Genomic DNA, 216,103 nt, shown 5'->3' with positions numbered 1-216,103 from the left:
AGCTGACCGTACTTTGAATTGCATCGTGATGAACGATTGTCAGACCGCTGCCGATTTTCATGAAACACGCTTCTGTCATGGTTGTGTGGACGCCGCCCCCACGTCCCATGGCCTTTGTTGCCGCACTGCGGATTAAAATTGCAGTAGGGCATCTCTCAGACTTAGTTCATCGTTGCGCGTCCACGTATTATCGCCTCTTCGTGCATTGTTTGAATCAATTACTTGAATCTTGCAATGATTGTTGAAATGAGACAAAGTCTTGCAGTTTTCGTCACGCAATGGCTACCTTTCTCCGCAGTTTCGTCGTCAACTTGGTCAAACTGATAAACTCTGGGCCAGGGGCGATTCTAGAAGTCAGTCAAAGGAGGGGGGGGGGGGGGTTGGGGAAATGGAAGATCGCTAGCAAATTACCGACAAACTGGTAAAATTTGGTGTTGCTTAAAGTAGTTTTTGGTAACTGTTTTGGAGTTCAAGGTAAAAAACGTGTATTAATAAATAATAATTATTTAATAATAATAATAATTATTATTATTAATAAGTGATAAGATATAATTAAACTCCCATTTTAAGTTAAATGATATTTATTGGTTTAGATAAAAAAATACATTGCAATCTATATTGCTACATAATTATAAAAATCTGTTGGAGTAATATATTCACCCATTTCTGAAGTCATTTTATCCAGTGTAATATGATACTCCATTGGGGGAGGGACCTATAGCCCCCATAGCCCTCCCCCCCTTGTCCCCACCCCTGTCTGGAGCTTACTAAGGCTGATCGAAATATTGCTTTTCCTTTATCATTTCCCGAGAAAACTTCACTGGACCCCGTTCTGTACTCTCACTGCAATTTTATTTCATTAAGATATTAAGTTTGATTCGGTCCTGCACACTTTTCGACCACAATTCGTGCAAGAACGTGCTACACAAATCTACGTATGTGACGCAATCGCTTATCAAACTTTTGCCTCCTTGCACTCGCTTCTTCGCCTGAATTTCTACACACAGACTTCATTCTCATAACGTTACTCCAAGATCAGGAAAATGTGTTTGTAAATTGCGACCGCCATACTTGGCGACGCTGCTGGTTTTAGGATCTGGATAGTGCGAATAATTGAGGAATGATACGAAATGTCACCTGCACGTTTCCCCATCTTCGTTCGTTTTGCTGGAGCTCCCTCTCCGAGCAATTTCTGTATGTTACTCAATCTTTCCGCGAGAGCTCTGATTTCTTTAGTGTCTGTTCGTCTCCTTTTATTCACATTAACAACATCGCTTTTACCATTTTAGCTGCTCGGGAAAATACGACTGTGGTTTTAATTAAAAAATATGTTCAAAATGTACAACTGTGTGTGAAATCTTATGGGGCTTAACTGCTAAGGTCATCAGTCCCTAAACTTACACACTACTTAACCTAAATTATCCTAAGGGCAAACACACACACCCATGCCCGAGGGAGGACATGAATCTCCGCCGGGACCAGCCGCACAATCCTGTGGTTTTAATTATTTCGGACTAAACTTGCCGATACTTTTGAATTTGGTTTGTTTCTTTCGATTTGTGTCTGCTTAAATCGCAGCAGAGACTGTACTTCCTCACGGTACCTCACTGCTACTGGCTGAGTTGTTGTGTCTAGACAAGACAGCTTAGACACAATGAGAGGAAGCCAAAAGGCACGCGCTACGCTCACGCAGATGGGCGTGAGGTCTGAAACAGGATACGTAATGAATGCTATAAAGAAAAGTACGTAGCTTCTGGAATACTTAACTTTAATCCATCCTTTTGGTACATCTGGAGATTGTGGCGATACAAGTGAGACTCTTTAGATACATGCAATGTTACTAATGGCGCCTTGCTAGGTCGTAGCCATTGACTTAGCTGAAGGCTATTCTAACTATCTGCTCTGCAAATGAGCGAGGCTTCGACAGTGTGCATCGCTAGCTACGTCGTCCGTACAACTGGGGCGAGTGCTAGTCCTTATCTCGAGACCTGCCTTGTGGTGGCGCTCGGTCTGCGATCACACAGTGGCGACACGCGGGTCCGACATGTACTAATGGACCGCGGCCGATTTAAAGCTACCATCTAGCAAGTGTGGGGTCTGGCGGTGACACCACATGAGTTCTATCAGATTCAGCGTCAATATGTAATGTAACCTCTTCAATGGCCTTGGCAAGTTCAAGTTTGCTCCCAATTTTACCAGCTTGTTTGAATTATGTTTCCAGTGCAACCTCTTGTTACTTGGCTTGTTGACAAACTCACTCTAGTGTTTCATACTGTTTCGAACGTACACACGTCAAAAAAGGTTTGCATCACCTCGGTTCCGAGACCTCCGGAACCAGTACAGAAAACTGGAATAGAGATCAACATCATTTCCGCCCATTTTATTGCTCATGAAAACCACAAATGGCATGTTGTACCACAATATAGCGAGACCTTCAGAGGTGGTGGTCCAGATTGCTGTACACACCCATATCTCTTATACCCAGTAGGACGTCCTCTTGCATTGATGCATGCCTGTATTCGTCGTGGCGTACTATCCACAAGTTCATCAAGGCACTGTTTTCCAGATTGTCCCACTTCTCAACGGCGATTCGGCGTAGATCCCTCAGAGTTGTTGGTGGGTCACGCTGCCTTTTCAATCATTCGCAGGCATGTTCGATATGGATCATGCCTGGAGAACATGCTGTCCACTGTAGTCGAGCGATGCCGCTATCCTGAAGGAAGTCATTCACAAAATGTGCACGATGGGGCCGCGAATTGTCATGAAGACGAATGCCTCGCCAACATGCTGCCGATATGGCTACACTATTGGTCGGAGTATACATTTACGCACCGTACAGCCGTTACGGCGTCCTCCATGACCACTAGCGTTGTGCGTCGACCCCACATAATGCCATCCTAAAACAGCAGGGAACCTCCACCTAGCTGCACTCGCTGCACAGTGTGTCTAAGGCATTCAGCCTGACCAGGTTGCCTCTAAACACGTCTCCGATGATTGTCTGGTTGAAGGGATATGCGACACTCATCGGTGAAGAGAACGGGATGCCAATCATGAGCGGTCCATTCGGCATTTTGTTTGGCCCATCTGTACAGCGCTGCATTGTGTCGTGGTCGCAAAGATGCATAGTTTGGGTCGTAACACGATGTCCTGTGGCTGCACGAAAAGCATTATTCAACATGGTGGCGTTGCTGTCAGGGTTGATCCGAGCCATAATATGCAGGGAACGGTCATCCACTGCAGTAGTAGGGTGGCCTGATCGAGGCATGTCATCGACAGTTCCTGTCTGTCTGTACGTTCTCCACGTGCGAACAACATCGCTTTCGTTCACTCCGAGACGCCTGGACGCTTCCCTTGTTGAGAGCTCTTCCTGGCACAAAGTAACAACGTGGATGTGATGGAACCGCGATATTGACCGTCTAGGCAAAGTTGAACTACAGACAACACGAGCCGTGTACCTCATTCCAGGTAGAATGACTGGAACTGATCGGCTGTCTGATACCCTCCGTCTAATAGGCGCTGCTCATGGATACTTGTTTACATGTTTGGGCGGGTTTTAGTGACATCTCTGAACAGTCAAAGGGACTGTGTCTGTGATACAATATCCACAGTAAACGTTTATCTTCAGGCCGGCCACGGTGGCCGAGCGGTTGTAGGCCCTTCAGTTTGGAACCGTGCGACTGCTACAGTCGCAGGTTCGAATCTTGCATCGGGCATGGATGTGTGTGATGTCCTTAGGTTAGTTAGGTTTAAGTAGTTCTAAGTTCTAGGCGACTGATGACCTCAGAAGTTAAGTCGCATAGTGCTCAGAGCCATTTTAACCATTTATCTCTGCTAATGTTTGATCTTATTCGTCGAATCGTCTGTTAAGTGTCTTACGTTGATCTCGAATTTCTTTTATTTTCAAAGCCCCCTTGTTCACCGAAACGTTTATTAATCTCCTTAAATTTCTGCTTATTCCCTTCGAATCGTGTATTAAGTTTCTGTTTACTCTCATTGAATCCTTTATTAAATTCCTTCTTACTCTCATCGAATCATTTATTGATTGCTCTTGTCATATCCTGCAAACATTCCGTGAGTGCATTATTTTGCGTAAGCTTTCGGACACCTTTGTTTATTTCCATCTTAAGGCTTGCAAGCGACACACCACGCGCAGAGCATGGCTCGCCGTCTGCACAGAGCAGGCTAGGCACAAACTGAGACGCGCATAGCGCGTGTGGCGTGTCGCAGGACAGAGCACATTTTTGTACCTTAGAGAACAAAGTGCAACCGCGCAAGTTGGTACGAGAGACGATAGTGAGGCGACGCGCACCTGATGTAGGTAACGCGGCGTTGTGACTGTGACACAGTTTCTCGCGCCGCGCGCCGCACTAGCACTGCTGGAGGGATGAGGTGGCGAGCGGCAAAGCAGTTCGTCAGTGCGCTCCTTACGCCATCGGGCATATGGGCAGTGGTAGCGTCAGCTGTGTGTTTCGCTTTTCGTCATTAAAGCTGTTGATCTACTTTTGTTAGTGTATTATATTTTTCAGTCATTCATACTATATAGTTTTGCTGTGTTTTTAGTTATTGTTTTTGTTTTGTCCTGAACAATACACACTTCGGTGACTAGTGAGCCATTAGCCATTTGCCGCCTATTAAGCTGTCATACCTGTACGATTTGTTACAATAATTCGAAAAGTGGGATTTCCATAGATGTATCGCCTTTGTGTTCCTGATAAAAATCATCAATGATCTGTAGTGTATAAATTTCACTGTGGTTTGTTGGATATGGATGTAATAAAGAGACATTATACTACTGAATGCAGACATCACATTTTTACTGTACGCTAGAAACAGCCCGCACGAATGACAATGTTTTTATTGGTACATCGACACTGCATCAGCATTAATAAACCAATTATTGAACAGGCTGTGCAAGTAAAGAATGAAGTCAGTAATATTCCGAAAGATTCCAATGTATGAGTCTCCCTAAAGAATGTGGCGATTTGATATATTTAATTTGCTGAAATGTATTGCCTGAAAGGGCACACCCTTAGTTATTTTCACATTTCTCAGATGAAAAACAGGAAAAACAGAAAAATTTGCTTTAGTAACTTTCCATTCCCGTCATTCACAACTACAAATACGAAGAATTACGGGGATTCCGCCAAATCTGAAACAGAATTGGCGATATATATTTGTGTGAATTGCTAATCTTTTCTTATTTGAAGAAGAATCGTCATTTATGAGAAAGGGCTAAATTTATCTTGTTGACGGGTTTTTATTTTGCTTCTTTTGACAAAGTATAATTTATACAAACTCACTTTGCAGTAGATGTTGCGATAGAATCCTAAAACAGAGTGTCACATTAAATAAAGAGAGGTTAACAGCTTACACAAAACCTCATTGCGTCGGTTAGCAGTAACATAAGAGAAGATATTTCATGTTTATTTTCATTCCGGGAAATTCTCTGTTCTCTATCTGTCAATGAATCTAAAAAAATACAGTACCGAACTGAAAGACATAAAATAAAAACTATAGCTTTTGCTATTCCGGCCTTCTGTGGCCGAGTGGTTCTAGGCGCTTCAGTTCGGAACCGCGCTGCTGCAACGGTCGCAGGTTCGAATCCTGCCTCGGGCATGGATGTGTGTGATGTCCTTAGGTTAGTTAGGTTTGAGTAGTTATAAGTCTAGGGGACTGATGATCTCAGATGTTAAGTCCCATAGTGCTCAGATCCATTTCATTTTTTTCTTTTGCTTTATCGCCGTATATAAAGTTCCGAGTGTTAACCATTTGGCGAAATACTCTTCTCCTTGCGTGCTATCACTTGCCAAAATATGGTTCGATTTCTCGACCAGTTTAGGAGATATGAGGGATGTTATGAATAAATATTCCATTCCCACGAGCGTGTGATCGGAAGCGTACGCGCTACATGACATCCGTTATTTTTCATTCCAAACTTATCGAACATTTCTCAGTCTATTAGTTAAATGTGAATAAAGCAAGAAGTATTATCATTAGCGAGATGACCATGAAGCCGACATATAAAGCTAGATGTAACCTAAAAAGCAATTGTTTTTACCTAATAGTTTGGAAAATTTGGAAATTTGTGGTAAGGTCTTACGGGACGAAATTGCTGCGGTCAGCAATCCCTAAGCTTACACTACTTAATATACCTTAAACTAACTTACACTAAGGACAACACACACACCCATGCTCGAGGGAGGACTCGAACCGCCGACGGGGTGAGCCGCGCGAACCGTGACAAAGCGCCTAATAGTTTGAGGGAGATTACAGGGCGTACATCAATTCTGCCAGCGCATCCTCACTTACTATGCTTGCGATCTTCACACGAAAAAATATTGAAAACAGTTTCCCGTGAGTCCAGTATAATAAACGTACTAATAAATACTGAAACATTACCACAAAATCTGACAACTATTACAACACTGAGAGCAACCAATACGCAGTGCCATTAATCGTGAATACAAAATGAGTGAGAGAATCCTGAAAAGAGTGATTGATACTGTTATATGTTTCTGTCTGCTTTACTAGAGGATCTGAGTATTCTAGATTTAATCCTGGCAGGGCTGCCACGAACTGCTTTGTGAATAATCTGTCAAAGGGTCGTTTCCATGACTCTGGTGTTTAAGCTTTCATTGATTCTGATGCTCTCGCTTGTGTTCCTTGATTCAATGCTTGCCAAATAACCATTAAAGGGAAACGCGTATCGTTTAATTGGTTAGCACATTTAATTATGATTCAATGAATCTGTTTTGGAACACGTAACATAAAGGGGGAACACAAGCAAACAAACAACGCAACCAACCGAGAGCATCTGTACCATTATCAGACACGATATACTCTTATATGGATTCTTTACTTTCATTCATTTCTGATATGACATTACTATATCATGAGGGATCATTTGAGGATTACATTTACTGGATACGGGACAGGGGCTGGAATTACTGTTATATACATGTAAGATTTTCGTTTCAATATCACTTTATTGAGCAACACACCCCTGGTCTCAATCCTATACAAATTAACATTCATTAAGTTACGAGGGCATGATGAGCACTCCCTCTAACCTAAATCGTCTGTCAATTCAGTGAAATGCACAGGTAGAAAGTTATGTTTCTCTTGGGATTATTATTTCCGTACGACACTCTCGTACTCATGCCACTCAGGGACTGAGTATTACTATTTTAATTTCGAGGTCCCACTCTGATTTTAGCGGGAACAACATAGCACACTAGGACGCGATGTTATAGTGTGAGGTCGGGTGGTATGCAAGCAGTTAGTGCACAAAAACTAAATACATTCTATTAAATCCGACACAAGAACGCTTGCAAAAACCACACTGGATTTCTACAAGAATGATTGTATGTAATGACGAACCAACCACAACATTTTGTTAACATCTTGTCATTGCAAATAAATTTACTCATCATCTTCGATCGGTCTTAGATAGTGTCACTTATTGGCACGAACCACACGCAGTCTGTACTCTGTATTTCCACTAGAACGATCGTTAGGTCATCGACCTGGAAATCAATGGCTCCAAATTATTCACCATCTGTGATCGTTTTTGGCTTTTATATTATAATTTCACACGCAAAGCAAAAGCTAACTGAATTTAATTTAGGATGCTGGCGGGCGTTTCTCGGCACACTACTGCGTACGTGTATGCTTACAGACAACAAAGAAAAAAAATAAATCTGATCGTATAACTTCGCACATGAAATTAGTTAAATATTTCACACTGTACACACGCCCAGTTCCTAAACTGAAAGTACAATAAGGAAATTATTACTCTTTGTCACACTGTTAAGAGCACATGACTGAAAGTTGCCACAGGGAGAAGCCCACACTATCAATAAAAATCTTACAAATTCTGGAATTTAATAAAATGAAATAATTAAACCACGTCTGACTGAAAAGCTATTGCGGATGCTGAAGGCACCATAGGATTAACAACTTAAAACTGAATTACAAAACTCTCCACCCTTAAGTTAGAATCGTGAATTCTAACTACACAGTATACTCAGGGAACAACTACAAATCGTGGTCGTAACGGCACTATGATGATGCTAGAAAGCAACGGATCTATGACATACCTCATCCCATTGTTAAATTAACAAACTGCTTGACGGAGACCAGCACAGGTTCCGTCCGTACTTTCAGCCAACCAGAACCCGAGTGACGAGAAATGGCGGAGCACCCCGACGGTGGTGGGAGGAGGACCTGCTACCGACCCCCGCATACTTTCCCAGTACTGGTGCATCTGTTCTAGTCTACCTACGATAGTTGGGTTGGCACCAAACCAAACGAAACATACATCTTTCCATTACATCTGTCCTATTTACAGAATGACGCCCAAAAGAAACTTGCAGCATAACAGGAGTGGGAAGGGGATGGGCATTAAAACATAATCAGATAAACACAGAGGCATTCATCTCTTCACCAGAGCTTATCGATACCAGAGAAAATAGTTAGAAAGACCAGTCTGTCATTACGAATAAAGAAACTCTCAATGCCTTAAGATAGTGTAATTGGCCAGAACAACCAGTTCCGTCTCAGTAACGAAAACTTCCTAGTTGTCCGTGTTTAAAATAGAAGACAGAGTTCACGAGAAAATTTCATGTTGGTTTGGAGTGACAGGGTGCAAAATGTAATACACAGAGCTGTAACGTCGGGCACCAGCAGCGGCTCCAACCTGGCTGGGCATCAAGTAGAACTGAGCATGGACGACAGGCGAGGCAGGTGAGGGCGTGTAGCCCCGTGCTGTGTCAGCTCTGATTCAGAGTTTAGCACTCGTAGTGGCCGTGAGGGGTGACATTCCCGTCTCCCAACATCCCATGGCAACATGGTCTCAACAGAGATCTGCAGGAGGTACTAGTCCCGGCCATGAGAGTGGTAAAATACGATTTGTGTCGAGGTAGGTTAATAATAGCATTTAGTCCTGCGATAAGGTGTTCAAAGATAATGTTACATAGATGTCATTACCATCAAACAGAAATATACCGCCTGCTGCCCATATTTCCAGCTAAGTGACCTAAATTGTCTTGTGTACCCATTGTGGCCCCAAAATATCACTCCAGGTGCTGGGTCCGGTGGATGATGACACTCAGACAGGCAATGTGTTTTCTCATTGTAGGATTCGCACACGAGTACGTCAGTCATGATGCTGTATGCAGAACTGTAACTCATGCATTATGAGACAAGGGTGCTTCTACCATTTGTATGGCTGTTCACAAGCGCACCACTATCGAGAAGACTCTTTGTGCTATTGCAACAAGGAAAGCTGCCACAACGGTCGCTGTGCTGACAGTCAGCGGTGCTCCAGACTCATCACACTGTCCACGTGGGAAATTCCATTGCTCCAAACAAACCTGATTTCTTGACTCGTCTGTATGATGCAGTGTGGCCTAATGTCACTCTGCCGGCCGCTGGTGGCCGAGCGGTTCTAGGCGCTTCAGTCTGGAACCGCGCGACCGCTACGGTCGCAGGTTTGAATCCTGCCTCGGGCATGGATGTGTGTGATGTCCTTAGGTTAGTTAGGTTTAAGTAGTTCTACGTCCTAGGGGACTGATGACCTGAGATGTTTAGTCCCATAGTTCTCAGAGCCATTTGAACCGTTTTAATGTCACTTTTATGTTCGCCACTAATCGCTGAGATCCTGCGCAGCGTTGAGTATATAGATTCTGATCCCTTGAACTTATGTTCATATAATGTGGAATCCTGACCTGGAGCCTTACCACTCTGCAACCGTCCTGGGGGCTCTGACTGCAGGCGCATGACACAAACATGGCCGCCACTGCAGGCGCTGTCCCAGCTGAGAGCGGAGCGAACCAGGTCTGGGGTCCCCAGCTCACTATCCTGGCTGGCGACGTGAGCGAGTGGGAGTTTCATGCTGTCAGTGCCGGGACTGAGCAGTGCTCAACACTATTATTATTCGATATGCTTATTTAACCTCTCCTATTTAAATTAAAACACTGCAATTAAGCACGAAAGAACTTGCGACAGCCTGTAGCGAAATTTTGATTCTAAAGGATTAGTTCCTCCATCTACTCCGCAAAGCCCTTGTCGACACTTCGCTGATCGAATTTTCTACTAATTTTATAGGGTTCTTGTCCCCATTGCATTCATATGGAGGGACAGGTGACCGTATGGGTGCCACAGTACACGCCCTAACCTCTCGTATCCTGTCTTCATGGACCGGTGAGGAACATGGTAGAGACAGTAGATTCGTTACACAACCTATTGCGTACACTGGTCCCAGAAATACGACAGACAGGATTTAGCGACAACAATGTCAGATTTCTTCGAAACTTAGCCAACCTAACTTCAACAATCATTTGTGATACACTTTCACGTGAGCTGTACCGGCCTGTCGTTGTTTTAACTGCTTACCCCTGGACTCTTGCAACAGCCGGTGTCGAGCCTGTGCAGTGTTTAGCCCAGATGCTGGAGCGGTGAGCCTGCGCAGTGTTTAGCCCAGATGCTGGAGCGGTGAGCCTGCGCAGTGTTTAGCCCAGATGCTGGAGCGGTGAGCCTGCGCAGTGTTTAGCCCAGATGCTGGAGCGGTGAGCCTGCGCAGTGTTTAGCCCAGATGCTGGAGCGGTGAGCCTGCGCAGTGTTTAGCCCAGATGCTGGAGCGGTGAGCCTGCGCAGTGTTTAGCCCAGATGCTGGAGCGGTGAGCCTGCGCAGTGTTTAGCCCAGATGCTGGAGCGGTGAGCCTGCGCAGTGTTTAGCCCAGATGCTGGAGCGGTGAGCCTGCGCAGTGTTTAGCCCAGATGCTGGAGCGGTGAGCCTGCGCAGTGTTTAGCCCAGATGCTGGAGCGGTGAGCCTGCGCAGTGTTTAGCCCAGATGCTGGAGCGGTGAGCCTGCGCAGTGTTTAGCCCAGATGCTGGAGCGGTGAGCCTGCGCAGTGTTTAGCCCAGATGCTGGAGCGGTGAGCCTGCGCAGTGTTTAGCCCAGATGCTGGAGCGGTGAGCCTGCGCAGTGTTTAGCCCAGATGCTGGAGCGGTGAGCCTGCGCAGTGTTTAGCCCAGATGCTGGAGCGGTGAGCCTGCGCAGTGTTTAGCCCAGATGCTGGAGCGGTGAGCCTGCGCAGTGTTTAGCCCAGATGCTGGAGCGGTGAGCCTGCGCAGTGTTTAGCCCAGATGCTGGAGCGGTGAGCCTGCGCAGTGTTTAGCCCAGATGCTGGAGCGGTGAGCCTGCGCAGTGTTTAGCCCAGATGCTGGAGCGGTGAGCCTGCGCAGTGTTTAGCCCAGATGCTGGAGCGGTGAGCCTGCGCAGTGTTTAGCCCAGATGCTGGAGCGGTGAGCCTGCGCAGTGTTTAGCCCAGATGCTGGAGCGGTGAGCCTGCGCAGTGTTTAGCCCAGATGCTGGAGCGGTGAGCCTGCGCAGTGTTTAGCCCAGATGCTGGAGCGGTGAGCCTGCGCAGTGTTTAGCCCAGATGCTGGAGCGGTGAGCCTGCGCAGTGTTTAGCCCAGATGCTGGAGCGGTGAGCCTGCGCAGTGTTTAGCCCAGATGCTGGAGCGGTGAGCCTGCGCAGTGTTTAGCCCAGATGCTGGAGCGGTGAGCCTGCGCAGTGTTTAGCCCAGATGCTGGAGCGGTGAGCCTGCGCAGTGTTTAGCCCAGATGCTGGAGCGGTGAGCCTGCGCAGTGTTTAGCCCAGATGCTGGAGCGGTGAGCCTGCGCAGTGTTTAGCCCAGATGCTGGAGCGGTGAGCCTGCGCAGTGTTTAGCCCAGATGCTGGAGCGGTGAGCCTGCGCAGTGTTTAGCCCAGATGCTGGAGCGGTGAGCCTGCGCAGTGTTTAGCCCAGATGCTGGAGCGGTGAGCCTGCGCAGTGTTTAGCCCAGATGCTGGAGCGGTGAGCCTGCGCAGTGTTTAGCCCAGATGCTGGAGCGGTGAGCCTGCGCAGTGTTTAGCCCAGATGCTGGAGCGGTGAGCCTGCGCAGTGTTTAGCCCAGATGCTGGAGCGGTGAGCCTGCGCAGTGTTTAGCCCAGATGCTGGAGCGGTGAGCCTGCGCAGTGTTTAGCCCAGATGCTGGAGCGGTGAGCCTGCGCAGTGTTTAGCCCAGATGCTGGAGCGGTGAGCCTGCGCAGTGTTTAGCCCAGATGCTGGAGCGGTGAGCCTGCGCAGTGTTTAGCCCAGATGCTGGAGCGGTGAGCCTGCGCAGTGTTTAGCCCAGATGCTGGAGCGGTGAGCCTGCGCAGTGTTTAGCCCAGATGCTGGAGCGGTGAGCCTGCGCAGTGTTTAGCCCAGATGCTGGAGCGGTGAGCCTGCGCAGTGTTTAGCCCAGATGCTGGAGCGGTGAGCCTGCGCAGTGTTTAGCCCAGATGCTGGAGCGGTGAGCCTGCGCAGTGTTTAGCCCAGATGCTGGAGCGGTGAGCCTGCGCAGTGTTTAGCCCAGATGCTGGAGCGGTGAGCCTGCGCAGTGTTTAGCCCAGATGCTGGAGCGGTGAGCCTGCGCAGTGTTTAGCCCAGATGCTGGAGCGGTGAGCCTGCGCAGTGTTTATCCCAGATGCTGGAGCGGTGAGCCTGCGCAGTGTTTAGCCCAGATGCTGGAGCGGTGAGCCTGCGCAGTGTTTAGCCCAGATGCTGGAGCGGTGAGCCTGCGCAGTGTTTAGCCCAGATGCTGGAGCGGTGAGCCTGCGCAGTGTTTAGCCCAGATGCTGGAGCGGTGAGCCTGCGCAGTGTTTAGCCCAGATGCTGGAGCGGTGAGCCTGCGCAGTGTTTAGCCCAGATGCTGGAGCGGTGAGCCTGCGCGGTGTTTAGCCCAGATGCTGGAGCGGTGAGCCTGCGCAGTGTTTAGCCCAGATGCTGGAGCGGTGAGCCTGCGCAGTGTTTAGCCCAGATGCTGGAGCGGTGAGCCTGCGCAGTGTTTAGCCCAGATGCTGGAGCGGTGAGCCTGCGCAGTGTTTAGCCCAGATGCTGGAGCGGTGAGCCTGCGCAGTGTTTAGCCCAGATGCTGGAGCGGTGAGCCTGCGCAGTGTTTAGCCCAGATGCTGGAGCGGTGAGCCTGCGCAGTGTTTAGCCCAGATGCTGGAGCGGTGAGCCTGCGCAGTGTTTAGCCCAGATGCTGGAGCGGTGAGCCTGCGCAGTGTTTAGCCCAGATGCTGGAGCGGAGCTCCAGTAGATGTGGTGCTTCGGCTCCATGCGTGGTGTCCCTGAGAGACGCGCTGCACTTTTCCAAGAACCGCGCAACAAACTTAATTCTTTTTCTCAGTTCTCCATTTTTAATTTCACGTTTTGCATTTCATAGTGCGACAAACTATTACTAACAAGCACTTTTACGATGTGAGTAGCTCCAGAAATAGTATCCTTCTCGTGCAGACATCACCAGCTCCCCAAATTAGTAATCAGATATCACCAGACACTTTCTTTCATTACTTGATATTGTTAGTGTCTTGCTATACACTGTAACACAACTTTGTGTTAGAAAACTGAGCGAAAAATGTCAAAGTTATTCCACATTTCCATGCAAAAAAAAAAAAAAAAAAAAAAGTGTTTGTGAAATCTTATGGGACTTAACTGATAAGATCATCAGTCCCTAAGCTTACACACTAGTTAACCTAAATTATCCTAAAGACGAACACACACACCCATCCCCGAAGGAGGACGCGAACCTCCACCGGGACCAGCCGCACAGTCCATGACTGAAGCGCCTAAGACCGCTCGGCTAATCCCGCGCGGAACATTTTCTTGCAGCCATCCTGAGGTTACTCACTCCTGCAGACGATATCATTAAAATGCAGCCGGTGCTCCCTGTTAAACGCTTTAGGACAGGTTAGTTTGTTGAAAAAATTACCTTCATATTCTTCCTTCTCGTGGAGCACATGAGGATACTTCCGTGTCTATTGAACTTTTGCACTGAATTGCGCAAGTCGAAAAATTCTGCGACCACACGAACGTCTTAATAGACACAGAATATAATTTTCCTGTAATCAACACTGTACAGTGAGATGCAGTATCTAATATGTTTTTCTATTGTGAGACCATCTGTCGTATTCCTTAATCTGTGCCTCATAGTTGACGCATATCGCACATGATAGAAGAAGATGGTATCTTATTCGAGTAATATTTCGTGAATCTACAGAGTCCAACAGAGGGATTCATTTTCGCATATTTCTTACATTTCGACTCTCACTGCTCCCATGGGACTCCCGAGGGATAATTTCTGTGCTGCTTTCACAAGTGTCGAATTCCAATAACGGTGACTCGCCTATCAGTTTATCAGTTAGTTTAAGTGTTTACGGTCAGGCGAGACGTTTGTAGGTAAATTTACACTAGAGAGTGGACTACGCACGAGTTACACTAAATGTATTTCGCTTTGTCTGTAGTACATTTTTCCGCATTATATTCATCACGTCAGAGATTTTTGCACTGAAGCGCCAAAGAAACTGGTATAGGTATGCGTATTCAAATGCAGAGGTATTTCAGCAGGCAGAATACTGCGCTGCGGTCGGCTACGCCTATATAAGACAACAAGTGTCTGGCGCAGTTGTTAGAACGGTTACTACTGCTACAATGGCAGGTTACAAATATTTAAGTGCGTTTGAACGTGGTGTTATAGTCGGCGCACGAGCGGTGGGACACAGAATCTCCGAGGTAGTGATGAATTGGGGATCTTCCCGTACGTCCATTTCACGAGTGTACCGTGAATATCAGGAGTTCAGTAAAACATCAAATCCCCAACATCGCTGCGGCTAGAAATAGATCCTGCAAGAACGGGACCACCTACGACTGAAAAGAATCATTCAAAGAGACACAAGTGCAACCCTTCCGCAAATTGCTGCAGATTTCAGTGATGGACCATCAACAAGTGTCAGAGTGCGAACCATTCAACGAAACATCATCGATATGGGCTCTCGGAGCCGAAGCCCCATTCGTGAACTCTTGATAACTGCATGAAACAAAGCTTGCCTCGCCCGGGCCCGTCGCATCGACATTGGACTGTTGATGACTGGAAACATGTTGCCTGGTGGGACGAGTCTCGTTTCAAATTGTATCAAACGGTAGAGACTCTGTAATGGTGGGGCGTGTGCAGATGGAGGATATCGGACCACTGATACGTCTAGATACGACTCTGACAGGTGACAAGTACGTAATCATCCTGTCTGATCACTGCATCCATTCATGTCCATTGTGCATTCTGACGGACTTGGGCAGTTCCAGCAGAACATTGTGATACCCTGTACGTCCAGAATTGCTACATAGTCGCTCCAGGAACATTCTCCTGAGATTAAACACTTCCGCTGGCCACCAAACTCCTCAGATATCAACATTATTGAGCATATTTGGGATGCCTTGTAACGTGCTGTTCGGAAGAGATCTCCACCCCCTCTTTCTCTCACGGATCTACGGAAAGCCCTGCAGGTTCATGGTGTCAGTTCCCTGCAGCAATACTTCAGACATTAGTCGAGACCATTACACGTCTTGTTGCGAAACTACACGATATTGGGCAGGTGTACCAGTTTCTTTGGCTCTTCAGTGTAAACTGATTATTGTGTAACTCGTGTGTCGAAGCCCTAGAACACCTCTTACTATCACAAATGTGTAAAGTCTGAATGCTTAAAACGTTCGTTTTAAATATGGCGCTACGAGGCTGAAGAGGCAAACTGTCTCTGAACGTGAACAACAGCAGTCAGTTGTGGTGTAGTCTGCGTGACTAGTGACCTCAACATCCTGACGTTAAGATGAGTTCCGGTTGACGTGTCAAAAATGTCATGAAACCAACAGAACAGGTCACACTTTTTCTATAAATCACATTTATTTTCTCACATTAAATTCGATGTTTTGAAAAAAAAATTAGCTGTATTATCGGATTACTACGACGCGAGCTGTTTATGTAAAAGTGCATCTCTTCTGGTTACACTTGAAACAACTTTAAATTTGCTTCATAAAATGTTCGAGAGACATAATTCTGAATGTTAAATTTCAGAAATCCTTGTGCTTCCTACGTTCGCGAATATCGTTACAAAATCAAAGATCCTGTTTATGGCAGAGAGATGTGAACTAGGTGTGTAACAGAGTTCCACATCCGACACCGATAAGTCGGAGCTAGAGATTGAAATAGTGCCTTCTAGTCTGTCTCTGGATCCGAAATTTGTGAGATGGAGGTTTAATTCTGCCGTGAGATGTGTTATGACCAGGCGAAATTACGTTCACCCGACCATAACTGTGAGTTCTTTGATTCGTCATGAAATTACAACATATGAAACATTAGTTCACTTCATTACATGAATGAGTAATAGATTTATTTAACTTGATACAGTCCTTTGCTGCAGGAGTGTTTGATAATTTACAATTGGCATTCACTGTTAAATCGTCACTCCATGCACTAATTAACAATCTGTTCTCTGTAAGCACAATATTCGACAATTAAAAATGCTTATGTCCATGTGAGACTGTGCTGACAGAGAGATTGTGTCCTCTTCAGCCTCTCCCATCCGTGGTTGAGGATTGCAGCGAGACATCGCTAGTAAATACGCTATCGATATGCATTGCCGTCTTTGGTGTGGCGCTGTGATCCTTAGATGGTAGCACAAGACACCTTTATGAAATCAAGGAAGTCATCATTCACATCAGGATCTAGAATTTGTGTCAAATATCTATGGGAAAGATTTACACGAGTGATCATTCAGCGAACGAGAATTCTCAGTGATAATACAGCGGATGCGTTTTCCACTAATCCGTCTAAATTTAGATTCACATTGGTTTCTCTAAATCACGTATGGCTGATACCCTTCACGTTTTCTGTGAGAGAATCTGACGCAGTTGTCAGAATATAAGACATCAACTTACATGAATGCGGGGATATGCCGATGAAAAGAACACCGCAACTCTCCATCGTCATTCCGAGATTGTGCTATTCTTCTTTTCCTCATGCTACAACTGCTATTCTGGAAGAATTTAGAAACCTTGACGTTTAAAGTACTCCAGAAGCGCAGCCTCCCCACGACATTCCGTTTTCTTGACCCCTGCTCCATCACCCACAACTCGTGTAACTGCTCACCTCTAAGTACGCAATTTCTCAAACGGTGCAAAGTGACCTCACTCTTCTCAAAGCATGTAGGACGTGAAATATGTCAACTGACTGAAAAACAGTGAAATTCTCATAGGACCGACTCACACATCGGTTTGTCGTTTATTTGCAGAGCCTGTAACATACTCCCCAGGTTTGGTATGCCATGTCCTTACTATGCGCGGATAATTTTGACAAGTTGAAAGTGCCTGTGGACCCTGGCCCCGCCAAATAAGGAGATTCTAGACACAGTGATGTTTAGACATCGGAATAATAGCTGTTATACATGACCTAAAATATGTGAATGAGGGATGGGTAACCTCTACTTTAGATCAGAAAAACGAACTGTTACCTGTACTACACATTTTTATCATAATAATCACTGTACACAGTGGTTCAGGTTGTGTATTTGGCGATGAAGGAAAATCCCATGTATTGTACTTGGGAAGATACCGTAATATTAAAACAAGAGAATTTTATCGAACCTGATCTTAAGCAAGATAAACACATGACAATTTACCCTCTTACACTAGCGTAATCTGAAGAGAAAACCAAATACTAATGTAACTTCAAGCACACTGAACACAAGAGAATTTACCCCAACAAATATTACACTGGCAGTGTTATAAAACCACACAATTGACTGTACACAAAGTATTGCAGTTGGACAATAACGTCTATATACCGAATGCCTTCCTCGAATTTAAGCGCCAAGGACACACGCACAATATGTGGGCACGAAGGACCGAGAGAAACTACACAAATCAACTTCAGTCTAAAGCAGATCTGAAGTGAACGCACTCAAGTGACTCCCACGCTTAGCGCCCGAACAGCGCAATATTTACCTTTTGCAGACTGCAGCTATAAGAGTGACCGTGGTCGGCTCTGGCGCGTGTCGGCGGCGGATGCGTCTACGCCTTGCGAACCTGCTGACCGGGCAATTCTTCTCTGGTCTTGACTGGATATATAGTCGTAAACTGAATTAAGTTTTCGTAAGGCGAAAAACTATATTTTTCCCTGGATAAATCAACTGGCAGTTTCGCTAAGACTGAGCGACGTGTACACTGTTGCCCTCAAATGTTCCACACATCTTGGCTAACACAGTTCATAGCTTGTTATCTCAAATTTGGAGACACAACGAGATTGTTAACCCAAATGTGGGCCGAGATAGAATGGGATGCGTTCCATCCAGCACACGTCTCTTCCAGGAAGAGAGTGACTCAGATTACTCGTAATTGCCTCTATTGTTGCAGAATTCCCCCACCGTGGAGTGAGTTCTCCTCCTGCCACAACTAGTGTCAGCCAGTGAAAGCAATTGCGGCAACTTACGTCATTTCTTTGCCCAATGACGTCTGAGGAACAAACTGGGATATACGCTAGTTTTTCTGGTCCAGTGAGCGTCCACCATTCTTTCATTTTAGTAATAAGCTCCGCCAAAACAGGAGCTGTCTACTTGGACTTCATACATTGTTCATGCCCTTATTATATGATATTTGAATGTTTAGAAAAATGCCAGAGACTAACGCTGTTGTGTTCGTTGATGCATCTCAGAAGTGGCCTCCCACTGATTTTGTGAGTGCTTTCGTAAGTTAAAATGCTTTTGCAGAGCAGGTGTGGGTCTCATGCCCCATACATGTAATGGTCACATGAATTTCGTTTATGTCAAGCTGATGACGCAGTTTCTGCTTTCTTATGTTTCCACATAAGTGGAAGGACTGTGTTTTTTTTTTTTTGCGACCACCCATATGGATCCACTGCTGTGCTAGGATGTTTGCTTAAAAGCAGGTGTGAGTCAGAAGACTCACACAATGGTGACTCATTGTTGTGCGGTTATCTCGGCCGAAGAAATGCTAGGTGCGGTCTGTGTGTGTCGCTTCCCTAATTGATCTCCTGTTTCGAGGGTTCCCAGGTTTACAGCTTTCCTAAATTGAGTTCCGTATTACTGTAGCCCTGTTAGCTGGGAAGCCTCACTTACACTTATATCCACTCCTAGAGAAACGCTTCTTGTCTATCAAAATGCAAATTACGTGGATTTTGTTAAGTATCGAGTTCATGAGAGCCATGTATGAATTAATTACTCTCATTACTATGTAAATAATGTGATTCTAAGCAAAGTATGACTTGTGGGGTACCAAATTCACCGGCTTGATCAATAGAATCGATTTCTCGATATAAAAATTTTGTTAAATGGTAAAAAGTATCCTGCCGCCTTACAGGCTTACTGGGAGACAACAAAGGCCATTGTACTTGCTAGAAGGAAAAGGTGCAGATCATATTTCCATTCAGGTAATGCACATTTTCTTTTTTTCATTTTGTTCGATGGTATGAATGTTTACAAACATGCAAATCAATTCAAAAACATTATAGCGATTACTACCACACAACTATTTAGTGAGTACCCATAAATTCGTAAGAATTGCTGTAAATGTATGGAAGGTTAAACTCCTTTTCACTTTTTATATGTTTGTATGACTCCATTTGATCAAACTGAAAACATCTAAGCAAGCATCCACTTCATGACACATGTTCTGAAGCATATTACATGAGGCCGCTGACACAGTTGCATGATGGATACACATTTTGGGTTATCGAATGGTCTTTGGCAAATGAGGCACATACACAAGCTTTTCCACATAACATAATAAAAATAAATTCATATGTGTTAGGTCCTGAGGTGCAGATTGCCACGATCTGAACACATTTTTGTCATTAAGCCTCTGACATAACAAATATTGAGTTTGCAGATTTAGGTAGGTATAAAATGCTGTATATTTACATTTAACTGTGTTAACTAGCCTCTGCATTTCCAGTTTTTCTGCAGTCCTTCATTAATTTCCATACAATGCTGTGAAACTAACGTACATTGTCAGATATTTATTCTTAAAATTAAGTTCTAATTTTTGATACTGCTTTGTCTGATATATGGCCCCACAATACTGCTTTTTCATTTATTATGAATATCATTTATGCTACTTTTTATTTGTTTCATTTATATCTGTAATTTCTTCTTCAGTCTACAGCCTCAGTAGTAGCTGACACAGGTTTCGCCATTTTTGAAAGATACGCAGGACTTTCCAAGCATCCTCCTATCACATCCACCTCACCCATTCAGCAGTTCTACGATTAATTTCAAGTGTCATGTCTGTCTTGTGACAGCCAGAGCGAGAGCACCAGCAGCAGCGAGTACTGTTTGTATAAAGCGTTTATTTTGCATTTTGTTTACGACCTTCCACTAAGGAAGGGATTCTATTTGTGTTTATCTGCTCTGCATAGTAACTAACAGTTCTTGATAAAACTTTACGTAGTTTTCGTGTTAGATTTCTTAGTGTTTTCTTGATCGTTTAGAACAGAAAGCGCCCTAAAACCGTCTTTTGTTTGTTTCGCGGCCGTTAGCCACTAGTCACTTGAATCAGCAGTTGTCTTGTGACAGCCAGAGCGAGAGCACCAGCAGCAGCGAGTACTGTTTGTATAAAGCGTTTATTTTGCATTTTGTTTACGACCTTCCACTAAGGAAGGGATTCTATTTGTGTTTATCTGCTCTGCATAGTAACTAACAGTTCTTGATAAAACTTTACGTAGTTTTCGTGTTAGATTTCTTAGTGTTTTCTTGATCGTTTAGTACAGAAAGCGCCCTAAAACCGTCTTTTGTTTGTTTCGCGGCCGTTAGCCACTAGTCACTTGAATCAGCAGTTGTCTTGTGACAGCCAGAGCGAGAGCACCAGCAGCAGCGAGTACTGTTTGTATAAAGCGTTTATTTTGCATTTTGTTTACGACCATCCACTAAGGAAGGGATTCTATTTGTGTTTATCTGCTCTGCATAGTAACTAACAGTTCTTGATAAAACTTTACGTAGTTTTCGTGTTAGATTCCTTAGTGTTTTCTTGATCGTTTATAGCAGAAAGCGCCCTAAAACCGTCTTTTGTTTGTTTCGCGGCCGTTAGCCACTAGTCACTTGAATCAGCAGTTGTCTTGTGACAGCCGGAGCGAGAGCACCAGCAGCAGCGAGTACTGTTTGTATAAAGCGTTTTTGTACTTATTTGCTGCGCTTAGCTTTTAAATAGTTTTTCTGGGAAAACCTAGCGTAGTTTTCGCGTCTTGTATTTCAGTGAGTGTTTCTTGATTATCAGAGTAGCTCATCAGAAGATTATCTTGGGAATTTGTCACCGTATAGAGTAGGGTAAACATAGTCATGTGTAGGGACTGTGGTTGTTGTGAGCGGACGCAAGGAGAATTGGCCACTCTTCGGGGGCAGGTGGAGGCTTTGTCTGTTAGGCTCATCGAGCTCGAGGCGCAGGCGTCGGCTCGTAGTGGCGTTGGGGCAACTGTGGTGAGACCTATGCCTACTTCGGTGGCCTTGGAATCACATGGCACCCCTGATGTCGCTGCGTCTTCCGGCAGTGAGCATCTTACCGGTCAGCCATCACTCCAGGGTGAATGGCGGACAGTGGTGGGCTCGCGCGTGCCTGGCCGAAAGGCAAAGGTGGGATCTGGCCGCGTGGCAGCTGCCTTACCCCTTTCCAACAGGTACGGGGTGCTTCCTAGTGGTGATGACATCGTTTCCGAGCCACCACAGGATGCCTCGCCTGTTGGGCCAGTGGCCGATTCTCCGGCAAGGTCCCGACAGTCACAGAGGGCGGGCCTATTAGTTATAGGGAGCTCCAACGTTAGGCGGGTTATGGAGCCCCTCAGGAAAATAGCGGGTAGGTCGGGGAAGAATGCCAGTGTGCACTCGGTGTGCTTGCCGGGGGGTCTCGTCCGTAATGTGGAGGAGGCCCTTCCGGCAGCTATTGAACGCACTGGGTGTGACCGGCTGCAGATAGTAGCACATGTCGGAACGAATGACGCCTGCCGCTTGGGTTCTGAGGCCATCCTTGGTTCCTTCCGGCGGCTGGCTGATTTGGTGAAGACAACCAGCATCGCACGCGGAGTGCAAGCTGAGCTTAATATCTGCAGCATAGTGCCCAGAGTCGATCGCGGTCCTCTGGTTTGGAGCCGTGTGGAGGGTCTAAACCAGAGGCTCAGACGACTCTGCGACTATAATGGTTGCAAATTCATCGACCTCCGTTATTGGGTGGAGAACTGTAGGGCCCCCCTAGACAGGTCAGGCGTGCACTACACACCGGAAGCAGCTACTAGGGTAGCAGAGTACGTGTGGCGTGCACACGGGGGTTTTTAGGTTAGAGGGACCCCCCCTTGGGCGAAACGATAAAATACCTGACGGGTTACCAGAGAGGACATTATCATCGTTGATAAAGAACGTCCGTCCTCAGAGACCAAAAACAGGAAAAGTTAACGTAATATTGGTAAACTGCAGGAGTATCCAGGGCAAGGTTCCTGAATTAGTATCTCTTATTGAAGGAAATAGTGTGCATATAGTATTAGGAACGGAAAGTTGGTTAAAACCGGAAGTGAACAGTAACGAAATCCTAGACACAGAATGGAATATATACCGCAAGGATAGGATAAACGCCAATGGTGGAGGAGTATTTATAGCAGTAAAGAATTCAATAATATCCAGTGAAGTTATTAGCGAATGCGAATGTGAAATAATCTGGGTTAAGTTAAGTATCAAAGGTGGGACAGATATGATAGTCGGATGCTTCTATAGACCACCTGCATCAGCAACCGTAGTAGTTGAGCGCCTCAGAGAGAACCTGCAGAACGTCGTGAAGAAGTTTCGTGATCATACTATTGTAATAGGGGGAGACTTCAATCTACCAGGTATAGAATGGGATAGTCACACAATCAGAACTGGAGCCAGGGACAGAGACTCTTGTGACATTATCCTGACTGCCTTGTCCGAGAATTACTTCGAGCAGATAGTTAGAGAACCAACTCGTGAAGCTAACGTTTTAGACCTCATAGCAACAAATAGACCGGAACTTTTCGACTCCGTGAAAGTAGAAGAGGGTATCAGTGATCATAAGTCAGTGGTTGCATCAATGACTACAAGTGTAATAAGAAATGCCAAGAAAGGAAGGAAAATATATTTGCTTAACAAGAGTGATAGGGCACAAATCGCAGAATATCTGAGTGACCACCATCAAACGTTCATTTCTGAGGAAGAGGATGTGGAACAAAAATGGAAAAAATTCAGAAACATCGTCCAGTACGCCTTAGATAAGTTCGTACCGACTAAGGTCCAAAGCGAGGGGAAAGATCCACCGTGGTATAACAATCATGTACGAAAGGTACTACGGAAACAAAGAAAGCTTCATCATAGGTTTAAGAGTAGTCGAATCATAGCTGATAAGGAAAAGCTGAACGAAGCGAAAAAGAGCGTAAAGAGAGCAATGAGAGAAGCATTCAACGAATTCGAACATAAAACATTGGCAAACAATCTAAACAAGAACCCTAAAAAGTTTTGGTCATATGTAAAATCGGTAAGCGGATCTAAATCCCCTATTCAGTCACTCGTTGACCACGATGGCACCGAAACAGAGGACGACCGAAGAAAGGCAGAAATACTGAATTCAGTGTTCCGAAACTGTTTCACTGCGGAAAATCGTAACACGGTCCCTGACTTCAGCCGTCGCACGGACGCCAAAATGGAAAATATTGAAATAAACGATATCGGAATTGAAAAACAACTGCTATCACTTAGTAGCGGAAAAGCATCCGGACCAGACGAGATACCCTTAAGATTCTACAGTGATTATGCTAAAGAACTTGCCCCCTTTCTATCAGCAATTTATTGTAGATCGCTGGAAGAACGTAAAGTACCTAGCGACTGGAAGAAAGCGCAGGTCGTTCCCATTTTCAAGAAGGGTCATAAATCAGATGCGAATAATTATAGGCCTATTTCGCTTACGTCAATCTGTTGTAGAATAATGGAACATGTTTTGTGTTCTCGTATTATGACGTTCTTAGATAATACAAATCTCCTTCATCATAACCAACATGGATTCCGCAAGCAGAGATCATGTGAAACTCAGCTCGCCCTATTTGCCCAAGAAATTCACAGTGCCGTAGACACTGGCGAGCAGATTGATGCCGTATTCCTGGACTTCAGGAAGGCATTTGATACGGTTCCGCACTTACGTTTAGTGAAAAAAATACGAGCTTACGGAATATCGGACCAGGTTTGTGATTGGATTCAGGATTTCCTAGAAGAAAGAACACAACATGTCATTCTTAACGGTTCAAAATCTGCAGATGTAGAGGTAATTTCGGGAGTACCGCAGGGAAGCGTGATAGGACCTTTATTGTTTACAATATACATAAATGACTTAGTTGACAACATCGGTAGCTCCGTGAGGCTATTTGCAGATGACACGGTTGTCTACAAGAAAGTAGCAACATCAGAAGACTCGTACGTACTCCAGGAGGACCTGCAGAGGATTAATGCATGGTGCGACAGCTGGCAGCTTTCCCTAAACGTAGATAAATGTAATATAATGCGCATACATAGGGGCAGAAATCCATTCCAGTACGATTATGCCATAGGTGGTAAATCATTGGAAGCGGTAACGACCGTAAAATACTTAGGAGTTACTATCCGGAGCGATCTGAAGTGGAATGATCACATAAAACAAATAGTGGGAAAAGCAGGCGCCAGGTTGAGATTCATAGGAAGAATTCTAAGAAAATGTGACTCATCGACGAAAGAAGTAGCTTACAAAACGCTTGTTCGTCCGATTCTTGAGTATTGCTCATCAGTATGGGACCCTTACCAGGTTGGATTAATAGAAGAGATAGACATGATCCAGCGAAAAGCAGCGCGATTCGTCATGGGGACATTTAGTCAGCGCGAGAGCGTTACGGAGATGCTGAACAAGCTCCAGTGGCGGACACTTCAAGAAAGGCGTTACGCAATAAGGAGAGGTTTATTATCGAAATTACGAGAGAGCACGTTCCGGGAAGAGATGGGCAACATATTACTACCGCCCACATATATCTCGCGTAATGATCACAACGAAAAGATCCGAGAAATTAGAGCAAATACGGAGACTTACAAGCAGTCGTTCTTCCCACGCACAATTCGTGAATGGAACAGGGAAGGGGGGATCAGATAGTGGTACAATATGTACCCTCCGCCACACACCGTAAGGTGGCTCGCGGAGTATAGATGTAGATGTATTTCTTATCGCTTCGTATTACCACTACCAAGTGTTTATACGGTCTGTGAGGCTTGAACAGTTCACCACTGAAATCGTAGTCGCTGAATTTTTCTAGGTGTTATTACAGTTTTATTGCATATTTGAATAAAGCCTTAGGTCAGTCTACCTAAGTGAAAATAGCAGAAAAGTCTATCGCCATTTCGTTTTAATTTTTGATCAACGACACTCTCCCATAATCAGAGGCCTCGCTTAAGATTACAGCTTCTTCTGACTTACAAAACAGTTATGATATTGAGACAATTATGGGATTTCGGTTTATATTGAGTAGTAGTTTACCATTCAGTTATTTTTCTGAGATTATGGCAAATCTGCATTGATTGTATGATCATGTCTTGGGTTATTATTTAACACAATGTGGATTGCCTGTAAGAAATCTAGGAACGGAGCCACTACATGTTCATCAGAATGCACAGTTTGTGTTCTGAGCCTACGGCATTCACTGTCAGCTATTTCACCGAACGAGGATGGCAGTGGCAAGGCAGTGCTCTCGTACTTGGGCAGAAGGGTGTTCAAAACTTTGCTCGGCCATCCAAATTCTGGTTTCCGTTGGTTTCCCTAAACCTGTTACAGCTGATATCCTCCTCGTTGACTGTCAAGGACTCTGACACGCTCACCAGGAAGTAAGACATCAATGTCCACGAATGCCCTTCCCAATTCGAGCTGCTACTCTAATTCCAATGACTTCAACAGTGACTTTTGAACCCAAAATCCTCATTCCCTCACACCACGAGTGCTGTCCTCTCCTCAAGGAATTTCCGTTCCCTGGTTGAGCAGGCTCCCCGACGGTTCGTATTCCTGCCCCCTGTCCCACCAGTCGCACACCTCTTCACTGCTCATCACAGAAATATGCAGCTTGTCGGGCAGTGCAAAGCGGCTGACACCTCTCTCAAGGCATGCGTGACGCGAGGTTTGTCAACAGGTTTCAGAAGAGCGGAATTCCGATTGGACAACTCTCCTATCTGCTTATCGGATGTTTAGATTGTTTAATGGGACAAGAAAATGAATCAGACTGACGTCTGTAGATAAAACATTGTTAATTTGAGATAAGACGTAATCGAAAAGAATAGGTCATCTTTTTCCTGTAAAGTGAGATCGGAATGTGTACAACAAATAAATAAGGCCAGTAGATGGTAGTGTTACCCTGAAAAGAAAGAAGAGTTTGGTACAGGAAATCATGACAGGACGCATTAGACCAGAAGAAAGACTGGTCAGCCCCTGTCCCTTCCAACAAAAAATAATTGTTTGTGCTGTTGCCGTTTCATACACTTAATCTTTAATGCTCCTCTGTGAATCCTTAGCTAGTCAGTTCCGTGCTCCTATTGCTGTAGAGAAATATAATTCTTCTAAATCCTTAGTTTCCATACTGGCAAATGTGTGAACTGGTTATACCTTTCTTCTGATCTCTCAAAGTCAGAAAATTTTCTATTAAGTGTAACTGCATCGACTATGGATAAGAATTCTATCAGAGCCGCTGTTAGAAACTGGACTTAAACTGTGTCATACATGAAACGTTCTGTACATACCGTTCCGTGGTTGTGCTGTCATCGGGACGAAACTCGTGATACCGTGGAGTGTGAAGAACGTAACCAGTCAACAACAGTCCTACTATTTCAAACCAGTAATGGCGAACATGCTATTTTCCCATAATTAATCGAGAGGCACGTGCCATGAATGCCGAAAGATAATCTCAACGCCACATTCCTTTTGAAAAAAAAACTTTTCTTAAGAAAAACAGTCTTGGTAGCTAAAATGACACGTTTCGCCTTCGTCGGGCGCCCACAGATTTTTTCCAACGGAAAAAGGAAGGAAAATATAAATATTCAGGGGTCTAATCCTATCATGCATAGATAGAAATGAAAATATCAAAAGAAGGATCTACGAACAATTGGAAAGAAAACTTGCGTTTGCTAGATCGCACTAAACGGCCTTGTACCTATACAAGAAATATGAGTAATAAGAATATCTTTAAAAATGAAGTAAAAGTACTATAGCAGACGAAAAACGAAAAGTGCCAACATTATCTTCTATATACACATGACGCCAGGCGCTGCAGTGCAGCGCTAGGACAACACATACAGAATTGCCGACATGTGGCTTCATTTAAAGACAGTGTAGTGAAGTTCACCAACACAGGTGAAGACGTCAAAAACGTAAGAAATTAATCGTTGGACTGGGCCCATAGTAGAAAATAGTGGGGGAAACTCACACAGAAGGCGTGCATGAGTAGTTTTAAAATATAAATCCGTTGTTGTAGTCTTCAGTCCAGAGACCGGTTTGATGCTGCTCTCCATGCTACTTTATCCTGTGCGAGCTTCTTCATCTTCGAGTAACTACTGCAATCTACATTCTTCAGAATCTGCTTGGTGCATTTTTCTCTTGGTCTCCCACTACGATTTATACCCTACACGCTTCCCTCCAATACTAAATTGGTGATCTCTTGATGCCTCAGAACATGTCCTACCAACTGATCCCATCTTCTAGGCAAGTTGTGCCGCAATTTCCTCTTCTCCCCAATTCTGTTCAGTACCTCCTCATTAGTTACGTGATCTACCCATCAAATCTCCACCACTCTTCTGTAGTACCACATTTCGGAAGTTTCTATTCCCTCCTTGTCTAAACTATTTATCATTCATGTTTCACTTCCATACATGGCTACACTCCGCACAAACACTTTCAGAAGAGACTTCCTGTCACTTAAATCTATACTCGATGTTAACAAATCTCTCTTCTTCAGAAACGCTTTCCTTGCCATAGCCAGTCTACATTATATAACTTCTCTCTACATCGACCATAGTCAGTTATTTTGCTCCCCAAATAGCAAAATTCATCTACTACTTTAAATGTCTCATTTCCTAATCTAATTCCCTCAGCATCTCCTGACTTAATTCGACTCGTTTTGGTTTTGTTGATGTTCATCTTATATCCTCATTTCAAGACGCTGTCCATACCGTTCAACTGCTCTTCCAGGTCCTTTAATGTCTGAAAGAATTACAATGTCTTTGGCAAATCTCAAAGTTTTTATTTCTTCCCAATGAATTTTAATTCCTCCTCCAAGTTTTTCTTTTGTATGCTTTACTGCTTGCTGAATATACAGATTGAATAACATTGGAGATTGGCTACAACCTTGTGGCACCCCCTTCTCAGCCACTGCTTCCCTTTCATGACCCTTGTCTACGTCTACGTCTACGTGGTCACTCTGCTATTCGCAATAAAGTGCCTGGCAGAGGGTTCCACTCTCGAACGGCGCGCGGAAGAAACGAGCACTTAAATTTTTCTGTGCGAGCCCTGATTCTCTTATTTTGTTATAATGATCACTTCTCCCTATGTAGGTGGGTGCCAACAGAATGTTTTCGCAATCGGACGAGAAAACTGGTGATTGAAATTTCATGAGAAAATCCCATCGCAAAGAAAAATGCCTTTATTTTAATGATTGCCACACCAGTTCACGTATCATATCTGTGGCACTATCTCCCCTATTTCGCTATAATACAAAACGAGCTGCTCTTCTTTGTACTTTTTCGATGTAATGCGTCAGTCCCTCAGTCCCACCTGATGCGGATTCCATACTGCAGAGTAATACACCAGATTAGGGAGAACAAGTGTGGTATTAGCAGCCTCTTTAGTAGGCCTGTTGCACTTTTTAAGTGTTCTGCTAATGAATCACAGTCTTTGGTTTTCTCTACACACAACATTATCTATGTGATCGTTCCAGTTTAAGTCACTTGTTATTGTAATCCCTAAGTATTGAATATACAGCCTGATGCGAATAACTTCACACATTTCTTTATTCAGCGTCAATTGCCACTTTTCGCACCTCACGGATATCTTATCTAAATCATTTTGCAATTCGTTTTGGTCATCTGATGACTTTACAAGACGGTAAATGACAGCATGATCTGCAAATAATCTGAGAGGGCTACTCAGATTGTCTCCTATGTCGTTAACATAGATGAGGAACAATAGAGGGCCTATAACCCTTCCTTGGGGAACGCCACATATTACTTCTGTTTTACTCGATGACTTTCCATCTATTACTACGAACTGTGACCTTTCTGACAGGAAATCACGAATCCACGAGAGAAACATCTTTTTAAGAACGCTGACTTCTTTCACACGCCTCGCTGCGCCAATTCGCTGCACTTTGTGTACGCTCCTCGCTGTGCCTGTGGGTTGCTGGAATTGTCGGCACATCCCTGATTTCTAAGACAGGTAAAATGGCTGCCGCCAGATGCTTTCGCTCTTACATTCTTGGCGTTTCGTCCTAATGGCTGCAGGTGTCCATCAGTTCTCGGCACGCTTCTCGTTATCAGACGGGCCCTTCACGACGTGTCCTTCCTGGAGTGAGGCGAGGGCACCATCCAGGCTTCCCGCTGTGTCCTTGCAGAGTGATGGCACTCGGGGGCACGCCCCAGTGTGTCGGGATCGGCCGCTCGGCGCGCGTTGGTGGAAGTGGCCTCAGTCGGACGTATTACAGTATATATGATGTCAGGAATCTTTGCCTTATGGCATCCTATAATCGGGATACGAACTAAAACCATCTGAGAGGCATGGTGATCAATCTCATTGTGGGTGTCCTCATTTTGAGGTTTCAGAATACGGTACCCCTATCAGAAGTACATAAAAATGTTCAATTGTTGCATATGTCATGCTTCCAATGAACAATGTTCCTTTCTACTGGGCAAATGTTAGCTGCTCATTTATTTGTTTTGAGATTTGTAAAACCCCTTCCACCAATGAATAGGTAGCACACATGATGAAGTAATGATAATTTAATAATTATATTTTCACTTACTTTCTCTTTTTTTATATTTGCTTGTCTCTCAGGAGCCACTCCATGTCAGTTCAACAAACTTTACATACAAATTTTACCTCATTATTTTAGATTTTCTGTCTCTAATGAAATGATTCGATTTCCTCAGTGGATTACAACTCTGCACTTTTGCAGCAGTGCACTTTTTACTAACTTCCATACTGTCACAAAAGTCAGTTAAAAACACTCCTGAAATTTATAGTTTTAATTGGAGACCAGCTATTAAAAATAACAAGTTCCACTAAACAATATTAAATAAAAAGTTGTTCAATTTAGGGCTAATAACTGCTTTAAACTAATGCACTATAAGGGTTTAGGAACACTAATATAAAGGGTTTAGGAACACTAATGTAAACACCTTAGAAAGAAACAATGCAGAACACGTCCTCTCTACAAACTCTCATGTCACTGAATGGCTATACTGTCAGCAAATGCCGACTGGAGGCACACTGTACTTGCTTCATTTTGTTCACGTCTTGGATGGATAGACAGGAACCAACTTGCTCAGCCTGCATACATTGGCTCATTTTTGTGGAAATGGATTGTACATTTGGATTAATCTGTTTGGAGCAGAACTATTAAATCAATACTCACATTTTTTCATATCTTATTTAAATTTGTAGTTACAGGTCATATGTCCAATATATTTATTTTATCAATTAATAGGATATTAGTTTAAGTTGTATAAAATTAAATTAAGCAATTAATGTAATTATAGAGTTTGCTGACCAGTTTTGTTTTAGAAGAAGACTTTTCCCTATTTCTGACATTTTTTAGTTACCTTCCTCTATATTTTATTTAAATTCCTATTTCTTAAAGGTAGGTTTGGTCAAAATGGTGTCATTAGTATAATACATTATCCCATTTTTATATTTTTCCACGTGATTTACGACAGAAGTATGTATTCATGGAAATATTTTGAAAATTTTAAATTTTTTACTTTTTGGAGAAAATAAAATAAAATTTCGAATTGCATTTTGAAATAATTTCTTAATTACAACCTAATTTGTCTATCACTGGAAAAGGCATAAAAAATGACGCAAGATGACACGTTTCCCAGATCTCTAGCTCAATTAGGACAGCTCCGAGAGCGATTTGTTCCATTTTACGTAGCTGTATTTCAGAAATGGCGTGAGATACAAAAACTGAAATCTGGTATTTTTCTCAGTCTCAGCACCTGTTATGAGTATACCAAATTTTAGAAAAGTCTAACCAGGTTTAGTAAATTGGGTTTATTGATTTAAGACGGAATGGCCCTTGGTTTTTTACTTCTTCTTTCTGTATCTTGTCGTAGTGGTTGTACTGTGGTGGGAATTGTGTTAAGTTATATGTTGGGATTACTTATTTAAATACTTGGAAATTTGTAGCATTAACAATAGCACACATTTCACCACCAGTTGTAACTAAAGAAGCCTCAATGCACGATATTTTTTATCATTAGCTTTTTAGCATATCTACCAAAGTCACACAGATGGCAGAAATTCAAAAGTTTCAGAATGAGTTAAGGGGAAAAAAAATACAAAGTTTTACTACTTGCACAATACAAGATCACAGTTTGGCCTACATATAGAAAATATCAAATTTCAAGGTGAATATTGATTTTGTTTTTCACTGTTGCACAGTATTTATGCTGCCACGGACTTGATATTCACAGATTTAGTGAATTCCACATTACGACATTATCAAACACGAAATAGTAAACGTCATCGGATAAAAGCAGACAACACACCAAGTTTCACTGTTTGTCGAATCGGCACAAATTGTGGCTTTTACAATTCTCAGCCGTTTCGTGGCGAAATTTTCTTTTTTTTCCAATCATTTACTGATGAACAAGTGTTTTGTAAATGTCAGAAGAAAATTTCCAATGGATTCGCGCCGAATGTTTTCATTGGTTGATGGTAACCTCGTTCTAATTGTTTGACTGCACTGTCGAGTATTATCTTTGTAATGGAATGTATTTCAGGTCGAGGGAACTAGCGCACGAGCACAGCAGAGCTGACGGTAACCGCACCGCTGGTTACGTTGTGCATGCGGCCCTCTTCTTACCGGCGGAAGCGTAATGTGTCGAGTGCTCCTCGGCCACAAAAGTGTCGAGAGGCGCCATGATCACCCAGTTCTGACTAGTGGTAGAGGTGAACGGAGGTGTGGAGTAACGACGGTCGCGATTTCGGGACCAGCCGCCATCTTAGCTTCAATGGACATGTTCTGTGCACAGTTTTCCGCCATGCACTGATTCGCTCGGGACGTTGCTGACAGTTAAATTCATCTCCAAGTTCACACTCTCTAGCTTTCGTAGTTTCACGGCTAATCGTTCATAACACAGCGGACCTGTCACTGTTTAAGGTTATACCAGATTAGCTGTTAGAAATGCCCTGCACGGGGTTCCATTACCTTTCGTACTAGAGAACAAAGTTGTCCATGTTTTCTGTCCTCGAGCTGTCTCAGAGTTCAAGGGCTGGACAGTTTTAATTCAATGCTGTGCATGCTATTGGCAACGGCCTTGCCGCAGTGGATACACCGGTTCCCGTGAGATCACCGAAGTTAAGCGCTGTCGGGCGTGGTCGGCACTTGGATGGGTGACCATCCAGCCGCCATATGCTGTTGCCATTTTTCTGGGTGCACTCAGCCTCGTGATGCCAATTGAGGAGCTACTCGACCGAATAGTAGCGGCTCCGGTCAAAGAAAACCATCATAACGACCGGGAGAGCAGTGTGCTGACCACACGCCCCTCCTATCCGCATCCTCACTGCGGATGACACGGCGGTCGGATGGTCCCGATGGGCCACTTGTGGCCTGAAGACGGAGTACTTTGTGCATACTATTGGATGGTTTGTATCTTACATTCTTGTCCTGCAGCAAGAAATAATGGGACCTGGGCTTTCACCAATTCGCACCCTCGTGTACTAGGCTACCTCACCAGTTTACTATCTGTTATTGGAGAAACAGCACAGTAGATTATACGACAACAGACGCATTTTCTCTTGTCTGTCCTACTGGTTATGTTAACTAACCGTCAACTGAACCTCTGCTAGAAGAGAATTAGTCCGGTGCGAGCCACAGTCGCCACAGCAGCCGACAGGTAGGCGATGACAAACCTCACTGATTGGAGGGAAACACAGAAATCGTGTGCACAAGTAATTATTTTACTACATCCCCGCCAAATTACCCTTCACTGTTATTCACGCCGTCGTGTACAGCTGCCAACCATCGTTACCAGTAGCGCCAGTCAATGGCCTGGTGGGTAACCGATTGCATATAGAAAGGACTGAGGTTCATTTTTCAGACCACTCAGAATTACTGTGTCCAGACTAAGCGCCTGCAACTCTCGCTTCCCGCGAAGCAGACCGGTACAGCTGGCCCCGGACCGAGTAGGGGTCAGCCTGTCCGGTCCTCCCGGAAACACAGAAGCTTCCCAGAGACCACCAGGAGGCGTCCACGGCGCCACAAGAGGTCGCTACAGCCGCGGACCTCTTTCTTTCCGCTCGCCACGTGACTGCAAATAGAGCCAGCCATATCCATGCGCCAAGCAGTATTTAGGCTGGCGCAGGAGCCTGGAGAGGCGAGGAAGACGCCGAGGCCAGGGCAGCCAGGGAAGACATCGGACGCCGAAAACGCCAACGTTCCCAACTCCAGTAGCTCAACTTCGAGAGGTCATCACAAGACGGGGCGGGACTCATTGCCGACACCCACCGGCCAGCTACTTAGGCCGTTCGCTTTCCTCTTCTCTTACTGTCTCCTCTGACTATCCTTTCGTCTTTCCTTAAATAAAAAAAAACACACAAAAAATGCATATGCACACCGTCATGCCGTTCCATACCTCCACGTAACAAATCGCCACCAGCGCTAGAACTTCCTACTCACGCCGAGGGTCCACCCTCGCCTGTGCAGCGTCAGCGTCAGCTGGAGAGGCAGTTCACGCCGAGCGAGCCCACTGATGTCACCGTAGCCCCCGCGTCGTCGTCCACAGCCGCCAGCGTACCGGAGCCATCCTCGCAGGGCCTCTACTCGTCCTCGGACTCAGGTGACGGCAACGTGCACTCCGCGTCCCTCTTCACGAGACGCCCGGGGCTTGGTTTGCTGCAGTTGTGTGGTTGCTACAGACAGTTTATGTTTGGAAGAATCTCTGATTTAGTTATTGGTAGGCTTGGAGGATCAGTCCTGCGTCACGAATATTGTTTTGTAAATTTTGAAGAAAGACTTTAGTTTAAATAAAAATGCTATAACTCACACTCTGAGATTTTCCTATCCACGGACGGCGGATATATTAAGAATTTTTGTTTTATTTATCGCTTCTTTTCCGCTTTGGCAATGATTTGTTAACGTGAAAGATATGAAGTTGCGTAGGGTTAGGAGTCCATAATAAACCACTGGTCGTGACGAAGGAATACAGTACCAAGCCCTTTGGTGTTCTAACCCACCTGTAGATTCATTAAAGCTTTGACGTACTTGGTAACTGTTAACGGTGCATGATAGCGAACCCAACAATCGCAATCATGTCTATGGTGCAGTTTCAGGTTGGGTCATTTATTATACACCCCTAACATTTACTGCAGTTCATTCCAGCACTTTTCGATGAATATGGTTTGCACTGGAAGAGGCTATTCATTTGCGAGGAGGAAACGACATACATTCTGAAATATCTCTACTGCGACTCCAGGAAAGAGGAGTGATATTAAATTGGTGCTTACACGTTGGTGTAGGTAACTTCATGGTTTCTAGAAGTATTTCATATTTACTTCATTTGAAATGAACACCAAGAAGCAAAAGTAAAACCGTAAAACACACTGGCAATGAAAGATCACTCATGCAGCTCTGTGTACTAGCAGGTGACGATCTCACGTTCCTAACTTAACTGGTTTTGTGCTCTTTCCCAGGAAAGGTATACATTGTATTGTGTTCTAATAAACTGCGGACTTAGAAAACGACAGAGAGGCTTCGTTCCCGCCGTAGCCCTCAGTGGTTCACAACCCCGAAACAGGCTACAGCAGTCCACTCACCCCACCGCCGCCCCACACCGAACCCAGGGTTATTGTGCGGTTCCGCCCCTAGTGGACCCCACCCCCTCCCCCAGGAATGTCTCGCACCAGACGAGTGTAAACACAAATGTTTATGTGGTAGAGTAATTATGGTGTACGCGTACGTGGAAACAAGTGTTTGCGCAGCACTCGCCGACATAGTGTAACTGAGGCGGAATAAGGGGAACCAGCCCGCATTCGCAGAGGCAGATGGAAAACCGCCTTAAAAACGATCCACAGGCTGGCCGGCACACCGGACCTCGATGCTAATCCTCCGGGCGGATTCGTGCCGGGGACTGGCACGCCTTCGCGCCCGGAAGGCAGTGCGTTAGACCGCACGGCTAACCGGGCGGGCCTAAAGTTACTCATAATATTATAGCAATCAATTTGCATCCTGTCGCTTTGCGACTTGCGACTAAACAGTTACGTCACATCAACCTCAGGTCCCCCTAAATTGAAACAGTAAATTTCTCTTGTCTCCGTTTCAAGATCGTCACCGTCTATCGGCATGACTGCAGGCAAGAGTTCCTCTTCAGATTCCGCATGGAAATTCGACACTATAAAATAATGACCTACGAATAATCTTCCGATGAGCAATATTACAGTAATAAAAAAAGTATGGTACCACTGGTACAGGTTTGCTTCTGTGATCCACATTTTAATTATTTGTACTGAAAGCACCTGAATACTATGTAATGACTCTTAGCAAGCCCAAAGTTGAGAGCGGAATGATATCTCTTTCCATTCTTGAGATATTGGTTGTTATATCCGCAGAACGGGTAGCTCGCGGCGCGTCCGAAACTTTTCCTGCGCTTCGGGAATCGAGTGGTCGTAAAAATCGTCTGTCGAAACGACGTTTTTTTTTTTGAATGACAGCACGCAGAAAGAAAGGAAAATTGGAAATTTGTGATTTGTGGTAAGGTCTTATGGGACCAAACTGCAGAGGTCATCGGTCCCCTAATCTTACACACTGGTTCATCTAACTTAAACTTACTTACACCGAGGGGGACACACACACCCATGCCCGAGGGAGGACTCGAACCTCCGACGGGGGGAGCCGCGCGGACCGCGACAGGACGCCTAGGACCTCGCGGCTACCCCGCGCGGCACACACAGAAAGGAACTAATTTCTCGTATGATTAACACTCGATACATTTTTGTCAAACGTGTGAGCAGTGCGAAAACAAGACTCCATATAAATTACGCCATGAGGTTTTGTCCGAATTTTCATAGCCAAACAAAGAGAGACAAACAGGAAAACGGGGTACCAAAGTGACCAGCGTGAAGTCTAATTTTGTATGAAAATATTTCATTGCTCGAAAGTAATCAGCTTAATTAAGGAAAACGTAATTACTGAGTTAAGAAAAAATTGAAATATTCACGAAAAGCTGTTGCGAAGGTATGTAAATGAAGAGTCAAGAAGTTCATCTGCTCAAGGCCTAGCTATTTTGCGCAAAAAAGATATAATGATATGGTATTTAACTGTCAATAAGGCTTCCTTCGAATCGAGTACCAAAGTTAGGATTTTCGAGAACAGATGACGTTAGGGAGGCAAATGTCAATAATATCATGCTTTCTAAATAAAACTTCAAAATAAAGAATGAAAGTAATCGGTCAAACATTTTGTGAAATCATATGTGTAAAAGAAATAAGTAGATCAGAGAAACATTATACGTGACTCTGAATGATGCTCAAAATCATGTACAGAAAATGAGATGTATCAAAGTTTCTCAAATATTTTTTGTTTCATACTTCTAGACAAATCATTTCACGAAACGTTTGACGTTCTTTTCAAAAAATTTGTACGCTTTACGTTTACAGACTATTTAGATTGGTCTTAACGTTGACTTTAGTAGGAATTTAATGTGTGTGATGTACTGGAATAGAGGTGTAAAGACTGAAAGATCAAGTACTTTCGCAAGATTTTAAAAATATACTTGGCAATTCAGTTAAAATATAAGTACCACTATTTCCAACCAGTAACGGTACCATTATACCACCGCTACTTCTTGGATGCCAAGCTCATGCTTTTGTATTTACGGTAGGCAGTCATTCTTCCTCATTTATCGACTGATAAAAGTTCTTGATCATGTAAAAAACATTCGTCTCTCATTTATTGACGAGAGAGTCGAATATTCCTCTGTTCATTCACTTGTATTCGAAGAATTTGTCTGGTGATCTTCGTACTTGATGACATACATTATGAAATTCCCCATGAAGATTCCTCCCTTTGTAAATTTCACGCACAGCAATCCTTTTCACTTTACTTTCGTAAGTAAAGCTACTTTTGTAGCCTTACTCTCCAGCTACAGTATTCTACAGTTTAGGGCCGCCGTTTTATAGAAACAGCTGGTCGGCTCTAAGCAGCCATCTTGTAGTGGGAGATGGTCGCTTGCACGCAGGACAACCGAGCTTTACTCCCGATGCCGCTGCTTTTAGCTGGAGTGTCGCGTATCCAGAAGTGGTTCGCTAACGGTCGCTTCTCACGCTTACGTAGTACTCTACCTAACATAGAACAGCATGCGTTTGCTCCCTGCAGGGAATTAGCAGCTGGTAGCGAGCGAGTATCTGTCTCTCCACTCCAACGTGTACGTCGACAACAGCTGCACGGCAGCCTGTAGAGCTAATCAAAGCGCTGGTCTGCCCCGCGCGTGTTAGCCCGCTCGGGTGCGTTGAGTGGGGCCAGCTGCTGGAATCCGCCATTGTGGAACTTACTGTTATTAGTCCTATAATGATGTGAAGTTCATGGGCATACTTATAATTTGTTACGCCTGTACTGGCGTACAATAAAATAAAATCATGCTAAAATGATTATCACTTGCATATGGAACCATTTCCAGCATGTCATGAGTACTGTTAAGCAGAAGAGACTGAATGCTATAAACAAGCCGTTAGACCCTTTATATCGAGTACTGATCTTAAATTAAATTTTGTTGTAGTACTGTTAATCAGTGAGACTTCATAACAGCAGATTCCAGTGGAAGATGCAATTCTCGTTAGTACTTATACGCCCAGCTAAGAGTTAACAGGTTTAGAAACGCAGTTTTTCTGCTAAGCTGAGCGAGCGAGCGAGTTCAGGACTACCTTCGAGACGTAGTCGCCGCGGCCTGTCTTTCTCGTGGGCCTCGGCACGAGCGAGTTCAGCTGTCGAATCGGCGCGAGATGTCGAGTTCCATAGCTAGCCATATTGCCACATGGTAGTTTCCAGCTGTTCACGGCATTTAACGGAACACGGGTGGAAGTGAAGCCACGTCTATAAGCGGCCATCCTACAATGTCGGCAATCATAAGAGGAAATGTACACTATACTGAATAGTCCATGGGTAAGAAAAACGAGTTGTAGTTGGGAAAAATGTAACGTGAGACTTTTATGATTACTAAATGTCTGCAAAATATACCTTACAAATTACAGACATGAGAATATTGCATTAGTCGAGTCACTTCTTTACTTTATCATTTTTTTAGCTTTACCTCTTTTGCTCTGACACCTAATTAAACGAAATTTGTTTTCCTTAAATATAGAAGTAAATTAATCTTACTGTAAGCTGTCTATAAGAATTTGTCTATAAATGAAATTACTAAATATTCTTTTTCCAGAAACTTTCTCCTCATGGAAAGTACTTTAGATATCGTATTCAGCTGCCGAACAATACTGACTATGGTTCGCCCTCTGTTGCACACTTGAACTATGTCTTGAAACAAAACTTTAATCTAAGTGAAATGCTCAACTTGATACAATGAAAATAAATCTAATTAAATCCTCTAAGGAACTAATAGTGTACTTAATGAAATCTTTTTAACTGCATCTCAATTCTGATGTACGTTATGAATGTTGCATAGGATGAAACGCAAGGTTCGACTTGAAATAGCCACAAAATAAATTGCTCAGATTGGTAGAAAATAACTGTTTGATACCACCTACACTAGTCACTGCAAATTAATCTGCTAAATAAGCACAACACCTAAAAATTCCGATATGAATGTAAAGTGATACATGAACTGAAATAAAAATAACTTACATCATGCTGGGCATACTGTCTGTGTCAAATGTACTGACGTTCTCGAAAGCAAATTCAAATCGGCAAATACAGCAGCTAAAGAAAAATAATCTACTCACTACAAAATTTGTTTTTGCTAGCCAGAAACAGTCTGCGGCTCCCTGTAGTGTAAAGTACAATGCACACACGACAAAATATTCAAAACTTCACTAAGAATGATGGAAGAGGATTTTACTTTGTGAAAGTCGTTCTTGACAAATTAAGCTGTGATTATAATTGAAAAGGCTGTAGAACACAATAAGATCCTAACAATTACAAAGTTGTCTCATTATAACCAAATTGCAGACATTTAAACTAATTTCACTACTTTTGACATAATCGAAACAAAGAGACCAAATGAACCGTAATCTTGAATGTTGTTAGTTATCTGGGAGACAAAGATTTCCTTCCATTAATAGTTCTGACAATTCATTCTTGTGTATGCAATGGTTACCTTGAAAAATTCCTCCAAAAATATTCCCGTCCATAGAATCAATAACATATTTTTACAAACAAATTTTCATCCCCACCCTAAAGTACTTCAGACAATTTCTCCCAAATTCACAAATATCAAATCTCTTCCTCTGAAAAATCAACTGATCGCTACTGTGTCTCAAATAAGCTCGTCCCAGCGCTGCGTAACAAACTGGCGAGCAAGAGAGCCTCAGACAAACTTCAACATAGGTCAGGGATCTTATTCACTACTCGTGCAGCGGGCTCATTCATCTTTTCCCAGTATAGTAAACGTGAATTATATACAATGGAAGAAAATATAAGAAAACCTTACAATATTTATTACGACGTTTCCAGGTAGTTGTGGAAAGATACTCTTCTTCCCGTTGGCTGTGTCCAGTGCCAAATTGAAGATTGTAAAGCTCTACCTTTCTATGGTAATACGTAAATGTAAGGAAGGCAGTTTCGAGTGCTGATAAACTAGTGATTAGAAAGTAATGTATTTTTATTATCTCTGACCTTTTAATATAGTTAGCAGAGAAGGGTTCATTGGCTCAAGAACTCATAAGTATAAGAATGAAATATGTATAGCTCACCGCCCAACAAGTTCTGCCTTTCCCAGTGATTGTAGCAAGCCACATCAAAGATTTGGTTGACAGGATCAGGAGTGAACTTACAGCTGAAGTGAAAGAGGCAATATCCAAAAACCAATGTGCAATGATGTGTGACGTCTGGGCTGATAGCTGGGGTAAGATTACCTACCTAACTGTTACATCCTCCTGCTTAGTGAGTCGATGGACACATGAAGAATAAAAAATAATATTCTGCTAACTACGAGGTTCCCCGATGTGTCGAAGACTGGCGAAAATACAGTATTATTACATAAGCTTACGAACAGGTGGCAGAACAGCCTATTACTGTCCTACAACCCGAAAAGCTACTTCCGTTATACCGGGTGATCAAAAAGTCAGTATAAATTTGAAAACTGAATAAATAGAGAGGTACAAATTGACACACATGCTTGGAATGACATGGGATTTTATTAGAACCAAAAAAATACAAAAGCTCAAAAAATGGCCGACAGACGGCGCTTCACCTGATCAGAATAGCAATAATTAGCATAACACAGCAAGACAAAGCAAAGATGATGTTCTTTACAGGAAATGCTCAGCATACCCATCATTCCTCAACAATAGCTGTAGTCGAGGAATAATGTTGTGAACAGCACTCTAAAGCATTTCCGGAGCTATGGTGAGGCATTGGCGTCGGATGTCTTTCAGCGTCCCTAAAGATGTCGGTCGATCACGATACACTGGCGACTTCAGGTAACCCCAAAGCCAATAATCGCACGGACTGAGGTCTGGGGACCTGGGAGGCCAAACATGACGAAAGTGGCGGCTGAGCACACGTTAATCACCAAACGACGCGCGCAAGAGATCTTTCACGCGTATAGCAATATGGGGTGGAGCGCCATCCTGCATAAACATCGTACGTTCCAGAGGGTGTGTTTCAGCCAGGCTGGGGATGACGCGATTCTGTAACGTATCGGCGTACCTCTCACCCGTCACTGACGTTTTGCTGTCCAGCGCCATCTGTCGGACATTTTGGGAACTTTGTTTTTTTTGTTCTAATAAAACCCCATGTCATTTCAAGCATGTGTGTCAATTTGTACCTCTCTATCTACATTATTCCGTGGTTTATTAAGTTTTCAAATTTATAGTGACTTTTTGATCACCCGCTAGATCAGGGTGCTAATACTGAGAAAGAACTAGACACACGTAAGTGTCTCCCATACGTCGTACACTATATCAATACAGTACTGCGACACACTGTCAGTGAAATATTTTTAACGAATGAAATTCCTGACGTACAAGTATCCATCCTAGAAGTTCGTAAATTTGTAGGTTTTATGATGAGGTCTGGTGTAGTCGCTAGATTAGTGAAAACATGAAACCAGGACGTCGAAAGTAGGTGGAACAGTGTGTATATAATACTGTAGTCATTTCATATGCAAAAAGTCCAAACAGAGATCGTTCTGCGTGAGTCCAACAAATACGAGGCGGTCTTATCACAGTGCGACTATGGAAAACATTGTGGAGTTTCTGCAGTTTTTTTTAGGGAGGCCACAAACGATTTGGAAGGCAAAAAGGTGCCAAAGCTACCATTTATAGTGCCATGGATTCTCCAATTGTTAGGTCATTGTCAAACTGGAATCGACGGTGTGAATAATTGGAAACTAAAGGAAAGAGCCATCACTGTTTTTGAAAGAGAAGGTTTTAACTGAGCTTCGTGGTCTTCACTATGAAGCGACGTTCCTACACCCATCTTTCAAGGAACTGCTAGTACAACCTGTAGAGGAAAGAGAAAGAGTCTTCCTCAAGAAAATTCGAAAACTGGCGAACATCTACCGCAAAATCAAGAGATGAAATAGAGAAATACACCAATGTTCGGAAAAAACAGAATACCTTGATCGACTACAGATAGGACATTCATATTTACAGGACATGGACATTAGTATCTATTCCAGAAATGATTAGCATTTCAGTCACCTCAGTTCAACGTGTGTGAGCCGTGGTAAAACTTGCAGTTTTGAAGAGCGCGCCGCAGCGCGTAGTGTGAAACAGTCGCCCTCCGTTTCTGGCGGCAGCGCCGCTGTGGCAATCGCAGCTTTGGTCTCTCCCTCTGGTGGGAAAGGGGAAAGGTTGCCTCTTCACGTGCTTTTAAGGGGCGCTATGAGCTCACCAGTTGGTCAGTCTCTCGTCCCCATTTGTTAGGCAGTTAGTGTCTGTTTGTCGTTCGGAGTGCTAGTATGTCTGTCGTTCGGATCAACCTTTAAAGCCGGCAAAATGAGAGTCATTCCACTCCACCAGTAAGAGAACTCAGCGAGTGGTCGCCCGGTCGGGGCTTAGTTCCTGCATCTGAATCTGCGCGTTAAGCCGCCAGTCTGCTCGAATTTGCTCAGGCAATGGTCATTGGCGGTTGGATCGATCGGTTGGTCGATCGCGCACTGAGACACAAGATGACTTGTCCGTTTTGAGCGTCTTCGCATGTGAGGTCGCCACGTGAGTCCAGTGGGCCGCGGCGTATAGCGAGGGGTAGTGACTTCGCGGTCGACACGAGAGCAACAGGAGACAACCGACGACATCAGTCTGGCCGGTGCGAGCTGCGACGCCGTGAGACGGGAGATTGGCGCGCCTTCCTGCGTCCGTTGAAGCGGCTGGCAGCGGAAGGTTCGGGAGAGCGATTTGGGAGTGCTGCGCCAGGTCTTCTCGAGAAATCGCAGTTTATTAGAAGTATTCAACTTGTTTTCTTGGTGAGGTCACCAGCCGTTTTGCTTTGAGGTCGTCCCACCATTCTTCTCCGTTTGTCCACCCGCGGGAAGGTGGTTGTTTATAAATTGGGTGGTCGTTTTTCCCTTGTAGAGTAGGGGCGGGTTAGAGCAACCTGCGGTTCGGGTTGTTCGGTAAACTCCCTATCAGTCTACCGTACGTTAGTAGCTGCCTCTGTCATGTTTGTCGGATTAGGTGTGTTAACGAAGTTATTGCTTGGAGTGTAACGGCCTAGTACCTGAAATATGTTTTAAGCGTTGGAAACTTTGACATTGTTGCCTATGATCTTGAGAGGTGGTATCTGTGTACTTTAGAGCATCTTAACTATTGTTTGGCCAACCTCGTAGAATTTTATATAAGATAGCATTTCATGTGGTTCATGGTGTGGGTTCCTGTAGTCATGTCCTAGTTCATGAACCACGGGCGACGTATGAGTGGCCAAGTAAGTGGTCCCGACAGTCGGGATACCAGTTACTTTGGGATAAGGCTGGGCATCTCGGACATATTCTGTCGTGGTCACCTTTGTGCTCATACGGCAAAGACTACCAAATCCACCGGTTAGTCCCTCAGCCGTTAGGGGTAAAATCCAATGGGACTCGGGGCAAGTAAGGCTAGCAACCTGCTTCCCTGGTACTTTAAATATGATGCTGGCAACAATCAGAGCAAAATGCCTCGCACCTTTGGAGGTGACGGAGTCCCACCTCTAACTGACAAACCAGAGACTCCTAAGATACGACTTGGCAAACAAATGGTAATGAGATGGGAAGCTATTAATATCAATGGGGGCTACTCTGGGAAGAAGGTAGAGCTGGCAGAGGCTGCAAGTAAGATGGGGCTGGACGTTTTAGCTGTTAGTGACACCCGGATAAGGGGTGAGAAAGAAGAGGAAGTGGGAGAATACAAGGTCTACCTGTCAGGAGTCAGAGCAGGAATAGCACAATGGGGTGTAGGGCTTTACATCAGGAAAGAAATGGAACCCAGCGTATTTGCAATAAGGTATGTAAATGAACGACTGATGTGGATAGATTTGACAGTGTCTAGCAAGAAAATTAGGATTGTGTCAGTATATTCGCATTGTTAAGGGACAGATCAAGATAAGATAGATAGTTTTTATGAGGCACTCAGTGATGTAGTTGTTAGAGTAAAGGACAAGGACAGTGTTCTGCTCATGGGTGATTTTAACGCCAGGATTGGAAATCGAACAGAAGGGTATGAAAAGGTTATGGGTAAATTTGGAGAGGATATGGAGGCCAACGGGAACGGGAAACAACTCTTGGATTTCTGTGCCAGTATGGGCTTAGTAATCACAAACTCCCTTTTTAAACATAAGAACATTCACCGGTATACTTGGGAAGGCAGGGGAACCAGATCTGTCATTGACTATATAATAACAGATCAGGAATTCAGGAAGGCTGTGAGGGACACACGTGTATTCAGGGGATTCTTTGATGACACTGATCATTATTTAATCTGCAGTGAAATTGGGATTGTGAGGCCAAAAGTGCAAGAGGTCGGGTCCATATGTAGGAGGATAAGAGTGGAGAAACTTCAGGATAAGGAAATCAGGCACAAGTACATAACAGCGATCTCAGAAAGGTACCAGTTAGTTGAATGTAGTCAATTACAGTCATTGGAAAAGGAATGGACAAGGTACAGGGACACAGTACTAGAAGTGGCTAAAGAATGTCTTGGAACAGTAGTGTGTAAAAGTAGGATGAAGAAAACAGCTTGGTGGAATGATACAGTCAAGGCAGCCTGTAAAAGGAAAAAGAAGGCGTATCAAAAATGGCTACATACCAGAACCCAGGTAGACAGAGAAAGTTATGTTAAAGAAAGAAACAAAGCCAAACAAATAATTGCAGCATCCAAGTAGAAATCGTGGGAAGACTTTGGAAACAGATTGGAGACTATGGGTCAAGCTGCTAGAAAACCATTCTGGAGTGTAATTAGCAGTCTTCGAAAGGGAGGTAAGAAGGAAATGACAAGCATTTTGGACAGGTCAGGAAAACTGCTGGTGAATCCTGTGGATGCCTTGGGCAGATGGAGGGAATATTTTGAAGAGTTGCTCAATGTAGGTGAAAATACGATCAGTAATGTTTCAGATTTCGAGGGAGAATGGGATAGGAATGATGATGGAAATAGGATCACATTTGAGGAAGTGGAAACAATGGTCAATAGATTGCAGTGCAATAAAGCGGCTGGAGTGGATGAAATTAAGTCGGAACTCTTCAAATACAGTGGAATGTCAGGTCTTAAATATCTACACAGGATAATTGAAATGGCCTGGGAGTCGGGACAGGTTCGATCAGACCGGACAAAAGCAGTAGTCACACCAATCTTTAAACATGGAAACAGAAAAGATTGTAACAACTACAGAGGTATCTCTTTAATCAGCGTTGTGGGTAAAATCTTCTCAGGTATTGTTGAAAGGAAAGTGCCAGTATTAGTTGAGGACCAATTAGATGAAAATCAGTGTGGGTTTAGGCCTCTTAGAGGTTGTCAGGACCAGATCTTTAGCTTACGGCAAATAATGGAGAAGTCTTATGAGTGGAACAGGGAATTGTATCTATGCTTTATAGATCTAGAAAAGGCATATGACCGGGTTCCTAGGAGGAAGTTATTGTCTGTTCTACAAGATTATGGAATAGGAGGCAAACTTTTGCAAGCAATTAAAGGTCTTTACATGGATAGTCAGGAAGCAGTTAGAGTTGACGGTAAATTGAGTTCATGGTTCAGAGTAGTTTCAGGGGTAAGACAAGGCTGCAACCTGTCTCCACTGTTGTTCATATTATTTATGGATCATATGTTGAAAACAATAGACTGGCTGGGTGAGATTAAGATATGTGAACACAAAATAAGCAGTCTTGAATATGAGGATGACTTAGTTGTGATGGCAGATTCGATTGAAAGTTTGCAAAGTAATATTTCAGAGCTAGATCAGAAATGTAAGGACTATGGTATGAAGATTAGCATCTCCAAAACGAAAGTAATGTCAGTGGGAAAGAAATATAAACGGATTGAGTGCCAAATAGGAGGAACAAAGTTAGAACAGGTGGACGGTTTCAAGTACTTAGGATGCATATTCTCACAGGATGGCAACATAGTGAAAGAACTGGAAGCGAGGTGTAGCAAAGCTAATGCAGTGAGCGCTCAGCTACGATCTACTCTCTTCTGCAAGAAGGAAGTCAGTACCAAGACTAAGTTATCTGTGCACCGTTCGATCTTTCGACCAACTTTGTTGTATGGGAGCGAAAGCTGGGTGGATTCAGGTTACCTTATCAACAAGGTTGAGGTAACGGATATGAAAGTAGCTAGGATGATTGCAGGTACTAGTAGATGGGAACAATGGCAGGAGGGTGTCCACAATGAGGAAATCAAAAAAAAAAAAAAAACTGGGAATGAACTCTATAGATGTAGCAGTCAGGGCGAACAGGCTTAGATGGTGGGGTCATGTTACACGCATGGGAGAAGCAAGGTTACCCAAGAGACTCATGAATTCAGTAGTAGAGGGTAGGAGGAGTCGGGGCAGACCGAGGAGAAGGTACCTGGATTCGGTTAAGAAGGATTTTGAAGTAATAGGTTTAATATCAGAAGAGGCACCAATGTTAGCACTGAATAGGGGATCATGGAGGAACTGTATAAGGGGGGCTATGCTCCAGACTGAACGCTGAAAGGCATAATCAGTCTTAAATGATGATGATGATGATGATGATGATGATGATGATAGCATTTCATGGGATTTTATTTAAATGATCATTTTAGTATATAAAGTTGCCACCCTTTCACCGTAAGACTTTTCTTAGAAGTTAAAAATCAAGTTGCACCTTCGGTGGCGAGGTTAATATTTTAATTGTTAGTGTTTTGTATCATTTCCATCCCTCCTATGGGGTCGCATAGTTTGTGTGCTTGTGTAAATTGTTAAAACTCTTAGTTTAAAGTTATCTTGTGTGTTGCAGATTTGCACCAGTGTAGTCATTCAGAGGCTGTTGTGAGCGGTCGTAACTACGGCCGTGTCAAAAGGGAGTGGCAAGGTTCTCTGCCAGAAAGTGCATATAGTCAAAACTTGCCTCTGAATAAACCAGTGTAGTCTTTCAGAGGCTGTTGTGAGCGGTCGTAACTACGGCCGTGTCAAAAGGGAGCGGCAAGGTTCTCTGCCCGAAAGCTCATATAGTCAAAACTTGTTTCTTTCTGCCTCTGAATAAACTGTAACTTTGATATTTAGAGGGTGCTTTCTGATTATAATTTTAAATATGTTTCTTTAAAAAAATGCTTTAGGCAGTATTAAAGTGAATAAAATTCCCATTTGTTAAAAGGAATTTGGTTATGATTTCATCAGTTACTCCCCGGCAACTACTTCCATGCTTACATAGTGTGATTAAATGTGTTAATGTTTTTGATGAGTCCATAGTAAATAAAATAAATTCTTAAGAATTTTCTTTGAAAATAAATTACGGTTCAATGTGTTCTATTGCATAGTAGGCACAGGGTTCGCCATGGGCACTGATAACTTGTTCCATGCACGACGGCATGCGGTATGGCCATCCATTCTGCATTCACGTGATTCCAAAGTTCATCTGTGGCTGTTTGCGTTGGGTTCAGCGCTGCACTTGTCGTTTCTCCATATCCCACACATTTTCAATTGGCGTTAAGTCTGGTGACGTGGCGGGCCAGGGCAAGAGGCTGATATCCTGTGACACCAAGGACGCACATGTCCATGGAGCAACATGTGGTCGTGCATTGTTTTTCTGGGAAATGGCATCTGGGGTGTTATGCAGAAAGGGTACGGCTACGGGTCGCAGCATGCGTTCACGTTGCCCACGCTGGTCACAGCGCCCTGGACACGCACCAACTGTGATTCGTGGTTGTACCCAATAGCACCGCCACACCATAAGGCCTCGAGATGCCGCTGTATGTTTTGTGCGAATGCAGTCACTATGATTCTGCTCCCTGTGTCGGCGGCAAACCAAAATGTGGGCATCGTTTTCAAACAAACAGAACCTGGATTCGTCGGAAAACATATCTGATGCCATTCCTGTCTCCAGTGACATCGTTCTATACACCGTTGCCGTCTAGCATGTTTCTGCAAATTCCGCAAATGTAGGCGGAGAAGTAGACGACGCGCTCGTAACCCATGCCATAATAAACGGGGACGGACTTGTGTTCTATGCCCTTCCGTGAAGGGCTGCCTAAACAATTCGTCTCACACGACCAGCAATTTACTGGATGGACGCATCACTTTCTCCCATGCCAATAATGCGCCCTTTTCCAAACACACTAATTTGACGGTACGGTTTGTTCATATTTCTGCCAGGCACATGCATATCTGCTCAATCTACACTGATCCATTACCTACAGTTTATAGCGATATGATATTGATCTTGAACCCGGAGGTTGATATGGTTCAAATTCATTTCTGCAGGACGTACTAATATACGTGTCCCATAAATATGAACCGGTTTCAGGCTCTATCTCAGGCTGATACTGATCTTCGGCCTGACATGGCTGCTTGTCCTGTTCCAGAGGTTGCCCCTCAGTCTGCAAGATCCGGGCAGTTGCAGAGGGTGGGCTTACTGGTAGTTGGGAGCTCCAACGTCAGGCGCATAATGGGGCCCCTTAGGGAAATGGCAGCAAGAGAGGGGAAGAAAACCAATGTGCACTCCGTGTGCATACCGGGGGGAGTCATGCCATGAAGGGTACAGGGTGCACCCATCTGCAGGTGGTCGCTCATGTCGGCACCAATGATGTGTGTCGCCATGGATCGGAGGAAATCCTCTCTGGCTTCCGGCGGCTATCTGATTTGGTGAAGACTGCCAGTCTCGCTAGCGGGATGAAAGCACTCACCATCTGCAGCATCGTCGACAGGACTGACTGTGGACCTTTGGTACAGAGCCGAGTGGAGGGTCTGAATCAGAGGCTGAGACGGTTCTGCGACCGTGTGGGCTGCAGATTCCTCGACTTGCGCCATAGGGTGGTGGGTTTTCGGGTTCCGCTGGATAGGTCAGGAGTCCACTACACGCAACAAGCGGCTACACGGGTAGCAGGGGTTGTGTGGCGTGGGCTGGGCGGTTTTTTAGGTTAGATGGCCTTGGGCAAGTACAGAAAGGGCAACAGCCTCAACGGGTGCGGGGCAAAGTCAGGACATGCGGGGACCAAGCAGCAATCGGTATTGTAATTGTCAACTGTCGAAGCTGCGTTGGTAAAGTACCGGAACTTCAAGCGCTGATAGAAAGCACCGAAGCTGAAATCGTTATAGGTACAGAAAGCTGGCTTAAGCCAGAGATAAATTCTGCCGAAATTTTTACAAAGGTACAGACGGTGTTTAGAAAGGATAGAGTGCATGCAACCGGTGGTGGAGTGTTCGTCGCTGTTAGTAGTAGTTTATCCTGTAGTGAAGTAGAAGTGGATAGTTCCTGTGAATTATTATGGGTGGAGGTTACACTAAACAACCGAACTAGGTTAATAATTGGCTCCTTTTACCGACCTCCCGACTCAGCAGCATTAGTGGCAGAACAACTGAGAGAAAATTTGGAATACATTTCACATAAATTTTCTCAGCAAGTCATAGTCTTAGGTGGAGATTTCAATTTACCAGATATAGACTGGGACACTCAGATGTTTAGGACGGGTGGTAGGGACAGAGCATCGAGTGACATTATACTGAGTGCACTATCCGAGAATTACCTCGAGCAATTAAACAGAGAACCGACTCGTGGAGATAACATCTTGGACCTACTGATAACAAACAGACCCGAACTTTTCGACTCTGTATGTACAGAACAGGGAATCAGTGATCATAAGGCCGTTGCAGCATCCCTGAATATGGAAGTTAATAGGAATATAAAAAAAGGGAGGAAGGTTTATCTGTTTAGCAAGAGTAATAGAAGGCAGATTTCAGACTACCTAACAGATCAAAACGAAAATTTCTGTTCCGACACTGACAATGTTGAGTATTTATGGAAAAAGTTCAAGGCAATCGTAAAATGCGTTTTAGACAGGTACGTGCCGAGTAAAACTGTGAGGGACGGGAAAAACCCACCGTGGTACAACAACAAAGTTAGGAAACTACTGCAAAAGCAAAGAGAGCTCCACTCCAAGTTTAAACGCAGCCAAAACCTCTCAGACAAACAGAAGCTAAACGATGTCAAAGTTAGCGTAAGGAGGGCTATGCGTGAAGCGTTCATTGAATTCGAAAGTAAAATTCTATGTACCGACTTGACAGAAAATCCTAGGAAGTTCTGGTCTTACGTTAAATCAGTAAGTGGCTCGAAACAGCATATCCAGACACTACGGGATGATGATGGCATTGAAACAGAGGATGACACGCGTAAAGCTGAAATACTAAACACCTTTTTCCAAAGCTGTTTCACAGAGGAAGACCGCACTGCAGTTCCTTCTCTAAATCCTCGCACAAACGAAAAAATGGCTGACATCGAAATAATTGTCCAAGGAATAGAAAAGCAACTGGAATCACTCAATAGAGGAAAGTCCACTGGACCTGATGGGATACCAATTCGATTCTACACAGAGTACGGGAAAGAACTTGCCCCCCTTCTAACAGCCGTGTACCGCAAGTCTCTAGAGGAACGGAGGGTTCCAAATGATTGGAAAAGAGCACAGGTAGTCCCAGTCTTCAAGAAGGGTCGTCGAGCAGATGCGCAAAACTATAGACCTATATCTCTGACGTCGATCTCTTGTAGAATTTTAGAACATGTTTTTTGCTTGCGTATCATGTCATTTCTGGAAACCCAGAATCTACTATGTAGGAATCAACATGGATTCCGGAAACAGCGATCGTGTGAGACCCAACTCGCTTTATTTGTTCATGAGACCCAGAAAATATTAGATACAGGCTCCCAGGTAGATGCTATTTTTCTTGACTTCCGGAAGGCGTTCGATACAGTTCCGCACTGTCGCCTGACAAACAAAATAAGAGCCTACGGAATATCAGACCAGCTGTGTGGCTGGATTGAAGAGTTTTTAGCAAACAGAACACAGCATGTTGTTATCAATGGAGAGACGTCTACAGACGTTAAAGTAACCTCTGGCGTGCCACAGGGGAGTGTTATGGGACCATTGCTTTTCACAATATATATAAATGACCTAGTAGATAGTGTCGGAAGTTCCATGCGGCTTTTCGCGGATGATGCTGTAGTATACAGAGAAGTTGCAGCATTAGAAAATTGTAGCGAAATGCAGGAAGATTTGCAGCGGATAGGCACTTGGTGCAGGGAGTGGCAACTGACCCTTAACATAGACAAATGTAATGTATTGCGAATACATAGAAAGAAGGAGCCTTTATTGTATGATTATATGATAGCGGAACAAACACTGGTAGTAGTTACTTCTGTAAAATATCTGGGAGTATGCGTGCGGAACGATTTGAAGTGGAATGATCATATAAAATTAATTGTTGGTAAGGCGGGTACCAGGTTGAGATTCATTGGGAGAGTGCTTAGAAAATGTAGTCCATCAACAAAGGAGGTGGCTTACAAAACACTCATTCGACCTATACTTGAGTATTGCTCATCAGTGTGGAATCCGTACCAGATCGGTCTGACGGAGGAGATAGAGAAGATCCAAAGAAGAGCGGCGCGTTTCGTCACAGGGTTATTTGGTAACCGTGATAGCGTTACGGAGATGTTTAATAAACTCAAGTGGCAGACTCTGCAAGAGAGGCGATCTGCGTCGCGGTGTAGCTTGCTCGCCAGGTTTCGAGAGGGTGCGTTTCTGGATGAGGTATCGAATATATTGCTTCCCCCTACTTATACCTCCCGAGGAGATCACGAATGTAAAATTAGAGAGATTAGAGCGCGCACGGAGGCTTTCAGACAGTCGTTCTTCCCGCGAACCATACGCGACTGGAACAGGAAAGGGAGGTAATGACAGTGGCACGTAAAGTGCCCTCCACCACACACCGTTGGGTGGCTTGCGGAGTATCAATGTAGATGTAGATGTAGAACGTCCTATCTCTAGTCACTCAAAATGTTGTGTTTTTTCTGAGCATTAGTGTATTTAAACATGGAGAGGTTTACTGTGTACATGCAAGTAGTGCATGAAGCGAAAGGAACTTTAGCAAGCCAGGGCTGGTAGTGTCCAAGAAAAGAAGCTGTATACAGTCTTAAAGGATAAATGACACTTTGATTGCTCACAACAAGAAGAGATGAGTTAAATATCAGGAGAAGAAGCGAAACCAGCTAACAAGAACTGTCGTTACGATACGTTGTCTATTTAGTCTAATACAATACTGAGGAGTAAAAGGGCACGATTATTCAGAACATATTCCATTTTGTAGTGCATATTAAATAAAATAAACTGACACTTAAAGTAATATTTGTAAAAATGTTTGTAAATTTTTGCTGTAGATTGTGTAATTTTCTATTTCAATTAAAATGAGTGAGTATTTTTCAGTAAACATTTTATTTTCTGTTGAAAAGTGAGTGTTATCATTTTGTATGTGTAGGATATTTCGGTCTGATAAGCAATGGGCTGCTATCGTTAATTGTCCATTAACAGGAACGTGGAAGATATAGGCACTAACATCGTGGTAATTAGGCAAAAAGTAAAAAAAAATGTTGATGTGCTGTCTTGCCGGAAGCGTTTTCACTCCAGGTTCCATGCTCCTTAGTTGCAGGAGTATAGCGTCGGTCATTTGTTTATAGTATTGGTGACCTTGAAATCGCAGATTAGCCCATTTACCATCAATGTGAATACCATTAAGGCCAATTAAAATCATACGAAACGAAGGTAGCCTGAAAACTATTTCCTTTCCTGTGCTTGAATATTCACGACGAATAGTAACGTACGCCAGGTTGGAGTCAGTGATGCTGGCAACTATTGATGTTACGGACTGCATGGCGTTTAATAAGGTCTTTGGTAAAAATAACAACTGCGGTGTTTCACATGGCTATTCTCTTTACAGATACAATATTTGAAGCAGAAGGGCGCATAGGAACGTTGAGGAAGCTTTTAAAGCCATGATCAAGAGGTACTGAAATGATATGCGTTCTCCTGATGACCCGTAGTATAATGATCTAAAGAGGAACATCTCTGACGTGGCTTAGCACCTCCATAGGTTCATTCCTCCACTACATAATTTATGTGGTTTTTACAGCCCTAAACGGTCGGTAGCTGTAACTCGTCTTGTATCAACACTACGTTGATCTCGCTCTCAAGACATTTTCTTCTCAGTCTACCGAGCGAGGTGGCGCAGTGGCTAGCACCCTGGACTCGCATTCGGGAGGACGACGGTTCAATCCCGTGTCCGGCCATCCTGATTTAGGTTTTCCGTGATTTCCCTAAATCGCTCCAGGCAAACGCCGGGATGGTTGCTTCGAGAGGGCACGGCCGACTTTCTTCCCCGTCCTTCCCTAATCCGATGAGACCGATGACCTCGCTGTCCGGCCTCCTCCCCCAAAACAACCCAACCCAACTCCTCGGTCTCGTGGTTAACACAGACAATGCAGGAATCCAACACTTGAGCGCCCATACAATCTGGACCCTGCAGCGACAGAAAATTTGTTTACTACAGCCTATCAGTTCCACCAAACAGATAAGAAATTACTGCGAAAAGGAAGGAAAGACATCTTGATTTACATCATAGGGTTAATAGCGAAAAAAAGCTGAAAGTATTAGCAAGTCGCATGACACTGTTTTATGCGACATTCTACAGTGATGCACATCAGTAAAACTTACGGCCAAACTTCATATGTAGTCGAAACATATCACAGAAATAATCACCATCATCTTCATATCCAGTTTTTGCCCAGGCAACCTTATCTGTTCCAGATTCAAGTAGACTGCAACAGATGTTTCCATCTCTTCTTATGTTGACCAACGTTTATTTTCCCTTGAGGTGTTTATTTGTGTATTAATGTGCGTATTAGTTCATCTTACATCACTGACACAAGTTCTTCCTGTAGTTCTCCATTTTCTGAAGTATACCTGTGAACCAAATTCATGAAATTCTTATGTATTTTCAGAATTCTTTTTCTATTTTTGTTGGGGTTTGCAACTACCTACTGGTCCTCGGTAGGTGGCTCACTTCTATTATTACAATCCTCTTCCTTTTAATGGTGGTCAGAAAATCCCTGACCTATACATTGGTACCGGCACCGCTATCACATTTTTAAAGTTTTAATACTATCCCTTTCCTAACTTGCAACAGTTGAATGGTTCAAATGGCTCTAAGCACTATGGGACTTAGAACTACTTAAACCGAACTAACCTAAGGACATCACACACATCCATGCCCGAGGCAGGATTCGAACCTGCGACCACAGCAGCAGCGCAGTTCCAGACTGAAGCGCCTAGAACCGCTCGGCCACCACCGACGGTTGAAACTGAAGAATCTGAGAAAAATCACGTAGTAAGGGAAACTGCAAGGAACCCCAGTGAAACTGTATGACCTTCACGAGACTTGGCGTAATTCTACAAGGAATGATATATATTGCATCCCCTATTCGAAAAGAATTTCCTTTTTCTCATGCATTGATACCAAGCCAAAGTTGTCCATTCCGTTGACATCAGTAATTTAGAAAGATGAAACGACGAGTATACTTTGTAAGTCAAATTATATAAGCAGTATTTTCACATGTTAACCTTGGTTTGCTGTATCGTCTATGCTGTGGTGCAAAAATATAATAACAGTGAAGTCAGGAACACATGTGCCAAAATTACCTAGTACTTTCACGTCTCTGAATGTGACCATAGTGATCTATCAGGAACTACAGGAACTGGCTTATCACATCGCCATGTATTGTAAATCTGGACTTTCTGAGAACGTTCTAGGCAGTGTCAGCCGATCAGAGAAGGGAAGGGAAGCCAGGCTACCTCACTATTCTGTAGTAGTAGTAGTTGTTGTTGTTGTAGCAGTCATAGCATTAGCAGTGTTGTGTACATAGTTCCGCGTAGTCAGGGCGTACATAACTTTCCCACTTGAGCGTGCCCCGCTAAGCACAACAGCGCAGGCGCAGCGCTCGTCTGAATCTGCACTACGAGATGGCGCTGTCTTAGAGACGGACCAAATTCTGCTTCCGCCGATCCGCGTATTAATATGTAACGCAGCCAATGAGATTGCTGCTAACGTAGAACCTTTTCTCCTCGCGGATCACACTCGCGCAGTGATACCTGAACGCGCGAGGTATTATAACGAGTGTACAGACCTCCGATTAGTCAGTCTGCATTAGTCTACATTAGTCTGCATTAGTCTGTGCCTAATAAGATTATCATATTCCTGTACATAACCATGAAGAGAAATGTATAGACACTTTGTCAAGTATCAAAGATATGTGAGAATAAGATTAACGTACTAAGACCAAAGGAACTTCAGATTGTCAATTGTAAACAGCAACCAGAATCAAGTTACGTAATATCTATGGTTTTTATTATTTTAATAAATGTGTCTGAAAATTAATCAACTTCTGTTTAAAGTTGGTCACCGTCAATCTGCTACTCTAAGCGTGCAAGTGGCATTTCTATCGCCTGACCTAACGGCAGAAGATAAACACGCCACAATAAGACCACGAGACATATTGCTGACACTCGCCTACTTCGTTAGAGCGACAAATCAAATAATCTGATGGTGTGTGTACTGAAGGTCTTACAGTACGCACACCACAAGCAGTAATTATTTTTACAATCAACATTTATGCAGTTTTGACGGCGAGCGGGAAAGACGTAAGCATGTGTTATTTCTTATAAACCACCAGCACTAGAGTGAGCAAATCAAAGTGCGAGAGCTTAGTCCTGACCAAAAGCAGACGCAGGTGGGAAGTGCACGCCGAGGAGACCAGAGAGAAGGTAAGGTCGACCGTAATTGCTCGGTTGCCATGGTCACCGGTACGTCACTGCCGAAAAGAGAAGAGGGGGTAAGGCCATCTTGCCGCGCTGCCCTGCGCCTCCGTGCCACGGCAGTCCAGCTGCTGTGGTTTCCCTTACGTAATTTTCATGTGCAGTGAATATGGACGAAATTCAGCAGCCGGCCGGTGTGGTCGAGCGGTTCTAGGCGCTACAATCTGGAACCGCGAGACCGCTACGGACGCAGGTTCGAATCCTGTCTCGGGCCTGTATGTGTGTGATGTCCTTAGATTAGTTAGGTTCTAGGGGACTGATAACCGCAGCAGTTAAGTCCCACAGTGCTCAGAGCCATTTGATTTTTTTTGGAATTCAGCCTTGTACAAGCAATTTTGTGTAACTACCTCACTACTTCCTTGCAAGACATTTCGTTGTCAAGGAGGTGTGAAAGTGTACGACATGAAATCGTTCAACACGACAGAAGTTCAACCCTTCCGCAAATTGCCGCAGATTTCAATTGTGGGCTATCAACAAGTGTCAGCGTGCGAACCATTCAACGAAACATCATCGATATGGACTTTCAGAGCCGAAGTCCAATTCGTGTAGCCTTGATGACTGCACACATAAACCTTTACGCCTCCTCTGGGCCCGTCAACACCGACACTGGGCTGTTGATGACTGGAAATATGTTGCCTGGTCGCTCGAGTCTCGTTTGAAATTGTATCGAGCGGATGGACGTGTACGGGTATGGAGACAACCTCATGAATCCATACTCCCTGCATGTCAGCAGGGGACTGTTCGAACTGGTGGAGGCTCTGTAGCCGGCCGGAGTGGCCGTGCGGTTCTAGGCGCTACAGTCTGGAGCCGAGCGACCGCTACGGTCGCAGGTTCGAATCCTGCCTCGGGCATGGATGTGTGTGATGTCCTTAGGTTAGTTAGGTTTAATTAGTTCTAAGTTCTAGGCGACTGATGACCACAGCAGTTAAGTCGCATAGTGCTCGGAGCCATTTGAACCATTTGAGGCTCTGTAATGGTGTGGGGCGTGTGCAGTTGGAGGATATGGGACCCCTGATACGTCTAGATGCCACTCTGACAAGTGACACATACGTAAGCATCCTATCTGGTCACCTGCATCCATTCATGTCCATTGGGCATTGGGACGGACTTGGGCAATTCCAGCAGGACAATACGACGTCCCACACATCCAGAATGCTACAGAGTGGCTACAGGAACACTCTTCTGAGTTTAAACACTTCCGCTGGCCACCAAACTCCCCAGACATGAACATTATTGAGCATATCTGGGATGCCTTGCAAACGTGGTGTCCAGAACAGATCTCCACCCCGTCATACTCTTACGGATTTATGGACAGCCCTGCAGGATTCATGGTGTCAATTCCCTCCAGCACTACTTCAGACATTAGGCGAGACCATGCCATGTCGTGTTGCCGCACTTCTCCTTGCTCGCGGGGGCCCTACACGATCTGAGGAAGATGAAATGAAATGATCGTATGGCATTGTTGGCCGGAGGTCCCATTCAGGTTCGGCCGCCGAGTGCAAGTCTCATTTCTGTCTGCGCCACATTGGGCGACTTGCGGCCGATGATGAGGGTGAAATGATGGCGAGGATAACACAACAACCAGTCCACGAGTGGAGAAAATCTCCAACCTAGCCGGGTATCAAACCTGGGCCCGGTGCGTGGGAGGAAAGCACGTTATCACCCAGCTAAGCTGGTGGACATCAGGTGCACCAGTTTGTTTGGTTCTTCAGTGTATATGGTCTGCTGAGGGGTTCGACAATCTAAAGGACCCGCGCACAAGTTTAGCACGGCATGCTTCTTCTAAAGATTGTCTAAGTAGTTTTATTTCATTTAAAGAACTATCCAAACAAGCGTTTAATGTTTCAGACCTACCTAACGAACATCATAAACCAATGAAAATCAGACACAACAATGAAGTGAAAGCCAGCAAAAGTCTCACGAAAATTCTAATTGACTTCACGATTCTTTTGTGTATGCAGGGGCTAGCTTTCAAAGGTCATGAGACAGAAGATTCCGTGAGTTCTGGAAATTTCAGAGAGATTTTTAAATTTGTCCTAAACAAAATTGAAGATCTGAAAGCGCACTGAAAGAAAAAAGCTATGTCTGGGATTTTCAAAACTTAGATACACCCAACTGATTGAACGTACAAATGAGTCGACTTGTGAATACATGCATTCAGGTTGGGATAGAACCCCATTTTGTGCTAGCATTGTGGACGAAACCACAGGTGTCACTCTATTGTTGTGAGGCTGGTGGATTGCAACGGCAACGTTCAGGAACATCTTCTTGGTTTTTAACATGTTAGCCAAGGTAGAACTGCTGCCGTTTCGTTCACTGTGCTGACTGGCGTGTTTCAGAACTGGTGTATGAAGAACAAACTTGTGGCCCAAACCTATGATGGTGCTTCTGTTCTGGCAGGAGAACTAAATGGCCTGCAAGCTAAGGTCTGTGAACTTGCTTCCCAAGCTCTTTTTACTCACTATTCTGCACATCGTCTAAATTTAATTTTACAGAAGAACTGTTCTTGTGTAATATCAGTAACGATGTTTTTCTCCAAGCTTGAGGACATTCCTGCCTTCTTCCACCGGTCTTCCAAACGGACAGCAATTCTAAACAGTGTTGATGGTAAACGCATTCCTTCCAAGATTGAAGCGATACGGAAATATAGTGCCAGAAAATTAATTCTCGAAAACCGTCAGAAGCTAGCTGAGGTTTTAAATGAAGTAAATGACAGGCTAGACTCTAGTGATTTCCAAAACAGTCTCCTAGGCCTTGACTGTGTTTTACTTCTCTCTGTTTTTCGAAGCATATTTTTAAAGATTGAAATGCTTTTAAATATTCTATATAAAAAAGCCAATGATGCATAGTTTTCCAACAACGCTGTCTCAGAAAATTTCACAGTACCCCTTGAACCTTGTGGCAGATATACTAATACTCTGCATACGATGATCCCTTCAATTATAAGCTGGCGAGAAAAAGGTTGGAGTGGAAGGTACTATCTTTATTTTTGACAGGAATTGAGATCAACTTACTGACAAGAAGCTGGTGTTGGACAGAGAGGAGTTTAATAAGTATATTACCTGAAAGCACCAAGCTGAGGACTGCGTCTACCACTGTTTACATCAGAGTTCGCTACAGACACCTCCCACTCCATTGCTCGACAATTATCCTACAGCCCAGGTAATCGAAATTCAGGAACGGCAATACACGCTACCACAACTGATGGGAATGCTTCAGTGTTCTAATTAAATGTCAAACTTGTCGGAGAAAAGACCAGCGCTCATAATCAATGGATCATAATGCAAAACATGTACTGGGGACTTGGAAAAATCATTGTACCGAAAGATAGCACCAGGAGAGTGGGGCAGCAGTTGCATATATGTTCTCCTTGGTGTGCAGTCAAGAACTAACCACTTGAAGCTCCTATCATGCCTCATTCCCTCCCTCTCTCCACCTTACGTAGAGATATTGGGCTGTTCTATTCTGTCGCCGATGGTCCACGAAGAGATCCATCTGGTGGCAGTGATATACCGTCTCGTCTGCGGAATTCACTCACTGATAGAGGCTCCCTGTAAGCTGCCAAACGTATTTCTCAGAAAGACTGGAACAACAAAGAAATTCTGGAGTACTTTCAAGATCACTTTTTCAAATGTCTGCTGTTTGGGCAATGGGCAGCTGCCAGAACGGATTTTTCACACAAAATCGTGTAGAAGGTTAAGAAGGGAAGGGTTGAAGACTCACTTTATTGAGACTCATGACATCATTCTACGAAGTAAATATTGCAATCGGTAACAAGCATAATAGAAACAGATTGAACCGGCACATCCAGAACAAAAAAGATTTAAAGAACATTGATGGTCGTAAACCGAAACCTAAGCAAACTACTGGCACGCATTCGCTTCGGGAACTGAAAAGCAGCGGTCATTGAGTTAGTTTAGTACGGATTTTGCCATGATATCAATTCAGTCAAGAATTCCGATACACAAGGCAGACAATCCTGCAATCAAAACGTTCCTCGGGGAGCTCACGCAAAAGTCACTACCTGATGTGAGCACTCCGGCATAGAGCCAATTTATGCGAGCGTTTTAGGAAAAATAAAGGAAGGGGCCGGCAAACACGAAGAGGGTTTCATTTTATGTGAAACTACTGATGAGCTGCAAAGACTTGTTTTTAATATTTTGGATTTTCCATTACCTGGTGAATGTGTAAAATCTATACTTTTTGAAATGTACCAACTCGAGAAGACAAATACCCGCACGATGTTGTCTACAACACGAACATTTCAGGCTTGTGTAAACTGATCACACACGCCACATGCTTTCAGGCTTCCAGCAACATGTGTTCGCCAACCTCCACCACGTGATGTGTATTGCACGTGATCTACACCTTGTCTGCGGAGAAGGTTCTGGTAAAGGCTCCATATCGTCAAATTTTGTATCAAGAAATGGTAGGGGTCCACCTTCTACAGTTTACTGTCTTCAGAAGGATAAGATGAGTAGTTTTACTGTGCGAAAACTTCGCTAAAATGAAAAACTTCATATGTGCCATAGACTCAATGGACACAGCAGCCATCAAACACACACGACAGATAATCAACAACAACAACAACAACCGGCGGTTGGAACTTCGCTCAACAACAACAACAACCGGCGGTTGGAACTTCGCTCAGTGTGTGTCCATAATTGTTTGCCTGATGCAATTTAGCGTTCAGAAGAAGAAGAAGTGGAGGAGAAGGAACTGTGGAAGCAGGTGATGAGTGTTAGGGACATCTTTGATGAATTTGCCAAAGACAAATTCTAGTTAAATTTGGAGAATAATCCAGACGTGGAAGCCTTTGTAATAGAGACTGAACTTCCTCTACCGGTGCTGACAAGATATGTTCCATTGGTTTCTGTTGACGTCGGGTGGCGTTTCTCTGAATACACGGACTTACTGGGCTCAAAAACAATGAAACGAAGTGTGTAATCCAGAGTAACAGAATCCCGTCAATTGGATAAAGGAAGTTAATGTAGGTGGTTTTAACATAAATGCATCAGCATCTTTTTTGTCCCTCTTTGTATCTTTTCTCCCCTTTCCTGACAATAATTTCTATGACGTTACCTCAATTAACTGCCTTACATGATGGTCCACAGTCTTAAATTTGCTACAGTTAGTGTGAAGCTGCAGAAATTAACCTTGAAATTTTACGTAAAGTACTGATATTTGGAGAGGTAACTTTTTATGTGCCAATCTAGCATGTAGTGCCGTTGTATTTTAAGAAATCGTACGGTGGACTAGCAATTTTTGATGTATTATCTTCGTTCACGTAAGTTTTGATACAAAAACCGCTATGGGGCAAAAGTAACGCCGGAATGAGTAGTCATACGTGCGATGTGTTCGTCAGCAAATCACAATAGAGGTAACTGCCACTTATTAGAAACCGTATAAATTAGTGGCTTTAAAAAATGACGGCTACTGTGATAACTGATGTTGCAAAATATCCGTTCTGCCGACCTCGACACGACTAGAAACATCGCACTTCCCGTACCACGAAGGAGCTGACGCGGAAACTGAAGTGCGGAGAACAGCGCGGAATAGATGCCTGGATGCTGGTAGAACAGACTGTCGACTGAAACATTTCAGCGTTCTGCGTGAACAGTTCTTATAAATTCTGTTACCAGTTAGCCTTCTTTCAGCTTCTGTGTAAGATTTAATTTAAAAGTAACTTCGAAAAATACAGTATGTCTAGGGTTTTGAATTAGAAGGACTTGTAATGGAGGAAACGATTGCAAAATCTTTGCTATTTCCTAAAACTAACATATTACTTGAAGTCCTATTACGTCTACAGGTATTAGGATAATTTCTGTGGTGTCACCGCCAGACACCACACTTGCTAGGTGGTAGCTTAAATCGGCCGCGGTCCATGTAGTACATGTCGGACCCGCGTGTCGCCACTGTGATCGCAGACCTAGCGCCACCACCAAGGCAGGTCTCGTGATACGAGAGTGGACTCGCCCAGTTGTACGAGAACCTAGCTACCGCCCAGTTGTACGAGAACCTAGCTACCGCCCAGTTGTACGAAGCCTTTCTCTCTCATTAGCCGAGAGACAGAATAGCCATCAGCTAAGTTAATGGCTACGAACTAGCAAGGAGCCATTTGTATCAGTGCCTATAGCTTACGAGTATTCAAGAGAGATGTATTCCAAGGACTAATAAAAAGATAAGTAATAAGCATCTACATACTTTTCTTCTTATTCATTTATAAGTTCTCATGTTCCAGACTTCACGCCCGTCTGCTTTATGCCGTGCGTGCACTATCGGCTACAGCGTTAGTCTAGAGTTCATTTTCAGCAATCTCAACTTCACGGTGTCGGCCCAGCTACCGACACAACATTTACTATGTGCAAGATGATTGTAATTAAATTAAACTCTCAAAACACTGTAGAAATAACACCACTGGTCTGAATAACGGAATATTATCGGAGAAGGGGGACAATGTATGGCAAAAGAAAAAAAAATAGTGCAAAATTTGATCAATAGATGGCGCTGTATATGTCAGAGATTCTACCCGTGGTCTAGGGGTAGCGTGTTTGATTCATAATCAAAACGTTTTCGGTCCCGGGTTCGATCCCCGGCACTGCCAAAATTTTGATAAATAATCAGCATTGGCGGCCAAAGACTTCCGGCATAAGAAGTCAGCCTCATTCTGCCAACGGCCTTGTCAAAGAGGGCGGAGTAGCGGATAGAGGTTCAGGGCACTCTCTTGTCCTAGGGGTGGGAAATTGCCCCTAAAGGCGGAAGAATCAGCAATGATCAACGACATGAGGATGCAGAAGGCAATGGAAACCACTGCATTAAAGACACGTAACGTGTATCCACAGGACATGTGGCCTGTAGTTGGAGAAGTGTCATGATGATCCCTCCATTGGAAAAAGATTCCGGAATAGTCCCCCATTCGGATCTCCGGGAGGGGACTGCCAAGGGGGAGGTTATCATGAGAAAAAGATTGAATAATCAACGAAAGGATAACGTTCTACGAGTCGGGGCGTGGAATGTCAGAAGCTTGAACGTGGTAGGGAAACTAGAAAATCTGAAAAGGGAAATGCAAAGGCTAAATCTAGATATAGTAGGGGTCAGTAAAGTGAAGTGGAAGGAAGACAAGGATTTCTGGTCAGATGAGTATCGGGTAATATCAACAGCAGCAGAAAATGGTATAACAGGTGTAGGATTCGTTATGAATAGGAAGGTAGGGCAGAGGGTGTGTTACTGTGAACAGTTCAGTGACCGGGTTGTTCTAACCAGAATCGACAGCAGACCAACACCGACAACGATAGTTCAGGTATACATGCCGACGTCGCAAGCTGAAGATGAACCGATAGAGAAAGTGTATGAGGATATTGAAAGGGTAATGCAGTATGTATAGGGGGACGAAAATCTAATAGTTATGGGCGACTGGAATGCAGTTGTAGGGGAAGGAGTAGAAGAAAAGGTTACAGGAGAATATGGGCTTGGGACAAGGAATGAAAGAGGAGAAAGACTAATTGAGCTCTGTAACAAGTTTCAGCTAGTAATAGCGAATACCCTGTTCAAGAATCACAAGAGGAGGAGGTATACTTGGAAAATGCCGGGAGATACGGGAAGATTTCAATTAGATTACATCATGGTCAGACAGAGATTCCGAAATCAGATACTGGACTGTAAGGCGTACCCAGGAGCAGATATAGATTCAGATCACAATATAGTAGTGATGAAGAGTAGGCTGAAGTTCAAGACATTAGTCAGGAAGAATCAATACGCAAAGAAGTGGGATACGGAAGTACTAAGGAATGACGAGATACGTTTGAAGTTCTCTAACGCTATAGATACAGCAATAAGGAATAGCGCAGTAGTCAGTACAGTTGAAGAGGAATGGACATCTCTAAAAAGGGCCATCACAGAAGCTGGGAAGGAAAACACAGGTACAAAGAAGGTAGCTGCGAAGAAACCATGGGTAACAGAAGAAATACTTCAGTTGATTGATGAAAGGAAGAAGTACAAACATGTTCCGGGAAAATCAGGAAAACAGAAATACAAGTCGCTGAGGAATGAAATAAATAGGAAGTGCAGGGAAGCTAAGACGAAATGGCTGCAGGAAAAATGCGAAGACATCGAAAAAGATATAATTGTCGGAAGGACAGACTCAACATACAGGAAAGTCAAAACAACCTTTGGTGACATTAAAAGCAACGGTGGTAACATTAAGAGTGCAACGGGAATTCCACTGTTAAATGCAGAGGAGAGAGCAGATAGGTGGAAAGAATACATTGAAAGCCTTTATGAGGGTGAAGATTTGTCTGATGTGATAGAAGAAGAAACAGGAGTCGATTTAGAAGAGATAGGGGATCCAGTATTAGAATCGGAATTTAAAAGAGCTTTGGAGGACTTACGGTCAAATAAGGCAGAAGGGATAGATGACATTCCATCAGAATTTCTAAAATCATTGGGGGAAGTGGCAACAAAACGACTATTCACGTTGGTGTGTACAATATATGAGTCTGGCGACATACCATCTGACTTTCGGAAAAGCATCATCCACACAATTCCGAAGACGGCAAGAGCTGACAAGTGCGAGAATTATCGCACAATCAGCTTAACAGCTCATGCATCGAAGCTGCTTACAAGAATAATATACAGAAGAATGGAAAAGAAAATTGAGAATGCGCTAGGTGACGATCAGTTTGGCTTTATGAAAAGTAAAGGGACGAGAGAGGCAATTCTGACGTTACGGCTAATAATGGAAGCAAGGCTAAAGAAAGATCAAGACACCTTCATAGGATTTGTCGACCTGGAAAAAACGTTCGACAATATAAAACGTGCAAGCTGTTCGAGATTCTGAAAAAAGTAGGGGTAAGCTATAGGGAGAGACGGGTCATATACAATATGTACAACAACCAAGAGGGAATAGTAAGAGTGGACGATCAAGAACGAAGTGCTCGTATTAAGAAGGGTGTAAGACAAGGCTGTAGCCTTTCGCCCCTACTCTTCAATCTGTACATCGAGGAAGCAATGATGGAAATAAAAGAAAGGTTCAGGAGTGGAATTAAAATGCAAGGTGAAAGGATATCAATGATACGATTCGCTGATGACATTGCTATCCTGAGTGAAAGTGAAGAGGAATTAAATGATCTGCTGAACGGAATGAACAGTCTAATGAGTACACAGTACGGTTTGAGAGTAAATCGGAGAAGGACGAAGGTAATGAGAAGTAGTAGAAATGAGAACAGCGAGATACTTAACATCAGGATTGATGGTCACAAAGTCAGTGAAGTTAAGGAATTCTGCTACCTAGGCAGTAAAATAACCAATGACGGACGTAGCAAGGAGGACATCAAAAGCAGACTCGCTATGGCAAAAAAGGCATTTCTGGGCAAGAGAAGTCTACAAATATCAAATACCGGCCTTAATTTGAGGAAGAAATTTCTGAGGATGTACGTCTGGAGTGCAGCATTGTATGGTAGTGAAACATGGACTGTGGGAAAACCGGAACAGAAGAGAATCGAAGCATTTGAGATGTGGTGCTATAGACGAATGTTCAAAATTAGGTGGACTGATAAGGTAAGGAATGAGGAGGTTCTATGCAGAATCGGAGAGGAAAGGAATATGTGGAAAACACCGATAAGGAGAAGGGACAGGACGATAGGACATCTGCTAAGACATGAGGGAATGACTTCCATGGTACTAGAGGGAGCTGTAGAGGGCAAAAACTGTAGAGGAAGACAGAGATTGGAATACGTGAAGCAAATAATTGAGGACGTAGGTTGCAATTGCTACTCTGAGACGAAGAGGTTAGCACAGGAAAGGAATTCGTGGCGGGCCGCATCAAACCAGTCAGTAGATTGATGACAAAAAGAAAATGTCAGAAAAAGTAAAAGAAAACACCCGTCATGCGCACGACCAACTGAAGTTGATATAAATACGCCGGGAACACGCCTTTCCTCCTTTCGCGTCTGCGACGTTCGCCATGAGTGTCTCAATGCAGGGTCGCGTTCTGCGTGTAAAACTGTATTATAAGAACGACGACTGTGCACATATCGCACTGCAGAAGTTGCGGACACTGAAGGATTTGAAAAAGGCGTTGGTCCGATGACTGCCGTGGGTCTGGAGAAATTGATTCGGAATTCGAAAAGACGGGTTCTTTAGGTGTGCAACCTGGTAGAGGGAGGAAACGAATTGATTCGACGTCAGTGAAAACAGTGGCCACAGCAATGCAGGAGGAGACGGGTATGCAAACGTGTAGTGCACGGAGAACTGCCCAAACATTGGACAAACCTGTGAGCACAGTGCGTAAAATCCTACGAAACATCATTCTTTGCTTTCCATTCAAAATTACACAAGTGCACTAGTTGTTTCCTGTTGATCTTCCGGCAAGAGAGATCTTTGCTTTAGCATTTCTTTCCCGCATGGAAGTGGACAATGATTGGCCGTGGAGATTTTGTGGACAGACAAAGCCCACTTCCATTTGAAAAGATATGTCAATACACAGAATTGTCGAATACGGGCAACGGAAAATCCACACGCAAATCAACCAGTACCACTTCATCCTGAACAGGTCACTGTGTGGTGCGGGTTTACGGCATCATTTATCATAGAGCCATATTGTTTCGAAGAGATAGGTGTTTCCGGTCCTGTTACCTGTACAGTCACTGGTAAGCGCTGATAGTATCTTTTGCGGAACAACGTCATTCCAGCTCCCCAACTGCGTGGATGTGTGAATGGGATTATTTTTATGCAATATGGCGCAGTTCCGCACACTGCAAATCCAGTTAAGCACCTGCTGAAGCGCCATTTCGGAAATGCTAGAATTATCAGTCGCCATTTCCCTACAGCCTGGCTGTCCCGATCACCTGATCTTATAATTTTAATTAATATTGTGTTTATACTGGGGTATTTTATTAATGATCTCATTCATAAGCAGCCATATCACAGTCTTCACAGTCACTCAAGAAAGTTATAATCAAGCTTTACCTGTTTAATCAGACTCGGACGATGAGTCTGCTTGTCCGCAGTCTCGATGATTCGAAGCGTTCAGCAATCCTGTGTAAATAAAATGTCTTGGTTTTCTTGCGTTGCGTAGTCAGTCGAGAAACCTAAGATCAAGCGGAAAGTTTGCTTTGATGGAGTTTAATTTATCCGATGAAATAATGGAGCTCTTGGATCTAATAATTGCAGGTTCGTTTCCAATTCATCGGAAGTTCCCTTCTGATTACCAACGAAACGAGACCTCCGTGCAAATTTCCAATTAGAGAATACATATATAATGAAATTCTTTACACACCTTTGATGTAAATGCTCAGTATATATTTTCTTGAGTGAGATACAATATATTTTCAATCTCTTTCTTCCAGTAATCTCGATAGCAAAATTACAATTATTCGATGCGGCTATTCGGCACGAAAAAGATCCTAGAAGTCCTCTCAGTACACACCAGAGAGAATATTACAAAGAGTAATTATGCGCTCATGGAATAGTAATAGTACTGTACTACTTTGCGCATCGATTCTATGAGTACATAGATGGTCTAGTAGGAAACGTAATTCACTCATAGAATTGTGCAGGGATAATGAGTAGAATATAAAGAGATATTACAATCTTAATCCGTGTGACCTTTGGCTGTGGCACTATCTGAAAGATGTGTTAAGTGTTGCGATAGCAAACTTAGCTGCATTGAAGGCATGCATTGCGCAACACATTGTGAGCGTGAGCCCGGAAACACTTCCACCAGTTGTAGAACACGCTGTTTCTCGATTTCAACTGGTTGCAGAAAACGGTGGATAGCATATTGTACATGATTTGCGCCAGTCACACGGACGTTAATAATCCGATTTCATTTTGATAGATGCTTTTTATGCGGTTTTGGACTCAGGACAATTAAGAACCGATATGAGTGATGCTTTTTATGCAGTTTTTGGCCTCAGGACAATTGTAAACCGATTTTTCCAATCCGATCTGATATGACCTTGCTGTGGTGGATGGACTTATGTAACTAACAGTATGACACCTTTACATCCATGGACACTGAGTAGTACAGTTTGTTTAACGTCAAACGTACACCTTAATCATAGTTGTATAATTCATTTGTCTTTTGTAGTCGACCACTATTAAATTATGATGCTTACAGTGCCATCTATTGCTACATTTTGTAACTATTTATTCCTCTATTTCTCCGATGATATTCCGCTGCAATTTGACGTCATTCTGACCAGTGGTGTTATTTTTACAGCGGTTTGAAAGCTTAACTTTAATTATAATCACCCTGTAGAATAAAATGTGAGATTAGTTCTGCTAGCCATTATTCGCCTTAAATAACAAGATAACTGCAAAAAAGTGCGATTGCAATAAATAGCTCCTCCTTAGTAAGAAATGCTGAGTGGACGTCGAAGGCAATGGGAGCCGGAATGATACACTCGGGGTGCAGCGTTCTGACGCAGGAAGTTTCTGGGGAAAAATCAGCAGGAAACTAAGGTCACGCCTCGTACCTTCGAACGTGTGCGTCTGCGGAGAGCGGTAGTCACGTGACGGCAGAGGAGTTGCCTCACCTGTTTTGGACAGTAGCTCGCGGGACGTCGCAGCGGTACGACGTGCCAGAGCGGAAAACCGTGTCCCGTCTGAACACCAGGTAGGAGCGCTGAGCCAGCACGACTCGTACTAGACGTTTTCCTCGGTTCTGAGCGCAGATTTATAAGATGTGAATTATGAAGTGAAGTTTCAAAGTAGCGTCTACCGGAAGAGGGAGCTTAGCTTGTGATGACGAGTCACGAATTGACAGAAGCAGACAGGTAGCAAGTGCTGTCTGCCCGTCTCCAGATGTGAGTGGCTGTATAGGACGTACCTGCCTCTCGGCTTTGTGTGCGTCGTCCTTCAGTCTCACCTCCTCACGTCGTGGATCTTCAGCTGTAATACAAATTCTACTCGTGGAAATTAAACAACACGGCGTGTCTGATGTTCGAATCTTTTCAAAACGTGAACAGTTGCAGACGAGGATGTGTGTACGGCTTAGATTATCCTGCCGGTATCGAGATGGCGACCTTTTCGCCTCCGATAGTAGTGAAGACAATTTTTCCGATTCTGAAAGCCTGCCATTTTCTGATTTCAGAGTAGCCTTTTTTGGCCAATAGCTTTGGTGAACAGTCCTTGGGAAATCAGCCGAGCAATGTTTTCTTGTAGCCGCAAAGTGGCAAGCGAGAAATTTGTCGAAACTTAGTTCGGAAACTGTAGTCGCAAAATATATCAGGACAAGATTTCATGAGTGCCACCGTTTCCAACAATAAAAACAAATATATGCGTAGATCTGCGTGGAGTGCTGAAGTGGGAAATTCCTCATGCAGTCGCGTCTGGTCGTCTGACGAACGACAACATGCGAGCGTGTGTGTTTGTGTATGTGTGTGTGTGTGTGTGTGTGTATGAAATACACAGAGCCACTAAAAAATTCTCAAGCGATTTCGAGTAAAATATTCTGCTAAAAAACCAAGTTCAAATATTTTATGCCGGCCGAAGTGGCCGTGCGGTTAAAGGCGCTGCAGTTTGGAACCGCAAGACCGCTACGGTCGCAGGTTCGAATCCTGCCTCGGGCATGGATGTTTGTGATTTCCTTAGGTTAGTTAGGTTTAACTAGTTCTAAGTTCTAGGGGACTAATGACCTCAGAAGTTGAGTCCCATAGTGCTCAGAGCCATTTTTGAAATATTTTATAATGAAGCATTTATTTTCTCATTATCGTACGTAGCTATGATCTTCAAATTTTAGGGGGGTAGGACATCAAATTTGGAGCAAAAGAGGCACCACAGACATTTTAATTTCCGCTGTCTATACTTTCACAAATAAATTCATAAAACTTTGTCAGCGTGACCAGGAAGAATTGAGGATTCGGGCTCATAGCAGTGAAAGTTCAAAAACACAACAAAATAAATTTTGTTATATGTGAAATTTCATCATTTTTTTACTTACTATTGGCTGCGTTTGTTGCTATAAGCACCCATTTCTTCATAAGTAGGAGAGATTATTCGATGAATTTCGCACAGCATATAAACCATACTTGTGTATGAAACTGTCGTAAAAATTCAGATAATTGAAATTTGAATTTTTTGTTAACATTAAGTTTAAAATGTAACAGCTCATTCATTTTTTCACGAATTAAATAAATTCTGCTTTAGAGCCAGTACACTGTAGGCCGCACCGTGCTGTTACATCTAAATTATTTCTGAAGCTGACAGCAGCGTTATTACTGTTTCCAGTCTTGACGACTAACGCGATCGATGGTACAAACACAGATAATCCCATGTCCAGTGACACGTTAATATATGTGACAAGTCTCCCATCCTGCAGTGAGCTGTAAGAATGCTTTGCTCACAAAAATACGGGTAAGTGTTACTGGCAGAAATTGTTGATGTCTATCAATGTTTTGACGTCAGTATGAAGAGTGTCCCATTGCAGAAGAATTTCACACTTTTCAGTAGATAATATGTTTAATCTGAAATCAACGAGTGATTCTCTCTCCCTTTCAGTGATAACAAAAGAGAGAAATGTGTAAGACATTCTTTTGTTTACTTCTTTTGTGCACTATCAACACATTTGGCGACTAAGTCACGGAAAAAAAAGGTTCGCTCAGAATTGTCCTGTTGTCTAAAAGTAGCTGCTGCGTGTTATAAAACAAACGAGAGGTAAAAACTGTCTTTACGAAGTAAACACCACACTTTGGACTGCGTGCTGACTGAGAAGAAATCCTATTAAGCTCAAGCCTTTGTGACACTAAAAATGACATAAATTGGAGACGTATGACACAAGTTTTCACAGTGACAACATATGACAGCAATAGCGAAACGCCATCAACGAGCAGCACGGCACTGCTGCTGACTTTCAAAAAATGGCTCTGAGCACTCTGAGCATTAATGGGACTTAACATCTGTGGTCATCAGTCCCCTAGAACTTAGGACTACTTAAACCCAACTAACCTAAGGACATCACACACATCGATGCCCGAGGCAGGATTCGAACCTGCGACCGTAGCGGTCAGGCGGTTCCAGACTGTAGCGCCTAGAACCGCTCGGCCACAGCGGCCGGCTGCTGCTGACTTTGCCAGAGAAGTGTGTGAAATCATGCGGTGGGCCTCTGTGTGCGGCGACAGCTGCACCGCTTGTGCCCGTCAGGAAATGTGAACCACCGGCACTTTATAACCTGACTGCTTCAATCATTTACAAAAAATACCGACTGCCGGTTATGTCTTGCGCTATTAATCACTTACATTTCTTAAAACTCGCTATTTTCTGATTTCAGTGCAGCCTTATTCGGCGAGTAGCTACCGTGACAGTCCTTGGGAAATCAGCCGAGCAACGTGCTCGTGTAGCCGGAAAGTGACGAGCGAGAAATTTGTCGAAACTTATTTCGGAAACCAACATTGTAGTCGCAATATATGAGGTCAAGAATTCATGAGTGCCAGCGTTTCAAACAATGAAAAGTTTGGAAGTACATGTCGTTTTATTGTTGGAGATTGTACGGTAATGAACAGTGGATCTTGTGGCGTCATCTATTCACGATGAGTCGTATTCAGTTTATCAGCGCAGCTAAGGAGATTCTAAAGCGATGCAGAATAGTCACTGGCCGTTCAGAGAGAAGTATAACTTTGCGAGGCGGAGAACACAAGCGTATCCTAAAAGTGTTTTTTTTTCCCAGGTGAAAAATAAAAGTTTTACTGAGAAACTGACGGAGCCAGAATTCCAGAATATTTTCACTCTGCAGAGGAGCGTGCGCTGGTATGAAACTTCCTGGCAGGTTAAAACTGTGTGCCAGACCGAGAGTCGAACTCGGGACCTTTGCCTTTCGGTGGCAAATGCTCTTACCGACTGAGCTACCGAAGCAAGAGACACTACCCGTCCTCACAGCTTCAATTCTGCCAGTACCTCGCCTCCTACCTACCAAGCGAAAGGCGAAGGTCCCGAGTTCGAGTCTCGGTCCGACATAAACTTCTAATCTGCCAGGAAATTTCGGAGGTAGCATCGCTTATTTTACATAAAACAATTTTCTCAGACGCGCGGGAGACGAATCAATATTTGCGTCTGCGTTGCGCTTCGCAGCCTGACTGTCGCACCCAGAGTGTCGCCGAGTCGTCGCAGCGAGCCTACAGCAGTCTACGTCACGTCAGGTCAAGTCAGGTGAGATCAGTCTGTCAGGAGAGCGACGCAGGGGTCGCTGAACGGCCGAGGTCGGCCACTGAGCTCCACTCCACAGCAGCAGATCAGCGGAATGGGATGTTCACCGCTAGCTGGCCTTGGAAACAGCCACAGCGTGCCGTGGGGCTCGCCGCCTCTACGTCCGCTTGCACACAGCTCATTCTAGCAGTGTCGGCAGTAAAGGTCGCGTGCGTCGTGTACCGAGTCAAGAGTTTGATTTTACGAAAGTACTGTTTCGTGAACAACGTTTTGTAGCAGATACATAAATACACTAGTCCATTAAAATTGCTACACCAAGAAGAAATGCAGATGATAAACTCATTGGACAAATATAGTATACTAGAACGGACATGTAATTACATTTTCACGCAATTTGGGTGCATAGATCCCGAGAAATCAGTACCCAGAACAACCACCTCTGGCTGTACTAACGGCCTTGTAACGCCTGGGTATTGAGTCAAACAGAGCTTGGATGGCGTGTACATGTACAGCTGCCCATGTAGCTTCAACACGATACCACAGTTCATCAAGAGTAGTGACTGCCGTATTGTGACGAGCCAATTGCCCGGCCACTATTGACCAGACGTTTTCAATTGGTGGGAGGTCCGGAGAATGTGCTGGCCAGGGCAGCAGTCGAACATTTTCTGTATCCAGAAAGGCCGGTACAGGACCTGCAACATGAAGTCGTGCTTTATCCTGCTGACATGTAGGGTTTCGCAGGGACCGAAAGAAGGGTATAGCCACGGCTTGTAACATATCTGAAATGTAACGTCCAATGTTCAAAGTGCCGTCAATGCGAGCAAGAGGTGACCGAGACGTGTAACCAATACCACCAGGCCGCTTCCAATGTGCGATCACCGCGATGTCGCCAAACACGGATGCGACCATCATGATGCTGTAAACAGAACCTTCATTAATCCGAAAAAATTACGTTTTGCCATTCGTCCTTGAGTACATTATCTCAGGCGCTCCTGTGTCATGCAGCGTCAACGGTAACCGCAGCCATAGTCTCCTAGCTGATTGTCCATGCTGCTGCAAACGTCGTCGAACTGTTCGTGCAGATGGTTGTCATCTCACAAACGTCCCCATCTGTTGACTCAGAGATCGAGACGTGGCTACACGATCTGTTACAGCCATGCGGATAAGATGCCTGTCATCTCGACTGCTAGTGATACGAGGCCGTTGGGATCCAGCACGGCATTCCGTATTACCCTCCTCAACCCACCGATTCCATATTCTGCTAACAGTCATTGGATCTCGACCAACGCGAGCAGCAATTTCGCGGTACGACAAACCGCAATCGCGATAGGCTACAACCCGACCTTTATCAAAGACGGAAACGTGATGGTACGCATTTCTCCTCCTTATACGAGGCATCACAACAACGTTTCACCAGGCAACGCCGGGCAACTGCTGTTTGTGTATGAGAAATCGGTTGGAAAGCTTCCTCATGTCAGCACGTTGTAGGTGTCACCACCGGCGCCAACCTTGTGTGAATGTTCTGGAAAGCTAATCATTTGCATACCACAGCATCTTCTTCCTGTCGGTTAAATTTCGCGTCTGTAGCACGTCATCTTCGTGGTGTAGCAATTTTAATAGCCAGTAGTGTACATCACTGTTCTACAGTGTCATAGAGCCGGTTACATTATACTAAGTACAAAAATTAGCGTAGAAGACGGTAGCCAAATTCTTACAGCGTTTTTGTAGCACAGTCGATCCTTTTGATTTGCTGCCACTCAAATCGCCTGAAACCTGTTTGTTGTACATTATTAAGAATTATGAAAAGCCAGTTACAAAATGCAATGGAAGTATTTTATCTTTTATTGTTCGTTTATCTATGTAGAGTAAGGGGATGAAGAAACTACATTACTTCGATCCTTTTGTTCTATACAACTTCAGCCGTGTGTGGTTTAGTGAAAGGTACTTTATCTGTTGTGAAGTCATTGTACAATCGAATCACAAATCAGTAGTTATTATGTTACGCACCACTTTTCGGAAACGTGTGATCAGTTTATCGCATGTGTCAAGATCCATTAACTCATGCCGGCCGCGGTGGTCTAGCGGTTCTAGGCGCGCAGTCCGGAACCGCGCAACTGCTACGGTCGCAGGTTCGAATCCTGCCTCGGGCATGGATGTGTGTGATGTCCTTAGGTTAGTTAGGTTTAAGTAGTTCTAAGTTCTAGGGGACTGATGACCACAGTAGTTAAGTCCCATAGTGCTCAGAGCCAGAGCCATTAACTCATTACCAAGTACTTTGAAAAAAGGAAACACAAATAATTACATCTCATTGCTACTGATCTTGATAATCTTGTTAATCTATCTGAATCGCGAAAACCTTGCTAAAATGAAAAACTTCATATGTGCCATAGAATCAATGGACGCAGCAGCCATCAAAGATCCACATCAGCTAGTCAACAACAAATACCGGCTGTTGAAACTTCGCGCAGTGTGTGGCCACGAATGTTCTCCTGATACGATTTAGTGTTCGGAAGAAGAAGCTGTGGAGGAGAAGGAACAGTGGAAGAAGGTGATGATTGTTAGGGACATACTTGATGAATTTGCTAAAGACAAACTCTAGTTAAATTTGGAGAACAATACAGATGTGGAAACCTTTGTAATATACAGTGAACGTCGTCTACCGGTGCTGTACCGCCTTGATTTATAACGTACGTTAATGTTACTACCCTGTCAAGAATATTTAAAACTAAAAAGCCAGCAGAAAACATGCATTGTCAAATATAAAAAATCTCTTTCTAGGGGTGCGGTTTTCGGCACTTATTTTCGTCTCACTTCTCTACTGATTTTCACCAACACATTCTGTTTTACTCTGTCTTATCGCTGTGTGATAATTAAATATCTTCTCATCAGTCATTATAGTTATTTTACCTCCAATTTGTGTAATGCATCCTCATAATTCGTAGTGTCTGTTTTTAAGAATGCAGGCACTGACTGGTCTGCAACTGGCGCATTTTAGATCTTAAAATGATGAGTACTAACTGTCGCTCACACATCGATATATTTCTTAAGGTGAATGTCTGTAACTGGTACTGACTACATGCGCTCAAATCTGCAGACACAGACTACTACATATCCGGTGTCGCATTCATCTCTACCTGTACGGCAAATATTCTGTCTTGTTATGCGCTATATGACGCCTCTACTCACATCTCAGAGTCGGCCAAAAAAAGGTATACACTCTTTGTCAGACTCTATCGAGGTATCAATACTATCGTTCGACTTGAGTTACGAGTGTGTTTTACTATGGTCTTTGGCTCAACTGATGTTAGTACTTTCATCTCGCTGTTGAGAAAAGAAGATGGCTGGAGCGCGCTTGACATTCGTGAAGTATCGTGAAGTTGTTTTTCAAGTTTGATAATGCCATTGAAGTGCAATGTTAGTGGAGGCGGGAGTTCGAAACAGAACCGCCAACACGCCTAACAATTAAACGCATCACTAATAAGTTTCAATTGCATGGAAAGATTTATGATATTCACAAAGGAGGTCAGGAAGACAGCGTACAGCTACAAGTCCTGCTGCGTCGGCTCTCGTGTTGGAAAAGTTTTGTTAATTTTCCACCCAAGTCTGCTATGGAATGTGCACATGAAGTGGGGGTCAGCAGTAAAAGGGTACGAAGAACTCTGAAACCTCCAAAGTGGAAAGTTTACGTTCCACGATTACTGCACGCGATTAATGATGACGATCCTAATCGCCGAATGCAATTTTGCGAATGGTATCAGCAAATGGTAAATGATAATGAACAATTTGTGATGAAGGTAGTGTAGAGCGACGAAGCACAATTTAAACTTAATGGAACCGTGAATCGGGATAACAGTGTGTACTGGGCACTGGGAAATCCGCATGTTTATGTGGATAAAGCGGTCAATCTACCAGGGGTCCATGTGTGGTGTGGACTATCATCTAGGGGCTTAGTAGGACCCTTCGCGAATGTGTTGTAGCTTGCCAGTGAATTCATGATTTTTCTCCCTACTTGCGCTTATTTTAGAGTCAGTCTAGAAATACACTCCTGGAAATGGAAAAAAGAACACATTGACACCGGTGTGTCAGACCCACCATACTTGCTCCGGACACTGCGAGAGGGCTGTACAAGCAATGATCACACGCACGGCACAGCGGACACACCAGGAACCGCGGTGTTGGCCGTCGAATGGCGCTAGCTGCGCAGCATTTGTGCACCGCCGCCGTCAGTGTCAGCCAGTTTGCCGTGGCATACGGAGCTCCATCGCAGTCTTTAACACTGGTAGCATGCCGCGACAGCGTGGACGTGAACCGTATGTGCAGTTGACGGACTTTGAGCGAGGGCGTATAGTGGGCATGCGGGAGTCCGGGTGGACGTACCGCCGAATTGCTCAACACGTGGGGCGTGAGGTCTCCACAGTACATCGATGTTGCCGCCAGTGGTCGGCGGAAGGTGCACGTGCCCGTCGACCTGGGACCGGAACGCAGCGGCGCACGGATACACGCCAAGACCGTAGGATCCTACGCAGTGCCGTAGGGGACCGCACCGTCACTTCCCAGCAAATTAGGGACACTGTTGCTCCTGGGGTATCGGCGAGGACCATTCGCAACCGTCTCCATGAAGCTGGGCTACGGTCCCGCACACCGTTAGGCCGTCTTCCGCTCACGCCCCAACATTGTGCATCCCGCCTCCAGTGGTGTCGCGACAGGCGTGAATGGAGGGACGAATGGAGACGTGTCGTCTTCAGCGATGAGAGTCGCTTCTGCCTTGGTGCCAATGATGGTCGTATGCGTGTTTGGCGCCGTGCAGGTGAGCGCCACAATCAGGACTGCATACGACCGAGGCACACAGGGCCAACACCCGGCATCATGGTGTGGGGAGCGATCTCCTACACTGGCCGTACACCACTGGTGATCGTCGAGGGGACACTGAATAGTGCACGGTACATCCAAACCGTCATCGAACCCATAGTTCTACCATTCCTAGACCGGCAAGGGAACTTGCTGTTCCAACAGGACAATGCACGTCCGCATGTATCTCGTGCCACCCAACGTGCTCTAGAAGGTGTAAGTCAACTACCCTGGCCAGCAAGATCTCCGGATCTGTCCCCCATTGAGCATGTTTGGGACTGGATGAAGCTTCGTCTCACGCGGTCTGCACGTCCAGCACGAACGCTGGTCCAACTGAGGCGCCAGGTGGAAATGGCATGGCAAGCCGTTCCACAGGACTACATCCAGCATCTCTACGATCGTCTCCATGGGAGAATAGCAGCCTGCATTGCTGCGAAAGGTGAATATACACTGTACTAGTGCCGACATTGTGCATGCTCTGTTGCCTGTGTCAATGTGCCTGTGGTTCTGTCAGTGTGATCATGTGATGTATCTGACCCCAGGAATGTGTCAATAAAGTTTCCCCTTCCTGGGACAATAAATTCACGGTGTTCTTATTTCAATTTCCAGGAGTGTATATGTCTTCTGATATAACACAAACTCTTGGAGGCTAAAAAATAATTCAAATACTTCGTAAATTACGTAGCAAAGGGATGCAAAACAAACATGCTTACTACGCATCTGACGTTCTCCGTTCTTGCCGCTTAGAGCGCTAGTGTTGCTCGAGGTGTCAAACGGTAAGAACAGTAAGTGTAATGACTGCTGTATTGACTGTGGTTCAACGCAGGCCGCCGCGTTCCATTCAGGCCACGGGCTGTGATCCACGTTGCAATCTCGTTCTGTGCGCAGACGCCTGCTGTTCCACACAGTTGAAGCACGGATTGCGTCTTGTGATACGCGCGGCAGCAAGTCTGGAACCCGTGACGAAATATGTTATCGCCGCGGAGCAGCGGTTTGTCATCAGCAGGAAGCCGGCAACCCTGGCGTAATACAGATAGTTGAGAGTCGCCGGATGAGGTCAGCAGGGGCCGGTGCTTCCCCACGAAGGATGGCGGTGGCGGGGGGGGGGGGGGGGGGGGGGGGGGGGGGGAGGCAGCAACGCTGCCGCATAAGGTTTTCAGGTAGGGTGTTTATTTCCTTTACCGTTCACTCGTGATACAATTGTTTATATGTTAGGATACTTTAACATTTCCGAATGACGCGTGGATTCTTACTCGCCAGAGGACCCTTTGGTGTGAGGTGCTTCTAGCGTGAAGATCACTGTGTGCCACATTCTATTGTACTGCGTTTTATTTCCCGACCAGCTGGCCACTGTGGATTTTCCAACGGATCTGTAATCCATTTTAGGTAACTTTCAAATGAATGTGGTCCAAGTTTTATTGTGAATTGTCCAAATTTTTAACGAGGTTTTAGAGAGAGGTTTTTAATTTGTTAACAAGACGACTGGCTCACCCAAGTATTTTGTAAGTGCCCAGCCAGACATATTTCCCTGTGCCTTTCTTTTACGTCTACTGCGTTTTGTTTCCTCTACGTTTTAGCTTTATGTATAGCTATTTTTCCTCTTTCCAATTTGTTTTACCGCATGTGAAATGCGTTCGAAGCGACCACGCAGTCACTCGATGAGCGTGCAAATATTTTTGAGCTTTTCTCCACATTCGTTTGTTTCGTTAAGTGTAACGGCGCTGACGACCTCGAGGTTTAGCACCAGTAAGATCCAAACACAAACATGCAAATACACACTGTACATTTCAAATGGTATGAATTTTTGATCTGGTATAGTCTTAGTAAAAGTAATATTATTTGTCTACCGCCGAGCTGCATTATTTTCCTATTATGCACTTCCTTAGTGCATTTCTCTCGCTACTAAATTTGTGACATACCCATAAATTTCCATCTGTTATCATAAAACCTTTTGCACATGCGCAAGCAGCACTGGAGGTAAGTTAAAACAGTTGTTAGATTAGACAATGGTTATCGTACCGAAAGACGGTGTTCAACAGAAGGAAAAATTCTGTCGTGGTCAAATCCTTTAAAGTTGCCGACCATTTTCTTTCCCATTTCCAGATTCCAGTGGATGCGATTTCACTGCTGACTTCCGTCATCATTTTTTATTTCGCTTTCTGGAGCTGTCTATTTGGTAACTTGTCTGCTAACCCATTCGCAGGAATTCCTAGTTGCACTTTTTTCCATTCCATGTTAAGGTGCCATTTGCTCCGACGCGTTTCCATAATTTTGTTTCTCATTTCTTCTGTCAAAATAATTACCATTCCTGGAATTTCTTAACTAATCCAGCGTAAATGGGTTGCCAGTGGGCCTGTTCTGAGTCCCACTGAACTAATGTGTAGATATGTGAAACGCGTAGCGGTTGATTAATTGTATTTTTCAGCCCCAAAAGTCCTTTTTTGTTACTTTGCTCGAACTATCTCACTATTGTAGACACGGCTTCCATTTGATGTCAAGGAACATTTATATTCACCTTGATGGAAGTCCCTCACTGGAAAACAACGGCAGATCTAAAGACAATAGGGCAAACTACAGAAGTCTGTTACTGAGAGATCATCGCAACTTACGATGGTGAAATCGAATTCCCAAAAGGAATGAGGTATTCTTAAGACACTTTGAATAGTTAGTTTTAAGGACTGGGGAGTTCCTATGAAGCAATGGTGCTATTTATCAGCGAGACTGTATCAAGATTTCATTAATAGCTTGTGAATCTACATTTTCATGCATTGCGTTGTCAGGGAAAGATCAGTTACGTGCGTCCACTAAGTTGCTGACACACCTTGTGAATGATTTTGTTAACTAACAACTTCCGAATCCTACCGCTTTGATTTCCCTGAAGAATTTTACGCCTTTGCTTGCTGAGTAAATGAAAGACTGCAGAACAAATCTTACGTTCATTTGTTAAACTGACGTCACATCCAGTACAGTGGGACATAACTTGCGGCAAAACTTTCAATTCAGTGGATTCTGAGTAGTTATCTTGTTGGTAAGTTAGTCAATACAATTTATAGTAGATCGTGCCGTCATCGTAAGGTACATAAATTTCGTAATAACAGTAATTTCTTACGCAGTTTTTTGGATGAATGGCTGTTGAAAATGCTCAATCAGATGGATCCGGTATTTTTTGTTCTCCTAATTCCTAGAGATTTCCAGACATTTGTATTGCGCTGGCTGCAACAAGAAGCGTACGTAGGAACTCCTATTCCGGTTAACTTTGTTGGCTGATTACCTAAATCACAATGTAACAAGGACATAGGTTGGAACTCTCACACACTACAAGATGAATCCATTTATGCGGCAGACAAACGAACATACAAGGGGCGTTCAAAAAGAAACGAGGCGGAGGCATTATTTCAGAAACCAGTACCTGTATGTTAGAAGTATTGACCCTGGCTGTTGAGACAGTTGTCCCACTGTGACACAGGACGGTGAATGGCTGTCTCATAAAATTCCTGGGGCTGCAATGTTAACCAGTTCCGCACGTACAGCTGGACGTTGTCGTCCGGGGTGAATCGTTTGCCCCTCAGAGATTTTTTAAGGTGACCGAAAATGGCGTAATCACATGGAGAGAGGTCCGGAATGTATGGAGGGTGGCCGAGAACCTCACATTGGAATTTCTGCAGGAGTGGCGCGACTGTGTTGGCCGTATGAGGCTTTTCATTGTCGTGGAGCAGAACGACCTCACGGGTGAGATTGCCTGGTCGTTTTGATTCTCGGCTACCCTCCCTACATTCCGGACCTCTCTCCCGGTGATTACACCATTTTCGGTCCCCTTAAAAAGGCTCTGAGGGGCAAACGATTCACCCCTCACGACAACGTCCAGCTGTACGTGCGGAACTGGTTAACATCGCAGCGCTGGGAATTTTATGAGACAGCCATTCATCGCTTGTGTCACAGTGGAACAAGTGTCTCAACAGCCAGGGTCAATACTTCTAACATACAGGTAATGGTTTCTGTAATTATGCCTCTGGCTCGTTTCTTTTTGAACGCCCCTTACACATACTATATAGAGCACTATTTGCATGTTTATCTTTAGATGTGTGGAGTGTATTCCCACACATTAATGACATCCCTAACTTTCGGTCAAGCTTTACTGAACTGTAATTCTTGTATCAGCAGCGTCATCAAAATTTCATGTACCGAAGTGTTTGTTTTGATATCCTTCACATAAACGTTCCCAATTGCTTCCACAGCATTTGTATTAATTCGTGTGGGCTTTTGAGACTTAATACTAATTTTTGAAAGCGTGTTTTCGAAGGCAAGCAGCAACAATCCAAGCTTCATACAATGTCTACAACTTGTTTTAATATTGATGTGTCCCGAACAAACTCCTTGTAAGAGCACATTCCTGTACAATTTTTCATCTGGCATTTATTTAATGTTGTGTCAACCATTACTGTCTTTTTCCTACAGAGTTTATAATGATGAAGGAAATATGTCCTGGCTGTTCTTCTGTTTTCGATCTGCTTTCTCTGTGAGGTGATTTCGACATTGGCTGTTCAGTTTTTTTCGTAATCGCACAAATTCTGATTTCTTATACTTCGGTGTTCTTTGTAATGAAGTTGTTGCTGCATCCGGTAGTGATTTGTTGCTTACATGTCCTTGGGCAGAAAAGACTTTTGACTCACTCCTTTCCTGCCTAAACTTGACTTAGGCTATAAGGCGACCGACCAACTCAATGAAAAAGTCAGTGCGGGATATGCTTGTCGATGATACCGATTTGGATTGGAGATAAGTAATTGTGAGTGTCGGTTGCGCTGAAATTAGGAAAAAAATCGTACGTTAAAAAAGCATTCGGGCGCATTCGTTTATTTTTAAATTCAATTTCTGAAACATGTGACATTTAGTTTATTAATTCAGGGTTTTGGTTTAGAATTTCATGGAAGTTCTCACAATTGCCCATATTAGTATCATAATGAGCATTGCACGTAGCTTGGAAAAGTTAAGTAGCGATTTTTCCGATGTTCACTGGTCTAAAACTTCGAATCGATGTTTCACAAAACTGTAAAATAAATGGAGAACAGCTTCAGCTTTTAGGCAGCATGTTTATTTGGGAAATTCAACTTGTCGATGATGAGTCTGCTTTTGTTGCGAATTTCTCTGTGCAATAGGAATTGTACACAAAGAAATATTGTCAGGCCCCTTTCTTTTCAACGAATTGCTCCCCCTGGTTTGAAAATTCTACTTCGTTTATTCGAGATCCAAAGAAATGGTAACCCACACAGGGAAGCACACAAGTTTTCCTGTCAGTAGGTGCAAAACATTTTCCCCGTATATGTGATTCAGATATTTTCAGGAAATCATCTACTCACCATATTATGCAGCTGGTTTCTACACTGCAGCTTTTATTTGGATGTACAACGCTACAAGCAGTAGCAAGTTAACAGCATAGTTACAGTAGAACCTGTTTCTACATTCCCAGATTTTTCGTTTTCCCGTTATTTTCTGTTAGTCTGGACGAAACTCATATTCTAGCAGTTAATTGTTTTCCTGCGGTTCAAAATTTCATATGAATAACCTTTCCTAGATTTTGTGCTTTTGAACCACTATGACAAGATTAAAGTTCGATTTTCAAATCGATTTATGTCCAAACTAAATTGTGTTTCCGCTCATGGACAAAGTAGAGGCTAATACACAAAACTGTACAGTGTGTTTCAGAATGCAAATCGTTTTGGGATCTATGAGAGATATCGGTAACATTCTCAGGCGCACTGACTTTACTGTCAACTGCTATAGATAATCAAAAGACAGCATATGCATTTGTTTTCCGTCTTAAAAGCAAGTCATGTAATACACAAAACAATTGGCAAAAAAACGATTAATTTCATTCAAGGACTGTTAGACAGTGCCGATTTCTTAAGTTTCTCATTGACTTTTTCAACACAGCTCAACAAAACTACATGACTTTCCATTTGCATCTTTGTGCAGTTCAGAATTCATATAAATTCTTCCACTCCGCTAAGACCTTTAAAGCTAGTCTCAATCTATTCAGTGTGGAAGAGTTTTGAAATCCTTTCTTTCAGAATAAATACTACATAAACATTCCTCTGTACCAGAAATAATTTTTTTATCGTGCACCAGTGTTATATATTAATAGAAAAACGATTTATTTTCATTAGAGGTCATTCCTGAGATCTTTAAAAGCACTTCGTGAAAGCAGAAAGCATCCTTTGTCACAGAAATAAGTTTTTATATATTTTTTCAGTGCTAAATACTGATAGAAGAAAAAATTCTTTACTTTTAAAGCTAGTTCCTGAAATTTCTAGATGCTCCTAGTGGAATCAGGAAGAAGTACATGTGTTGTTCTAGGTTCAATGGGAACATATTGAGTGGGGAGAATGAAAATAAAAGAAAATTGTCACCTCTTAGTTTAGTGAAGCAATTTTTAAATTCTATAGTTTACAAATTATTTCACAAGGCCTTCGTTGAAAATAGATAAACACACACACACACACACACACACACACACACACACAAAAGCCAGAGTCTGTCTTCAGCAGCCACAGACCGTAGTCATGTGTGTGTGTGTGCGTGTGTGTGTGTGAGAGAGAGAGAGAGAGAGAGAGTTGCGTTTGCGTGAGTCTGTGTGTGTGTATGTTTTCTATTTTAGACGAAGGCCTTGTTGGCCGAAAGCTCACACTTTGACAGTCTCTTTTTTGTGAATGTTTGTGACTTAGCATCTCCAGTGTATGGTGAGTAGCAACTGTGCTTTTAATAATAGTGCATCACCTAATTACATCCTGCTCATTAAACATAAGGCACTGTTTAACAACCTAAGGTCAACGAGTATGTTACATGCGAAGGAAACTCACAAATAAGTCGATGCATTTTAGAAAATTTGCCACTTCAGTTTCACATCGGAAATAGTGGACCTAGGGATGTTCAGGACTGTGGAAATCCCGCGTACAGACGTAAACACAAGTGACACGCAATCACCTGACCACGTTCGAAGTCCTTGAGTTTAGCGGAGAGCCCCATTCTTCTCTCTCACGATGTCTAAAGGGTACTGCGGTTGCTGATATGAAGTACCTGAGAACAGATGGCAGCACAATTCACTTAATATGAAAAAGGTATGTTTTTGGGGGTGTGCGTATACTTCTGATCACACAGTGTATAGTGATTATCAGATTAATTAAATGAAGGCTGTTATACGATTAATCAGTGAGTGCTACCCACTGTTAGATTGCCTAGGTTTGCAACAGTTACAATGACGATGGGTTCGTAATCCTACAGACAAGTTCTGTGCAGCGGCCACACATTACAAATAAATACGTCTTTAAGAAACCGTACACGTGGGAAACTCGGAGAGTCACAATCTCGAGAAGTTCCTCTCACAATGGATATCGTTCTTAATGGGAGCGCGTACGCATGCAGCAGTTTCGCCACTCGGTCAATCCGACAGCGCCATTTCGTCGCAGCGCATAGTAATGATCGGAGTCAAGGGCGCCCACTCGGTAGTCTGAAGGTGGGCTACACCTTCGTGTCCTCAGCTCGTGGTCTCCGGTCGCGTTCTCGCTTCCCGAGCACGGGGTCCCGGGTTCGATTCCCAGCGGGGTCAGGGATTTTCACCTGCCTCGAGATGACTGGGTGTTTCTGTTATCCTCATCATTTCACCATCATTCATGAAAGTGGCGAGATTGGGCTGAGCAAAGGTTGGAAATTTATACGGGCGCTGATGACCGCGCAGTTGAGCGCCCCACAAACCAAACATCATCGTCGTCATCATCATAGACCTTGGGGAATGCAGTATTTTTAATAATTTGGAACATCTTTCGATGGTCAATACCATGCAGAAATTTTAAGAAATGCGTAACACTGTGCTGGCAGCACGTTCTTGTCCATATACACTTTTGTTGTTGTTGTTGTGGTCTTCAGTCCTGAGACTGGTTTGACGCAGCTCTCCATGCTACTCTATCCTGTGCAAGCTTTTTCATCTCCCAGTACCTACTGCAAAATACATCCTTCTGAATCTGCTTAGTGTATTCATCTCTTGGTCTCCCTCTACGATTTTTACCCTCCACGCTGCCCTCCAATACTAAATTGGTGATCCCTTGATGCCTCAGAACATGTCCTACCAACCGATCCCTTCTTCTGGTCAAGTTGTGCCACAAACTTCTCTTCTCCCCAATTCTATTCAATACTTCCTCATTAGTTATGTGATCTACCCATCTAATCTTCAGCATTCTTCTGTAGCACCACATTTCAAAAGCTTCTATTCTCTTCTTGTCCAAACTATTTATCGTCCATGTTTCACTTCCATACATGGCTACACTCCATACGAATACTTTCAGAAATGACTTCCTGACACTTAAATCTATATCTCTTCTTCAGAAACGCTTTCCTTGCCATTGCCAGCCTACATTTTATATCCTCTCTACTTCGACCATCATCAGTTATTTTGCTCCCCAAATAGCAAAACTCCTTTACTGCTTTAAGTGCCTCATTTCCTAATCTAATTCCCTCAGCATCACCCGACTTAATTAGACTACATTCCATTATCCTTGTTTTGCTTTTGTTGATGTTCATCTTATTTCCTCCTTTCAAGACACTGTCCATTCCATTCAACTGCTCTTCCAAGTCCTTTGCTGTCTCTGACAGAATTACAATGTCATCGGCGAACCTCAAAGTTTTTATTTCTTCTCCATGAATTTTAATACCTACTCCGAATTTTTCTTTTGTTTCCTTTACTGCTTGCTCAATATACAGATTCAACAACATCGGGGAGAGGCTACAACCCTGTCTTACTCCCTTCCCAACCACTGCTTCCCTTTCATGTCCTTCGACTCTTATAACTGCCATCTGGTTTCTGTACAAATTGTAAATAGCCTTTCGCTCCCTGTATTTTACCCCTGCCACCTTTAGAATTTGAAAGAGAGTATTCCAGTCAACATTGTCAAAAGCTTTCTCTAAGTCTACAAATGCTAGAAACGTACGTTTGCCTTTCCTTAATCTTTCTTCTAAGATAAGTCGTAAGGTCAGTATTGCCTCACGTGTTCCAGTGTTTCTACGGAATCCAAACTGATCTTCCCCGAGGTTGGCTTCTACTAGTTTTTCCATTCGTCTGTAAAGAATTCGTGTTAGTATTTTGCAGCTGTGACTTATTAAGCTGATAGTTCGGTAATTTTCACATCTGTCAACACCTGCTTTCTTTGGGATTGGAATTATTATATTCTTCTTGAAGTCTGAGGGTATTTCGCCTGTTTCATACATCTTGCTCACCAGATGGTAGAGTTTTGTCAGGACTGGCTCTCCCACGGCCGTCAGTAGTTCCAATGGAATATTGTCTACTCCGGGGGCCTTGTTTCGACTCAGGTCTTTCAGTGCTCTGTCAAACTCTTCACGCAGTATCGTATCTCCCATTTCATCTTCATCTACATCCTCTTCCATTTCCATAATATTGTCCTCAAGTACATCGCCCTTGTATAGACCCTCTATATACTCCTTCCACCTTTCTGCTTTCCCTTCTTTGCTTAGAACTGGGTTTCCATCTGAGCTCTTGATATTCATACAAGTCGTTCTCTTATCTCCAAAGGCCTCTTTAATTTTCCTGTAGGCGGTATCTATCTTACCCCTAGTGAGATAGGCCTCTACATCCTTACATTTGTCCTCTAGCCATCCCTGCTTAGCCATTTTGCACTTCCTGTCGATCTCATTTTTGAGACGTTTGTATTCCTTTTTGCCTGTTTCACTTACTGAATTTTTATGTTTTCTCCTTTCATCAATTAAATTCAGTATTTCTTCTGTTACCCAAGGATTTCTACTAGCCCTCGTCTTTTTACCTACTTGATCCTCTGCTGCCTTCACTACTTCATCCCTCAAAGCTACCCATTCTTCTTCTACTGTATTTATTTCCCCCATTTCTCTAAATTGCTCCCTTATGCTCTCCCTGAATCTCTGTACAACCTCTGGTTCTTTTAGTTTATCCAGGTCCCATCTCCTTAAATTCCCACCTTTTTGCATTTTCTTCAGTTTTAATCTGCAGGTCATAACCAATAGATTGTGGTCAGAGTCCACATCTGCCCCTGCACCATATACACTACTGGCCATTAAAATTGCTACACCAAGAAGAAACGCAGATGATAAACGCGTATTCATTGGACAAAATATATTATACTACAACTGACATGTGATTACATTTTCACGTAATTTGGGTGCATAGATCCTGAGAAATCAGTACCCAGAACAACCACCTCTGGCTGTAATAACGGGATACGCCTGGGCATTCAGTCAGAGCTTCGATGGCGTGTACGGGTACAGCTGCCCATGCAGCTTCAACACGATACCACAGCTCATCGAGAGTAGTGACTGGCGTATTGTGACGAGCCAACTGCTTGGACACCATTGACCAGACGTATTCAATTGGTGAGAGATTTGGAGAATGTGCTGGCCAGGGCAGCAGACGAACGTAGTCTGTATCCAGAAAGGCCCGTACAGGACCTGCAACATGCGGTCCTGCATTGTGCTGCTGAAATTTAGGGTTTTGCAGGCATCGAATGAAGGGTTCCATGCATACGTGGGCGGTACCACGTACTCCACTAGCTATTTCATAAGAAAGTTGAAGATTAACGTATTGATCCTCTGGCCACTAATACAAAAGTACATAGCCTGTTTCGTAATCTGGAATTATTACTAACAGGAACCGAGTGATCAGTCAACCATCGATTCTTGACATGCTCCTCCATGGCTTTGCTAGTGTGGCTAAAATGTTTTAGTAGTCTGTCCTGTACCCGTTTCCAGTTTCGTACCGTTAAGGCTGACTGTGTGTGCAAATGTGAGGAAGAGTGCGAGGAAAGCGAATGTAATCTTACGTAGCACTCCATGCTGTAATTGTAAGGGCGACGATAACCACGATGTTGGACCCCGTACGTAACAGCTACAGGAGCAGCAGCAACTGAAGAATCACAGCTAATAGCATGAGATTTAAAATGTCGGAATAGAAACAAAACACACTCTGGAGCGGAGTCCAAAAGACTCTTCGCCCTGTATGAAATAGTAAATGTGTGTATCACTTGGTCACACCATACCACATCTCAACAAACATGCCAGACAACACCAAAAAAATTTAAGAGAAAAGCAGCATGAAAAATGCTATCAAGCACTCACCACATCTCAATATACACTACTGGCCATTAAAATTGCTAGACCACAAAGATGACGTGCTACAGACGCGAAATTTAACCGACAGAAGATGCTGTGATATGCAAATGATTACCTTTTCAGAGCATTCACACAAGGTTGGCGCCGGTGGTGACACCTACAACGTGCTGACATGAGGAAAGTTTCCAACCGATTTCTCATACGCAAACAGCATTTGATCGGCGTTGCCTGGTGAAACGTTGTTGTGATGCCTCGTGTAAGGACGCGAAATGCGTACCATCACAATTCCGACTTTGGTAAAGGTCGGAGTGTAGCCTATCGCGATTGCGGTTTATCGTATCGTGACATTGCTGTCCGCGTTGGTCGAGATCCAATGACTGTTAGCAGAATATGGAATCGGTGGGTTCAGGAGGGTAATAAGGAACGCCGTGCTGGATCCCAACGGCCTCGGATCACTAGCAGTCGAGATGACAGGCATCTTATACTCATGGCTGTAACGGATCGTGCAGCCACGTCTCGATCCCTGCGTCAACAGATAGGGACGTTTGCAAGACAACAACAATCTGCACGAACAGTTCGACGACGTTTGCAGCAGCATGGACTATCAGCTCGGAGACCATGGCTGCGGCTACCCTTGACGCTGCATCACAGACAGGAGCGCCCGCGATGGTGTACTCAACGACGAACCTGGGTGCACGAATGGCATTTTTATGGATGAATCGAGGTTCTGTTTACAGCATCATGATTGTCGCATCCGTGTTTGGCGACATCGTGGTGAACGCACATTGGAAGCCATACTGGCGTATCATCCGGCGTGATGGTATGGGGTGCCATTGGTTGCACGTCGCGGTCATCTCTTGTTCGAATTGATGGCACTTTGAACAGTGGACGTTACATTTCAGATGTGTTACGACCCGTGGCTCTACCCTTCATTCGATCCCTGTGAAACCCTACATTTCAGCAGGACAATGCACGACCGCAAGTTGCAGGTCCTGTAAGGGCCTTTCTGGGCACAGAAAATCTTCGACTGCTGCCCTGGCCAGCACATTCTCCAGCTCTCTCACCAATTGAAAACATCTGGTCAATGTTGGCCGAGCAACTGGTTCGCCGCAATACGCCAGTCACTACTCTCGATGAACAGTGGTATCGTGTTGAAGCTGCATGGGCAGTTCTAGTATAATATATTTGTCCAATGAATACCCGTTTATCATCTGCATTTCTTCTTGGTGTAGCAATTTTAATGGCCAGTAGTGTAATATAGCTACTGTAACACAGTGGTTCAATGTACAGCTACAGATAAACCAGGAAAAAAAAGGAAATCAAGTAACCAAAGTTAGAAATCTGCACTGACCATAGGTTACATCAGGACCCCCCACATAGTTCATCGTTTCTGCAAATCGTACGAGAGAGGAATCAAACAGCCTTATCGACACTGCCGAAAGTGACTCTGTTACAAATCAAAGATGCGACTAGCAAAATTGAGAGTACTATTTTAAGTTGAAGACATTACTGGAGCAGCGCCGGACGTAGGACGACAGATTGGGAGTGATGTAGACACGTGGTCATCTGCTGAGACAGTCGGCTCCTTTTATTTCTCAGTTAGACGTCGTGATTGGCATTTTGTGCAAGTGAGCGACCGCTTCCGCCAGCTCCGTGAGAGAGCGTGTCTGTTGTTGCAGGGCCACGGCTGGGATGCAGCGGCCAGCTGCTTGTGTTGTGCTGGCGGCTGCCGTCGCCGCTCTGACCAGCCTGGGTTCGGGCCTGGCCGCCGGCCAGGGACACCTGTCGTGCGACTGCCGCCTGTGGCACCTGCGGGACACCTCCATAACCCTCCACTGCACCAGAGGACAGGGTGCGTATCTCCGCATGGCACACCTACACCAATTTCACTCTTCCGTACACCAATTTAATTCGTTCATATAGAGACAGTCCAATGAAATTGGACGTATCTTAATGTCATATTAAGCGATGGCTGTAAAATGATTCGTTTCACGTACTCCGAACATCTATAGTGTGCTTCGAAAGATTTTTTCCGAGTTCACTAGATACAAAATGGTTCAAATGGCTCTGAGCACTACGCGACTTAACTTCTGAGGTCATCAGTCGCCTAGAACTTAGAACTATTTAAACCTAACTAGCCTAAGGACATCACACACATCCATGCCCGAGGCAGGATTCGAACATGCGACCGGAGTGGTCGCTCGGTTCCAGACTGTAGCGCCTAGAACCGCACGGCCACTCCGGCCGGCTCGCTAGATACAGCACCACAAAAACGAAGTTAGGGTACATTTTATCTTCGGTGCAGGACTACAAAATATTTATTTGCAAAAGAACCAACCGATTTCACTATTCATAGAGAACATCTTTTACTTGCCTTTTGGATGGAAGTATTCAGCACCTTAAAAAAAATAACAAAAAAGAACATTCAAATGTGTGTGAAATCTTATGGGACTTAACTGCCAAGGTCATCAGTCCCTAAGCTTACACAGTATTTAACCAAAATTATCTTAAGGACAAACCAGCACACCCATGCCCGAGGGAGGACTCGAACCTCCGCCGGGATCAACCACACAGTCCATGACTGCTGCGCCCAAGACCGCTCGGCTAATCCCGCGCGGCACACCTTCCAAATTAACTGCTGTTCCTATGCGGTATCAGACTTCGCTCGAAGTTATTGGAATAGGAGGCACATAGACTGAGTCCACCAAAACCGCGTCCCCTCACCCCCCCCCCCCCCCCCCCCCCCCCCCACCACTTCTCCCGTTCATTACCCCCAAAATATTTACACACTGTTCCAATAAGTTACCACTCTGATTAGTAACCCGAGACAACAAATACCTATAGCTGTGCCGCATAGATCGCCAATGGCCTTGTCACAGTGGTATCACCGGTTCCCGTCAGATCACCGAAGTTAAGCGCTGTCGGGCTTGGCTAGCAGTTGGATGGGTGACCGTCCGATCCTCCGAGTACTGTTGGCAAGCGGTGTACACTCAGCCCTTGTGAGGCAAATTGAGGAGATACTTGATCGAGAAGTAGCGGCTCCGGTCACGTAAACTGACAACGGCCAGTAGAGTGGTGTGCTGACCACATGCTCCTCCATATCCGCATCCGGTGAATCCTGTCGACAGGGGATGACACTGCGGTCGGTCACTACCGATGGCCCTTCTGAGGCTTGTTAGGACGGAGTTTAGTTTACTTTAGTAACGCATAGATCAGTCACTAAATATTAGTCAAAATATTTTGTGAGTAAGAGATTTCACAATAATATCGTGACTCGCAAAGTCATACCATAATTCGAAATATTATCGCTGTTCCAACCTCCTATCAACTGTGGCGAGTGTTTTCAGATAAAGTGGTTAATGAACTAATCAGCTAGAAAAACAGCTCTCTGTGCGAACAACACCAACAGCAGCATATAACTACTAATTTCACTCTACTGATAATGGTACTTTGGTCTACGTGCATTTCCAAAATCCCCATTTTGTTCTCTTTAGCTAGCACTTAGTGATATTCAGTAACCAAGGTATTCGTGGGAAATTCGTTATACACATATTGGAATCTAAATGACACATTTTATCTTCCGTACAGGACTACAAAATATTTATTTGCAAAAGAACCAACCGATTTCACTGTCGTAGGGAACCTCTTGTAGTTGCCTTTTGCATGGAAGTTTTAAGCACCTTCCAAATTAACTGCTGTTCCTATGCGGTATCAGACCTTCGGTCGAAGTTATTGGAATGGGAGGCACCAGAACCCCCTCCCCCCCCCCCCGCCCCCCCTCCCCATTTGTTTCCGATATGCGTTCGAATCCAGCACCTGTAGCTAATATGTCTAATCTGTAATTTGTAATTTTATTTATCCTGTAGATCATACATTGTGTGCAGAGAAGCACATGATGATATAGGAGAAGTCAAAAATGGAGATGAGATGATACATGGTTAAAATGATTATGGCAGCGAGCTTATAATGCTACAAATGTTCATATAATACATGTGTAATGCCAAGAAACAGAAAAGTGTATATGTAGATATCTTATGAAAAATTCAGAATTACACACTATTTCTAAATAAGTTAACATTATTAAAGGAAAGTAACGTATAAGCAAATAACATAGAAATTCAAAAGTACCATATACATTTAAATATCCATTTCTAAAGTAAAATAGTAAAGGTGACACACTTCTACATCAAGGTGTCCAGGTTTACATACAAAATACAGAACAAGGACAGAATGTTTCAAGATACTCATCTATACTATAATAACACTTTTGCAATAAATGTTTATCGACAGCAGTTTTAAATTTTGAAGTGTATTTTATTGTTTTAATGTTATTAGGTAGTTATTGTACAGTCTGTTCCCTATTTGCGGAATATCCTGTTTTCTCTTTATGTTATACAGATGGATACTCTGGTTAGTCGCTATTTTCTAAAATTTTTCAAACAAATATTATTACTTGTAAAGTATATAGACATGGTAGTGGAAGGATGTGAAGTTTCTTAAATAACGAATTGCATGAGCTTCTTGCGGCAGCATATTCTATGGCTCTTACAATTCTATTTTCACATATAAAACATCTTTTGCTGGCAAATGCATTTTCCCAAAAGATTATGCCATATCACAGTAAAGATTCTGCCTGGGCGAGGTATACATTTTTAGTGTCTCTTTCCATGTAAAACCAGAAAGAATTTTGATACTATAACAAATGGTATTCAATTTATTTGTAATATATTTTGTATGTTGGATCTATCTTAGATCTTCTTGGATCCATATTCCAAGAAATTTTGTAGAGCTTACATTTTGAACTCTATGTCTGGTGTTAGTGGATATTTATTGTGCACTGTGTGTAAGTGCATTGTAACTGTTTCTTCTGTGTTTATTACTAAACTGTTTCCAGAAAACCAGTCTCTAATGTCGGTGGTACACTTCTTAATGGCATGCAGTAATTCTTCTCTGGTCCTTTCTTTTAGTATCACATTTGTGTCATCTATGAATTTTATCTAATTATGGCGTGCACTGGTCGGTTCCAAGTCATTTGAAAAGGGTAGCTACAGAACTGGTTCTAGAATGGAGCCTTGTGGTACACTGTACTTAATGCTCTGCTTTCCTGAGCAGTAGGACTTCATCTTGTTCCCTTCTTGTATAGCAAGCTCAACTACTTGCTCGCTATTTTCGAGATATGATTTGATCCATTCATAGGCCGTGCCCCTAACACCTACAGATTCAAGTTTGTTAAGCAAGACGTTGTGATTGATGACATTTAATGCTTTAGAGAGGTCTAGAAATATGGCTGCGATATGCTCTTTGCTGTCTATAGCCTTTAAGGCTTCGTTAGGAATGCAAAAATAGCAGTCTCAGTAGATTTAGGTCGTAACTCTAACACAGAACCGATCGTAATTGCTGATTAGCCGTAAAGGCACGTTAGATACCAAATTGTTTGCCAGTATAAGTTACCTAGACCAGTATGAAATTCCACCCACGAAAAATGTTGAGTATGATTTCATTACCTACTAAAAAACTGTTCACATGTTCATATTTGAAATGATGTAATGTAATGTTTCGTGACTGACACGCCTTCTGTTGTGTAGGAGAAGTGCACTACAGAGTGGTGTAACAGCTGTCGTCGTAGGAAGCTGGGCAAGAGCAGAAACGATTAGCGAACATATAAACACAGTAAAAGGAAGTTTAACTTAACTTATAGCTTTCTCAAAGCGTTACGAAGAAACTTTACAAAAGAACAAACGGCAATAAAGCCGATCCATTTCAAGAAGCAAACTAACGAGCGTCGTGCAGTGTGAGTCTCCCACTACTAATGCACGAGCAGGCTGTCAAAAGCTCACTAAAACGTAAGGCTATCTAAGACTGCGAGTGACACTGGGCCGCGTAGCTGCTGCCCGGCCATCCTATATCGCGGCGGCAGAGGCCGCTCGTGGTACAGAGCCACTGGAGGCGTGGCTGAACGGGCCTGCATCATCAGACCCGCCGGGACCCCATGCTACAACATCGGCGTCTGTGGCAAATGTGCGTTACTGCTGTCAACTGTGAGACGCCGCTGAGGATGGTATCGATATATAATACCACCGATTCGAACTGGGAGCCTGATGGTATTTCCATGTAAGGACATTTATATGCTAATTTTGGCAAAGTGAAGAGTAGCTGCTGGCAGCACGTTTGTGTGACGTCGCAAGCTTTGAGAGGGGGTGATCGTGGCTTCTACTTGCTAGGGGTTTCATTGTTGAGTCAGTCGCTAATTGCTCTTCACTCAAGTAGTCACTCGTTTCATAGGACGATACGTTTTCACGGGTGTGATTCCTGGTGCCTTCTTGGAGGTTTTGTGCCATTATGGTCTGACTTGCACCGTGCTGCGCTGTGCGCTCGGTCGATTTCCTTCTGCTTCAAATCGATATCGGTGTCGATTTTCCTATGTCTGGTGAAGCGTCGTTTTTGTGGTGTCGGTCGTCAGTGTGGAAGACAAGAGTGGCTGTCGATGATACTGTTGTTCAGCATTGTTCTTTTCATCACGTTATTCCCGGTTGAAACATGTGCCCCTCTCACTGTTGGTGAAATAAACTGGTATTCAACTTCTATTCATGACTAGAAAACCAAAGTGTTGTGTTTGAATCCTAATGAAACAAAAATTTTTCGTCTCGCCATTTCCAGTTCAAATATACCATTGCAAATGAAATAATGCCATATCTGACAGTTTTTGTACGTCCATCCTTCGGCAGGAAGTCTCTGGGACGACGGCCGTTTAATATTGTGACAAAATAAGACACCTACAGCCGTTCTTATGACTTTATTTTATTTTGTTACAACCAGTTTCAAAGCTTCAATGCGTCATCTTCAGGCTGTTGTTGATGTGGTACGGGTTGATATGGTCCCTACATATATGTCACATCAGTTGCCAGCATTACTGGATACGTAGGTAATCTTACGTGTCAGCACTCCAACCAACTGCAGTTGGCAGTTGGTGGTTGTAGTGCTGACACGTAAGATTATTTGGGTAGGGACCATATCAAACCGTACCGCATCAAAATCAGCCTGAAGATGACGCATTGAAGCTTTAAAACTCGTTGCAACAAAATAAAATAAAGTCATAAGAACGGCTGTAGGTGTTTTATTTTGTCACAATATCTGACAGTTGGTTAAGCATATTTAACAATCCGGTTAGGTCCTAAGTTCGAATCTCTAAGCAATAGAAAACATACATCACATTAATTTCAAGTCTAAACATGTCAACACATTGTTATTTGTTGATGAAACTATATTCAGCATCTTTAACAAGATCAATAAGTGATGAGGAAGAATCTCTGTCCTCTTCAAAAAATTTCGACGTCTATGATGACTGGAAATGGAGTCCTGGTAACTTGTCATATATTGACGTTATACTGACTTGTACGTTGTTACGCTTAAGGCTGTTATTAGCCATCATGGACACTGAAATGTAGGAAATCAGAGACACAAATGTAGAGAGCAGGAAAAAGTGGTAGCGTTTAGGATATTGGAGCTAAATAGGTACACTAGAACCCTGCAAACTGCAGCCGGTCTGGAGTGCTGTCTAGAGGAAAAGTTCCACTTCAGAGAATTAAGTGGTGATTCCATCCATCTCCTAGACGCTGTTGTAAGGCTCACAGTAGACAGTGGCCACGAAAGGGCACGTCTTAGCAGAGACAGCAAGCTTGATATTTTCTCCTGAGAACTGCAACGTCAGCGACTTAACACAGGTTTGGGGTGCTACTACAACATTTCCCACTCACAAAACGACTGACGGCGGGGCCAAATGACGTAAAACATTGTTGTTGCGGGCCATAACAGCAGTGTCAGTGGGTTTAGCTTTCAGCTGAAAGCTGTTACTATCAAACTTGGAGTTTGTTGAAGTCCTGAAATACCGCTACTTACGAGTAGGAGAAGGAGAGGAATGTATATGTGGTTGGTCAGAGGCGCCTTGGAGGTGCAGAGCCTCTCGCCAGATCGGCCGAAGTCTATGAAGTGCCAGCGACTATAGGAGGGCAGTAATAGTGCGGCGTCACGATTCTATAAAAACCCACGTTTTGGTATTCAGAGGGGAGTTCTCAGTCAGATCGCTGGAAAGCCGTGTCGCTCGTGGCCAACTTCTGTCTGTTTTTCTCACTTGGAATGCTGCTCTCATGTTTGTACTTAACGTACTGCCAATGTTCGCTACTTCTGTTAGCGCTCAGCCACATGGATTCTGACACTGTCTTCTGTTGTGCAACCAACTGCATCACTTGCTTTTTCTAATGTTTAGAAATAAGCATTCAGTGTAGTACTTAGTGTGATCGCTAATAAACAGCGTTAATCAGACCCATGAATTCCACGAGTCTCCTGCTGCAAGCATCCCGTCGAGTCGCAGAATCTGCATCTCTTATAGATGCTCTGTGACAGTATTTGGTGCTGATCCCAGTCATCAGCCTGCCTTAACTCGGAATTTGTCTTTCTGCAATTGCTCCTCACCGCTCGGAAGTTACAGACTGACCTCAAACTCTCTGTCTTATCTCTATCCTGTGTTAGGAGACGACAAACTGATCCTGGCCAAAAGTTAGATATTTCATGTCCCCTTATGATAGACAGCAGGAGAATATGGGCTTGGGACAAGGAATGAAAGAGGAGAAAGACTAATTGAGTTCTGTAACAAGTTTCAGCTACTAATAGCGAATACCCTGTTCAAGAATCACAAGAGGAGGAGGTAAACTTGGAAAAGGCCTGGAGATACGGGAAGATTTCAATTAGATTACATCATGGTCAGACAGAGATTCCGAAATCAGATACTGGATTGTAAGGCGTACCCAGGAGCAGATATAGACTCAGATCACAATATAGTAGCGATGAAGAGTAGGCTGAAGTTCAAGACATTAGTCAGGAAGAATCAGTATGCAAAGAAGTGGGATACGGAAGTACTAAGGAATGACGAGATACGTTTGAAGTTCTCTAACGCTATAGATACAGCAATAAGGAATAGCGCAGTAGGCAGTACAGTTGAAGAGGAATGGACATCTCTAAAAAGGGCCATCACAGAAGTTGGGAAGGAAAACACAGGTACAAAGAAGGTAGCTGCGAAGAAACCATGGGTAACAGAAGAAATACTTCAGTTGATTGATGAAAGGAGGAAGGTCAAACATGTTCCGGGAAAATCAGGAATACAGAAATACAAGTCACTGAGGAATGAAATAAATAGGAAGTGCAGGGAAGCTAAGACGAAATGGCTACAGGAAAAATGTGAAGACATCGAAAAAGATATGATTGTCGGAAGGACAGACTCAGCATACAGGAAAGTCAAAAAAACCTTTGGTGACATTAAAAGCAACGGTGGTAACATTAAGAGTGCAACGGGAATTCCACTGTTAAATGCAGAGGAGAGAGCAGATAGGTGGAAAGAATACATTGAAAGCCTCTATGAGGGTGAAGATTTGTCTGATATGATAGAAGAAGAAACAGGAGTCGATTTAGAAGAGATTGGGGATCCAATATTAGAAACGGAATTTAAAAGAGCTTTGAAGGACTTACGGTCAAATAAGGCAGAAAGAATAGATAACATTCCATCAGAATTTCTAAAATCATTGGGGGAAGTGGCAACAAAACGACTATTCACGTTGGTGTGTAGAATATATGAGTCTGGCGATATACCATCTGACTTTCGGAAAAGCATAATCCACACAATTCCGAAGACGGTAGGAGCTGACTCAAGTGCGAGAATTATCGCACAATCAGCTTAACAGCTCATGCATCGAAGCTGCTTACAAGAATAATATACAGAAGAATGGAAAAGAAAATTGAGAATGCGCTAGGTGACGATCAGTTTGGCTTTAGGAAAAGTAAAGGGACGAGAGAGGCAATTCTGACGTAACGGCTAATAATGGAAGCAAGGCTAAAGAAAGATCAAGACACCTTCATAGGATTTGTCGACCTGGAAAAAGCGTTCGACAATATAAAATCGTGCAAGCTGTTAGAGATTCTGAAAAAAGTAGGGGTAAGCTATAGGGAGAGACGGGTCATATACAATATGTACAACAACCAAGAGGGAATAATAAGAGTGGGCGATCAAGAACGAAGTGCTCGTATTAAGAAGGGTGTAAGACAAGGCTGTAGCCTTTCGCCCCTACTCTTCAATCTGTACATCGAGGAAGCAATGATGGAAATAAAAGAAAGGTTCAGGAGTGGAATTAAAATACAAGGTGAAAGGATATCAATGATACGATTCGCTGATGACATTACTATCCTGAGTGAAAGTGAAGAAGTATTAAAATGGTCTGCTGAACGGAATGAACAGTCTAATGAGTATACAGTACGGTTTGAGAGTAAATCGGAGAAGGACGAAGGTAATGAGAAGTAGTAGAAATGAGAACAGCGAGATACTTAACATCAGGATTGATGGTCACGAAGTCAGTGAAGTTAAGGAATTCTGCTACCTAGGCAGTAAAATAACCAATGACGGACGTAGCAAGGAGGACATCAAAAGCAGACTCGCTATGGCAAAAAAGGCATTTCTGGGCAAGAGAAGTCTACAAATATCAAATACCGGCCTTAATTTGAGGAAGAAATTTCTGAGGATGTACGTCTGGAGTGCAGCATTGTATGGTAGTGAAACATGGACTGTGGGAAAACCGGAACAGAAGAGAATCGAAGCATTTGAGATGTGGTGCTATAGACGAATGTTCAAAATTAGGTGGACTGATAAGGTAAGGAATGAGGAGGTTCTACGCAGAATCGGAGAGGAAAGGAATATGTGGAAAACACCGATAAGGAGAAGGGACAGGATGATAGGACATCTGCTAAGACATGAGGGAATGACTTCCATGGTACTAGAGGGAGCTGTAGAGGGCAAAAACTGTAGAGGAAGACAGAGATTGGAATACGTGAAACAAATAATTGAGGACGTAGGTTGCAAGTGCTACTCTGAGATGAAGAGGTTAGCATAGGAAAGGAATTCGTGGCGGGCCGCATCAAACCAGTCAGTAGACTGATGACCAAAAAAAAAGATAGACAGCGATACAGCAACGACGATCAGTGCCGTGTTCTGGTCTGGGTTAGGCACGAAAGGCTTGCTTAGAGGGCGTTGGCAATAGATACTGGGTTGGAATTCACATACGGAACACATCAGTTCCTTATGCCATTTGAATACTAAGTATAACTCAGGGGCTAAGCAAGCAAAGTCAACAGGTGACCTTCGAACTGGATGTACGTCAACATATTGTAGCGAGTACAGCGAAATTAGTAGCAATACAGTGTTGATGTTTATGGCTTGCGAGAGCCACAAATGGTGTCTCTTACTTCGGTGACGATTTGCATTAGATTGCACTACTGGAACATCTGTTACCATGTGGTATTTCGTCACAGCACTTAGATTGCGGGAATCACTGAACTACAACATGGGTACCAAACAGCGGACACAGTGTGGAATTTATTGTTACACATGTTTTTCCAGAGGCGTAATAACTGCAAGGACACCGACAGCGTTTGCTACACAAAATTGTAACGACTTTTGCTTCACGCGCATTATACAAAATTACCAATATCCTATTACTGCTTAGCCTAGATATGTAAACAAATGTACCGTGGAAGGAAGTATGTAATACATCATTATCTTTTTTAATTTTTCAGAATGGGGCTTCTCAGATTTCTTGTCAAAAAGGTGAGTAAGTTTTGAGATCAATCGGAATATGTAAGAGAGATTCACAAATATGACCATAATGAACCAGACGCATTGCCGATATTTTCGGTGCCCTCAATGTACGTGAGTAACATCTTTCATTGTTACTCAAATCAGTTGTCAACGCCATGTCAGACAAATAGATTTAGTCATGAAATATCATGTCAATAAACTTACCTAGTATTAATGACACGGCGATAATTATAATTAATTAACCTCCGACAGAAGATTATGTTGACTTTTTGTTCGTATGTAGACAGATATTATTTCATTTTCCTATATATATCTCTTAATCTTAGTACACATTGTGATTACATAGTTGCACATTTACAGCCTGTACTACAGTGGTGACATCAGTAAGTTAATACAAAAATAAATAACACTTTCTGTTAATAGAACCATTATTAGCAAATAACATTTCTGCTGATAGGGGCAGGATAAAACATCGTACTGCAGACTATAATCCCCAGTTTCATTCAAAGAATGAGGTGTCCTTGTCACAAAGAAGCGTGAGGTTAAAACGCAAAGCAATCAGCTCCCCCCCCCCCCCCCCCCTCTCCCCCATACTTACGTGTAATATGCGGAAATTAAGATGTTTAGAAGCTGCATTCCACACACATGGACTGAAATTTGCACATGACTACTGTCGCCATGTCTCTTACCTCCCGTTTTTTTGCTTCTCTTAGGAAAAGTCATGGCAGGGAGAAACTTCCAAAGTTTTAATTTATTGCGGAGGGGAAATGATCAAGGCTGTGTATGGAAAAGTGTATCTAATTAGAACTCGTCTCATTGATAACTATTAGATAAGTATGTCTTTAGTGACGGACAATCACTCATAAGAATCGTGGTCATGCGAACTTGTATTAATAACATTGAAACTTGGAACTCCAATCGACCACAGCCTAGGAATCTTCGTGAAGTGTCGCAGAACGCCTGTCCAATGTAATAGCGGCCTTCATTGCTTAATGTTTAGTGATCTGTCTTATAACAGGAAGTTGATCATTTACTTTATGTAAGTTGCATAGAATCCCTCATCCACATCTAGAGTCGTAAAATATTCCTTTTCTTGTTCCCTTCCGTGAGATATCATGTTGGGCTCGGATCATATTTCTAGTAAAATGAAACATTCACTGATCAAAGGTTAGTCGTATTCAGAATCATTACAATGGTTACTCAAGATATAAAAGTTTCTGAACTATGAGACAATTACACCACTGACCGTTAAAATTGCTACACCAAGAAGAAATGCAGACGATTAACGGGTATTCATTGGACAAATATATTATACTAGAACTGACATGTGATTACATTTTCACGCAATTTGGGTGCATAGATCCTGAGAAATCAGTACCCAGAACAACCACCTCTGGCCGTAATAACGGCCTTGATACTCCTCGGCATTGAGTCAAACAGAGCTTGGATGTCGTGTACAGGTACAGCTGCCCATGCAGCTTCAACACGATACCAGAGTTCATCGAGAGTAGTGACTGGCATATTGTGACGAGCTCGTTGCTCGGCCATCATTGAACAGACGTATTCAATTGGTGAGAGATCTGGAGAATGTGCTGGCCAGGGCAGCAGTCGAACATTTTCTGTATCCAGATAGGCCCGTACTGAACCTGCAACATACAGTCGTGCATTATCCTGCTGAAATGTAGGGTTTTGCAGGGATCGAATGAAGGTTAGAGCCACAGGTCGTAACGCATCCACAGTTCAAAGTGCCGTCAATGCGAACAAGAGGTGACCGAGACGTGTAACCAATGGCACCCCATACTATCACTCCGGGTGATACGCAGTATGGCGATGACGAATACACGCTTCCAATGTGCGTTCACCGCGATGTCGCCAAACACGGATGCGACCATCATGATGCTGTAAACAGAACCTGGATTCATCCGAAAAAATGACGTTTTGCCATTCGTGCACCCAGATTTGTCGTTGAGTACACCCTTGATGCAGCATCAAGGGTAACCACAGCCATGGTCTCCGAGCTGAAAGTCCATGCTGCTGCAAACGTCGTCGAACTGTTCGTGCAGATGGTTGTTGTCTTGCAAACGTCCCCATCTGTTGACACAGGGATCGAGACGTGGCTGCACGATCCGTTACAGCTATGCGGATAAGATGCCTGTCATCTCGACTATTAGTGATACGAGGCCGTTGGGATCGAGATCGGCGTTCCGTATTACCCTCCTGAACCCACCGATTCCATATTCGCCGGCCTTGGTGGCCGTGCGGTTCTAGGCGCTCCAGTCCGGAGCCACGCTGTTGCTACGGTCGCAGGTTCGAATCCTGCCTCGGGTATGGGTGTGTGTGATGTCCTTAGGTTATTTAGGTTTAAGTAGTTCTAAGTTCTAGGGGACTGATGACCACAGCAGTTGAGTCCCATAGTGCTCAGAGCCATTTGAACTATTTGATTCCATATTCTGCTAACAGTCATTGGATCTCAACCAACGCGAGCAGAAATGTCACGATACGATAAACCGCAATCGCGATAGGCTACAATCCGACCTTTATCAAAGTCGGAAACGTGCTGGTACGCGTTTCTCCTCCTTACACGCGGCATCACAACAACGTTTCACCAGGCAACGCCGGTCAACTGCTGTTTGTGTATGAGTAATCGGTTGGAAACTTTCCTCATGTCAGCACATTTTAGGTGTCACCACCGGCTCCAGCCTTGTGTGAATGCTCTGAAAAGCCAATCATTTGCATATGACAGCATCTTCTGCCTGTCGGTTAAATTTCGCGTCTGTAGCACCTCATCCTCATGGTGTAGCAATTTTAATGGCCAGTAGTGTATATTCACCAATATATGCGCTCTCTGTGCTATTACCAAAAGATCAAAAGATACTCTGCGTTTAGCAGTATTACAAAACACATTGGCTGCATATAAATAGCCCTTCCGCTAAGACTGTAAATTTCACATCACAGTCCTGCCAAGTGTGTCCACACCGCTTATGGACAGAGGTATAACATAAAATCGAAGAGTTTACAACTTGCTGATAATAATCACTGGCACATCTTGGAAACAATTAAAAAATGAATTTACAAAAATTTAAATAAAATGTTTCAGCATCAATTCCAATTTGTATAGTATGAATTTTTTCAAGGAATACCTAATTTTACAAATAATAAAGGTAAGTTACACTGATGAGTCAGAACATTATGACCACCTTCCTAATAGCCGGTATGTCCGCCGTTTGGCACAGATAACACTAGCGACACATTGTAGCATGGAGAGAGTTGGCACCACATATATTCACACAAGTCACCTAATTACTATAAATGCTGTGGAGAGGGACAATGTGCTCTGATGCTATGTTCAGTCACAGTCCAGGTGTGTTCGAGTGGGTTCAGATCTGGCCAGTTGGGGGCCACTGTGTTCCTCGAACCACTCTATCACACTCCTTTCCTTGGACATCGTGCATTATCTTCTTGAAAAATGACAGTGGTGTCTTGAAACAAGATCGTCATGAAGGGGTGCAAGTGGTCTTCAGCCATTGTACAATAGTTCATGGCCATCATGGTACCTAGCAGGAGCTCCACTAGACTCATACATGCCCACGTGAATATACCACAGACTATCAATTGCAGGAGTGGGTCCCTGTGTTATTCTTCCATAAGCAGTTTGATACATTCTTTTTCTGGTGTAAGAAATCCAAGTAGTGTATGACTACAGCTGGTTTTCTAACCAATTGCTCAAGGTTGTCTGTTGAGATCGCTCCTACAATAACTTCACACGAGTCTTTGCTTCTGTCCTCTGTGATAAACGTGTAATTTTACCAGTCAGAGGACGCCAGATTAATGTCTCCACGTATAAATAATGGATAATTTGGAATATTTATTTCCGATGTACTCAAGACATTCTCTGAAACGTGCTGCGACGTTTGTTGCGGATGCTGGTTGTCTATAAAAACATCCTAATACAATGGTCACGCCTTGTCTGATTGTCAGCTTTATCCAGACTATTTCACAGTCTGACCCAGTATCAATCTCAATTGGGTTTAAACAGCTTTTAACTGCAATGAACACACCACCTCCCATAGCATCAGTCCTGTCCGATCCGAGTTCAAAATTTCACTGCTAATTTATGTCTGTTTTCAACCAGCTTTTGGTACCTAATACAATATTGGCATTCCTACTGTTCATTTTCGGTGAGAAACGTGGGGATCTTGCTACAGACACTTCGACAATTTACTAACATGAGATTTAGCGTACTTGAATCCTTTAGAATGACCTGTTTAGGCGAACTAACAATTTGTACAGTTGGCACATCCACATCAGTGTCATGAACTGATAATTTTTCAGGCCAACGGTTTTCTTTCCTGTGGGGAGGAAACCTAATCTAAAAAAAACCCCATATGCACGCCACAAGTACAGTGCTACACATGTAGCTGCTTCCCGTGTGTAATGCACCCCTGATCTGTCGAGAAGGCGTCCTACAACCTTCCACCCGATAGCGTAGGTCGAGGAATCTACAACCATTTAAGTCACAGAGTCGATGTAGCCTCTGGTTTAGATTCTCTACTCGACTCCAAACCATAGGACCCTGGTCCACCCTGGGTATGACGCTGCAAATCGTCAGCCTGGCTTCCACTCCACGAGAGATGGAAGACGCCTTCGCCAATTTAGCCAGCCATCGAAAGGACCCAAGGAGTTCCTCAGAACCCTGACGACTGGCATCGTTGGCGCCGACATGTGCAACAGTCTGCAACTGGCTGCACCCCACACACTCGGTAGCCGCCGGAAGATCCTCTTCCACATCCCAGACAAACCTCCCCCCCCCCCCCCCGGCAAGCACGCCAAGTGAACGATGGACGTCTTCCCTAGCTCCTATGTTCCTGAGGGGCTCCATGACCCACCTAACTTTGGAGCTCCAATAACTAACAAATCCCTATCCCCACATGGCTGTCTGGACCTTGCTGAAGGAGCGGCCACTATCCTAGCAGAAGGTGCATTCTGATCCGGCTCAGCGTCCCCCCCCCCCCCCCCCTCAGCATCAGATAGCACACTGAATCTATTAGCAATGTGCATGGGCTTTGGCAGGAGCCTGCGTCCCCCATGTAGCCTTTGCCTTGAGGCTCGAGACCTCGACACAGTCCGCCTCCCACACTGAGGTGAGAGTGGGCCGGCTGGTTCAGTCACACCTGTGGCCGGCTGTGACATCCTCCCCCCCCCCCCCCCCCCCACCCCCCTTTCACATCTAATACAGCAGAGGCTGCCCCAGGCACCCCATCCCCACCGCACCTCAAGGTGGCACTTTGCAGCCTGTTGACTATGGCCAACAAAGCTTCCAGCTGCGTTTGGACCGTGCCCGACTCCTCCTGCATCTCCACACAACAGACACATTCCCTATCCATCTAGCTAATATGTGATTTACTATACGAAACAAGGAAACCTACTGCCACACCAGGTTAACAGCTATACTCTAGCTGGCAGAAAGGACACTTAACAATGAAAAACAATAAAAATGTATGGTAGAAGCTAGCTCTGGTGCTTCCTGCTAGGGGCTATCTAGTCAATACTAAAGAAAAAATATTGACCTACAGTAAACTGCTAGGGGCTATCTAGTGAATATTATTAAAGATTTAACAGTGACCTGCGAGATGCTACACCTAACTTGTTTGGTATGAATCAGTTTTCCTGTGGATTGCGATCAGTAGCTTCATATGAACCTTAGCTCTGATTGTTATTCCTGTTCTTATTTTTTATTTTGTTGGTTGGTTGGTTCTTTTGGGGAAGGAGACCAGACATCGAGGTCATCGGTCTCATCGGATTAGGGAAGGATGAGGAAGGAAGTCGGCCGTGCCCTTTGAAAGGAACCATCCCGGCATTTGCCTGAAGCGATTTAGGGAAATCACGGAAAACCTAAATCAGGATTGAACCGTTGTCCTCCCGAATGCGAGTCCAGTGTCTAACCAATGCTCCACCTCGCTCGGTTTTTATTTTGTGTCGACCAACTAGGATCCCGTAATAGCTTCAATTGCACCTACTTTGTTCTTTCCTATTTTTGCAGTACTCCGGCATTTTCTTCCAGTGTTGTCTTTTCCTTTCTTTCGTCCATGTTCTTATTTCTTCTGTATTGAAAACCTAAATTTAGTATTTTAGTATTAAAAAAGAGCAATGTGGTATTTCCCGTGCTTTGATGTTATTTCCTTATTTCTGCAATCCTTGCAATTGTTGACTTCTTCTTCCAGAAATACAAGAATATTGACTTCGCTAACCTGTTCTCATTCATTTGGTAGAGGTCTCCAAAAAAAGATTAATCTTTAGTTAGCCATTACTTCTATGATCTGAATATTTTTATAGATCTCATTTCTTCTCATATTCCAACCATCTGGAATCCATAGTGCACCTATTATTTTTTTTAATAATCCATAATTCATGGACGTCTATCATATCCATCTTATTGTCATTAGGCATTCACCTTCATATAAATATCCTTGTCGTATCAATGTGGTATAGTGTTTTAGTTTTGTTTTCTAGTAGTGAATATTCTCACTATTATAACCGATGTTATAATGCCCATTCAGTTCTTCTCCATCACGCATGATTTTTGAGAGTTCTGTTTTTCATCGTTATTGTTCTTTGTCGTTCACTGCGCGTGTCTTCATGCATCGGTCGTGTCTCATTCTCCTCAATTTTCGATTAAGCACAGTCCGTTTTGTTTGTCCGTTGCATTGCCTTGCCTATCCTCCTCCAATAATTCCATCGTATTGATTGCGGATAAATTATTTGTCTACATCGTGATTATGCATGGTCATTCATTTTTGTTTGATGATCATTGGTAGTTTCCCGTTTAATATTTTTAACACATCATTGGATGCCATTTCCTCATCTCAATAAGCGTCCTATGTCTTGTTCAAATATTTCTCAAAGCAACCTCACAGAGTGCCTTGCTAATTGTTGTACATGGTAAAGCTAAGGCTTCCTTATGCTATTTCCCGTGATGTCCTTTTGACGAGTAACTGAACTCCTCCCGAACAGGCCATGAAGGCTTAACGATACCGACCGGCCACCGTGTCATCCTCAGACCATAGGCGTCACCGGATACGGATATGGAGGGGCATGTGGTCAGCACACCGCTCTCCCGGTCGTATGTCAGTTTCCGAGACCGGAGCCGCTATTTCCAAATCAAGTAGCTCCTCAGTTTGGCCCACAAGGGCTGAGTGTACCCTGCTTGCCAACAGCGCTCGGCAGATCGGATAGTCACCCATCCAAGTAATATCCCAGCCCGACAGCGCTTGACTTCGGTGATCTGTCTGGAACGGGTGTTACCACTGCGGAAAGGTCGTGGCCCTTTTGACGAGTTCTCTGCCAAAATTTCTCTTTCGATGTCATCGTAAACCAGATATTTTTTTCCAGTGCGTCAGTACCACACAATGCTGAGTCTCCCTGCACATATCCTGCTGTGAACTTAACTATCTGGATGTTATTGTAGCTACTGTCTACGATACCTGCAAATGAATACAGCTGGTTGTATTTCACGTCATCCCAGTGAAAATTTGGTAAATGGTGGATATTTGAGTATATTTTCCTCCATGATATACACAGGGAAACATTGTATACCCTCCCAGCATGCGCTACAGGGGCTGCATTGACTTGGCTTTGTCCACTGGTAGCACACGTATTGCTATTGTTAGCTCTGATGATGTGCTTACCTACGCTAGACGCATTATCTTCGTCAAATTGAGACATGCAGGTGTTCAACAATTTCAAGATTTTTTTTGCTTGTCTTACTTCGAGGTGCATGAATTTCATTTCTTTGCTCAGGTCGTCAACACGATCTTGGTTGCCTATGTCTAGGTTTTCTAAACTTTATCCAAGACCTAAGAAATGGACACATCCATCTCTTAGATGATTTTGCATTGCCGTCCTGACATTGCTGTGAATTCTTTTGCTTTGTTTGTGGCACCAAAAGACAATATGTCCGTTTTGAGTAGAAATTTTGTCATCAGTTGTTTTAATTGTTTTCTTACTTTCTCGTTCAGTTGGGTATTTATTCTCGTATCGAGGAAACGTATACATCCAGCTTCTCCTAAATGTTTTTCCGTGTCATCCATGACGCCATCCTCTTGGCGAGACCGATTTTCAGCTGTTTATTTAATTTTAGGTTCTTCCATTGCTAAGCGGCTTTGCTAAGATCTGAACTAATCAATCTTTTCTATTTTTTAAACTCCTGTGCTACCTTCCTCCGCTGTAGGATCTATTGTACTGTTTTTTGCGTACTAACATCCATTGTACTGTCTTTTTCACAAATTCGCTTAACTCTGTGTTCAAGTGGGTTTCTTCCTCACACATCCTGGTCTGTTCCATAGGAATTTTGGTAACAACACATATAAATGACAAATTTTCATTTTTTGACAGTTTAAAGACACTTCAAACCCCCCTCCTTATATAGGAGATTTGAACAAGTGTGAATTGGCCAGATGTATGGCCACGGCAGATCCATCCACCGTTGTCCGCTGTGTACCCTTCACAAGGAAGAAATAAAAGTGTGCCGCGGATGAATATAATCTCTGAATAGTTTTTATACCACTTTCTTTTGGTGATCAGGAACTAATTAGCGCAACGGATAACGCTAAAATGATCTTGAAACAGTGAAGGTTACGCATTGTGCGACACTTAGTGAAGGATTGTCCACACCCCTCTTATGCCACGCACACAACGTCTTCTATTTACGCCACACTGATGATGGTAGTCATGCTGGTTAAGCATGGCGGAAATGGATACTCGGAAGTGGGTGTGAAACAACATGGTTATTGGAACACCGTGAACTTTACTCTTTCTAAGATTCACTCTTGGCGGGAAATGGGTAATTATCTCGTTAATTCATACTAAAACAAGCTGTTCTATTACGAATACTAATTTTTTTCGACTATTACAAATTCTACATTAATTTCTCCTAATACAGTTGGTTCTTACCAATATAAAGCGGCATTCAATAAGGAATGCAACACTTTTTTTCTGAAGGCAAGCTGGTTTCATTCAAGGTTTTTCAATGCAGTCTCCGTTCAGTGCGACATCCTTACGCCACCTTACTGGGACGGCCTGTATGGCCGCATGGTAGCGCTCTACTGGGCAACGTCGGAGCCACTGTCTTGCTGCATCAATAATCTCCCCATTATCCATGTACTGCTTCCCGCAGAGTGCATCCTTCATTGGGCCAGACAGATGGAAGTCGAAAGATGCGAGATCCGGCATTGCGAGTGGATGAGGAAGAACAGTGCAATGAAGTTTTTTGAGCTCACTTCGGATGCAGAGACTTGTGTGAGGGGTTGCGTTTTCATGGAGAAGGTGAAGTTCGTTTGCATTTTTGTGGTGATGAACACGTTTCAATATGGCAGCCATCGCAGCTGTGTGCGGCCGGCCGGCACGCCGAAGATCGGACAGGTTTGCGCGACCTTGTTGCCACGATGACAGACTCCTCGCCCAACGACTCGCTGTGCTTCCGTTCACTGCCCGGTGTCCGTGGGCGTTCTGCAAGCGCCTATCAATATCTGCGATGCTCTGGTAACAACCCTCTGTCAGGAATGCACACCCGTTACAGACGCCATTTTGAAGGTTAAGTAGAGCGCCGTCACCTATCGGAACCTCATGAAACTGTAGGGGCTGAGTCGGGAATACTCCACGATGTCCCACGGCAAATTCCGCATTTTTCCGACCGAAACTGTCCGAGAATAAGTTTCTTAATTCTCGCTCAGTCCCTTTCTATGCAAACAGTTTTACGTGCAGATTCTTAGTTTAACTTTTGGACAAGTCACTAACCTGCACTGGCATCGGATGAAGCGCGTTGTCCGTGCAGTCAGTGATCATAAGGTCCCCTGGAGACAATAGCTGCCCCTTCGCGTGTGCATGCAAAGTAATTCACACGCATGTAATCTTAACATAATTGCACACTTCACGCACAGGTAATCACAACTTAATCTAGCACACACAAATGTCCAATGCAACATTACTTGCAAAGTGTACATATTGTTTCAGAAGGGCCATAGTATAATCAAGTCGCATGCCCAATTTAATTAATTAAATAAACGAAAAGATCTTCCTCAAATCTGAGAACACAGCACATGAAAATGAAATGCTAAGTACGTATTTCAAGCGAAATAGTGTTTTTTAACACACGTTACCCTTGTTGAAAATTTAATTCTCGAAGTACATACAAAAGTTAACAGTCCAGATTCTGCAATCAAGTGCTGGACATAGCGGCGCCAGAGACCACACGCCCCTTCTGGAACTTGTTGTGGAGAGAGCCATCACCAACAATGGCCTCCAAAACCAGCAGATCCCCACTCACCTTTGTCGCTCTTTCCACTTTGCTAGTCAGGACAGAAATCTCAAGTTGGCAAAACTTTCAGACTGCAGAAGCAGTATCTATGAAAACTAATTCTAACATCTGAGCAGACAACACACTTCGTGGCATTCATCTTTCAAACCCAATAACGGAAGAATCACATAAATATTATCCCTGACACAGTGAGGGCACATGATGAAGAAGGGATGTGCAATGAAAAAAAAAGCGTAACACGAGATGTCCATTTGTCCTCCATAGCTCTCTGGTACAACTATTCCGAAGAAACATAATTGTTACAGGCGCAAATGTAGACATGCGTATCTGTTCCAAGTGAACAAAAGTGAAAGGAAAAATATTGCACCTTTTGACCACTCAATCCCTATGCAGAAAAAATGCACAGGTTCTGTCCTTGCAGTGAGAGGCTAGGGTCTAACATTTTTTCTAGAGAGCTGTGCTGTCTAACATGAGGCTCTGATGTCCTTGTCAGCCGGTGCTAAAAGCACAGCAAAATGAAGACTGGTCTACAACATACGACCTCTCACCCTCGAAAAATATGTCTTACCTCAAATATTCAGAGACTGAATTTTGCTAATACTCGTACAGTGTTCATGGGCATTCCTTCTCAGTCCATGATATCATAGTTCTCCAACAGCGAGAGTACAAACACAAATAATTTACGATATGATTCTACGATAATCAAGGTACCCAGTACCATGATTATCTAATTAAGAAAACGTAATCAGCACAAATAAAGTTTAATCTTGCCTCAAATTTCATAATGATCAAAACAACATATAGAAAACGAACGTCATGATCTTTCTATTTCTTGTGTGGTTACACCTGATTCAAGCCTGACAAAACAACGACATCAATGATTTAGGACACTAACTCTCAAATACACAATTATTAATCATGATTTTAATTAAGGTCCAAGAGTCCTTAAGTCTACTGCAACGTAAGCGGATTTCGCTCTGCGACAGCTGCAAGCAATTGCACAAATTCGCAATGTCGTGTCAGAGAAGAAGCCCATAACCACAAATTTTGTTAATACAAGGATATTAACATGAGAAAAGAAAACCTCAGTCCACGGGTAACGAGGCACCAATAGCATAGCTGAATCATTAATAGATCCTCATTGACAAAAGGTCATCCGTCGCCTGACACAACTGCTTGATTCTGTTACGTGAATCTAAAATGATGAACAAAAATGATACCACGCCTTTCCTATATTCAACAACTGTTCTAACGTCAACAGTGTAATCGCCCATCGACAGCCAACCCGTAGTTGGTGAAATTAAGTCACCAACAACAAACTTATCGTTAAAAAATCGAACAATCTGCGCATGTCGTTAGTGAGAAAACGATATGGCATAACTGACAGATCATTGATTTTGCGTTTTTCAGTCAGATGGTATCCTTGACTTTTACTGCCAGAACGACGGTTTCTTCAATTATCTAGAAATAAAGTGAACTAAAACAATACCACATATATAACACAGCGAAAAAGTAGTGCAAAAGAATGAAGTACTGCGTTAGTGGATTGTTTTGGACGTAGTAAACAATACCACGTAAATTCAGAAGCGCGCGCAACCACAGCAGATTGTTATTGCATACAAAGTACCATCCACTGTTCGAAAGTGGTTCCTTGGTTCCATCTTCAGTTCGCGTCAATGGACAGCGTTTTACAAGGTAAATCTCTTTAGTGAGGAAGAAATTGTTTCTCAGCTGTACTTAGCATGTGAAAGCAAAGAATCCTTCTTGAGAGTGACTGACAGTGGTAAGAAGATTGTTTTGTTATTTACCTCGCATTAAAAGCAATCCTCTAAAAGCCTAAAATTTATTGACTTATTGTTACGCCCCACTTCTGTTATTGTGCGCTTTAGTCCTTTGTGCTAAAAATATTTTGAAAACTAATTTGATTGTAGATTCTCATGTAGAGAACGAACAGCAGGCGACAACAATAGTAACAGTGAAGTTACTTGCATAGAAGAAGAATTAATTTCCTACATGATGTTCTTGGTTACTTTACTTTTTTAGATCTGATGACACATGTAATTTCTATTGTGACTACTAGTGTTATTAAAGATATTGTAATCGTCGTTCTCGTAAAGACTTGAATTTGAAGCCCAACTGTGGTCTTCTTAAGTTGATTTACAAGTATTTCTAGTCTGGAAACTTCGCTGACTGCATCCAGGAGTGCTTAGAATAATACAGCTGTCAGAGTTGCCACAGGAGACGTCAGTAGTTCTTCACATTTATTGCTACACGATGGTGCTGATTTTATACCAGACAATTCAGATAAGTTATCAGAAGATGAGGGAAACAAGGATGTTCAAAGTGAAGACCAAAGATTTTGTGGTGACAGGAAGACGAAATATAAAGCCTGCCCTGAAGATTGGAAGAAAAACGTCAACAAAACTGACAATGCGCGGACAAGCGTACATCGAAACAAAAGAAGTCGAAGTGGCAAGATTACTCATAATAGTCCAAGAGAGACACGAAAATTAGGTCCGTTGAGTACCTCAAAAATGTGTCAGAAATCTGCTCAAATGATATGGTACCGAGCGCCGCGGGTTTCGAATCTGCGCCAGACGGTATGGACCTCGATTACCACAAGTCTCTCCAGCCGTCGCGGCGTAAGCTGTGGCTGCGCGCGCGTTCCTGGCCCGTCTGTAATGTGAGGGCGCCACGGTGGAGCACGTGCGGCCAATAGTGACGTATTCTGTCATGCATTTAAGCGCCTGCCTCTCGCTCAGCGGGCAGTCTGGTATTCGCGTTAGTCTATCCACATCTCGCCTACAGACAGCGTGTTTACGTTACTTTGTTTCCGTGTACGAGTGGACGTAGTGGGTTCGTGAGGTTTCGATTGTGACCACGTTGCTATTTGTGTGTTATTGTGCGTTAGGTCTTGCTCGGTCGTCCGTCGTTGTTCGTGTCCGTCCTTCCCCGTTCATTTTGTTTGTTCGCGGGCCGCTCCCGTTTGGTCCCGCCGTGCTTTCGTTCTCGGCAACCCCACGACCGTCCCGGTCGCGGTTACAACATTTTGGCGACGAGGTAAATGGTGGTAGTTGGTGGTAGTTGTTAGCATGGAGGCGAAGTTGGTTTTCTGAAGCAACAGCTGCAGCTCATGCAGAAGCAGCAACAGGTGCTCCAGTTAGACATCTTGCAAAAGTCGGTGCAGTTGATAACCGACAAAGTCGATGCCCGGGACGCATTACCACAACAGCTTCCGAGTCCTCGAGTGTCCGATGCTTTCCCACGTCCGCCGTCGTTCAAACCATTTAATGATGCTAAAGAAGACTTGCCGCGCGGGTTAGCCGAGCGGTCTAGGGCGCTGCAGTCATGGACTGTGCAGCTGGTCCCGGCGGAGGTTCGAGTCCATCCTCGAACATGGGTGTGTGTGTTTCTCCTTAGGATAATTTAGGTTAAGTAGTGTGTAAGCTTAGGGACTGATGACGTTAGCAGTTAAGTCCCATAAGATTTCACACACATTTGAACATTTTTTTTATCAAAGAAGACTGGGAAACATACTTACATTGGCTGAAACAACATTTCACAGCTTTTCAAGTCAGAGATGAGTGCTTGCAGCGGTCGTTGTTTTTTTTCTTGGGCTTCCCCAGACACGTTCTTTCTTCTCCGCAAGTTGGCGCCATTGTCAGATCCTGTGGCTCTATCTTTCCAGGAGATATGCCTTTTGCTGATGAACTATTATTCCCAACGCTACCATGTGGTCCTCTCTTGGCTGGAGTTCCACCAGTACTTCAAAAATGTGTCAGAAATCCGCTCAAATGATCTGGTACCGAGTGCCGCTGGTTTCGAATCCGCGCTAGAGGGCATGGACCTCGATTACCGCTAGAGGTCTCTCCAGCCGTCGCACCGTAAGCTGTGGCTGCGCGCGCGCTACTGGCCTGTGTATAATGTGAGGGCGCCACGGTGGAGCACGAAGTCCCAGCGGCTAATAGCGACGTACTCTATCACGTATTTAAGCGCCTGCCTCTCGCTCAGCAGGCAGTATGATATTCGTGTTAGTCTATCCACATCTCGCCTACAGACGGCGTGTTTGCATCACTTTGTTTCCGTGTACGAGTGGACGTTGTGGATTCGTGAGATTTCGATTGTGACCCCGTTGCTATTTGTGTGTTGTACCTGGGTCACGGAATTGCAGGGTCTCAGCTTTCAATGCGATTTTACGTGCACCAATCAACATTGTAAGGCTTCATGTGCGGGCCCCTCATCCAGGATGTGGTGGTTCAGCTGACTCCCTATCCTGAGGTCCGCACTGCTGCGTTGAAATTCGATAACCCCTCCTTGGAAGAGATTCTCCGCGTTGCACACTCCTTTGAAATTGCTCAGGCGGCTAGTGAGGGTCTTATGGCGCGGCTGCAAGTGGTGGCGATCGATGCGTCTCGACGGGTTCCGCCCTCGCCACGCCGCCGTGGCCCTGCCGACAGAGGCCGGCGCCTCGAGACTCCTCTTTGCCCGACGTCTCTATGGCATCGGCGCCCCCGGTAGCCCCTCGTCGCCGGTCGCGCGGCCATTTTCCATCTTGCCCACAGTGCTTTACCGCACATTTTCGAGCTGATTGTCTCCACCGCCGGAGAACGTGCACGCTGTGTAAAAAGGAGGGCCACACCCGACCGGTTTGTCGTAGTCGCTCGACTCGCTCCAGTCCTGCCCCTCCTGGGTCTCAAGATACCGTCCATGCTCTGCAATCGGTAGTCCCACAGGCTGACCCATCAGAGTGGAAGATTTTCCTCACGCTCCGCCTTTTCACTGAGGATGTCAGTTTTTACGTCGACACTGGGCCACCTTCTCCCTGATTAATATAGTGATGTATACCCGCCTGGGCTCTCCTGAGTTGTCACCTCCCTCTCGGCATTTGAGAGCCTACGGAGACGGTTCCATTCCCCTTCTCGGGCAGTTCGTCGTCCAGGCGACGTACAAACGTGTTCCCCGGCTCCTTACCCTATTTGTCGTCGACCATCCATCGGCTTCGAAAATTTCTGCCTGGATGCGTTTCAGCTGTTTGGTTTTTCAATTTCCGATGAAGTTAAAGTCGTTTCCACAGCTGTTCCTTTTCAGGACTTGGACGATATGTGTTCCACATTTTCGTTGTTGTTTGAAACGGATCTCGTATGTGCTTCCGATTTTCAGGCATACATCACACTTCGGCCGGATGTGCAGCCTTGCTTTTTCCGGGCCTGACCCCTTCCGGTGGCCTTACAACCAGCAGTCAAGCAGGAACTTGATCGGCTCGAGGCCACTGGCGTTCCGGAGCCTGTGACACACAGTGCCTGGGCGACACCACTGGTGGTCATATGGAAACCCAGTGGGTCCCTTCGCCTGTGTGGGGACTTCGGCGCTACTGTCAATGCTCAGTCCCTCGTAGACACTTACTCCACTCCCCGACAGGAAGACCTTCTCACCAAGCTTGCCAGGGGAGAGTACTTTTCTAAGATCGACCTGGCTGAGGAGCACCACCAGTTACCCTTGAATGCTGATTCCCAGAACATCTTGGTTGTTAATACGCCTTTTGGATTGTACAAGCGCCTTCCATTTGGTGTTTCTTCACAGACCATTTTCCAGTGGTTCCTGGAGCAGCTTACACAGCCCATCCCAATCTGTGTGAATTATCTGGATGACATCTTGGTCACCGGGCGTTCCCACCAGGAACATTTGCAAAACCTCAGCGTCTTATTTCACGCTCTACAGTCTGTTGGCTGGACAAGTGTTGTTTTTCTCAATGGGAAGTGGAATACTTAGGCCACTGGCTTAGCAAAGATGGCATTTGCCCTTCCCGTCATAATGTTGTGGCCATTGCGAGCCTTCCTCATCCCAAGGACTTATCTGAACTCCATGTCTTTTTGGGCAAGGTTACCTCAGGCTTACCTCAGGCTGTCTCCATTGCTCAACCCCTCAATCACTTGCATCGCAAAGGGGTGCCTTTTGATTGGACTCCTGTCTGTGACCAGGCTTTTCTTCATTTAAAGGCTATGTGGAAGTCCACCCCTTGTCTTACTCCCTTCTCTCTAGACTGGCCGTTGATTGTGGCGGCTGATGCGTCGGCATACGGCTTTAGAGCCGTCTTCTCGCATCAGAATGCCGATGGCTCCGAACAGCCCATCGCTTTTGCATCTAAGACGTTGACCCCAGCAAAACGGAACTACTTCCAGATGGGAAAGGAGGCCCTGATGATCGTGTTCGCCGCCCAAAAATTTCATACCTATCTCTTTGGGGCAAAGTTCACCCTCTTGACGGACCAATTAGTTACGCTTTTCGGACCTCACTCCCACCTTCCAGAGTGGACGACTCGAAGTCTCCAGCGCTGGGCGTTATTTTTACGAAATTACGCTTACACCATCCGGTACAAGCCTACCGCCCACCACGCTAATGCGGACACTTTGTCATTTCTCCCAGCAGGTCCTGATTCTGCGTTTGACCAACAGGAGGTCCTCTGCTTTCACACTGATTCCGCCCGCTGGGATGCGCTGGACACTCTGCCTCTTATGGCTGCTCAAATTGCTGTGGCTACCCAGCGTGACTCTGTCTTGCAGCAGGTTCTCCGCTATGTGGTCCATGGGTGGCCCTCCTATATTACTCGTCGGATGCGGACCAATTTCAGCCCCTGTCGCCATCTGTGCCACAGGCTCTCCGTGCTCAATAATGTCCTTCTGTTTGCCATGGATGCCCATCTGCTGGTCATCCATTCAGATTTGCTGTATCAAGTGCTCAGTTTGTTACTCCGTGGGCACTGGGGTACGTCCCACATAAAAGTTTAGGCTTACTGGCACGTGTATTGGCCCAGCATCGATGGCGGTATTGACCGCCCGGTCTGCAGGTGCACTGTGTGTCCTCGTCGCCAGGCAAGCCCCCTCAGTCGTTTGCACCCTGGCCTGTGCCTCGCCGGTCCTGGGATCGCATCCATCTTGATTTCGCAGGCCTATTTTTGGGGTCCATGTGGTTACTTATCTTTATGCCTACTCCAAATACACATATGTCGCCGGCATGGCGTCCACCACCACGGAGGCCACACTCTCGGCCCTGGTTCCCAATTCACAGCACCCTCTGCCAACAGTATCAGACATATACATAGCCCACCTTTCCACCCTTCCTCAAATGGCGCAGCGGAGAGGCTTGTCCGCACATTTAAGCAAAAGTTGACAAAGGCGGTCCACACGTCTCCAGCCACATCGGCCCTCACTCTGTTTTTGAGCACCTATCGCGTCACGCCAACTGACGGCCGCAGTCCGGCGGAGCTCCTCCATGGGCGACAGCCACGGACCTTGCTACATTTGCCGATGCCGTCCCACTCCCGCCCCCACTCCCGGCCCTCTCAGTGTTACACCTCTGGCATGACAGTGTGGGCCTGCGTGTACGGGAGCAAGGCGTGTTGGACGCCCGTCACGGTCGTCGCGGCCCATGGGCAACGTTTGACGTCGGTGCAGACGTCGAACTGTTGGAGCACTGCCATCATAACGGGCTCCGCCTGCGTGCCCCTGCAGGACTCCAACCGCTGCCCCCTCCGCCGCCGCTACCTCCGTTGAGTACAGACGTGGTCCTCGAGTCACCGCCACTGTCCCTAATTGGTGCCTCCCCCCGGGCCTGCCGCCGGCAAGAGAGACACGAAAATTAGGTCCGTTGTGTACTTCAAAAATGTGTCAGAAATCCGCTCAAATGATCTGGTACCGTGCGCCTCGGGTTTCGAATCCACGCCAGACGGCATGGACTTTGGTTACCACTAGAGGTCTCTCCAGCCGTCGTGCCGTAAGCCACTCCTGGCCCGCTTACAATGTGAGGGCGCCATGGTGCAGCACGTGGTCCCCGTGGCCAATAGCGACGTACTCTATCATGTATTTCAGAGCCTGAGTCTCGCTCAGCAGGCAGTCTGATAGTCTATCGACATCTCGCCTACACAGAGAGCGCGTTTACATTACTCTGTTTCCGTGTACGAGTGGACGTTGTGGATTCGTGAGGTTTTGCTTGTGACCCCGTTGCTATTTGTGTGTTGTTGTTCGTGGGTCGTCCGTCGTTGTTCGTGTCCATCCTTCCCTGTTCGTTTTGCTTGTTCGCGGGCCGCTCCCGTCTGGTCCCGCCGCGCTTTCTTTCTCGGCAACCCCGCAACCGTTTCGGTTGCGATTATGACAAATGAAGTGTCATCATATTTCTGCTGGCGAAAAGTAGGCACTTTTTAACACTTTCTGGAAAAAGTTGTCAAGGGATCGGAGAAAAATTTGCGTAATCAGTCTTATGGACGTAATTCCAACCAAACGTCCAGGGAACATCACTTGAGGAAACGCACGCTAGTTTATTATCTGAGAAATGATACGGGAAAATGTCAAGTATGCAAGAAAATGTTTCTTAATAATCTTGGCAGTAAAGACTGGACAGTGAGATATTGGCTGGATAACTCCACTCATAGTATGAGCCCTGATTCAGAATTCAACGAACGAAGATGAAAGATGAGAAAAGCTTCGTAAAAGAATTTCTGGATTGTCTTCCCAAAACGCCATCACGTTACTGCAGGGAGCTTTCCTCCAAGCTGTCTCTTGAGCCTATTGTTCAAAGCAAACAACAGCTGTATGGACTCTACACTGAACAATGTAGTAAGGAACAGGTTTCACCATTAAGATGAGCCACCATTAACTTGATCTTCGAAGAGAGTGACCCTAGCTTATTTTTTACCAAGGAAGACCAGTGCGACATGTGTTGCAGTTACAGGCTCGAGAACTTGGGAGAAGATATGCGGAAGCAGCACATACAATTCTTCATCGCATACAGCTCTTTAGCAGGCAAGTTTACACAGGGCTCTAGACAAGATAGATGCACCACATTTACAGGAAAGTGCAGTTTATTACAAAACAAAATTGGCTGTCCAAAGCTATAGAATGTATAATTTACAAAGTCACGATGCAGTGTGTTACTGGTTCGATGAAACACAAGGTGAACTTGTTGCGTCAAATGCCTTACGTATTGTGGACACAATGTCCAAAACGATTAAGGAAAATCCTGTGCATTTGCACTCATTTGCACTCTGACGCCTGCACATATCAGAATAGAAACGTGATATTATCAACGCTATTTTAAGATTATCAGTTAATTCAGGAGTGCTGATTACGCAACAAATTTGGAGGAAGGTCATACTCAGATGGACTGTGACTCATTTCACAGTTCCATCGAGTGCAAGCTGAAAGGATTTGAAGTTGCACTTCCTGGCGAGTATGCCATGATATCTGAAGAGGCGATATTGTCATTATTATTGTGACAACATTCCTTACAGGTGATCATCGTCTTCCATTAATGTTTCACAAGTGACAGCTGCAGTTTAGTTCTTTGTTCGGCAGTTTTTTATTGAAGAAACCTACAGACGTTATCAGATCTATGTGAAACGTATGTACATCTGAAGTTGTTCACGTGAAGTCTGAAGTCTTTCCGAAATGGTGTTGTTATTGTTTTTCAGCACCAGTGACAACATAAAAGGGGTAAATCATAGAGACTTATATAAGAATATACAGCCTACAGTTGCAGGTTAACTTTATCGTTTACCTATGTTTCAACGTGAGTAATAGCGTCTTCTTCAGAACATAAAATATTATTTAAATGTGTGCCTAAAACAGGCAATGTTTTAGGCAAACATTTAAATAATATTTTATGTTCTGAAGAAGACGTTATTACTAACGTTGAAACCTAGGTTCTGAAGAAGACGTTATTACTAACGTTGAAACCTAGGTAAACGATAAAATTAACCTGCAACTGTAGGCTGTATATTCTTATATAAACAATATCAGTTGCTGTCGCTGCGAAAAATTTTAAAAATAGAGGAGACTGACAAGCAAATTCCACGTAAATAACGTTCCTTCTCCTGCATAAGCAAGCGAGGTGCGCAGTGGTTAGCACACTGGACTCGCATTCAGGAGGACGAGGATACAAACGCGTTCCCGGCCATCGTGCTTCAGGAAAATTCCGAGACGGTTCCTTCCCTAATCCGATGGGACAAATGACCTCGCTCTTTGGTCCCCTTCCCAAAACCATCCAACCAACCTCTTCCATAAATACCGAGACAGTTCCGCGTATCTGCAGTAATTAAGCTTTCTAAGATTATTTTTTTTTGTTTCACTTTTTGCTACGATCCAGAATATCATTGTAGAGCGACAATGCTTATTTCGTGCCCTTATGAAACGTATCAGGTATTCTACAGTTTTTTTTGTCTCTCCTGTAAAATTAGTGTTTTGCTACTTACGCGATATTGTTTTCTCACTCACTATATGCAAGAAGAAGCCTTAAGATTATCATATAGAAATGAACGGTTGTAAAGGAAACACTCTTAATTCACAAGCCATGTAGCCCGTTCATGCTACTACCATGTCTATCTAGGAAAGAAGAAACAATTACAAATCGCTCTGTAACACATGTTGGTCGACATCCCCTGCTGAGAACAGCTCTCATCAAACCACACCCTCCTGAGGAAGCATACCGACTTGCTAAACACTTGAAAAACAAAACCACTGTACAGTAAAGGTACAATTCACTGTCTTAATGGGGTGACCTAGGGTCATTCTAGAGCTGCGCATTCTTTCAAAGAAACTTGGGGGTTATGGGCTATCCACGATCACTCTTGAGAGTCCTCTCCCTCTGCCTTTCTTTACAAGTAACCTATCCTGGCCTTAGTTCTCGCCTGTCCTTTATTAGATCCTGTGTCGTGATCACAGGCAGTTTACAAGGCCCCACCTCACTCATACTGATTCACTGACGTGTCTCATTGTCTGAGTCAACCAACTGTCAATGACTTCTGCATTCATCTCGCCAAAGGACGCCGTGGCCAGCACCTTAAACCACTGTTTTCATTCGTCTGCAACTATCGTCTAATATAACCTCACGTGCAGACTCGTTCTCAACCAACCTTACTGAAGAAATCGTGTCCCCGTGTACGACATGAAGTGCCACATGCAGAAGGCCTGGTACACTAGCTCCTGTTCTTCGCTGCTGCAAAACCAGGTGCTACCTTATAAAAATAATAGTTCTTTAGCGATTGCCCGCATAACGCTTTGACTGCTGGAGGCACACCATCTGCTTGGTGCTCTGGGGCGCTGCGTGCATGTCTGTCGCACGGAGACGGCGCTGGGACCGGAGCGGGCTGCCCTGCCCAGCGCGCCCTCTGCTGAATACTTCTCGGCTGATTACGACTCACGCAGAACCAGCGTGAATTTTTGGCGACTTTGAGCTGTAATATTTCGGGCAATAATTTTTGTGAAGAAATCAGATGTGGCCATCTTGTGCAACTTTATGAGTTCTCTTAAGAATAATAATGAAAATAATTTTACGAACCATATTGAGCCAGAAAATTGTAGGTAAAATCGGCCAAAAAAATTGGGGCCCGAAAACTTTTCGAAGTTTGGCTTCTTACATCTCCTGAACTAATACCACAACAAAGGTGAAACTTGGTATGTAGTAACCTAACAACACAAGGTAGTCAAATATAAAGTTCCATCTGACTAGCACATTCCAGTACTGAATGAATTAAGCGCAAAATTGAAGATTTTGCTAAATCGTCAAAATGCAGTATTTTCGTTCTGGTTTTGCTAAAAAGCCATGTTCTATAAAACATTCGGAGCTGTATAATTGGAACGAAAGTTGGGCGCGAAAATAAGCCCCCGAAAACAATGTAAACTTCGCATTCATATATCCAGTAGAGTGAACGTATGATGAAAATGAAATTTAGACTGCAAAAGCACAAAAAATATGGAGTAAATGCTTTTATTCCTCTACTATTTTCCAATAATCTACAAATTGGTCGAAAAGATAATGATTTTTGTGAAAAGATGAAAGCAGGGTATATTCGATACTTCGTTTACAAATATCGTTTTCTATTAATGCTTCAAAGCCAGTCTCATTCGAAGAACCAATTTTAAGCCCCCTACCCTCCCCAGAGCAGTGAGTTTAATTTCCAGTACAGTCTAACAACAGAGGCAAAGTAGGAAGAAAAACCGCACTGAGAACAAAGTTATAACTTTGGTATGATGTTTCTCAATGATCAAAGGTATTTGAAATCAGTTATCGAAAACAGATTTTTTACAAGTGGACCGAATGTGATCTATATTTGTACTACTAAGGATAAAAGAATATAACTGTCCATGTTACGTGATAATAATTTAAGTGTATCGGACGTAGATTATTTGGGTTTTGTAATACTTGCGCAATGTACTCGGCGTAATTACATTTGCCACAGTACAGATATTGCGCCATCTCAATAACCAAGTCCGTTCATTTGCCAGCAAACTGCTACATATGAAGAAGTCAGGCACTGTTTGAATAATTTTACACCTGTTGGATCTATTTCCCGTCCTTCTTTTCGATCCGGGTTTTAGACCGGCACTGGAGAAGTTGAAAATAGATTTTTTTAGGTTTTTTGCCTTTTTTCTATTTAGTAATTGATTCAGGAGTGTCAATAAATTTTCTCAGATTTAGTTAGCAGGGTACAACACATAATGGAACGTTGCAAGTTTTGCATTGTATCTAGTTTTCCGGCATACTTTGTTTCGTGCAAATCATCCATCTGAGGATTAGCGTACGTTTATGCGAATGTTCATTAACAATAACAGTCGGAAAATGTCTCCCTGTGAATCATAGACGATTCTCATCATCGTAGCAATCTCCGTTACGAGAGAAAGGTGAAACTCTGCGAGTGCCGTTTTTCGCCCTCTTACCGACCGGTGGAGAACATGAGCATTTAGAATGCACAAATCCAGAATGTGAAAAAAAAAATATTTCTTGTAAGATTTCAGTCTTACGCACTGATCTACATCTACATCTACATTGATACTCCGCAAGCCACCCAACGGTGTGTGGCGGAGGGCACTTTACGTGCCACTGATCTTAGTAACATGTCACAACGGTCAACTGCACCCATACTCGAATTGTACTCTACAATACATTGCGGATTCTTTATTTTTTCGCCAGTATTTCAGTCGGTCTTCTCTGCTTCAACCATTTGTGTTGTGTGACTTGTGGTCAACATACATACCTGTCTGTTATCGCACCACTTGATAGCAATGATCTTATCAGTGGACTTAAACTCCGTTTCTCCTCGTTTTAATTTCTTCTGCAGTTTTACGAACAGTGCCACTTGCGACTGTTCCATGGTTGTGAAGCCAGAGGAACAGGTCCGGGCTGGAGTACCAGTTATCGACTTATAGAAGATGATCCTGTTCCAAATACGGTCCCATAAGAGTTGCCACTACGCCGCCACTTTTCTCTAAATCGTGGAATCCAATTTCTGTTATTGCACCTGTATATACAATAATATCCAAAATATACCCACTCTGACAGTCACACAGTACAAATGTCTTTATTCTGAATCTGCTTCGCTTGGTTGGAATAAACTGCTTAAAAGATAATTAAAAAAAAGTGGTTCAAATGGGTCTGAGCACTACGGGATTTAACATCTGAGGTCATCAGTTCCCTAGAGCTTAGAACTACTTAAACCTAACTAACCTAAGGACATCACACACATCCATGTCCGAGGTAGGATTCGAATCTGCGACCGTAACGGTCGCGCGGTTCCAGACTGAAACGCCTAGAACCGCTCGGTCACAAAGGCCAGCTAAAAGATAATCGTCCTTTGAATAACAAGAGACTTTCATCTATACAAAGCTTGTGATGTGGCTGAAACGAATTACGGAATATCTTACAAACTTTGTCAACAATCGTTCTAATTTTAAATAAACTGTAACTTCTAGCACTCGCAGAGCTACCACTGAAGTGTAGCGTCCTCACAAGTAGACAAAAACGGTCTTGGGGCATAATTACGCTGAAACTGGCGTGTTGAAAAGTTCATCTCAGGACCAATAATCAGTAATTTTTGACTTCTTAACTTGCAAACAGCAACAAAACAATAAGTTTCCTAAATCCAAGGTCTTTCCACTTTGACAGTCGAGAATTCACAGATTCTGTAGTATTTTCTCTGGTGTAAACGTAAAACCAAAAACCAATTTGTTTCGTCTGCAATAAATTGCAACAGCTCTTCAGACATGAATATCGTGAACTCGTGTCATCGAAGTAATGGTTTAACGGCTGGAAATCGTTTTATTTCCAGTCAAACCGTTTCGCTGTCACTTTCTGATTCCTCAGCTTCAGAGGAACTGCTGACTAATTCTTGGTCTCTCCTCTGATGTAAAAGGTTGGTTACTACAGCTTAGGAGTTCTGTTGAAGACTCATCACTGCTAGGAACGTCAGAGAATTCACACTCACTGTCGCTCTTAGTGAGCATATCCAGGATCTCATTATCTGCGCAACCACGGCGACGTAACATTTATCAAGGAGGAAACAACAAAACTGACGAAAACACGAGAAGCTAAGTCGAATTCTACAAAGAAGGAACACAGCAACAGACATATACGGAATCCCGAACTGTAGAGTCAGACCACTCAACAGCTACTGGAAGAGCAGGGCGGAAAGACAGCTCTGCGTGTTTACGTCTGTAGTGCTCAGGTAGCCGTGAGTCAGCGCGCCTAAGCTCGTGAATCGGTCGGTGGCACGGGACGCGTCAACACGTCCTAAGCGCTGTAGGGAAAGCCCGGGCGCCGCGCTTAAACTCGTCGGGCGCTCCAGGGGAACGGCGAGGCGTGACGAGTTAACACGTCCCTAGCAATCAAAGGGCTCACTCAGCATTCCTCTCTCTATGAACATAGTGCAGCGAGCAGGCGCGTGTTCCCGATAGCTTCCGGCCATCTCGTCCTCTCCTTTTTAACCCTTTCGTGGGCAAAATTATTGAGCAGTTTTTTTAATGAATGAAGAGCAGATAGTAGTAAACAGATAGGTATATTTATCATACAGAATATCACATTTGCTCCAACTGTGAAAGTGAGGTCACATAACAAGGTGGGAACTATTCTTCCCACTGCCCTTCCTTGGAGTTAAATGGCAAAAACAACTTTTTCAATATATGTCATATTTATTTGATAAATTTACTTCTCTTTTTACAATGATTGTTCACAATTACTTGCCATGAAATTTTCTGAAACATGGATCTATGCAAAGTGGTATTTGACAATATGTACAAACACAGCGAGTGCTCTTTTCCGCAGCTTTGGTACTACAATGACGGCACATCCAGTTGGTTTCTCCTAAAATGGGTTGATGCTCCCTTACAGCCACATGACGAAAATCTTCAGGTACTTTACCTCTTTTTGCCAGAAAGACACGTTTTTGTCCGCGCCTTTTTTTGGGATTAGAAGCCAGCGATCAATTGTCTGGCTAGATGGATCCTGTATGTGAGCTGATCATGCTGTCCACTTTCTCTTTTACTTATTTTCCACAGGATAAAACCGTTCACTGCAGCAACGTCCACCAGGAAACAAAATATTCTGTGCCACCATTTTACAGAACGTCTACCAGTAGCATACCTTTCTCGTAATTGATCAAACTTATCGACACCACCCATTATTTTGTTGCATTATGCCACAACTTCAGGACAAGAAATCTCTGTACTAATACCATTGCCGGCCGAAGTGGCCGTGCGGTTCTAGGCGCTGCAGTCTGGAACCGCGAGACCGCTACGGTCGCAGGTTCGAATCCTGCCTCGGGCATGGATGTGTGTGATGTCTTTAGGTTAGTTAGGTTTAACTAGTTCTAGGGGACTAATGACCTCAGAAGTTGCGTTCCATAGTGCTCAGAGCCATTTGAACTAGTACCATCGTTGTTTTTCCTTTTCACTGTGGCTGTTTCTCATGGGTCATGAATTGAGGACAGGAAAGTGACTGGACGGTTATCCATCCATTTTACTGTAGAAATGACTCCTTTTGTTTCAACCTGGAATTTGCCTCGTTCCAATTTTACGTTTTCCTTCATAAATTTGGGCAAATGAAAAGTATTTACCTTATACTATAGCTTTGAGGAAAAAATCACAAAATGTCACGCAGACAGCACTGAAAGGCTCCTCTACACTCAGCTATACGATGCCTCTGCGTGAAGGTACAGCAAAAACGGCGGGAACTTCCGACTGGAAGTACTACCCTATACTGTTCTCTAGGTGGTAGCACCGTACAGAGGTGGGAACTGTGGTGTTCTCGCCGCCTGTGGGCGTGCCTGACATCAGTTCATTCAACGAGTCCGCTCAGTTGGTCGCCCAGTCAGGCTGTCACCTCAAAGACGTCAGTGCCGAAGTGGCCGCCGATGGGTGCGTTGTGAGCAGTGGGTGAGGGGAGGTGGCGGACGCAGTTCCTTCCGGGCTGGAGGCTGCCCTTCAGCCACTCCTGACGCTGAGTGAAAGCCCGTACCGTTAGCCCTGTGTCCGCGTGACAAACACACCGTGTCTCCCCGGCCGCCGCCTCCTTCTTCTGCAGTCGCGCAGTTCTTGCAACATTCGTACAAGTACACTAAACTTTAACACTTGAAGTTACATACCTGTAAATATTGTAGCTTTAGTTTGAGCTGTGGAAGTCCTTATATAGAGTGCTTGGGACACTTCATAAATATCGTTGTTCAGCCGTGGGTACTTGAAGATGTTTGATGTACATAAAAAATGGCTACTCTCATTTGAATCGAGGAATTAAGTCGACACTATTTAATGTAAGCTGCAATGCAGTGAACTTTTGAATAAAAATGAGGAATTCCCATAGCGGCGTCAACACCTCTTAAAAAGGAGAGGACGAGATGGACGGAAGCTATCGGGAACACGCGCCTGCTCACTCCACTAGTTTCATAGTGAGAGAGGAATGCTGAGTTAACCCTTTGATTGCTAGGGACGTGTTAACTCGTCATGCCTCGCCGTGCATCATGAACAGGTGCTCGATCGTGTTGAAAGATGCAGTCGCCATCCCGAATCGCTCTTCAATAGTGGGGAGCAAGAAATTGCTTAAAACATCACTGTAGACCTGTGCTGTGTTAGTGCCACGAAAAAAAACAAAGGGTGCAAGCCCCATCCATGAGAAATACGACCACACCATTACGCCAACGCCTCCGAATTTGACTGTTGGCGCTACACACGTTGGCAGATGACGTTCTCTGGGCATTCGCCATACCCACACCCTGCCATCGGATCACCACCTTGTGTAACGTGATTCGCCACTCCACACAACGTTTTTCCACTGTTAAGTCGTCCAATGTTTACGCTCCTTACATCAAGCGAGACGTCGTTTACCATTTACCAGAGTGATGTTTGGCTTATGAGCAGCCGCTCGACCATGAAATCCAGGTATTCTCACCTTGTGCCTAACTGTCATAGTACTTGCGTTGGATCCTGATGCAGTTTTCCTGTGTGATGGTCTGGATAGATGTCTCTTATTACACATTACGACTCTCTTCAACTGTCTGCGGTCTCTGTCAATCAACAGACGAGGTCGGTCTGTACGCATTTTTGCTGTACGTGTCCCTTCACTTTTCCACTACACTACCATATCAGAAACCGGAAATAGGGGAGCTAGGGATGTTTATGAATATCGAAATCTCGCGTACAGACGTATGACACAACTGACACCGAATCATCTGACAACGTTCGAAGTCCGGAGCGCCCCATTTGAAACGTCCCCTTTGAAAAATTGTACAGGACTGTGCTTATCCTGACACACAAAATTTTTAGCGCAACGCAATCTGACTTTCAGAAATCCCTACAAAAGAATGGCCCTGACTAACATTAACCTATACCTTTCACAAATCACTTACCTCACCAAAAATCTTCGTTACTCGAACTACTGTAAAACAGCGAGCGCCACTACTGCCAGCTAAATAAAAGATTCAAACTACGGAAGGCACTAACTACTGATAGGCATAGTTAGGAAATGAAAGATTTTAATAGAGAACAAACAATGTATTTACCTTAATAGTCATAATATATATAGCAGTTCATGACAAAGTACAAAACTCCGCCATCTCTCTCCCCACATCCACCACTGCTGGCGGCTCATCTCCAACTGCGCAACGCTACGCGCTGTTCACATCCAGCTGCCGCTGCCCAACACTACAATGGCAGACAACAATGCAAACTAGCCACAGACTGCACACAGCACAGCCAGTGATTTTCGTACAGAGCGCTATGTAACGTTGCCAATAAGAAAACAGAAACAGCGTACTTACATAGCCCCCATGCTCCCCACAAAAAATGTTACAAATTGTTTTGGGCAGTGGCCAATAATGATTTGATAAAATTTTTCATAATTACAATAACAAAGATATCAAATGTACACACTTATTGATACAATGTTGGTCAAAAGCTAAAATTTTCTCACAGTCCATAAAGACAGTCCTGATCATTCATCACAGTACAATTGCAGTGTTTTTCTCAAAGTCTGAGCAGTAAAAGAAAATGCACACGGAAGTAGTGGATTTCCACGCAGTCTTGAATCAGTAGTGTTGTCCTTCCAACGGAAAGACAGTGCTGACTCTTGACATGCAGACAGGTAATGGGCCACAACAGAGCAAACCCACGGCAGAGTCAGTCGAAGTTTTGAAGAATACTGGTAGGTAGGTCATCACAGAGTAGACCCACTGTAGTCCTGGTAGAGATTACGGTATTGGTGGGCCATCAAAGGTGTAGACCCACTGTAGTCCTTGTAGAAATAATGGTATTGGTAGGTCATCAAAGGTGCAGACCCACTGCAGTCCTTGTATAGACGGCCAGCAGCCATCTATTGCGACTGTGCAGGTGCACAATCACCATTGAAGAGTCTTGCAGAGAAGATAGCAAGTCCATAAACCACCACTTGTACACTCACGAAGTTTTTGGAATTGTCCTTAGAACCAGCAATGCTGTTATCCAGTCCCTTGCTGAATTAATAACACACGTGCAAACACTAACAATCCCAACTTCTTACATATTGTGCATTATTATGACCAACAGAAATGTGTGCAGTGAAATGAATGCTTACAAGTTACTTAATTTGATGAACTGGTGTCAATTACAATATTATAACATGAGAATACAATTACAAAGGTACAAAATACATCATTAAAGAACATAACAATACAGATAACATTTGTAGTACAGGCTTTACAAAAGAATCGAACTAAATTATACATCTGTTTAACCGGAATTATGACATAAGTAGATACATAAAAGGTCTGAATACCTTTTGAAACATCAACTTTACACATGAGCATTAAAACAAAACAGAATAAATAATGTCTAAACATCTTTACAAAGAAAATAACATAGTATTTGAAAAATTCCACAACATAACTCATATCAGCTAAACACATAAAGACAGGAAAAACACAAATATACAAGGGTACATAAACACAAAGCAGAATAACACAGGAGAAAAGGACAGGGTTTGTTTTCAGTGTAACATTTGGTACTGCAGTATTTTGCGAACAAACCTTTTTTATTCTTGGAGATCTCCCTTTGTTCATCATTATTCCCAAAAAGTCCTATCTATACCTCTTTTCTGTATTCTAACCATATTTCTTTCAAACTAATTATGGCTCATTATACAATACTCATTTTGGCCCAAATCGTTTTCATATAACTTCTCAATGCATTTCTTCCAATTTATCATAGTTAGTTTCTTATATAGTCTACCCCCTCTTAAGCTAACTTAAATCTACTGAGCTCAGATATATATACCAAGGGACGAGGCAATGCAGCAGCACATAAAACAATTAATACAATTAATACAACAGCAATGACAAAAAATTTAAATAGGCAAAACAATTGCAATGTTACAACTAATATAAGGCACTGTGCAGCAAACAAGAAAAATAAATCAGTAGTAAACTGGCTTAGCAGAGTAACACAAAGTCAAATTCAGTAACACTATGCCTGGCAAACAGCAGCAGAAAATGAAATACCTAAACATGACATAGCTCAAGCAGAAAAAAATAGTACACTAAAGATAACAATGCAGATAAGGGAAATGTATAATCATATCTTAATGTCTAAGTAATTAAAGTGGTGTACCAAAACTATTTCTACAAAAGAAATTACCAAGTACTTGAAAAGAAAATTATGAATGCAGTTCCTGTGAAGGTAAATGTCTTTTTGTGCTCCCTCATTTTTTTGAAAAAATTGTTATTTACTCGATCTGTAGACAGAAAATATTTATATTAGTACATCTATAAAATTCTATTTTAAACAATGCTGCAGTGCAGCTAGAAACTAGATATTAAACAAAATGAGCAATCTCTCAACTAGAAAGACAATGGATGTAAAATGTTTCTCATCATTTCATTAGGCATTTTAGTAAATATCATAAATTAAGAGCTCCACAGTGTAATCATATGTTTTCAAGTTCGAGCGTGTCGTATTTGCGATGCTTTCTACAAAGGAATGTCAATAGTGAGGATAATGGCCTCTTTTTTTTTTTGCACCTAATGGCTTTCTTTTGTCAGACGTCTACCTCTCAGCTGGGCGCCCAAAACGCATTACGCCAAGGTCACTTACCTTTCTTGCTGAAATATTTACGATGGCAGTTTCCGCTACAGTGACAGTCTCATATAAAAATATTTCACAGGTCAAGAATTTGGGTTACAAATCTGTAGAAACAAAATCCTATTGATATAACAGTGTCCAAAAAACTTTCGTCGGCATTGTAATACATTCACGCATTTACATACATTTCATAACTCTTAAAGTAAGATACTTGGTTTCCAACAACCTTTTTCACAAACCAGAGTCCCTAACCACTACTCATTATTCCTTACTTTATTCGTCGACACTTCTTCAATTTTTCATCATAACTGATACGTAGCATACTCAAATAACTCATATAGCATCAGCTTATTGATCATAAACATACCGCAACAGCGTAATACACATCGTTATCATAACATCATAAAACCTCAGCCAAATCTCAAAATCGTCGTAGCTTCCTTCAATAATTTCAAAACCTAAAAAAATTCTCTGCTCATGTCAAAAGTGTCAGCTGCCTCAAACGTACTTTAAAAATCGTGATCCCATACCAAATATATCATTCAAAGCTCTCATAATATCACAATGGGTCCGAAAAAATATGAACGGTTTACAAAGTACAGACAAAATACAATTTCGTAAGTGTGAAGTTATCCAACGGTGTAATAACGTAAACATGTGTCACTGATGTAGTAAAAAAGAGTTTATCTCTCAGTTAAATGATCAGATAGCTGTGTAATTTGTGTTTTAGAGAAATATAGTGCGGATGTGTAAAGTTGTATAAGCAAATACCATATTAGCTAGGGCTCCTTGTGCTTGCCAAACACATGGTACACAAAGTAGGCGTGTACCCCCCTGAGGATTAATGTAATTATACCCTCAGATGTTACAGATTACAGCAATGGGATGAAATATATCACGGAAAACCCTTGTATCATTGTACTTCAAATATCTTTAAAAAATAAATGTTTTAAGTACAAAATTAATCAGTCAAATACGTGTACTGTAGCGCTAAACTGTGCGTCTTGTAAGATAATCTTTGTGGAGGTCTCGTAGTTATCGTCCTCTGTAAGCAAAGTTCTGCTGAAGTCAATGTACTTACCTCATTATAAACGAAAGTGAAATGCTTTGTGTATAGATATCGTAGTTATTACGCTTATTGTTGTGATGAAGAAAGTACTGTACTGTAACGTACTGTTGTGCTACGGAAAAGGCTGTCTCATTGTAGCTATACCACAAAAGTTACTACTAAAACATGTTTTACTTTCCAGAAGAACTCAGAAAAATTGTGCAGATATAAAACAGATACACCGCAACAGCAACAATGTAAATTGTGTCACACATTAGTAGCGTCGTGATATAGTCGTGTAGCTGTCAAATGAACTAGCCACTGTGTCATCTGGTATCTCTCAGAAAGCACTTTGAATCCATAATGTATTTTCAAGTAAACCAAAATGTTGCATTAAAATCTCATTAGCAGTACCAGTACATGTTCTATGTATGTAAGCTTGATAGTCCTTACGTAATCGTGCAACTAACAAGCAAGAATGTACAAATAACAACATTGTGTTGTCTGTTCACTATAACAATGCATTCATAATTTCTGTTGAAATAAGTTCTCGTGGTTCTGGACTGGATATTTAACTTCAAACATTGTTGCATATTAACAGATTCTAAGTCTGACAAAGCCTACTAGCAATGTAAAGTGAGAAGTTTTATGGCAATGACAAAGTTAAAAAGCAGATTATCTTTCAATAAACGGTTTTACATGTGAAATGTGGTACAATCTTTTACTCTTCAAAGTACTCAGAGTTTCAGCTTGAATACAATTATCATGCAGTATATGTCGGTAAAGAATACTGGAATTTTTCTCAAGGTTAGCTTTTATGTTATTTTTCTCTGAGCCAGCCGGCGCTCGTGGGTGCCTGTGGCGCGAGTCATTGTCTATCTCTTTGTTGGCGCGCGTTGTTATTGGGATTAGGAGACCTAACTTCTACAAATTCGCCTTGCCGAGAGGGCCCAGCTCTGTTAGAATCCCGCCAGTTCTGATGAAATTCACGTCTGTCGTCTTGTCGGTAGTTTACATAGTTTCTTATTTGTCGGTCATGTGGTGGAGAATTTCTCCCTGAATCGTAACTGCGCGCTGGACCATTGCATCTAAAGTTATTCTGTCTCCCGTGATAATAAGAGTTCTGATTGCCAAATTGTCTGTTTCTATGATTGACTCTGTCATATTCATTACTACGGAAATGCGATCTTCCTCTGTAACTATTGCTCTGCCAGTGGTTGTCATACGGGTGGTGTCTGTTTTGGTCACGATTTACGTTGTAAGAATAGGCTTGTCGTGTCCAGTTATTGCTTCTGTCGTCACGGAATTGTGACGGATGTGACCTGTAGTGATTGTTTTCCTGTTTTCGCATCCTGCAACTGTCTGTGTCAATTTCTAATTCTTGTAAGAGTCCCTGAAAAGCTTCAATGTCGTCTTTGCAACGTCCTGCTAATATAATATGTCGTAAATGTTCAGGCAATTTCATTAAGCAAATGCGGATGAGTTCTGAAGGGCTGTATGGGTTTGAAAGATACTGATTCTTATGCAACATGTCTTTAAAATATTTCACAAGACTGGAAAATTCAGATTGTTCGAAATGTTTCATCATTATGATGCAATGTTTTACTCGGTCTTGTGTAGCTTGAGACCAATATGCTGAGAGGAAGGCATGATAAAATTCTCCTTCACTGTGACAATCGTGAATGACCGATCGCATTCTTACAGCTGGTTCATTCTCTAAATAGCTACACATAAATTCTAATCTGTGTTCTACTGACCAGTTGGGAGGAAAACAATGAGAGAATTGATGGAGCCATGCTTGTGGATGAATGTCGTTGGCAGAATTCTTAAATGTTTTGAATTTACGTGTAGTAATGAACAGCTTATAGTCAAAGTCATCATGTCGGCGAGTCGCATATCGGTCATTGTTACGTCGTTTCGGCGGTTCCATCTCAAAATTCGGTGCACATTGCCAATTTCTTTCATAATTTCCGAAATGCGCTGTGTTATTATTTTGTGGCTGTTCCGTATTTCTATGTCCCTCTTCCCGTATTGGGGCGCGAGTGTCCTCTGAAATACGTAATTCTTGTATTACCTGTGTCAGCTGATCTTGTACTTCCCGGATTTCTCTTTGGTGTTGCGTGTTAATTTGATTCATATTTTGTTTCAGTTTCCTAATTTGTTCGCACTCTTCTGTCTCATTAAGGACTACCGGTTTTGTGTCATTCAGATTATCATCTACCTTCGTAGGTAAATTATTTAGCTGATCCGAAAGTTCAACTTTCTCTGATAATGAACTAATTTCCTCCATGTGTTTTTCTGAACCAATTTTCAGAGTATCTACTGTGTCCTTTAAGTTTTCTTGAGTTTTTGCAAGTTGCGTAACCAAATCGGTAGATGCAACTGAGTCAATTTTAGCTTGCAGGGTCTCATGATTTTGATGAACAATAGTTTGCAGTTCTTTTATGGCTGCTTCGTGATTCTGTAATGCATTTTCATGCCACGAAAAAATAGGTTGGAAATGCTCACAAATTTGTGTTTTTACGTCATTACAGACTTTTTGACACTTCGATTCGATGTTATGTAACTCAATAGTTAAATCCTCACGTGTTTGTTCAAGTGTGGTGTCTAACTTTTGAAGATTTTGTTCCATTGTGTCTAACTTTTGAAGCTTTTGCCGTGTTTGTCTCTGATTTTGTTCCATTGTGTCTAACTGTTGCTGTGTTTGTCTCTGATTTTGTTCCATTGTGTCTAACTTTTGAAGCTTTTGTCCCATTTGTTGCATTAATTGTAATAACAATGCACTGGTGTGTGAAACATGTTCCTCAGTGCTATTCGGCAATGCATTTGAACCGGCAATATTCGCAGTTTGAAAAGCAGAAAATGTGTCTTGACTTATTTGAGAAAAGGGTGAGGACGCAAAACCTGAATATACAGTATTTGCAAGATTGTGTCCTGTCATTTCGGATTCCTGAGGCAAGCTGTTGCCGACCGATCGATCGATAATGCTTCCCTGTTCACAAATTGTTTCACTGTCTACACCATTGTTTGCAGCCCGCTCCATTTCCCTATGTACAATTACCAAATTACTACTTTGAACATTAGTTAATTCATTACTCGGTGGCGCTAACACACTGCTTTCGTCTTCACTGTCATTTCTCAGTTTACGTTTTTCACACGCCATTATTGTCACAATATTTCACACGATAACACAGAAAAACACAATTTGAAGAGCAACAATAAGAGAACACATTAACATAGCACTGAAAATAATATCTAGTTAATTGCAGCTGCGAAATACTTGGTGCAAATCTACATGCATGCCACAACCGTTTTACTGTACAACAATGAAAGACTGCAACTACAAAGGAGATTCTCTCTACAATTACGCGCTAGCAATAAACAATAGCTACACTAATTACACAAACTACAAGAAAAAATCAGAAGATTCCAGTGAGATATCCTCGGCTAAGGGTCGACATATGAAACGTCCCCTTAGAAAAATTGTACAGGACTGTGCTTATCCTGACACACAATATTTTTAGCGCAACGCAATCTGACTTTCAGAAATCCCTACAAAAGAATGGCCCTGACTAACATTAACCTATACCTTTCACAAATCACTTACCTCACCAAAAATCTTCGTTACTCGAACTACTGTAAACAGCGAGCGCCACTACTGCCAGCTAAATAAAAGATTCAAACTACGGAAGGCACTAACTACTGATAGGCATAGTTAGGAAATGAAAGATTTTAATAGAGAACAAACAATGTATTTACCTTAATAGTCATAATATATATAGCAGTTCATGACAAATTACAAAACTTCGCCATCTCTCTCCCCACATCCACCACCACTGCTGGCGGCTCACCTCCAACTGCGCAACGCTACGCGCTGTTCACATCCAGCTGCCGCTGCCCAACACTACAATGGCAGACAACAATGCAAACTAGCCACAGACTGCACACAGCACAGCCAGTGATTTTCGTACAGAGCGCTACGTAACGTTGCCAATAAGAAAACAGAAACAGCCTACTTACACATTCTGCTCTCTTACGATGTCTAATCACTACTGAGTTCTCTGATATGGAGTACCTGGCAGTAGGTGGCAGCACTATGCACCTAATATGAAAAACGTATATTTTCGGGGGTGTGCGGATACCTTTGATCACATTGTGTAGGTACTTTGATGCGCCATATGACAGTATTTACAGGTAAGTTGAGTATGTGAAACACGTATTCACAACTCTTTAGGACTTAGGATACTACCTTACTGACTAAATATGTTATCATCTCGCAAAGAGATTCACCTTATGAATAGAGATAGTTAGCATTGTACAGTTCATTACGACAACAGGCTAGTACAACAGTGATGCAGTGACCCTTCACATTTACTCAGTCTGCAAAGACTTCGTGGGTCTAAGTCGACGCAACATACTGTGATATTCAAAATATATTGTAATTGTAGAAAACAGGGGAGCGAAGCAGTGCATCTCTCAGCTACAGCTTTGTCGAAATGGGTATGTCCTTAACCACCAAAGTCGAAATGCCAATAATAGCTCCAAAAAAACTCATACTCCATCAATACAAAACTGTTGGCGTTTTAGACCGGCTGAATCATGAGAATGATCTTTGTGATCATCAGCCACACATTCAACACGAACTCACGGCATCACTGTCAGTCATTATATCACTACCTGTAGATATGTCACTTTACATTGCACTGCTTAACACATTCTCCACGTCCTGGATCCTACTATGTCGATTCCACCTCTACTTCTCATAGTACAACAACAGTTACAATTTTTCTGAGCACCAGTACCACACAGTACACTTGGCTAGTCAGCTCTTCCCAAGATGACTCTCACTGGCTTGAACAGTTAGTTACACCAGCCAAAACAGATCCACATTCTGTAATAGCGCAATACATTAGAGCACACTACAAGTATGTCATTCGATTGGACACCACAGCATCGTCATCTAACATCTGAAAGGTTCGACATCCATTGTTAGCTTAGATTGGTGTTAACCTTGTACACAAACTCCCTGTTATTTCGCGTTGGATGGCTCGTCTTCATCTTCTCATTTTCATCTCGAACATTTATCATTACATCCATCAGTCATATCGTGATCGCCCTTCAGCTAAAGCATTTACAGCGGTCAAAGCACACTCACCTCTTCCTGAAACGCACTTCTCGAAAGCATTTTCTTCTACTTGGGCTCAATACCTCATGCGCTCCAAAGACGCAAGAAAAACTAATACTATCGCAGTATTTAGGTGTTACGTAACATTCACAGGCATAACCCACCATCGTGGCCGGCCGGTGTGGCCGTGCGGTTCTAGGCGCTTCAGTCTGGAACCACGTGACCGCTACGGTCGCAGGTTCGAATCCTGCCTCGGACATGGATGTGTGTGATCCACTTAGGTTAGTTAGGTTTAAGTAGTTCTAAGTTCTAGGGGACTGATGACCTCAGATGTTAAGTCCCATAGTGCTCAGTGCCATTTGAACCAGCCACCATCGTGGGCACAAAGTCTTTCCAATAGGTATATAAAAAAAACCACACACACACACACACACACACACACACACACACACACAAACTTCGTGCACTCTTTCGGTGCGACTCACAATCCCCTTACACAAGTCTATACCTCAGATTAACACGCCAAAAGTTCTTGGGCATATCGCACCTACACTATTTGCTTTTCTTTAAGTACACCTATTCGTCCTGCCGTCATCTCTGATCAAATCAATAATCTCTAGTAACAAGGACATCCACAGGAAGCAAACTCACTGTTTAGAGACTACACTCAGCACTTTCACAGTTTTGTGCGGGTGATGTGGTGCAGTTCACGGGATTTTCGTCCACTGATCGTTTCTGCTTCAATAGTATTGGGGTGTGCTACTCAACAAACTTTGAATGGGTAGCTGTACACATTAAAGGACTTGTTCGTTAGGAATTTACGTTCCTTAGACAGTTGGTGCGACTTGGAGAGTATTTTATCTCCCACTGCAAGCTTATTACTTCGTAGCTTCACATTTCATCTGCCATGTCGGCTCGCTGCCTCCTTCATATTTAGCTCGATTGCAAGTCTGACAATTTTACTGTGTCACTTCCTCTCTGTCCCAGAGTCGAGTACACAAGTAACAACTATATTTATTACTTATTTCCATGCTAACTAATGTTTGCTTGAGTGATCCAGATTCTCCCACTTCATCAAGGAGGCTCTCCCTCAGTTTACCGTTAGCTATGTACAAAGTCTCCACGACCTCATTCTTATACTTCGGTGCCAGCACTTTATCCTCTGGTCATGCACGCAAGCCGCATCCTTCATTTCGGCACTCGTTTTTCTGCGCTAACTACACATTACTTGCAGCGAGTTGCCGTTGTCCCTTCTTGGTCTGTTTCTCCTGAAACTTCTCCATCTGTCACGGTAGGTGCAGCATCCCGTCGTCCTATGGCCCTGCGCGTGTTGCACATTCCACTTACCCCTGTTGCTAACTTCATTGTGGGGTCAATCCGGTTCAAACCTTCTCGCGGTCGCCGGCTATTGTGGCCGAGCGGTTCTAGGCTCTTCAGTCCAGAACCGCACTGCTGCTACGGCCGCAGGTTCGAATCCTACCTCGGGCATGGATGTGTGTGATGTTTTTAGGTTAGTTAGGTTTAAGTCGTTGTAAGTTCTAGGGGACTGATGACCTCAGGTGTCAAGTCCCATAGTGCTCAAAGCCATTTGAACCTTCTCGCGGTATTAGCCACATAGGAATCCTGACCACACCACAACTCTTGTAATAAGTCCAGTTACGATAATCTCTCTTGGTAGTTTTTGCGGTAACTTGGTAATGCAGATGTGAATTAACTCCTGTATGTCATATGGCATATCAAAGTATCTACACTATGTGATCAAAGGTATCCGCGCACCCCCAAAAACATACGTTTTTCATATTAGGTGCATTGTGCTGCCACCTAATGCCAGGTACTCCATATCAGTGACCTCAGTAGTCATTAGACATCATGAGAGAGCAGAATGGGGCGTTCCGGACTTTCGAACCTGGTCAGGTGATTCGATGTCACTTGCGTCATACGTCTGTACGCGAGATTTCGATACTTCTAATCTCTCTAGCTCCACTATGTCTGGTTTCTGATATGATAGTGTAGTGGAAACGTGAAGGGACACGTACAGCACAAAAGCGTGCAGGCCGACCTCGTCTGTTGATTGACAGAGACCGCAGACAGTTGAAGAGTATCGTAATGTGTAATAGGACACAGGAAAACTGCATCAGGATCTATGACAGTTAGACAGAAGGTAAGCAGACTGAGATTTCATGGTCGAGCGGCTGCTCACAAGCCACACATCACGCCGGTAAATGCCAAAGGACGCCTCGCTTGCTGTAAGGAGCGTAAACATTGGACGACTTAACAGTGGAAAAACGTTGTGTGGAGTGGCGAATCACGGTACACAAGGTGGTGAGCCGATGGCAGGGTGTGGGTATGGCGAATGCCCAGAGAACGTCATCTGCCAACGTGTGTAACGCCAACAGTAAAATTCTGAGGCGGTGGTGTTATGGTGTGGTTGTGTGTTTCATGGAGGGGGCTTGCACCCTGTGTTGTTTTGCGTGGTACTATCACAGCACAGGCCTACATTGATGTTTTAAGCAATTTCTTCCTTCCCACTATTGAAGAGCAATTCGGGAATGGCGACTGCATCTTTCAACACGATCGAGCACCTCTTCATAATGCACGGCCTGTGGCGGAGTCGTTATACGACTATAGCATCCCTGTAATGGACTGGCCTGCACAGGGTCCTGACCTGAATCCTATAGAACACCATTGCGATGTTTTAGAACGCCGACTTCGTGCCAGGCCTCACCGACAGATATCGATACCTCTCCTCAGTGAAGCATTCCGTGAAGAATGGGGTTCCATTCCCCAAGAAACCTTGCAGCACCTGATTCAACGTACGTCTGCGAGAGTGGAAGCTGTCATTAAGGCTAAGGATGGGCCATCACCATACTGAATTCCAACATTACTGATGAAGGGCACCACGAACTTGTAAGTTATTTCAGGCAGGTGTCCGGATATTTAGTGTATTTTGCTTGTCCATCTTTCTAAAATATTTTACAGGATCTCTTTCGCTGCTCTCGCGACAGTTAGGCTTCATGAGGATATCTAATTTACTGTTAGACCAGAACTCATTTAGGAAATCCCTACAGAGATATTCGTGCGTAGAACTATCCTTCAATAGTATTTGCTTCCTACCTTGTGCCTCATCTCATAATGATTACACACGAACTTCCTCTTAAGGACGTGTCCCCAGGAAGACGGTAGTGCATTGTCAAATTGTGACAAATGCATCACAGGATGATGCTGATTTTTGGCCCTGGATGATGTGAATAATTAAGCACTGACAAAGTGTCTCCTACAATACTTCTCAGAATCTGAATCCCAGTGACTATTTGCAAAATTAGTCGTGGGTGTAGTTCCACGTATCTCACAAAGTGGCCCCTCCAAATATTTTATCTCCTCTGCTTCTTTTCGTCTCCTCCTCTCCTACTCTTCGATTTCTTTAGCCCTCCCTAATCTCATGGCTCGCGTATCTTCCTAATCGCCAAACGCTACTGGTTGCGTACTATCTGAACTCGCTTCACAACGTAGTGTGATTCACTCCACCAGTGTGGCAAGTGAGTCTACTTCCTCAACAATTTTGCTAATTTCGTCTGTTTCGGCTATTAGAGCCACTTCTTGTTCCTTCACTTCTTGACAAACACCCTCTAAGACTACCTGTTGGTCTGTACAGACACTCTCGACTGCTTCTTTAATTTGTTCTTTCTTAGGTATACACTGAGGTGACAAAAGTCATGGGACAGTGATACACATTGTTGTGTACAAAGCTCCACGTAGTCAGCGCGTAAACAACTTTCCCACTAGAGCGCGCCCCGCTAGCACAACAGTGCAGGCGCAGCGTTCGTCCGTCTCCACACTATGAGATGGCGCTGCCATAGAGACGAACCAAATTCTACTTCCGCCGATCCGCGTATTAATATGTAATGCAGCCAATGAGATTACTGCTGAAGTAGAACCTTTTATCCTTGAGGATCACACTCGCGCAGTGATGTATGAACGCGCGAGGTATTATAACGAGTGTACAGACTTCCGATTAGTCAATCTGCATTTGTCTGCACCAGTCTGTATCAGTCTGCACTTGTCTGCACCAGTCTGTAGTAGTCTGCATTTGTCTGCACCAGTCTGTAGTCAAGTTTCAGTCTGCGCCTAGTAAGATTATCATATTCCTGTGCATAGCCATGAAGATAAATGTATAGACACCTTTGTCAAGTATCAGAGAAGTATGTGAGAATAAGATTAACGTACCAATACGAAAGGAACTTCAGATTGTCAATTGTAAATAGCATCCAGAACCAAGTTAAATAATTTTTATGCTTGTTATTATTTTAATAAGTGTGTCTGAAAATTAATCAAGTTCTGTTTAAAGTTGGTCACCGTCAATCTGCTACTCTAAGCGTGCAAGTGGCATTTCTATCGTCTGACCTAACGGCAGAAGATAAACACGCCATGATAAGACCACGAGACATATTGCTGACACTCGCCTACTTCGTTAGAGCGACAAGTCAAATAATCTGATGGTGTGTGTACTGAAGGTCTTACAGTACGCACACCACACACAGAACTGCAGTTGGCTGTAGTATCGTGTACACAAGTTATAAAGGGCCAGTGCATAGGTGGAGCTGTCATTTGCACTCACGTGATTCATGTTGAAACGTTTCCTCCATGATTACTGTCACACAACAGGAACTGAAACTTTGAACGCGGAATGGTAGATGGAGCTGGACGCATCGGACATTCCATTTCGGAAATCGCTAGGTAATTCAACAATCCGAGATTCTCAGTGTCAAAGAATGTGCCGAGAATACCGAATTTCAGGCACTGCCCCTCACTGTGGACAACGCAGTGGCGACGGCCTTCACTTAACGAACGAGAGCAGGGGCGTTTGAGTTGAATTGTCAGCGGTAACAAACAATCTGCCTTGCGTGAAATAACCGCAGATATCAATGTAGGACGGACGATGAACATATCCATTAGGATAGCGCGGTAGAATTTGGCGTTAATCGGCTATGGCAGCAGATGACCGACGCGAATGCCTTTGGTAACAGCACGACATGGCCTCCAGTGCCGCCCTTGAGCTCGTGACCCTATAGGTTGGACCCTAGGTGACTGGAAAACAGTGGCCTCGTCAGATGAGCCACTATTTCAGCGGGTAAGAGCTGATGGTAGGGCTCGAAAGATGCGCAGGCTCCACCCAAGTTGTCAACAAGGTACTGTGCGTGCTGGTGGTGGCTCCATAACGGTGCGGACTGTGTTTACATGTAGTGGACTGGGTCCTCCCGTCCAAATACGCCGATCATTCACTGGAAATGAAAATTTTTGGCTAGTTGGAAACTATTTCCGGTCAGTATTGGACTTCATGTTCCCAAACAAAGACGGAATTTTCATTGTGATTGGTCTCAAGAACTTTCTGGACAAATCGATCGAATGAGCGAATGATTTGATCAACCAGATTGTCCGACATGAATCGCATCAAACATTTATGAGGTGTAATCAAGACGACAGTTCGTGCGAAAAATCCTGCTCTGGCAACACTTTGGCAATTATGGCCCAGTAAATCTGCAAGGGACTTCCAACGACTTGTAGGGCTCATACCAGTCGAGCTACTGCACTACGCCGGGCAAAAGGGGGGTCCGATATCTGGAGGTATACCATGACTTTTGTCATCTATGGTACCACAACTCACCAGATCGCTTTCGGCGGCCACTGTTTGGTCCCAAATGCCATCCACAGTCTCAGTAATAACAACCTCTACCCATTTTACTTAGTCTCGAATCGATGCACCTGTCGCTGTATTCTCCGCAAGTAGTGCATCATCTCTGGTTCCCATATCATCTAATCTCACATTATGCACATCGACCCTCTTTTTAAGAGCATGTATCTGCCCACCTAATTTCTGATGTACCCTACTATCAATACATTCCAATCTATCTTCGTTTTCCTTAAGATTTCGTTCAAGCCTACTATCCACACTATTTTTCTTGCTCCAGAAGCGCGTCAGTGTTTGCCCATTCTGGAACACCAATTTGTTCTACGTCCTTAATGTCCGCTGGCGGCGCAGCAGAATCCATGTCCGTGACTGGCTCCTCGCAAAGGCGAGCACCAAACGACTCTGTGTGGTGTCACAGCCAGACACCACACTCGCTAGGTGGTAGCCTTTAAATCGGCCGCGGTCCGTTAGTATGTGTCGGACCCGCGTGTCGCCACTATCAGTGATTGCAGACCGAGCGCCGCCACTCGGCAGGTCTAGAGAGACTTCCTAGCACTCGCCCCAGTTGTACAATCGACTTTGCTAGCGATGGTTCACTGACAAAATACGCTCTCATTTTCCGAGACGATAGTTAGCATAGCCTTCAGCTACGTCATTTGATAGGACCTAGCAAGGCGCCATGTTCAGTTACTATTGATATTGTAAATAATGTACAGACAAGAGCTACGTTCAACATTCATGGATTAAAGTTAAGTATTCCACAAGCTACCTCCTTTTTTCTGAAGTCTAAATTCCTTGTCCTGTTCCAGACCTCACGCCAGCTTGCGTGAGCTTAAACGCGTGCCTTTCGGTTTCCTCTAACATTCGTGGGTTGGCTCTCCTGCCAATCCACAACACTCTGCTTGTGGTCCCGCATTCCTACGTTCATTGTCCTGCTCTTCCGGCTCGCCCTCTGCCAAAACCTGATCGCTTCGGCACTCCTCCCATAGCGCTTCAGGTTCGCACTCACCATCTGCTGGCACCACCGTTTCTCCTCAGTCTTCGACCAAATCCATCTTGAGCAGAATCTCAGCACGCGATCTTTTGACTACATGAGTCTCGTAATGCCTGTTCACTGACATTACTTATTCATTTCACGGAACACCATAAAATTAAATTAAGCAACTGTGTAAATGAAAGGAACAAATTACGTGACCTAATTAAACGCAAAATTGTTCTGGCTGCTTCTCAGTAAGCTCCCTAATTTCTCGATAAAATCATACATGTAGTCGCCAAATAAGACGAAGGTGTCAGAGTACTTACTTTACTTTCACTTATTCGTTATTTTACTGTGGCTCCCACTAAATATAAAACATCAAACCCCTACCCTTAGCGTATCTAAGGCGCACCTTAGGAAGAGGAGATGTTGGCAGCTGCGAGGCTGCCAGACGTATGTCTCTCTGTGCACATGAATATAAATATGCAACGCCCACCACTGTGTACCCTTCACTAGAAACAAAATTGCATCGCGGATGAATGATACCACATTGTTATCGTGATGAGGGACTAACTCGAGCAACGGATGGCGTTAAAACGATCTTAAAACAGCGAAGTTTACGCATAGCGAGCCATTCATTGAATGAGTGCCCACATCGCTCTTTTGCCACGCACACAGCGTGTTCTAGTTATGCTTCAGTGATATTGACAGTCATACTAGGTAAGTGCGGCAGGAATGGGTACTTGGAACTGGCTGCGAAACAACATGGAAACCCCTGTTACTTATCTGAACACCATAAACTTTATTTTTTCTAAAATTCTCATTTGGTGAAATTATAGGTAGTTGTCTCGTTATTCATGCTAAAACGAACCGGTTTCATACGAATACAAATTTTTGTCTTCGCTTACAAATTCCGTATTAATTTATCCTAATACAATTGGTATCTTACCAATACTGATTCTCTACATTTAATTATTTCACAAAACCCACTGTTGGAAGGAAACAGTTACTTTCTTTCTTTATAATAAAATTAATCTACAATATGCGCTGTTAATTTGGAAATCGTCTGGGGCTAGAAGATGTCCTCCTTACTCTTAAGCACACAGACAATTCTAGCTCTCTAAACCTTGATATAGCCCATGCGGACTGGAATAGCAGAGCAGGAATGAGTACGCTATTAGATCATGTCAACATTTTAACCCCAAATTATGCACATCTAGCAGACCGTTAATCAGTCTAAGACAATTTCTTAATTCGTGGTCAGTCCCTACAGATGCAAACACTGCCACATGCACAATCTTAATTTAAGTTTAGCAAAACATTCCCAATCCAAAACAAGATCTACAAACAACTTAGACAAGCCGCACGCTAGATATTTGTCCATAATCTGGACTGAAGTCGAGTCGAGAACTTTGTCTCACAGTCTGTGCAGCCAGCGACCACGGGGTCCACTGGAAACAATGGCTTTAGATGTACTCATCCTTCGTGTGTGCTTGTCCGTACAAAATAATTCACACACATGTAATATCAATAGCACAGTTCACAGGTCTGTAATCACGGATCAATCTAGCACACGAAGAAGTTTAATAGAAAAATGTTTGCAAAGCGTGCCCTTTGTTTAAAACGGCCACTGTATAATCCAGTCGACTGCCCAATTTAATTAATAAAAACGTCTCCCTCTAGTCTGGCAACAGATATACGGAAAAAGAAGAAAAAAAGAAAAAACCAGATATTCTGAAAAAGAAGTGCGTACTTCAAACTAAATATTTCACATGTAATACTCATGTTGAGGATATGTCCACGGACCACATACAAAAATGAACCGTCCATCACCAGCTTCAGCGTCCAAGTGCCGAACGTGGCGGCACCAGAGACTAAAACCCGCTTCCAGAAGCTGCTGGGAGACAGGGCTGACTAACAACAAGGGCATTGCGTTCCAAACCTGCAGATCGTCCGCCCCCCCCCCACCCCACCCACCACCCCCCCACCCCCCTGGCAGATTGCCAGACCCAGCCCTGGAAGAGGACAAAAATGAATCACATGAGTATTATCACTTATACAAAAACATAGCACAGGTGTCCATCTCTCCTCTAGCTCACTGGTACAACCATTCCGGAAAAAACATGATTACTGTAGGCACAAAAGTCGGTGTGCATTTCTGTCTCAAACGGATAAAAGTGAAACCATAAAGTTGGTATCCTTTCAGAGGCGCTACAAAAGCTCTACAAATCCCACACAGGTATGTGCATTTGTTCCTCCTACTTCCTCCTCGTCACCATTATTATTATACTGTAAGTTGCTTACCAAGCTGTTTCCTGCTCGTCCTACTATAAGTAATAGATCCTCTGTGAAATGCCCCTCCATCCTATGTCACCTCAGCTAAGGATAGCACTAGGTTTCACGATGCCTGTTCCCACGCGTGCTGACGTAGCTCTTCCAGTAACATTTGGCCTGTACTGCTCCTATGACTACTGCTGAGTCGTATGCTTCTTTTCCTTCTACTTGACTTCTGTACTGATCTAGGCTTAAAGTTGTTTCTACGAGTCTGCTGCAATTTACTTCGCTCAAAAAGAGGTTGAAGCTTACCTTGTTTTAGATAACAAGTCAAAGAGATTGCTAAACTCCATGTGAGATGTGACTTCTCCCTTTACTTTTTACTCATTGCCTTTTTCCATTTCTGACTGTCTCTTTCCCCCTTATCTAATTCAAAATGCGTCAGTTTAATCCTGCCTGAGGGCCACTAATCTTCTTTGCTCCACGGTTATCGTGTCAATATTGCATAATCTAAAACTACGTGAGAGCATTTCATTAGCAATCCACAATCCTGATATATTTCTTCCGTACCATCTAACCTATGGATCCTCATTTATTACATACGATGCTACTTTTCAGTACACAAAAGAACTAATACATACTGTACTAAAACTGCAATAAAGCAAGAACTTTTGAAACTTATCTAAACAAGACATGAAACTATTGAGAAGTAAAATTTAGTTTCAGATTGCACAAGACATGAAACGAATGAGAACTAAAGTAGCACGATATTTTTAACAACAATGTTTAATGGGCTGTTCGGGAATTATGAAAAGCTCAGTAACCAGAACGAGACGTAACATTCTGCATTGCTGATGCTATTGCTAGAGTGCTTAGAGTCTGTGACTGACCACCACGACTGCCAAGTGACGCTATTCCTTTAATTTCGTCGAAACACTGATTCTTGTCTTCATTTTAACTTTTGCAAACATAGGTAACATCTACTGAAATACATTCTTTAAAAAATATAATTTCATGGTGCATTTCACCAGCGTCTGTAGTTTTCGCCAAGTGAGTGGAATCGCCTGTTTCACTTATCTGAGCAGAATTTTAAACGTTTTTATAATGAAGTGGTCAACAGCAAATAAATGATTCATAAAACAGTCGCCTTTTGAAAATATATCTACGTCCAGTTTCGAATTCAGACCGTCACCACAATGTTCTGAACACACAAACAAGAGAGAAAAGCATTGAAGTCTACATAATGAAATTATCCCTAGAGATCAGTTAATGTAACGGAGTAATGGTTTTCAGCACTTACTATACTTTCAGTTTTGCGGATGCAGAAGAACTTCATATTCTACAGTAGTAAACAAAAGCATAAGGCCTAAATATATATCTTTAACAAAGTGAGACCACATAGATACCAGGAATCTTCATCATAAAAATCTTACACTGATCACCCAGAACTTTATGACCACCGACCTACTATCGGCATAAACCTATTCAGGCGATAGCAGCATCACTGGGGAGTAATGACTGGTAGTCAGACACATGCACAATGCATGGAGTATCAGTGAGCATGCAGTCTGTGTATAGAATGGGGCAGGCACACGTTCTGTGGTTGTTTGACCAAGGACAGACTATGATGGCCCAGAGGCATGAGCATTTGGGGAACTGCATTACTTGTCAGGTGATTAAAGAGTGCTGGGGTGAATGTCTCAAGACACGGTGCAGCCAAGATGAAACCACATCCAGACATCATAGCGTTGGGCGCCCATGCGTTATTACACATGTCAGACATCATAGGCTGTGCAGATTGGTGAAAGAGGAGAGGTGAAACTAAAATTGGACTTGAATGCTGGGCAGAGCACAAGTGTATCTGAATACATGGTGCACTAAACACATCTAGCGATGAGCCACCACAGCCAACAACCCATGCATGTGCCAACGTTAACACTAAGACATCAATAACTACTAATGAAATGGACACATGACCATTGACGCTCGATGGTGGCACCATGGCAGAATGTTACATGGTTTGATGAATCCCCATACCTTCTTCGTGAAGCTGATGGGAGGACGCGAATTCGTCTTCTTCAAGGAGAACATCTCCTTGACACCTGCATTGCAGGAATGAAACCAGCTAGCGGCAGCTACATTATCCTCTGGGGAACATTCATGTGAGCATCCATGGGTCAGAGCATTCAGGTGAGCATCCATGAGTCCTGGGAAGCTTATGCAAGGCACGATGACCTCTAATGAGTATCCTACACTTGTTGCACAGCATGTACAACGCCTCATGAGGATCATGTTTCCGATCATCATTGGCATTTTTCAGCAAGATACTGCGCCATGTCACAAGGTCAGGAGTGTGATGGAGTGGTTCGAAAAGAACAGTAGTCAGTTCCAGTTGATGTGCTGGCCTGCCAATTTAACACATCTGGTATACAACTGAATGTGGTATCAGAGCTCATCGCACCTGTCCCCAGAATTTATGGGAATTAGGTGACTTGTACATGCAGATGAGGTGCCAACTTCCTTGAGCAACCTACCAAATCCTCATCACTTCCATGCCACTACATGTCACTGCTGTTATCTGTGACATATCGTCTGTTAGGTAGGTAGTTACAAATTCTGGCTGATCAGTGAATAAGGACATTTAGAGTATCCTATACAATAACGACTATAATAAATGGCTTTCACACAGTACATGATATATTATCACTAGCACACATGTTGTTACATAGTTAAACACGATTTGTTCTCTTCAGCTTGTCATTCTGTTATGAAATGTTCTGTTTAATGTTGCAGACTGATAGGCTATTAGTTTGGCGATCATGATTTCTCAAAGCAGTACTTCAAATTTAACCTGGAAGTATAATCTTCTATTACCAACATATTCCAGAGTATATGGATAACAGTGGAATGATCTGTTCATGGACAGTTACATAGAATTGTTAAGATGTGAAGCGCTACACTTAATATTAATTGAATATTATAATGAAGCAAAAAGAATTGTAGAAGAGACAGCTATCTGCTAATTAACACCTTCAGGAACCACCATTTATTGAACCAACATAGCAGAGGAGATCTCCATTCCCAATAAACCAACAGTTCATCAGAGAGTTCACAGTCCTTAACACAAATTCTCACGTGTGTCTCTATAGAACTATTAGATTACACTACAATGATGTGTAGCCAATCTAGTGTGAAGTGCTGTGATGTGGACTTGGTCTGTTACAGAAAAGGTGCTGGAGATTCCACAGGGCTACCACTATGTGCCCGGCTATGCACTCATCAAGCTATCCCGTGTCTTCATGCCATGGGCGGCAGCCAAGAAGGCCTGTGAGGATGAGGGAGCCCAGCTGGCTGTCCCAACAGACCACCGTGCCTTTGAGGGGCTGAAGCAGATTTTCCAGAAAGTGAAAGGGGTATGGTACGCCAACATTGGAATCACAGATCAAGCCAAAGAGGGCGAATTTGTGGACATATATGGTAATAACGCCTAAAGTTTTAGTTTGTATATTTGGCTTTTCTACTGTTCCAGTATGATAATAAGGCATGGAGGTCCATATCACCTGGTTTAATCGTTTGCCCTGATGTACATTAATCTTTTCTTGAATGGCTGTAATGTTTTAGTCTGAATGAGTACAGGATACGTTTTCTAGTAGTGCAGATCTCTTCAGATTTTTTCAAAATAAAATGTTAGATGATATGAATTGTATTGCATGGAATGCACGAAGATACAACTCAGGGATGTTGAAAGATCTCATCAGATTGCTGCATACCTCAGACCTTGTACTCTTGAGTATTTGTATATGCTACATCTTTCTGCATTAACAGGAAATTCATCAACTCTTTGTAGGGTCTGTTCTTCACCATACCATTGACATCCAAATTCATGATTATTTGTGTGGGGTGAGACGATGCAGTGGTTAAAACAGTGGATTCCTAATTGCGAGGAGTGCTGTGAAAACTTTTGTATGATGACCCAAATTTAAATTTACCTCAGTGTTTGAATGAGTGTGACAATCATCTACTTCTGGTGAAGTGTTGAGACACTGAATGTCTCTACGCTTATCCATGTGCTGTGGCTGCCATCCACCAGGGCATGGACAGGAGGGTTCTCCAGTTTACAGATTACTTGAAACAGCAGTCTATAGGCATAGAGGTTCACTCTCTGCCAAGATTGTGAAAACTCTTGGACAATGCAACATCAAAACCATTTTCTGTTGGCGGAGGATCTACTGAGTCTTTGCATAACAGCACAACACCACTGTGAATGTGACTTATAATGCGCTGGGAAAATACACCACTGTATTGCCGAATGTTACCAGGGGAAGTTACATCTGTATGTCTGGGACACATGGAGTAATCAGCAGTGGCAGGTTACTGAGTGAGTTAAGACTATACTTTTGATTTTGAGACCAAAGGGTTGGTATGTCCAACTAGTGCCTAATGGCAAAGCATGATAAAGGAATCTGCTGAAATAAGGATCGATGAAATGGTGAGGATTCCGCCAGTGACAGACAGGAGGTGTCTGAAGACTGCCATCGGGAATAGCCTCTGCAGCCAGGTTGAACCTAAAGCAGACAGATTCACAAGAGAATTACACTCCATGCCATGCTGTGCTCTACTATGATTCTCTCACTGGCGCTGTGCTCACGTTATCTGAACCCCTCTTTGGGTTAGGATTCTCAGAATTATTAACAACACCGCTGCAGAAGTTATTATGATATAAATTAGATTTATCTGTTACTAAAAAATGTAATAAATTTTTATTATTAATTTTTAGTTTAATCATATAAATTAATTATTTTTAATTCTTTAAAAATATAATAATTTCTTTCTTTATAAATGAGAGAAGAATTATACAATCTCACAGTAGCTCAACTTCATCACTATTGTAAAATAAGTAATTTAGGGGGATTTTAGGTATTCAGAACAGCTATTTTAAATAAATTTATAATTAATTAAATCATCATCTTTAATAAAGGAAATGAAAGAAAAAATTAGAAACGATAATCTTAAAATAATGTATAAAATAGAGAAAAGTTCTTAAAAATGTTGAAGCTAAACCATTAAAAGGAGTAATTCCTTTCTCTACTAACATATTTTTGGAAAAATTAAAAAGATTGAACAACATTTCACTAACATTTAGTTGAAAAGCATTTCAAAGAATTGCAAACAATCAGTTTTGAAAATAATATATACTCACTTGATCCAAACTTCTTTTCAAATGCAAAGACAGAAATTACGAAAATTTTGAAATATTATCTAAGAATACATTTTGTTACAAAATGATGACAAAAGATTAAGTTTCGGAATTCCAGTATGAAACGCAAAATTATAGGATTACAACTGAAAATGATATATATCAAAAATGTAAGAAGGCTAAACAAAGAGATTTTAACATCTAAATTTCAATCTTGGGGTTCTGATAAGACTTTAAATAGTGTTATTGGATTGCAGTTACCAATTAATAGATATGGTCCATAAAGAGGTTGATTTTGTATTGACTAACAGCAGAAATAAAAGAAAGAAAAGCTTATATTAATGTTAAACATAATAATCTAAAATGTTTTCTTTGCCTATAGCTTCATAAATAACGCCAATAGATAGACAGAAATGTAAAAACCTAGATAGAAAAAGTAATGATAAAATATTATTGTAGAGCTTCAGGAAAAAATGCCTAACATATCACTTCATTTTGAAACTGATTATTTTACATGAACTGAGAGTAAAATTGATTTACATATATAAATATTTTTTCAATAGAAGAAAAATACAAGTACATCCACTAAAAATAACCAAATATAAAAGGAAAACATTAATTTATTATATTTTACCACACTACTGATGGTAAAAGGTCTATGTGAACTTTCTTCCTAATCAAAATAATAATAATGATGGACATCAAAATTTATTTGTCATACATGTCTCTTACATTGTAATAATAAAGAAAGATTAGATGATCAATCAAATTGTTTATTTAATGAACTGCCAAAAAAGGCTAATACATACAATTTAAAAATTATAAGTGTACTCGAAAGGTCCTTTGGATATTAATGCAAATTTTGGGAGTTTGTAATTGTAATTAATTAAAAATTTGTAGAATTAACAGCTGATAATGATTATAATGGTTTGAACAGGAAAAATTAAAAAAATATATTTAAACTCAATAACTAACAAACCGAATCAAGATTAAATAATTAAATTATGCAATATGAAAACATGGAGAATGTGATATTTACTTTTATATTAAATTTATAAATGGAATCTAGAAACATCTAGTTGTGTATTGAGGACCCACCTCTAATACAAAGTTATTTAATATTTATAAAAAAGAAGAAGAAGAGATGAAATCTGTAACTTCTGAAGAAGAATCAGAACATAATAAATATAAAATTTGTTCTTTATGTAGGTATCTTTACATAAAAAAGATTGTCACAATGACAATTTAATAGGATATAAATCCATTGTTATTTATTATTAAAGATCCTTATTTTGTACAAACTTATATATATGATTTACCTGGCTATGATTCTCATTTCTTGTGAAAGAACTTGGGTACTATGAAAAAGAAGTAGATTTAATACCAAATAATGAAAATAGATACATAAGTTTCAGTAAACAAAAACAAAAAAATGTATTTTGTTTGATACATTTCAATTTATGAATTCAAGACTTGATAAATTACATTATATTTAAGACTGTACCAAGTGAAAAATATCAAAATAATTTTTCCAGAAGATCTAATAGATTTATTAACTAAAAAGGGAGTTTATTCTTTTGAATATGTAGATAGTTGGGAGAAATTTGAAGAAAAGCCACTTCTAGCAAAAGACGAAATTTATAATAAATTTGATGAATCTGATAATAGTGAAGAAGATTATAACCATGTTAAACTAATTTGCAAAAAAATTAGTGTAAGAAATTTAAGAGAACAACAATAATTATACTTAAAAACTGATGTTTTATCATAACCTTAAGTTTTTGAAAATTGTAGAAAAACTTATATAAAAGATTATAATTCACAACTTTTCGGTATTTTACTGCTCCAGATTAATCTTTATACAAGTATGAATGATTTTATGGCCGAAAATGAATAAGAGGAGGTATATCATTGGTTTAAAAGATATGTTAAAGCAAATAATAAATACATGAAACCTTTGGTAAAACTACAATATCAAATGTCTTAATATAATTACATCCAAATAATTTTGTGATAAATGCTATAAGACATTATTTCTCATATGAAGTGCTTCAGTGGGATTACCCAAACAATTTTCATTCTACAAAAATAAGCGAAATTTCAGAAACTTCTAAAATCGGTTATATTTCTGAAGTAGATCTATAATAGCCAAAAAATTTACACAATGACATAAAGATTTACGTCTTCATCCTAAAAATGAAATTTTGTCTGGGTCTAAAGAAACAATTATGACCTCCCTTAGATAATGAGTATAATTATGTTGTTTACTATAGCAATATTGAACAATATTTATCTCAAGGATAGAAATAACAAAAATTCATGAATTTTTAATATTTATATGGTCTGATTGGTTAAAAAAGTAGAGATATAATTTGGTTAAAAAGTATACAGATGTAAATGTGGGAAAAATGACTAAGCCAAAAATGATTTTGAAAAAGACATCTAGTAATTGATGAATAATTCAGTATTTCGAAAAAGATGAAAATTATAACAAACATAGTGGATAGAAAATTAGTCTTACATGGAGACAAATGTTAAAAATTTATACCTGAGCCAAGTTTTAAGGGAAGACAATATTTCACAAAAATTTACTCAAAACCCACATGAATAAAACTAAAATTTGAAGTACTAAAACTGTTTAGAGTGTGTATACTTGCTTTTTCAAATGAATTAATGTACACATTTGATCATAATATTTTGAACCCAAATATGGAGAAAATATTGAAATTCATTGTCCAGGTACTGATACTTACATTTATAATATAAAAAATTAAGATTTTTATGAAAATATAAAGTCAACAATTGATTATATTGATGCTAGTAATGGTCCAGAAAATAATATTTATAATATACCTCAAGTTAATGAAAAAAGACTAGGAAAAATGAAAGATGACTGTAATGGAAAAATGATATAAGAATGTTTTGTTTTAAGAGTAAAATGTATATTTATAAAGTTGGCGATAACCAAGAGGAATAATCAAAAGAAATTATGAAAACTGTTGTTAAACAACATATACAGCAATTTAGATCTGATACAATTTAGATCTGATACAATTTAGATTTGATACAAAGCTTTAAACATTTTTATTTTGTTAAGATAAATAAAACTGCTATTAACACTCGCAATAATAAAAGACATCTTTTAGAAAATGAAATAAATAACTGCTGTATGGACATTATGAAAGAAATAGTTAGATTTAATATACTTTAAATTTTTATAAAATTCACATTTAACATATTTATCTTTATTGTTAAAGATAAATCTGTTTATGTTCTTTCATCCCAAAATATATCCCCCATAATCATAATCATTTTTAAACTCATAACACGAATGAAAACCAAATAAAGTTTTTCATGAAAATTCCCAAGTGAGGTGTGTATGATAATCAACATTTTCAATGAAGTATCAAGTATCACTTTTGATAATGCTGCACAGACTGAACTACAGAAATATAACTGATGACATTTCATCACAGCTTTACTTGTGCCTGTATCTCATCTTCTAGCTTCGAAATTTGACAGAAATTCCCCTATGAAACATGCAATACCAGCATCCCTGGAAGAATGGATATCATGGAGAGAAGGCCTGGGATATGTTTCCACAATCAAATTTTTATTCAGCAGTGGGTTGTATGCTTATATCAAACTGACTAGCAGATCAAAACTGTGAGCTGGACTGAGATTCAGACTCAGGACCTTTGCCTTTCTGGGCAAGTGCAAGGCTTCCGTGAAGTTTGGAAGCTAGGAGACAAAGTACTGATAGAAGTACGTTGGTGCAGGCAGGTTGTGAGTTATGCTTGTGTACCTCAGTACATAGAACAATTGGCAATGAAAGGCAAAAGTCCCAAGCTCGAGTCTCCATCTGGCTCAGAGTTATAATCTGTCAACACTTCTGATGTTTCTTTTAAAACATAATTTATATTGCAATTTTCTAACTCATCCAAAACTTTAAAGGGATCCATTTACACAGAAATAATAGTTTTAGCTGACACTGAGAGAATTAAAAACTGTTATTTTTGTTATTTTCTATAATACATTTTTGCTTTTATTTCAGTATATATATTTAGATGTTGGATTCTTACAAAAAAATTGAAATCCTAAATTTTTGATAATTCATTCAGTTTTTGTAAATTTATGCATCCAGAACATTTGTTTTCATCATTCTCAATCGATAATAATATTTGTAATGTTCTTTGGTTAACATCAGTTTTAAATTATTTTAGTAATAATATTTCAAAATATATTTTCCAAACATACACACATACATAGATACACATATTCATGCACATGCACACACACACACACACACACACACACAGACACACACACACACACACACACACACACACACACACACACACACACACACACACACACATACACACACACATGCACAATGAATTTTATTTCTCTATATATTTCTACAATATTCATTTAAACAAGATCTACGTATTTTTCAATAACCAGCTTTTGTATATTTTTGTGAAGTAAAATTAGCAATTTATTTCTTAACTGCACAATTTTTAGGAAACTTATATTTTATGGCTTCTGCTTATGTAGAAAAAATAATTAGAAAGAAGAAAAACAGAAAATAAGAAATTAATATTATTAAAAATGACTGTAAAATAAAAAAATCTAATGACAATTTTTGTATTAAATGGATTAATTCGTAGACCTTGTCATCAACCATTAACTCAACTACAATGATGAACAAGTCTTAATTATCTTTGACAAAAACACTAATTCTAGAAAATAAAGATACTGGCTATGTGATTACATGGCTTTTTGATAAAGAAGATAAAAATAAATTTGAATTTTTAAACCCTGAAGTGCTATTAAATTCAATGACAAATCATGAAAATATATCAGTGACATGGCTTTTGTTCATTAATTTTTAAATCAGAAAAGGAAGTAACCAAACCATTCAGAAAGTGGGTTATACATGAAGATTAATCTTCAATTTGTAAACATGGATAATATGAAATTAAAGAACAATTAATGGATTGATGTAAATGTCATATAAAGAGTCAGAAAAAAAATTAAATTCAAGTAAGTTATTTAAAAGAACTGAATAATTTTAAGGGCAAATATAAACAAAAATTAGGGGTAAGATTTTATTCAGCTATAGAAATTTTAAATGAAAGAACTGAGAAAGTAAATAGAACACTACCACATACTGTACAAGAAACTGAAGACCATAACTTAAAGCCAAATTTTGTGATTTTAAGATTATATGATTGTAACCTTAGAAACATTTACTCTATTATTAGAACACAAAGAGAAAGACAAAAAAAGTAATGCAATTAGAAATAGATGCCCTAATTGTGAACAAATGTTAAGATTTGGTTAAAACCCAAATCAATAAATTTGTATCAAAGAATTAAACAAAATTGAAGAATTGAATATCACCACATTTATTGTAGTATAACTGATATACTATTACAGTTTACTTATGACACAGTAAATCGAATCCTTTCAAATATCTTAATTCTTTTCTGGATTAACTGTGCCAGTAACAACACTAAAATCTATCAAATAATTTTTTCATCAGTAATACTTACTTCTAAATCCTGAATTCTTACCTCATAAATGAGAAGAAATGTAGGATATTTTGGTTCATAAATTATAGGTTTAAAAGAAGCAATAGTATTAGTTACTTGATAATATTTGTCTTTTTCTGCAAACATCCTATCAGTTAAATCAGATCTTATATTTATTACTTCAAAAGTTATATCTATACATTTTTGTCAAACTATTAGCAGCCATTTTCTTCTTAGGTCCAATAATTTGTTTACTGAAGTGTGAAACCTCTACAGTACTATGCTTTCTATTAATATATAATTTATCATTGTTTCCAATAATAACTTCATTTAAATGTTTTTCTTCCTTAATATATATCTATTAAGTTTTATACAATTTATGAATTTATCTAAACTTTTTAAACTATTCACCCCAGTAGGAATTATTATTGCTTTCCATTACAGCTTAATTTATTATTTTTGATGTAATATTTGGAGTTTATAATCTGTATAAAACCAACTACATGAACATTTTTATAGACGGGTCTTACAGGAACAGATGTTTTTTTTGTGAATTGATCAATTTCTTTTTAATTGAAATAAGTGTCTCAGTTAGTGTTCATACAAATTATTTAATTAACTGCAAACTGATTTGGAACCAAATGTAAGAATGCCAGAAAAAAATAAGTATCTGAAGCTGTTGCATAATTTAATTCAATGTTCTATAATATGAACAAGCAGATGTGCAAAAACAACATTAACTATTGATAGTTATATTTGAGCTCCAGGATGGTTAAAGTACAATAAAAATAATTATTCATTTAGTTACTCTAAAATATTAGATCAATCAAAATACGCAAAACTTATAAAAAGGAAAATAAATTTAAAATAAAAATGAGGAAAAGTGCTACTTTTATTGAAAATAAAGATGAAATTAAACAATTAAAAGAATAAGAAGATAATTGTGTTGTTAAATTTGAAGATTTTACTCTCAAAAATGAATATGCAGTTAGACAATATTAGATGCAGACATGAAAGTACACATTGTTTCAATTTAGCTGAAACATTTCCAAAAATCCCAAAACAATTAGTCAGAGAGACTTTAGAAGTGTAAAATATTTCTAGACTACATGATACAAGGTTAAATCATTTCTTCAATGAGTTTGTTAGTGGCGATTTAAAGTTTGTGATTTTAAATGCATCGCACAATTAAAAGAAGCTATTGGTATAAATCTACATCATTTTATTACAAATTATGCTATGAATGTAATAAATACATATGATGAGGAAATATTGTAGCAACACAAAAACTATTATGATATTATTTGCTACATTTAATGATAAAATTCCTAATGATAAACTATCTTATACAATTTCTTATGGAAAAAGTAATTTAACTTATGATGCTCAGCACAGAATACTATCTGAGAAACCTTAAAATATATGTATATTGTTTAATTATTACATGTGAAATAATACATGATCTTTCAATTTTTTTAATTCTCCCCTATTTCTTTTGCCTTTATAGATAAAGTAATATTTAGATTCTCCAGTTATCGGAGAGAAACTTTTGAAAATGTGCCATCAAAGATAAAACTAACAACTCGTTCTATTAATGAGTGAGAAACTTTTAGAAATAATATATAAACCAAATATCATCTTTTAGTATATATTTTAGTAAATTATAGAATTCATAATTCTTCACTGTATCTGGTTCCTCAAAATAATAATAAACTGCTGTATTTCTTGTTTTCATAGATAAGAGAGAGTTTTTCATCTCAGACATTCTGTAATTAAAGGTGGTTTCAGTCTCGTATTGTTCGTGGATAGAAGGATTGTCGGTATGCCTCTGTGTTGGCTCTAATCTCTCTGATTTTTATCCTCATGGTCTCTTCGCGAGATATATGTAGGAGGGAGCAATATACTGCTTGACTCCTCAGTGAAGGTATGTTCTCAAAACTTCAACAAATGCCCGTACCAAGCTACTGAGCATCTCTCCTGCAGAATCTTCCACGAAAGCCCGTACCGATCTACTGAGCGTGTCTCTTGCAGAGTCTTCCACTGGTGTTTATCTATCATCTCCGTAATGCTTTCGCGATGACTAAATGATCCTGTAACGAAGCGTGCTGCTCTCCGTTGGATCTTCTCTATCTCTTCTATCAAACCTATCTTGTATGGATCCCACACTGGTGAGCAATATTCAACTAGTGAGCGAACAAGCGTACTGTTGTTCAGTATATATGCTTAAATTTTTTAAAGGGTTTTGAAACGGTTGTGTTATATTGAAGAAAGAGTGGTTGTAGTAGTTGTAGTAGATGAAGAAGCAGACTAGCCCAGTCCCTAAGATGCGGCCAGGGCCAGATCAGCAATCTTCATCAACTGAATTGTGTTCTGTTCTTGTAGATAAAAATCTTTATAATCATACATAACATTACGACCCCAGGACCTTCCAGCCAGTCAGGTCCTCTCCCATTCTGTAGTTCAGTAGTACCATTTACCAGAAGACTTTGACAGGCAAATTACTGAGCACCTGATGCCATACTTTACTTGTGCTTGCTTCTTGAAGTTGCTCATGAACCCTTGATGCACCCTTGGGTACATTAACCTCACTCCAACTGTTAACATCCTCAAGGGCTTCTTTTTAAACAGTTGCACTGAAACAAGTAGGTTCCATAAACATACTAAAATTTGGGACATGAAAAAAATTCTGTCATTAGTAAAGATGTACAATGGTGTTCAGAATGTGGATTTCTGATGTTCATGTGTTTGGAGAAACACAGAAGGAAATTTTATAATTTGAATGTCCAGGAAGTTCGCCAGTCCCCTGCTAGAGTAAGTAGCCTGAAGCAAGTATCTTCACTGGAGTGTGCATGCACTCCATCAATGATGCGCCAAGAAGGCTGACTGACATGCTACCGATTTGAGCAAGAAGAGGATACAGTGGTTAGCTATGGATCAACATATTGCAGGAGTGGCATAGAGATCTGTTGATGATATGTGGAGTGGTATGATCGTTAAATTATGTTGGAGAAAATGATTTAACTGTGGAGTCAATAATTCCTCAACACATTTCAGAAAGGAGCAGTCGAACTAAATCTGCAGTGCCTAAAGACATCAACTACAGAGACAAACATTGAACCTTTGAATTCAATTATTGTCAGCACACAGCTTATCACTATGACGACGTCGCTAGGAAATGAATTCATGACATGCTGAAGCTCATCATTTCGTTTGGTGTACAATCAAGTGTCACAAAGTGCCATACAGTCTGTAATGAGGCAGTTACCTATATATCTCAGAGAACTGGAATGAAGCTATAACTTATCTTGCAAGAAAAATAAATGTACTATAGTAGTCAAGTCTGTGTTGTTACGGGAGGACGAGAGTTTCTTGCCTCCTTAATATAAATATCCTGTCAAGCAGAAGTTTAAAGAGAACATAGCTGCCGGTAGTGTCATGCGCCCAAAATTTGGGACATGAAAAAAATTCTGTCATTAGTTTTTCTTATAGAGCAGTAAACACCTACCTGCAATGAGATACACTCGTCGGAATGAAAGCACCTACTCGACAAGTGAGACTGCTGCTGATGGGATTGATTATTTCTCATGATAAAGCCAGAAATTCCATCTCAGATATAACAGCAGCTCGTCTGGGAAGCATATGTTTGGATACACAGATCATGTCTGGCTAAAGTTACATACTGGGATCTACTCAAATTTTCTTAGCACGAGGAGATATTTATCAGTACAGCATTTCAGCCCCAAAGAGAATAGAGACTGCATTGCTTCCTCTTATTACCTTTGTCATGACAGGTAGTGTATCTACAGTCGCTTTTCAGCATCTGTGAGGTGATAAAACTTTGTATTCTTGTCACTATTTTTATTTCCTCAGTAAACGGTCTGAAGAAAAGTGTGAAGTAGGATTTTTACTGAACTACTTTAATGTAGTGGGTGGTTGTTATTGAACTTTCCCTATTTAATACGTTATAACACAGAAACTAATAACCATACGAGGATGAAACTTGGTAGCATTAATGTCAAGGGCATAGGGAAGAGAAATAATGCAGAATCAATTCGACTGAAACACTTTTAATTGGCTACTGCACATACCGGTACCATTACTACAATAAAAGGGGCTCAATATGGCGCCCATCAGAAGAGTCTGAAAGCGCAGAAAGCAGAAAGAAGCATGTCCGTAGGTATGCTGGGTACTTCTATTGATTTTCTGGGCTTCAGATCTGCACATGTGTGAATGTTCCTCTGGTCAACCCTGTCCTTCAGGTGGCCATGTAACCAGAAGTCACAGGGAGTTAGATGAGGTAATCGTGCCAGCCAAGGGTTTGGAAATGATCGGTTCATAATTTCATCATTTCCAAAATGTGTTTCGGAGAAGCAGGTGAACTTCACGAGCAATCTGCGTTGGAGTCCCATCTTGCACCAAAACTGTTTAATTCAATGCGTCTCTCTCCCACAGGGCGGGTATGACATGCTGGCAAAGCATATCGCCAGAGCACTGGCCAGTCACACAGCACGTCTTCGGTCACTGAGCGCCAACCTGTTCAAAAAAGAACGGTGGAATGATGAACGCAGCCGTGAAGCCACACCATACGGTGACACGTGCACCATACGGAAGAACTTCGTGCACACTGACTGGAGGTGAAGATGCCCACACCCGGCAATTCTGTGTGTTCACCTCAACCGTCAGAGAAAAATGAGCTTCGTCTGTCTGTAGGATGGTCCAGGACCAGCTCTCGTCAACTTCAAGCCTTGCGAGAAAGGAGATAGTCAAGACGTGCGACTTGTGGTGCAAGCTGCTGTACGATGTGGATCTTGTATGGATACCATTTGCGAACGGTTCGAAGCACCTTCCGCATACTGGACGACGGTATGTTCAACTGTCGCTACACAGCACGCACACTGCCTGACGGTTGGTAATTGCGCGCAGCGTTGTCTGCCATAGCAACAGCGCTTTCATCGACCACCTGTGGTGCACCGGTCATCGGCTTCTTCCTGGAGGCACGCCCAGTTCTGCCATCGATTCGAACTTATTAATCATGCTCCGCACAGCAGGTGGAGAAAGAGGACCCTTCTGTAATCAAACTGCCTATTGGTTTCTGTCTCGGGTTCTTCGGCCGACGTTCATCTAATGATTTTTCTGACGTTTCGCCAGCACGAGTGGCTGGCATTGTCAAAGCTTCACCCTCCATTGCCGGTGGTGAACTGGAGCCAAGCTCGCGGCCGCAGACTATATGTATCTGGCGCGCCAACGTGCGAGGGCTTCTCTGCGGTCATTTCCGGTGCGGTTCTCCTCTTGCTACCAGCGACGGTCGTTCGCTGCAGTACGGGAAGCCAGGATCCGTTTACCTTTAGGCTTTCCTCTTTCTTGTTGAAACTGTTCGCGTGTTTTTGTATTTCTACAGCTTCTCTAAACAAGCGCGTGTGATAGTGCTTCTCTACAGCCAGAACTTCCGTGTCGGCGAATTTTATTACGTGGTCGGTCTCATTCAGTGCGTGCTCTGCCACGGCCGATTTCTCCACCTGCCCCAACCTGCAATGTCGCTTATGCTCTTTGATCCTGGTGTTAATGGATCGTCCAGTCATTCCGACATAAACTTTTCCGCATGTGCATGGTATATGGTATATTCCCGACATTGCAAGTGGGTATCTTTTCTCCTTCGCCGATCTAAGACACTCTTTGATCTTCCTTGTCGGTTTGAAAATCGTCTTTACGCCATGTTTGCGCAATATACGGCCGATTCTGTCCGTCACTCTGGGAATGTATGGCAGAAAGGCCGTACCCGACATTTCTTTTTCTGGTTCCTTACTTCGCCGAGTGTTTGGCTCTGTTACACTTCTAATGTAATTTGTGGAGTACCCATTGCTCCTCAGAACAGTTTCCAGGTGTTGCATTTCTCGTTTGAGGTGTTGCGGCTCACTTATTCGTCCTGCTCGCGTTACGAGCGTACTAATCACGCCAATAGGCAGTTTGTCAACAAGTGGCCACGAAAGCCTTAAAAATTTTGCCTTCTGTAATCCTTGCAGCAGGTGATATTCTCAAACTGCAGCTGCAAGTTTACTCTTGTTTTGATAATGAAGCTTCACCTTTAATGCCCTGCTCCTTTAGTCCAACCTCATGTTGAGGTTTCAACAAGTGCACTGCAGACTGGTCAGGTCTGTGAGACTGTGAATCACGATGACTGATCACGGCACCTGGTGGCCATAGTTGGAACCGGACGGCGGAGCTATATCGCATGGAAATCATGCACCCCATACTCTGGACATTTACGCTGCCAAGTTTGGTGCTCGTACGGTGGCTAATTTCCGTGTTATAATGTGTTAAATAGGGAAAGTTTAATTATAAACGCCTGGTATGTCCGCTTCCCTAATGTCATTTTGCTGCTGAACTTGTGCGACGGTTCATTTTTATGGTTTAAGTGTAATGTCTGCTAATTTTATGGTTACCTAACCTGGTTTCTTATTGAAACTCCTACACTACAACAGGTCGTCCAGTGTCCAAACTGCCGTGGTTGCCTAACGATCCCAACAACGCTTACGGGAACGAGAACTGCGTCGACTTCAACAAGGACGGGTACACAAACGACGTGCCCTGTGAGAATCCAGCGCCATTCTTCTGCGAGCGCCGGCTCTCGGTGGTCGCGCCGGACGGCTACGAGTGGCTGGACGGCGCCGGCCGCTTCTACAGGGTGCACGTGGAGAGGGTGGCCCGCGCCCACGCGGCCAGGACGTGCCGCTTCGAGAACGCGACGCTCGCCGTCATCGACACGTGGCGCCGCGCCGAGGCCGTGCTCGGCCTCCTACAGCCCAAAAAGGAGGTCTACCTCATAGGCTTCACGGATGAAGCTGTCGAAGGCGACTTCATTACTGAAACAGGTTAGTATGTTGTATACTCCTTTTGCATTTCCATCGGCTCCTCGAAACATCACACCCAAAATAGGTATTATTATTATATAGCATTAACAGCAACTAACAATTGTGGGATTACAAAATGTAACAAAAATATATTAATTTAATAATTTGTAATTTAAAAAGTAAGTCTATAAATTAATATCTAATTTGTCGATCCATTCTAGGACTGCCTCTGTCACTTCAAAAAAATCTTCCAATTTCCCATGGTAGGGTCTTCTGCTACAGCTTGTTACAATGTGATGGATCGTCTGGTGTTCATTTCCACAGTCACACTGAGAAGATGACACCTTTCCTTATCGGTAGAGGTTTACGATCACTTGGTTTCCAGGCACGACGCGTTAGTTCCATACCGGCTGGTCTTGTGTCAGGTCTTTGGAGGGTCTGATGTTCCTCATGGGCAATAGCGTTCCACATTTTTGTCCACTTTTTGTAGATACTGAAAGTAGCTGCCTGTAGCGATTCTGGCAATAGGACAGATGGCTGACTAAGCTTTAATCGGTTCATTCGGAGTGCAGGAACATTAGAGTGCATTGGGAGCTCGGGGTATTCCTTGAAGAGGACGTTCTGTCTTCGGAGGTCTGCGTATAGGACCTCCTCACAGCTTCAAGAGTTCTCTGTTGGGTGACCAACGCCAGATCGTCTGCATAGATGAACTTCCTTGACTGTGTTTCAGGGAGATCAGATGTATACAAGTTGAACAGAATTGGTGCCGGCCAGGGTGACCGAGCGGTTATAGGCGCTGCAGTCTGGAACCGCGCGACCGCTACGGTCGCAGGTTCGAATCCTGCCTCGGGCATGGATGTGTGCGATGTCCTTAGGTAGTTAGGTTTAAGTAGCTCTAAATTCTAGGGGACTGATGACCTCAGAAGTTAAGTCCCATAGTGATCAGAGCCATTTGAACCATTTTTGAACAGGATTGGTGCCATGCTTATCTACTACAGATCTCCTGGCTTAAACATGAACGCGAAACTACTTCACAACGGTTCTTCTCAGAACCAACCAACCAAACACGTCAGCCAAAGTAGCTAAATGTTGCTGGATCGGATTTATCACTACATACAAAGATCATGTACGAGTTTTCTTGATGCCTACACACCAGAATGCAACACAGAAAACCAGTAAGTTGCGTTACTATCGCCTTTGCTGGGACTATACTGTCTGACTTTCACAGACTTTTGCAGTATGTTAAAAGTTCTCCATTTATCTCGAGACTTTGTTTTAATGTACATTTATGTATTAGGCTCAGCCAGAAATTTAAAACCGTAACTGTTCCTTTATGGGGTGTAGAGTAATATCTGCTACCAATCAGAATAGGTGACTTTATTTAACACACGACCAGTTTCTGACATGTGCACGTCTTCATTAACGTGCTTCCATCCCTAACACTCAGTATTGGAGCTGAGTGTAGTTGGAGTATCCACATAGTTTACTCACTACATTTATCACACTTTTTACAAACATGTTTCGATTTTTTCCTCATTAACTGTACATTAGTTACAATGGTACTTACTGGTACTTCCATGTAATGTCTTTTAGACAATAGTGGCACTTCAGATGCACCCCCATTCACAGCATTCGTTGTGATAAACACGAATGGCGCACGACGGAATCTTCAGCAGTTGCGATACAGCTCGTGCACTACTCAGAGATCGCCCGTTGCATCCAACACTCTTATACACGGCAAGAGTAACTTCTACAGTGTTTTGTGGTGCAACTGGACAGGAAAAGTCCCCTAATCGACAGTTAAATCGAATTTCCAAATCATGTTGTTTACCGACGATCATTCTTCCCACTCGCTATTCGCGAGTCGAACAGGATTGGAGGGATCACATAGTGGTATCGAAAGTACCCTCCGCCATACACCATTTGGTGGCTTGCGGAGTATGATGCAGATGTAGAGGTGTGGAAACAGGATCTCTTCGCATTCCGTTAATGCGTCGATACGCATGAAGAACAGGATAATTTTGCTGTTGTTTTGATAAAACAGCAGTAAATTCTTGCTCACCTTATCTAGATCTGTGGTGACTATCTGCGACTTTAATGCACACTGATGTCAAGACTGCGTCGTTGTGTCAGTACCGGCGTCTACCAGCAAGTCGTGACACCAACGCTACGAACAACAGTATCCTGCAGCACGCACTCTGAACATCATCCCTATAAAGTTAGGAACCCATATGATAAATAGTTTTCCATCTAAATTGGCTCTGGTGGCAAAAGTTTGATTATAACCGCCTAGTACATGTACACCACGGCGCCAGCATTGAGATTGCACTATTAAACTCAAGTTAACTGTCGGTGATGTGACAGTGAGTCAAAACTCCCCAAAATAATAACGACGGCTACACCAAGACCAGGAAGATCTCATGTAATGACAGACAGAGACTGTCGAGCACTACAGAGAGCGATTGTAAGGAATCGCATTAAAACGGCAGAAGGAATGAGTAGTGAGGTCCAGAGCGGTGCTAGCTTTCCGGCTAGACTGAACACTGCGCACAGGACTTTAAAAGGAATGGGGTAAAATGGTCGAGCAGGTCTTCGTAAGCTACATGTGTCCATAGGCAATGCTGAGCGACTCCTCAAGAGGTGCAGAGACCTGTGCTATTGGACAGTGAATGAATGGAACGAGTAGTTTGGAGTGCTGAATCACGCCTTGCCCTGTGGCAATCCAGTGGAACGGTTTGGTTTGGCAACTGTGTGGAGAAAGTTACCTGCGATAACGTGCAGTACCAGAAGTAAAGTACGAAGGAGGCGGTATTACGGTATGGAGGTGGTTTTTGTGGTGAAGGTGTGCTGTTCTTACTGTGCTTAAGGAAGTGCTAAATGCCGAAAGATTTGAAAAAATTTTACAGCCTTGTGTACTACGCACAGTGGAGGAACATGACAATACACTCTGTCGTAAACTGCATTTGTGAAGCAATCGTTTATGGACAAAAACGTTTGTAGCATGAACCGGTGTGCTCAGGGTCCACACCTGAATCCAACGGAACACTTTTGGGAGATGTTGGAACTTCGACTTCGTTGCAGATCCCAGCTGCCAACAATACAGCCTTCTCTGTTTTGGCTCTTGAGTAAGAATGGGTCGTCTTTCGTCCACAGACATTGAGACATCTCACTGAAACTCTCCATAGCAAAGTTCGAGTCATCATAAACACAAAGGATGGACACAACCCATATTCACGTCCACCAATAGAAGTTCGGGTACTTTTGATCAGACGGTGTGTGAAATGTCTGAAAATCAGATTGATACATGAGCTCCTACCAATTTGAGTAGATCAACTGTAATGTAGAATGTGTTTTTCTTCTCATTCTTCCACAAATTCAATAGAATTAATTCATTAATTTTTGGTTGTCTTCTTTGTAAGATGAAATATCTGTTGTAAGTCTGTTAGCTGCAGTCGAGATCGAATAAATGCTTTCACACTTTCTTCTCTTTCTCTCTCTCTCTCTCTCTCCCCCCCCCCTCTCTCTCTCTCTCTCTCAGCAGTACATGAGGCGTCATGCTCGTTATTCTCATACGAACTGCTGCAATAAATGATTAATTTTGTGGTGTTTTCTTTGTGGTGTGAGTCCACGAGATGCAATCGACATCGAATAAGGTACTTCACAGGCGCTCTTTCTCTCTCTGAATGCCAGAGAAGGAAGTTTGCTTGCCATCCTACTATGAAATTGTAGATTTAATAAATCGACATCGGGTTGCCTCGAAATTCACATGGATAGTTCCACGTCGGAGTACAGGGTTCAAACGGTTCAAATGGCTGTGAGCACTATGGGACTTAACATCTGAGGTCATCAGTCCCCTAGAACTTAGAACTACTTAAACCTAACTAACCTAAGGACATCACACACATCCATGCCCGAGGCGGATCCAATAGTAGCAGCGAGGTTCCAGACTGAAGCGCCTAGAACCGCTCGGTCACAGCAGCCGGCCGGAGTACAGGGATGATGCCACTGTCTGGAGTATCACAAGTTGGAACTCACTGATGAGCTACCTCTGCTAGTGTTGAACCAGTACCGTTTTTTCTCACTTTTCTTCATCCACGTGTATTACTGTAACGACTAATTGCTCAGATCGACGTAGCCTAACTGAGAGCTCCTTAGGTGCTTCCATAATCTCAACCTTTCCTCGCGCACCTAGAGCGTGTGATTGTACGATATGTTTCGTTGTGCTCAGTACCTGTACGGCGTGACCTTTTACACGAGTATATTTTGTTATTTGAACTCATATTTCCCATTTCTGGTACTCATTAGAAACATATGGGATGCTAAAATACAGTAGAAAAATACCATAACAATTTCCAGTGGTTTATTGATGCCAATTCGCACAACACTTTCACTGTTTCTGTTAGAATTGAGATCGAAAGCGTCAGGTTAGGGAACCTATTTGACAAATTAATCTACGACAAAGAATCAGAGCGATGGATTAAAAATATATATGCTGCTAGTTCCATGTACGATTGGTATTTCCCGCAATTTGCATTACAGTTGACCTACTCAAATCGGTGGGAGATCAGGTATCAATTCCCCTTCCCAGGATAGTAATGTTAAAATTATGCAACGTACTTTCATAATTTTGTATTTCATTTACTAAGACTTTACTTATTTTGTTGTAGAGGGAAGTGGGCCGTTCGGTGATGATAGCAGAAAACCTTCGATAGAAGAGACTGTTTCCAGTCACGAGCAGAGGTTTTATTTCCCCAAAAGCCAACGCCTAAGGGATACACTGAACTCACTCTCTACGACTACAGTTGGCTGCCGGAGTTAAACTGAGAGGCGTTGCGTCCCTAAAGGGACGAATTAGTGGATACATCTGGTCGCGGACTGAGCTAACAGGCAAAACAGAATGTTCTGGATACCGACGCATTCTCACCAACCCATCACGCGCGCCCCACGTGATTGCCCCCCTCCCCTACCCCCAGTCTTCCTAGGTGGTGGGGACAGGGTGGTTCAGTAGCCGCCCCTGCTTCAGCGGTACATGACATAGCGCCCTGGTCGGCGGTACTACCGTGGACTGAGCGTAGGTACCACACAAAACATCTGGTAGTACTGTGCCGCCCCACGCTCAGCCACTGTCTTACTAATAAGGCAACTGAAATGGAAAACTCCTTCCACACACATTTCCTGCTCCTTCTGCGAGAGCCGTTTTACGGATTCTAAAAATAAGTTACAAACTGCAAAATTAAATGCAAATTTGAGTGGCTGCGGTGGAAGTCCTGCCGAAGATTTGTCTTATATGCCTTCAACCAGACAATAGTCAGAGACGTGTTTGGAAGCAACCCAGTCAGGCTGAACGCCTTAGACACACTGTCCAGGGAGTGCAGCAAGGGGGAGGTTCATTGCTGTTTTGGGGTGGCATTATGTGGGGCCGACGTACGCCACTGGTGCTCATGGGGCCGTGCGGTTCTAGGAGTTACAGTCTGGAACCGAGCTACCGCTACAGTCGCAGGTTTGAATCCTGCCTCGGGCATGGATGTGTGTGATGTTCTTAGGCTAGTTAGGTTTAATTAATTCTAAGTTCTAGGCGACTGATGACCTCAGAAGTTATGTCGCATAGTGCTCAGAACCATTTGAACCATTTTTGAACTGGTGCTCATGGAGGGCGCCGTAAGGGCTGTACGATACGTGAATGCCATCCTCCGACCGATACTGCAACCATATCAGCAGCATATTGGCGAGGCATTCGTCTTCATGGACAATTCGTGCCCTCATCGTGCACATCTTGTGAATGACTTCCTTCAGGAACATCGCTTACTAGAGTGACCAGCGTGTTCTCCAGACATGAACCCTATCAAGATGTTAAAGGTGTTGGAAAGGGCTGTTTATGGACAAAGTGACCCACCAACCACACTGAGGGATGTACTCCGAATCGCCGTTGAGGAGTGGGACAATCTGGACCAACAGTGCTTTGATGAACTTGTGTATAGTATGCCACGGCGTATACAGGCATGCATCAATGCAAGAGGACATGATACTGGGTATTAGAAGTACCGGTCTGTACAGCAGTCTGGACCACCACCTTTGGAGGTCTCGCCGTGTGGTGGTACAACATGCAATGTGTCTTTTTCATAAGCAAAAGAAGGGCGGAGATGATGTTTACGTTGATCTCTATTCCAATTTTCTGTACAGGTTCCAGAACTCTCGGAACCAAGGAGATGCAAAACCCTTTTTGATTTGTGTATTAAGAAAGGTGTGTCAAGTGTTGTCTAAGACAGCGTAAAATGTGTGTATATTTTGAGTAATAACGAAACAGGATACAGTAATGAGAAGAGTCGCCTACCATCATTGTCTGTACTACAGATCTTGCCCTCTGTAGATAGAGAGAGTAGGCTGGGAAATTGGCATCCCACAAAAAGCACAATCGCAGGTTCGAGATGACAGTATAGCAGCCAGCCGAAGAAGATCCCATGACCGACGAGCTGTCTTCTGCACTGGGGCACAACGACAGTTTGGTGGAAAGAACGGTTAGAGACTCTTATTCAATCTCTCCAGCTTCCAGAACTGACTTCCAAAACATGCATAAATTATAGCGGATTCACATATTGTCTTGTGATACACAACTGGCTATTCATTCGCGTGATTTAATGATTGCTGTCGAGAGGGGATCTCTGGTTTGGTTGTATATTTCAATAGTTCCAGAAGGCTGTTGACAACGCTCCTCACGTGTGGATCCTAATCACATTGGTGCCTTTGGAGTATCTTCTCAGCTGTGTGACTGGATACGTGAATACCTGTCAGGTAGATCATAGTTCCCCCCTAGGGAACTCACGGCTCTTTTGTGAGTTTGTGTGTGGCGTACGTAGGGCCCAGAACTCTTGCGGCCCTTCCTTCTTTCCCAGGCTCCATTGACTTCCCTGTCTCCCTTCATCCCTGTCCTCACTGCTTCTCCACTGCCCCTCCTTCCCCTCTCTCGGTATGCTTCCTTATGTCAGCCCAGCTGTCCACCTGGTTTCTGATATTCCTTCTAATTTTTGTTCCTCTTGCTTTTTCTCTTTCACCTTTTCTTTTTTGGTGTATTTGGTCCCTATCTGTGGTCTGAGAACTCTCCATCTAAATTTTCTCTTCACAGTGTCTGCCATCTGCTAAAGAACACCTTATTTGCTGTCTTCGACGCGTGGTCTTACCGCCTCTTCCATCTTTTCCTCAGAACTGCTGTCCTTTAACGTTTTGACTGCTCTGGACGAGTTTACACACGCTGCTGCTACTGTCCACAGATTCTCTGGACGCTTTAATGCGCACATTTGATACTTCCGTCAGGTCCTCTAGACGTATATATGCGCCCCGCCTTGTCGCCGCTTTGTGCTCCTGACATGTTAACACTAGAATGGCGGAAGGGGTCAAAATGAACACGGCCATCGTTTTCCGTTCATTGTCATATACAATTTATTTACTTCGTTAATGAAATTATATGACGTTTCTAATTTTTCTCCTCTTTCTGAAGATGTTTTAGTATTTACAAAATATTTTAATTTTCTTCGCCATTTCATTCATTATACCTAGAATGGCGGAAGGGGTCACTTTTACTCCACTGTAATTTCTCTTCTGCTTATAAGCAAATTATCCAACAATACAGCCAGCAATATAACAGAGCAGTTGCTCCTCATTGTTGAAACTTGACACATGTATGTTCTAGTTCGCCATAACTTATGTTGTGTCAGTCAGGCAGTGTTTGCCCGTGAAACACGTTTTCGAACATGTATCGTCAGCGTGGACTTTGTGATGAAGAAGTGTTACATCTCTTAGAGAATTCTGGAGTTGAATCGGAAACTGACTTCACTGTTGAAGATGATGATTATCTACCTGCACAATTGAAGATGAAGACATTGTGAAAGAGGGGCGATTAGTGGAAGAGGATTCAGATGCTGATATACGTCATTCATCATCTTTTTCACCACACCATGTACAGTTGGAAGCGTCTACAAAGATGACTGCAAGGAATGGAAGAGTATAAGGGACTGGAAATTATTCATCTTCTGGAAGGTGGTCAGCCTTAAACGTTCTGAAGGAGAGAGGAGGCCCCACTGCTTATGCTTCCCAACGAGTAGACAGCTCTGTCATCAGTTATTGATGAAGCAATGCTACGCCTCATGAAGAAATACACACAGTCAAATTCTCGAAAAGTAATAAAAAACAATGACTGCACAGTGTCACTTGAGGAACTGGAGAAACTGATAGCCACCATGTACGTTCAGAGTGTATTGCACACAAAATGTATGTCTGTGGATGATCTTTGGTAGCACTCTTCGGGCCTGCTTTTGTCAAGGACATTATGCCAAGGGATAGATTTCAGAAGCTTTTCAAATTTCTCCGTTTTGATGAAAAATCAACCCGGGCTGAACGCCTGGCAGCCAGCAAATTCGCTCTTGTATCTGAAATTTAGTGAAAGTTCATTGAAAACAGTATTCGCGCTTACCGTCCTGAAGAAAATATAACCATTGATGAGCAACTGTTACCAAGCAAAGCAAGATGCAGGTTCACTCAATTCATGTCCTACAAACGAGGCAAATACATGCTCAAATTCTGGTTGGTTGTTGATGTAATCACAAAGTATATATGTAATGCTTTCCCATACTTCGCCAAAGAGGACATGCACAGAGAGAAACAACCACTTGGAGAGTACATCGTTCTGCATATCATGGAGTCATTTGTAAATCAAGGAAGAAATGACCATAGACAACTTTCTTAAGTCTCTTCGACTTGCTAGAAAACTCAAAGAAAAGAAAACTACATTAGTTGGTACAATGAACAAGAACCGCCGTGAAATGCCGGATGAAGTAAGGAAGCCGAATGCTGAATGCACTCCACTACAGTTCTGCACAATATTGACAACACAGACTGCACCTTGACTGTATACCAAGGAAAGAAGAATAAAAATGTCACTCTTCTGAGTACGCTGCATGCTGAAATAATAATAAGCAAGGAAGGAAAAAAGTACCTGAAACCGTAATGCTCTACAATGCAACAAAGTACAGGGTGGACATGGTTGATCAAATGATGCATAAATATACTATGAAGGTTGCATGTAGGAGATGGCCAATGCATGTCCTCTACAACTTACTGGGCATGTAGACAATAAATGCATGAGTCATCTATAACATAGAAACGAACAAGAAAATGGAAAGGAAGACGTTCACACTGCAACTGGCAAATCAACTGAAGGGAACGAAAGACAGGTTCCTTGTGGAGTGACAGCTCTGGGGTGGCATCTGCTGTGCTTCAGCATGGACACTCTCACACATTTTTCAATTCTCCCTCCTTAAAACACAGGCAGTGCATTTCTGTTGCAGTACAATGATCAGTCCTGATCCAGAGCTCTTTGTCGACACCCACCACCTGACCATGGTCCCCCATTTCCGTTTCTTGGGTCTCGTTTTTGACAACAAACTTAATTGGTTGCCCCATATCTGCCTTCTGAAGACTGGCTATTTCCATGAAACCAACGTCCTTTGTTTTCTTGCACTTACTTCTTGGGGCAGGTATTGCCAGACTCTTCTCCACTTTTATCAGGCCTTAGGTTTGTCCTGTCTGGACGATGCTTTTCAAGTTTATGGCTCAGATTCCCTTCCACACTGCTCCTATTGGAGCTGGCCTGCCATTGTGGCGCCACCAGTATCTTTCGGACTAGCCTTTTCGATAGTATTCTGGTTTAGGCTGGATGCCCCTCCCCCCTTCCAGTTTGGTGGTCTTAGGTACTGGTTTCCTACGCTATCTGCACTTCATTAGGAATTCCAGATACCGCTTCAATTTTACGCGATGTCTTTCCATCAATTACTGTAAACTTTGACCTTCCTGACAGGTGCACAACAGGCACAAAGCTTGACTGTAAGTTGCTTGTGTGGAATGGTGTCAAAAGCCTTTTGCCAACACAGAAATACAGAATCAATTTAAGACACCCTTTTGATAGCACTCATTACTTTGGGTGAATAAAGAGCTAGTTGTATTTCACAAGAATGATGCATTCTGAATCTGTGCTATGTCAGTAGATGGTTTTCCTCAAGGTAATTCATGTTTAAAAACGATTTATGGTCCTGAAACCTTCTGCAAGTCGATGTTAGTGATATGGGTATGTTATTCAGCGGATTACTCAAATATTCTTTCTTGAGTATTAGTATGGCCCGTGGTTCTTTCCAGTCCTTAGGTATGGATATTTTGTAGAGCGAGCGGTTGTATGTGATCGTTATGTATGGAACTTTTATATCAATCTATTCTTAAGGGATAGTGCAGAGCAACTCAGCAATAATGTGTACTCCGCAACAGAAAACGCAGTGTTATTTGGCTTCTGAAAACTTGGTCAGTTCTAACAGTGCAACGTAATTTTAGACATTAGTATGGTGGTGAACCACCTGCAGTAAGAACTATACGTCATAGTCTGTCTTTAATGAAACCTTTAGTGCTTTAAAATCAAAATCATTAGGTAGACCGAGAACTTCTGAAGATGTTGAACAGTTCGGCGTTTCGTGTGTTCGGAGCCCGAAGAAGTCATTCGTCAGACGTAATCTACAATTAGAAGTGCCTTCGCTTCCGAGGAAGGTGGATAGGCAGGGCTAGACCAATACCTGGCTCACCACGAAGCCCAGACTTAACCCTACTGGGCGTTTTCTTTTGGGGCCACCTAAAAAATGTTGTGTACAGTGAAAAGATCAGAGACATCAATCATTTACGGGAAAGAATCGTCGCAACGGTTGGGACAGTTACACCTGAAATGTTGGTGAATACATGACGAGAAGTAGAATATCGTCTTTACGTGTGCAGGGCAACAAATGGATCCCACGATGACGTCTACTAACATTAAACAAAACTTGAAGGAATTCTCTTTCATGATATGTACTCATTGATGTAATTTTTCATTAATTTCCCCATTAAATTTATACTTAAAACTAGGGAGCTGTTTTTTAAACACCCTGTTCAATCTGGACTAGAAGATTAGCCATTATTATGTAATTTAAGCTGAGGATATCTACATCTAAGTTACTCATGTTGGCAACTATTTTTTGTTCGAATTCTCAGATATTTACTTCACCTTCTTGGGTGAAGGAATTTCTGGAAAAACGTGTTTAGTAACTTTGCTGTAATGACCTTGTCTTCAATAACATTACCATTACTATTGCGCAGTGAAGATATTGATTGTGTTTTGCTGCTGACACACTTTACACAAAACCAGAATATATTCATCTTTATCAGATTTCGAGGCAGAGTTACGGTATGGAATTATTAAAAACATCTGACATTGAAGTTTGCGCTAAATTTAGAGTTTCTGTGAGGCATCGGTCATGTTGCAGATTTCGTGTTCATTTAAATTTGGCATGACTTTTTCGTTGCTTCTGCAGCAGCGTTCTGGTCAGTTTCATGTACCATACGGGGTCAGTTTCGTCTGTTACTAATTTACTTGGTATAAGTTATCAGTTACCATGAATAGCATTCCTGTGGGCTAAAGCCACATCTTGTGTACGCTTACATAGTTGGGCAGGAGTGGAGGCCATCTCTTTGGGATGTGTCAAGTGAACGTCTTATGTTTTTTTAACAGGATATATTATGCATTTACTTTTGGTGGATGTGGATGTTCTTAATCAGTCCGGCTACAGTGATCCAGTGACCACTAACCCCTGTATCTATCATGACGTTTCCTATTTGCTTAAGCTTATTTGTTGCTAAGAGTACAATTCAAGTAAGCTCCGGAAGTATGTATTCAAAGTAGTATTCAGAGAAAGCATTTCGTATAATTTCGGATGATGTTTTATGCCTACCATTGGCTTTGAACATATATTTCCGCCAACGTATGGTGGGTGGATTGAAGGCAGCGAGTACGACAAACATGTGAGTGTTTTACCTATTTGAGATGATACTCAAGTTTTCTTTGAACCTTTCAGCAACTGCATCATCTGAACTGAGGGCCAGTAAAATATAAGCTACCTCTGACAGCAACAAACAGACCACCACCAACTGTATTTAATATGTCCTGCGTAAACCCCATCAGATCCTTTGCAAAAACTTTGCCTGAAATTATTTCTGGCTTTAGCCAGCTTTTGATCCTACGAAAATTTGAGCTACAGTGCATTCATTCGAGTAGCGCTTGAAGGTTTGGTTCCTTCCCAACACAGCTACGACAGTTTACCTTTATAATTCTGATTGTTCCTACTTTACCCTCGTTCTGTGTTTCCCCTGTACTCATGAGACTGAAGCCCTTTTGGTACTTTCCCAATACATTCAAAAAAAAAAAAAAAAAACCGCCCAGTCCACTTCACACCACCGTTGGTACTGGTGTAGCTGCTTCATGAGAGTAATGAATTAGCTGCCAAAATCCCACCACGCTATTGCACAAATTGAGAAATCTCATGTCTGAACCGTTACAGAGCCGTTTGAACCTTTGATTCAGACCCTCCATGCTGCTCTGTGCCATGGATACTCAATCAGGCCTGTCAGTGATGTTACAGATGTGGAGCTCTGCCTTCATCTCACAAGCAAGACTGTCAGCCCTTACCACTTCAGAAAGCAGAAAGAGCACTTGAAAGCAGGGAGAGAATCTCTTCTGATTCAGAGTGGCACACATCATTATCACAGAGACGAGCCACTACTTGCAGTTGCTGGCACCCTGTGCTCTTAATGGCATCTGGGAGGACCCATTCCAGATCTGGGATGACTCCCCTGAATTCACACGGTACTCTCTGGACTTCTTCTCACGCTTGGCAGCCTTAACTACTATGCGCTTAACACTGAAGCTCTCACCTACCAGTAAAGCCATTCTACGTGAATGCCTAGATCTTTAAATCTGAAAGGCTTTCTCAGAAATAGGATAAGTGACTCCATCTAGCTCACGATCTTTACTAGCCACAGATAATGCCTGAAACCAGTTGTCACACAGATGAAGCAGGCCTTTTTGGTCAGAGCTCTGCAAAGTCTTTCACTGCCTACCATACCTTGGAATGAACTCCCGCCTTGACTATAGGTGAGAGGTGAGCACAGTAGTGCACCGATTGAGGAAAACGTAGGACGTGTAGGTAGTGTCTTGGACACTTATGTCTAACTCCCCGCAGTGATGGCAACTGACAATAGTCTCATGCAGTGTGATCAAGTCCATAACAGCTTGGAGCTATGAGTGAAAGTTCACCAACTCAGCACACATTATAACACAGTGTTCACAGTACCTATCCATACTACTGACAGTGAGACCCTGAACTGTACAAACATGCTACAAAAGCACTCGGACATATTTAAATGTGTTACTCACTTCCACTTAGAAGCTCGTAAAATGAACAGACAAACAATCTACTGGCCTGGTACTGATTGTACAGATATTGTTGTTGTTCTGGTCTTCAGCTCAGAGACTGATTTGGTGCAGCTCTCCATGCTGCTCTATCCTGTGCAAGCTTCTTCATCTCCAAGTAACTACTGCAACCTACATCCTTCTGAATCTGCTTAGTATATTCGTCTCTTGGTCGCACTCTACGATTTTTACTGTCCACGCTTTCCGCCAATACCAAACTGGGAACCCTTGATGCCTCAGAACGTGTCCTACCAACTGATTACTTATTTTAGTCAGGTTGTACCACAAATCCCTCTTCTCCCCAATTCTCTTCAGTACCTCCTCATTAGTTACGTGATCTACCCTCATAATCCTCAGCATTCTTCTGTAGCAGCGCCACATTTCGAAAGCCCTATTCTCTTCTTGTCTAAACTATTTCACTTTTATACATGGCTTCACTCCATACAAATACTTTCAGAAAAGACTTCCTACTACTTAAATCTATACTCGATGTTAACAGATTTCTCTTCTTCAGAAACGCTTTCCTTCCCATTGCCAGAATAAATTTTACATACTCTCTACTTCGACCATCATCAGTTAATTTGCTACCAAAATAGCAAAACTCATTTACTACTTGAAGTGTCTCTTCTCCTAATTCCCTCAGCATCACCTGATTTAATTCGACTACATTCCATTATCCTCTTTTTACTTTTGTTGAAGTGTGGAGTGCTCATACAGATGTAGATGTAGATTTGGTGAGGCTATGTTAGCCGTCGTTGTAAGGTAAATTTCAGGCTATGAAATCACTAGTTAATTATTCTCAGTTGCTGTCAGTTCATCGAAATATTGATGAAAACTGTAATCACCAGCGGACATCGTGATGGAGGTAGATGAGCTGTTGTGGGCAACGCAGTGTTGTTTGGAAACCTGGCACACACATCAGGTGGCATGGGTGGACCCACTTAAGCAATGGTTGCCTTTTAGACGACTGTAAGCAGTGCACGTCAACGCTTACACAGAGTTCAGGCACCACAGACCATGCCTTTCAGGGGCTGAGATATTTTCCATGCATGTCTCTACAATGTTTCTGACGCCCTGCGTCCCATAGATTGACTCAAATGGCGAATTCGTTTCGTCTGACAGATTTACGTTCTTCACTTTTTATTGAGCCACCATCAGTGTGTGAAATGCTGGCGCCAACGCTATAGATTAGAGATGTTGGCCAGCACAGATACTAAAATGACAGTGTAAGGCTTTTACGTGTGTGATGCCACAATTGCTTTTCGCTTTCTTTTCTTTTCCCCTTTTTATAGTCTTCAGCTTGGGCCACCATGGACCTGGCATTTATGCAATGTTGCGCCTACAGAAAGAGAAGCAACAGATGCAGTCGTTGATCAGCCAGAATGCAGGCTTGCTTGACACCCTTGCCTCGCTGGCAAGAGGCCAGGCGACTGTTGGGCAGTTTTCTTCTCTGCCTCCTCCCCACCCATCACCCCCTGCGCGCCGGCCTCTGATGCTAATAACTGGCCATGATGAGTTCAAATGGTTCAAATGGCTCTGAGCACTATGGGACTAAACTTCTGAGGTCATTAGTCCCCTAGAACTTAGAACTAGTTAAAGCTAACTAACCTGAGGACATCACACACATCCACGCCCGAGACAGGACTCGAACCCGCGACAGTAGCAGTCTCGCGGTTACAGACAGCAGTGCCTAGAACCGCACGGCCACTTCGGCCGGCCCATGGTGAGTCTACAGAAAGGTGTGAGAACAGTTCTTGCTACATTGCCAGGTAACACATACCACTGAGCCCATGAAACAACCATCTGACGAGCTTTGGTAGTTGCTCACGCAGTATTTTGGATGTGTGGTGGGCACATAGCTCTAGTTTAACCAGCATCGTCAGGTTCCAGGACAGTTTTATGTGTCCTGGATCTCTGAATTGCAGGGTTTCTCGCGCAAGTGTCGTTTCGAGTGCCCCAAATGTGCTACCTACTATGCAGTCTCGATAATAATTTGGAACACGATTATCCAGTTAGGTGCTAAGCTCATAGGTTCCAACTGGGTTCATGACCATGTGTGACCCTTGTTTAGACCACTTTTCCCAGATTGCTGAATTGCATGAGCTTACGGCGGCAGCAAAGGATGTCCTCTCTGATAAGTGGAATGCGGCTCAATTATGTGTGCAAAGTAAACAGCTTCCGTTGCCTCATGGGGTAGCTCTGGCGGCCTTGCCTGCGGCCATGTGTGGGGTGTGCCACTGAATCAGCCATTTGGCAACTTTTTCAATAGCTCATGCATCAGTTTATAGACTCTGTGCTCACACCCCGCATGTGTCACCTCAGCTATGCTGCTCACGTTGCTAGTCGATGGGCGATTGGTCAAACTCCAAATCAATATGGGAGCGATGGTCTACCTGATTAATTAGTATACATATAGGCTTTTGGGTTCCTGGAATTCAACGACGCTACGCCAGGTTGTGTCTTAGAGTAAACTGTGCATTCTTTTGTGGGGGATATTATTGCGCTCTGCGTGTTATAAGAATGTGGAACTACAATGTACATTGTTACTGGTCAATTCACCATTTGCACAAAATGTTTTTGGGCCTGATATTTTTCTGTTTTCGGATTCTAGACGACTGGTGAAATTCATTTAGTATCTCAGTCCATTCCCATCCATGATTTGGTCTCCTTAGAGTAGTCATACAGCCCATTGTTGGTAAACACCGTGAGCTGAGCTGAAAATTTCAAGACATGTATCTCTTAAACACTCAACAGAACCTAAAATATGTGGCCTCTGCTCCCATTCACTTCATCATGTGTGACTAGGTAAAGGCCGACGTGCAGCATTGGCAGAATCAGGGCACTGTCTCTCCTATTTCGTCGAGTCAATGGGCAGCTCCTCTGTCAATGATTCTGTTGCGTGGCAGGCAGAATTGTTGGCGAAATTGGTGGAGGGGCCAGTATGTGTCAGAGATCGATTTCAAATATTCAAATGGCTCTAAGCACTGTGGGACTTAACATCTGAGGTCATAAGTCCCCTAGACTTAGAACTACTTAAACCTAACCAACCTAAGGACACCACACGCATCCATGCCCAAGGCAGGATTCGAACCTGCGACTGTAGAAGCCGCGCGGTTCCAGGCTGAAGCGCCTAGAACCGGTTGGCCACAGCAGCCGGCACAGATCGATTTGTCTGATGCTCACCTGCATTTGTCATTTCACACAATTTATCAGATTTTCCTGATCCTCATCATTCCATGCGGGCTGTACCAGTTTGATTGCTTGCCTTTTGGAACCTTGTCTGCACTGGGCATTGATTCAGGACATTCCCTGTTGCATCACTGAAAATGATGGCATATCAGCAACTGGCCCAACCAGAGCGGAGCAGAGCATTTATGGAGGAGGAGATTAGTGTTTAACGTCCCATCGGCTAAGAGGTGGAACACAAGCTCGGAGTACAGAAGGATGGGGGAGGAAATAGCCCGCGCCCTTTCAATGGAACCATCCCAGCATTTGCCTGAAGTGATTAGGGAAATCACGGAAAACCTAAATCGGGATGGCCGGACGCGGGCTTGAATGTCAGCCTCCCGAATGCAAGTCCAGTATGCTGCCCACTGCGCCACCTCACTCGTTGAGGAGAATTTACAGCACCTTCAGTCGGTTTTCCAATTACTGCTGGAGAATGGCCTTCATTATGAGTAAGATTTCATGTTATGTGCAGTTCATTCTCAAGGCCGTGCACATCTGCTAGCCTCTTCACTGGTTTCACCTGATGGGCATTAAGTTTGGTATGTGGATTGCCACTGGGCTTATCAGTCTTTCAAGCGGTGTTTGTACTCTGCTCCCTGCCTGACTTTCTTCACGCTGGGTAAATCTTTAACCTGCCCTGTGACACATCCCAGTATGGCACTGGTGCCATCCTATTCCACTGGAGCCCAGATGGGACAAAATAGCTAATCACATATACATCAAACACACTTCCACTACCTACTGTAATTATTCACAGGTGGAAAAGGAGGCGCAAGATATTATGTATTTTCGGGGTTAAAAAGTTTCATATTTTCGTGTTTGCGACAAGATTCCTCCCCATAACTGGCTTCAAGCCATTAGTTTAATTACTTGGCCGTACTACCAAGCTACTGGAGAGAACTGCCCACTGGTTGCAGAATTGGGCTCTTTTTCTCAGTAACTATTGCTATGAGATTCGCTATCAGTCTACTGCCCACCATCATGCCAATGCTGTCGCATTCGTGCAGTTACCAGTGAGGCTTGATCTGTAGTTGGATCAGTAGGAAGCTATCGTGTTGGTTTTGGGTGATGCTTTGCAGTACGCATTTGCTGCTGGCAGCACTTGAAATTGTGACTGATACTGCTTCTGACTTACATTTTCGGAAAACTGAGATGACCATCTAGTTGGGCTGGTGGGAGTGCATCTCTTTGGTGGCTGGTCGGGTGTGGTGTATGTTTTTCCTCCTCTGTGATCAGCTCAACATTGTCACCGTATCCTCATGATTGCCACAGGTTCTTCTCTGGTGCTAAATCATCACATACTCCAGTTGCTGCCTGTGTCACTCAGGGATATGATGAAGGTGTTGGCTTAACACCAAGTCTACTGGATAGCGATAAATGGTAACACTGAGCATTTAATGGGGGCTTGCAGGCCCTGTGCACAGAAGCAGACTGCACCACTGCACCACTTCTGCCTTGGCCCTAGCGACAAGATATTTAGCAGTTTCACTGACCCACTTTTTGGGCAGAATGTGTTTGTTGGTAGCCAATGAATTTTCCGGTTTCTCGTATATAGCCAAACTGTCCTCCATATTGACGAATGACACTGTTTGTACAGTCAGTTATTTTTCCATTGAGGGATCTCCTAGATCCTCATGTCCAATGATGGTAGGCAGTTTGTGTCATGGGAATTTCAGGATTTTTGCATTCCCAGTGTTATCCAGCATCTGACTGCTCTTTCGTTCTGCGCTGGAGTTCACAGCCAAGGATTTGACATTTTCGGCCCTACATGATCTTTTCAGGTCGGAGGAATTCAGTATCGCTGCCAGTGGATATAGCGATGGCGGCAGATGAGCTGGTATGGGTAACACAGCTGAGTAGTTTCGAACCTACCTTGGAGGGAGCACACATCACATGATATTGGCAGACCCGCTGATGGAAGTGTTTCCTTACTGGTAGTAAGTAGAGTGGGTAGTAAGTAGAGTGGGCCAGTGCCTTCTGAGCATTAAACCACCGCAGACCTCGCCCTGCACTTCAGGCTCTACTTCCTGAAATTGACTTGCATGACAAATTCGTTTCCTCACATTGGGTTCTGCTCCCTGCTTGTCACTGTTAGGCCGTGAAGCACCCCCACTGACAGTGTGGAGTAATGATGTTCTCCATCTGTGCAGATAGTAAAAAAATAAAAAGAATTAGAAAAGATGCAGAGATACATTACCGCCAGTCCCGTCACTTGGCATGAATGAAACCTACAAGTCGGAGTTCATAGTCACATGTTTTCTTTGATTGTAGGATTATTGCTGGAAGTGTAACTTCCTCACAGATTTTTCAAGATAAATCCCAGTCATCACACTTGCAGCATGTTGTCATCTGACTGAATACGAGTAGAACCAAGAGTTTTAAATAGGCCTGACCTGGACAGGAAATACAATCAAAGGTGGACAATACGACTATGTCAGACTCAAGTCTTGCATTGTATTTCCTTGGATCGAAGTCATGCATGCTTGTTTCAGAATTTTCGTCTGTTCCAACTGGGTGACAATTATAAATTTATATCCCGAAATTACTTACCATAGATTATTTAAATCAATTACAACATATTTACAGGCTACAATAAGGTTAGGTGTTTCACCTCACTCTGTCATATGAGTACTTGTACATAAGAATCTTTTATCTTATGCACAGGTAGCAACAAGCTTTTCGGTTTGGTGTGGGATATTTGGAAGAAGATTTGGAAGTGAAGTTGTAGGCATTCCAAATGTGTAACATTTCGTCGTGAGATTTATTTTGGCATGTTGAGCTCTTTAATATATCCACGTTGCATCTTGCTTGTGCCTCTACATCTAACATAATAACCACAAGAGCAAAGTAGATTGCTGTAAAACATTTGACAACTATCCTATGTCATCATCTCTCTCCATTAATGTTGCAAGCGTCTTTTCCCACAGTATGTTCATTCTACTATTCGTTTCACTGACTGTGGAGAGATATAAATATCATTAAAATTCTCTCAGTGACTTTCGCCCTTAACAGCTGTATTCTTGTATAGAAAGCAGTTATGAGTCAACAAGCAAGGTACCTCTTCAGACGTCAATGTGTCATTTGTCTGTAGGTACTTATTTTAGTTGAAAAGTCAAAACCATTCGCAACACTGTTTACGTTACCTATCACATTATAAGAAGGAACATACCGAAGGCAGTAATAGTTTGTTATGACTCTATAGTTTAACATTTTTTCAAGCTTTTCAGCTAAGTACCGGCTATAGTGTTAATGCATGTTTGAGTTTTCATTGTGTGTAGAAATGTGACATTTCTAAATATTATTCATGAAGTGTAAATATTCCATGATATTGATATTATTGAAACCATTTGCACTTCATCAGACGTATTTATCGATAACAACATAGCCTCAATGCGATATAGATTTCATGTCATCATATGTTACTGTCATTGCAGGCTGCTGACGGGTGCTGTTTTCGTCATGAAATAACCGCTGGTTATATCCATTTAGAGACCATACGACATGAGATGCATTAATGGTTTGTAGTAATAACATATCTAAGAGGTCCAGCTGGAGGTAAAGTTTAGCTTTATGATTACTTTCAACTGTAATCACGCTCGTAGTAGATATTGTTTCACTTCTGGCTCATTTAATCATATTTTCACTTGCTGCTCGCTTGGTTAATGGTGGACAACATGTTATTTTAAAAGTACTCATATTTGCAGATATCGTCTCTCTCTCCAGGAGAGTACATGCTGATTTGAAACTTCCTGTCACGCTAAAATTGTGCCCCATCAGGATTCAAACTGGGAAGCTTGGCTTTTCTCAGAAAAATTCTCTTCTTACTTAGCCACCTAGGCATTCCCTTCTCATTTAGCCATCTAGGCACGATTTATAACCCATGCCTGTAGTTTGAGTTCTGCCAGTATTACATGTCCTAATTACCAACTACACAAACGTTCTCCTGCATAGCTTGTAGGACTAGCATCTCTAGCAGAAAGGATACTGCAGAGAAATGGCATAGCCTAGAGGACTAAATGACTGTTTCGAGATTATTCTTTTACCCAACATCAGTGTGTGTACTAGTTTGGCACTTGCTGAGAGATTAGAACTGAAAGCTGAACTGGGACTCCAGCCTGCAACTTTTCCCTTTCATTGGCACTCTGCCAACAGAGCTATCCAGGCAACACTCATGACCCACTTCACAGTTGTAACACTGAGATAATTTGCCTGTGTTAGGCAGTAGCTCACGTGCCTGCGAAAGGCAAAAGGTCAGGGTTCGAGTTTGGTTCAGGCAGAAAGCTTTATCTCCGAGGAGGATTCAGATCAGTGTCACTCCGTAGCAGAATATAAGTTCATTCTGAAAATAATGCCCTAGGCTGCAGCTAAGCCATTTCTTCACAGCAGCCTTTGATCCAGGGGTGCTAGTCCCACACGTTATACGGGAGAGCTTCGAGCAAGTTTGAATACTAGGTGAGAGCTATCAGTGGATAAAAAGGTGTCAGGGCGAGTCATAAATTCTGCCTGGATAGCTTAACCAGGAAACATTTGTGCATGAACGACAAAGGTTCCAGGTTTGAGTCTCAGTTCCGAACACAGTCTTAATGTGCTAAGACGTTCCAAAAAAAGATGAAATTTGATAATCCCTTAATTCATCTAAATCGGTTATAGATCAGTATAGTGTTTGCTGCGACGACTGTTAATTGTTTTATAAGTGCTGCTGATATGTTTCACATCCTTCCTTCACTGATGGCCTACCAATTTTGATCGTAATATTATGTGTAAGAATTTTCTCTGCGCTGGAGCACTCATGTCATAACATTTGTGTCTGTATGTCTCTCTCTCACACACACACTCTCTCTATCTCTCACTAGCGCGACCGTGTGCGCTCTTTCCTAGGGCGGGTGTGCGTACATTTGTGTAGGCTGACTGTGAGAGCCGGTTCAGGAAGTGTCATATGAACTCCACCACCTGCGTAGCGTGCTAATACCCCAGCTATGTTTGTGTAATAACTGAACATATTTGTTGTGTCAACGACTCGTTTACTTGTCACAGGCAGGCACCTAGCAGACATGGAATTTCAAGTGTGGGATGTTGGAGAGCCGAAAAACAATGATCGTGGTGTCCCCGAGAACTGCCTGGCGCTGTCGGACAGAGGATTCTATAAGGATGTGCGCTGCGACCTGGAACTGCCGTTCATCTGCGAGATTGCACCCGTGAGGTGAGTCGGCGTCTGCTGAGGGCGCGACTCTTTCCCTACCGCAAACGGAAAATAGGGTTATGAGAACTGTCGACTGCCTCAGTCTTCAGTAAATCAGAGAAAACGAGTGAAGGAGCGAACAGTCTGCGCAATTATAATGTGAATAAATATTTGTCAACAAGCCGTGGCAACTGTCACTTTGTTCTTAACCACTTTATGAATGAACTACGCCATTTTGTTTTGGCCTTCTGGCAGGGTGCTTTGGTACTGTGGCGAGCAATGAATTCGTGCCTTTGGAAGCAGGTACGTATGAGACAGCAATTCCGCACGGCATCTGTCACTCCCCCCCCACTCCCCACTCCCAAGAGAGCCAACAGCATATGTACACGATCCATTCATGGTCACCAAGGGGAATACTTAAACCCGCTCCCCTCTCCTCCCATCTCCCCTAACTGAATAGTAGCTCATTAAAATGGCGTGGGAAACCTCCCATCTGAGTATCTGTCTCAACCAGTGGAAGCACACTAAAATAATGGGAATCCCAATGGCCTAAGATGCTGTTGCTCCAGCTTATCATATTTCATAAATAAGTCAACTATATACGCCTCTATGGTCGAATTCAGTGCATCATGGGGAGTGGTTATAAATGATACATATATAGTGAGAGGTTCGGAGATAACAGTGATATAACAAGTTAAATTTATGGTGTAGTATTAACAATCCCTTTTTGACAATTCACTCTACCGCAATGTGTTGTTGTTTATTGACAATATTTTTTACTTGCAAAGGTACTCATATTTGTTTTTGACGACAAATTTCAGTGACCTTTTTACAAAGCTGATTTTTCCTTCTATTAAATAATATGCGAAATACAAATGTTTTTCCCATTCTTTTTTGTTCATGTATTTATTCGATTTTTTTTTCTTACATACGTATTCCTTGGTTTTAATTTATTTCTGATGGCTTATAAATGTCAGATACATACTTGTTACTGTTTTATGCGCTATATAATCCCCCCCCCCTCCCCCCATGAACCATGGACCTTGCCGTTGGTGGGGAGGCATCCGTGTCTCAACGATACAGATAGCCGTACCGTACGTGCAACCGCAGCGGAGGGGTATCTGTTGAGAGGCCAGACAAACGTGTGGTTCCTGAAGAGGGGCAGCAGCCTTTTCAGTAGTTGCAGGTGCAACAGTCTGGATGATTGACTGATCTGGCCTTGTAACACTAACCAAAATCGCCTTGCTGTTGTGGTACTGCGAACGGCTGAAAGCAAGGGGAAACTACAGCCGTAATTTTTCCTGAGGGCATAGAACTTTACTGTATGATTAAATGATGATGGCGTCCTCTTGGGTAAATTATTCCGGAGGTAAAATAGTCCCCCATTCGGATCTCCGGGCGGGGACTACTCAAGAGGATGTCGTTATCAGGAGAAAGAAAACGGGCGTTCTACGACTCGGAGCGTGGAATGTCAGATCCTTTAATCGGGCAGGTAGGTTAGAAAATTTAAAAAGGGAAATGGATAGGTTAAAGTTAGATATAGCGGGAATTAGTGAAGTTCGGTGGCAGGAGGAACAAGACTTTTGCTCAGGTGAATACAGGGTTATAAATACAAAATGCAATGCAGGAGTGCGGGTAAGCTATTACAAACAGCATAGTGAACGCATTATCGTGGCCAAGATAGACACGAAGCCCAAACCTACTTCAGTAGTACAAGTTTATATGCCAACTAGCTCTGCAGATGATGAAGAAATTGATGAAATGTATGATGAGATAGAAGAAATTATTCAGGTAGTGAAGGGAGACGAAAATTTAATAGTCATGGGTGACTGGAATTCGACAGTTGGAAAAGGAAGAGAAGGAAACGTAGTAGGTGAATATGGATTGTGGCTAAGAAATGAAAGAGGAAGCCACCTGGTAGTATTTTGCACAGAGCATAACTTAACCATAGCTAACACTTGGTTCAAGAATCATGAAAGAAGGTTATATACACGGAAGAACCCTGGAGATACTAGAAGGTTACAGATAGATTATATAATGGAAAGATTCAGGAACCAGCTGTTAAATTGTAAGACATTTCCAGGGGCAGATGTGGACTCTGACCACAATCTATTGGTTATGAGCTGTAGATTGAAACTGAAGAAACTGCAAAAAGGTGGGAATTTAAGGAGATGGGACCACCATAAACTGTCTAAACCATAGGTTGTACAGAGTTTCAGGGAGAGCATAAGGGAACAATTGACAGGAATGGGGGAAAGAAATACAGTAGAAGAAGAATGGGTAGCTTGGAGGAATGAAATAGTGAAGGCAGCAGAAGATCAAGTAGGTAAAAAGATGAGGGCTAGTAGAAATCCTTGGGTAACAGAAGAGATACTGAATTTAATCGATGAAAGGAGAAAATACAAAAATGCAGTAAGTGAAGCAGGCAAAAAGGAATTCAAACGTCTCAAAAATGAGATCGACAGGAAGTGCAAAATGGCAAAGCAGGGAAGTAGAGGCTTATCTCACGAGGGGGAACATAGATACTGCCTACAGGAAAATTAAAGAGACCTTTGGAGAAAAGAGAACCGCTAGCATGAATATCAAGAGCTCAGATGGAAACCCAGTTCTAAGCAAAGAAGGGAAAGCAGAAAGGTGGGAGGAGTATATAGAGGGGCTACACAGGGGGATGTTCTTGAGGACAATATAATGGAAATGGATGAGGAGATAGATGAAGATGAAGTGGGTGATACGATACTGCGTGAAGAGTTTGACAGAGCACTGAAAGACCTAAGTCGAAACAAGGCCCCGGGAGTAGACAACATTCCATTAGAACTACAGACAGCCTTGGGAGAGCTAGTCCTGACAAAACTCTACCATCTGATGAGCAAGATGTATGAGGCAGGCGAAATTCCCGCAGACTTCAAGAAGAATATTATACCTCTAATCCCAAAGAAAGCAAGTGTTGAAAGATGTGAAAATTATCGAACTATCAGTTTAATAAGTCACAGCTGTAAAATACTAACGCGAATTCTTTACAGACGAATGGAAAGACTGGTAGAAGCTGACCTCGAGAAAGATCAGTTTGGATTCCGTAGAAATGTTGGAACACGTGAGGCAATACTGATCCTACGACTTATCTTAGAAAATAGATTAAGGAAAGGCAAACCTACGTTTCTAGCATTTGTAGACTCAGAGAAAGCTTTTGACAATGTTGACTGGAATACTCTCTCTCAAATTCTGGAGGTGGCGAAAGGCTATTTACAATTTGTACAGAAATCAGATGGCAGTTATAAGAGTCGAGGGACATGAAAGGGAAGCAGTGGTTGGGAAGGGTGTGAGACAGCGGTGTAGCCTCTCCCCAATGCTATTCAATCTGTATATTGAGCAAGCAGTAAAGGAAACAAAAGAAAAGTTCTGAGTAGGTATTAAAATACATGGAGAAGAAATAAAAACTTTGAGGTTCGCCGATGACATTGTAATTCTGTCAGAGACAGCAAAGGACTTGGAAGAGCAGTTGAACGGAATGGACAGTGTCTTGAAAGGAGGGTTTAAGATGAACACAACAAAAGCAAAACGAGGATAATGGAATGTAGTCGAATTAAGTCGTGTGATGCTGAGGGAATTAGATTAGGTAATGAGACGCTTAAAGTAGTAAAGGAGTTTTGCTATTTGGGGAGCAAAATAACTGATGATGGTCGAAGTAGAGAGGATATAAAATGGAGACCGGCAATGGAAAGGAAAGCGTTTGTGAAGAACAGAAATTTGCTAACGTCGGGTGTAGATTTAAGTGTCTGAATGTACTTGTATGGAGTGTAGTCATGTATGGAAGTGAAACGTGGACGATATATAGTTTAGACAAGAAGAGAATAGAAGCTTTCGAAATGTGGTGCTACAGAAGAATGCTGAACATTAGATGGGTAGATCACATAACTACTGATGAGGTATTGAATAGAATTTGGGAGAAGAGGAGTTTGTGGCACAACTTGACTAGAAGATGGATCGGTTGGTAGGACATGTTCTGAGGCTTCAACGGATCACCAATTTAGTACTGGAGGGCAGCGTGGAGGGTAAAAATTGTAGAGGGAAACCAAGAGATGAATACACTAAGCAGATTCAGAAGGATGTAGGCCGCAGTAGGTACTGGGAGATGAAGAAGCTTGCACAGGATAGAGTAGCATGGAGAGCTGCATCAAACCAGTCTCAGGACTGAAGACCACAACAACAACAACATAATTTTTTCAGATCATTCTATACATAATACTGAGCAATACCTGATGCTTCCATTTATGATTTCTGTGCTACAGAACATCTGGAAAAGGCGTGTTGCTAAAACATGTATGGTGTACTTCCACAGCAGTTTGCCACAATATCGACTGCGTGGCGTAGCGGCTCTCAAAAGCCTCAATGAATTGTGCTTACTGTTTGAACAGTGGGAACAGCGGCAGCTTTATGGGCCAGTACGAACTTGTACTGGAACAGAATCCTATATATAAAAGAAAATGACGGCTGTGAGTGACCCACATTTTGGCCTACAATTTTACCTGAATTTGTTGTTAAGCAGTTAAGCTCATCATTACATTGGGAGAATCATGTGGCGAGTGCCTAGTGTTATATTAGAATTTGCTTCTGAGAATGTGTAACCTACAACTGCATTTAAAATGCATAACCATTGAGCAATGTCAGCACCGCCAGTGGCCAGTCTGGAGAGACGCCTGGGACAGAGCTGTCTCTTGGGGCCACGGGTGCACCAGCCGGCGTCACGTGCACCGTGAAGCCTGAGATGAGTGCCGATCCCCAGTCAGCGTCACCGATGCTGTCACTACGACAGTGATGACCAGAATACAGATGTCTGGAGACGCAAGCGAATGTGGTCTGTGGTCCGAGAAAACTGAAGATAGGGCACGATTTCTCAATCAGAAGCTGATAGAGAAATCTGACGAAACTTGAACGATAGCATAGACACAACGTTCTCAGACTGCTAGGGATTCCTGAGAACAACAGAAAGAACGCAGATGGCATAGTAATCACTCTTCAGAGCGGAGAAGAAATTAACGCAGTCAGATCTGACAGTATACGAGGATGCCACCTCTGAAAGGCTTAAAGTTTCTGAACAGTGAGATTTGGGCTATAAAACATATGTACAAATGACGGCATAACAACAGTGAAGACCGAAAATAGGAAAAGATCAATCTGTAGTCCAGAAGAACTCGAATGCCTGTGCTTTAGGAGCTAAAAACACGACAGTTCTTGTTGCATCTAGTTTGCGTATTTATATTTGAGTATTCAATTTGTAAAGAAGCACTTCATTTTTTAACACTTTCCTTAAACAGTTTCCTGTTACCATTGATTGGTTCAGGATTACTTTCAGCAACAATTATAAATGTTCTGTTCATGTTTCGTACTTCCAGTAAGAGGGTGAGAGGAATTCAACACTTTAATGGTGAGCAGGGGGCTGATTGGTGGAAAGAGACCAGCGAAGGCCGTTACCAGGCTGAGAACCTTCTGATAATGTGATAGAAAATGAAACAGGGTTCGCTGTGGAATAAACAGTAGACTCGTTATTAGAGTCAGAATTAAACACAGCTTAGGAATATCTAATAAAATCGTTGGGTAAAAGGCGATGACAGTTGGATAACAGACGCTGTGAGTCTGGAGGTGCGCCACCTGATGTTTGGAAAAAAATCATCCACACAATGACGACGATATAAAGGGTATGTAAGAGCGACTACACACAATCAACCTAAATGCCCAAACCATCAAGATGCTAACAAGAATAATGTGGACTAGAATGGATAAGAAAATTGAGGGTCTGTTACACGAGTGTGTTTGGATTTAAGAAAGATAAACTGAACAAGAAGGCAGTTCTGACAATGTGTTTCGTAATGAAGGCAAAACCTACGAAACAGGTTTTGTTGGCCTAGAAAAAGGCTTACATGACGCAAAACGGTGCAAGATGCTTGAAATTTTCAGTATAATAGGTGTAAGCTTTAGGGAGAAACGGATAATATGCGGTACAAGAACCAAGAGAGAAAAATAATAATTGAATACCAAGAACGAAGTGCTCAAATTAGAAAGGATACAAGACAGAGATGTAGTCTTTTGTCCCTTGCTATTCAAACTGCACTTCGTATAAGCAATAGAAATCCAAATGAGTGCAATTAAGCCTAAGGGTGAATGGGCATCATGGATAACGTTGTTATTCTCGGTGGAACTTTACAAAAACTGTAGGACCTGTTAAATGGAAGTAAGGCTAATGAGCATCTCTCCCCATGGAGCATTTAAGTGATTAATAAGAGAAATAATGTGTACAGATAGATATAAATGTCTTCAAACAGACAGAAAAACTTCTCTTAAGGTATATTATAGAAAACACTTTAGTGATTCAGTAAGTAAACACGTGTGCACAGTAATTCAAGAATACCATTTAAAAAGGCCAGAACCAAGTTTTAGCAAAAGATAAATAAGTAAATAAATAAATGGCGAGAAAGGTCACTCCATGAAAACATGTAAATGACAAATAGTTGAACAACAGATCTAGTAAGCTGTAAGTAGCCCTGAGACAGGGAATGAATTTCTTTTACTTTCAGCTGACAAATGGCTAGCAAACGAACACATAAGTAACCTTCAGGGCATAGTAACACTTAATAGTTCTATACCCTTTTGCGTTTTACACCACGTGAAACTCAAATGTGCCAGTTAGTTACTATCGACTGGCTATATTTTCAAAAGTACAGACGACATGTCGATATGACACGTGCCGTTCATATACAACCGACCAACATGTGGCCATCTTAATGGGGCTCGACAGTATGCCCAACCAGAGAACTTGACTCAACAAAGCCTCAAACATCAAAATTTCAAACAGCAATTTTCATATCTTGAGTGAAGGCAGCCCAAGGGTATGTGGCGGCGGTGCATTCCATGAAGCCATAATACAATGAGCACACACTGGGTCCATGTGCAGTCAAAGCGTGTCAAACCGGAAGAAAACTGGAACAAAGTAAAGGGAGCGTCTAAATTCCCCTATCATTCTCATTTAATACAACCCCACAACCACAGAACTTGCGCAGATCAACAGATACTTCAGATGATCCTCTTCAAAAACTAGGCTAAGGCTAAACATAGTCACACTTAAAACAATGTACAGGATTACCCAGTCATCGAATCCACTACTGAACGTGGGAAACTGAATTGCAATAACAAGTGTCTCTGGTTGCTACACGTTAGCCTGGCCCCTTCCAAGGCAACACCACAAGATATTAAGTCACGCAACACAAATCAGGCAGTTTATTGAATCAGAAAGTTCCTTTGCAGAATCAAATTTTCACTCTGTAGCAGAGTGTTCACTGATATGAGACTCCCTGGCAGATTAAAACTCTGTTCTGAATCGAGATTCGAACTTTCGTGGGCAAGCGCTCTACCAACTGAGCTACCCAAGCACGACTCACGACCCGTCCTCACAGCTTTAATTCTGCCAGTACCTCGCCTCCTTCCTTCCAAAGTTCACAGAAGCTCTTCTGGGCAGGAAGTTTGGAAGGTAGGAGACGATGCAATGGCAGAATTAAAGCTGTGAGGATGGGACGTGAGTCGTGCTTGGGTAGCTCAGTCGGTAGACCACTTGCCCGTGAAAGGCAAAGGTCCCGTGTTCGTGTCTCGGTCTGGCACACAGTTTTAATGTGATAGGAACTTTCAGAAAGCTCCTTGCATAACATGACTTCTACCGAGAAGAACCAACAGCAAATTCAAATATCCAAGGCCACTCAAATGTGTCATCGTTAGATGACCTCCCCCCCCTCACCTCCCCATAACTATTAAACAGACAAAACATTTAAAAGGCCACCAATCATACCATGGCATGTCAAGTTCGGCCTAAAGGCGCATGCTGCTTGTGGGCCCTGCGCGTCTCACCCTCCGGTCCGGCTCCATAACACTACCTACCCCTAGGAACCACTGTCGCTCCGAACCGCCCACCGCGGCTAAACCACGCCCCCTGCTGCCACAAGCTTCGATCCGCGAGAAGTGGCATACGCCAAGCGAGCGCGACGGGAATTCAAAGACGGAGCCCGTGGTTCATGTTGAAACATGTATGTACCTTTCCTTTGTTCTTTACTCTCTGGCAGTTGTTGTTTGGTATACTAAGCTACTGGTAAAAGGAACTCAGGAGAAGCAGTGCGTAAACTGATTAGTTCAGTGACCAAGCATTCATATGGCGAATCCACTATTGTCTGTGCAGTGTGTGTTCTGTTATCTGTGTGTGAACGAGTCCTCAGTGACAGTGTCTGCATCAGGCTGCCCCCTGGCCTCTGTGTGGACTCGCCTCACCAGGCAGTGTCTCTGTCTGTGCAGTGCCCGAGCCAACGCCGTGCCGCCCACGACTGCGTGCCGCTCTCCCCCACCCGACGACGCTGCCGTCTCTCTCCTGCGGTGAGTTCCGTCACTACACACGCTCATTTTCCACATTCACAGGGCGTCCTATGAGGACTCTAACCAAGTGTTAAGGTTGGATACCTATGTATGTATGTACCTTGTAAGTATGCTCAACATCTCATATACTATTATATGAATATTTTTAAAGAAAAGCATGTGTGTTCGACTCTCCAAAACTACTATATCGATTACAACCAAAACTGGTACACATCTAACTTCCTATCTGGAAAGAAGTCCTGTGGTGGTGACAACCACCAATCTCTCAAAGGGGTAGATGCACAGAGGAAAAAGGAGCTTGGGGCACCACGCTTAAATATTCTGACTGTAGCCATTAGTATTTGAAAATGAGAGCACTTAGCAATCTGTAACCAACCACCCCTCTCCTCCCCTGCAAAAATCTGGTACCACGCGCCGCGGAATTTGAATCCTCGCCAGACGTCATGGACGTCGAAGACCCCTAGAGGTCTCTGCACCATCGCGCCGTAAACTGTGGCGGCGCGCGCCTCCTGGCCCGCATTTACCGTGAGGCCGCTACAGTGGAACACGTGGTTGCAGCGGCCAATAGCGGCGTCCCTGACAGAATACTTAAGCCCCTGCCTCTCGTCCAGCCAGCCAGTCTAACATTCCGTACGTCTCAGGACATGTCGCCTCGCCTTAGACAGCGTATTTACTTTCGTGTTTTGTTTACGAGTGGACGTGGTTGACTAGTTAGGTTTTTTTTACTCTGTTGTCTCGTTCTTATTGTTGTCGTAAGGTCCTTCATTGGTCGTGTCCGTCCGCTCCGTTGTGTTGTTATTCGCGGGCCGCTGAGCGGGTGCCACCGCATTTTCCGTTACTTCAACCCCGCGACTGTTCCGGTCGCCGTTACAACAAAAAAATGAGGAAAAAGCTTCAGCGCTTTCTACACTTTGGCTGTTCAAGCAGTAAAACTGCTGTTTTAAGAATTACATTTTTGACTTATTACTTCTTTACTACTAACTCTATTCGTACAGCTTTTTGCAGACGATATCCAAATGTAACATTGAATGTGTCTGAAAAATGATATCATTGTTAAACGCACAGTTAAGGAGATATGACAAACATTTAGATGGGTTAAAATGTGCCGCATCAGACGTAAAATTTTAATTTATAACTTATAAACTACCAACTCTACTCGCAACAAATTTTTGCAGGAAGTACCCACATATACCAATGAATGTACATTAAAAATTGTCACTGTGCAACACGTATTTAAGGAGATATGATGTCACAAACACTGTGACAGGTGAGAAACTAGGTTTTCCTAAAAATGAGTTCAATTTACCCTGAGCATACTCTTCCATTGTTTGATAATGATAGCACTTCCCCACTTCCAAAAAACTTTAAACATACACTTTGAGACAAAACAAAATTACATACCATGAAGCGATTGTTCAAATTGGTCATGAAATTGTAAACTTTGGAGGCCTATGGATGAATGTGTGACGCTGCAGTCCAGCTTCACTTTGAACCTGGTAAGGATATTAAGCACCTGCCCAGTTAGCCGCGCGATCTAACGTGCTGCTTCCCAGGCGGGAAGGCGTTCTGGTCCCCAACATGAATCCGCCCAGAAGATTAGTGTCGAGGTCCTGTGTGCCAGCCAGCCTGTGGACGGTTTTGAAGGCGGTTTTCCATTTAACTTGGCGCATGCGGGCTGGTTCCACTTGTTCCACCTCAGTTACACTGTGTCGGTGATAGCTGCACAAACACCGTTTCCACGTACACATACACCATAATTATTATACCACGCAAACATTTGGAGTTACACTCGTCTGGTGTGAGACATTCCATGGGGTCCACTCGGGGCCGAACCTCACAATAACCCTGGATTCGGTGTAGGGCGGCGGTGGGGTGGTTGGACTGCTGTGGCCTGTTGTGGGGCTGTGAACCACTGAGAGTTACAGCGGGATAAAGTCTCTCCATTGGTTTTAGGTCCCTGGTTTAATAATACATACGATACTAAGCAAGGCACATGTAGAACCCAAGACATAAAGTTTCGCAAATTTTGTTCTGTATACTCAGCTGGAGAGTAATTATGCCTCATAGGCGCGTGAACCTCATTTGAGGGAGAATGTGTAGTTAAACTCAAATAAGCCAGTTGGAATGCTCATCAAATGGCTAAGCATTGGAACAGGAGCGATGCCACCATTCGGCGCTGTTGGTAGGAACCATGGCCAAACGGAGTGTCAAGAAGGAAGCGCATGACCAGAGAGTCAACAGAACGTGAGGACTGAGCAATCGTGTAAGAGAGTCCCGAATTCATCATGATCATTGATGCAACATGCAACTGGTGCTTCAGTGACCACAAGTACCATTAACAGGTGCCCCACAGAAATGGGGATAGCTCACAGCGCCCCTTGTGCTGACTACCATCGACCTCTGTACGCCAACAAGCCCATTTACATTGGTGTCAGGCACATTCAGCCTGGAATCTCACTGACTGCAGTTGAACTGCCTTCAGTGACTAGTTGCACGTCGAACTGAGACCCGGTGACCATCAAAGATGCGTCTGGAGATGCCACAGAGAGTAGTGGGATACCAACCTGACTGTTGCCATCATATGCCCCTGATGACCAGGGGTAATGGTCTGGGGTGCCGAAGTCTTTTCATAGCATGACCCCTTTGATTGCAATTCATGGCACCCCTAGAGTACAGGGGTACGTCGACGATATTCCATCCTCCGTTTTATTCCCTTTGTGGCAAGCCATCTTCAGCTTACGTTCCAACAAGATAATGCCCAGTTTCACACGGTGAGACTTTCTGATGCTTGTCATCGTGCTTGCCAAACCCAACCTTGGCCAGGAAGGCCGCCAGATCTCTCCTCAATTGCGAACTTTAGGAACATTATGGGTAGGGCCTTCCAATCAGCTCAGGATTTTGACTATCTAATGAGCCAGTTGGATAGAATCTGGCACTATATCCCTCAGAAGGGCATTCAAAATTTTTGTCAGTCAATGCCAAGCCGAGTTACTGCTTCCATAAGGCCAAATGTGACCTATTCAATTCGTGCTCTTTCTCTTGAACAAATCATTCCATTTCCTTAAATTATTACAATTTTTTTGTCTGTATATGTACATCACATCTACAGAATTCCATCCCATTGAGGTAATTTCTTTGTGGTGTGTCATTTTTGTGTCCTAGAGTGTAATTTCAAATGTTTTAGAAACGTTTTAACTCATACACGCTTAATGTCAGTTATTTAAGTCATCCATTCACTCATAGTTTGAAGCCGTTTTACGCATGGGTAGTTCAATTCTTTAAGGAATTGGGTGTTGCTTACTTACTACAACGAGATTTTCAGTCTATAGTGGAGTGTTTGTTGATATGACACTTTCTGACAGATTAAAACTGTCTGCTGGACCGAGACTTAACCTCTGCTGTCTGTGACAAGCGCTCTACCAAGTGAGCTACCCACGCACGAGTCTCGACTCGTCCTCACAGCTTTCTTCCAGAAGCTGAAATCCTGTAAGTTTCACAGGAGAACTTGTGTGATGCCTGGAAGGTAGGAAAGGAGGTATTGGCAGAAATAAAGCTTTTAGAACGAATTGTGACTAGCACCTGGGTAGCTCAGTTGGTAGTATACTTCAGTTTGAAAGACAAAGGTACTGAATTCAAGTTTGGTCCGAAACACAGTTTTAATCTGCAAGGAAGTTTTTTTTTTACAATGTGAAAATAAATACCGTGCAGGTAAAAGCCATCATCCTCCCATAGGGGCTGGGGGTTGTAACTGGTGTTGGAGACAGATGGGGAATGAGGTGGACAGAGAAAGGTGATGTAAGGAAATGTGCAAACTGAGGAGGCAGTTGTAGATGAACAGAGAGGGGAAGGTGGAAGATGTGGGTAGAGAGGGGAAGAAGAAACAGATTCACAGTGAGGTGACAGAGGAAGAGAAGGACTAATATAAGAGTGGAGTAAATAAATACCTGGTCAGCACCATGGTTTTAAGCTTGGTTTTTGATAAAGTAGATGTTATAGTTTTCAGGAAATGTTACTCCCTTTATAAAATTTGATATTGACTAGGTGTGTATCAAGGTGATTCTCTGCATCATTCTATGAGTTCACTGTTCGAATAACATTTACTTCAGAATAGAAATAATTCGGTCAGGGCAGTTACATGGAAAATATGGTATAAAACTAAATTCTTTCCCAATGACATTGATTATATTGGTATGTTTGATACAATTTCTGGTTTCAGTGACTGTTTCCGATCTTTCAAATAAATCCTATAAGAAATAGGTGTGATGGGACACTGATACAATGCAACTCTAAGAAACAATGATTGTAAACAAATAAATAATTGTGGTATAAATGTACAGTCATCAAAAAGAAATAACTGAGAAGTAGTAAGTAGGGAAGGAGAAACAAAGTAATATATAGTGATGGAAAATGGACATGGTTTGTTGTCAGGTGCATGTTAAAATTTTATGTGTATTTTGTATATTTTTCTTCCAATGACGCCTTTAATCACTTACACATGTAGTGATAATTGAAAATATGTGCCACACTGTGATACAAAACTGAATTTCTTTCTTATTACAAGCAGTCGGCTTAACCATTAGTGTACTTCACCACATGAACAAGTCTGGCTGAAATTTCCATTGTAGCTTGTAGTTCCACCTTTCTTTTCCAAACACTAGAATCGGAATTTTCCCACAGGGTCTGTGAGAATAGCACCACGAAATATGTGGAGGATGGTGGCTTATCCTACTATGGGAGGTGAACATAAGAAATTGTGGAGGTAGTGTTTGGAAATCATTTGTGGTAAGGTAAGTGTCACTGAAAACATTAGTCGTATGTGTGGGGATTTTGAGAATGTCTAATAGTTAAGGTTTTTGTGGTAATCATGAAATCCTGGCACCCAGGTTGATGGCATGGTTGAACTAAGGCGAGTTTTGCAGGTGCCCTTTGTAATTTATTTATTAGTCAAATTTGGGTTTATGAAAAAGTACCACTATATGACAGTGCATTAGTAGATGCAGCATGACTTCATTGCCAATACATTTTATGTTAGAAAGGAAGACAATATAACTGATACCTGAATAATACTTATACAAGGCCAGAGCTATCAACAGTGAGAGTATTGTGTACGCTTTCTGAAACTAATCAGATCAGAGTGTAGGCTATTGCATATAACAGGATGCTATGTAACTATTTAAGGCAAACATGGAAGCAAAACCAGTATTTTAACATTGATAGCTCAGTAAGTAATGTTTCAATTGACTCAACAAACCATATTGCCTCTTATGCATTGAATCACGGTTTTCAGTCATTATTTGTCTAGGAACATCGAATGTGGACGTGTGCCACCTGTAGATGCAAAATGTATTTAACTCTTCAAATGCCTACGTATTTACATTAATGTATATTACCAGGAGAAGGACTAATTTATGCCCATCTTCAAAAATAGAAAAAACAAAATACGTTCATTGTTTCTGAATAATATTAACAAGATTGTTAAAGAGGTACTGATATGTATGTAGGGTCTAGAACTTGAAAATACCTTTGCGCACACTCTTCGTAATACCAACACAATTTCAGTGTACTACCAAGTGGGAGGGGAGACTTAGTGACTGCCACAATTTTTTTGAAAGAAAATGCAGATATTAATAATTATTGAAACACTGATGTGAGACTGGGCACTGAATTTCAAGATACTGAATATGACATTTGTTGTAAAAAGTCAGAGCTGCTGCTCAGACTTTAATTTACAGGTTAAGTTTTACTGAAATTTTTAGAACATTTATGGAATCTAGTAGATATTTTTTCCAGAATTTTATGGTACAAAGTAGCGGACTGGATGACAATATTTTCAAAAGGTGAGCACCATGTTGCTCACCCCCTCCCCCCATACCCTTCCTCCTTGGTATTGTGAATGTTAGAAGCTTCATCCAGCTATTTTAGAGAACAGTTCATCCACTGCAACAGCTAATCGTGTAAGACACAGAATACTAGTTCTGAAATTACATCAGAAACAGGGAACTGATAGGTATTTGTCAAATTTGGCACATGTATGCAACATGAGTCATTTGACATAAGAAGAGTTACATGCTAACAACCAACAAGACGAAAGTATTTGGAAGGCATTAAAGAAATTGAGAGCACAACGTGGACCATCATATAAAAAAGTCAGAAACCACTCAATATAATATGAGACAGCAATATGTAGATACATTCAATAATGTTAAATAGTTTGCACGTCGTGTTATGGAAGAGATTTTAAATTACATACCACATCAGTTTGGATTCTGTAGAAATGTTGGAACACATGAAGAAATACTGACCCTACGACTTATCTTAGAAAATAGATTAAGGAAAGGCAAACCTATATTTCTAGCATTTGTAGACTTAAAGAAACCTTTTGACAATGTTGTCCGGAATACCCTCTTTCAATTTCTGAAGCTACCAGGGGTAAAATACAGGGAGCGAAAGGCTATTTACAATTATTTACAGAAACTAGATGGCAGTTATAAGAGTCGAGGGACATGAAAGGGAAGCCGTGGTTGGGAAGGGAGTGAGACAGGGTTGTAGCCTATCCCCAATGTTATTCAATCTGTATATTGAGCAAACAGTAAAGAAAACAAAAGAAAAATTCGGAGTAGGTATTAAAATCCACGGAGAAGAAATAAAAACTTTGAGGTTCGCCGATGACATTGTAATTCTGTCAGAGACAGCAAATGACCTGGAAGAGCAGCTGAACGAAATGGACAGTCTGTTGAAAGGAGGATATAAGATGAACATCAACAGAAGCAAAACGATGATAATGGAATGTAGTCGAATTAAGTCGGATGATGCTGAGGGAATTAGATTAGGAAATGAGACACTTAAAGTAGTAAAGGTGTTTTGCTATTTGGGGAGCAAAATAACTGATGATGGTCGAAGTAGAGAGGATATAAAATGTAGACTGGTAATGGCAAGGAAAGCGTTTCTGAAGAAGAGAAATTTGTTAACATCGAGTATAGATTTAAGTGTCAGGAAGTCGTTTCTGAAAGTATTTGTTTGGAGTGTTGCCATGTATGGAAGTGAAACGTGGACGAAAAAAATTTTAGACAAGAAGAGAATAGAAGCTTTCGAAATGTGGTGCTACAGAAGAATGCTGAAGATTAGATGGGTAGATCACATAACTAATGTGGAGGTACTGAATAGAATAGGAGAGAAATTTGTGGCGCTACTTGACTAGGAGAAGGGATCGCTTGGTGGGCATCAAGGGATCACAAATTTAGTATTGGAGGGCAGCGTGGAGGGTAAAAATCGTAGGGGGAGACCAAGACATGAATACACTAAGCAGATTCAGAAGGATGTAGTTTGCTGTAGTTACTGGGAGACGAAGTGGCTTGCGCAAGATAGAGTAGCATGGAGAGCTGCATCAAACCAGTCTCAGGACTGAAGACCACAACAACAACCACATACTGAAATAGATATTAGTAAAATCCTAGTAGATACTGGTACACAAAACAAATTAGATGACTGTAATCATAAGCATGAAATTGAAATAGAAGAACAATATTAGGAGTGATGAAAACTTACAAGAAGCAACGAAAACAGGTTATTAAATACTAAAAAAAGCCACAGCAAAAAATTATTGAAGGAAATAAGAGTTAATGTAGAACATGAAATGATATAAGACAATACTAGAAAAGAGGGTGGAATGGTTCAAATGGCTCAAATGGCTCTGAGCACTATGCGACTTAACTTCTGAGGTCATCAGTCGCCTAGAACTTAGAACTAATTAAACATAACTAACCTCACGACATCACACACATCCGTGCCCGATGCAGGATTGGAACCTGCGACCGTAGCGGTCGCCCTGTTCCAGACTGTACCGCCTAGAACCGCACGGCCACTCCGGCTGGCAAGGGAGTGGAATATGTGTTGGTAAACAGAATAAGAAAACCAGGTTGGACACCAGAATTTTGGCTGAGGAAGAGTACATAGACTTGTTGCTAATAAAATTTACAGGGTGAAGAGAGTGAAAATATCCCTCTTTGGTAAGGAATAGAAAGTTTTGGGGTGCTAATGGAAAGGCTCACATCAAAAAGCAAAAATCATGTGCTGTACTTGTTGTTGTTGTTGTGGTCTTCAGTCCTGAGACTGGTTTGATGCAGCTCTCCATGCTACTCTATCCTGTGCAAGCTTCTTCATCTCCCACTACTTACTGCAACCTACATCCTTCTGAATCTGCTTAGTGTATTCATCTCTTGGTCTCCCTCTTCGAGTTTTACCATCCACACTGCCCTCCAATGCTAAATTTGTGATCCCCTGATGCCTCAGAACATGTCCTACCAACCGGTCCCTTCTTCTTGTTAATTTGTGCCACAAACTCCTCTTTTCCCCAATTCTATTCAATACCTCCTCATTAATTATGTGATCTACCCATTTAATCTTCAGCATTCTTCTGTAGCACCACATTTCGAAAGCTTCTATTCTCTTCCTGTCTAAACCATTTATCGTCCATGTTTCACTTCCATACATGACAACACTCCATACAAATACTTTCAGAAACTACTTCCTGACACTTAAATCTATACTCGATGTTAACAAATTTCTCTTCTTCAGAAACGCTTTCCTTGCCATTGCCAGTCTACAGTTTATGTCCTCTCTACTTCGACCATCATCAGTTATTTTGCTCCCCAAATAGCAAAATTCCTTTACTACTTTAAGCGTCTCATTTCCTAATCCAATTCCCTCAGCATCACCCGACTTAATTTGACTACATTCCATTATCCTCGTTTTGCTTTTGTTGTGTTCATCTTGTATCCTCCTTTCAAGACAATGTCCATTCCGTTCAACTGCTCTTCCAAGTACTTTGCTGTCTCTGTCAGAATTACAATGTAATCGGCGAACCTCAAAGTTTTTATTTCTTCTCCATGGATTTTTGTACCTACTCCGAATTTTTCTTTTGTTTCCTTTACTGCTTGGTCAATATACAGATTGAATAACATCGGGGAGAGGCTACACCGCTGTCTCACACCCTTCCCAACCACTGCTTCCCTTTCATGTCCCTCGACTCTTGTAACTGCCATCTGGTTTCTGTACAAATTGTAAATAGCCTTTCGTTCCCTGTATTTTAGCCCTGCCATCTTCAGAATTTGAAAGAGAGTATTCCAGTCAACATTGTCAAAAGCTTTCTCTGAGTCTACAAATGCTAGAAACGTTGGTTTACCTTTCCTTAATCTTTCTTCTAAGATAAGTCGTAAGGTCAGTATGGCCTCACGTGTTCCAACACTTCTACGGAATCCAAACTGATCTTCCCCGAGGTCTGCTTCTACCAGTTTTTCCATTCGTCTGTAAATAATTCGCGTTAGTATTTTGCAGCTGTGACTTATTAAACTGATTGGTCGGTAATTTTTACATCTGTCAACACTTGCTTTCTTTGGAATTGGAATTATTATATTCTTCTTGAATTCTGAGGGTATTTCGCCTGTCTCATACTTCTTGCTCACCAGATGGTAGAGTTTTGTCAGGACTGGCTCTCCCAAGGCCGTCAGTAGTTCTAATGGAATGTTGTCTACTCCCAGGGCCTTGTTTCGGCTCGGGTCTTTCAGTGCTCTGTCAAACTCTTCACGCAGTATCGTATCTCCCATTTCATCTTCATTTACATCCTCTTCCATTTCTATAGTATTGTCCTGAAGTACATCACCCTTGTATAGACCTTCTATATACTCCTTCCCCCTCTCTGCTTTCCCTTCTTTGCTTAGAACTGGGTTTCCATTTGTGCTCTTGATATTCATACAAGTGGCTCTCTTTTCTCCAAATGTCTCTTTAATTTTCCTGTAGGCAGTATCTATCTTGCCCCTAGTAAGATAAGCCTCTACATCCTTACACTTGTCCTCTAGCCATCCCTGCTTAGCCATTTTGCACTTCCTGTCGATATCATTTTTGAGACGTTTGTATTCCTATTTGCCTGTTTCATTTACTGCATTTTTATATTTTTTCCTTTCATCAATTAAATTCAATATTTCTTCTGTTACCCAAGGATTTCTACTAGCCCTCGTCTTTTTACCTACTTGATCCTCTGCTACATTCACTACTTCATCCCTCGGAGCTACCCATTCTTCTTCTACTGTATTTCTTTCCCCCATTCCTGTCAATTGCTCCCTTATTCTCTCTCTGAAACTCTGTACAACCTCTGGTTTAGTCAGTTTTTCCAGGTCCCATCTCCTTAAATTCCCATCTTTTTGCAGTTTCTTCAGTGGTGTGCTATGGAAGAAAAAATTTATGCTTTGTGAGGTCATACTATTTGTGATTCTGCACTTCAGACGAACATATGCCGTTTTCTTCACCATATCTGAAATACAGCTGTTTGAAAATCACAGGCATCAGTCACATGTCTTCACCAGCACTGACGTGTGAATACAACCCAAGAGACATCAGGGTATGTAGTGTTGTTTAGTGACCATTTCAGTGCACACTTCGCTTGCACATGGTGGGGTGACGAGTCATGCAACTGTACACCTGTTCACCTCATGTCTCAGTACTACAGTTCTTGCGTCAGTGTAGTTACTACAGTGGTGTTAAATTTATAGCCAAAACAGTACAGGTGAGTGCAGTGAAAATGTCATAGATCTTCACACATGCAGATTATAGTGGCATACTCTTTGTCTATAGGTTCTCCAGTGGGAATTCCAGAGCCGCTAGCCGGCCGATGTGGCCGAGCGTTTCAGTCTTTTGTGAGGAAATATACACAGTTAAACAGAACATTGGATCATAATTTTTCATTTGCCATCACATGCTTTTGTTCTGTTTCAGTCTGGAACCGCGCGACCGCTACGGTCGCAGGTTCGAATCCTGCCTTGGGCATGGATGTGTGTTATGTCATTAGGTTAGTTAGGTTTAAGTAGTTCTAAGTTATAGGGGACTGATGACCCCAGCTATTAAGTCCCATAGTGCTCAGAGCCATTTGAACCATTTTGAACCAGAGCCGCTGTTTTCAAATACGAAAGACGGTTATAGAATTGCAAAATTTCAGATAGCTGGATATTTAGCAGGGAATTTGACGGTTTGCATCAGTGTGTACTGCTTACATGTTGTATCGGAACAACCAGTCCAACAGGATCTTACTGAAATTGAGAACATTCCTGAAGTGATAGAACGCAGCCAAACTACTAAGTCAAGAAGCACTGCTGCGCAGCTTGGTTCTGCACGAAAATGGATGATGTGCACAATACGTGGGCATTGTCTCCACCTGTACCAACAGCTGACTGCGCAATATCTCCATGTAAGAGACGATGCCAAACGGAAGGAGTTCTGTCACTGGGTCACTGCCAATGAATGCTGTATTTAACATATACTATTCACTGGCGAGTCAACATTTACCAGTAATGGTATCTAAAACTCACACAGCTCTCGCATACGGGCAGATGAAAATCTGCACACTACTGTGGAAACAAATTTTCATTGATCGTCCTAGGTGAACGTGTGGTGTGGTATTATTGATAACCAATTTATGGGCCCAGTTATTTTTGATAAATGCCTTAATGGAGTATGGTATCTAGATTTCCTTCAAAATGTGTTACCAGAATATTTGGAAGATATTCCTTCGGCAGTAAGACATTATGTGTACTTCCAGTAAGACGGAACTCCTACACACTCTGTATGGCCAGTAACACAGTATCTCATTGAAACATATCCTGGGCAGGGAATCGATCGCTGTGGCCGTTGAGCTCACTTGATCTTACTCCATTAGATTACTGCTTGTGCAGTTGGCTTAAGAGTGCAGTCTAGAAATGCAGAATGGACAGAAAGGGAGAACTTACTTTCTGTTACATGTGTGTGCTGAAATAAAGGACCATAAAGATGAGACCAGTTCAGCAAAACTGCAGCTGTCTGCAAGTGCTGCAAAACGTATTTTAGTTGATAGTGGATCTTTTGAACGTCTTTTGTGAGGAAATATACACACTTAAACAGAACATTGGATCATAATTTTTCATTTGCCATCACCTACTTTTGTTCTGTTCCCCATTGTTTTCTTTAGTCTCCTCATAAACTGCTAAGAAAGGGACATATGATCAGATGAAGTTTTATGTTCACAAACACTGGTATTATCACCCCTCAAAGTATGTATTTTGTTACTGACTCTCCCTGTATTCTGATGTGATTGCGATAGTGCAGCAGAGATGAATGGGGAATCGTTATAGTGATGATGATGATGATGAGGTCCCATACTCCGAGGACCGTAGGGGGCGATGCAGGAGACTCGCACCACCCTACTAGGCAAGGTCCTAGCGGAGGTGGTTTGCCGTTGCCTTCCTCCGACCGTAATGGTGATGAATGATGATGATGAAGACGACACAACAACACCCAGTCATCTCGAGGCAGGAAAAATCCCTAACCCCGGCGGGAATCGAACCCGGGACCCCGTGCGTATAAAGCGAGAATGCTGCCGCAAGACCAGGAGCTGATAGGATACCAGATGGTAAATGGGGAAGTACATTCACACAGCATCATTGACGAATTGCAGATTGTTACGGCCTGGAGTGTGAGAATAAGCATTTCAGAAACGGCTAAGGCAATAACTATTCACATGCTACTGTCATCTGTAACTACAGAAAGTGGTTGAAAGACAGTGAAACAAGTAGCACGAGACCAGACGTTGGACATCTATGCCTCATCACAGAATGTACAGTCAGACACTTTCACACTCTGTAAGGTGGTCAGGGAGCGACCTGTGGCATATATAACGACAGAGCACGTTGCTGTTGCAGGCACAAGTAGCTTGCAGCACACTCCTCAGCGCATATTATTGAACACGCAACCCCATAGCAGACAACCACTATGAGTTCTATTTATGACTCAACAATTCCCGGAATTATGATTGGGATGGGTGCAAGATCATCGAGATTTAACCATGAATCAATTCAAACATTATGATGGTCAGATGAACCATGTCTTGTTACAGCAGAACATCCAGATGACCAATTGCAAGAAACAAGCAATGCAACATGGATTCAGCCCGGTGTTATGCTATGGGGGACATTTATCTGGGCTTACACAACATCTTCAATAGTGGCAGAAGCCACTGAAATAGCTGTGGACTATGTAAACATTATTGCTGACTTTCTGAATCCATTCACACTTTATGTATTCCATAATGTCAATGGCACCTTTCAACAAAATAACCGTCCATGTCACAAGGCACTAATTGTGGAACAGTGATTTGAGGAGTTTGGTAGTGAACTTGTATTGGTGTCTGGGACACCACATTCACCTGATCTAAACCCAGTGGAACAGAGCTGGTGGATTGTAAGATGCCGGCTCTGTGCCTACAAACCACTGGTTGTGATGTACAGGAATTGTGTATCCTGTGCATATACACTACTGGAAATTGAAATAAGAACACCGTGAATTCATTGTCCCAGGAAGGGGAAACTTTATTGACACATTCCTGGGGTCAGTCACATCACGTGATCACACTGACAGAACCACAGGCAGATAGACACAGGCAACAGAGCATGCACAATGTCGGCACTAGTACAGTGTATATCCACCTTTCGCAGCAATGCAGGCTGCTATTCTCCCATGGAGACGATCGTAGAGATGCTGGATGTAGTCCTGTGGAACGGCTTGCCATGCCATTTCCACCTGGCGCCTCAGTTGGACCAGCGTTCGTGCTGGACGTGCAGACCGCGTGAGACGACGCTTCATCCAGTCCCAAACATGCTCAATGGGGAACAGATCCGGAGATCTTGCTGGCCAGGGTAGTTGACTTACACCTTCTAGAGCACGTTGGGTGGCACGGGATACATGCGGACGTGCATTGTCCTGTTGGAACAGCAAGTTCCCTTGCCGGTCTAGGAATGGTAGAACGATGGGTTCGATGACGGTTTGGATGTACCGTGCACTATTCAGTGTCCCCTCGACGATCACCAGTGGTGTACGGCCAGTGTAGGAGATCGCTTCCCACACCATGATGCCGGGTGTTGGCCCTGTGTGCCTCAGTCGTATGCAGTCCTGATTGTGGCGCTCACCTGCACGGCGCCAAACACGCATACGACCATCATTGGCACCAAGGCAGAAGCGACTCTCATCGCTGAAGACAACACGTCTCCATTCGTCCCTCCATTCACGCCTGTCGCGACACCACTGGAGGCGGGCTGCACGATGTTGGGGCGTGGGCGGAAGACGGCCTAACAGTGTGCGGGACCGTAGCCCAGCTTCATGGAGACGGTTGCGAATGGTCCTCGCCGATACCCCAGGAGCAACAGTGTCCCTAATTTGTTGGGAAGTGGCGGTGCGGTCCCCTACGGCACTGCGTAGGATCCTACGGTCTTGGCGTGCATCCGTGCGTCGCTGCGGTCCGGTCCCAGGTCGACGGGCACGTGCACCTTCCGCCGACCACTGGCGACAACATCGATGTACTGTGGAGACCTCACGCCCCACGTGTTGAGCAATTCGGCGGTACGTCCACCCGGCCTCCCGCATGCCCACTATACGCCCTCGCTCAAAGTCCGTCAACTGCACATACGGTTGACGTCCACGCTGTCGCGGCATGCTACCAGTGTTAAAGACTGCGATGGAGCTCCGTATGCCACGGCAAACTGGCTGACACTGACGGCGGCGGTGCACAAATGCTGCGCAGCTAGCGCCATTCGACGGCCAACACCGCGGTTCCTGGTGTGTCCGCTGTGCCGTGCGTGTGATCATTGCTTGTACAGCCCTCTCGCAGTGTCCGGAGCAAGTATGGTGGGTCTGACACACCGGTGTCAATGTGTTCTTTTTTCCATTTCCAGGGGTGTACATTGCTGTGGATGTCAAATTTGATTCAAACTCCTAACACAAATAATGTACAATGGCAGAAGCATGTAGCGCTTGCACAAATTCCACCTTCATGAGCGCATTTCGAGTGAAGGATTACACAAAATCATCGGCTTTGCACATTAAGCAGGAGAATAAAAGGACAAAGCAAGTCCCAACAGAACAGTTTATGGTGAGGATGAAACGCTACAGCAGATACAGGAAGCAAAATACACAATCATTCCTACACAATCTATCACCCTGTATGACAATCCAGGGTAAACAAAGCATGTGGAGGCCATTGTAAGATGTAGAAGCTCTATGAAAGGTACTGACGGCATGGTACTCCCTTTCACCAAACAAGAAATGTGAGATAATCAGACCTGTGTCAAAAGTAAAGTAGTATGCCTTACGTGAAAGATATTATACATGCACATCTGAACTTTTATGTGAACCAATATTTTTTGTGATCTTATTAACAAGCTGTCAGTATTCATCTCAAAGAACTAAAACACCTGATAATTGAAAAATAATAGATTGATAACATAATTCGGTGCTGATTACAGGAGCATGTCAATTCTATTGGCATAATATATAGATGTATTTTATTTGTCAAATGGCTCTAAGCACTATGGGACTTAACATCTATGGACATCAGTCCCCTAGAACTTAGAACTACTTAAACCTAACTAACCTAAGGACATCACACAACACCCAGTCATCACGAGACAGAGAAAATCCCTGACCCCACTGGGAATCGAAACCGGGATTTTATTTGTCACCTTAGTCAACAATCACAACTAGCTATGGTGTTAGTCGATGTTGGCAATGTGAATCATTCAATTAGACAATATTTTATTAGAGGTATGAGCAAAATACGATTATGAAGCAGTTTATGACACCATTATCAATAAAATGACTGAATCAACAGGGATGTCCACTGTCAGCAACATTACAAGCAACTGTCATGCAATCACATCTAGGGCTCCAGGTTACCAATGTGAAGGAGACATCTCTGGAACATGCTTATGAAATCAGTTTGCTGATCGACAATAAGGATGAGATGTAGAAACTCAAACAAATTTATACAACATAAATGCTAACGAAGATGAGAAAATCAGTTATGTAACGAAAATCCCAGCTCGTGGAACTAGCCTGAACATCATCTGGTTTACTACAACCAAAGAGAGGGCGTTATTTGTAGAAAGTGGAAAATATTGTTTCTGTTAATTGGGAGCATAAATGCAAAGCAATGCTTGAAACGATATAGGACCATGACACACTAATTTCAGGTAAATTCCAACTTCATGAACACTTATATCATCAGTGTAATGAATTATTTACAAGCAGTCCTTTCACCGCCCATCACATTTGCTAAAAGGACACTGGCAACAGCGGGTCAGTTTGTATGACGTGGTAACATCTGCAAGACTGCCTTCAGTGCAACAATGCTACAGTACACACAAATACCTGTGGAAGCAACGGTGCTGAACTTCCTGGAATACAAGAAAACACTGACAGAACGATCACAATGCTGTAGCCAAGTGCATTTTCATTCCACTAGAATCCTCTACCAAAGACATCTCGATCAATGCAGGCAAGGTAAATCACAAACTAAATTACATTCGATGGTATTACATGGCCAATAATTCTTTATATGGAGTAGCATGAACAACACCACTCTGGCTACACAAAGCAAAGCGAGCTGTTAGGATGTAATTTATGATATGGTCCCTATGATAAATAAATTATACAGGATTCTATTAAGTCCAAGTTTGCAAAACCAGAATTCAGTTGTAATAGGCAGAAGCTGTATGTAATTGGATGATGGAAAAAATAGATTTTAAAACCAGTGCGACTTCCATGAACATTGAATTGAAGTATGTTCTTCAGGTGAACTGAACCGACTACTGTGACACTAAATTAATGTTTTAAGAGATGAAAAGTTTAAAGACACTCGTGCTGCAGGAATAAAGAACCCGTTTTAAGGTCTCTTGGAGTGAAAGGTGACTGTCTATGCAAAGCAGAAATTTTAAACTATCACCGCACTGTATTCCAATGTCATAATATCTGAGCAGTTTGCAATTATATCATTTCATTACTGTGAATCTTCATTGATTTCATCGTGACTGACTCATTCATTTCCTTACAATGCAAATTATTGCTAGTGTAAGGTACCACTCTTTAAAACTACTTTCCACAACTGAATGATAGTTTATCATTAGTTTCTTCTTGCTGCCAGCTATCTTCAGGTGGAACGCTATTACAATATCTTAAAGCAGGAGAGAGATAAACAAATGAAAACTAATAACTGTGAATGACAAACTGGTTAGAAGAAGCAAAGAGTTAACAGTAAATGACCATAAATCTGCTTGTTTAGGTCATGTACATGGTATTTGTATGACTAGTTCATAAGTTCTCCCAGACTTCTATTAGTATTCCTATACACAATAATCTAAATATCACAGAGCAACCTGTAACAGGGAAAAGCAGACTGTTGGTAAAGTTGCAGTATCTATGGCTGATACACTGTTATTAATGAGGCTCAATATATATATATGTATATTTGAGGACAATCCCAGACAATTGCTGAGAATACTTATGAAATGACAGTTTTAGTTTTCAGGCGCAAAAGACATCCAACTTATCCTCTGTCATCAGTGCTAGGAACATCACCCACAAAAGTGCCTGGTGTGCTATGTCCTGTCGCAGCTCACCTGGGCATACGAGGAGGCTGTCCTAGGTTTGCAGCTCGGACACACCCCAAAAGCTTGACACCACCACTGGCTCAGTACCCAAACAGATAAAAAGCAGGATATCTTTCCACCGTAGATGATGTATTCGGCTAACAGAAAAGAGATTTCCAATACCATGCCATTCAGGGCAACTGTTAGATTGAAGTATAGGGGTTTTTGCACCAGAAGTGATGATGAGTCAGCCAGCATAAAGTGCATATTTCGTAACATGTGCCATGAGAGCATGTGGTAAGCTATATGTGCTAATCACTTTACAAGCAGTTAGAGTTATAGCAGCAGTAATTTTAGACAAATGTCTGTATGAGAAATAGCTGAATGCTAATGTGCCTCATTTCACAGCTCAGTGTTTGGCGCATATTTGCAGAATTTCTTGAATTTGTACAGGTCATTTTAATCTATGTCAACGCCTTGTGCGTTTTAAAATGGAGTAGCATTGTTGCTAACATATCATGTCAAACTTGGGATCCATGTGAACTGCTGCACACACCAGAGGCAGGCAAAGGTGCACAGCCTCCACGAGGTCCACTGCTTTAAAGCACTATGGGGGAAAACGCCTTCCAAGTTGTTGGCCATTGTTCAGTCAACATAATTAACATATTCTTGTGATCCCACAGGAAAGATCACTGCTGCCAGAACACTAACATCAATTTTTAGTATATGGGGTATGTAATTTCCAATTAAAACATTAGCACCTCCATTTGCACATAATATTTACAGGAAGGCAAAAATTAGTTGCCCGATTGATGGATAATGGTTTTATCATCTATAATATCTCAGTAGGCAGAATAATGCACTTAATTTGCGATTATCTGCATTTAGTTTGTAAAGAATTTCCTACATTTTACTCTGAAGCACATGCAAAACACAGCTTGTAGTATCAGAGTGTGTTTTCTGGTAGGTTCATTGTAGTAAGTCTGTCTCATGTAAATGGCATGGTGCGTTTGTCAGTAGCTACATCAGTAGTGTGAGGTCTACACTGTGTTCAGGAGCCCAGACGTAGCTGTAGCTGTGTTTTTTTGTGTAAACTGAGGAAGTGCATGCTGAATTTACTCTCGTAACCTGAAAGTTTTGCTCTTGCCTTGAGACATATCACAACAAGAATGTAGTTAAAAGTGTAACTCTCTCTCTCTCTCTCTCTCTCTCTCTCTCTCTCTCTCTCTCTCTCTCTGTGTGTGTGTGTGTGTGTGTGTGTGTGTGCATGCATGTACATGGTCTGATAAATGTCTCTCTGTGCAGGGCAGGACAGCTGAGAAGCTGAATTACTGCCATTGCTATATCCCAAGTATTTCGACTTAACGGTTTCCTGGCAAAGAGTAGCTTTCTTTTTACTGATGTGTGTCAAGTAAATTTTGAATAACTGCACTGAATCTTTTTGCTGCCATAATGGGGAGATCTCCTTATAAACAACGGAATGTGATTAGTTTTGTGTGTTCCGTTTGCAAGCAATGGCAGAGAGTGATGCACACAGCAGACTGGCTAGATGGGGCATCCCTTTCAGTTGAGGGCAACCATTACATGAGAGTGGGAAATGTGGTCGAAAGAATGCAATGTTGGGTAACAATTTGCTAGGATGTGTCTAATCAGTTACTTGAGAGATGGAATGTAGGAAGTTTTATGTGAGAGTGGATGAAGTCTTTGAGAGTATGATATCATTGTACATCTGTATCTTGTTTTAAAGTGTCTTTTCCTCTGTTCTGTATTTTAGAAGGGAGAAAATTACAGATTCGTCAGTTGGCATTGGACAGATGCGTTCCTAAAATTGGTCTTAGCTCCACTTATGTGGTAGCATTCTGCATCAGAACTGTGTGTTGGAAGAAATTTGTGAAAATTTCTCTCTTTTCGACAGAAACCTTTCCGTGGAGGAGAGAGGCAGGAGGCTGATCGAGGCAGCTAAGAACGGCGCAGTGCGAGAGCTGCAGGCGCTGCTGGCTGCTGGGGCAGACGTTGGGGCGAAAGACGACAAAAGCAATACTGCCCTGCACTGGGCAGCCTGGGAAGGATACACACAGGCGGTGAGGTGCCTGGTGGAGGCTGGGGCAGACAAGGATATCGGGAACTTGGTTAAGAACACGCCTCTTCACTGGGCTGCGTGGGGTGGGCGAGCGGCTGCGGTGCAGCTGCTGTTGGCATCTTCCGCCAATCTCAATGTCAGGAATCAGGACGGGATGACGCCGCTGCACGAAGCTGCAAAGCATGGCCGTGCAGACGTGGTGATTGTATTGCTTGATGCAGGAGCTGACAAGGAGGCCAGAACCAACGAGGGTTACACACCACTGGAAATCGCCAGGCAGTACAACCAGCATCACTTAGTGGACTTGCTAAGATGAAACTGGCAGTTCAACAAACATGTTTTGAGTAGAACTAGAAGATCTTAAGTACATTACTTCTGATTATTTTCTAAATAAAGAATACAAAAATGTTAATCCTGCAGTCATTCTTTGTACCCATATTAATGTAACACATATAAATACTCAGATAACACCACTACAAATGTGACAAAGGTAAATATTTATAATCAAATGCAAATAATAGGAGCCAACTTTCTTTCATGTTAACTCAATTACTAATAAATACTAATTATTTAGAATATTTCATCACTGAAAATTACTTAGTCGGAGCGTGTTTAGTGCTGTCAGAAACTACTGTAAATTTCATCTTACCGTTAAGTTCAGTGCCATTAAGTTCAATGGTTGCAATGCATATTCAATTAAGATCTATGACTTAATTTACTTCTTTGTCTATTGTGCAGATTGTGTGATATTTTGTGTTTGTAGTTAAAGTTTTACTTTATTAGCAAAATCCACACAACACAAGTTCTCATCCTAAACTGAATTTAATCGTGTGTCTGCAATACAGCATGTTCAGAGGACAGTGCATTCAATTACAACTTGATATTGGCAGCAACATTCAGTATCATTTTATTGTCGCTTTATTTTTAAGTAATAAGAACTGTAGAAGAACCTGTAGTCCTATCTTCCCTACACAGCTGTGATGCTGCCTTTACAAGATGTATTACCACGTCAGCAAAATCATTAGATGAAAGTCGGCCGAAGAACCCGAGACAGAAGCCAATAGGTAGTAAAGTAGAATAATTTTTATGAATTGTTGCAAAAATGGAGCTATCCCACATTGATGCAAGGAACAACAGCTGCAGACAGTGAGCCTTCCACACTTTTGTATGTCGATCGGCTATACCTCCAATGGCCTTCACTTAAGCTGTTATCAGTTTCAGATTCAAACCATGATGTGAAGTATTCATTTAAAAGAGATTAAAAGGTTGTTTTTGTGCTGATGACAGAGATTTTGTATGTGCTATGTACAGCTGGCATGTAACTAGTACAGGCAATACAGATTTTCAATAGTTTAAAAAACTCATTGAATGCGTGTTTCCAAAAGAATGAGCATACCCTGCCAGCCAGCAAGGACTTCGTAAACAAAGGTAAAGTAAGGTCCATCCTGCACTTTTCTCACATGGCATCATGAAGGAAATGGATAAGGCAGACAGCTTGATACAGTGCAGTACAGAAAATTTTCCCTTTCTCTGCATTTTCAGCCTGTGAAAGGTGACAGGCAGATTCCATATTTTTTGATTTCTGGAAAGCATTTGACATGATGTACCATTGCAGGCTGTTAACGAAGATATGAGCATATGCTACAAGTTCACTGATATGTGAGTGGCTGGAAGACTTCTTTGATAATAGAACCCAGTATGTTGTCCTCAATAGCGAGCGTTCATCAGAGACAAGGGAATCTTCAGGAATGCCCCAAGGAAGTGTGGTTGGACTGCACTTGTTCTCTACAGGGTATTACAAAAAGGTACGGCCAAACTTTCAGGAAACATTCCTCACACACAAAGAAAGAAAATATGTTACGTGGACATGTGTCCGGAAACGCTTACTTTCCATGTTAGAGCTCATTTTATTACTTCTCTTCAAATCACATTAATCATAGAATGGAAACACACAGCAACAGAACGTACCAGCGTGACGTCAAACACTTTGTTACAGGAAATGTTCAAAATGTCCTCCGTTAGCGAGGATACATGCATCCACCCTCCGTCGCATGGAATTCCTGATGCGCTGATGCAGCCCTGGAGAATGGCGTATGGTATCACAGCCGTCCACAATACGAGCACGAAGAGTCTCTATATTTGGTACCGGGGTTGCGTAGACAAGAGCTTTCAAATGCCCCCATAAATGAAAGTCAAGAGGGTTGAGGTCAGGAGAGCGTGGAGGCCATGGAATTGGTCCGCCTCTACCAATCCATCGGTCACCGTATCTGTTGTTGAGAAGCGTACGAACACTTCGACTGAAATGTGCAGGAGCTCCATCGTGCATGAACCACACGTTGTGTCGTACTTGTAAAGGCACATGTTCTAGCAGCACAGGTAGAATATCCCGTATGAAATCAGGATAACGTGCTCCATTGAGCGTAGGTGGAAGAACATGGGGCCCAATCAAGACATCACCAACAATGCCTGAACAAACGTTCACAGAAAATCTGTGTTGATGACGTGATTGCACAACTGCGTGCGGATTCTCGTCAGCCCACACATGTTGATAGCGAAAATTTACAATTTGATCACGTTGGAATGAAGCCTCATCCGTAAAGAGAACATTTGCACTGAAATGAGGATTGACATATTGTTGGATTAACCATTCGCAGAAGTGTACCCGTGGAAGCCAATCAGCTGCTGATAGTGCCTGCACACGCTATACATGGTACGGAAACAACTGGTTCTCCCGTAGCACTCTCCATACAGCGACGTGGTCAGTGTTACCTTGTACAGCAGCAACTTTCCTGACGCTGACATTAGGGTTATCGTCAACTGCACGAAGAATTGCCTCGTCCATTGCAGGTGTCCTCGTCGTTCTAGGTCTTCCCCAGTCGCGAGTCATAGGCTGGAATGTTCCGTGCTCCTTAAGACGCCGATCAATTGCTTCAACGTCTTCCTGTCGGGACACCTTCTTTCTGGAAATCTGTCTCGATACAAACGTACCGGGCCACCGCTGTTGCCCCGTGCTAATCCATACATCAAATGGGCATCTGCCAACTCCGCATTTGTAAACATTGCACTGACTGCAAAACCACGTTCGTGATGAGCACTAACCTGTTGATGCTACGTACTGATGTACTTGATGCTAGTACTGTAGGGCAATGAGTCGCATGTCAACACAAGCACCGAAGTCAACATTACCTTCCTTCAATTGGGCCAACTGGCGGTGAATCGAGGAAGTGCAGTACATACTGACGAAACTAAAATGAGCTCTAACAAGGAAATTTAGCGTTTCCGGACACGTTTCCATATAACATCTTTTCTTTATTTGTGTGTGAGGAATGTTTCCTGAAAGTTTGGCCGTACCTTTTTGTAACACCCTCTATATACATGAATGATTTGGCGGACAGGGTAGGCAGAAATCTGCAGTTGTCTGCTGATGATGCCGTAGTATACAGTAAGGCGTCGAAATTGAGTGACTGTACGAAGATAAAAGACGACTTACACAAAAATTCCTGTTGGCAGCTAGCTCTAAATGTGGACAAATGTAAGTCAATGCAGATGAGAAGGAAGATGAAAGCTGTAACGTTCGGATACAGCATTACTTGTGTCCTGCTTGAGACAGTCATGTTTTTGGTTTATTGGGAGAATTTTAGGAAAGAGTGGTTCAGCTGTAAAGGAGACCGCTTCTAGGAAGCAGGTGCTACC

The 216,103-nt window shown here is 42.9% G+C and overlaps 1 protein-coding gene and 2 pseudogenes across 1 annotated transcript; all 3 read left to right on the top strand.

The window, feature by feature from the left end:
• The first annotated feature begins 32,441 nt into the window (after positions 1–32,441).
• Positions 32,442–32,558, top strand: LOC124712901 (annotated as a pseudogene).
• A 35,592-nt stretch (positions 32,559–68,150) lies between these two features.
• LOC124711566 lies at positions 68,151–212,822 on the top strand. Its single transcript, XM_047241708.1, has 8 exons — positions 68,151–68,249; positions 89,440–89,611; positions 99,374–99,404; positions 148,408–148,659; positions 162,399–162,788; positions 184,342–184,507; positions 192,815–192,892; positions 212,246–212,822. Exons 2-8 carry the CDS (start codon positions 89,453–89,455, stop codon positions 212,724–212,726), a joined length of 1,557 nt encoding a protein of 518 aa, XP_047097664.1. The 5' UTR covers positions 68,151–68,249; positions 89,440–89,452; the 3' UTR covers positions 212,727–212,822.
• LOC124712601 lies at positions 90,621–90,738 on the top strand (annotated as a pseudogene).
• Positions 212,823–216,103: the final 3,281 nt, after the last annotated feature.

Source organism: Schistocerca piceifrons, chromosome 8 (assembly GCF_021461385.2).
Source record: "Schistocerca piceifrons isolate TAMUIC-IGC-003096 chromosome 8, iqSchPice1.1, whole genome shotgun sequence".
In the NCBI taxonomy this organism is placed as follows: domain Eukaryota; kingdom Metazoa; phylum Arthropoda; class Insecta; order Orthoptera; family Acrididae; genus Schistocerca; species Schistocerca piceifrons.
This window is presented reverse-complemented; position numbering and strand designations above follow the sequence as displayed.

What these genes read in the sequence shown, in the direction of transcription:
- LOC124711566 (XM_047241708.1), top strand. Translation starts at nt 89,453, where the DNA reads ATGCAGCGGCCAGCTGCTTGTGTTGTGCTGGCGGCTGCCGTCGCCGCT. An exon ending in CGAATTTGTGGACATATATG is followed by an intron (nt 148,660 to 162,398) that starts GTAATAACGCCT and finishes ACACTACAACAG; the next exon opens with GTCGTCCAGTGTCCAAACTG. An exon ending in CGACTTCATTACTGAAACAG is followed by an intron (nt 162,789 to 184,341) that starts GTTAGTATGTTG and finishes TACTTGTCACAG; the next exon opens with GCAGGCACCTAGCAGACATG.